The sequence below is a fragment of the Epinephelus lanceolatus genome, chromosome 13 (genome assembly GCF_041903045.1).
Source record: "Epinephelus lanceolatus isolate andai-2023 chromosome 13, ASM4190304v1, whole genome shotgun sequence".
Taxonomy (NCBI): Eukaryota; Metazoa; Chordata; class Actinopteri; order Perciformes; family Serranidae; genus Epinephelus; species Epinephelus lanceolatus.
Window position 1 is genome coordinate 18,152,920 of NC_135746.1, and position 247,081 is coordinate 18,400,000.

General features: G+C 41.3%; 7 protein-coding genes across 11 annotated transcripts in view; 4 read left to right on the forward strand and 3 right to left on the reverse strand.

The window, feature by feature from the left end:
* Window positions 1–18,581: 18,581 nt before the first annotated feature.
* On the reverse strand, window positions 18,582–99,355 carry adgb (androglobin). The gene is made up of 35 exons (XM_078173816.1): window positions 99,172–99,355; window positions 98,553–98,712; window positions 98,259–98,351; window positions 94,845–94,916; window positions 94,411–94,587; window positions 85,084–85,223; window positions 80,689–80,775; window positions 75,533–75,705; window positions 73,385–73,461; window positions 70,627–70,801; window positions 70,101–70,194; window positions 69,046–69,199; window positions 63,913–63,958; window positions 61,517–61,628; window positions 61,306–61,369; window positions 61,070–61,177; window positions 58,234–58,342; window positions 57,796–57,934; window positions 53,676–53,790; window positions 53,007–53,174; window positions 51,693–51,831; window positions 51,392–51,526; window positions 47,906–47,999; window positions 44,697–44,828; window positions 44,285–44,438; window positions 43,921–44,108; window positions 43,456–43,622; window positions 37,304–37,461; window positions 33,018–33,129; window positions 28,615–28,766; window positions 27,245–27,400; window positions 25,576–25,681; window positions 24,591–24,687; window positions 19,318–19,501; window positions 18,582–19,135 (listed from the first exon to the last, which is right to left on the reverse strand). Exons 1-35 carry the CDS (start codon window positions 99,240–99,242, stop codon window positions 18,932–18,934), a joined length of 4,512 nt encoding a protein of 1,503 aa, XP_078029942.1. The 5' UTR covers window positions 99,243–99,355; the 3' UTR covers window positions 18,582–18,931.
* Window positions 99,356–104,311: 4,956 nt separating this feature from the next.
* On the reverse strand, window positions 104,312–136,460 carry rab32a (RAB32a, member RAS oncogene family). Its single transcript, XM_033647914.2, has 3 exons — window positions 135,723–136,460; window positions 115,243–115,520; window positions 104,312–105,624 (listed from the first exon to the last, which is right to left on the reverse strand). Exons 1-3 carry the CDS (start codon window positions 135,934–135,936, stop codon window positions 105,475–105,477), a joined length of 642 nt encoding a protein of 213 aa, XP_033503805.1. The 5' UTR covers window positions 135,937–136,460; the 3' UTR covers window positions 104,312–105,474.
* Window positions 136,461–140,523: 4,063 nt separating this feature from the next.
* grm1a (glutamate receptor, metabotropic 1a) lies at window positions 140,524–199,511 on the reverse strand. 2 transcript variants are annotated; one of them, XM_033649330.2, is made up of 9 exons: window positions 199,395–199,511; window positions 197,697–198,540; window positions 193,572–193,821; window positions 162,311–162,546; window positions 158,507–158,753; window positions 157,767–157,935; window positions 152,300–152,426; window positions 145,796–146,729; window positions 140,524–142,877 (listed from the first exon to the last, which is right to left on the reverse strand). In XM_033649330.2, the coding sequence occupies exons 2-9, from the start codon at window positions 198,424–198,426 to the stop codon at window positions 142,769–142,771; spliced, it is 2,802 nt and encodes a 933-aa protein (XP_033505221.2). In that variant the 5' UTR covers window positions 198,427–198,540; window positions 199,395–199,511; the 3' UTR covers window positions 140,524–142,768. The 2 variants fall into 2 exon arrangements, with proteins under 2 accessions (XP_033505221.2, XP_033505220.2); XM_033649329.2 differs by having other exon boundaries at window positions 140,524–142,912.
* Window positions 199,512–207,517: 8,006 nt separating this feature from the next.
* On the forward strand, window positions 207,518–213,285 carry fbxo30b (F-box protein 30b). Of its 2 annotated transcripts, none has more exons than XM_033648079.2 (4): window positions 207,518–207,580; window positions 208,605–208,687; window positions 210,088–212,208; window positions 212,448–213,285. In XM_033648079.2, exons 3-4 carry the CDS (start codon window positions 210,145–210,147, stop codon window positions 212,640–212,642), a joined length of 2,259 nt encoding a protein of 752 aa, XP_033503970.1. In that variant the 5' UTR covers window positions 207,518–207,580; window positions 208,605–208,687; window positions 210,088–210,144; the 3' UTR covers window positions 212,643–213,285. The 2 variants fall into 2 exon arrangements, with proteins under 2 accessions (XP_033503970.1, XP_033503969.1); XM_033648078.2 differs by having other exon boundaries at window positions 207,525–207,664.
* Window positions 213,286–215,819: 2,534 nt separating this feature from the next.
* On the forward strand, window positions 215,820–225,274 carry LOC117271028 (hydroperoxide isomerase ALOXE3-like). Of its 3 annotated transcripts, none has more exons than XM_033649102.2 (11): window positions 215,820–215,918; window positions 216,063–216,226; window positions 218,371–218,543; window positions 219,444–219,587; window positions 219,676–219,879; window positions 221,045–221,131; window positions 221,245–221,411; window positions 222,205–222,326; window positions 222,764–222,864; window positions 224,217–224,387; window positions 224,479–225,274. In XM_033649102.2, exons 2-11 carry the CDS (start codon window positions 216,085–216,087, stop codon window positions 224,656–224,658), a joined length of 1,491 nt encoding a protein of 496 aa, XP_033504993.2. In that variant the 5' UTR covers window positions 215,820–215,918; window positions 216,063–216,084; the 3' UTR covers window positions 224,659–225,274. The 3 variants fall into 3 exon arrangements, with proteins under 3 accessions (XP_033504993.2, XP_033504995.2, XP_078029663.1); XM_033649104.2 differs by having other exon boundaries at window positions 215,918–215,956; XM_078173537.1 differs by lacking the exons at window positions 215,820–215,918; window positions 216,063–216,226 and adding exons at window positions 217,986–218,052; window positions 218,201–218,296.
* A 735-nt stretch (window positions 225,275–226,009) lies between these two features.
* On the forward strand, window positions 226,010–238,421 carry LOC117271031 (hydroperoxide isomerase ALOXE3-like). Its single transcript, XM_033649108.2, has 14 exons — window positions 226,010–226,180; window positions 228,113–228,317; window positions 228,444–228,525; window positions 228,623–228,745; window positions 228,854–228,957; window positions 229,570–229,742; window positions 229,989–230,132; window positions 231,354–231,557; window positions 231,922–232,008; window positions 232,149–232,315; window positions 232,428–232,549; window positions 234,243–234,343; window positions 236,578–236,748; window positions 236,875–238,421. The coding sequence occupies exons 1-14, from the start codon at window positions 226,028–226,030 to the stop codon at window positions 237,052–237,054; spliced, it is 2,016 nt and encodes a 671-aa protein (XP_033504999.2). The 5' UTR covers window positions 226,010–226,027; the 3' UTR covers window positions 237,055–238,421.
* Window positions 238,422–242,995: 4,574 nt separating this feature from the next.
* Window positions 242,996–247,081, forward strand: part of LOC117271148 (hydroperoxide isomerase ALOXE3-like) — a 9,127-nt gene continuing 5,041 nt past the window's right edge. The window contains exons 1-7 of the mRNA XM_078173538.1: window positions 242,996–243,201; window positions 244,478–244,682; window positions 244,809–244,890; window positions 244,988–245,110; window positions 245,219–245,322; window positions 246,084–246,256; window positions 247,069–247,081. The exon at window positions 247,069–247,081 is cut by the window's right edge and continues 131 nt beyond it. Coding sequence (XP_078029664.1) covers window positions 243,049–243,201; window positions 244,478–244,682; window positions 244,809–244,890; window positions 244,988–245,110; window positions 245,219–245,322; window positions 246,084–246,256; window positions 247,069–247,081 — 853 coding nt within the window. The 5' untranslated portion in view covers window positions 242,996–243,048. The remainder of the gene's footprint in view (window positions 243,202–244,477; window positions 244,683–244,808; window positions 244,891–244,987; window positions 245,111–245,218; window positions 245,323–246,083; window positions 246,257–247,068) is intronic.

The window sequence follows — 247,081 nt, forward strand, 5'->3', positions numbered from 1 at the left end:
TGGGATGCTGCGGCGTTGTGAGTGTCCGTGGAGACAGACGAGCAGACAGGCGGGGGCTCAGTCCCATTCTTTCCACTACATCCACTCCGCCTCTGCTTGTGTGCTTGCGTGGAAGGATCGCCATATTAAAGGCCATCCCAAACCATAGTGGAGAGTTGGCTATAAAAGCCTTGCTGTGCTGCACTGGGGAGTTGGAAAAGGGAGAAGAAAATGTGGTGCCATTAAAATAAAACAGGCATGCATTTTTAAAAACCCCACCACACAGGCTGAATAATAAAGCACGCTGGTTTGGTTTTATTGTTTGGTGGTGATATGTATTTGCAGGGAAACAGCAGCATAGAGCAGCCCAACAGCTGAGCAAGCAATGCATCTATCAGTATCCATGGTGACGGCTGTTTCCTGCTAATGGTGGAGTCCCACAGTTCACCTGTTATTTATACCCTCCCTCTTAATATGGAGAACCCTCCACAGCTGCAAGTGTGACTTCATGCGGGAGTAACACTCCATAGTGAAGAGCGACTGAGGAGGGAAGGGTTTGGGAAAGGCCCCTGTGTCTGCCAACCAGGTGACATTAGGTGTTCCCCCTGACATCAAATATCAAAGGAGGATGTGTTGTTTTAAAACCGCGCTGCTGGCCCTCAATGAGCTCAGGACAATGTGTCTGTGTTGTTCATCCAACATTCAAAACAGGTGGTTCTGCAGACATGCTCAGCTTGGTTAACAGTAGGTACAGGAAGCTATGCTGCAACTGTGTTATGTGCAATAATTCTGCTATTATTTTCTTCTGCTTTGCAACTAGAATTAGGGTATAAATCCTTTAAATTCAAAACTATCTTGTGTGATCTTGTCTCTTCTACAAGCACTTTGCCACCAGGTGGATATATTGGAGGACAGCATGGTGGTGTAGACAGACAACACTGCTGCCCCAGAGCAAGAAAGTCCTAGATACAAATCCAGAACCCTGTGGAGTTTGCATGCTCTCCTCATACCTGTGTAGGTGTCCTCTGGTGGTTCCAGTTTCCTCTCACGCTCCAATGATATGCAGATCTGGTGGCACACAATTGCCACAGGTGCTGACTTAAAAGCACCACAAATGAAAACAAGCACAAAACACACAAAACAGCATCAAGAAGATGCAAAACGGCTGCAAAGACACACAGAGACTCACAACTACTACGGAAAGCAGCAAAACAAGCACAAGCAGAAACACACAAGGATGACAAAAAGATGTAAAGCAGCTACAAAGAAATTAAAAATGACTACAAAGAGACTCAAAATGACCACAAGGACACATACAATGACTACAAAGAGACACAAAATGACCCCAAAGAGACACAAAATGACCACAAGGACACATGCAATGACTACAAAGAGACTCAAAATGACCACAAAGAGACACAAAATGACCACAAGGACACACAAAATGACTAGAGACAAAAAGGCCACAAGGACACACAAAATGACCATGAGGAGACACAAAATGACCACAAAGATACTCAAAATGACAACAAGGAAACACAAAATGACTACAAAGAGACACAAAATGACCACAAGGACACATGCAATGACTACAAAGAGACTCAAAATGACCACAAAGAGACACAAAATGACCACAAGGACACACAAAATGACTAGAGACAAAAAGGCCACAAGGACACACAAAATGACCATGAGGAGACACAAAATGACCACAAAGATACTCAAAATGACAACAAGGAAACACAAAATGACTACAAAGAGACACAAAATGACCCCAAGGACACATGCAATGACTACAAAGAGACTCAAAATGACCACAAAGAGACACAAAATGACCACAAGGACACACAAAATGACTAGAGACAAAAAGGCCACAAGGACACACAAAATGACCATGAGGAGACACAAAATGACCACAAAGATACTCAAAATGACAACAAGGAAACACAAAATGACTACAAAGAGACACAAAATGACCACAAGGACACATGCAATGACTACAAAGAGACTCAAAATGACCACAAAGAGACACAAAATGACCACAAGGACACACAAAATGACTAGAGACAAAAAAAGGCCACAATGACACATAAAATGACTAGGAAAAAGAGACTCAAAATGACCACAAAGAGACACAAAATGACCACAAGGACACACAAAATGACCATGAGGTGACACAAAATTACTACAAAGAGACACAAAATGACCACAAGGAGACACAAAATGACCACGAAGAGACACAAAATGACTACAAAGAGACTCAAAATGACAACAAGGAAACACAAAATGACTACAAAGAGACACAAAATGACCACAAGGACACATGCAATGACTACAAAGAGACTCAAAATGACCACAAGGACACATAAAATGACCCCAAAGAGACACAAAATGACCACGAGGAGACACAAAATGACCACAAGGACACACAAAATGACTAAACAGAGACAAAAAAAGGCCACAAGGACACATAAAATGACCCCAAAGAGACACAAAATGACAACAAGGAAACACAAAATGACTACAAAGAGACACAAAATGACCACAAAGAGACACAAAATGACCACGAGGACACACAAAATGACTACAAAGAGACACAAAATTACCACAAAGAGACACAAAATGACCAAGAGGAGACACAAAATGACTACAGAGACTCAAAATGACAACAAGGAAATACAAAATGACTACAAAGAGACACAAACTTACCACAAAGAGACACAAAATGACCAAGAGGAGACACAAAATGACTACAGAGACTCAAAATGACAGCAAGGAAACACAAAATGACCACAAAGAGATGCAAAATGGCTACAAAAGGCTGCAAAACGATGGCAGACAAAAAAACTACACAGGGACACAGAGATGCATAACTACTACAAACAGATGCAAACAGCAACAAAAAGAAGGTTAACAACGACAAAGCCTGTGTGTCTAGCTCCTGTGTAGGAGAGATGGTGGGACCTTCTCCATGTCTTGAACCCAGGGACCCACTGTCTCATAATGTGTCCATGTGTGCACCACCTCTTCCCCAATTTGATTTGAGCTCCAGACCATCGCAGCTTTACAAAGCACAGGCAGGTGTTAGACTGCATGTTTCATATCATATCAGTGTTTCTAAAGTGGTGTAGTATATGAGCTGACTTTGTCATCTGGAGCTGCAGACCACTGTTCAAGACCAAGAAACAACAGAATGGGTTTTGATTTAGCGAGTCATTGCTGTGTTTCCAGCGCTTTCTGGACAACAACTGTGGGTGTTTTGAAGGGACTGTCCCTGTTTTGTTCAGCAGGGATAGTGATACGATTATTGGTTGATTTTTACAGAGATAACGCTGCATTCCCCACCGGGATAGTGGCCTGAAAACACTGGGCTCAGGTCATGAGCTCTCAGGCTAAAATTAAGAGAAAAAAAAAACCTTTATGTGTGTCTCCACTTGACGTGACCTTCCGAAGGAAAAGAAAGGACTGGAGCACACTGATTAATTTGCTTCCTTTAATTGTGCAAACAGATTAACTCCTGAACCCTCAGGCTGTGAGCTACCTGGATTAGCTTCTCCCCCTCAGCCCAACTTCACCCCTGGATATGTTTCCCCTCAGAGCTCGAGCGAGTTGAGTTCAGACCCTCGGTGCAGCTGTGTATGTTTGTAAGGTCACAGATGAAAGTACGAGGCCTGACAAGCTCAGCTGAGGCTGCTCATGCTTGAGTGACACTGACGTTGCCACCTGTTTGGGCTGTTTGCTAACACGCTCGTCTTCGACAGGTTGCCGCCGGCAGCGGGGACAGGGGTGCAGCGGCGGAAGTAATAGCTGTGTTTGTGCTCTTGCTAACAACACCTGATGCCAACTCCGTCCCAGCCTGGAGAAAGTCCAAAAAAGGGCATTTCTGTGTCCACCATATCTGCACATTGGAGCTTCTCTGCATGTATCTCCACGTAAGCAGCCCTTTGTTGAGACGCAGCTGATATATAACGGATGCATCAAGGAAAGGAAGATGCTATTGAATGAGAGGGCACAAAAAGATATGAAGAGGGCCAGGGAGCAAATTATTAATTCAGTAATCATACCAGGGTGGCTTGAGAACAATTGTTGCGGCGCTGATTTGCATAATGAACTGAAATTGACCATACGCACCTTCCAACCCCAACTGATATCGCCCGATCCAGAATACATTACACGGGCAAACAAAGAGGTCCTTATTAGTCAATCCTTGCATGTGTGAGTGAGTGAGTGATGTTGGAGGGGAGGGCTTTTGGCGATTCTGACATCAGTGATTTAATTTAGCACCATTGTGTTGCGGCCGGGCCATTCATCTGCCTGCATTGTGTGTATGTGTGTGTGTTGTGTTTTGAGTCTGACTGCTGTGTTTGTGCTCTTTGATAAGGCTTTCCACTGAGGCAGCGCTGTATTAGTGTTTTCTTTCTTTTTGTGTGTGTGTGTGTGTGTGTGTGTGTGTGTGTAAAGGTCCAAAGTGGAAACACAGAGAGGGGGATGGTCAAGCAGAGGTGATATGGTTCTATTTGTTCATTTGACCAGTGTTTGGTCTTTATAACACACAGTTTAAGGTTGATTTCATGTCATAAGCTTTTTCGGAATTTTGCTGTGCTTGTTAATGTTAGAAATGAGAGAATAGAGTAATGGAGTAAAGCTTACGTGCAAGCATTGTAAAGTAGGGCTGCCCCCTAACACTCGACCAAACGTCAGAAAGGTCATTAGTCGGTAAGATTTCATCGGTCGCTTAGTCAAAGAAAAAAACAACATTAAACTCTATTAGGAGCTGCACCATGTCAAAATAAATCAAAACCTTAATTTGAAAGGACAGACACAGGAAGTGGCCATACTCAGCAGTCAGACAGGAGTCGCGTTACAAACCAATCACAGTCGACAGATATCTTTCTCTTCTTCTGTAAAAATTCAGTCTGATCAATACGGAAAAGTTGATCATGTTAGTGCAGGGCTACCCAGAGCTTTACATCTGTCCCACGGACGATAGATCTCATGTTTTTAAGGGGGTTAAAGATGCGGCACCTGATTTCCAGGGCTGGTACCTGCGGTTATTCCACAGGCTAGTTAATAACATGTCGAGCAGGAAATCTAAAGTGTGGGGTCATTTTGAGAAGGTGAAGGACGAACCCAAGGTGATATGTAAACTTGTCTTCATTGGTCGACTACAAACATGACGTATCATCTGAAACATGTCAGTAGCTACATGCCCATTAGCCACTTAGCACAATCATTACTGCTTTGCCGACAGCGTCATTAACAGGCGGCTTGCTCAGTGTGTGACGTGCACTTGTAGATAAAATATAGGCCTATGTTAATGAAGGTTCATTAGTACGGTTTTGTATTTCTCTGTAATGTAGCACAGTGTTAACAATGTTACTGATACTATTCTTTCTCACACCTTCAACTCAAACCATTGTGTTGCCCCGCCCAAAATATATCATTTATTAATTACATTAATATTGTAAACATGCAGGTGACTCGTTGACTAATGGCCCTAAATGACGACTATTGGTCGACTAGGAAAATTCGTATGCTGTGTCTCAAATCGCGTACTTCTGTACTTACACTTAATATTTTGAGTGCATAAGTGCGTTCACACTGAGAAGTATGGAAAATGCACTGCACTATGAGTACCCAGATGGTGCACTCAAAACGGTCAAGAAGATGAGTGTGGAACTATGTACCGTGAACGTCGCTGCGTACAAATACACTATACTTATTGCACTAAGCACCACTATACTGTTGTCGGGTATATGCAAACAGTGTGTTAATTGGGTTAATTTAGCAGTCTGTGATGATTTGGTACCACGAACGATAACACAAATGCTAATGCTAGATTGCTAACTAGCTTTTTTGCGGTTGTCATTTCCGGTGAGTGCACAACGGCCGTGCTTGGTTTAAGACAACACTACCCTATCGAAATTTGCACACTAAGCCAATGAGTACATAGTGCACATAGTATACTACATAAAAGTGTACTAACAGAAGTATGTGATTTGAGACACACCATTAGTCAGGGGCAGCCCTAGAATCCATAGCTAGCCTAGCTAGGGAGCCACCGCTCTTGAGGTTTGGCAAAAATTGGAGTTGACAATTTATTTGGTGCATAGGTGTAGGTAGTTTCTTCAGGTCTAAGGGAAGCCTCAGGGAGCTACTGAAGAAGAGCTAAAGAGCCACATGTGGCTCTAGAATCACAGCTTCCCTCCCCCTGTCCTAAAGCATGATCAACTTTAGCTATAACTGCACATGGACTGATTACACCACTGCAGAACACCGTGCCCCTGCAGCCCCCTGCATTAACTATGCATTATCATTCAACACAACAACCCTGGGACAAATGCAAATTGAGTACATACAGATCTATTAGCTGTTATGAGCGAAGCACTAATCCAGTGCTTATCCTGTAGGTCAGAGGTGAGGGTGGATCCTCTACAACATGATGACTTTGACTGACGGTATCAAGCAGCTACTGCACTAACACTGTGTCCACTGGCTTTACTCACATGACCAGAGTACAGGAAACATCAACAGTGGCACAAGACTGTTTGAGGCAGTGCTTAGTTACACACTTTGGCTATATTAATGTGTATTTTACACATTTTTGTCCCCTCTAGTTTTGGAAACACAGTTGTGCAGCAGAGGGTGAAGTGTATTGTTGGACAGCAGATTGCAGCGTGAAGTGACAACGCCCACCTATGCAAATTTGCATATATTACACAGATGTTTGCATGAAGTGTATGAATTTGTATGTACATACATCTACATGCATCTCATTCTCATTTACAGAAAAGGGCTGTCTGATTATATAAGAATGGAGATATTCTAATTTTTATGTAATGTTTTATCTAAATGTTCTAAAAATAAACTAGACAGAATGAAAGTGGAGTTACATAAACAGGCGGCGCTCCCAACAATGCACATATTCACAAAGAATAAGTGTCCTTACACACTATTTACCTCTTGTGGCTTTCGGCCACTTAAAATCTCACAGATGACCTAACAGAGATAGAACTTGTCGCACTCTCACACACTCACGACAGATCCATCCGAGGCGCCACACTGTGAAGCCCCGGAGCTCGGCATCACAGTCAGCCCTGTTTGACCCCTATAGCAGCGAGTCCCTGTGCTGTCTGGAGAAAGTGAAAAACCCGGGGGGACACGAGGGGACAACAGCAGGTTGCAGAGAGTCGGGGCGTCTGCCTGTCATGCAGAAGGACTGGAGGGACGAGGACCTTCTGCCCTCACTGACAGCTGTAGTTAATCAAGCAGATCTCAGCACACCTGAGTTTAGGGCTCGTGACCCCCCCAAACCTTCCCGCGGCATTCAGCCACCGTGTCCTTCTGCGGCGAGTGTATGCAGTAAAGCGCTAGCTAACAAGTGAGAGGACACACAGTATCATCACACATGTAGCTCACGCACACATATGCTGCGGGCGTGTGATTAAAAGGAACAAGCAGAAGATGCTCACGCAAGATCACAGGAATGAACACACTTGCAAAACAGCTGAAGAGGAAACATATCAAGCTAACAATCACACACAGGCACACACAGATGTCCCAGAGGGTTAGTTAACGAGTCAATGCCCTTGAGGAATCACTTGATTGTCTCTGCCTGGTTAAATAGGAGGATGTTTTCAATGTCAAACACCCACCCCCACCCCCCCCCGCCGCAAACACACATGTAGACGCATTGCATGGGGACGGTAACAAAGCTTAGAGTTACTGTACATCTGTAAACGTCCCTCCACAGAGCCCTTCCCCTCCGCCCACCTACCAGTGCTTATGGCTACAGAGGGGCTTATAAATATTGATGGGAGGATAAAAGAGATGAGGAGATGGGGGTGAAGAAATTGACAATACCATAAAGCTTTCATCATGTCCATAGAGCTCCTAATCAAAAAGCTGGAGTCTAATACAAGCGTGAGTTTATGATCCTGGCATCACACCTTATTTCTGACAAATGTGGGAAAGCAGAGAGAACCGTAAAGATACAGCGCAGAAATATTTAGATGTGTTAGATCAAGCGTTCAAGGTGATAAGGTCACAGAGGTGTAAATGTCAGGAGGGGGGATGTGGGGGATACGTTTCCCTCGTTAGTTAGAGCATGTGCATTTGTCTCCCTCAATAAACACATAAAATGCACAGTAGACAAAACCTGACATTGGGCGAGGGGTGGGGTACACCCTGGACAGCATGCCAGGCTATCGCAGCGTTAATACACAGAAACAGGCAACCATTCACACTCACATTCACACCTACGGGCAATTTAGAGTCACCAATTAACCTGCATGTCTTTGGACTGTGGGAGGAAGCTGGAGTACCCAGAGAAAACCCACACTGACACAGAAGGGGTTCCCCATCCAGGATTCAAACCGGGAACCCTCTTACTGTGAGGTGACAATGCTAACCACTGCACCACCATGCCCACCCCAAAATATCCAACGTTTACACCACAGATCGATGCATAAAAATTCACCCGAATGCAGGAAATTAAGTGTTCAATGCTCAAAAAGGACCCCCAAAGCCCCTGTTTCATTTACCCCCCCCCCCCCCCCCCCACACACACACACACACACACACACACACACACACACATACACATAAATGTTGAAATGAAACCTAGGCCCCTCTGAGGTCACACATCTCTAACAACCCCAAAATGACTGAAATTGCATTTATTTTCCGGCTTGTGTATGTATCTGCAGGCATGTTTGTGCAAACAGCTCAGGCAGCGGACGCGACACAACGTCAGCTCGTCTCTATCCGGGGCGGCACAGCTGGTATAAATTCCAATAATCAGCCGAGGCGATAAGCTGACCATCAACACACACATACACACAGACGCGCGCACAGTTGAGCAGATGGATGCCACTATTAAAGGAAAGGCCATTGCCAATGTTTCCATCGCAGTGACACAGGACCTCCGGGAGGACAGATTCTTAGAAAGAAGCTGCAGTCGGCGCACAGCCAAAATTAAGTTTACTTAAACCAGCCGTCCAGAGATTGAAGAAAAGGGGACGTGGGAGGTGGAGTTTGTCCTCGGTTCAATGTCACTGGCTCAGTGAATGGAGACCACTACTACTGTCAGTCCCAGCAGTGTGAGGGAGCAGAGAGGGAATCCAACGCAGTCAGCGAAAAGCTGACCATGATTTTACAAGTATCTGGTTGAAGAGGGACCTCAAAGTACCACTATACTCTTCCCTACACACACACGGTTATAAATTCAAGGAAAATTAGGCTCAGAGGGATGTGTGTGCCCGGCCGCTATGTGGGTGTGAGAGAGAGAGAGAGAGAAGTCTCCTGTCCCATTATCTAAGATAGCCATAATCAATGCAGAGTGCAGGACAGGTTATCGATGACCCCCTTGTATAGCCATCCCCTGTTGGTTGCAGCTCTGATCAATCCACACTTTCTCAAATCAGCACTTCACCGTGACCATGCCTGTGTCACCGTACCGGTGCTTTCTGTCCACACACTGTCCACACAGTCCCACTACCTCTCCAACACAGGAGCAAGACAGATTTTGTGGCAGTTTTTTCTCTTTATGGTAATTTTGTGTCTCCTTGTGGTTGTTTAGTGTCCCTTTGTAGTCGTGTTGTGTCTCTTTAAGGTAAATTGTATCTTACTTGGCCATTTGGTCTCTTTGTGGTTGTCTTGCATCTCTTTGTAGTCATTATGCATCTTGTGGTTTTGTGTCTCTTTGTGGTAATATTGTGTCTTCTTGTCCATGTTTTGTGTTGCTTTGAAGTCATTCTGTGTTTCTTTTCAGTTATTTTATGTCTCTTTTAGGTCATTTTTTGTCTTTTTGTGTGTCTCTGTGGTCATTTTGTGTCTCTTTGAAGTCACTAAGTGTGTCTTTGAGGCCATTTTGTGTTTCTTCGTGGTCATTTTGTGTGTCTTTGTGATCAGTTTGTGTCTCTTTGAAATCATTTTGTGTCTCATTGAGGTCATTAAGTGAGTCTTTGAGGTCATTGTGTTAAGGTAATTTTGCATCTATTTGTGGTCATTTTGTGTGTCTTTGAAGTCACTTTGTGTCTCTGAGGTCACTTTGCATCTCTTTGTGTTCATATTGTGTCTCCTTGTGGTCTTTTTGTGTTTCCTTGCGGTGTTTTTAAGCATCCTTCTCCTTGGTACCTGTTAAATTGAGTGACATTTTGCAGGTGAAGGTTGGGGGGCCCCTGACACTTTGGGCCCCTTGGCCTGTGCCCTGCATGCCATTTAAGTATCATTCAAGGGTGGAAGTCTGTCATTAAGGAATCATAATTGGATGTGTTCAAATAAAAAAGAAAACCATTGGCTAAGCATGACGGTGCTGAGAAACGAATACTGCAAAGAGGATTCTGAGGGAATTCCCTCCAGGACTGCAGCAGTGCAATGGTGAGCCTTCTTACCAAGGACTCCTCTCGTTCTGTAGCCTCTGATGGTGAATTAAACCGCGCAATTATCCCCCCTGATTGGCAAAGGCTACTGCACAATCCAATAAAGAGGGATGAAACGTAGAGTCCTGTTTTATTGGCAACCTGACACCTCCCGGCTCTGCTGTGTAAACTGAGTCTGCACCGCTGAATTAATGCTATCGTCTACCAACACAAGGCAATTAGGTTGGGATTTAAGCAGTCGCTGTGATGCTATTTAAGGAAATTGTGTGTATCCTCCTATCCAGCCATCTATCTATTAGCTTACCCCTCATGTAACATATCAGCTGAGGCAGGGCTTTGAAACTGTGACATCAAATGATGCATGATTAGTGCCGTGCTGAACAGATGTGCTTTTAACACCATGCACATGTGGAATAAATCACTCCTATCTGTGGATACCGGTACGAACAAACCAAGGCTGTAGTCACAGAGTCAACAAATCTGCCAGGACTGTCTGGTGGATGAAGTATTGATGGTAATGTTATACACCACCAGACAGTCCTGGCAGATTTGCCAGGACTGCCAGGACTGTCTGGTGGATGAAGTATTGATGGTAATGTTATATTTTCATGCATGTCCTGACTGAAGTGATTTGCTATTATTGGAACAGTGATACAATAAGTTACCCATCAACAACCGATGGGAACATTATGGGATCCTACCTTTACGTAAAGCTAGCAAATGGAATATGCTCAGAATTTATGGGCTGCTTGCTAGCTGATGCACAGAATGTATGCTAGCTAGCTAGCGTTCTGAGAGGAGTTTATTATTACACTTTCCAATTATAATTTTCATAACTTTCACAAAAGACAGTGATATAGTAGATATCTAGTCTTCAACTTCTTATTACAAGTGAAAGTAATGAAATAGCCAACCCAGAAATTAGTTAGCATCTTACCAGTCTGGGTTCACTCATCTTGAAGTCAATGGGTTTTTTGGTTAGATGCCTGAAATAAGGTCTGTGGTTCACACAAGCTTAAGAGACTTTCACGTATTGTTTTACAACATAAGCCACGTTGGTAAATACCCAACTCATGAATTCTGAAGCTTTAATGTGTCTTTAAAAAACGTGCTAAAAAGTGGCTAAATGAGACAACAGAAAATCCTCATGACGAACATGGCTTTACAACGTTGTTGTGTGGTGTCATGTGACCGCGGTGCAGTTTATCCATAGCCTACGCCTTACATTTCAAAAATCACAAAAGTGGTGTTTAGTGTGAAGATTATAATGCTGAACAAAACATGTAAGTGTCAAAAACGTTTGTTATTTCACAGACCATATTTTTGGCAATATTTCAAAATCCACTGAAAAAATCTCATTGGGCTTTTTAAGGGGGGAACGAGGGCAACGCTAACTTCTGCTTTTGCCTAAGTCCAGTTCAGAAACAAAGATTTGCGACAAGACTAGTCAAAATAGGCAACTACTTGCAATTCGCTGTTCTGCAACGTTCTAAAAACCTGCCTGTTCACACAAATTCAACTAGATGAGGCGGTGTATCATCTCTATGCAACAACTCTCTGTACTTTCGTTCTGATTTCCAGCTTTTTGGTCTTATTTTGTGGCTGAACATGATTTGTAACTTCTTAAAATATGAATGAGAATAGTGATAGTGAGATACTGGCTGCAGTTGCATTTGTAACAGATCCATCAGATGGACTGTATTCATAATAAATACAGCACAATAATATAAGTAAGAAGTGCCAATTACTTAGGACAAAAACAGGGCTTGGCAGGGATGGAGCACCTGAACACACAGTCTTCAGCTGATTGGCTGAAGAAACAGGTGACAAGCTTTATGTTCTTTTTTTAAGATCAATATATTAATATATTGTGTTTTCCTTTGAAGTCATTTTGTGTCTCCTTTGGTTGTGTATTTTTGGTCATTTTGTGTGTCTTTGAGGTCAATTTGTGTCTCTGTGGTCATTTTGTGTCTCTGTATTGGTGGGGACCTTTAAAGCATATTTGAATATTGTGGGTGATATGTCCCCCTCAATATATATAATAAAAGCTCCCCTGAATCAAACAAAGAACCACATCTAGAGAAGTCTAAAGCAACATCTTTTGAAATAAACGCTTTGGACAGGCTGTGGCACAACAGGAAGTTACATCAGCTGCATCCTGACAACCACGACAACTTCTCTATAATAACTATAGACATGTGCAACTTGGAAACACACAACAGCGGCCACCAAAACACGTTACCTCTTATCAGAAGTAGTTAGTATAACTGTCAGGGGATGAAGCTGGGACGAAAATATCCCAGAAGACAGCTGGGATCCAGAAACAAACTTTGATCAGAACGTATAGACACACACGTAGCAGTGCGCCCACACATTCGCACAGTCCCTCGATCCCTTCACTGTAAAAGTCGTGTAGTGATGGGCTGAGTGAGGGACAGCTGTCAACCCAGGCCTGTGCTCTGAATGGCAACTTGCCTATCTCTGCTGTCACTGTCACATCTTCAAGAGTAGATATAGAGCTGGACCACAAGCGTGCAGCTCCTCAGCGCTGCTTCAGTATTGACTTTGTTTGACCTTCAAATAGGAAAAGACTAATCTGTACAAAGTATTAACTGGTGGTCCTGGGAGGATCCTGCAGACGTTGATAAGTGACGGCCGTAGGGAAATAAGGAAGATACAATTAGAAAGCTAATCTGTATAAGTTACAATAGAACACGGTGTTACAGAGGATTTCTCCTGCTATACATTAGGTCTCCTGTCACCTAAATCTGATGACAGCTGCTGTTTTTCTATGGTGATGATGACCTTGTGCTCACTGCTTTATTCGCTCGGTACCTCTAAAAACTGAAGTGTTGCAGTTTTTTTTTTTTTTTTTTTTGTGAACTTCTCCAGACTCATTATTTGATTTTCACATCCCCCCCGGTGTCTGCAGAGCTGCGCTGCGTTGGCTGAAGACAGCGAGGTGGCATTGCTGGAGGGCCGGCCAAAAAAAGAGCAAAGAGAGAATGAAGCCAGAGCAAGGTGAGGCAGAGGGGTTACAAGAGCGAGGCTGCAACCAGGTCAGCATTTTTGCGTCTGCAAGTCTGGGGTTCCTAGAGTGTGCATGTGTGTGTGTGTGTGTATGTGTGTGTGTGTGTGTGTGTGTGTGTGTGTGCGCATTAGAGACAGAGTTACAGGGGTTTTGGATTACTGCAGTAAAGCCGGGACGTCAATCTGGGAGCCCTCACCTTTTCCCCTTGAGTGCTATCGTTGTGTGAACATACAGTAATGGCTTGGCCTTTTGCTCCCTGTCGTCTGAGCTGAGTCTTACAGCACGAGGGCGTCTCTCCTTCAAAGTCTCGCTCTTCTGTCTTTTATCAGCGGGGCAGGCTCTGTGGACAGACCTCTAGAGACGCTCGGTCCCAGAGGGAGAGAGCGACAACAAAGTGACAATGCTGCAGCATGTTGAACCAATAAGCCAAAGGACCCTGTATCCACCCCGTGCCAGCTGGGAGTGCATGTTTGTGTCGGGGTGTGTGTGTGTGTGCTTACTGATGCGTGTGCCTGTGGTGAAAAGGTAAAAGGAGCTAAGTGAGCATAAGGTTCCTGAAGACTTGAAGGGCGCTGCATATTCTTTGCAGACGTTACAGATTTATAGATTGAATGCAAAATAAGTTTACACTTTTTTATGGATGAAAATCACTGGGTGGTGCATAATTCAGAGATGTACATTTAAAGAAACAGTTTAACATTTTGGGAAATATGCTTACTTGCTGTCTTGCTGAGAGTGTTAGATGAGGGGATCAGTACCACTCTCACATCTGGATTAAAGCTACAGCCAGGACACCATTAGCTTAGTGTAAAGACTCGAAACGGGGAAACAGCAAGACAATCCTACTACCAAAACCTCCAAAGCTCACTAACTAACATCACGAATTTCATTTGTTTAATCTGCACAAAACCATGATGTAAAATTGTCAAGTTGTGGTTTCACACTGATTTAAATGCTTAAACTATTTTTTGGCCAGGCCGGTGACCCCTGGAGTCAGGCTAGCTGTTTGCCCTTGCACCCAGGAAGAGCGCCAGGCTTTGAGGACAATTTGACATACATGGCCAGCCTGTGGAATTACAACTTCCATGTCCGACACATGATGCCACTGGGCCCAAAAATATTTTTCCCCATAGACTTTCATTGTGAAAGAGACGCCTGTAAATCAGTGGATTCATTTTTTGAGCATCACAACCCCTATGTAATGACTCGTGTTAGCATCAGAATTTGGTCCACTTAGTTGGCTAACATTTAATAAATCTATAAAAGCCGGACCATTAAATAATTTAATCCCCATTCAAGTTAGCGGAGGACTGACAATTAGCTGCTCGGCTGGCGGAGTCAAGTAGGACACGCTCCTGGATCAATATCCCACATTGTGTTCCTGGACCAACATTGCAATCAACCAATGACATCATCAGTGTGCTGCACATGCACTTCTTAATTCCTTTGTGCATTTTCTGAACTAGTTCTCCAGATTGAAGTTAGTACAATCAAACAAAATCCTCTAACGCTCATGAGCTACTGCAGGGTTAGCGAGGCTAGCTTGCTAACTAGGTTAGCTGTGAAGATGTGTTAATAGCAGGTATTTGCAACTAAAAAATAATAATATCCTTAATCTTTGTTAGTTAATAGAAATCTAGCCTGTTGGAAAGCTTAGTTGTTAGCAAAGCCTACCTACTTAGCAAGCTAACTCGCTAAAATTCTAGCGTTATAGCAAGTTTCGGCGTTAGCATAGCCTCTCCAGTTAGCAAGCTTAGTTGTTAACCCTGCAGTAGCTTATAAAGATTTTGTTGAGTGTAACTGAGTATTTAGTTTGATTGTACTAACTTCAATTTAGAGGCACAAATAAATTTTGAAAAAAGCGCATGTGCAGCATACTGATGATGTCAGAGGGCTGTAGTTGGTTGATTGCAATGTTGGTCCAGGAACGCAATGTGGGATGTTGACCCAGGGGCTTGTCCTACATGGCAAAATCACATTGTGTCCTGTGTGCCTGCTCTAGGGGCCCAACAATGAGGAAGTAAATTAGAAGATCTTTTAATAGAAGAACTTTTTTGACTTCATGCGCCATTGAAGGACTTTCATTGGCATGAATGGGGCCCCACCTTCAATACTGCATCCAGTTCTCTTAATACATCTATGTTGCTAGCAGTCCTCATGCTGCTAAGCTAAGCTAACAAGCTCCTGGCTCTAGATTCATATTAAGGGCAGGTGCTGTGTGCTGGTGACAACAGATAACATCAGAATATAAAGAAAGGAGAAGATTCATGCACACAAGTCAGCTCAGCTACTTATTTTATCTATAAAGTCTTTTTTAATCAAATAATAGCAAATCGTGCTCTTTTTACACAAAGCTTTGTCAGGTTTGTTGCACTGAGTCTTAAAAAGAACAAAGTGATTTAGTCTGCTTGTGTGTTCTTCTACTCCTGTCTTGATTGCATGCTACAAGATAATTAAAGGGACGTAGAGAGCTCGGCCAAAACTCGGGACATAAACTCATCCCGGCCAGGTTAGGTCTGCAGCATCAGCCACTGATCTAGTCAGATTACATAAAGAGCCACCTTCGCAGGACAGGAAACTCTGACTTTAGACTCAGCATACCTTGCTAACCCACTAATCTCACTTTGCGCTACAGCCATCAGGTCATGATTTCTGGACAGAGACAATGATGTTGAATTTTTTAAACATATTTTTTTGAAGCTTTGAGCACCAAAAGCCGAGTGCCATCTAGTTCCATTATATTCAAGAGAAGGCAGACGTCTCTACGGCTGATATCTCCAACACTCAGGATCTCACATCAAAACAATCTAGACTGATAAATAGCACTGCAGGTAAGAGGAAAAATATGTATTTTTGATTTTGGAGTGAACTGTCCCTTTAAGCCTGCTCTTCAATGGATCATTTTAACATGTAACTGATGTACAGTTAAGTTCATGTAGGAGACACGATGAAGAGTGTGACCTGCTGATATTTAGCCACATTAGATTTGAGTAAGGTGGGGAAGGACGGCAGCACAGCTCACTGAAACACAACAGCAGGTATATATTGCATATTTGACAGAGATGTTGTCATAGAAACGGAGGGAGAAACCATGACTACACCGGCAGTTCCTGCAAGTTCCGATGCCCTTTTTTGACATTCACTAAAGTCAGAGCAAAGAAATTGATTAAGGCATTCGTGAATTACTACCTCTAAAATGGAAAGTGAATTAAAGAGCCACCACAGTCTCCACACCGCTCGGGGAATGTGTATCTACTTTCACTTAATTTCATCATCCTTCTTTGTGGGTCCATTTAAGAATCAAATATTTTCTTATTACTTGTGGGAAGTCAAATGCACACATGCAATCAAACACACACAGGCACAGACACACACAGGATGGCCGACTCTCCTCTTGTTTTCAAGGTTACACCAGAGTTCTTCTGTCGCTCACAACGCATTTGCATCAAACCACCAGCCAACAGCTGCCAATTAACAAACAGCCTCTCCGTTAATACACACACGTCACTGCCAATTAGAGCGTCGGGTGATCTCTCTCTCTAACAACAGAACGGTGTGACACACATACACTCACTCCCAACCACTATACCTCATCCACAGACAAGGCAGAGGAGGAGGCTGGTGGGTGGGTTTAGGGGTACGGTAAACAGCAAACAGCTAATGTTTTAGAAAGGGAGGAATGGATTGGGCGAGAGGGAACCGTGCAGAGTCAAGAGGGAATGGTCTGTGCCAGGAACAAGGCTTTCTGGATTAGCTCGCACAGTTACAGGGGTAGAAATAGTGGTTGGCTAGATGAGGCCTGACAGACCGAACAGACATTCAGATTGCAGTGCGAAATACACACATCATGCAGCGGCACACTTTTATGAGCAGGGAAAAAACACGGAGCAATGCACACACAGACACTGAGCAGCAATATAGGCGGATACATGCAGGTGTTCACACGCAAGTACTGTTAAAGTTTGCTCGCATCTACAGCGTTCCTCTGTTCAACTAAGATGTTGTACGTCCTAATTTAGGTCTAATGTCATAATGAAAGGGAATAAGGTCCTACAAAAACAAATTTTAATAAGCAAAAGGGTGTAGACACATCTGAAATGGAAATTCAGGGACTCAAGCAAGACATTTTGAGCATTTAACACTTGATTTCCAGCATTCTGGTGAATTTTTAAGCATCAATTTATGGAGAAAATGTATTAAATCTGGTGAAAATTAAAGTCCACTGCTGCTCCCATGTCTTAATTGAGAGGGACACATGCACATATTGTCAGTACTGGGGGGGTTGTGTCCCCTGCATTCTCCCCAAAACTCTACAACTACGAACAAATTGTCAGCAGCAGGGTACAAAAGCTTTCACGCAGGAGCAGATTACTGCAGGATGACTTTGCACATGCACACACATACAAGCAGGCACACAACTAATTCTTCTCACCCTGCTATCTTGTACACACACACATACACACACACACACACACACACACGCGCACAGCCACACACAGCATGATAATAATTTCCTTCATGCAGCAGCACAAAATTGAACTATTCATTATTGTCATCCATGAAAGCAGCACAGTGCAGGCATGGTAATGGAAATATATTAATATCCACAGCCACTAGATGGCACCCTCTGTCCTTTCATTTTCAATTTAGTTTCCCATTCCTCAGCTGGTCAGCTGACTCCCTCTGTGGGATGGAGACCAGCTACATGCACTCCAGATCCTCACATGAAGGGCACTTACTTTACAATATCACATTCACTTGGCAAAGAAACAGCACATTGATCGACAGTTATGCATATCAGGAACCTGATCATCTGTTTTGAAGTGTATTCACCTCATCCTCGGGGGTCATGGTGATCGATAGTTGCCATGCTGCTGAAAAGATCCACCACCTACCTGTGTTGCATTTTTCAGAAGCAACACTTTGTCTTGGGTCTTGTAGGAAATGGACTCTCGCGGGCTTCTATCAGCACGAATATATCAATTAGCCAATCAATCGGTACCACTCAGCTTGTGGGAGGTTGGCTGTATCCAGCATGCCCTGAGTCATGCAATCGATACAGTGACCTTCAAGGAAACAAAAGATTTGCGGAATATAATCAGGCGCGCCGAACATCAAAAAGTCAAAGCCATACATCGCGAGTGAGATGGCCTGACATTCTCAGTGCGGTGAAAAATGCACACAGCCACTGACAGCCATGTTTTTATTTGTTATATTTGATACAGTCTGAATGAAATGAGCACAAAGATTGTTTTTGTAGGTGGAGAGTGACTGTTACAACAGGATATATATATGAAAGATGGAGGATATACATGTGTGCTAAAGGAACATTTTTTAAATATGATACAGAATAAATGCAAAAATATGAAAACATTTGGTACAAAAACATCAACAAAATCCTTAGTTATATTGCTGAAGAGTCAGAAGACATAAAGGAAGGCTACGATGTGATTAAATGTAGATTCCTCTGTGCTCAAACATACTTGTTGAGAGGTGTCTGCTGAGGAGAATTGAGACTGCATCTTAGTGCCAGTGACGGTCATTTCTTCTTGCCAGCACTCTTGGCACGTTTGTTGGGCTGCTGGGTGGCAGCAGAGGTGGGGGTTGTTTTTTCTAGAACCGCCTGCTGGGCCTCCTCCAGAGTCTGTTTCTCTTCTTGTTCCTTTTTCACGGCCGCCATCTGACGGCTGCTAAATGCCTCGCAAGCGTCGAGGAATTTCTTGCAGCGCTGCCACAAGGCTGCCTGAAGACGAGACAGAGAGGCAAAGAGAGAGAAGTTACACGATGATGTCTAACCAGAGGGAGAGGAGGCTGACGACAGATCCTGCTCGCTGTCTCTTACTTTGATAGTCGAAACTGATCATTATTGCTGTCTACATCTTCGCTCTCAGACATCACACAGTCCCCATCTCTGTCTTGACTGACCTGCATGTTCTCATACATCTCCAGCTGGTGTCTCATTAGCTCCTTCCTGTTGAGCTCCTGCTGTTTCTGATGCTCCAGCACGTTGTCTCGGACCAAGCGGTAAGTCTGGATCTTTTCTAAGCGCTCCCTCTGCTGGATCTCCTCCATCTGTGAGTCCATTAGCACCGGGAAGTCCTTTCGCCGTCTATGGACGTACACAAGGACTTGATACAATGTGTATGTACACTTTAAAGGCCTAGTGTGTAAGATTTAGGGAGATTTAGTGGCATCTAGTGGTGAAGACTGCAAACTGCAACCAGTTGAAACTTCTCCTGGTTAGAATTCCTTTAGTTTTTATTGTTCAGGAGGTTTTTACTGTGAGTGGAATTATCAGCAGAGGTCTCCTCCTCTCCAAAACAAACAGACCAGGTGATTAAAACTGATAAAAACGCTGAATAAAGCAGTTTCACTTGACAAATTTGTGTTTTTCCAATGATGTTTGGCATGGTGGAGACCGGCTGGTGGCCTAGCACCTGCTCCAGACGCTCAGTTCTTCCTCTCCAAAACAAACAGACCAGGGGTCTCATTTCTAAAACAGCGTGTAGGATCCACACTCTAAGTGTACGTGCGGTCAAAAGCAGATAATGGAGCATGCTAAATAATATCCCAAATCAACTTGGAGCTCTCCGCACGGGGATCGGCCACATATCCCGCCCTCTACACGCCCACATTCAACACCTCACCTCATGAATGCTGATGCACAATAATGAGCCTGCTGATCGATGGCTGTTTACAGTGAATCATGGCGACATTCACATGTCACGGCCATATTTACATGTTTACAGCATCTGCTTCGCACCGTGCCAAAATGATCGGGACAATCTTGGCCTGCATCATGATTCAGACTCATAATGAGGATATGAAGTTTAATAATTCGAGGAGAGCTGTCACTGGATTTATGTCCAGACTTTACTAGGACACTTTACAGTCCATATGTGCAGGTGGTGAGGATGTATGTAAGATGACAGGAGAAGGCGTGTGTGTGTGTGTGGCAGCCAGTGTGCTCTGTGTGCGCACAGTCATGTTCACTGCACTGATTTTACACACAAAAACTATGTGAAAAGTAAAGTCGTGCTTGGTGATATATATTTACAGTATTGGAAGATACTATTACTATTTTGTAACTATTTAATGCAAGCGGTCCATCGCTGTCCACGAGTGACTATAATTGAGTGATTATAATTTTTATAACTGACAGACATTTATGGAAAAGTTACAGCTCACTAGCACAAGCACAAATAAAACATCTGGACTGAGTGTTTATGATAAAGTGAATCAGTAACGTGTGATATGAGGTGAAATTTAATGTGTGATAGGAATCATCATATGCGTAATGATTCCTTTCATATTTCATTTTTACAGTCTGGCTTCAATTCACCATCTCACCATCTGCATTGCCAATTTCCCTTCTCCAAAATGTTCGTACACATGGGTAAGAGTTTTCGTACAAATGCGCACAGCCTCCCGTTAAGTTTAGTTTAACAGGTCACAGCTTTTGCGTGGAAAGTGGTGTACCCCTCTTTCAGGCCTCAATTTGTGCACATGCAATGGCTCTACATGAAACCCCAGGTGATTAAAACCTGGAAAAACACTGAACAAAGCAGTTAGTGTTACTATCAGTGTTTTTCTAAGGTACTCATCACAGAGGGGCTGTGAACTATACTGGCTGATGCGAAAAATAAAAACCCCATCTAAAGCCCTGTTTCCACCAACACTTTTAGTATGGTACCTTTGGAACCAAAAGTAACTCTTCTGATGTGTTACCTGGGTCTGTTTAGTGTTTCCACCGTAAACAGTACCCTTAAATCTGGGCGGGGTTGTTGTCACTCACTGCTCTGTCAAGCTCTTACTGTATTTCCTCATCTCCGGTGACACAGATGGAAGTCTGCACCTTGTTTATCGTCCACAGAATGAGGCTGCACGCTGACATTTTAAGAACAAAATAGAACAGGCTGCAGTGAGAGTCTCTCTCCATGGGATATTTAAAAATAGTGGGTTTGTGCATTTAGTCCCCTCAGGCAAGCTCGGGGGTTTAGTGTTACTGGAGCCCACAGGAACAAGGCTCCACAACACTTTTTTTTTTTCTCAGAGTGAGGATGAGTGTATATGCAGTTCACATAACCCCACTGAAATTCTTATATATTTTTAAACCCTTGAAGATCCACTCATTACTAAAAATGTATGTCATCCAAGAGAGACTATAAAAACTAATGAAATGGTTGAAGTTGAAATTTAAGGTGTGCTGATGGATTCACATCGTCAGCTCATACATTGAGTAACGTTACAAGTAAACATTCCACCTTAAAAGTTGCCGGCAGTCGGCCCAGTGAATTAAGTTATTTTTTCTCAGACTCCAGCTGCTGAAAGAGGCAGCAAAACAACCTTTAATTTTATAGTTACAGTTTACTAATAAAACTCTCCACAGTATGAACAGTGGTTACATGAGCCTCAAAACCAGACACAACTCAGCCCTGAGCAGAGCGACCGTCCTCTATTGACCAATCAACAGACTGCAGTGTTCACAGCTCCACCTTTTAGTACCAGATCTGTGTGCTAGGTACCCCAACAGAGGGGGGACCAAAAATGGGGACGGTACGGAACGGTTCCATTGGTACCATCCACAACTTTTCACAGTGGAAACAAAAAAAAAGTGTACTGAATTGAACCAAACTGTACTGTTCGGTGGAAATGGGGCTCAAAAAGCTAAGCTGACAAAAACACTACAATTCTTAGTTTTAGGTCATTATACATGAAAGAAAACAAAGTTATTATGTTCCAGTCCTGCCAATATATCCTCCTAAATCTTACACACTGAAACATTAATTCACTGGCACATGCTCCAATGCCTCTAACACCTTCTCAATATTGTCTCTAACCAGAATATTAATGCTGGATAGTTGATTTATTCTAAATAAATGCTCAAGACTTTCTCTGAGAAATAAAGTGTAGTGCAGTTGCATCTTCCACCAGATTCTAAAGGGATCAGATGTTAAAAAAATATCAGCTCGAGCTATAGAAAATATATCAAATTCTACCAGATTTTACATGCTATTTTGTGAGATGGGACCACTGACAATGTTGCCACAGGCAGGGGGAATAAAAATGGAAATGTGGCTGATAAATGCAGAGATAGGCAGAGGAAATTATGGACACACAGTCCCATGCCTTATCTCATACCCCAAGTCGTATATCCAGATTGATATCTGAGAAGTCTATTTGGTTCTGCTTGTAACCCCCATATTTGGGTATTTCTCTCTAAGGATTGGGATTATAACATAAATGACATTTGTGTGTGTGTGTGTGTAAAGAGGAGAGATATAGAATGAGTGAGCAAAGCAGTTAGTCAGTCAACATGTGTCTGACAAAGAGAAATGACTGAGAGTGGCCCTCTGAGGCACACACACAGAGGGAGGAACTCAAAGAGAGAATGTAAGTGCTAAATGTGGCTGCTTATTTCCTATAAGCTGACCTTAATGAAGAGGGGAGGCCAGCGGAGGTGATGAAGGAGTTCATTTGCTTTAATGAACATTGCCCTGCTCAACCTTTTTCACGGCCTCCAACAACGTGTGTGCCAATGTTTTAAAGATGGCACGCATGAGAGAGAGAGAGAGAGTGTGTGTGTGTGTGTGTGTGTGTGTGTGTGTGTGTGTGTGTGTGTGTGTGTGTGTGAATCTACAACATGCCCTGTGGTGGCGCCTTTGCTAGAAAGAGTTATACTGCAGACTAATCAGACTCCCCTAATAGACTCCTCCTCGGGATCTCTCTCTCGGCTTGGATTGCAGGCCACACTGTCAGCAGCCATTAGCAGCTGGACACGGACACAGGTGCGGTCGCTCACACACACACGCACACACTCCTACACACACATATGCATACACCCACAGCAGGAAAGGACGGAGAGGGGCACATCTCATTGGAGCGACAAGCTCATTGGGGTCCTGAAATAGCTCTCTAATTAACAGACCCAAATATCATCTCATTTATCATGGAGAGGGACGGACAGAGGGAGAGATGGAGGGAGGACAGGAGAGGTGGTGTTAGGGAGAGCAGAGGGAGGCTTGGAGGGAACCGTGAAGGGAGACTCTTCCCCTCAGAGCACTGACACTGACAGAAGTCTGAAGATGACACTTTACATAGACGAGAAGCAAACTCATACAGTCAGTGCTGGTGACACTAACTGTGAATTGATATTAAAGATATTCATGATTTTTCTACTGACAATGCTGAGTACAGCTCTCCATGTCTGTAGGTGACTATGAAGCTCTGGGTGACAGAAGCCAGTCACACTGTGGAGCTGTTCTATTTCCATCTTGTGGCTGTGCAGTGTAAAATGGTGTAGATCGAGTCAGCCATGAAGCAGAGGCACGGAGGGACTGAATAATGTTTAACTGTGCGTGTATGTTGGTGTGTGATTGTACACTTTAGATAAGATCAGAGTTTTAAGACAACATGCACTTGATTTCTGCAGCTCCATGTAGCATAGAGACAGTATAGTAGTAGAGTAGTAGAATATAGAGAGAGTCGGGATGTTGTTGCTTTTTTAGTTTTATATTTTAGTGTGAGTTGATGGTGTGACTCATAACATAAAGCCTAATAAAGACTAGTGTATAATGTGAGAATTGTTCTTGAGGTTATTTATGGAGAACATGTCTACACATTACACAGTATCCATCACTGTCCTCTGGAGTCTATGTGTTGCCCTTTCAGACAAGCCAAAGCATGCAGTCTGGTGACACTGCTGTTCACAGCACCAATGAGAGCAAAGGTCATGAACACAGGAAATCACTTGCAAGAAGTGTAGTGTGCAGTGTACGGATGATGGTGTGTCCTCCAACATTGCAACATGCATACTGATAATATACACACACACACAGTCCCCTAAGCCAAGATTAAATTCTCACACAGCTGGAAAAGCACAGTGATCCAACAACTGCATTATGCAACTGGACTGCAACATACAGAGCTTGGCTGTTTATGTATTTTACTCCATTGCTGCCCTTTAGGCACAGATATGAATGTGTCTGCTGGATCAGGCTGAACCGATGTCTGTTATAGAGACACTACCAGCCACAGTGATATTTCGGTAACGTATAGTGATGTGCCTATATAACTGTGTGAGCACATTATGGTGTGACAGCTACAATCTGCTCTAATCATCATTCTGCCTTTATACTCCTCCTGTCTAATAATTCAAAATCAATGGAAAAAGAGTGAGTGTCAGAGTGACGGAGCACCTGATGAAGGGAGTGTAGTCCATGGGAGGAGGAGAGGCATCAGTCAGCTTTTCATTAGATGCACTGAGAGAGGTGCCAGCTCCAGATCTGGAAGCAGCTGTCAAAGAACCAATCAGATAAGGCCTCATCACAATACTGTATATGAGGAGTGTGAGTAATAGTGTGTATGAGAAGCAGTGGTGGAAAGTAAGTACATTTACTCAAGTACTGCACTTTAGTACAAATTTGAGGTACTTGTACTTTAGTTTTGCATTTCCATTTTTATGATACTTCATACTTGTACTCCACAACATCTCAGAGATTAATATTGTACTGTTTACTCCACTTAATTTGTCTGACAGCTTTCATCATGATTCAGATTATAGTTTCTTATCCAAAAAAAATAAAAAATCATACCTGATAGTAAAACACTGACTGGAAACATTTTACTGTGCTATAAATACTTCACCATTAAGTATTTAAAGTAAATTTAGCTAATAATACTTTTACTTAAGTAAGGTTTTGAGGTTTTAAATGCAGGACCTTTACTTGTATTCAACAGGTATTTCAGGTCTACTTAAATGGTTTAGCACCATCTAGCAGTGAGGTTGCAGAACTGAAACTTCTCTGAAGTGCCAAACGTCTAGGAGAACTATGGTGGCTGACACGAAAACCCAAATGGCTCAATGAAGAGCCATTGTTTGGTTTGTGCGTTCTGGGATACTGTTAAAACATGGCAGTGCAACACAGTGATCTCTGAGGATGAGAACCCACTCCCTACGTAGATATAAACATTCTAAGCTACAGAAATTATTAGACGTAGGTGAATGAAAACATTTTTATGAATATTATTTGAAATTTCTACCAATAGGTGCCTCTAAATCCTTCACACTGGACCTTTAAGCAAAGATTTTGAATGCTTTTTCCATCACTGATAAGTATTGGGAACAGAAAGTGCCCAAATACACATGTGTATGTAAGTGTGTGTGTATCTTGAGTATGGTACCTGGCTCACTTTCTGCATCATCTGTGGCAGTCTGATCACCTGTTGTAGTTTCATCACCTGCTTGCTGTTGGAGTTGGTTCTGAAACTTTAGGCGAGACTGGAAAGCCTAAAAGAAAAGCAAAACGTTCTGTCTGTAGTGTGAAGTATAGAACAGTATTTAAAGAAGATTTTCACTGCTGGAAAGATGGCCTTCTCAGAAAACTGGGCTGCCTGTGCAGTAAAAAGATGCAAACACTTTTAAAATGGTGCTACATGACTACACAAATTTAGGGTCTTTTCACACTCCTTTTCAGCCCTCTAAGCGGACTTAGAGCTATGACTCAGCATTTTTTGCACATATATTAACACTCCAAGAGAACTCAGACCCCCTCTGAAGCGAACCGTACTCAGACCACCTTCTCAGGAGTACTCAGACCACCTCTTGAGGAGGTCCGAGTACGGTTTGCTTCAACTCCATGGTGCGGTTCACTTAAGCTGTGCACTATGAACACAAAGCACTCCAGATTCGTTTTGCTCTTTGCCATTGTATTAAGCCCTCTAGATGACATGCTGTTGCGCTGGGATGCTTGAAAAATCAGAGGAAACCACTTAGGCCTATAACGCTTGCAAGGATGCAGGACGAGGAGTAGTTTGGTCCACGGAAGATACTGCACGTTTCCAGATGTGGAATGTAGAATACATCAAACAGCAATAGTCTACAGTACAGAAACACTTAGGTTTTCCTCCAATTTTAAGTTCATCTGAAAAGTGAGGGGCTTTATTACCACACTGCAGTGCCACGTCAAAGTAGGAAAAAAATATGTAAATATATATTAAATATAGGCTATAGTGTGAACAGAAAAAGGACTGAGGCCCCGTCAGAGCTGAAGTTGATCAGAAAGAGAACTGAGTCCTTTATCTGTTGGTCCACTTTAAGAGGACTGAGTTCAGTTTGTTTCTAAAGGACTACATGTGAAAACACCCTTAATGCAAACTGGTTTCGACTCATCCAAAAACAACATAGCTGCTCACTGGTCACAAACCATCTTGTATTTCAGTTAAACAGAAAGCTAAAATATGTTTATGAAAACATTTTAGGTGAGAAATAGGCAGGTTTTTTTAGCCTCCGTTTTTACAATACAGGAAACAGTATGGTGCCCCCATCCTGTTTACAATGTCTCATATTACAGCCAAACGGTGCACTAAAATATGTTTCTGAGGACATTTTAGGCAGGAACTGGGCAATAGAGTAACAGAATCTTGGTTTATATTTGATCAGCACTGCCTAGTTTTACCATTTGGTCTGAGTTTGACAGAGAAAGGAAGAGGGTGTGTGCTTCTCTCTCAGTCCACTTGTATACTCCGTGTCTGTGGCAGCAGGCGTTCAAAAATGCGTAAGTACAATGTGTAGTTCAGGGAACAACCCAAGAGCAAAAATTCACTGGCAAAATTTTGCTGGCAAAGGAGCAGAGAGATCTGGGTGCTGACATCATGGGGGGAAGTTTACCTCAGTTGATTTACACATACTACCCAAATTGTGACGGTGGTTGAAAATCAGCAAAGTGTCCCTTTCAGCACATTTTCTAAATCAAACCTTCCACATTTCTGCAGGAGATAATAATTTTTGAAAGTGCTTCAGCTGAAAAGTAATTACATTAAATCCCCATTACAACCACAACTGCTGTTTTACCTTGGCACAGCGGCCTGGTTCAGCCATTTCCCAGGCTTTTTTAATGGCTTTAATCTGGTCTATTCTCTCCGTGTCCTTCGTCACCTCCAAGCTCTCGCTTTTGCTCTTGTCACTGACCACACGCAGCGTCCAGTTCGCCTTAGTCAAGTCAAGACTCTGCACAGACACGTACACACACAGCCCACAATAAACACACACGGTGAAGCACAAAACATCCCAGACGAAGGTCACCGTAGCACAATACATTATGAGTATGTCACTTTCAATGAGCCACTCAGACAGCAGTCTGGTACACAGCCAGCCTGGATTATATGTCCTGTTCAGCCGTCTCGTCTTCACTGTAAATAATAGATAATTTTTAGTTAATTTATTCAGAGATCATCACGTCCTCTGCTGCACCTCCACTGACGCTGTGCTGCTGAAATGGAAATTTAGTGATGTAGACCACTTTTCTGAAAAAAATCTGCCTTTCAAATTTCATTGTCTTTGGGGTTTGATGTGTCGCGCAGGCAGAGAATAAAAGCCACTTATTACATGGATCAGAGATTTTCAAGCAGCTGTGTTTCTGACTCCTAAACCAAGACAATCACACTGAGAATTATACAGCAGGAGATTATAGTGTGCGATAAGTATCTCTTATTCACTGCGAATACATGCAGGTCATCCTGGCAGTCGGGGAAGTACAGGTTGTTTTGATGCCAGCCTCTGTTTGTTAGTGTTTCAGAGTCAGCCGACAGCAGCCAATGAAATACGTAAATGCTGACCTGCCTGATGAAACAAATCATAAAAAAAGATGTCAGGATTGAGTTCAACAGCAATCTTATTAAATGTGAATGGGAATCTGTGAAGTGGAGTTAAGTGTGTGCTCAGCTGAAGTGCCTCCGCTCAGAAAGGTTAATATGACTACTGTTGCTAATATTTATTAAGTTTTACATGACAAATACAACTGTACTTTGTTCTAACACTAGTTACTGTGGAAAACGCAAAAATACGCACTTATGTCAAGATTATAAAAGCAAAGCTCGGCCTTTAATTTCAGTGAATGATCTTTATTGCATTTGCCCTTGCTAGGACTCGTTTAATGAATGGTTTTCATATGTAGCAATGGGATATAATTGCCTCTTGCAATCAAATAAAAATCTCCACTCCAATAAAAGCTAATGGAACGCAACAGTTATTTGGAGATGCAATTTGGCAGCTGTGATGAAAACCTTTTAGGGTCGTACCCTCGGCTGCACAGTGACCACCGGTAGGCAGTGAGAAGATTACTTCTGTGTTCATATGACATACATTCATAATATAACATCATGACCAATCTGCAGCTGACATTATGATGGTGTTTTGTTATCTGTGCTGTGGTGAAGTCTCACCGCCTGCCTGGAGCCAGATTTAGAGTTGGCAGCTGGCTTCCCCTTCTCCTTGTCACCTTCCCCTTTGCGGCTGGCTTTGCTTTCAGATTTGTGCCCATGCTGGTCCGGTGTGTCCGTAGTGGGTGAACAGTTCAAGTCCTCAGGCTTGTATACTGCATTTAGAAAACAGAGATAACGCACATCACCATTTACAACATCAGCTGTGTACTTATGTGATAAATACTGTCAACTTGGTGTTAATGATACATCATATACATCATTATGTGATGTAAAAGCATGACTATTGTCACTAAATAAAACATGATCATATGACTTCAGGGTGTCCAAAAAGCAGCCAACAAGACTTCAAATCACATAAGCATGTTCATATCTCCTGTGTTTGAGCTCCCCTTCATTTGGTGCCTGTTGGTTCCAGAATTGATTTTAATTCTTAGTCTTGACATTTAAGGCCCTGCATGGTATGGTACTGAGCTACCTGGCTGAGCTTCTAAATCATTACTCACCGCCCTGCACCCTGAGGTCCTCTGATAAGGCCCTGCTAGCTATTCCCCGGTCAAAGCTGAAGACTACAGGTGACAGGGTGTTTGCTATAAATGCCTTGGGAACAGCTAACCTGAAGAACTTAAACTAAACTGCCTTCTTTTTAATCATCTCTCACGACTCATTTTTACCATCTGACTTTTTCTTGATTATTCTGTTTTCTTTTTGTGCATTTTAATCCACATTGATTGTTTACCTGCTTTCTTAGTGTGTCCGTGTCTGAAGAGCACTTTGTTATATTAGTTTTTATAATTTTTTTAAAAAAACAACAACATTAAAACGTGAACAGTAACGTTTCAACAAAGAAAATAAGTATAATGTCCCCAACCCTGGCAAGAAAAAATGAAAAAATAAATACATTTTAAAGATAAAATAAAACAAAATAAAATTAAATAAAATCTAAATAAATTAAATAGAAATAAATTAAAATTTAAATATAATTAAATAAATAAGTAATTCAAATAATAAAATTATAATAATTTATGCAACTTAAGTTATTATTGTTGAACTAAATATTCTACAGTAAGCAGGTATTTAAAAAAAAAACATAAAGTGAGTACACCCCTCCCATTTTTGCAAATATTTCATTATATCTTTTCATGGGACAACACTATAGAAATGACACTTTGATATAACTTAAAGTAGTCAGTGTACAGCTTGTATAGTAGTATAGATTTAACCTCCTCTGAAAATTACTCAAAACACAGCCATCAACATCTAAACAGCTAGCAACATAAGTGAGTACACCCCACAGTGAACATGTCCAAATTGCGCCTAAAGTGTCAATATTTTGTGTGCCAACCATTATTATCTAGCACTGCCTTAACCCTTTTGGGCATGGAATACACCAGAGCTCACAGGTTGCTTCAGGAATCCTCTCCCACTCCTCCATGATGACATCATGGAGCAGATGGATGTGAAGACACCTTGCGCTACCCCACCTTCAGCTTGAGGATGGCCCACAGGTGCACAGGTGAGTTTAGGGCTGGATACATACTTGGCCATTCCATGACCTTCACCTTCAGCTTCCTCAGCAAGGCAGCTGTCATCTTCTAGGTGTGTTTTGGGTCATTATCATGTTGGAAAACTTGATAATGAAAACTTGGCTCAGTTTCTGAAGAGGGGCAATCTCTGAATTCATGTTTCCCTAAATGAACTGAGCTATATATATATATATATATATATATATATATATATATATATATATATATATATATATATATAACATTTATTAGTTAGTATATAATATTACAGTAGTATATTTGTGTTGTTTTTTCATTTGTGAATATTGAATATGAGTGATTTCCCTCAGGATTAAGTTCTATCTTATCTTGAAACATTTTTAGTATTAATTTTCTGCTGTGTGAATACACCGGCATCACTCTCTGTAGTCATTCTGTTGTCCCCTCCTACTAACCAATACAAGAAAAGTCTCAGTCATCATGTTATAGTCTTGTTATGTTTATCTTTTTTAGTTTTAGAATTGATTCTAAGATTTTACTGATCACTTTTAAAGCACTTCATGGCTTAGCCCCCATCTACCCTGCTGAGATGCTGCTCCCCTATGAGCCAGGTCGCAGCCTCAGGTCCTCAGGCAGGGAATGAGGAACATCCTATCTTGGCTGTTCCTCAGTCCCTGCTAAAAATTAAAAGGTGACAGGGCTTTTTCAGTAAACGCCCCTCAGCTCTGGGACTCCCTGCCTGAGGATCTGAGGCTCGCTGAATCACTGACATCTTTTCAATTGGTTCTCAAAACGTATCTGTTCAAAAAAGCTTTTTAATAATTTCAGCACGCTGCTTATTTTGTATTGTCTCATTTGATTATTTCTATTGTTTCTATCTTGTGTTGTCAGCAGTTATTGTATTCTTCTATTTTGTATTAGTCTAACTGATTTGCTGTACCTGTTCACACTCTACTAATCACAAGTAAAGCCCAGCTGAAGTGGGAGTGTAACCAAGTGCTCTGTATGTGCCGTGTGGTCACATGTGTGCTAGATGGCACTGTTGCACTTCATAGCTCCAGTGAACACAACCCCCAGCTTAGATGAAGCATTAACGATGAGTCTCACTCCTCTGCAATAGAGAGGCATAATAATCCATCATTTAGCTGCCACCCTGCCATTCTGCCTCAACAGCTTTGGTGCATGCTCATTGAGTTACTCTTATCTCAGAGTCATAACGAAATTCAATGTTCAAATTGAATATAAATATCAATCTGTGTTGTAATTTCGGGCTGATACATGTATTGAAACCTGATTTTCAGCTGGCCAAACTTCAATAGAATGTATCAAAAAAGATTCTGTTCACTGAGAGCCTACAGCCGCATTGTTTAGGTACTCAAAATGCAGCACAGTAAAGAAAATGTCAAAGAGGTTTGCAGGGAAATGAACACCACTGCCTCAACTGCACGCACAGCCACAGCTCACTGCTCAACGGTATATACTGGGGTTTAAAGCAGAGACGGGTAAATGTGCATTCATTAAACATGCGCAGTACAGTATTTTGACTGAAGCTTGTTAAACAGCTTGTTAAAGCGGTTTCAAAGCTCGGCGTGGCATGTCGTGCGTGTGCATCCATGTAGCATGTAGGGAGCATGATCAAGGGCACAGCCTCACCACTGAGACAGAGTTAAACTGGGTGAAATTAATTCACTTTCCTGCTGAGATATTTCCCAGGGCACCAGGGGGCAAGAGCCAACTTCATTTGACTTCCCATCGACCCACTTTCACAGGCTTATTGGAATACCACAGGAGGTTTTGTGTGGACACTGGCCTGCACGCACACACGGACAAATCCGAACATACAAACCTCAACGTGCTCACATGTAGCTATGAGCAGAAAGCACATGCAAACGACTGGATGAACACGCAGCATAGCTACAGTTCAGCTTGCACACGACTATAACCGTAATATATATATAACCAGAGGTTTATCTTCCTCTGTAGTCAAAACACATCTGATATCTGGTTGTTGGTTTAGGAATGCCTCCCACACAAAGGCACACATATACACTCACGTACACACACACGCACAATATCATCCTCAGATTTCACGCCATGCAAACTGAATGAGTAAATACGAGGACTATTGTCAGAAGCAACAGAGGGACGAGAATGAGAATTCAATGACAGCGGGGCCAGCCTGTCTCTTCAGGCAATCATGCAAATTGTCACCTCTTCCACATCAGCATCCACCCCTGTCGCAATTAATTCATCCCCTCAACATTTTTTAAGAAGCGTTCACAAATTTCAAAGCCCTGATTTTTCAATCGATCCAATTTGTGCGGCGTGATTAAAGGCGTCGAGGCAGAGTTGGTGGCAGAGGACGGGATTACTGCCTCAGCCGACGACCAGTGGGCACAAGAAATCACACTCTGTGATCTGCGAAAGCAGCTGTATTCATTTGGCTTTCATTAGGCTTGTGATTAACAGGCCCCTGGCTGGCGGAAGCAAAGAACAAACAGCGTCTGCCTTGGCCCCTGACACTGCCTGCTGAGTATCTGCCACATTTCACGCTCAACACAAAAATAAGCTGTGCAAAAACAAACATGAAGTCCGTATATTAGAAAATCCATTCAGAACCCGGGGCTGAAATCCTGAAAACTTTTAAATGCGGACATGAAAAGGCTTCATGACCCATTATAGGGATATTTGAGGATATGTGAACCCTGCATGATGTGTATTTAGGCTGTTATTTGGATGCTCAGATCAAGATTATGTTACTTTACTAAATTAACTGAGCATATTTTTATGCTTTCAAAGGGAGCAAAATAAAAACTGTGACTTTCCTTCCTGTTTGTCCCTCGGGCGGCTCGGTGTAGCTGACTGTTTGATGTCGGCTTTATGATTGTCTTAACTATGTACCTCTCATTTCGCTCTTCTCCAAGTCTCTGAGCATATGGACGAAAGCCAGCTGAGATTCATCCAAGTCCCAGCTCTTACGGAGCACCTCTGCCTGCACCACATACTTATGACCCTGTGAAACACAGACAAGCAAAGTCAATATTCAACACCCACATCACAGCTTCGACACAATGTGATAGACAGATACACGCATTGTAAAATAAAAACATACACAGCATAATGCATGCGACGCACAACACCGTAAACACAAGCAGCCAACATGAGATTGGTTTTGTGTTTTGTGAGGGTACAGCTGTAAAGTGTACGAGTGCTGATTATTCAGAGAGACACAGAGATCTTAAAGGACTGCATTATTTTGTTTCTGCTGCTCCCTGCCCTCTCTGACAGAAGCACATGCTTGGCACAAAGGGAGAGGAGGCAGAGGGCGTGTTAGCCAAGATTATATCAGGGGTGGCAGCTCCCACATCCATCTCACTGAACAGAAAAGACAGAATTTCAACAAATCCCAAGGTGAGACTGCTAATACAGCAAGACGAATTCCACAAAACAAAAAAATTAGCCATAAGTAAACAGTATTACTCTGTCCGATGTTGTGCTTATAGTTGTAATAGAGCCTAATAAATACAGTTTGTAGGGAGTGATTGTGTTGTGCCTGTTGTGTGTTGTTATGAATCCCTGTAACACCACTGTACACCTTTATGAATAAATTTCAAGGAATACTTCTTATACTTTTTATATACTTTTTATTTTATAAATAAATCTTGTTTTTAGTGCTGAGAAAAAACTATCAACATAGCCTTGATTCAGTGCATCTCTATGTTTTATTACAAATGCAAGGTCATATACTCATCACTGCATTCTTTATGATTTGGTCAGTTGGTTGGATGTCATTGACCGCTCGCAGACAACAGCAAATTGTATATTTTTATCTATAAAGCAATACTGGGCAAACTTCTGGCCTACCTCTGCTCCCTTCTGTGTGTGAGCTCTGGTAGTTACCAGCTATACTCATCCAGATGGTTGCTTTTTAATGTACCTCAGGTACTGTATTTTCCTACTCTGCACCTTGGACACGGAACAATCGTCAAAAGGATCTTAAATTAAAACACTTATATCCATTGATGAATTTAAGGGCATCATAACAAAGGTGTTGATAAAGACGTGCTTGTTTTTCTTGAGAGGCCACTGTGTTTGAATAGTTGTTGGGGATTTTTGTATTATATGTTGTATTTGTTGCATTTTAAATGTGTTTTGATTGGCTGCTATCTCAGCCAGGTCTCTCTTGTAATAGATTATTAGTCTCAATGGGACTTCCTGCTTGAATAAAGGTTAAATAACTTACTCGCTCTGTGTTACATTGAATTTGTGAAGAAAACTAAGGGTCTGCGTTTAACAACAGCAAAACTATATCAAAACATCTGTTCATAAACTCTCACACCACTCGTGCAGTATAATCCAAGTCTAATTTATCAAGTCATATGGTTCGTACTTCCTAAACGGACAGCCATTTCTGACGGGGAATTGATCTGAAAGTGAAACTTATCGATGATCTTTTCAAAGCCAGGCTCCATCCATTCATTCATTTTCATCCGCTTATCCGGGGCCGGTTCATGTGGGCAGCAGGTCAAGCAAAGCGCCCCGTACGTCCCTCTCCCCAGCAACGCTTTCTAGCTCCTCCCGATGGGCCTAAAGGCGTTCCCAGCCCAGATGAGATATGTAATCTGTCCAGTGTCTTCTGGGTCTGCCCCAGGGCCTCCTACTAGTGGGACTTGCCAGGAACACCTCTAACAGGAGGTGCCAAGGAGCCATCCTGGTCAGATGCCCGAACCACCTCAACTGACCCCTTTCAATGCGAAGGAGCAGCGGCTCTTCTCCGAGCTCGCTCCTGATGTCTGAGCTCCTTTCTCTATCTCCTCCCCCTCTGAAAGAGACTCATTTCAGCCGCTTGTATCCGCAATCTCATTCTTTTGGTCACTACCCACAGCTCATGACCAGCATGTCTTTTCAAACTCTACTGACAAAAGCAGTAACTTTACCTCACTGAACACAGGAGCTGCTGGTCTACCACTGCCTCAATCAGTTAGTTTGTTTGTGTAGCTTTGGTGTTTGAAAGAGTTAGTTTTGGTCAGCTAAGTCACAAAATAACACACACTACTAATTGAGGCAATGGTAGACCGGTTTTCATGTCGACCACCATAGTTGATGAATCTAAACTTACCCCTTTCTAGTTAGGTGTCCAAATTGGCCAAGCAGTTGCTGAAATATCATCTACATTTGTGATTATGCTAATCAATGCTAATTATGCAATTTTCCCAACATAAGCAAGTATATGCCAGTTTCCAAATGCTGGGGACATATTCTGTGCATTTCTAACATAAGACTTTGGGGAACTCAACACTACATCACTGGGTTCACATTGTTAGCAAAGAGATTCTCTGGAAGGCTACCAACTGAAAATTCTGTTTTCTCTAATTTGAGGCATAGTGACAAATTTAGGCCAAAGCAAGTGCATTTTCAAGATACAAAGGTCAACTTGGGCTCAGATTGAAGCTTATCAACTTGTGAAGTTTTCTATGTACAAGTGAAGCAGCTGAAGCAGTGAAATTTCATACTACGTGATGAAAAATAATCATTTTCGATGAGGATTTGTCAAACGGACAGTGATTTTTTTTTTTTTTTTTTTTTGTATGTTGTGTGTTATATTTTAAAATAGAATGGCAGCAAGCTCCAGAATCTTATTTTGCTACACTCCCCTTTGTGTTAGGAGACTCCTAGCCAAGTTTCATACTTGTATGACCATTTATGCTTTCGTAGTGCCCTAAAATTTGCATTTACATCATTTCGCCCCCTGAGACCAAACAGCCCTGAGTTGGGGGACATCATGAGGGCTGGACCAGGCTCCCGGCCTAAAGGTAAGTAAAATAAGTAAAGCAACACAATAATACAAGCTACAAATCAAGGCAGTGGTAGACCAGCAGCTCCTGTGTTCATAACAGTTTTTGTCAATGGAATCTGGCTCTGAAGAGAGCATAGGTAAGTTTCTCTTTCTGTTCAGTTCCCTGTCAGAGAGGGCTGTCTGTTTGGGAAGTACTGAGCATATGACTGGATAAATGAGACCTACTGCTCAAGTTGTGTGAGAGATTGTTAACAGACATTTTAATGTAGTTCTGCTGTTGTTAAACATGACTAAACTATGACTTCTATTCATCATGTATTGTCTCAGATTTGGATTCTTCGGTCACTCAGGGCAAGTATTCGTTTCAGGCTACAGTGTTGTTTTTTCACATGTTAACATGTGTTTTTAAGTCCCAAAACAGATTACACCATAGGAGCCTTTACCATCAATCTACCATTACTGAGTGTCAATATGTCTGGTGTGTGTCCCTGCAGCACAAATCAGTGCTTTAATCACTGGCCCTTTGCTCTGAGTCTTGATCAGTGGTCTTACTTGTGATCGATAGCTGTTTATTCTGTCCTGCTGCTGATCTGATCTATGGGATCCGACATGATCCGTCTCATTGCTGTTGTTGTCACTACACTGTTGGATTCATTTGTTGAACAGACTTTGTACTAAAAAAATATTTGTAATACACACAGGCTGTGACCAAAACAAACTTCCTGATGGGTCTATTGTAATTAGATATGTTTCTCTCAATCTAGTGCTGTGAATGTCAAATTAATGATACGTCTTTATGAGGTGCAGTTACAGAGGGAACATTAAAACGATTGGTTGTCCTCCAGATGTATCGCTGCCATCACTGACAGTCACAACAGCAAAACAAATAAACCTCAGCTGATTGTCATTGTCTTATGGACTTGTGAAAACTGTACAATGTGTGAGTGTGTGACGCTACACACATATAGTAAGCCCTATATACATTGGCAATCATCAAAGCACGATAACAGGTCTGTTAGATAGGGGGTCCTCAGACAATCCAGTGACTCATAAATCATGTACAAATCACTGCTCCCTGACAAGCGCTGATAAGTCAGACGGTAACAACAGAACCACCCCTCCAGTTTCTGCTGCTCTCCTCTTGCAAATTTTGTCTGTGTGAGAATGACTGTGTGGGTGTGTGTAAGTTTGTGTGTGTGTGTGTGTGTGCCTGTAAGTAAGGCGTTATGTGTATCTGGCAGTGAAAAATTGATATCAACACAGGCAGCAAGCAAGTGGGTGAGAAAGACAGAGAGGGAAAGTGAGATGCACGCTTGTGTGCGTGTGCAAGTGAGATCAGTAAAGTGTTTGAGCAACAGCAGATACCACGCAGGCAGTTAGTCAGTGATACCATAGTCTCTGTGGGAGGCTGGTAGTGGTCAGACGTGGAGTCTGATTTCCCAGCTATGCCGTCCTCCTCATCTCTTTGCTGGGGAGTGTCTGCCACTTTGACTCCCTTGCCCCGGGAGGGGGATCCCTTCTGGTTCTTCTCATCTGCGCAACTGGTGGCTGTAACAGAAAGAGAGATATTAAACTAAGCCCACGACTAAGTCATGACAAGTGGTCAGCAAGTTTTGTTTTTGTACCTGGAAAGTAGACTAAAGAGTTTGAGAGGCAAGTTTTGAAAGGCACTTTTGTGTTTTACTGTAGATCTGGCTGGCATAGAAAAAAGACCAGTTCAATATCACTTTAACACTCAACTTCAGCCAAAGTAAAACTACCAAAAAATATTTTCTCACGAGCCATTAGTGGTTTTACCCTTGGGGATGGTTTTAGTTTTATATGCCCAGGTTTTAAAGTAATAAATGAAGATTTTATCTTCAATAAATGTCTGTTAGGTGACTATATCTTGCCAAATGAGGTCACACAATAGTAACTGAACCTTTGGCCCACTAATGGGAGTATTGCAATATGTATATATTTGCAGTGAAAATGAACTGGGTGTTGAGGGCTGACATTTACGGAAATAATGTTGTATTAACTCGATGTTGTCTTACTGCTGAAGCCTTTGGGTCATGAATATGTTTTATTTTGAAATTGAAATTTTTTTTTTTTTTTTAAATGGAATAGTGTCTTTTAGCAGAGAAATTATTTTCTGTTTCTTGCCCAGGGACTACAGATGAAATTTAGCTAACTCTGAGGCAAAGTAGCTGTGCACTGTCCCTGTTATATAGATAAACAAAATAACCTAACGTTACTGCTAGTGCAAACCAAGCATTTCCTACTACTGCAGCTTTACATTAAAAGCATTTAACTGGCAAAACTAAAATTGACTTATGTTATAAAGTAGTAATGGAAAATGTGATGTGTTTTTCAGTGAGATTAGTACTTATAGCTATCTTTCATCAAATATGCATCTACAAAACAAGACACCATTTTAGGCATTTTTTGACAGCGGCTCAGTTTAAAATATTGCATGGAGCAAAAAAACAAAAAGGAGCAGCCACAGTGAGTTGTTAATAATAATATATTTTTTTTTATATAGCACCTTTCACAGAAATGAAATTCAAGCAATATAACAATAAAACATGCAATCAATAAAAACAAAGGCAATATAACAAAACAAAGCAAGAAAAGGAAACTAAAACACAGAGTAAAGTCAGGCTACTGAGGCCTCAAACAGAAACATACCACGGAACAAGCACTGAACAATTCAGGACAATTCTGGGTTCGACAAAGGCCATTCTAAAAAGAAGGGTCGTTGTTTTTTTAAAAATTTCTAACAAGACAACAGACTGTAAACCTAAAGGAAGAGAGTTCCAAAGCATTGGAGCCACAACTTCAAAAGCACAATCAGCTTTTGTTTTCAGTCTGGAGCAGGGGACAGCCAGTAGATCCTGTTCTGAAGACCTAAGGGACCTACTGACAATATATGGATGGAGGAGACCACTAATGTATTCAGGTGCCTGACCGTGGAGGGCTCTATATGCGAGAACAAGTATCTTGAAGTGAATCCTGAACCTGATGGGAAGCCAGTGTAAAGAAACTAAAATGGGAGTGAGACTGTTAGACGAAGAGCTACAGATCACAGGCTGCACAACTCCAACTTAGCTGCTGTGCAACTTTAATTTTAACTTTAAATTGGATTTAATTTGTACAACAACAGAAGCAACTGTACCCAAAGCTACAGTTAATTTATTTCACAACCAAAAACTATGGATTACCAGAACCATCTACAATCATGGACAGTTACAAAGCAGTAGCCAACAATGTAAGAAGATGCAAAAAATAAGTCTACATTGCAATGCATATGTTGCGGGAGCTGACGGGATCGCATTTTGTATGACTTCATGTAACAAATGAATAAATCATTGATTGATTTCATGCTGCCCTGCTGTCCGTGGACTCATGCCCTTTGCAGCACTAAATCAGATCAGTTACTCACAGAATGACGGCGAAAGGCCAATTAAGGCCCAATTTCTTTATGAAAACAACAGCAATTTGTTTTGCTGCCTCCAGAACTCTGTGGCCTGTGGTATTATTTTGTTGCCAATTCAACAAGGACTAGCAACGAGATTGCAACTTTAGGATATCCATTTCTGTGATTTTTAGCAATACCACCAATACAATGGTATTTTTTATGGTGCTGAGAACATACCAGCAACTTGAGTGTCTGTGGTTTGATTCTGGCTGGGGACCTCTGTTGCATATCATACGCTTCTCTCTCTCTCCTGGCATTTCCTGTCTGTAAACTGTATCTACTGTCTATCAAAGGAAGGCAAAATGCCCGAAAATCAACAAATACATAATAGATAACAGACAAAAAAATTTAACAGCAATCTCTCTGTCCACAAACAGGGTTCCTGTTACTCTGGCAAATTCACAGAACATACTGGGAACAGTTTTTACAGGTATTGTTTCTTCACTACGAGTAGAACCAATCAGTGTATTTCTCTGACTCTTACTTAAATTTAATGAAAATACACGGAATAAACACAGACAGAGTGAATTAGCATTTTCATCTTGGGCTGAACACATCTTTTGATTGAGCCACAATAGGAATAAGGTGGTCCATCACGTGAAATTATTCTTGATGACTGTAACCCCACATATTTAACAGTAAACTCTACCAACAGGATAAGTAGAGTGTTGTCATGACGGCACCAGTCAACAACCAAATGAGGAAATTAACCACTTTCACCCTCTATCCAAGAGGTGGTAAAATCACTTAATCCACAGCTTACACACTGCCACTCACTTACTTACTCACAAACATACTATCCCTAAAGTCCCTGTGCCCAAACATTAATCCCAGCTCACTAGTGACAAGTTACACAACTCTTAATGCTAAACCCAAAGGCAAGCTATTTAGTGTTTGGCAAGCTCTTATCAACACTGAGACTTCATTAGTGTTGTTGGAAGTGGCAGAAAAAACGAGTTTGCATGACAAATTTGATTTTGTGTCTAGAAAAGGAATGTCTGCACAGAACTGAAGCAACTGTTTAAGACTTAATCTGATGGCCTGAACACACACACACACACACACACACACTCGACCTCCATACAAAATATCAGCCTCATTGGGCAAGAACTGAGGCCACCGAACAGTGGGGGAATTTTTGTGGAACAACCAATCAGCGTCAGAGACAGACTGTTCATGGATTCGAGGATGGTTCCAGGGTTTCATTGTGGACTGCTGCATCAAATACTGAGAGAGAGAACCAAACATGCTTTCTATGAAACAATGAGCAACAGGTCAAAGGTCAATGAGGGCAGGAAACATGCTTTAAGAGCCTTTACTAATAGCACTTCTTAAAGGGAACAGTGTAACAGGTATGTGTGCTTTCACAGAGTGAGGTGTTGCCACTATTAATCTCTCTGGAAATGGCTCACTGCCGAGCACTGTCCACCAGAGAACTGCTAAAGCATGAATAAGAAAGTGTGAAAACAACAACAACAATAACAACAAAAACAAGTAAGACAGAAAAGAGTAAAAGGAAGGACGGTCACGCTGACTTTAGCAGAGTAAAGCATAAAAAACTGGGCTGAATCCTACTCGTGACATTTACTGTATACCCTCACCCCTCTCTCTCACACAGTATGTCCACTCAGTCAGCTCTAGAAGGGAAATGGCTGCATATGGGACCTCTGCTGTTTTGATAGTATCTGTTTGATGAGTTTGCAAAAATTCTACTGTAGTAGAATAACTAGAAAAAAACAACCTGAGACGAAAAATTTGAAAATCTGGTTCAGTGATTGAGAATGGTAAAACAGGAACACATTTACATTGCTTCAATATGTTGGGGTTAAGAGTTTAGTAGAGTGTTAAATTAATAAGACTATTGATGGGGGGCTTTTAATTTGAAATGAGGATTTTTAATTTGAAACAGGAAGTGGCTGGCATATACCTAGTTTGACATTCGTTGACTTGGACTTTCACTTTACAGAGCTGGCATGAGCTGGGCCCGTTGTTGCAATGCAGCCCACAAAGCTCACAGCACAGTGAGACACAGTCACGCAGCAGAAGGGAGCTGCTTTCTCTAGATCTGTACCCACTGATCAAACTTCCTTTCTCTGGCTTAAACACAACCCTTCTCTCTCCTCTTCAGCTCCAGTCGAGGATGTACGTCCCTGCACGACTGGTGGAGGCTGCACAGCTTTTGACCACCGTCACAGCCAAGCTCTGCCTATAACAATAGTTTGTAAAGCTTTGTATCGGTGGCAGCACCTGTTTTGTCAATTTAACACGTAATATTCACTTCAGCTTCAGTGTCTTATTTCCACTTTCTTCTCGTAGCAATGATGGCGCCTGTTCTGCCATTGTAACAGGAAATATTCAATAACATTTAAATAAATTCAATGCTTCATACAGACGCAGCTGTTCCTCAAACAAACTGATGAGGTGATCATCTCCTTCCTCCATCCAAAACTGCCATTTAGACTCGACTGGCTAGTTAGCCAGCTAGCCTGCTAATTCCACCATGCTTTTGTTTTTAACGTTACCATGGCTACAGAAAATGAGCAAAACAAAGCTGTCACTCATCTAATAATAGCAATGTGATGTTGCTAAACTGTGACAAGAGTGTAGGGATGTCATGATTATAGATTTTCTTGGTACGATTATTGTCAGAGAAATAATCACGGTTTTACGATTTTCACGATTATTATGCATTAATTAATTTCACACTATAAATGTGTAAAATCACATGAACACTCCTTATAGATCTTTAAGTTTCATTTATTTCCATGCCAACATAACAAAAATAATATAGCAACAAAGAAAAGTAACCAAAAAGTACAAGATTTAATGACAATAATCCCATTGGAATTAAACAAAAATCACCTCTGTGTTAAACATCCACAGCAGGATTTCCCTTTTGGGAAAAAAGGTTTCAAATGCTACATGTATTTCTTTACAGACTTTCTGTAAACTATATCACAAAAATGTTTCTGAACATTTCTTTTGGACCTGAGAAGAGAATTTTTAAACAGGAAAAAAAAAACCATCTAGCTAGCTTTTGACTTATAGATGCCCTTTGAAACATAAATAATCCATACTTTATCACTCGAAGACGCCTATTCACCTGTACCGCTTGTGTAACTTTGTTTTCGTTCCGTGAGAGTTGCGCTGATCTGCCAACTGTATATGGTTCCACGTCCCGGCATAATCTTTGGAGAGTGACGGTGTTGAGGAATCTTTATGAATAATTAACCGTGGCATTTAAAATCGCGGTTAATAGTGAAATCAAGTAATCGTGACATCCCTACAAGAGTGTCAATAAAGCATTAAAATGTTGCATTTTACTGGCTAGTTAGCTAGCTAGCTTGCTAACTCCACCATGCTATCAGGCTACACTTGATGTAAAAAATGAAGAATACTGTATTACACGTCTGCATGCATCTATTTGTTTCGAACGGCCAATGGGGAAACACCTATTCTCACGTCATCACTCACTCTGACCAATGGTTTACCTTCATCACTCAATAACTCAGTCACCCACTCACTCACTCATGGACAGACTTTCTTGTTCATAGGGCTGACCTTGCCTCTGCAGTCCAGCCAAAAAGATCACAACAGAAGAAAACAGAAACTGAACATGTAACTTTCCAACACTCCGATAAAAGTAGGGTTGCAACAGTATGAGATTCTCACAGTATGATAACCGTTTCAGAAAATATCGCGTTTTCACAGTACCATGGTATTACAAAATTGTTATTATCATCAGTCAGAATGACCCTTAAAAGAATGAAAACAGAAGGGTTATTGTTGATTGAACAAACATTTCATTACTATAACTGAAACTTGAAACCATTTTGTTAATGGAACTATGTGTAAAAAGTCCTCCCTTAGAAAATAACTAAAATAAGGGGGAGATCCAACACCCCATTGCATTTTTTCACCAATATCGTAGATAAGCAAATGTACATGGTATGACAACCCTTTTATATCCCGGTATACCATTAAACCGGTATATCCCTGCAACCTTAGATAAGAGACAGTCTTCTGCCATGATCCAGAAGATGATCATTCACTTACTTTGATTACTAAACTTTAAGTCTCACCTTTGTTGGCCAGGAAGCAGAACACAGGAATCACCACGTGGCCCTTCCCAGTGTTGCTGGCCACCTCCTTCTCCTGGTCCAGAACGGACAGGCGGATCAACACATCTGGCTTCGAAGTCTGAAACTGAATTGTTCCCAATACGTCTGCCGTCACCTGCACAAAGTAACTGTGGAAAAGTGTCAAGTTACTGTAGGTACCATTAATCTCTCAGAGTATCTCTGATGTTGGCTTGTGTTAAAAAATGGGGCTTTTCAACAGCTTTCTTGCTCTTTGACTATTGTCACACCCTCTAATAATAAAACATTGTATACTGTAGTGTCAGTGAGAATCAGTGAGAGCTATTGGACGAAGTTTATTTTTATGATCCACCTCAGGAACAATGAATTTTTATTGACCAGTATAAATCCTATGATGATGATTCGACTTAAACTGTCAATTAAATATATAGCCCAAGATTCTCTTACCGGCAGACGAGGTTTTTGTCATTGGGAATGTAGTAATCCCGGAATTCCTTCACTGAGAACGTGTTGAGAGGACTCTCATGGGACAGTTTTGGGAGGAGTTCCCTTGAGCCAATCAGGCGCATCCTCCACTTGGCCCCAACAGGAGGTGATTCAGGTGTGACAGCCTCTGCTACAAAGGTGTAGCCAAGCTGGAACAAGAGATACACAGAGATTCAGTCAATAACAAGCCTGTAGCCAGTTTTTGATTGATTCAGGCAGGAAGCATTTCTAAAGTGAAGCAATTTATCATGATAATAGGAAAAAAAGTTACCAAAAAAAATTAACATGAAGGTTTGAAGTGCAAGGATTCACAGCATCCACAGACCTTGTTGGGTTGATAGACATGGGTCGCTACTTTATTGAAAATCATGTCCAGCTCCTCTCCTGTGTCGTTATTTATGACGTGCAGCAGACAGTTAGGGATTGGGGAGTAGACTTTTGGTACCAGCAGCATTTCTTTAGGAACCAGGAACACCTCTCTGCACAAACAACAAACATGAAGTAAACAGCAAGATATCAGGTCTGACCGAATAGTCGGTAGAACCGGGCTTATATCTGTAACCTTAAGATATCTACACATGTCCAGATATTAGCTTCACCAGTGCTGAGTGCAAACGTAATGACATTAGGTGAGAAGCAGACATCAGGCATTTACATCCGGATTCAACCAGATTCTACGAGACATGTTTAATTTCAGTGACAAGTTTAACAACCCTTAAGTTGCAATGTTCTCCAACCTAAAGACCAAGACCCAGGAGTTGGCTGTGTCTGGAAGAGAGACAGAGTAATCAGCGAAGGTGATTCTGGTCCATTCATCCTGCTGACAGGGGTAGAGATCTACTTTCCTCTCAGAGTGGTTGATGATGTATCTGTGCAGGGAACACAAAAGGGCAGAGCACATTGACTACGTTTGCATGCACACTAATATTCCACCATTATTCAGAATATGACAATATTCTGACTTTGATACACGTCATGTAAACAGCAAATTCCGTCTACATAAGTGGTTCTTTACTTTTTTTGGACCAGCCCCCCCTACCCATTATCCAGGTCCCTTACTCCCCCCAGTTAGGTAACACTAGTTTAGATATTCCAAATTAGGCCTTTTCCAAATTGAGCATTTTCCCATAAAGACATGGGATATGCCTGTTTTATTTGGGTTTTAATGGCATTCTTTGGGCATGTATAAAACACATTCAGAACATGCGTCTTAACTGGGGTTTTTACTGCAGTTTACGACACATGGCCTCCCCTCTGTTTACAGTCAGCTCTGTGTGTTGTCATGGATGTGTTGTACACACAACAATTCGCCAACAGTTCGCAAAGCTGGTGTAGAGATGCATGCCCAAAAGAAAAGCCCCACGTTTCTGGTCGGAACAAGAGACACATCTACTTTTAAACATTATTAAGGATTTGGATATTAACAGGTTTTTGGATATGTGTAAATATCGCAATGCTGATCTTTTCAAGAAGGTCGTCATTTTAATGCAAAGAAGAAAAGTGATGTGTCTCCAGCTGCTACACTTCTCTATAATTTAACGTGATAAACCACACGTTAGGAGTATTCACTGCTGCCTGTAATTGGGAATATTAGTGGAATATTCATTTTTATTTGCCATGTAAACAGTTTAGTAGGAATATTGTCTTTTTTTTGGAATAAGGGCAAAAAATGGTATATTTTGTGCATGTAAATGTAGTCAGTGAAAAACTTCAATTTTAAATGAGGTATTAAAACCTCATACATTGTGAAAAGAACAAAATCTATTCTCAGAAAATAATTTACACAAACATTTTGGAGAAAACATAACCCTAATGTAACTGGTTGTATAATAAAGATGGATGAAATGACAGCTCCCCAAAAGTACATGTCAAATGATTTTTTCCCAAAGATGGTTAAGGTCATTTTAGTTATTATCATTTGTTCAGGTGTTAATTTTTCTGATAAGTTTGATTTTAATGAGGGCGTGTGTGAACATACCATTTTTCTTTAGCAGAAAAGCACTTTTCCCAGCACTTCATATAAAAAGCTCAGCACCTTTTGTAACAATGCGCTATGTGTGGGTTTGGTTTCTTTGACAACAATGTCTTGCCATTAGCTGGGTAGCTAATATAATACTACATTAACAACCAGCTTACACACACAGTAACACATGGTCCAGCCGTTCAGCTCCCACAAATTGGCTTTTCTGTCTTCATTGGGTGCAGTTACATGATGGCTTCTCATTCAGAATGGAATAAATCTGAATGAAATCATTCGGATTGAAGTTTTTCCAGGTAGTTTACATGAGAAATATTCATTCCGAATGAGGGTTTATACGGGAGATCAGTTTAATCGCCTTTATTCGGGTCTGCGCAAGGTTTGGGGCAGGGAAGGTTTCTGATTGGATAGGGGGCAGGGCGGATGTTACGTGTTTACGTTTACCGGAAGAAAACATTGTAGTCCTCGCTCCGGATAACAAGATGCTTGACGACGCCGTTCTTAGCGCCTTTTTCAGGCTTGTTTTGCTTATATTCTTGAAGCAGCAGTACGACAACAACCTTGTTCTGCTAATGCTTCGTCTGTTGAGGAGGAGCAGAGAGGTAGAAGGTCGAAGAAGGGAGACAGAAGACCGTGCTGTGGCGTATGGAAACCGGTGAGTGCAACAAGTCCGACTGCTCTATCACAGCCCGTTGCTATGCGCGATATATACGTCATCGCCCTAGAAGGGCAAGGAAACGAGCATGCGCAGAAAGACCGGAATGAACTTAAAGAGGAATGAGCATTTACATGCACACAAAATTCTCTCATTCGGAATGACAAACGGAATAAACCACCCCCTTTAATCGGATTTAATTTTCAATCAGAATGACCGTTTACATGACCACTTTTAATCGGAATGGCCTTTCATTACGAATGAAAGTGGAATTAAACTGTCCATGTAAACGTACTGATTGTGACTTATGAGTTTCTGATTAACATATCATACAGCTTGGAATAGACAGTAGCTAAGGGAGTGGGAGTGATGACAACAAGATTTTCAGCTCAAAGCGCTTGGAGCTGCTGCCCAAAAAAGTCGGAGCTCTCTGAAGAAAGACACGGATGCTCAAAAATAAAAAACACAATGTAGACACAGGTCCTTATCTATTCAATGTTATAAAAAGCAGGTGTGACATCATGATTGACAGCTGTCTGCAAATCAGTGTGTTTGAAGTTGCTCCACTTCCCAATAGCTACTGCGCAGACTCTGGCTCCAAATGATGTCACCAGCACAAAATGGCAGCGCCTGTATCTGAGATATTTTGGCATCATTTCTGCACAGAGGGAGGAGGTGTAGAGGTGACATCCATCTTAATATACAGTCTATGAGGAAATCCAGTAAAAAAAAAAAAAAGAAATAAAACCCCACTACCTCAGAGGAAGATAGATGCACTTCACATCTCAGCGTGAACTTTGACTGAAGTGGATGCCGGTTAAGGAAAACACATGCTCACAGGCTCATAACACCCCACCAACCCCCACCCCACCCTCCACACACACTCACACACACACTGACCAAGCTCTCAATGCTCATGCACACACATACTTCCCCAGGCAGCGGGTCATTCGGCAGACGCTGCTAGCCGATTGGAACGAGGAGAGGATAAACAGCAGATGGTACCACTGGGAAAAGATGGAACACAATGTGGAAAATGCTCCCTGCCTGGCCGCCACAGGCCGCCATAACCAGGAGAGGGAGCAGATTCTGGGCATGCTGTGCGACAGAGAGGCTAAATGCATGCCATACAATGTACATAGCATTGGCACAGGACTGTAGGAGGAGCCTCTGTATTCTCTCATATGAAGACATTTGGTTGAATGAATACCTGCTGCGTTAATAAGGTGTGTCTGCACAATTCCTACACTGAGTGATGATAAATGATGTGCACACAGAGTTATTGTGGTTATGCATTTGTAGTCTTCATTTACCGTAGCAACAGTGCCGCATGCTTCTCTGCATCTGATTCAACCTTCGTCCACATGTCTGAGAGGATCTTGGATGCAGAGAGGTTCTCCTTTGTGCCTGGATAACACGAGCACACACACAGTTAGGTAGCCAGCATTAAAGATGGAAGATGATCCATGTTGCTGTCAAACACATGAAATCATTATTGCAGCTGACCTAGATCAGGGGAGTAAGTAGGAATTGCAAAACGTATTTTAGCCTCATTCAGCAAGAGGTGATGGAGGAGATTATTCACACCTTAACATCAACTTTCACACTCATCTCACCAGACAGGTAACCACCCCGACAGGACAGAACAGAACATTTGATAAAAGATGCAGCACTATGTGTTCATGACTAAATGTGAGTCAGTAAGTGTGTCTTTGTGCATATAAGTGAGAGAAACGCTCCGAGATGAAAGCTGCATGATGGAAGTTTTCACATCTGACTGTGACATAGGTGTCCTCACATCCCTTCACCCCTCCCCTTCCCTGGTGCTCGGCTCTCGCTTTTCAAATGGCCACTTTTCGAAATTGATACAGCCATTATAGCGGGCCAAGGCTGGCTATTGAGAGATGAAGACCTCCTATCATCTTGAGAACCAAAGAGAGAGGCAACAGACAGACAGAAAAAGGCAGACAGGAAAGAGTAGATGGGGAACATACAGTGGGAAAGAGCAAGGAGGAAAAGAGAGTTGTGCAGAAATATGTGGTATAAACAGATGTGCGGTGAAAGAAATAAGAAAAGACAAGTTCTTACTTTTCTTTAAATGAATGGCTTTTCAAAGTGTAGTTAGACAGGCGGTGTTTTTTTTAAATATGATTGGTGTTTTGCCATTACTGTAAGTGCCACTCTGAAAGCTGCACTTTGTGCTTTGACAAGTAAATGAATAAAATTTGAGAGAAATTAACCATGGCAGGCCTATTTCGTCGAAGTCAAGCTGTTCAGCCTCTGTGTGCGCTCATGCTAATGCCACATAACCACCAGCAATATTTTTAAGGTTGCCGGCAGATGGGTTCTATAATGATGTAGATATTTTTGATGTCTGGTATGCTTGAACTACATTTTCAAGCCTTAAAAAAACACATTGACATAATTGTGCAGCACTTTTTTATGCAAATATTGCATTAATGAGGCTGTGCATACTCCCTTATGTGCACATTATTTAGAGGGTGACAGAGTCATGTGTTGGGTCTGGAGAAGACACGGGTAGCTTCAGGATCCCTGCAATAAATAGAGACTGTCTGGGCAATAAAAAGCTGCAAACAGCAGCGCACCCTCACAGTAAGATAATTATCACCACTTCTAGAGAAAATTAGATATTAGAAAAAAATTAAATGAGGAACTGATGAAACCTTTTAAACTGCTCGCAACCTGCACAAGAGCATAACTGGCACTGAAACAGTGGGAGAAACAAAAATAAAACATAATTCCAAAGCAACAGTGATGACTAAATTTACAAAGGAAAAGCGGCTCAGTTCTGTCTCTCCGTGTAATCTCTCGTTCTCTCCTGCCAGCTGTCCAGTGTCTCCACGTCTTCTCCTCTCCATCTTTCACTTGCTGTCACTACTGAGAGGTTTAGCCATCGATGCAAGAATGTCATGTGCATGCCTGTGTGCGTCTCCTACATGTGTGTATGTCCCCGCTGTGGCCACCTCATCTGTCAGGGTGTGTTATTGAGAGTGGCAGTCTCATCAATACATATTTCTGCCTCTGCTCAGAGGCTCGATATATGCCATCGGGCTAAATCAAACAGTGACTGTAAGACGCAGGAGGTGTTCTGTGTGTGCATGTGTGTTTTTGTGCACTAAATAATAACCTACAAATGAATCAGGTATTTTGTTGTTTTATTTGACCCCTTTAACCTTCCCAATGGCTGCATATCGGTTTGTCTTTCAAACATTGAGCACTGAAGAAGCAAGTAGAATTTAAAGGAAAACTTCACCCCCAAATGACCATTTGTATATTGATTACTCCACCCCATAACATAATGAATTGGTTAAGAAAAATTTGGTTTTCTTCCATTCCTCCGGTGAATGAAGAATCAGAAACTGAGAAAATTCCAGATGAATTGGAGTCATAGGGGTATAATCCAAGTCTATTCCAGGAGATGAACTGAAAGTGAGATTCTCTTCAAAGCCAGACTATCTGTGCATTCCAATACCCACAGTACCATACTATACAGTATGCCACAAAAAGATTTATTATGCCCCAATACATAGCATGTCAAATGCAGTATGCCCAAAACATCAGGATGTTCTACTATATCAGGTCCGATTTGGCAGTATGTAAGCCAGCATGCTTTTCTGGCTATTCTGACCCACAACCCTCACAACAGACGACACGTCACATTGACTGACCCGCAAACAGATGACACCTGATCGACAGCTGTCAGAAGTCGCAATGACGGATGACAGCGCATTCAAGTAACTGATGATCAGTCAAACAGTAATAAAAGGAATATTAATTGTTTAGGTAAACAAAATAATCATAAATATTACAAACAACAAAAGGACGCAACTATGAAAATAACAATGACAGAGAACTGCAGATGTGATTTCACTGTCACGAATATAATGTTAGAATCTACAATCTGTGCAGGTACAACTTTAAAGTTAAACTACACACATTTCAGAATAACAACAGCAGAGCTCTACAGGTTGATCTCCGACTCTGGTGAACTTGGTGAGTTTCTTAATCTCCAAGGTAACAGATATAAAAGTAAGAGGGTCATAATTCAGGGCATAATGTTATAAGAAAGTAGTATGTCCCGATTTTGTGCACACTGCATGCAACAGTATGTACTCTTTAAGGGCAGCTGCAGTACATACTAAAAGTAAAAAGAAAAGGTATGTGATTCGTAACGTACCCTCTACTGACAACAACAGCCATTTTACTTTGCTGAACACGAGAGCAGCTGGATTACCACTGCCTTAATTATAAGTTTGTGTCACTGTGTGTCCCTTTGAAACACCAAGCAAACTAACTAATCGAGGCAGCAGTAGATTGGCAGCTCCCCCGTTTAGCAAGGTAAAATACTGTTTTTGTCAATGGAGTCTGGGTTTGAAAAGAATACAGATAAGTTTCACTTTCAGTTCCCTCATGGAAAAGGCCGTCTGTTTGGGATGTACCTAGAACCGACTGGATGAATGAGACTTTGTAAACACATGTCTTGATACAGTTTTGCAGTTGTCAAATGCTGACCCCTACGACTTCAACTCAAGAACATATATATTTTTTGGATTCTTCATTCACCAGAGGCATGCGAGAAAAACAAACTTCTCACGAATTCAACATATCATGGGGTGAGTATGTGATACACAGCACAAATGTTCATTTGGAGCATAAGTATTCCTCACAGACAGTGTAATCAAAAGTAATAAGCTAGGATTTTCAACTATTCAAATGAAATATATGATTTAAAACTGACCATGAAACTTGAATGAATACGTGTGTATGAGAGTGCTAACCTGGTTTCGAGGCATGGAAAATCTCTCGCACCAAGTGCCCTTTGAATCCAGCCTGCAGAATGGTGGCTGCCTTGACCTCGCTGTCTGTCGGCTCCCTGTCTCTCCAGCCTTCTGGAGGCTTTGACTCTGCATCCACTGAGGAGAGTAACAGCAGAATACTGCATGTTAATATTGATTACTGAACTACGACAACTAGTTAAATATGGTACAATGAGTGAATGATTTTAAAAACAGTAATAGGAAATTATTTATGAATTGATGGGCAGTGTACAAAATTCAAAAACACACAAATAGCACTTACATGTAGGGGGCTGTTTTTTGGGGTCAGTGGCCAAGAGTGAAGGGTCAGCTGTGAGGGCCAGTATAGCAAACCGCTCCTCTGCTGTTAGCTGCCTGCCCAGAGTCTCACTGAACATGTGGTAAACTGCACAGTTGAACACCTAAACACACACACACACACACACACACACACACACACACACACACACACGCATACAATAAACATGCTTAACATGGTCAATTCAGTCTACACCATTTCACTCTATATTTCATATCTCATCTGGCCTGGGAACGCCTCGGGGTCCCCCAGGAGGAGCTGGGAAGCGTTGCTGGGGAGAGGGATGTCTCGGGTACTTTGCTTGGCCTGCTGCCCCAGCCACCCGGCATCGGATAAGTGGATGAAAATGGATGGATGGATGGATGGATGGATTGTTATTTACTCTCCATTATGTGCATTCATTTTGGAAAACTGTTCAGAAGGATGGGCATAAATTACTACTATTATTACTCTTACTATATGCAGAAGGGTATAAGCAATTGTGTGCTGTGTGTGTCTCCATGTAAGCATTCAGTGTATGAAGACACTTATTTTTCCTGGTCTTTTACTTTGTAATATACATGAATAACAGTTTCTAGAAGAGATAATTCATGACCCTTCAATATGAACCCCCCTGTTCTTCCAGCAGGCAGGTGGTTAGACAACCTCATTCACTTTTTTCAATAACAGTATAGGTCAGGGTTATTATCCATCTTTTACCAGCAATCAAACTCTACAGACATTGATAAGAATAAACATTCTTGGCATGTGATACCTTATTTAAATAAAAAACTTTAAAAAAAAACATGTTATTTTACTGTTCCAAAAAGTAGAAGAAGCAGCATTGTAAAAGCTGGAACAGGTAGCCTTGTAACTGTGAGTATTAGCTCAGTACATTGCCAGTTTACATCAGTATGCATCCTGGTTGTGCAGTTATCTGAAAGTAAGGCAGCCCCTCTGGGCAGAGCTGATGATTGTCCATGGCAGCTGAAAAACAACTGTGACTTTTAAAATATTCTAAAAGCAGTGCACAGCGGTGGCATCAGTGATAAAATACTTACACATCCTCGAAAAAACTCTTTAACTTTTTGAATGGCGAGGTGAAACATTTGTTGCACAGTTGCTACACAGCGTGGCTGGTCAGGAATTCATGAGTAGTACCAATATGACTGGTGATGTTTTCCCTCATTCATTATTAACTCAGTGACATGCTTTATAGTCATGTGTGTACTGCAAAGTGTGGCTTAGGACAGCTGCATCTAGACATAGCAACTATAAGACCACAGGTAAACACGCTACCTTGTGGTGTTCCCCTTTTTCCAGGGTGTTGTTGATGTTTTGGGGGCAGTGAGCCTCCTCTAGGCTTCTTCTTGCTGCCTGCTGGTCCTGCTCATGGCTAAAGGAAGACACCACTCTGGACAGGGCCCTCAAGATGGACAAGGCCTGCTCAGTGAAACGGGCACTTTCCTGTTGAAAATAGGAAACCAGGAGGAAACATTCAAATGTTACTGGTGCAAATTAAACAAGAATGTAAGTTAAACCGAAGAGAAAAGCAGAACGCCCACAATACATATACATTTCAGTGATTATACGGTGGTGGAACACGTCGGGATTGTTTACAGGAAATTTGCTATGAGCATATAAACTGTGCTGGATCGGGGACGACAGATGAGATAAAAAGCATTTTATTTCTTTGTTGTTCTCACAAGCATAAGCCTCCTACACCCATTGTTTATCGTGTGAGGAAATGGTATTAAAAAAGGTTACAATCAGCAGCACAAACATAAGGCTGAAAACTAAGAAAGGATGGCATGTTGAGGGATCATCCATTTCTTGATTTGCCTGTGTGTGACATAAGAAAAATGAGGGAACAGGGGCGTCGGTAGCTTAGTGGATAGTGCCGCTGCCCCAGATTTTACATGTTATGAATCAACTGACTGTCAACTGATAACTAACGGCCGCAGTCACCTTGGTAAGGTGTGACATGATGGTATCTTCATCCCCAAAGATGAAAGGTATCTTGCTGCACAGGTGAACATGGTAGCCAAGTGCTGCCTTTGTGTGGAGGGACAACACGTGACGCCTGGAGAGAAGAGAAAGAGAATATTTTTAAAACTGGAATGCACAATGCAGGTTTACTGCACAATATAAAATGCTCTAAAAAAACAGCAGCTCCAAATCGTTTTGACTTTCATGACTGAGTTTCACTGGCTGCAACTGTTGCCACAAGGTCAAACAAAGAGTGATGTGGCCTTTTTTTGAGAAACAGAAAAGAGAACACTTGTGAATCAAACTCTGACTCTAAATGGAAGATTTTGGAAAGTACTCAGAGAGATATTCCAATACAGACTTTACTAGGCAACAAAAGCCAGGCTGAAAGGAGCTATGGCAAACTGTAACAATGGACTTTATTTTCTATTAAGCTGTGGTAAATTACAATTGGAGAAACGGGCACCGTCGTGGTGAAGAGGGAGCTGAGGCGGACAGCAAAGCTTTGATCTACAGGTCCATCTACGTCCCAACCCTCACCTACAGTATGGTCATGAGCTCTGGATAGTGACCAAAAGAATGAGGTCGCGGATACAAGCAGTGGAAATGAGTCTCCTCTGCGGGGTGGCTGGGCTCAGCCTTAGAAATATGGTGAGGAGCTTGGACATCCGGAGGGAGCTCAGAGTAGAGCCGCTGCTCTTTCGCATCGAAAGGGGTCAGTTGAGGTGGTTTGGGCATCTGACTAGGATGCCTCCTGGGCGCTTACCACTGGAGGTATCCCAAGCCTGTCCCACTGGTAGGAGGCCCTGGGGCAGACCCAGAACACGCTAGAGGGATTACATATCTCATCTGGCTTGGGAACACCTTGGGGTCCCCCAGGAGGAGCTGGAAAGCGTTGCCGGGGAGAAGGATGTCTGGGGTGCTTTGCTCGGCCTGCTGCCCCCGCGACCTGGCCCCGGATAAGCGGATGAAAATGGATGGATGGATGGAAACGGGCAAGGATCTTGAGTTGGATAGCATTTGACCCGGAATTCGAACCTGATAGGTTGGATGGGAGATTTGAACTGTGGGTCAGAAGAAGTATCACACCTCTCTGTTCGGTCATCTCCAATGGAAAATAACAGAGCTATCAGGATATTTCAAAGGCATTTGAACTAGAAAGGCAGGACTTCTACAGATACCTGCAAGTTAAGGACTACTTCAAGAAAAAATGTCAAAGCTTGAAGATAAACAAACACAACCTGATTACTATATTTTCAAATGCATACTTAATGGAAGATACTAAAAGGTTAGTTTCGAGACTGTATGGAAGTATTCAAATTTCAAAGAATCATTCTACAAGATACATTTAAGAAAACTACTACTCGCAACTACTGCAAACTCAAGGTCCCTGAAAGAGTTTATGTGATTCTTTATCAAACCTCCACTAACAGCACTGTGAACAGGCGTACAGAGTCGGGGCTTTTGTTGGAGGCAACGGGGAACTTCACTGGCCAAGCATCGTCATGTTTTCTGGGCATGCCCAAAAATCCAACCATATTGGCAAGAAATTGCAGCTGAGATTCATAACATAATTGGGATGGATTTAGTCTGCTGATTTGTCACAATACTAAGGAAAAATACCTGAAACTTTCTCCAACAAAAGTAAGTATTTATCAAAGATACTTTTGGCAAGTCTTATTAATCCTCTCAATATCATATTATCATCTTGCGCCCCCTTTGTAGTTCCTGACCCCCAGGTTAGACCCTAGACTAATTCATTTTTATTACCCAATGTGGGTACAAAGTAGAACAATGTCTAAATATTAGGCTGCTTTGACAACCCTCTGGTCTCACAGTTTTTGGTAATGGTCACGGCACAATCACAGGAAAAAATGAATGAAATAACAGTTCATTTAACTGAATAAAACCCCTTTCTCCTCTTGATAGTGGAACTATGTTTCTATCAAGTGATACTGAATGGGTCAAACAGTCAGGAGTGCTGTAGCCTCATGTCCTGCCTGCCAAGTGCCAAGCTGAGTTCACAGGGCCTGGTCAGGCATGAGAGAGTGGAACCCCACTTCCTTGGCCCCATTAGTTTTACATAATTCAGCCATCACAGCCTAACTAGATGGATGAGCAGTGAGGCGGAGCTGGGCTCGTGCTGGAGAAGCAGAGGACAGCATACAAAAGGGAAATGGATGGGAGAGAGAGAAAAGAAGGTGGAGAGTGTGGGAGAGATGAAAGGAGGAAGAGACAAATGGAAATGGAGAGGGAAAGAAAGGCGGATGTACAAAGGAGGAGAGACAAAAACCTCTTTAAAATTAATACATTAGCATAGGACAGTATGTTCGAAAACTGTAGAAGAAGAAAGCACACAGGGTCACTGCAGAGACGAGAGAAAATAACACATTGCGGAAACAGTGTAACACATACAGATGGGCTGACGGGAACATACAAAGAGAAGAAGTGCTTATAAAATGTTTGCTGCCCAAAAGACGTATCAGCTATTCTCTGCTGGAGAGAGGGTACTGTGGGGCGTATGGGCATGATAAGTTGAGTGCTATGTGTGTGATTATGGCTCAGTGGTAATTGCACTGCTGCATACCTGCACCTGACCCCAGAAACTAGGCCCTCTGCTTCTAGGCCAAGTAGCACCCATTAATAGAGACTAGGACAGATGCTTTTTACTGCTTTTCAGAGCATCTGAGGTAGGCAGATATCCTCTGCTCGCTTCATGATAGCTTTAAGTAGATCTCTGCATAGTGTTAAAATCACAGTGAGAGTGAAGCTTTCCTTTCATCGACATCCTGAGGGTGCTGTGCAAGAAAAATGCATACATTTCTACACCAGGTTCCCATGATTAGAATTAAAGCTTGGCACGATTAGTGTCATGCTTACAAGCGCTTGGGGTAATTTAGGGTTATGAGGTGAAAGCATGGAAGTGACGGGATGACATTTTGTTTGCATACACGTGAAATATGAAAAGTTCCTGAGTTAAAAAGACATCAAAGAATGAAAGATGCCAGCAAACCCATGATGAGACTGAGTGTTAAGACTAGATAGCACAGAATATTTAATTAGCACGGCATGGTAGACTCAAGATGTTACTAAAGAATCAAAATATTACCATAAGAAATACTCTAAGTAAGGCCACATCCACACTTATACATTCAGATTTTAAAATGGTGTTTTATATAAAAACAATCTCCGTACACACAAGTATTTTAGCACCGTTTCAGGACTTGATGTCCATCTGTGCTAACATGCATATCAAACGACCATTCACATACACTGGGCATGCAAGCTGGTGTAAACATGAAGCAGATTGTCTACTTTGTGGTTGGCTACTTGGTTAAAGAGAGAAAGAAGAAAACAAAGAAGACAAATAAGAAGACGACGAATAAAAAGAAGGAGATGAATAAGAAGCAGAAGATGAAGAAGAAGACGAAGACAAAGAAGAAGATAAAGATGAAGATGAAGAAGCCGAAGAAGATGACGACAAAGACGAAAAAGATGAAGGACGCAAAGAAGACGACCAAGAACACGAATAAGAAGAAGACGACAAAGACGACGTAGAAGACGAAAAAGACAAAGAATGCAAAGAAGACGAAGACGAAGAAAAAGAAGATGATAAAAAAGACGAAGAATGCAAAGAAGGCGATGAAGACGAATAAGAAGATGAAGACGACGAAAAAGACAAAGAATGCAAAGAAGACGACGAAGAAGATGAAGAAGAAGACAAAGACGAGATGTCTTGGGTAGGCGCCTTGGGTGTTTGGGGGCTTGGTGCCTTGCTCAAAGGCACCTCGGTGATGCTTGGGAGGCGAACTGACCTCGCTCCAGCTACCAGTCGACACTCCATGTTTGGTCCAGTCCAAACTGTCAGAGCAGTGTGGATGCAATGTGTTTTTAAACCAAAAACATAATAGAGCAGAGGTAGCCTAAAGGATATACTACTGTGGTAGTGGCTAATGAGAATCCTGATTAACATACACCTTCATTACAGAGTCTTGGAACACAGATTTGTGACATCCTGATCTGCTCGTGAACTTGATCTAAGCTTTTAATTTCGATCAATACAGTACACAGTTCTCAGCATTCATTAATGCCGTCCTACCCTGGGGGTAAGTTAAGCATGGCTGCCTTTGAGGAGGTGGTCTTGATGGTGAGAACTGGCAGCTGAGACCGCAGGCTTTTGCAGGAGTGGGGCTGAGCGGTGAGCAGTGCAGGCCTACATGCTGCTGACATCTCCTTTCCTATGAGGTGAGGCAGAGCAGAGAAAATGTGATCGGTCACACACCACAGTGAAGTATTAGAAACACAGTAGGTCACAGTCATGAAATGTTCATACATTTTTAGGCATGTTAACATACTCTGTATATCCCAAACAGGTGATACTGTAGGGCTTGTGCATGCTTAGATGGAGAGCTATAATTGCTGTCAGAGACGTGCGCCAAGCTCCTTACAGTGCTTGATTCAGAAAATCCTTTTGTATCTGAGAATCTGTGTGTGTGTGTGTGCGTGTGTGCGTGTGTGTGTGTGTATAAATCCTTACTCTCCTCAGCAGTATCTCCCCAGAGGAGCAGAGCAGAGAAGCCGATGACAATCTGGGGAGGTTGCAGGCTGTCCACACACAGGTAGTGAGTGCTTCTCACCTCTGGACACTGGGTGAGAGGATACACACACACACACACACACACACACACACACACACACACACACACTGGCCTTAGTTATTAGTATAAAGGCAGACAAGGAAATGAAGAAGCAAAAGAGAGCAGGAGCAGAAAACTGTAGGAAGGGGTGATGGAAAAAACTGATAGAAGGATAGCTTAGTGCGAGGTGGAGAACAGAGGAAGAGGAAAAAAAGACAGGGAGGTAAGTGGAAGAAATAAGAGGAGATACAAAAGAGCTGAGTGAGTTGAAGACCAATTTAAGGTGGCACCTGAATAAGAGAGGCCAAGACAGTGAATTTAGTCATGTAAGAAAAAAGCAGCCGTTGAGAAAGACAGCGAGAAAGACAAAACAGGAGACAAAGAGAGGGGCAAAAGAGACAGATAGAGAACAAGAGAAGAGGGAGAGAATGTATACATGTCCGGGGTGACAAGCAGACTCAGCAGTCTACACACACAGACACACTTACAGAAAAAGTTTAGACTAAAACCTGCACTACACACACACACACACACTCAGACAACTTCAGAGCTATATATGTGATGCATACATCATGACACAGTTTACTTAGACAACTTTACAGATTCATGACTTTCTGCAGACAGACAAGGGGCACTAACACCTCGCATAAGCCAAGAACTACTTTCACCAGACACCAAATCTGGCCTCAGTGAAGCAGATTGTGAATACATTTACGATGTCTTCTAAGATTCTCTCCATTACTTTGCACAGCTTGCAGTCAGTAGATATCTGTGAGCTGCTGAACCCTAAGGAAGCTAATGATTCTTTTGTTCCTCAGGTAAATGACCTGTGCCTTCTGCTGTGGCATTATACTCTGAAACAGACTCCCACAGAATGTTATGGCAGCAAACCTTCTGTCAGTCTTTTATGCATGGCTCTTTTTTGGCCGTGGAAATAGCAGTTTGACAAAACAGTCTTAACTCAAGGTCCACTGATCAGCTTTTACCAGATGCCACAGATGTTTCTGTGTCTTTTTTAAAAGCGACATGAGCTATGATCTCCCCACTTACTGTAACATGTGACCAAAGTTCCACAGAGCCATCGCCATGACAACTGAGCAAAATCCATCTGCTGATTAAGCCTGTGAGATGCAAGTAAAAGCTTTGGAAAACTTTGGTAAGTAGACCTTAAAGGTGCAGGATTTAGTGGCATCTAGCAGTGAATTTGCAGAGCTGAAACCTGAATGGCCCTGACAAGAGCCAGGGTTTGGTTTGTCTGTTCTGGGCTACTGTAGAGCAACATGGCAGACTCTGTGTAAGAGGCCCCGATCCTTTTATAGATATAAACGACTCATTCTAAAGCCAAGTTCAGACCAATCATTCGTGACAAGACAAAACTGTTTGGAATGTTGCATAGAGATGATACACCATCTCATCTAGTTGCATTGGTGTGAACTGGCAGGTTTTTACGACGTTGCAGAACATTCATATGCATGAGGATGCATCCATGCTTGCACACACTTAAATGAAGCGATACACAAACCTGTCAGTGGGTTTAGACTCTTCCACTGATCTACAAGTGGCTAGAAACACCAAAATAAGCAGCAGCATGCCATCAAAGGCAGGGTAGAAGACGACTGTGACAAAATATAACTTCTGTTTGTTTACAAGAAATCTCCACAGGGCACCTTGAAAAGTATACTATATAGTATTTTCCTAAAAAAACAATGTACAAGCTGACAGAAGAGTAATCCCTCTCAGTCATCACTTATGACCCACTAGAAGTGTGCGATGGTGCTTTTATCTGAAGCTACTCTGCCTTCTGTGTGTGTTTCCTTACTTTCTCCTTATTTTCCTGTGGTCAGAACCTTTTTGGGCGTGCAGGCAGCCCTCAGCCAAAAACAACACACAGGTGAGGTCGGGACTTTCGAAAAAAGGTAGCAGTGAGGTAGCAGCAGCAGGCATTGAAGAGGAAGGTACAAACATCACAGGGAAACCACCAAAAAAAGAAATATAGTAAGTGAAACACCAAGCAAACAAAGCTCGTTCCAAAACGAGAGTGAATCTAGGGTTGGCTTTGACTGTTACACACTGACGGAGAGGATGAAGAGCGACATGGAGTTGGCCTGTTTTCTGTTGAAGAGGTAGGTGACAGCAGTTAGCCTACAGTAGTTAGTTTGCTATAGTGTGAACTATTCTATTACAACAAATTTAACTTTCACTTTGCAGTGTACATCGTGCAGGGAGGAAGGCCCAAGTTCGAACATTGTGTTTACAAACAATAACTGTATATTTGTGTAGAGCAGTGGTTCCCAACTGGTCCAGCCATGGGGTCCAGATTTCTCCTTAGTCATCAGTTTAATGGCCACACAGTGTAATACATTCAGCGTCATACTTGCATTTGGCCATGTCGTTGAGCTAGTTTGCGGTCTCTGTCACGTAGTTGTCCATTAGTTACGCACTCAACAGCAGGAAATGGCTCTTGAAAATAAAAGCTCTGTGTGAGAAATTAAAAATAAAATGTGTTTTTTACAAACACGTTTGTGAGTCACTTGCGGGCCATTCAGAAAGGACCCGTGAAACACTTTTGGACCATGATCCACCAGTTGGGAGCCACTGCTGTAGAGCATACTTTCAAGCTTCATTAGTAGGTAAAATGTATGTTTGTATGTATCAGGTTGAATCACACACGGCAATTTATGTGCTCATGTAAAATTTGTGCTGCATATGTGTTTCTGTGTGTCTGCATGTGTGTACTTCAGGGCTTGCTACAGCAGACGTCACAGGGACGGATCCAGCGGTAAGAAAGTGTGTAGATGATCCAGTACAGTTGGTGCCCGCTGCAGTTTTGGACAACACAGTGCTCTATGGAAATAACAGCAAAATTAATAAAAAATATATCCAATGCTGGTGAAAATTAATGAAAAGTACCAGCTTTGGAAACTGAACATGCAGAAACAAGTCACTGGGTCATTATATGATACATACTGTACCTTAAAATGAGATGTCTGGATATTGTGTGGGTACATCTCTGGCTTATGGAACACCCAGAGAGTCCTGGAAGAGGAACACGAATAAATGTCAGTTATTTTTAGTTTAGTTAATAAGAGCAATTACAGTATAATCTTTATCTTTTAGGCCCCTTGTACAGTATGTTTGCAGTACAGAAGTATGTATGTGTGTCTGTGTGTGCATGTGTCTCACTGAAAGCATTTAGCAAAGTCATCTACGTCCACCCAGGTCTCCTGCAGGATGGGTGTGACAATAGCGGCGGGTTCCTCAGTTACAGGCTCCTCCAATGAAGTTTGGGGCCGCTCTGGTAGAGAGATTCAAAGTCCGCTCTTTAGTTTGACAGAATTCGTGATTAATGATGTTTTTATAATCATTTTGTTGGATTAGAATTTTGATGTGAGGTAATAAGTTTGCAGTAAACCAATGCCTAGCTAAGAGATTTTATTTTGTAACACCCATTATTGCTAATGCAAATGTGCAGCTTCTCAGTCTGGGAAAAACATGTCCTTATAAAGCTGAGTAGCAGCCGAGTTGACTGGGGCTTTTTTATGCCACAAAACAGATATTGCCTCTGAAATCTCCCATTGCAAAATACTGCGAGTAACAAAATGCCTTTCCTCTTGTGACTCATAGCAAGTTATCTGAGACTCAAATCATTATCTTAAACACAGTGAGCCGAATTGGCCAAACTCCCACATAATGGCATAGTGTAAGCACACATGCACATCCATACTCCCACTCACTGACTCCCACTATCTCAATGCATGCAGAGCAAAGTCATAGACGTGTGCACACAGACACACACTCCACCCCAAAAAACACACACACATACACACACAGAGTTGCTCTGCCCCCAGGCTCTTCTCAAAGCGAGAAGTCTGATCAGAAAGCTGAGGCGGCGAGGGCCAGTGTCTCTGCTGCTGAGCAATGGTGGTCCGCTAACTCAAACTGCAGGTGTTACTAAGCAACTAAACGGGGGCAGAGAGAAGGCAGTGAATTGGCTAGTTGTCATAAGACATAATTACAGTCCCATCTCCTTCAAAGTGTCTTGGCCAACTGACGGAAGCACAGAACAAGAGAAAGATGGAGGGAGTGGAGGCGAGAGATGGAAATACTTGTAATCACATTAATTGGACTACACTGCACAGATGCTGTTCAAGTCAACCAATAACAAAGACCTTTAACTACATCATACACATAGTTTATTTCATTGAGCTGACAGTTCCTTGGGAAGACTCAGTGGAAGAAGCCTATGAAAGAAAAAAGCTTAGATATGCAGACTTAGGAGCAGAAGCTGAGCAGCGAGGATGGAAGACTAGGATTTGTCCAGTGGAAGTGGGGTGTAGGGGATTCATAGCAAGATCAGCTGTCTCACTCCTGGGGGAACTCGGAGTGCGGGGACAGAGTTTGAAGAAGACAGTGAGGGAAATGTCAGATGAAGCAATTAAATGTAGCCAGTTCATCTATAAGAGAAGAAGTAATGTCAGTTGGGGGCCAGCAGGGGGAACTACTAAACAGGGCACCTAACTCCTTGAGATCAGGTGGAGAGATCCACTTCCTCTCAGGAGGAAATCCAGGAAGAGGAAGTAGTTAAGTGTGGGAGTGGCCTATTTGAATCCATTTTGTTTGAGGCCATGCGGCAAGATGAGTGTGCTTGCTGATCCTGTAAGTTTATTTAGCTCCTTTAACTTTAGCTTATATTGTAGTTATGCTATGTAGCGTGTCAAATAGAGTATGGTGAATATGCTAGGAAAGGTAGTATCAGCCCTGCTTCTACCTAGAGCTTGCATGTACGGAGCCTGGGTTTGGTTGAAGATGGCAGTGCTGTTTGGGCTGAGAGAGCCATGTGTAGGTAAGGAGGAAGTCCAGGAAGAGGAAGTTTATTTAAGTGTGGGAGTGGCCTATTTGAATCCATTTTGTTTGAGGCCATGCGGCAAGGTAAGTGTGTTTGCTGATCCTGTAAGTTTATTTAGCTCCTTTAACTTTAGCTTATATTGTAGTTATGCTATGTAGCGTGTGAAATAGAGTGTGGTGAATGTGCTAGGAAAGGTAGTATCAGCCCTGCTTCTACCTAGAGCTCGCATGTACGGAGCCTGGGTTTGGTTGAAGGTGGCAGTGCTGTTTGGGCTGAGAAAGCCATGTGTAAGTAAGGTAAAGGAGGTTATTGGGTTGGTGCGGGGAGGGGAGCAGTGAGACCTGGCATTAGGGGAGTGTCTCTGGGATGCTAGAGATCACTGTCTAGCCTCCTGGAGGTGTCGTGGGACCAACTAGACGAAACACTGGTGAAAGGAGGTTTCCACCCGATGACCCCAAAGACATGCTAGTTATCACTGCTCATTGGTTTTATAGTTAAGCCTTGCCATATTAGCTTATCATAGGGCTTAGGTTTTTCACTGAGTGTTGATCCTTTCTCTACAGCACAAACTTCTTGTGTTTATTTGAACATCCATCATTTCCAATAAAGCTGAATTAATGGGCACCTGTCCATTCTGGAAGCCTGATATGTGACTCCAGTTAAGGCACAGATACAGTGCAGGTTATTCTCTATATGAATGAGGGACCCAGCATTAAAGAGGAACAGCTTTTACCATTGGAGATGTCATCATCGTCCTTCCCTCTGTCCTCTGCAGTAACCTAAAGGGACAGAGAGACAGAGTTAGAGAGGCATGAGCAGTGAGTTGCTGATAGAGTAACACTGCCAGAGATACGCCTCCGCCCTCTAGTGATTCCATGCCAGCTGTGGTGTTGCACTGTTCTCGCCGAACAACACGGGACACGAGACGCGGTTTAATGTGACAAGGGCTGCTCCTCTCCTGCTAAAAGCACCACCAGGGAATACCAGCTCTAATTTACTTCGACTGTCAGTGACAGACGAGGGGTTATTATGTTGTTTAGCATGTTACTTTACTTGGAGGGGAATTACTCAACAGCTCTGATTTCATGCTCGTCTGCCCGACACAATAAAGACATACAGCTAATGAGTCATTAACAAATCCTTCAAATAAAACGTTCTTCTGTCCGATCAAGGCACAAAATGGTGTGTCTGGGAAAAGGGCATCGCCGTCTGCTGCTTCAATAACAAAGCTGGATTCAAGTGCGAGAAGCAGCACACCTGTTTCATATGAGCGAGCCTTCCTCCAGGCCCTTTCATTTGAAGCTCTTCTCTCAAATAATGTTCCCTTGAGGAAAAACCCTGGTGAGTGTCCAACAGTATACTCTACTCTGAATAAGAATTATGGCTTTGTGTCGTGTAACTTCAAAGCAACCCCAGCCAAGACTCTCCGATGAGTCAGAGTGAGTGTGTGTGTCTGTGTGTGTGAGTCATCACTTATCTGAATAAGTACTCGGAGACCCAGACAGACGGAAAGAGGCATTGTGATAGGGAGGTACACTTGACCTCCTCTCCACCTCTATAGCAACACTTTCACGGCAGCAAAAACATGTAAACGCATGTGTGTGTGTTGTCGCAAGAGTGTGTGAAACTTTGAGTCCAGCTCTAAGGCATGGTGTGTCCCGTCCACCCACAGCATGCTATTTATTAGATCTCTTACCTGTGTACAGTAAGAGGACATTGAGAGTGATGGATCTTACACACAAGGCTCCTGGGAGTTTAAGTTGCTGCTGTCGGAGGAGAGAGACATTTTTTTCCCGTGATCAAATCACAGTCATGGGCTGATGGGTGGAAGAGGGTGCGTTTCTTTAATCCCACACTTCATGGGACTTTATTTTACACAGCCAGAGTTAAGTCTTTGCTCTCCAAGAGACTGTCTCCATATTTCACATTTTCCCCTGAAGTCTACCCCCAAATACATACATGAAACATGTCAAATAAAATCAAGTTAAAGATTTCTTTGTGGCTATTCACATATGCGTTGATCTTAGAGTCAAGAATAGACCATAGGCTGTTTAATAAAAATAGACAACATGACAGCTCCTCAAAAGTGATGCCAGAACATCGTGATCGCCCCCTGGTGACTGGCTGCATAACCCCCCCCCCCCCCCCCCCCCATGTTAGCAGTTAGGACATCAGACAAACTAAAAACCAAGTAACCATGGAATAAATTTTTCCCAAAGATGGTTTCTGTCAATTCAGGTAGTTCTTATCACGCTGACGAATGTTCAACTGTTCATCTTTCGTTCAAGTTTGCCGCTAATTAGTTAGCTGACATCATAGATTGGCAGGTATGTGTGCCAATCAGTGTGCTCGCAATCAGTGACACTACTCATGATTGGTCAGATGGGTGTACTGATGGGAACTTCACATCGCAGAGATTGCTACTGCGCAGACTCTGGCTCCAGATGACATCACCAGCGCAAGACGGCAGCTGCTGTAGCCGAGATATTTTGGCTCCAATATTGTACAGTTGAGTCAAGTGAAAACGCATTGTCCATCTTAAGGGGGGGTTAAAGACATGCCGCATCTGTACCCGCTTGGAAAACACGAGGTCGGGCACTGGGCGTTACTTTTGTGCCTTTTTTGAGCCAGATTTCAAGAGCGCAGCTGTAGGTTGTGTTTGAGGTTGCTAAGCAACATTGACACGTACTGTATCATAGCCTATTTACCTGAAATCATGAGTGCAGAGCTGATTCTCTTCCAGGCACTGTTTATAAGTGTGTGATCATATTATCCGTGGGACAGATGTAAAATGTGAGGGCGCAAAAAACATGGCATATGTACGACCCCTTGCAGTGGCAGTTCTAGCATAAATGGCGCCCTGGGCAAAAGTCCATTCGGCCCATATCAGGATCTGCTACTGCGCCCTTGCATAGTCTATGGACTAGACATTTGGGAGTGTAGTTTTCTGGCATGAGTAATGTGCCAAAGTAATAAAATCACAAGAGTTTTACATTTAGTGGGTGCACACTCCCGTGATCTCCAACATTTGATGTAAGGTTGTCACAGTACTCAATCTGAGCTTTCTTAAGTCCATTGTTGTTTAATGTTATCACAAGTTTTTAATATTGGCTCATGCAAATAGTTATGACTAGGTGTGCTCTGTCCAGCACCAAACAAGAAGCAGCAAACAGGGTAGACAGTAAACATGGAGGGGACTCTGGGGAGACAAGAACATGAATAAGGCTTGGTTCTCTTGTACTTTGGTAAAGGAGGAGAAACTGGTGGAGTTGTGGAATGAACAAGGGTTGATGTTTAATTTTGCATTTATCTGATCCACCAACCAGCACTTACTTTAGTGAGGAATTGTCATTTTTGAAACAGTTCGTCTCTCATTCCCACAGTCTCCTCCCACTAAAATAGTGCAGTTACCCAACGGAGGCTTGTGGCGAGAAAAGGCAACAAAATCCAAACAAAAAAATTTATTCGATGGTTACTTTGAGTTTTTAGTTTGTCTGATATCCCAACTGCTAACATGAAGGGGGTGGGGGGTTATGCAGACAGTCACCAGGGGGCGATCACGATGTATTGGCCTCACTTTTGAGGAATGTCATGTCGTCTATTTTTAGACGACATGACAACAAATACTGTTTATCTGTATGGATTATACTGATGCCAAATGGATAATACTACTGTCAATATATTATGCTTTTTATATAATACGTTTTAAGAGTTATGCGAAAATATATGTAATTGTTACAGGGGGTCTACCGACATAACCAAGTTAAATTGAAGACTTTTAAAGACCTTTTTAATATCACCTTATATGAAATGTAAGACCAAAGTATGTGTGTTTGTGACAAGTACACTTCCCAAGTAAACTATTGGATGAGTTTAAGTTTAATGTGTTTAATGAAAAAAGAAAACAAAATGTCATCGCTGTCAAAAATGCTATTAATTATCACAATATTCACTGAAATACCACGTGATTTATTTAATTTTTTTTTTTTTTTTCAGTCTCTCCAGTGATTATAAACAAGCATTGGGTCTGTCAGGCTGGAGAAATTTTCAAGGTAATGTGAGCAAAAATATTTAAGACCCATCGAATCTGAATTTAAAACAATTTAAGACTTTTTAAGACTTCTGTTTTTTTGGGGTTCTTTTAAGATTATTTTTTGGGCTTTTTGCCTTTAATTGACACAACAGTATGACATGGGGGGAGAGAGAGAGAGTGGGGGGATGACATGCAGCAAAGGGTTGCAAACCGGAATCAAACCTGTGACCGCCACAGCAAAGCATCGCCTCTGTGCACCGGCACTATCCACTACGCTACCGACACCCCATTTTAAGACTTCTTAAGGACCCATAGACACCCTGTGTTAATATGTCATATTTGGTGTAATATTTTCCACTGGGAGCAGGATGGGGAACAATCTCAAAAGGAATCTAGTTGCAGAGTTGCAAACAGTGAGCCTGAAAGATCCCTAGTCTTTGCAAAATCTTAGTGTGTGACTAAAAAAGTCAGATTGTCATTAGATGTGGTATCTTTAAAAAGTTTTTTCAAAGTTTTTTCGTGTATAGTAGGCAAAAACTGAAACCATAGGGGCTTTGGTAATTTAGTGATTAACCACATACCAAGAGGTTAAAACAGCTCTGTTACACTGGGATTTAATTCTTCTGAGTGAGTAGGCCATTGAGGGTCTTAGGGACATCATGTGACACCAGCATCTTATATTCTAGGAGCGAGGCACAGAGGTTAATACTGTTGACCAAAGTTGACAGAAACAGAGGGAGGGGTCACAACAGCAAAAAAAAAAAAAAATCCTTCTCCCTTGTGTACTGTCCCCACAGCACGTGACCTACCACGTGCTTGTGAAGAGCGGGAACACACGCTGAGTAAAAATGTGGCACACATATGACACATACACAAACCAATCCACAAGACTGCGTGCACACACACACACACACACACATCAAACGACACATCAAATTAGCGTGTCCATACTGCCCTAGCCTAACCACTCTATAACTGGTCACAGTTACACAAGAGGGCGATTAATATGAACTCTATTTTTTCTCTGTATGCTAGGAGTGAAGTGTAATAATGAACCCCCCAGGAGACGCAGACACTGATGGCTCACCATCTAATTGCACTGCTTTTTTCATCAGCGCAGTACACGACCTCTCCCTGTATGAAACCCACGCGCCCCATTCGCCACCATCACACACCAGAGATTCTCTCTTCCCCGTCTCCCTGTTTCCTGCTCCGCTTTCATCTCTCCCTGTCCAGCTGTCACTTTCTTTTCATTTTTCAGTCCCCTTTTTTCTTATTCTGCACAGTTGTCCCCCTTTTTTTATTCCTCTCTGTCTTTGTTTCTATCCTTGTCTCTGTGTGTGTCTCTCTGCTGCTCTGAACCACCCCTCCCTCCGCTTCTCCCTTCCCTCACTGGTTCTCTCTTTAGTGCAGATGTGCCCCTGGTCAGTGGTGGCCTGGCTGGGAGACAACAGAAGTGACTTTGAGACTGGGGGATGGTAGCCTTGTTGTCACTGACACACAGCTACTCTGATGAGCCTTCAACTGCATACTTACAGGGTAGACAGAGGGGTGAGGGAGGGCAAAATAACAAAAAAAGAGGCAACAAAATTTTGCAGACAGCTGCTACCATCTTAGCTGTTGGACGGATATATTATACTGGGCTACACAGATCATCACACCTACTTAAACTCATCCTGCAGACATGTTTCAAAGTATGTACCTATTCATTCATATATTGTTTACAGTGGTTTCCCCCATGCGGCAACAACAAAATGCTCTGTACGATATTAAAACACACACGCTGAACGTATAAATCAACTCTGTGCCCAAGCATACAGTCATTCTGTTTACCTCTGTTTTGTCTGTTGTGCTGTTTGGTGAGTTAGTGGTGCGTTCAGCTGCGTCAGGCTCAAGGCTTTCTCGCCATTCAGTCTCCTCTCTCTCAGCAATGGACACTAGAGGGGATCCGTAGGAACGTTTCCTCTGAGCGTTCTGCTTGGCCTTGCTGACACACAAAGACACATATCCATGCCACATGTTATGTGGGCACATAGCACATTCATTATATCACAATCATGACATACATGCATCTCATCGCATGGCAACACATTTAGAAGCAATACACCGGATCATCCACACGTGAGTCATGCATGTCACATTATAAACACCAAAAGCAACAGCATTGCAACCATAACCCTGCTTTGATCTGTGATTTCTTTTAATACATCTTTATGACATTGTAGGGTCATAGCACAAAGGTATAGAAGAGGAAAAAAGCCAACATAGTTTGACTTTTTCAACTGCTATATGCATTGTCTTATGTCACAGGGAGAATGGGGGTGGCGGAGATGGAGGTGCAATAAGAAGTATGGGTGTATCGATCCATTGATCTGGATCGATATATCCATTCAGTGATCAATGATCCAATGTCATCCGTGCAAAGTGAAAATATCGACCCATATCATCATCTTTAGGTTACGCTTTTGTTTTCAAAGTCTGTCACCGTCAAACAGCGGCAGGCAGATGTCAAACAGCCGAGAGAAAGATGATGAAGATAATGTTATTTACTCGAGAATAAATCAGCAGTGTGGAAATATTTTGGATTTTGGAGAAAATATGGGTCAACAGAACACATGCCATATGTAGACGATGCTGTTAGGAGATAAAACACGCCGTAACGTAACATAACGTAACACGCCTGGACGGGCGAAATGTGATCACTATTAGTGTAATTTTTTTGATCCTCAGATGAAAGTTGTTTCTTGCCTTTCTTCCTCTACAGCAGAAGGTTAGTTAGAGTAAAGTGAAATAATTTTTAAGCAATGTGATACAGTAAAAAGAGCAGGACGACAGAAAAGACTCATCTCATTTCATTTCTCAGTTTTAGATCATTTAAGTGTACACACAGCTCCAGGATCGGGCCAGCGCTGCTCTTGACACGGTAGGAGAGAAAAGGGCTGGCAACCTCAATGAACCGCTCTGGTTTTGACACAGGAGGCTCTGCAAAAAAACAGAAAAGGGAAAAAAAAAATCTCACACATCATTCCAGCACTGCTTTTTTCACACTCTGACTCTTTTTGCTGCATTTTCTGTTTCACCCAGAGATCAGCTGATGTCAGATATGCCCGAGCCAGCAGCTATTTTCATTACAGAAATATTGTAGCTATCCTCCTCCCTTTTTCATTTCAGCATGCGGTACTGTGTGCCCTCTGTACTGCAGCTTCTAAATCTCCTGCATTAGCACTCGCTTCTCTTTCTAGTCATATTTATTTATGACATTCACCTACACTCTATCGCATAATTTGTGCTTTTCTGTCTGTTTGATATCCTCCCCTGCATCCTCCTCCTGGTCCCCCCCTTCACCACCTTTTTGTTTTTAAACTTAATTTTAACATTTTTTATTTCCTGCCTCCTTTTCTGTCTCTCACGTACTCCGTGGCTCATCTGTGACCACGATCTCCTTCCGCTGGCGGATGAGTTTCCATCTGGGCACAGGTTGAGGTCTGGGTGGTGCCTCCAGCTGGCATGCCCGGGTTCTGGTCAGCAGGACAATGTGGCTGTGCAGCAATGAGAGACCGTACTGACGGAGATACTCTGAGGAATTAGCCTGTGAGCCAGCAGAGAGACAAATGCACAGAAATAAGCACACATGCAGTATTCATTTTAAAAATTATTCTCCCATACTGAGATTACTGTCACCTGTAACCAGCTCTACAGGTAAATCAGGTCTAACTTTAAAAAGGGGGTTCTGACCTATGATCACAGAGTGGAGGTGATACAACACCTCTAACAAAGCAAAATCCTGTCCACCAATTAGCCCTGTGTAGTATGGGCGTAAATAATAAAACAAGTGAAGCCTGTTGAGGCAAAGCATCCAAATAGAACACACCATGCCCCCAGGTCACAGGCACTGTTGTGTTTCATCTCCACCACCCACTATTACTTTGGGGCTTCAGTACATTTTTCACATTACTGTGCTCTGTAACAGAGGTGACTAAGACAGTGTATATTATAATAAGCATTGAAATACAATTACATGTTTCACATTTAGGGTAAAATCATTATTATGTGTGAGTTAAAGTTACAGTTGTTAACTTTTTGAAAATAATTTTTTGTAATATTTGATACTGTCATTCAATTCTGAAAGTAGTGCATGAGACAGATAATCTGTGGAAAAAAAGCATGTCCCTCCTCTTCTTTCAACTGCCTCTGATGGCACCTGCTAAAAATCTACCATGGCACAGTATAAGAAGTCTCTAAAGCAGCTGTTTCATTTCAATCACTCTGTGAACTATGGTCAAATTGTCAAACTAGGCTGCTCTGATCAAATATGTTTCAAGATTCTGTTACTGCATTGCCCATTTCTCACCTCAGCTGTTTTCAGAAATGTACTTTAGTGTACCGTTTAGGTGTAAAATGAGAAACTTTGTGACCTGGAGGATCAGCACTTCCAAGTCTGAGGCCATGGTCCTCAGCCAGAAAAGGGTGGCGTGCCCACTCCAGGTCGGAGGGGAGGTCCTGCATCAGGTGGAGCAGTTTAATTATCTCGGGATCTTGTTCACGAGTGAGGGTAGGATGGAGCGGGAGATTGACAGGTGGATTGGGGAGGCATCAGCAGTGATGCAGGCGCTTAACCGGTGGTGAAGAGGGAGCTTAGCCAGAAAGCGAAGCTCTCAATTTACTGGTCGATCTACGTTCCAAACACTCACCTATGGTCACGAGCTCTGGGTAGTGACCGAAAGAACGAAATCGCGAGTACACGCAGCCAAAATGAGCTTCCTCTGCAGGGTGGCTGGGCTCAGCCTTAGAGATAGGGTGAGGAGCTCGGACATCTGGGAGGGACTCGAAATAGAGCCGCTGCTCCTCCACATCGAGAGGAGCCAGTTGAGGTGGTTCGGGCATCTGGTAAGGATGCCTTCCGGACGCCTCCCTTGGGAGGTGTTTCGGGCATGTCCAACCGGGAGGAGACCTCCTGGAGACCCCCTGGAGGGATTACGTCGCTTGGCTGGCCTGGGAACGCCTCAGGGTTCCCTTGGAAGAGCTGACGGAAGTGGGTGGGGAGAAGACTGTCTGGGCTTCTTTGCTGAGGCTGCTGCCCCCGCGATCCGGACCCGGATAAGCAGAGGACGACGAGTACGAGAACAGTTCTCAACATGGAGGTGGCTGGCAAATGTTGGTAACCCCATAAACAGCGCTAAACAACAGTGACAGCGCCGACAAAGCTAACGGTGTTAACTTGGGAAGGGAACCAGAGGTTGGGCACTACACCTCCATGACAACACCATGCCGTTATCAGTGGTAACCGTCATATAAGCTCAGTGCAGAGTGGTGGCGATTAGCTAACCATTGGGATACAGATATGCACAAACATGCACATGTAGCCGAACTGGCTCACCACAACAACCAACAAAGAAGCTCGGACTACAACACACACAAAGGTATTCATTCATTCATTTTCTGTAGCCACTTATCCTGTTGGGGACTACGGGGGGGGTCCCTATCCAAGCTGGTATTGGGCGAGAGGCGGAGTACACCCTGGACAGGTCACCAGACTATCACAGGGCTGACACATAGAGACAGCCAACCATTCACACTCACATTCACACCTATGGACAATTTAGAGTCACCAGCTAACCTGCATGTCTTTGGACAGAGTACACCAGGGAAAACCCACACTGACATGGGGAGAACATACAAACTCCGCACTGAGGGGCTCCCTCACCCCAGTCTCAAACCCCCCACACCAGGTTTGAACCAGGAGCCCTCTTGCTGTGAGGTGACAATGGACAAAGGACACCACTACTTCACGCTATCTTTACATAGCAAATAGTGATCTGAATATCGTATAGAGCTGCTTTAAAGTGTACCATTTGTACTGCGTAGGTCATTGATCCAACTCCTAACATCAGAGGTTGAGTTTCCTCCTCCTCTCCACATATTTAAAATGCTCATGTAGACATTCTGGCCAGATTGCATCCAGACTATGTAGTATTTGCATCAGAATGTGAATCTCTCTATTTTAGGCTTCCAAATCTGTAATGAAGATCTGAGTGCAATCTACAGAAGGTGAAATCTAATTTTCATGGATGCAAATGTGTCTCGTTACGGTGTGACTGAAGTACAAAACCTGCACTGAATGAGCAAGTGCATGCGTAGCCAGCAAGGGAGGAGGGATAGAGAGAAGACCTACCATTTGTCCAAACCCAAAGGAATTGTTTTGTGGCTGTAAAGGGTAGTAGCTGGCACACACCACTACCTTGGGGGCACCTGAGAATCACACACAAAGAAGACTGACATCAGTTCAGGTAAAGCCAACAGGCATTTGCAAAGTCACACTATGGACACACAAAAAATACTCTATCACTACACAGTACAGCCTATTAAGAGACTGAAATGATCAATTGACTGTCATTAAACACGATGAAGACAATAAAACATTACATTTCAGACATGAAAGCACTCTTGGCCTCCACAGGTATAAATACGGCGACAAGAGAGTTATCTAGGTTATCTATGGATGGCCCTGCCCCCTATGGTGCATCTTAGAGTAAATTGTATACGGAGCACATGTGCCAGGAGACATGGAAAATCAATTTGGAGGACCGTGGTGAAGAGAGATGGCAGCACTGCGAGACTAATATAAAGGCTACACATTAAGAATTGAACAGAGAAGTGGTTCTCACACTGCGTCGTGCTTTATGCATTTCAATTTCTGCATTTCAATGGAATGCTACTGCGGGCGCCAAAGCAGTGGGAGAGAAAGAACGTGTAGGGATTTTTTTATTTGTTTTTGCATGCGTGTACATGATGCATTTCCCTAAAGGATAAATGTAATACCACTCTAGGCCTATATGTCATTATGCTGGTAATACCCAACACTTTAATTACTGTAAACAAGTGCAACTGTAGGAGAGACCAAGGAACAGATTACTGTGGGTAAGAGCAAGACAGAGGGGCTTTAATTCATACTGCGGCCCAATATTCACAAATGTGTCATGTTTTTAAATGAGTTTATACCTCTAATGTGTTGTATTGCAATTACAAAGTCTTCTAGCAATTAACTGCACAACCTTAATGAAGACTTTTACTGTCGATGACCTGAAACAACTCCAAGCCACACGCTCTTTTCTGAAGACATGTTTCAATCCTGCATTCATCGCATAACCACATTTGACTTGGGACGCTCTTCTGCCCTGCTGGAACACCAAATAATTCACCCTGCCACTGCTCCCTCTGCTGGTTTATTTATAGTCCGCCATACACGCATTAACCCTCCACGCGCTCCATAATACATGAGCTCGGGAAAACAGGAAGTGATGCTTGAAACAACAGGAAAGAGGCAGCTGAAGAAAATTGCTACATGGCATGGTAGTGAACTTAAGCCTGGAGTGTTTCCCAGTCGTAAAGGTGTCAGTGTTATTACTGCTATATGAGAATGTAATCATTGATAAGTGCGAGTTTCTGTACGACAATTAAATATTCATTGTCATGCTCTGTAGTAGCTGAATTATGGATGCAGCGGGAGGAAAACAGAGATTTACACACAGACTGTGCATTCGCATACATATAAATATACAGTACTGCCAGTGGTGCAAGACGTACTTTGATCTTCCACTCAAGTCAGAGTAGTAACACATCAGTAAAGAAGCCTTGCATTCGAAATTATACTTCAGCAAAAGCACTAGCATCCAAATACACTTAAAGTACCAAAAGTAAAAGCACTAATTTATGCAGAATGGCCCATTTCAAATCAATATGTATAATCAGATTATAATTACTAATGGATTAATGTATCACTTCAGTTCACTTTAATTACTTTACATACGGCTGGGTAGCTTGTGAAATCTCCACCTTGGATCAATAAAGTTTCATCCTACTCTGTAATGATGCATCATCATTTGTTTTTTGGACTATATTTGTGCCATTAATCTGAATCTGTTCAGTAATTAAAACTGTCAAATAAATGTAATAAGTAATAAGTACGTGTAGTGGAGTAGTGTATACAAGTAAAGTAGCAGCAGCAGTAAGTAGAAGTATGTCAAAACTGTACTTAAGTACTTGAGTAAATGTACTTAGTTTTCCACCACTGACTACTGCATGAATACACACACACACACACACAACACATAATTTTTCAAACAATGCACTGACTAATGAATACGCTGTAGTGTTATGTGCATACAAATGATCATACTCTAATGAATGATTGATTTAATTGACTCACTCAATTAGATGTGCAAGCACAGTGTGTAATTGAGATGTATGTTTCTGGGTATGCATGTATGCCTCTCTGTGATTATGTGTGTGTGTTTGTGTGAGACTGTGGCACAATTCAGACCTTTACTATTCTCTGGCTCAGGCAGCTGATTCTTGCCGTCACTGAAACTGGAATCTCTCCCTGCAGCTGGATCTGCAGTCTGAGTCTTAGTCTCCGGCGGACTCTCATCTGGGTATGTAAACATGGGGATGGTGTCTTGTAAGAAATCCCAGGTTTTTCCAAGATATACGGACCTGAGAAGAGGGGTGAAAAATTAGCATTGCTTACTGCATTTTTGAGTCAGCTTTGTCTGGAATTTGTCTGCTTGTCCAATACAAAATTACAGACTTGCTGGAGGAGAAACACTAATGGTAAAGGTAAAGGTAAAGTTCCACTGATTGTCACACACCTGAATGTGTGAAATTTGTTCTCCGCATTTGACCCATCCCCTGAGGGAGCGGTGAGCAGCAGCGGTGCCGTGCTCGGGAATCATGTGGTGATCTAACCCCCCAATTCCAACCCCTGATGCTGAGTGCCAAGCAGGGAGGCAATGGGTCCCATTTTTATAGTTTTTGGTATGACCCGGCCGGGGATCGAACCCACGACCTCCCAGTCTCAGGGCGGACACTCTACCACAAGGCCACTGATTTGAGTCGTCACATCTGTTGTTGAGCTAACAACACTTACAATGCCACGACTTCTCGAATACCAGATGAAGTCTACTGTTTCTGCACTCCATCTTAACCCTGAACCTACTGCAGTTTCTGTTCCTGCTGCTGTGCATTCATTGTCCCTCTATTTGCAATACATAGGCTGCAGTTCTTACATCAGCATATCCTTCTCGCTTGAAAATAAAAGTGCATAATACAACCTCATTTCTACTTCAACACATTCGTTGGATGATATTTTTTACTGAAAGCAAGGTTAGGTTTGTTGTTGTATAGCACATTTCATACAAATAGGCGATGCAAAGTGCTTTACATAATGCATCAAAACATCTTTAAAAAGCATAAAAACATTGAAATGCAAATTAAAAACAGAGACCTTTTAGAAAGAAGACTGACCCTCCTAGAAATGACTGAACATATTGGAGAGACCAGTGAGGAATGAAGTTGGAGCAGGTTCCTAGCCTCCCTACCATGCCAGATTTGAGGGTCATCTCAGTGCACTTATGCAGACAGCATGGTGAGAAGCAAGTTAGTATCAGAGAATCGGTGAGTATCATTTTATGTGTGATACGTAGAGAGTCATGTTATTTTATTTGAAGGACATCACTTTGTTTCTGTTGTCCATTGGCTGAAATCTGGCTTGAATTACAGCATGTGCCTCTCCTGTTTTTAGTAGGGCTACCTCCAAGTGAGGGCGGGGGAATCTCGAGGATCAGGCAACCCAAAAAATAGTTCCTCCAAATTGGCTCACTAGTTGTGGAAGGTACAGACAGTGGCTGATAATGACGCACCAGAGCACAATATGGACCAATTTAAAAAATATAGAACTTGATAACAACTAATGCTGGATATCATTTTTTAAAAAGTTATGATACCAATACCAACGGAGCAGTGGTTCCCAAATGGTGAGTCACAGTCCAAAAGAGGGTCGCGGATCCATTCTGAATGGACCACCAGTGACTCTCAAACATGTCAAGTTTGTAAAAAACACACTTTATTTTTAAGTACAGTGAATTTCCAGCACAGAGCTTTTATTTTGAAGTGCTGTTTCCCACTGTAGAGTGAGTGACTTACAGACAGCTACTTAAGCAGCTGTGCGGAACTTTTTACCATTCATAAAACTGTCCCTAGTTCGTATCACCCCCCCCCCCCCCCCCCCCCCCTTGAAGATCCGCATATTTATTTGAACCCAACAGCGACAAAAAAGCCTTTCTCTATATGGCTATTTAGCGTAGCCTGTCTCGAGTCGGACACAGCAGAAGTCAGCAAACCAGAATACGGCACCCGGAGGCGGAAGTAAGTCTGCACGCCCGCAGCGGCCCACAGCCGTTAAACCACAGAAGAAGAAGGAGCCATGTTTACAAGTAGGATTTAAGAAACAGGCTAAATGACATGTAGTAGGGAGTAGTCTCTTGTACAGTAGGTGGTGGTATGCACCTGGAAGTTGTTTGCGATCCACCAATAAACTGAGAGAAGAAGAAGAGCAGTGTTTACAGAGAGTGTTCTTCGAGTAAGCGGTACACAACGGACATTGCTGAACACATAACAGTTTTACCAGATGTATCTATAAGGACTTGGTTGTACTTTCGATATCATGGCGGATAAAGAAGGAGCACCATCTACAAGAAAAAGAACAGAAGAAGGTTAAACGGGACAGTGACAGGGCTCGAGCCCAAACAAGTGTAAACCTTGGTCGGGCTGAGAGATTTGAAAGGTTTTAAAACTGATCCCGAGTTGGTCCTTTTCCTAATCGACAGGTATTGAATTTTTGTTTTTATTTAGAGAATATACCGCAACTTGTTAGACGTTGTTTCACTTCAATATATGACGACATGGAAGTTATAAGCAAGCTAAATGTAACGTTAGCTGATGTGAACCGCTTTTGTCTAGTAACGTTACAACAAACACCACAAAATTATCTGTGACTGTGACCATGAACACAAATATACAGCAGGCAGTTGTCCTCAGTTTCTAAGAAATTCAGAGCTACACCAGAACATTTATGATTTTCCTCTCGCTCTCCAAAACAAATGCATGCGGTAATTGCCGGTTGCAGTCGAGATTTTATGAATGAAGCCGAAGGCTGCAGTCGGAATTTTACAACACCAGGCTGTGGGTGTCATACCGCTTCGACCAAAAAGGGCGCTATAATCAACGAAAACGTAAAGTTCCGCACAGCTGCTTTAACAGAGACAGCAAATTAGTTCAACAACATGGCCAAACACAAGTATGATGCTGAATCTACTTAACTCGGTCGACCTTGAAGTAATGACAAAGGAGAAATCTAGAACCTGTGTCTGGACCAGTTGGGAACCAGCGGTGTGTAGCATTAGCCTGGAAATCCAGACTCAAATCTAGAAAGATTTTGAGTCTGACCCTCACGATACACCCCTCCTACCCAAGGGGCGGCACTAACTGAGGCATATCGAATGCCGCTACATGCAATCGGATAGCACGATAGCCAATCAGAGCAAAAAACAAGGTGATGTATTCATTGCAGTTAGCCCCATTGGTTTGCCGACCAGTGGGGCTAACTGATATATTATGCTTTTGCCGTATTCCATCGGCAAAACGGCAAAAACGTCCTTCCTGGAAACGAAGGCTTCTAGGGCAGTCTTCTGTTCCTCTCTCAAGGAAAAAGATAAGTGTAGTAGGCTTAGCGTTTCTTCCAAAGCTAAATTGAATGGACGCGGTCCTTCAGCAGCTACCATCTTGGCTGTTTATTTTTAGACTCCTACGGCGCAGCGCTGTCCTCATCATGTTACGCCCACCCAGAGCCCACCTCTGTCAGACAGATAGACTCTGATTGGTCCGATGGCGATTCAGCGGGCTCTGCTCGTCAGGGCCAGATCCCTGTGCAGTGCAAATTCGAATTTGCTAGGGGCAGGGCATCTGGATTTCCAGGTTAGTGTAGCATGGTCATACTTTCAAATGTTTACGTGGCACCTCAGCACGCTGAACTGCCGACTGTCAAATATACCGCACTCGACTTAAACACACAACAGACTTTATGGGTTCTAGCTGCTGCTGAAGTGTGAGCTCCACTCTGGGGACAGTTGTCATAGTCTGCCTGGACAGACACAGTGACAGGGCTAACTGTTAGCATCACACAGCTAATATACCTAGCAATTATTAACGTGGCCAGCCGATTAATTGTTGGTGTGAGTTTGTTGGGACTGTGTAACAGCTCATTGTTGGATGTTAGCCGCTGCTGAGAGAAGCACAGCAACAGAAGGGTCGCCAATCCAGCAGGGGGTCTGCAAGATCCAGGATCAGACCACCAACGCTGAAAAGGATCAATGCAGGTATCATCTGGAGAAGTTTTGATGCTACTTGGTACTGGGTTATTTCGGTTGAAACCTTAAATGTATCAAGTCTCAATACCCAGCCATAATTACAACAATGGCTCTTCTGTGCTGATTCTAAAGGCGTTTCTCAATCTGCATTCTTGCCTGTAATTGTGTTCTTGCAGACTTGTGAAACGTCATCAGTCGTAGTCCAAGTACTGTTCCAATTCAAAGTCCGCATCCAGCCAAGTACAGTCCAAATGCCCGTTCCATCGGGAATGCATCGGGAGGTGACTTGTGTGGACTTCTGACAGCCAGGTATCCCAGAATGCATTTCTCACAGACCAGCAGCAATGGCAGCCGTCTTTGGGAGTTTGTACTCCCAAGTCAAACTTGCCAGGTCCGAACTCCCAAGTGCACAAGTCCAAACTTGGCGTACTTGGTATTGAGAAACGCCTTAAGTGTCAGCCAGAATAACAACTATCCCAGGTTCTTATGGCAACCAGCTAGTACAACAAATAGGATATAAACTAGACAGCATTAATTTTTATTTTTCCAGCCAAAATATTGGTAGAAATAGTACTTTTTTTGTTAACAGCAGTAGATGTTGTAAGTAAAATCCTATGCATGTGTGGGTGTGTGTGTGTGTGTGTGTGTGTAAACGTGCTTATGAGGCTGCAAACTCATGTGTCACGAATCAATCTGAAACACAAACACGGTTATGCTCAGTGCCTGTACGTGTTGATAGACTCCCCAGGCGACCCACTAACAGCAGCTAACCTGCTGAGCTAGAGAGAATAACACTCCCCAGCTCCACTCCAAAACACTGTTGCCCCATTAAAGTTCCATCACTGACAAGCTGAGATTCTCCACTGCACACTGCCTCTCCTCCCCCTTTATTATATACCTCCTTGTTTCCATTTTAGACCTCAATCATTTTCTCCCAAAGTGTGACTTTCCATACTATAGTACACAGATACACTCCCGTCTCTCGTTGCTACGGTATACTTTATAAAATAGCACACATGAGAGGGGGAAAATACACAGCTTATCAGAATGTGTGAGTGCATTTAGGGCCACAGCCTTTATTGTGATGAACTACCAGATTAAATAGTCTCTTTTATTCTCACTATTTTTTTTCCAGAGAGGGAAAAAATAAAAGCAAAGGGAGAGAATGTCAACCTCATTAAAAAGACACAATCAATGGGTATACTTATGGATAACATTTAGAACAAGAGACGCAGAAGACAGGCAGAGTAGAGAAGACGAATGAAGACCTTACTTTATAGGGCTGATTTCTGGGATCCAGCCAGTGAGGGTGTGGATAAAGGTGAACTCGCCCACCTCTCCGAAGACCTCTGACACTACACTGAGAAACAAACACAAAAAACCAAATGAGCAACAAACCAGAGACCCGGTTCATAGAGGTATTGGCACTATTCTCAAATGGAACTTGTGAGGTCATGGTTTCAATATGAGAAATCGTACACAATATGCTTGGCTTTCAAGTGGTTTAACCCTCAAATGCTGTTGCTAGGCAACTGATAACAGTTTCTCTTGTTTTCTGTCCTCATTTTAGCATCATGTTTAGGGAGGATACCAGTGAAGACAACAAAAGGTAACTGACATCCGTGACCTTCACCATATTTAAAATATTTGTGTTTGTGATGGAAATTTATACTGCATGATCATAAAATATGCATAATGCATAAAATTGACTCTTTTTGTTTCGGTAGATTGGTGAACATGATGACCATTTCAGGCATCATCACAAGTATGTCAACAAGTCACCAGAACTGTTAAGTGTAAAACAACAATTACTGTCTGGGTGACTGAAAGTCAAGGATACAGGTTCATCTTATGTTATACATTTTTATATTTGTTGAACGTGTATTGCACATTTGAAAGGTAAGTTCAGTATTTTCAACCTGGACCCTATTTTCCCATGTTTTTGTGTCTAAGTGACTAATGGGGACAACAAGTTTTGAAAGGGGTCCAGTATTGAGCGAGACTGCTGCAGCCAGCAGCACCAGAATTGGCTGCAATGCAAACAACAATGCCCGTTTGCAGCATCAGTATAGTCCACTAAGGCCACCGCACAAAGTGTTTAAGCAACTGGAGGCAGCTTTCCGTTTCTGCACTTTAGGCGCAACTCAGAGTTGAAAAGTGCTCAATGTCATCTCCACTTTTTTCCCCATTGTCCAATCAGATGATTTAAGAGGTCAGCCTTCTGTGGTAGTCAGGACAACAAGTTTACAGTTGGCAAACAATGGAGGAGAAACTTGTGGTGCCAAGTCGCTCGGCAGGACCAAAGGACTCCCTGCACTTAGTATTCATTTTTGATATGCTAGGCCCGACGACAGACAGCAGGTTGTCAAACTGCCCCTGAGTCATCATTAAATACGCCTGGAAACAGCCATCGTGGAGGAGAAGCTCCTGGACCAACTGGTGGTACTGGTGGTCTGTTTCCCTGTTCCCAACAAACTACTTACTGACACCCTCTCACCCTCAACCAGAGCTACAGAAAGTAGCCTCTGCCTGCCTGGCATTCAGTTAAAAAAAAACAAAAAAACATCGCATTTTACAACAGGCAAAACGCCATCTGTGTGATCAGGGCCTCACAGCTTTTTGCCACTAACAGGCTCAGATTGTTATTACAAGCGTCTGACAAGTTATGGAGCAGATGCCCACAGAGATAGACCTTTTTGTCAAAGAGCTGAGAACCTTTTTGTTTGACCAAGGACAGCCCCAAAAATCACTATCACCAAACCAACCAGACTCCGTATAAATGAACAGCCATTTTAGCGTGTATAGAGCCAGAATATTTTCACATCTAACTGGGTAAATTAATGGTTTATTTCAACCAAACCAGAGTTGGTGAAGACAAACTGGGATGGTTTATCTGAGTTTTACGTTGTTTCTTTGAATTAACTGAGTTTTACAATGATAACATTACTGTTTATGAAGTCTGGTGAGTTTGGCGATGGTGATTTTGGGGTTGTGTCTGGTTTTAAAAAAGGATCTTACCCTTAAAAAAAAAAAGTCTCTTTCTGTAGGGATCATTTCTGTAATATTCTCAGACTGAACAAAACTAGCACTTTTAGCAGACAGAAATTAACGGTGCAAACATGGCCCGGATAGTTACACTGCAGCCTGTCCTGCAATTTCAAAAACTGTTGTTTCCATTAGTCACTCAAACACAAACAAATGAGAAAATAGGGTCCAGGTTGAAAAACACCGAACATACTCTTTAAGACTCTAGAACCGATTTTGCTGAATGAGCGTGTATGTATCCCTAGCACACAATTCTCTGTTGAAACAGATGGCTACAGCGGCTCTAATTAGTCCTCTTGGGATCCTGTGGCCAACCTGTCCAGTCAACAGTCAAGATACCCGAGGAAGTGAAATCAATACAACTTGATCAGTAAAGCCACAGCCCATAACCACTACAAAAATGCTACTCAGCGCCAAATAATGAAGCCTTCAAATTCATCTTTTGATTGTAAAAAGGCTTCTCTGAAGAGCCCCAGAAGACACCTGGGCAAAGTTTGGGACTAGTTCAGTGTGAAGAACTTTCACTACAGTTCATAAATGATTCATCAGGAGAGAGGGCTCCTTTGTTTCCTGTTTCAGATGAAACATTTATGTCTCGACCTTCTGTGGACACTGGAACAGCCACCTTTACACACGCCATGTTGCCCCATCACAGACACACACACTGCCTGTCTGTCACCAAAGTCAAGACAGCCCAAGGCAGAGATTAGGTCAGATGAAGGTTTGGCTAAGTCAGCAAAAGGCACTCTGTGGGGGTTCTTGTGCATGGCTGTGTGTGTGTGAGATTTAAACAGGTAAGTGTACTTCGTTACGTTCAGTGTGTATGTACGTGTCAACCAGAGAATCAATCTCCTAAACCCTGATTTCCCCTCAATTTCTCTTTGATTAACGTTAAAGTAAAGCATACGCTGTACAGTACACTAACAGAGGGGGCCCATATTCAATATTCTATTTTTTCACGGATGCACCAGTATATGAAATGGAGAAATTCTAGGTGTATTGTGCATCATTTTACAAACACTTCCTTCATTTTAAAATAAAGTTCAGTGATCATATTTACTGTAAACACATGCAACTGTAGGAGAGACCAAGGAACAGATTGCTGTGGGTAAGAGCAAGACAGAGGGGATTTAATTCATATTGCAACCCAGTATTCACAAATGTGTCATGTTTTTAAATGAGTTTACCTTTAATGTGTTGTATTGCAATCACAAATTGGCTCTGTGAAAAAAACATTTCCCTCTTCATCTTCCTTGTGCCTCTAATGGCATTTGCTAGAATCAGACCGCATGCAAAGCAACAACAACCAATCAGTGCCGGGGTGTCTCTAAAGTGGCTGTTTATCATTTTAATGCCCCCGTGAAATGCGGTCAAATTGTCTACTAGGCAGCTCTGATAAAATATGCTTCAAGATTCTGTCACTGCATTGCCTGTATCTCACCTCAAATGTTTTAAGTAACATACTTTAGTGTACTGTTTAGCTGTAAAATGAGAAACTTTGTTTCAGTTGTTATTACCTGACCTGCTTAGGCCTCCACAGTCAGTATGTGGAACCTTTGATACAGTTTCTGTACCCCTATGTTAACCTTTGGGGTACCCCTCCTATAAAGGGGTGTCTCCCGCCTTACCTCTTCCCTTTTGCTGTTGTACTCCGTGGTAAGCAACATTGCTCTCATAGTAATTTCTGTGTTTTAGCGCTGTTTATACGCTAATGTTTCAGCCTAAATTTATTGTGTCATAACGTATTCCTGTGTCACTTAATTTGTGTAGGGGCTCGAGTTATATAGTCGTGATTGTTTTTACCTCTTGCTGTAAGATATATTTTCTGTGTTTAATTGCACTGAATTGAATATAACATGGGACTGCCATTTTTGCTGTTGTACTCCATGGGAGAAAGGGTCAAGCTGAATGTTCGGAATTCACGCAGGATTTTGTTTTTGGTAAGGAATTATCAGGCATAAAGTTGTCAGGAATAAGCGGAGATCACCTCCAAAGATATCCACAGTTTGGGCCTCTTCATATCAACACAACGCGGACAACATTAGAGTCCACTGGTTACACATACAGTGCACTAAAATGAGAAACAGGCAATACAGTAACACAACCTTGGTTGTTTTCATTAACATGCCGTAAGGTCATTAAAGTGCTACTAGTCAGCTAAGTAGGCTTGTTTAGTGCGAATATAGGGACATTTCAGCTAGAATAATAAAAACTATTTTTTGGTAAAAGTTACAAACTACAGTTTTAACATCCTTGATCTGGCAGGGTTAAACTGTTTTTAAAAATCAGTTAGTAGATTCAATGTTCTGCCTTCATTTTGTTTATTACAAATACTGGTGAATCACTGTCTGTATTCATTGAAATTCAATAGTCAAAAGTACCACCCTGTGTACTGCTTTGCTTGAACAGGGTTAATGTCCTGTGGTAGTACAAATGTGTGCATAGTGTGTAGTGTTTATTGTTATAGTAGTGTTATTAGAGTCAGCTTTGTGGGTATAAACTTAGAAGAAGCGTGAGTCTGTTCTTAAACCCTCTTACTTTAAGATTATAAGCACCTTTTCTTAACTCCTCAAAGCAGCACAGAGATTTTTTTTTTCAGAGATTCTGTTGGAACATTACTCACTTGGTGTTGGCCACTTTAATGAGAGCCTTAGCCAACAGCATGGGCCACAGCTCTGACTGACAGGTGGAGGCAGGGAGAAGCAGGTTGTTTTCTTCATCAAATGGCATAGAATCATCTATTGTTATCTTCCTCCAACAACCCTACAAGCAAGCAAGGAAGGCACAGTGAGTGAAGATATGGTGCAACAATCAGCGCACCTCAAATAGCAGTTCTGAAAAATTCTTGTTTTCTCGCCGCTGCTCAGATTCCTTGAGAGTTCCCTGAAAGTGAATTCTGTGACTTGAATGCTTGTCTGAGCTTTTTTACTGAACACTCAACAAACTGAGGTGGGGAAGACAGTTGCATTTAAAGGTAAGAAGAGGAGCTGGTGGTGTGATTGGCCATGACTAAAACCAGCCCCTGACACATCTACTGCTGATGTAAAAAATGTGTCCTGCCATTTCAGAATGTGCCACAGCTGTGACTCAGATCATCACAATAAGCACCAAAAGTGGAATTATACACCGCTGTTGAAAAGTTTGGAATCATCTGCCATAAAAGCTTGATTCGGAACAGTCAGATAGCTGAGAGGACTACTCTATATTTTTAATGGTCTTTCATGCTTTTTAGGTTGTAGAAAGTCCTCTTAACAAATAGATGTTATTTTGTATCGAGGGTTTGTAAAAAAGGTAATGTTTTGTTCATGGAGGACAGAACGCTGCACAACGATTCAACCAGACTGACAACTGAGAGAGCAGAAAGAGGCACAGGTATCTCCGAGCAACAGTTCAGTGAGAATAGAAGAAATCTCCAGTTACAGATAAAAGAAACTGTTAGCTTAGTGAGACTAGATATCCTCTGAGATTTTGGATATCACAATGACACACGTGTTGTCTTTTCCTGGTTTTAAAAGCTGCATTACAGTAAAGTGATGTCATTTTTTGAAAATATTGCAAAATCCACATCCAGGTATCAAAAATATTGTTACATTGGATTTTCTCGTTGTCACCCAGGCCTAGAGCTTAGCATTAAAATGTGAGCAGATTAATTAAGAACAGGTGTCTGTTTCAGTGCCAAGTGCACAATACAAAGGTTAGTCTGGGGTTAGCACTATTGATCTTGGCTAACGACTGAGTAGACTGCAGAGGGCCCGAATTTTTTTTTAGTGCAAAACTGCACCGCTATGGTTCAATAATGACTGACAGATGCTTGTGCATTTCTGGAATGAAAAACACATTCATAATCATAATCGGAAGTTCTTTTGGTGAAAATGGTTACAATATATTCTTGAAACAGCCATTATTGAAGGAAAGAAGAAAAAGATCAACAGCAGCGTACCTAAAACTAGAGTTGTTCCGATATCATTACCAGTATCAGAAATCCCTTCGTTACTGCCTAAAATGCTGGATATAGCATCAGTAAGTGTGCGAGTCTATGCACGGATCTGACACCACATAATTACTAACTTTAAAGTAGTTTAACACCCAAATAAAATGACAGTTTTCCCGGTTATAAATTCTTCCTCAACGGTAGCCTACACAGGAAGTTGCACTGTGCAACCACTGGCAACTAGTGTTTCAGTGCAGTGCAAAAGAATTAGCAACATGTCAGCAATTCGGCAAGGTTTTACACTGGGAAGTCCCACTAGTAAAAAGGCGACGTGTGCATTCATTCTCTGTATGTATTTATGTGTTACAAAGGGTTAAATCTGTGCCATGCTGTACAACAATCAAAGCAATTAGAGCCTGATTGATATATCGGTCAGCCTATATTATCGATATATATCGATTATCTATATATCAGTATCTGCATGTTTAACCTCAAAACACACTGACATAATATTGTCATAATATTATCATTGTTAACCATATGACGTCATATAAAAATATAGAGTTCTGTAATTTCCTGGTTGATCCAGCAGAGGGATTTGACTGCAGACCGTCTCGCAATGTGGTTTGAGGTTGTTTCGAAACATTATACTGTATACATTAACCCCGCCCCTTGTTAAGAGAAAATACAGCTTTACTAAAGAAATGTAACAGTCACCTGACTCATGGTTGAAAACATAAACCAGCACAGAGAGGATAATCACCAACGTGAGCTACTCTGTTCTGAACAGACACCTTACAAACACTGATTAAAAGTCATATTTGTATTCAGGGGCCCATTTCAGAAAGCAGGTTTAACAAACTGAGTTTAACCCTGAACTCTGAGTTGAAGAATCTTGAGAGAGAAAACTCTTAGTTTTCGGTTCCAGCACAGCTGATCAGAATCGGTTCAATCAACTCTGAGTTAAGCTTGTGCACGGTGAATGTAAAAAGCCTTCATCATTAAAGCTCCGATACTACGATTTACCATGGCAACAGGTCAATAAAAGGCGGAACCTTGGTTACTCCAGTGGACGTAGAGATATTAATGTATGTATATGCAGACGGTGCACATTTATCTTTAAAGAAGAAAGTCGTCGGCTGAGTCAGAGCAGAGAAAAGTGTCATTAAGTTAACACAATAAAGTTTTATTCATCATTAGGCCATGGGGAACATTGAACTTTAAATATATTTGTACAGCTTTAATCTGACAGTGATAAAACACAGGGACAGCAACTGAAGATGAAAAATATAGATGAAGATTTAAAATATATATTCATATCAAAGACAAGGGCATGATTGTAACGTCACAATGTGGCCCAGTAATAATGTATTTTGGGGTTAAAATACAGTAGAGTTAAATTTTTATAATCTATTTGGATCTTTGGCCCAACAGTGTTATGTGTGGCACAAGATCTTTATGTGGCTTTATGTCAACTACTTTAAACACAGCCACTGAAATGCTGTTAAAACACATTCAGACTATACACCGTCTATTTAAAAAACTCTGTTTCATTCTGCAGCTGTAGCACGATCCTGTTCATGGGAAATATTATAATATAATCATTATATTAATAGGACTCATATTCCATCAGTGCGACCTATTACATTGTGAGTGATAGAGATAATTATTCTCTCATTCCAATTTTTACAACTTAAGTCACAGTAATGAAATTTTCATTTTCAAACCATTTTATTTCTGTGATTTAAACTCAGATTACACATTATGTGCAATAAACGTTTTAGTGGTACTGCTCAAACAGCCTGACAGCTGTCTTGTGTGACGAGTCACTATGTAACCTTTAAAAAAAGAAAAGAACTTCCACCCGTAAAAAAGACATGCAGAGGTTTTATTCTTAGCAGTGGGTGACTCAGTCTCTGAACCCATCATCTACTGTGTGGTGACGATAAAGCATAGGCCTACATATCAGATATGTGTGTAGAGATAAGGGGTGACATAACGCTGTGTGAGGTTTTAATGTGAGGGCAAAAAAAAAAAACGCTGTTTGAAATGACTAACAGCGCAAAAAAGACATAACTGTAGATAGTCCTGGGTAACAACCTAATATTCAAGCATTTTGATTCTAGGCTCTGTCAGAGGTAGGAGACAGAGAGAAACTCAGAGTTTGCTGAAGAAAACCTGCCAAAGAGCAGGTTAGGTTTACAGAGTCAGTTACCATAGTAACAGACCCAGAGTTTAAGTAGCATCTCTTTCTGAAATGAAAAAATCCATAGTTTCCCTCATCTCAGGCTTAAGCTAGTTGCAGTTTTCACACAACCCGCTTTCTGAAACAGGGGCCTGAAGCATATAACACAAAACCCAACAAACTACTCACTAGACATTAGTCTAGCACTCGACAGGCACTGATGGGAAATGAAGGCAGTCCTATTGCTACAAGACTCTGGAAGACGGATGAGACGGTGGAGCACAGCGGGGTCCTCACAGTTAGTTGTAACTAGTTTAGTAGTAAATAGTTTGTGAAATTAATTGCTGGAAAATTAATAAACAATGACCCCTTCTTTTCACTTTTCAGTAGAACTCTAATATAACTGGTGTCCCTTAAAATCATAAAGCAAATACCCATAACTGTGAGGGAATGTCTATTCTTTCTTTGATTTTTGGGTTATTGGGAAAACAAAATCAAATGGATAATTCCTTACTTTGTTTTTCAGATACATTTCAGTCAAGGACATCTCTGACTAGACACAAAAATCAATCATTTTTACTGTAAAAATTTAGGAATATGACAAAGAAGACAAAAAAAATCCCACATTTCTAACTTGAAATGACTTCAAATCTGAAACTTGAGGTGCTACAAAAAAAACAAAAACCATTGCTTCATAATTCTTGACAATAACTGAAATATTTGAGTTCAGTACATCTCGCAAAATCAAGTATTTTACTGTCAACAGCAACAACAGTCTGTTGATGGTTATTTACACACTGTCCATTTCAATAACTTTGTCAGCTGACAAATTGCACCGGGCTCGGGGTCAGGTTTGGTCAGGAAAAAGCGGCCCGAGCCACTCTAGCGTGCTCACCTGTGTGTGTGGCGGAACTCCGCCGTGCGCGATACAGAGAGCAGAGGAGAATTGTTAACGCGTGACCATGTAGAGACAGAAATGACACGATGGCATAACACCATAAATAGTATATTGTTATGTTATTATATGAAGCGTCCGTCACGCAAAATAATATCAATGGGGGCTGTGGGCAGGACATTGTTACACAGCTGTGCCTGTGACTTCAGGCAGAGAGACCGCTGCATCAGAGCAGAAGAGCACGTTTTAAAATACATTTATTTTATCAATTAGTTATTAACTTTTACTATTTTTAGCAACTTGCCCGATCGGGCAAGTGAGTTGTTAGTTTACATGCCCGACCGTGAGTTTTACTTGCCCTGGGCAATCGGGCAATCCTTATTGTTGAGCCCTGAGCTAGTAGTAAGAGGGAAACGCAAACCTGACAGACACTGTAAAGATGAGCAACTGGGGAGACAAAGAATTGTGCGCCCTCCTTGTCCTCGCAAACAAAGAGGCCATTAACCGTCAGATGACGGGGACGGTGAAGAACGGGCCGACTTACGAGAGAATTGCCGAAGGACTGACGAGCAGCGGCTTCCCTCCCACGTCACTGTTTACATCACACGCTGAGCTACACATTTTGTTACTTGCTCACGCCCCCCATCACCCTGAAAAAGGCGCATTCTGTATAAACAAAATTAGGTAGGCGGCCTTTTGCCGCCCTCCCCTTTTTTGTTTTTTATACTGCCAATGCTGAAAGAAGACTGATTGGGCTTTCCTACAAATTTGCACAATTCCTTTCTAAAAAAGGCTGTTGTTACATTGTTAAATATCTATACTATCTCTGTCACAAGGCAACTGACTATTTTATTCTAGTAGGCTACCAAAAGTTCAATTTGTATTTGTAATATTAATAATTTCTTCACACATAACTCCACAACCTTTGGTGCAATCATCACAAACCTTGCAAGCAATGTCTCAAGAGGTACCAGGAACATATCCTGCAAGTTTTATTCATATTGACCACTAGGGGGCACTACAAATGCAAAAAAAAAAAAAAAAAAAAAGGGGGTGGGATAATACAAATCAGACCATAAATCAGAAATTGATTGTCCAATCATTACAAAAGAACCACATACCCAGAACCAGACTCAGGACCATGGGAGATAGGGCCTTCTGTGCTGCTGCCCCATGTCTGTGGAATGCCCTCCCTGACACCTTGAGGGCACCACAATCCACTGACTGTTTTAAAAAAGGTCTTAAGACATTTATTTTTAGCAAAGCTTTTGGTTCCCCCTTAGATGTTTTTGTTTTTAAACCTTTTTAAATAACTGCTCATCTTGTTTTTATTCCCGTCCATTCCTTTTTTTATTATTTGTTATCGTTCTTTGTTTTTAACCTGTAGCACTTTGAGATCTTTTGATGAAAAGGGCATTATAAATAAAATGTATTATTATTATTTTACAAAACGTGCAGGGTATGTTAAATAATAATGATGAAACACATGTGTGAAATTATTTTGAAAACAGTCAATAGGAGATGCCACAAGTTCCAAACAAGTGCAATCACCTTTTGCAAAATTTGGAAATCAATGAGGGTTTGTTCAAACATCACCAAACTCAGTGGACTTTTTTTGATTAAGCCATGAAAGCATGTCCCCAAAATGTTTTTTGCAGTTGACCAATTGGAAGTGACACTGTTTCCAAAAAAAGAGCGAGCCCAGTAGAGATTTGGACGTTAATGAATGAGCACCTGTCATAAAACCTGTTGTTTATCTATAATACAGCCATCCTAAACTGTCAAAGGTCTTGATTTTACCCAGCTTTCAAGTTTTAAAGGTCAATGCTGGCTTGAATCCCAAAGTTGCTGCTTGCAGCTATATTTATTTATCTATTTTTCTAAAACAACGGTATCGCATCGGCACTCGATATTGGCTGATACACATGTTCGCTAAAGAGATCATGTATGGGCTTCACATTTCAACACCTCTCCTAGCATTAGCTTCCTAATGCTTGCATCTTAGCATCCTGTTTGGTGTCAGGGCTCGTTACATGCTGTCTCTGGTGTGGTCTGTCTACTGGCCGTCTGGGGGAGTTTCACACTGCTCATAAGAAAAAGCAGCACAAGCAGTTGATAATCTGACTGACTGTTCGCAGCTGTGCCTCTCTTTATCTATCAGAGCAGTGTACTCAAGCAATGCAAGCCTATATACAGTGTGGGCGGCACACTTTTTTTCTTTCTTGTTCTTCCACTTTCTTGTCAAACCATCGCCCCGAGGAGGAGCTAGATGTGTTGGCAGATGGGGTAAAATAAAGTGCAAAAGGGCAAGTTAGAGGAGAGAGGAAGAAAGGCAGGAAAGCAGAGACAGAGTTGTCGGATGGTGGAGAGCAGGGTGAGAAAATGAGGAATGGAATATTCACAGCGGCGTGAAGGAGGAAAAAAAGATTGGTGTGGAACAATAAAGGAATATCTGAGCAGGGGAGAAAAGGAGTAGCCCATGAGAAAGAGCAGGCGAGGAAACGGGAAGGGCGGTTGGGGGCTGGGTGGTTAATGCCATCTCAACAACCATCTGTTAGCGTGCTATGGTTGGCACGGGGACTGCTGCCTACAACCGTGTCATGCTTGTTTGTCAAGGCAAGAGTCACAGTGTTACAGAACACAATCATTTTTAGCTCTATTTTTTTTTTCACTCCCTCACTGACCCAAATTGTTGTGCTGGAAGAAGTTCCCTTTCTAAAATGACACAATGATGCAGTGTCCACTACTTAGAGATCTGTGGCAAGCAACATACAGTATATACTGAAACTCTGCAACTTCAAACTGCATCCAATACAGTGACGGCCTTTATTTAGAGGCAAATATCTGTAACATCTTTACACTTGCACAGAATCAGTATGAATGACCTCTGAGGGTCGTGCCTGCTCCCATGGTCTCTCATAGATACCCAACTTGAGCCTTGCTCTCTGAGAAGCAGTTGACTCCTGTTAAGCCTTATCTATTCATCAGGGAATGTATGAAGCCCCACCACTTTGGGCACAGTCGTGAGACTGATTGATCTGAGCTGTGAGTGGATAAGGCTCTCTCGTCCCCTCCCCCCTTCAACCCTCCAGTCCATCCGCATTCCCCTCTCATCTGCTGCATCCTATGAGGTCTGCTGAACAATACAATCTTTTATCATCCATCGCCTCAAGTGTGCCTGTAAAATGTGATTAACAAGGCACTGAGAAGCAGTGAATTCATCTGTGAGAATTTCTGAGTTTACTAAAAACTACATTTTTATTATTAGTAATACATATTAGTATATAATCTTTACAAAGCTTTACAAAAAAAGTTTTACAAAAAAATTATTTCATTTTTTATTTCTTTGTATCTTCTTTAAAAACTCTTTTCCACCTGGTGTGTTGTAATCTGTGGCGTTGCTAGGTATGTGTCCTCTGTCCCTGACATATTAAAATCTGTAAGGACACAATAACCTCACTATTCACACGTCTGGGGAGAAGCACTATTGTTTTACCCAATAATGCCACATTGTGAACATCAAATCCATGTTAAAAATCCATGAAAAAATTTTGGATATTATTATCATACTGTTGGCCTGGCTGACTGGGTGCCTGGCAAGGTGGTAACGTCAGCAGCATAACACAGATGTATAAGGAACCGACAGTAGACAATAACCATGTATTTTTTGGGCTCATTAAATGTAGCCAAATTCACAGATACCAGTATGTTAGATATTACAACAGACATTCCTGTAATCGTACATTGCCAACGTGTGCTGTGACAGCAGATACTGTATGGACTCATGTCGATGATGACCTGATGGTGCTTTACCATCCAGGAGATGTGCAGTGTTGAAGAAATATTTTCACTGGCAACCACATTTTCCTATGCTCACGAGGGGTGTGGGGGAAAAAAAACAATACAGCATAGTATTGAGATATATTTGTGTGTCAACATTGTATTGTTACAATTTTTTTATTATATAAATGATTAACATAACAAATAAAAATCAAACTTTAGGCAGCCTACTTGAATAATATAATCAGTTGCTTTTTCAGTCCACTAGATACATTTTGCTGCTGCAGCAAAAAAGCAGTTTTAAACAGGTAATATATATTGCAATATATTCTATCGCAATACTCAGTATACCGCGACATGTTTAAAATCACTATAATATTGTATCGTGACTTAAGTATCGTGATGATATCATATCGTGGAGCCTCCGGTGATTCCCAGCCCAAATACTCATGTGCACATTTATCATACAAGACAAGATCCTGTTTTGTTCAAGTGTCAACAAGTTAAAGGAAAACATAAAACTTTTCTCAGTAAAACAGTGAATTAGCATATTTTTAAAAATGTTGAACTATTAAATTTATATGATGGCTTATTTAATTTTTCATGAATTATCACGTATTATAATCATATGTCACATCTGCTTTAAGTCATACTGGGCAGATGATGTTGGTTGCTCTCTATACTCAACTCAAGATGTGACATCTGGGGGCGTCGGTGGCTTAGTGGTAGAGCAGGCACCCCATGTACAAGGCTGTTGCCGCAGCGGCCCGGGTGCGACTATCAGCCTGTGGCCCTTCGCTGCATGTCATTACCCCTCTCTCTCTCCCCCCTTCACGCCTAACTGTCCTATCTATAAAGGCAAAAATGCCCCAAAACAAATATCGAAAGATGTGACATTTGGATAATGTTTTGTACAAAGACTATATATGTAAAAACTGTGGTTTTCTAAGTAAAGTTTTTGGATTTTTTTTTTTTTGTTGTTGTTTAATTTTCAGATTCAGTGTCAGCATACATGAATAACAATAATAAGAACCATTTAACATCATACACAAGGTTTTGACATGCTTGATGTAAACATAATGTATGCTTTTCAAATAAAGTTTATTAAAAAAAAAATAAAATCTTTAGTAGTCCATGTATGTGTGTGCTTCAAGCTCACCATCCAATAGAGTCTGACCACGTATTTCCCGTAGCTGTTGTAGAGCGGCAGATGACCTTTCGCCACCTTACACAGCGAGTAGATGTGCTCCCAAGGTCTCCAACCATCTTGTTCTCTAAATGTGCCATTATGAAGCATCCAAACAATATAGATCTCGCTGATGATCCACCTCATTAGCTTCATCGAAGACGGGGGGGGGGGGGGGGGGGGAGAAAGTAATTATGAGTTTAATTACCAACGGATCTTTAAATCTATTGGCTGAGTCCGCAATTATCTGACCTATCATTCATAAAATCAATAGGGTATTGCATCACCCCAGTGTAATTCATTGCTGTCCGTCAAACATCACCCTGACTGACATCTAAATTACACTACCCAAGTGCTAATCAATAGTCAGTGGGAAAAAGTAGAGAGTAATGGTTAAGAAAACTAACCTCACTGCAAATCAGATGATCATTGGGGGTGATAAGGTCAAAGGTCCTTTGATTTTCAACAACAGTGAGATCCTAAAATGAAGCAGAACCTTGTTTTCATTGCATGTACAGATTCAGAGTCATTCATTATAATAACACAGTGGTCAACCAGCTTTTAAAAATGGCTGTCAGATGTCATCTTTTTAAAATGGACATGAATTTGTAACCTACTTACTGTTTCTCTACTCCCAATCCCATGACCCAAACTGGTCTAACCGCACAATGATACTCCCAAGAATGTGTCTGCAGTGAATAGTTCACTACCAAGTTAATAGATTCTGCCATGTCACTAATTAAATATGAATTAATGGGTCAGGTGATGATGAGTGAGGTCAGCTGCAGGTCAACGGAGGTTGTGTTTTCTCCCATCGTAACAGCAACTCTATGTGAGAGCCAAACTTTAAATTATTATGAATAACACAGGCTTTTATACAGACTGGTACACACTGATGAAAAGAGAGTTTCACAGTGAAGCCGTTGCCTGCATCTACACGACTGATTGCTTTTGTGATTAGCCCGTGTTCCTCGTGTATGAAATTAATGAAATGCTTTTGACATCTTGAGTGAAAAGGCAGCTCGTGACCTGGCAAGGACTAATTCAAAAAGCAGGAAGCTGCCGGTAATTGCTCAATACTGCACTGAGAGAGGGGTACAAGAAAAGTGGAGTGATGCAATTAAAACTTCATTGGAGGCGACTAGAGAGCAGATTTCCTTAACTACATTTCACACTGTGTGGCAAAGAAATACACTTGTTAATACATGTAATGGCTGCAACCAACAGTCAATTAGCCTGTCAATTGTTCATTTTTTTAATAGATTATGCTTATAGTCCATGCACACCCATGTAGCAGGGGTGTGCCATATCAACTCGTTCACTGGTATAATTTGTAATATCTTGTGAAAACTTCATATTGTGACACTCACGATATTTCAACTTGTTGACATATTGTCGTCATACTGTTACCCACGGCAACAAAAAGCATGGCTGAAAGCAAAATTATTAGCGACTCTGCGGTGGTTCCCAAAAAGAGGAGCAGCTTCAGTAGTGTGGAATAAACTGTGGCGTCCTGAATGTTTTACAAACAGCCCTGGACTTTTCAGACTCTTAGCGAGTTACTGCTCAGAGGGAACTCATTCAGCGGCTCCTCCAGCAGCAGCACAGTGTCTCTCCCTCTCCTCTCTCACTGTGCGCACACAGGAGTCAGTGTCATCTAGTGATTTGGTCATAAACCTTTGGTAATGTAAACCTATGTGGCGCTCGTGGCTCGACAAAAAAACTACATACATCTGAATGTTAAATAGTTAGGGTGTCATAACAGCCTGTCACAGGTTACAGCGTGATGATTAGAGGAGATCAAAAAAAAATCACCTGTTGATTTTTTTATATATAGATATACACTGCCTGGCCAAAAAAAAAGTCACCACCAAAAAAAAAGGTCATACACTCTAATATTTCGTTAGACCGCCTTTAGCTTTGATTACGGCACGCATTCGCTGTGGCATTGTTTCGATAAGCTTCTGCAATGTCACAAGATTTATTTCCATCCAGTGTTGCATTAATTTTTCACCAAGATCTTGCATTGATGATGGTAGAGTCTGACCGCTGCGCAAAGCCTTCTCCAGCACATCCCAAAGATTCTCAATGGGGTTAAGGTCTGGACTCTGTGGTGGCCAATCCATGTGTGAAAATGATGTCTCATGCTCCCTGAACCAGTCTTTCACAATTTGAGCCCGATGAATCCTGGCATTGTCATCTTGGAATATGCCCGTGCCATCAGGGAAGAAAAAATCCATTGATGGAATAACCTGGTCATTCAGTATATTCAGGTAGTCAGCTGACCTCATTCTTTGAGCACATACTGTTGCTGAACCTAGACCTGACCAACTGCAGCAACCCCAGATCATAACACTGCCCCCACAGGCTTGTACAGTAGGCACTAGGCATGATGGGTGCATCACTTCATCTGCCTCTCTTCTTACCCTGATGCGCCCATCACTCTGGAACAGGGTAAATCTGGACTCATCAGACCACATGACCTTCTTCCATTGCTCCAGAGTCCAATCTTTATGCTCCCTAGCAAATTGAAGCCTTTTTTTCCGGTTAGCCTCACTGATTAGTGGTTTTCTTAAGGCTACACAGCTGTTCAGTCCCAATCCCTTGAGTTCCCTTCGCATTGTGCGTGTGGAAATGCTCTTACTTTCACTATTAAACATAGCCCTGAGCTCTACTGTTGTTTTTCTTCGATTTGATCTCACCAAACGTTTAAGTGATTGCCGATCACGATCATTGAGGATTTTTTTCCGGCCACATTTCTTCCTCGAAGACGATGGGTCCCCACTATCCTTCCAGTTTTTAATAATGCGTTGGACAGTTCTTAACCCAATTTTAGTAGTTTCTGCAATCTCCTTAATGTTTTCTCTGCTTGATGCATGCCAATGATTTGACCCTTCTCAAACAGACTAACATCTTTTCCACGACCACGGGATGTGTCTTTCGACATGGTTGTTTAGGAAATGAGAAGCAACTCATTGCACCAGTTGGGGTTAAATAACTTGTTGCCAGCTGAAAGATAATTGCCCATGCAGTAATTATCCAATAGGAGGCTCGTACCTATTTGCTTAGTTAAATCCAGGTGGCGACTTTTTTTTTGGCCAGGCAGTGTATATATATATATATATATATATATATATATATATATATGCAGATCCTAGAGTACATTGTTTTTGTATTTGGGGACTGTTTAAACGTGTAATTTGTGGTAGATTTTATTTTGTTGAGCTATTAATATTGTATACAGAACATGAATCTCACTCTGAGTTACTGTTGTTGTTGTTGTTTACAAACTAAAGAAATAAAAGATAATTTTGGTTTAGTTTTTACTGAATATTTAAGGGCAAACTGTAAAAATATATCACTTATTTTGTTGCAATTGTATGCTCTTTTTTTCCTCACTAATTTGTCATATAGTCAAGAATATCGTTATCACAAAAATACCCTGAAATATTGTGATTAAAAATGTGTTATTTTAGGGCCATATCGCACTACCATGTAGTCTACTAGTCATTTGGTCTACAAATGATAAATACAGATAAATGATCACAAAAGGTTACAGTAAGCAAATATTGTATTAGAATTGGTCATTTTTCTGACCTACAATCCAAAAAAACCCCAAATGTATTCAATTCACAGGGATATGAGCAGGAGAAAATAACTATCACTTATATGTGTACACCAGCACGACACATACGCCAGCTCCTGTTCATTGTTATCCTTGAACTGCTACATAGTGTGGTGTCTATAACAGTCCAAGCATAAACAAGACATTTGGCATATACTCTCCCATGAGAAAACATATTCTTAATGTAGAAGGTTACCTTGTTGTCAATAAACTCTGTAGGACGCTTCCAGGAGTGCACTTTCAAAGACGGAGGGAGGGAAATTTTCCCCTCAGGAACTTCAAAAAAAGGCTACAGACAAAAGCAAACACAGTGGATGTCATATAAAGAAAACAAAATGAACAAAGAAAGAATCAATGCAATGTCAAAATCAATACCAGTTGTAAAGTGGAAGCAACTTATTGATTTTTCAATACAGGTGCAGTATATGTTGCTGATGGCAAATATGTGAATGATCTATAGAGTCTTAATAATTATATGCTCCACATTTACAGCATTGTGACTCTTGTTGGCCTTTCCGTCCTCAGCTCCTTTACTTGAGTCCCATTTCTCCTTGTTGACTTCTGCATCGCTCCACTCAGGCCAGATGGGGAATCTGCATCTCCATGCTCCTCCTAGGCTCTCAGAAGAAGTGGCTGCTAGTGATGCTGCTCTGCAATGATGACACATAACTATTTCATTTGTTCTTGGCTTCCCTTTTTGTCAATATTTAGCAACCAAATTAGCTCAGTGTCAGTGAGTCAGCCTAGAGCCCAAATGCCGGTTTCCCCTTTCACAGTGGAAGTGATATTGGCTCAACAGCTGGCTGTTTTCATCATGATGTTAACAGACTGTATTTACACACAAGCCATAAGTACGTTAACGTAATGTAACGATACTTACTGAGGTGTATCTGTTCTTAACTGCTAGGCTTTTAAATACAGATAGGTCGAGTACATCTTTATATTATATTACACAATAAAACCTGCGACAAAAGGATCTCTGCCGGTTAGCGAGCTTCCTGAATGCTAAAGTTACCTAGCTTAGTTGATGCTAATGATACGCTGCTAACGTCAATGCTAACTACAGGTGTCCCTAATTAACGCTAATTGCCAACGTGAACCAAACTCACTCATTCTGTCGGTCGGATAAAGAGGCTTTACTGGAGGAGGACTCCTTCTTCTTCGGTTGTGCCTTGGACATTTTACTTGGTGTGTTAAATTTACGAGGTAATTCACCTGGAAGCAAGCAGGTCAAGTAATCTGCTGGAGGTGCATTTGTTAGGTTGTGCCCGTGCTCTTGAAAGTTTAGTCGTTGCTAAGCAACGGAGCTCTAACGTGGGCGGGGTCTGGAGCTGTTGCATCACTTGTTACTATAGTGAGGGATGGGCAGATTTCACTTTACAGTGATTTAGGGACTGTTCGTTACTTATGAGGGATAAGGGGTGGTGCAAAATGGATGAGGCATGTCTTATTATTATTTAAGCACTGGGCAGGGACTTGTGTTTTTTATTTTTTATTATTTATTTTGGCTTAGGGAAGGGGCAAACAAATGTAAATAGTTGTATTTTGTATTTACATGAGATTTTTAAAGAAAACACGCCTTCAAAACCCAAGTTTTCTTTAAAAATCACCAAAATGAAATAAAACAAATGATTGTGCGATGAGATTTATTTTCATGAGGATGTATCCAGTAGATTGTCTTATTTTTCTCTCATTCATTATTTTGCATCTACATACTTTGACATAGACAACATTCATATATTAACATATTTTATTTTACTCTTTACGTTAAATTTGGAACTATTTAAGATTGCGCACCTTACATGCAGGTAATGAGGGTTATGATTGGCAGAGCGATATATATATATATATATATATATATATATAAGATGTGAGATGCCACTATTGTTGTCGATGTTCAGTTGTCCTATGTTCTATTGTTGGACATTAAAGTGGATCTAGTTACACAGAGGAGCTGTCCCTGTGCACTTACTTCACTCCTCACAGCCCTTTAATAGTACATTCAGTAACTCGTAAGTTTATAGGTAAGACACGAGAGAGAAACCTGCCTTACATTATCGCTGGATTTTCAAATTTCCAATGGTCCTCTGAGACATTATATGCAATGAACACTTCCATCAAATAAAAAACATAACCAAACCTGAACGTAAAAAACAGTAATATTTCATCAATATAACTTTATTCTAAGACTCATTTCAAATTTGTCCAACAATAAAGCATTTGTATTAACTGTCCAACTTACACCACAAGAGTGAAAACCCAAAGGGTTTTCAACTCCAGGATTTCGTCATCAACTTCAATTTTTAACTTTTAAACATCAAAGTGTAAGTTTTGAAAAATGAATAAGTAATTTTTGGGTGGAGGGGAGGGCCATGCACTTTCCATCAATCACTCAGGAAGGCTTAAGGAAAAATATTTGTAGCTTCAGGGAGGATCAAAAAACAAAATGTCACACCCCAGACACCCTCCTTCTCTGATAAGTAAAGAACAGTCCCTTACAGAAAGTTACTTGAGAGCTACAAAATGTAAATACCAATACTTAAGGGGTAGTTTTGATTTTTTTTAAGTAGTGTTGCATGGGGTACTTATCTCTAGTCAGTCTATTACGTACAGTAGATGTCAGTCTTAGCTTCCATGTTGGACTCCAGCCTGCTTCTTCTCCAACTGGGGCCGTGCTGACTGACAATTACTAGATAAATACACCGTACAACATCATTTCAAAAAATCTGAGCTATCCCTTTAAACATGTGGGCTTATTGTTTTATAAATAAACTGACAAAACATTGGAAACAGCCTCAGAATTTGCCTGAATCAATACCTTTCAGTCCATCTCACCACTGTGATCCAAGTGTAGCAGCAAAAGCATCACAATGGCTGCAGCTTCCTGAAGGCCGTGGTATTGGATTGCATTGTGTTACCTCAAGGCTGTCACCATGTGATGCACATATGGCTCACTCTGCGGAACCGCACAATTGTGGCACCACTTACAAAGAAACACGGAAGTACACTCAGAGCTGAAAAGCAATACATCAGTGAGCTGTCAAGGCTCCAGCTCTGTCTGAAATGCATGCTGAAGTGTTTTAACGAGGTGACGTGAATAGCAGTATTAGCACTCAATGATAGCTGCTGTGATGCTTGTACACTAAACAACTGGCACGCCTCCATTGCATACCAGCTCTGGTAACAGTTAGGTGTGTGTGTAAGAGCACAAGCTGTAGTGGTGAGAGCAGTGTCTGATGACTATCACACACTGATTCTTGAGTGGAGTCACATGGTCCTGTCTCTCTCTCTTAAACACACGCACACTCACACACACACAGGCAGTCTGAGTTGTAGCTTTCACACATACAACTTCATCCATTTGTGCTACTAGTTTCTTCAAGGGAAACATAACACTGTAGGTATTGTGTTTACCAGCGTTGGCTCGACACACATACAGTGACAGATTATACAGAATGTACACTGTTGAGGTTGTGGAAGTGAAACTTGGTTGACTCTTATGACAGCCATTGTCCTCATCAGTGGCCTTTAATCTGTGCTTTTCATTAGGGTGACTAATACTTAGGCCTGCTTTCAAAGTTGATGTTGCCACTATTGTCATTCTGTAGTGTTGCTTCAGCAGCTCTGCCATTGCTGCCATTTTAGATCTAACTCCCAGGAACCTGCAATTGCCTGCACCATGCATTATTGCTTGTGCTGTTTTGGAAATCTGTTCAAATGAGTATAAACCCAGCTTGAATGGCTTAAACCAAGATTTCTATGTGCCTGTTAAAAACAGGTAATTGTATAATCTAAAACATTTGCTCGGAACAAAGAAACATAATATCCATGCAGGGAAACAAAATGTTTGAACTATATATGAGCCAAATGCTGTGCTTTAAAGAAGTATTTCACTGCTGGAAAAATGGTCTTTTCATAAAACTGGGCTGTCTGTGTGGTAGAAGGACACAAATACTTTACCAGACCAATAAACACTTCAGCTGGTGGGTGAGGTGAAGCAAGTTGGTTTCAGCCAGACCCCCAGGAAGTGTGCCAGCCTTTGAGGCCAATTTTCATAGTGGCCAAACAGCGGTACTGCAATTTCCGCGATCCGTCATGTCATACTATTGGGCCCAGAAAGTTTCCCATAGACTTATATTAAGAATGAGATGCATATATCAGTGGATACATGTCACAACCCCCACAAAATGACTCTTTCCATAATCAAGATTAAATCCATTTGGTCTGATAGCATTTGGAGAGTCTTAAAGAGCCACAAGGTTAAAGTATTTCATCCCAGTTCCAAGTTAGCTAGTGGAGCGCTAAATCGGAAGTCATCTGCTGGCTGCTCGGTCATGCTTGGTTATGCTCAGCGGCTATAAGTCTTGAGTGCACCTGCTCTATAGGCCAAATGATGCGGACACAGGGCTGATTAACCGGGTAATTTCATACCCCGTAAACAGAGCGATTTTGGCTTCATGCTCCACCTAGCAACTTTCAAAGGAATAAACGGAGCTCTCCTGCCAATGCTGTATCCAGGTCTCCTAATACATTCATGGTTTCAGCTCATTTAAAAGCAACATGGCAGCTGGTTGGTCACAAACAATCTCATAGTACAATTAAACAGTGCACTAAAATATATTTCTGAAGGCATTTTAGGCAACGCAGTAACAGAATCTTGGTTCATATTTGATCAGCGCTGCCTTGTTTTACCTTTTGATCTCAGTATTGTCAGACTCTCAATACGCAATACAGGAAACAGTATGTCGCTCACTTCCTGTTCACAAACTCTTGTATTACAGCTAAACAGTGCACTAAAATATGTTTCTGAAGACATTTAAGGTGAGAAATAGGTAATGCAGTCACAGAATCTTGACTTGTATTTTATTAGAACAGCCTAGTTTTAACTTTTTGGAGTTAAGAGGAAAGAGGTGGCTTTCTATTTCTATGTGCTTCTGAAAGTTGTTTCTGTGGTAGTGGTGGGCATACAAAAGTGAAGGCTATTAAGTAAAGACTGGGACACGCTCTCTGACCACATAGTAGCTATGAGGTATTACATACGTACAGTGGTACTGGATTTGCAGTGTTGAAGGGTTACAGAAGACGGCGCTAGAAACGAAGGCATAGTGTCGACTCAGGTGCTATTTGAGTGCATTTGTTTTGGCCTCTTTGGACATGCTGGGCCTGACTGAAGGTTTTTGGGTTAGGGTTAAACTTGATGGTAGCGGATATATAATGAAACCTTTTCATTAAGAACACATTTGTTTATTGTCTTTTATCAATGAACTTTTCAGTAATTGCAGAATTTTAATTCTCCCCCATATCTTTATTTTTCGTATCAAACGATTCAACCATGTCCATATGTTCTATTATAGTGCTCGAGGTATTGAACCTTTCAGCAACTGTAGACCAGATTGCATGTGCTGTACCCTAAGGATATGATGTCATATGACGCCATGTCTCCTCTTTTTAACCTCCTTCACAAAAATGAGGAAGCACAAGATGTGGTTCGAGCAACAGTACCTTCTTCATCTGACAGATTTTCTCTGACAAGCGAGCAGGGAGATTTGGGTGCTGGTAAGCTAAAGTGAAGTTTAACATAGTTCATTTGCATATGCTACCCACATTATTATGACACAAAACTGGTTGAAAATCAGCAATGTGTCCCTTTAAGTATATGGTGCAGATCTCATTTATTCATTGACTTAGCTTCTCTATCAGAAGACCATATGATTGATTGAGTTATGAATAATGTGGGGCATGTTGGCCAACCAATGCTCCAGTGTTTTGTTATGTTATATCCTCCTGAGACCCGAACCCAAGCTCCCAGTCTATTTGGGATCAGTAGGACCCGATAAGTATAAAAAACTAAACATTGTCAACAATGATTAAGTCCTCAAATGAGACGATAATAAAGTCCTAATGTCTTCCAATGAGTACATCCTAATTAACAGTGTCTTAGCTTGTTACTGTTGCTAAAATTGGTCAAATTTGTTGCTGTATCAAATTATAAACATTATTAATCATAAATAAACAAGTTTCAACCCTAAAATGTGATCAAATTAGTGTATTGTGGTCTTACTACCACTTGATTGCACAGAAAGGTGTCCATGAACGAGGACAACAGGTCTAAGTTAAGTAGAATAAAGTATAAGGTCAAGTAAACCCAAAATGTGATGTCTTCATATGAGGACACAGGGTCTCGGGAGGATATATAAATGCAGTAGATAAACTAGATCAGCCAGTCTAATCACTAGTGGACAACACAAATCTGTTAAAATGTTTATTCTATTTTGGTCTTGTAGATTTAAAGTATTTTCACATGTAAATTTAATCTCAACTCCAAGTTTAAAAAAAAAAATCCTTCATATTTCATCTGAATACTTTAATGTACAAGAGAGTGTATTTCTCTGTCTGATTCTGTTTTTATACATGTATCTCACCAGTTGCCTCATGCATGACCCAACACATTTAAGAGAAAATACATACTGTAATCAGATCTACATTTTCATACTGGTGGACAATCAAACAAAGATTTCTCAATGTCTCGTAGTATCGTTGTTAGAGTTTTTTCTGAAATACTGTATTGTCCGTCTTTGTGGTGTCTGTACATGTTTGAGTGAATAACAAAAAGTGTACCCACTAATTAACATAACAAAAACTGTATAATGGCACGTAACGTCAGAGAAGAAATGGCGTTAAGACAACAGTTCATGACAACAATGAGATATGTTACACTTGATAAGGTGTAGCTGTGATGCCTGTTTGCTTACTTTTTACACAGTAGTCTAGAAAGCAGCTGGAAACCCAAATATGAGTGTGCCGTCATTGACGTCCATCTGAAAACAATACAGGGTCTTGTTTCACAGATAAATGTTAAATGACAAAGATACTGAAATAAAAAAAGACCAAGTGGCAGAAATTAAGAGGTTACAGGTTGTTTTTGAGCTTGTGTTTCTTAAATTCCTGCTTAGTTTGCACCCCCTTCTCAGGCATGGCATAGTCCAGGGCTTCAGAGGTTGTCGGGGCAACAGGAGGGGCAGTGTGGTCCCAGCATGGAGAGCTGGGTGGGGGTCATAGTTTAGTTGGTGGTGGAATACACAATCAGGAAAATAAGCAGCGAGACAAACACAATAATAAAGACGCTGTGTGTGAGACAAAGAAGGAAACAGTCCGATAGAGACAGTGACAACAGTTGCGACAACATCAAGATAAAATTGGGCTTCTATTCTGGTCAAAAGACAACTACGAGAAACTTGGATGTGCAGGTCAAACGGGCATCAGTGCAGAGAGGAGAAGATCCCAGAGCTTTGAAGACCCACTAATTCATATTCCTCAGAGAGGCTGCAGTAGAGCGCTGAGAGCCACATGCTGGGTGCCCGGGTTGAACCTTGCCAAAGGGAGGCGGATGGCTAATATGGATGGATCAAGTGTCAACAGCAGCCTGACTTGCTCTCAGCAGCCACTGCCTCCTGGTCCAGTTTGATACGGTCTCCATTGCTCTCCTCATACGGCAAACCTTTGTCATTAGCCAAGATATTCTCTACCAGGAAACGTGCTGCCTCATCGACGTTGATGTTTTCCTGGGAAAAGTAACAAAACAGTATGTCAAAGTGGTGATAAGAAACTTTTTCTTTGATTAACCATTTTTATTATTTTAACAGAGTTTATTTATTTATTTTTTTTAACAGAGTACAAAATGAAATGCTTCACAAAATATACAAACCAACCACACCATACAATCCAATTTGTCATCACTGTATATGCAATTAGCCTTGGTTGACAATATAGACGTTCTCCATCATATGCAGTGGACACATTTTTTTAATGAGACAAAACTTACCAAATAAACCATCGCAAAACAAGGAAGTACAAAATAAATACACGTTTCAGTTAAGAACACCTGAGTCAAAGAGAACTTAATTTCCATTTGCAGTATTACATTTGGCCGTATGGCTCTGTTCTGGGGCCTCTGCCTTTCCTTGGGTCTACGCAGAGAGCCTCTTCCATGCTCCCACATGGAAAGCCAAAGGCAGGGAGAGCAGCAGCCAAGACCCCCCGGGAACAAAACAGAGCAGCATCAATGACAAACAGAAATGACACTGATAAGTCAGACACAACATGAAAAGGAGGAGGTTGCAAAGCAGCTTGCAGAGGAAGCAGCAACAGTAGGCAGGCCACAGCAGTTTAAATAGGGCACCCTGAATGAGATTCGCCAATTGGTTGCATAGAAAGGAATCATGTGGTCTATCAGCTGATTCCCTTCCATCAATCAGCTGCTCCATCAGTTGATTGGGCTGTTTGAGATCAGCTGATGTAGCTGGGATGTGAGCTGAGCTTGACATCGTGTCCTGCCTGAACTAATGCTATGCTCAGTTTTTGGCATAGAATAAGACACAAAACAAAAAAATGCGACTGCCTACAAATTGTGGTCCATGTCAAGGGCCCTCCAGGAAGTTTAAGTATTTGCCCCATTTTCTAATCCAGTGGTTCCCAACTGGTCCAGCCACAGTGTCCAGATTTCCCCTTAGTCATTATTTCAAGGTCCACACAGTTTAATACATACAGCTTGCTTACATATACTTGCGTTTGGCCATGTCATCGAGCTAGTTTGCTGTCTCTGTCAGGTAGCTGTCCATTAGTCACTCACTCTACAGCAGGAAACACCACTTCATTCTAAAAGCTTTGTGCCAGAAACTCACTGAACTTAAAAATAAAATGTATTTTTTACAAATCTGACACATGCGAGTCACTTGTAGTCCATTCAGAATAGACCCTGACCCACCATTTGGGAACCAGCATTCTAATATATACATCCAATCTTCCAAACAGTTGATCGGACATCTTTTCAAATTTAATACTCTGTGAAGAATCTGTCTGCCTATCACCACACTAGTTTGGACCCAACTTCTAGTGTATTTGTCTCATCCCACGAAGACCGATTCATCACCTAGGACAAATAATCTGGGGCTGAACAGACTTTAGGTGTTGGAAATCTCCCAGAAATATCCTGGCCCACAATTCTTGAGCTTTGTCACGACAAGACGCTTATTGAAATAAATATTGCACACTAGACACCAGTCCATGTCCTTGCTTCAGCTTGTAAAAGTACACTCAGTGGGAGGAATCACAGGCTGTTTTGCATCTTTTCAGAATTGCATCCTGAGTCCATGAACCCCCTTTAATATGAACCAGCCTGTTAAAGCAACAGCTGGGAGACAGAGACAGCAGAGATCTGACGCCAGCAGAGACAAGGTACAAACAACCATTTGCTTTTGTCCTTCACACTGTGGCCAGAAGCTGTCATCCCAAGGATTGAGGAGGTAATGAATGTTAATGGCCTTTCTCCAGGCTCTATAGTAACAGAGATGTTCACAAAGAGGCCTGGGCGTTAAGGTATACTGAAAAATTGCTTATAGAACAAAAAATAACTGAGTTGCAAAAGTCAAAAATCAAGTTAGCAATGACAATCTAGTTGCTTATTATTTTAGAAGGTCATAACAAATCTGTCAGGAGCGCCACAGTGTATTATTTGCCCAAATTTACTGCCCAGATTTGTGAGTTATGTGGAAGTGCATGCAAGTACAATCACATGATTATGAGTGCTGTCTAGATAACTTCACAATTTTTCAATCAGTAGATGATGTGCAATAATCAAAGCTAGATGAACCTCCTAATTAGAGAAAATTGTTGATTTCATCACAACAAAGGCTGATTAGGACCAGAGAACATTAACAGCCCTTCAGTATCTGACAAAGTGACCTGCCTCAGGCTCAAACTCTTCAAAACTGGGATTAAAACAATGTATAAGGAATACTTCACCCCCAAAATGACTATTTTTGTATTGATTACTCCCATCTAATGTTATGTTGAATTTGTTAAAAGAAACATTGTTTTTCTCGCATGCCTTCACTGTGACCGAAGAATCCAAAAAATTAAAAAGTTCTGAAGAATTAAATAATATGGTCCATGTTTAACAACAGCAAAAGCAAATCAAAACATTCGTTTACAAACTGTCACACAACTTGTGCAGTATAATTCAAGTCTCACTTATTCAGTCGTATGCTCTGTACTTCCCAAACAGACTGCCATGTCCGACCAGGGACTGAACTGACATTGAAACTTATCTCCATTGACAAAAACAGTAATTTTACCTAGCTGAAAACAAGGAGCTGCTGGTCTGTTGCTGCCTTTATCAGTAGTTTGTTTGTGTTATTGTGTGTCTTTGGTGAATCCTAACTAACCCTTTAAAGGAGCTATATGTAAGAAATCTAAAGCAAATAGTCATAAAATCCTCCTAATATGTCACAGAGACTAAGGAATAATGTTCATATAACATACTGATCTCACCGACAACAATAGTACAGCCAGAATATTTGCATTTAAAAAAAATTTTACGGCCCGCAAATCATGTTTATGTTTTGAATTTGTGTTTTGGCTGTTGCGCCACCCACCGCCGTCTACCAGTCACACAGTCAGTAGAGTCTCAGCATCAGTTACAGTTACGACTGAGCTACAGCAGCACGGCAAGCAGCATTAGCAGTGTCCCAGTACATAGCATTAGCAGCCAGCTCCTCCTCAGCTGTATCCCGGCAGCAGCGTTAGCAGCAGGGAAGCCAGACTTGCTCGAACGGTCCGCTGGAAAACCGAAGATCAGGGACGCGGCGACGCGGCCCTGCCACGGCAGCCATCCGTGGGCAAACAAATCAGTCTCCAGCGTGCTGCTGTCCAGCAACCTCGAATCTGTAGGGGAGGGGGGGCGGACACGACTCGTGGCAGTATTTTGAATTTGAGTGCAGTAACCGTTTTGGCCACATTTTTACATATAGCGCCTTTAAAACACCAAAGTCACACAGTAACACAAACAAATTAACTGATTAAGACAGTGGTAGACCAGCAACTCCTGTGTTAAATGAGGTAAAATTACTGTTTTTGTCAATGAAGGAGAGCAAAGATAAGTTTCACTTTTAATTCAGTTCCCCGTCATAAGGGCTGTCTGTTTGGGAAGTACTGAGCATATGGCTGGATAAACAAGACTTGGATTATACTGCACAAGTTGCGCAAGAGTTTGTTAGCAACTGTTTTGATAAAGTTTTGCTGTTGTTAAACATGGACCCCTTTTATTTAATTCATCAAGACTCTCATTTTTTGGATTCTTCGTTCACAGTGGAAGCATGTGAGGAAAACAAAGTTTTCTTAATAAATTCAATGTAACATGGGGTGAGTAAATAATGCACAGATTTGGTGAGTGAAGTATTTTACTTTAAGGTCATACAAGAAAATAATGCATAATCATGCTGAGATAAAAATGTTTTTTACATGTTTTGACATAATTTTGCTGTTGCTGAGCCCAGTAGATTGTGGTGCATATGTATGTATGAAAAAAATAAAATAAAATAAAATATAGAGTAAAAAATAAAATTATATATATATATATACAGTACAGGCCAAAAGTTTGGACACACCTTCTCATTCAATGCGCTTTCTTTATTTTCATGACTATTTACATTGTAGATTCTCACTGAAGGCATCAAAACTATGAATGAACACATGTGGAGTTATGTACTTAACAAAAAAAGGTGAAATAACTGAAAACATGTTTTATATTCCAGTTTCTTCAAAATAGCCACCCTTTGCTCTGATTACTGCTTTGCACACTCTTGGCATTCTCTCCATGAGCTTCAAGAGGTAGTCACCTGAAATGGTTTTCCAACAGTCTTGAAGGAGTTCCCAGAGGTGTTTAGCACTTGTTGGCCCCTTTGCCTTCACTCTGCGGTCCAGCTCACCCCAAACCATCTCGATTGGGTTCAGGTCCAGTGACTGTGGAGGCCAGGTCATCTGCCGCAGCACTCCATCACTCTCCTTCTTGGTCAAATAGCCCTTACACAGCCTGGAGGTGTGTTTGGGGTCATTGTCCTGTTGAAAAATAAATGATCGTCCAACTAAACGCAAACCGGATGGGATGGCATGTCGCTGCAGGATGCTGTGGTAGCCATGCTGGTTCAGTGTGCCTTCAATTTTGAATAAATCCCCAACAGTGTCACCAGCAAAACACCCCCACACCATCACACCTCCTCCTCCATGCTTCACAGTGGGAACCAGGCATGTGGAATCCATCCGTTCACCTTTTCTGCGTCTCACAAAGACACGGCGGTTGGAACCAAAGATCTCAAATTTGGACTCATCAGACCAAAGCACAGATTTCCACTGGTCTAATGTCCATTCCTTGTGTTTCTTGGCCCAAACAAATCTCTTCTGCTTGTTGCCTCTCCTTAGCAGTGGTTTCCTAGCAGCTATTTGACCATGAAGGCCTGATTGGCGCAGTCTCCTCTTAACAGTTGTTCTAGAGATGGGTCTGCTGCTAGAACTCTGTGTGGCATTCATCTGGTCTCTGATCTGAGCTGCTGTTAACTTGCGATTTCTGAGGCTGGTGACTCGGATGAACTTATCCTCAGAAGCAGAGGTGACTCTTGGTCTTCCTTTCCTGGGTCGGTCCTCATGTGTGCCAGTTTGGTTGTAGCGCTTGATGGTTTTTGCGACTCCACTTGGGGACACATTTAAAGTTTTTGCAATTTTCCAGACTGACTGACCTTCATTTCTTAAAGTAATGATGGCCACTCGTTTTTCTTTAGTTAGCTGATTGGTTCTTGCCATAATATGAATTTTAACAGTTGTCCAATAGGGCTGTCGGCTGTGTATTAACCTGACTTCTGCACAACACAACTGATGGTCCCAACCCCATTGATAAAGCAAGAAATTCCACTAATTAACCCTGATAAGGCACACCTGTGAAGTGGAAACCATTTCAGGTGACTACCTCTTGAAGCTCATGGAGAGAATGCCGAGAGTGTGCAAAGCAGTAATCAGAGCAAAGGGTGGTTATTTTGAAGAAACTAGAATATAAAACATGTTTTCAGTTATTTCACCTTTTTTTGTTAAGTACATAACTCCACATGTGTTCATTCATAGTTTTGATGCCTTCAGTGAGAATCTACAATGTAAATAGTCATGAAAATAAAGAAAACGCATTGAATGAGAAGGTGTGTCCAAACTTTTGGCCTGTACTGTATATATATATATATATATATATATATATATATAGTGCATGTACATATACTTGATTTGCTAACACTCGGTGACACTGTTTATGTTAGAAAAATAACCAAAAGGTCAATAAAATATTAATAAAAAAAAAAAAAAAGACAGAGCCCTATGACTCATCAAGAATTATCTTCATTTTTGGATTCTTCATTTACTGGAGGCATGTAAATGTAAATGTAAAATGGGGTGATCAATTCAGGTGATTTATTCCTCTCACATGTTGTACGCTGTACGCTTCACTTTAAAGCTGACAAAAGAGATTTTTAAGGTGGGTAATTTCCTGGCTGACACATACATGCTAATATTCATTTTGAGAGGGAAGTATTCCTTTAAGAAATCTGATTCGTCACTTTGAAACTGAAAGAAAGTCTGGTACTGATTAAAAAACATTCCAGTTACAAGTAGTTGCAGGTTGAGTTTATAACCAGTGTGACAGGCACAGTAAACAACAACACTTCATTGCTCTCTCAGAGAGAAACTGGCCAGAAAGGCTTTGCCCACATCTCACACACCCACACACTTCACATGACGCAGCACGTGACATAGCTGCAGGGACTAAGGTTACTTGGAATGAGTTAACTAAGTTTACTCCGGCTGCCAAAACCCATCAAAGCATTCCTCAACATGGAAGTAACAAAAAAGGCTGTGGTTTAAAAAGCAGAAGTGTGTGTTTGCAAGCATATTTTGGATCAGTAATTTTATCTAAGAATGAGGCTGAGCTAGAAAATGACACAAATGTGACGGGGAGAGGAGGTGAGGGAAACGGAGGGGGCTTTTCCCTGGAGTCCCATAGTTATTCAAGCACCCGTCAGACACAACTGCATCTTTCAAAGGAAGTAATTTATCAGTGAACATGAGGTGGCACACACAGACTGCTGGCAGCCTTTTGTTTGTGTCAGCGTCATGCTCGCACACAGTTACCTGCTGATGAGTCTTGTATTATAGCATCAAGAGTTTGCACTTGATCAGATAACACAAGCCTCAGAACACAGACAAACAGCTGTGGACAGTGAGTCAGTGGATTTACTCAAGTACTGTGCATTGTTTTGGGTAATTGTACCCACAATTCAAAGTAAATAGTAAGTGCCCTTTTACTCCATTGAATTTGTTTCACAGCTACTGCTTACTTCTCAAAATCAAAACCTATTTGACTGGACCATGTGGGAATTTGATTTGAAAGGACAGACACAGGAAGAGGCCACGCTCAGCAGTCAGACAGGCGTCACGTTACTTTACAGGGCTGGTACCTGCAGTTATTCCACAGGCTAGTTAATAACATGTCGGGCAGGAAATCCAAAGTGTGGGATCATTCTGAGAAGGTGAAGGACAAACCCAAGGTGATATGTAAACTCATCTTCATTGGTCAACTACAAACATGACGTATCATCTGAAACATGGAAGTAGCTACATGCCCATTAGCCACTTAGTACAATCATTACTAACCCTAACCCTAACCCATTAATTTCAGAAACATGCGGGCCACTAGTTGACTAATGACCCTACAGTAAATGACGACTATTGGTGGACTAGGAAATCACTGGTGAACTGGTCTGGCAAGGGCTTGAACATAATGCACTTTCATTTACATGCAAAGGTCCCACACTTCTGCTTTAAGTTCATTTTGTTGTCAATATCTTTTTGTTAGGTAAAATGTTACATGCAGGACTTTTCATCGTGTGGTATCACTATTTCTACTTTAGTAAAGGATTTAAATACTCCTTCCATCACTTCAGACTTAACAGTCACATATTTTGTTGGTCCTTACATGTACAAATTTATCTCTTTACTGATTACTACACTTAACTTTGTTTTTTAAAGATTATTTTTTGGGCTTTTTGCCTTTAATTAACAGGACAGTATGGAATGGGGAGAGACAGAGAGTGGGGGGATGACATGCAGCAAAGGGTTGCAAGCCGGAATCGAACCTGCGACTGCTGCAGTGAGGCATCGCCTCTGTATATGGGGCGCCGGCACTATCCACCACGCTACCGACACCCCAACACTTAACTCTGTTGAAGGCAGAGGCAGCCAAAACAATCTCAATTTATCAAATTTTTACCACAAAGAAATACAGAAGTACAAAGCACAGCCTAGAGACACAAACACAGTAGCACCAACACTCTGACACCATCACCAAAGTTGAGGAGAAACACTCCCAAACATTATCTTTCACATCCCTTTAAGAGCCCAGCCTCACAGCTCTGAGCTGCAACATCAGTCAACGTCATGTGATACCATATCGCACCAGCTGTCCAACTAATCTTTTCACTGGTAGGGAAGATAAATGTCCATAGACGTTGTGCATGAATGACAAAGACAGCAGGATAATAATGAAAAAATGGTTGTCACAAAATCCAAACTCTATCATGTATGCAATATAAAAATAACTTCAGTAATTTAATATAATGGTCAAATTGAGAATCAAAGTCTTTAAAACTTTGCCAATTATCTACAAACCGCCATACTTAACACTGAATTTAAGATAAAAAATGTTAATAAGAATAACTGCTGAGTGAGTGATAACAAAAACCATTACTTCGTGTAAGTATTTCACAATTGCCACAGTGTAACCAGTGTGATTACACCATTTAGGAGGGGCCTGGAGGATTTCCTGTCATGAGCAGTGAGGAAGCCATTCAGTCTTAACTATAAAAGTCCAGTGGCTCCTTTTTTATTTTGACTCAGCTGTGAGGGCATCTTACAGCTCTTATCATATCTGATTTGCTGCTCACAAGTCACGTTCATGCGTAAAATAAGGTTTGAAGCTATTACTGGTCAAGTTTGAACCATTACTCAAGAAGCTTTAAAAGGAGATATGTAACCTCATTATGCAACATATTTCAGCCGGCATTAATATGAGCCCTAACTTTGGTAATTTCATGCTGCTGAAGTGAAGTGTCATGGATGGATCACTGAAAGGGCCTACCAGGCACAGGCCCAGGGGCCCAATTTAGGCATCCCCTGGCCTTCACCTGCAAAAATGTCACTCAAACTGACACAAATTCACCAGGAAGAGACTCTGTATGACCCCACAGAGACACTAAAAGACCAAAGAGGGATGAAAAGTAACTTCAGAGACACAAACTGACTAAAAGAGACACAAAACAACCACAAAGAGACACAAAATGACACAAAGAAAAAAAAAACAACCCCACAGACACAAAATGACCTCAAAGAAATGTAAAAAGAAAGCAAAGCGACACAAAACAACAACAAGGATACACAAAATGACTGCTAAGAGACACAAAACAACCGCAAAGGGACACAAAATGACTACAAAGAGATACAAAACAACCACTAAGAGACACACAATGACCTCAAAGAGACACAAAATGACTACAAAGAGACACAAAATGACTACAAAGCGACACAAAACAACCACAAAGAGACACAAAATGACTACAAAGAGATACAAAACAACCCCGTAAGAGACACACGATGACCTCAGAGAGACACAAAATGACTACAAAGAGACACAAAATGACCTGAGAGACACAAAATGACTACAAAGAGACACAAAAACAACAAAGACACAAACCCACCAGAAAGACACATAAATACTTCAAAGAGGCACAAAGTGACCTTAGACTCAAAAGCGACTACAAAGAAACACAAAACCACAAAGAGACACAAACAACCACAAAGAGACACAAAACAACAAAGAGGCACAAAATGACTACAAAGAGGCACAAAATGACCTCAGAGAGACACAAAACGACTTCAAAGAGACACAAAACAATAGCGAAGAGACGCAAAACAACCACAAAGACAAAGACAAAATGACTAAACATACAAATTACTTCAGAGACGCACAAAAAACCACAAAGAGATACAAAACAATAACAGAGGCAAAACCATCATAAAGTCTGTGCTTCTTGCTTGTGATAAGGCCTTTTGCATATCCCGCTCAGGGCTCACTGTCTCATTATTTGCCTATGTGTAGAGTAACCACAAATAAAAACGAAACATCAAAGCGAAGATTTTTTTTTTAAAAAAGCCCATTCAACAGATACAAATAGTATTGTACTTAGAAGCGCATTGATCTGTTTGACGCCTATGTGCGCCTAATAGCTTCCTCGTCTAATGCATTAATCTCTCACCTTGGCTGAGGTTTCAAACCAGCCCAGAAAGCCAGTCTCTTTGCAGAAATTGTCCATTAGGGCTGTGCTGTTGGAGCTGTCTTTCTTCTGGTCGCATTTATTGGCCAGAAGCACTGAGGGGATGGGGTTGCCATTAGCCAGCTTCACCTTGCTGTCCAGGTCGTGCTTCCACTTAGACACCGCCTCAAACGTAGAGCCCCTCGTCACATCGAACACCACAAATGCCCCCACGGCCTCTTTGTAGTACACTCGTGTCATGTTCCCGAATCGTTCCTGACCTGGGGTAGAGGAAGAGAACTTAGCGGGATATTTGCCATTTTACAAAGCAGCTAAGAGCTAGATGAGTAATAGGTTTCTGGGTTTGGATCCTTCAGAAGCAGATGTGATTAAACGTCCGAACCAAAGTGACAAAACACTATTTCAAGGATGTCTGTTCCTGATCTTGGCAAGATATAAGTACCTCACTCTCATTCCTTTCCAACTCCATTGAGAACTCAATGATTTTCCTTCTCAAAACGTAGCCAAAAAATGATGAGGGTAGAGATGGTTCTTATTCGACCTACTTTTCCTAATTTGCCATGGGCCTAATCCGCACAGAGAATGGCAGAAGTAATCTGCCATAATAATAAGCTCTTTCTCTGTAGTCATTCTCTGAGAAAATCTGAGATGATACTTCACAAAGGCAAAGCAAGGGGAATTACTAGCAGGATATTTAGTGTCACTATCAATCTGACGAGGACTCTACTTAAACACAACTAGACCACTTTAAGGGTTTGTTTTATACTTCTGTTAAATTGACTGACTGTATTAACACCAACTCTTTAAAGATTAAGTCAGGTATTGTTCAGTTTTTTGTGTATTTGAAGTGTATATTAGTTTTTAGATGCCTTCACATCATAAAAAACACAACCATGGTCATAACTCATTCAAAGTCCCCTGAAAATTTCCATTACCTTAATTAGCTCATTTAAAGTGAAACCTTTAAGCGGAAACAGATATGGAGGTGAGAAAGAAATTCCAGGAACATATCTTCTAGTCTGCCCACATCACTTCACCTTAGCATAAGTGTTCACCGAGGCGTGCAGTGCAGTACCTCAATGATGGGGAAGTGAATCTATGATCAGCCGGCGTAAAGTATCTCTGGTAACACTCGGCTGAAGTCACACGTTCAAGCATACCTCTCTGATCAAAAGATCTTGATTTCTACCTCGGATCGCTGTATTTATGTCTGTAATCCTAAGAAGCAGCCGTTTTGTCTTTACATCAGTAAACCTCCCTTTGCTGTTGCGCAGCACTTATGGTTTTTTGCTAGGCATGGTAAACAGCAACAGTGACAGCCTTCGACTTTCAGCACATGGAGTATTTAAAGCTAAATTGATAAAGCCGTCGAAATCCTTTACCTTCGTACTTCTGTTTATTTTCAATACTACTGTTGCATGGAGTATAACTTGGACATACTACTTCATCATAACATTGTGCCTTGAACTTTGACTGTCATGCTCATATATCCATCGCAGTCCATAGCGTGAAATTTGAAGTATAAAAAAAAAACTCTGGTGCGGTTTGTTTATGGTGAGAATGCGTTCCGTTCCGACCTCGATCTGAACCAACTGCAGTCACCTGACACACTGTTTGGGTTAAACATGAGCATGTTACAGTCCTGGAGGATTATTTCTTGACCTTATACTTGATTCCTCTTAACTTAGACCTGTTGTCCTCATTCATGGACACTTTTTTGTGCCATCTAGCTGTAGTAAGAGTAGAATACACTAATCTGTGTAAAAACAAGATGGCAGCCATCTCTGCCAAGTCAGCTCAATTAGCTGTCATCTATCTGCAGCATAGTGGATGTGACTTATCTTCCACTACACAAAGCACTTTGGGTTAGAACCCTGGTATTTTTGGCATACTGCTTTTGACAAACTATCTATAGGGATATACTGAATCTTTTTCTGGCATACTAAAAATTATGGTAATATGGGTACTGTAACATACCACATATTCTCTGTACAGTCATAAAATCCCATGAAAAAGACTAAAACCAACAATGTGTATTGTACTCAATACTTGCCTTTATCTTTTGAAGACGGATCACAATACTTTCAGTTTTACAGACAACAAAATAATTTCCTACAACAGCTGGGCACTGTAGCTTTAAACAAACATTACTCAAATAAAAGTAAATAGTGCATTCACTGGGGACTATTTTCATGTGCGGATGAATACACATTTGGACATACAAGTATTTAAAACAGCATTACAGAGTTTGTGGGATCAACTCAAAATAAACGTACAATGCTACAGTTCAATGAATTGAAGAAATATGTCACAATGATGTTTTTAATTGATGTTATTAATAGTTAAAGACAAAGGAATGAGCTAGTCAGCTCTATCAGGCTGTAGCTGTACACTTGGTTTTGGTCTTCTCATGGGATTTGTTGATGATGAAAAATCACCAGATGTATCCTGTAACCACAGATTAGTTTGTTCCCTTAAAATGCAACCAGAGCAGATGAGTTGGTAACTGAAAAACAGGCCCAGTGAGTGGGATCTGATGCTCACTCTTTTACCGGGTGCCCAGACAGTCAGGTGTGTTGACGCTGCCGGTAGCAAGAGGGATCTGAGCACAAGCATGAACAGGTTATAGCTGTGATCATAATCTGTGACTTATCTAGACAGTCTGGGTTGCAAATGCAAAATGAAAACATTTTTCAGGCAGAAAGTTTTGGAGATTCTTCAAAAGAATTCAAACATCAACTATATGTTTCAGAGAGGTCAGAGACAACAAAAGCAGCTAAAGGTGTATGAAGGAATATGGTTGTATAACTTCTGATGACAGCAGTGTTTTCTCTACACACAAAAAAATAGTTTCTCTCTGACACACACACACACGTGATCTTGCATAACCCTTCCAAATATAGTTCCCGTTTTGAGTTTTTGTGTGCCAACATCAGTTACGTATGATCAGTCACCATCCTAAACATGAGCTTCATGTGGTTAAATGTCCCTAAACTCCCAAGTGGTATTCACATGCACATATAATTGATGAGTTTTGCTATAAAGAAAAAAAATGCACCTATAGTATCATCAAAAAAACATTCATGACTCAGATTTGACAGCAGATTACATGATTAAGTGTTCTGATTTCTGCTGACAGGGCTATCACGTCTTTACGCTGGATCACAGCTTGTGCCTGCTCATTTAACACATTTTCATATTCCGTCTCTGCAATCATATCAAGCGTCCAAAGACTGGAGGTAGCATTTGACAGTTTTAGCACATATTTTTGCTACACTGCTCCGATTCCAGAAAGCCTACGGGGAAAGTGTAATTGTACAGTGACAGTTAGTGTCCGCTAAAGCCGAGTTACAAAATAGAAAATGAACCAGGAAGAGGATTCAGGAACTGCGAGCACAGCTTCTCCCAGCATACTTTCGCTTTGCTGTGGGTACTTACCCAGCCACGCAAGGAGCTGGAGTGGCGTGGCGCAGTGCGGGTGTGAGCAAGAGAGTGAATACACTGTGGGGCCCACAGGCCTGACGGTAATTGCTCATAATTGAGAGTCTAATTTTAGCTGATATAACCCCAGGTGAATTCACCAGAGACACGACACAGTGGGATAAAGAGCCGATAGACTGAAATAAGGCTTTCATTTCCAGGCCTTGTGGAGCTCATACATCCAGCAGAGTGGAGGCTGAGGCACAGTATAGAAATAATTACTTAATCATTTTCAAGGCACTCATGTTCTTTTTTTTTTATTGCACATCTGACTGAGCCCAGTATAATGTTTAGCCAGAACCTGTGGACTGAATGATATTAAAGAACACAGTCAATCGTGTTTTATTCAGGTAAATGAAATCTTGTCCAAGTGAATAGAGCAACAAGGACAGGTCAGGAGAAATATTACTATGCAATGACCGTCATACCATCCACAAACGACTTTTGTGCTCAGCTGAAAACATGGACAAGAACTGGTAAAATGGCTGAAAATGTCATTTTTGCCTGCTCACCTTGGAAAAAGAACTGGTTTACATAAAGTGACTTGCAAGGTTGGCCAGCACACACAGACTTGCCCACAAAAAAAAGCCTGTGAGTACACGCTTTATGTAATTCATCTTCTGACTCTTTTACCTACAAAGAGTTTATTTAATGAGACTAAATATGATTAATAATTTCTTCTAGGAACTGAGGACAAACTGTTCCATAAAACCGAAGAGGCCATGACAGCGTGTCATTGTCTACAATCAACACTTCACTTGATCTTCTCACACGTCCGGTCCTTATTGCGAGGTCGATGTGCGAGCACAGGCAGTCTGAGGGTGTTAACCTCGCTCCTGGGAGAGAACCGTCTGGATGGAAAAACTCATATGGTGTGATTATATCAATCAATATCACACATGCACACTCACACATACACACCTGACTGTGGGGTGTAAATGAGTTATTTGGCGTATTATTAAGGTGCTGTGGTTCCACGCAGAAGTCGCTAACATTACAGCAAATCCCATGATGTGTGACCTTTAAAGTGTCATAAGTAAGTCCTGATAATCATTCAGCTGCGTTTACAAACCCACTCCTGTTGCTGAAGAACATTCAGCACCACTTCTAATTGCTTTGTTGGATAAAAGCACTCTTTGTTGAATGACCTCAGAGTGCCTCGTGTTGTCTGTTGTTAAAGGATACGGTGTGGTAATATTCTATATTTTTGTGACTGTCAGTAAAACCCCTGAAACTGAAAGCAACATTGCTTTAGCCCGCCTCTAAATACCTTTCGATTTCCCCAGCCAGTCTGCGGCCCTCAGCCCCAGGGCTGGAAATTCCAACTAAAGATATGAATCTGCAGTTTACGGATATATTATCTCATTTTTCAAAAAGCCAAAACACTTCCTTAAACAGCTGTGTAATGCAGTTTTTAGCTATCATTTGCAAGCAGCAATTTCGGGGGCTGAAAAATGAAGCAAACGCGTAAGTGCCAAAAACTGCAGTTCCTGGAATGACCACTTGAGGCTGGCTCCAAAAGCAAGTTAATTCCCCTTCACCCTGTGATATGATTTGGATGTAGCTTAGTTATTTACATTAGTCACTAAAGGTCACTGTGACCGTGAGCATTATGTGTTGCTAGGACTCACACAAAAGGGCCGCTGGGTAACGTAGTATTTGCACCGTCAAGAAGCTGTATGCTAGTCTGTTTATCTTTGACTATGCTAGCTTTCAATAAATGGTCGAGATCAAAAGCATGAGTTTACAGCCTGGTACAGAAAATGGTTCAGGTCTCTCTAGCTACTTAATCCCCCCTTCATAACAACAGGACAGGGGTCAATTTTTATATAATTTACCTAGCAACATCTTATTAAAGCTGAAAGTTATGCATAATTACAGGAGTGGATGCTGTCAGTAACAGGTGGGTGCCGTGAGTTGACAAGTTGCTACCACGTTGGTTAGCTAACGTAACAATGGCGTAACTCCAGATTCACAGAGTATAGGCATAGCTGTAGCCGTTGTTATTTTAGTGTGTTTTCAGTTAATGAAAGTTAATAGTAGCCTTACATTTTGGTAGCCTAAAGACGCCATGTGCAGTGTTTCATTTAATGAAAGACTCTCAAAGGCTCTTTAGTTTTTCTGGTAAGTAGCCTCCATTTTGTTGTAATGTTTTCATGCCTGTTTTTCACTTGCAAAAATTAGCCTTAGCATTATCACAGGTAACTTTTTACAGTTAACATTAACTGTAAACGCACCGTGCTAACAAAGCTAGCAGCTAGCATTAGGGTTAGCTCTTCTGGCTTCTGGCTTCAAAAAGCCAAGATGGCAACAGCTAAATTGCCAAATTCAAGGCTTCAAAATGGGAGTCCAAACAATTGGGTGACGTTATGGTGGTAGAGGAGACATTCACTTCATTTTTTGCACTTTGAGCACCCTTCTCCTTGTGCATGGATGTCTAGAATAAATTGACTATTTTACATTGATCTCAGCCTGTGGACCTTTTAGTAACTGTCCACCCCAGTTGTCTGGGTGTGCAGGTATCCTCTCTGTTGTCCTTTCTTGTTGTCTATTGTACTGTCGCACCCAAGACAAATTTTGTTGCCCTAAGTGGGCGCAGTTTCACAGCATACCTAGATTTTGACGTCATGGTAATTACATCCATTAGGGTCCTAAGGACAGAGAGATGTCATATGCTGTAAAAGCCCTGTGAGGCAAACTGTGATTTGTGATATTGGGCTTTATAAATAAAATTGATTGATTGATTGATATTTTATACAATCTTTAATCGTTAGTCAAACAGGAGTAAATAATATATTTGTTGGGACTGTTTGTGAATATTAACAACAGCAGCACAGTACATGTTTACTTCAAATTAACTACAATGCTATTGAAAAATACAGAGCATGTCATCTGGTGCAATAATGTGTCTAACTGATGTTTTTCTTGGTCAGTAATGGAGGTCTATGGCACAGAGAACTAAGCTTTATCAGGCTTTTGATACACAAGCAGTGTTAGCAGAATTAGTTTGTTGTTGGCGTTGGTCTTTTAACAGGATTGGTTGACAGTCAGAAAATATAGAATCAGGGCTGCTACATATTATTTTTCTCTACAAATCAAATGATCCTTTATGTCCTTAATGTCATAAAATAGTGAAAAATGCCATATAAATCCCCATAGCCAAAGGTAATGTCTTCAGATGTCTTGTTTTGTCCGACCAACAGTCAAAAACCCTCAAAATAGAAGTACCACTATCATGTGTGAGAGAAGCATCAAGTCCTTAAAGTTGAGAGGCTGGAACCAACAAGTCAACATGGGAATTCAATGAAGCAATCTATATTTGAATAAAAAGACAAATAAAATTATACTAAAAGCATTAATGACTGCCATGTGCTGCTAACCCAATCAGTGTAAAACAAAGGAATGGAATGAGCTGTGAGAACAATAGAGTATTTACACACTGAATGCCACGGAAGAGCATGAGACTGCAGGCAAGAACAAAGACATGTGCTGCTGCCTCAAACGCTCAACATGCCTACAAACTAAAGAGAAGTACGTCCGTGTGGAGAGACAGTGAACTATTGTGAGATTCCAAAAGCTTTAAACAAGGACATTTCAGTTCAGTCTACCACACTGATGAACACTGGTGCGTGACCTCAAGTATGGTGAGGTGTTCTGGGTACGAACATGTGAAATCGGCAGAACTAGTTGATGAAAAAGAAAAGCTTTAGTTGCAGCCACTGTATCATCTCTGTTTGTGTGGGAGAAACAGAAAGAAAAGTCTCATCATTATCCATAGCCCTAGCAACCCCAGTTTCCTCTACGGTCGTACATATTGCTATCCTGTGGGTGGGTTACCATAGAAACTGTCCAAGCCAGACACGGCAGTAGCAACAGCAGCAGTCTCCGTCTGTTGTTAGGAGGCAACTGGCTGTGAAACTTCCCCACAACATCCTCCCAACAACTGAAATAACAAAGACAAGACAGGGTCCAGCTGTGAAGGTAGTCTTCAGCACAAGCTTTGAGAAGGAGAGACTGTGAGCAGCACATGACTGGCACGTTCAAATTCCAGTGAGCAGCATGTGAGGAGTGACTTACTACAGCTTACTACGGCCTTCAGCGCTGAACAGAGTCTGAATTGAAGGAAAATCCCCAACCTTTAAGTGGTATGACCCTTGTTTCCCTTTACCTTCGGCTGAAGGGTTGGTGGGGGCTGATCGACATAAAGCCTTGGCACAAGGTTAAAGGAATTTAGCTCAAAATACTAATATTTGTTGTAGAATTATTACACGTGACCCATTTAATCTACCAAGCCTTTTCAGGAATCTGTGTAACAATCCAGAGCAGGCAGGGAAAAGTTTCTTGGTCTTAACAGTGGTAATCATTACCCTAAAATATAACTGTAGGAGGGTCGCAAAATGTGAGCAATAAAACTTTATACTGTACACAATGACTACAACTGACCAAGAAATTCTACTGCGATGACTTCTACTCTAAAAGTGAGGAATGTAAAATGAATGGCACCACTAATGAGCTTCTTCATGCACATTGTTGGTGTCAGGCACAAGACACCTTGTCCTTGTTACATTCAGTCCTCCTTCAATGGTGCTGTTCGTCACATCATGGGAACAGGCCTATGCGTCACATTGAGTGCTATATATACACAGTCTAGTTGCCAAATGGAGCTACACTGCTTCGCAGTGATGACATGTTGCTCAGTATTTCCCAAGCACTTATGAAATATTTAATTTATTACTCTTCTAGATTGAGGTGTGGACTCGAGTCACAAATTTGATGACTTTAAACTCACAAAATCAAAATCGACTTGTAATTAAATTTAGATTGACTCATGACTTCACCTGGACTTGAACCTTTTGACTTGAACGTACTTGATACCCTCCCCTAAACCAACAGATTAAAAGGATGTTATTTAAAAGTTGTGCCACAAATCAATTAATTCCCTGAATCATCTAACGTTAATGCTGTTAATTCCCAGCAAGTCAACACTTCATTCTTTAGATCCACTTTGTTTGAGCCAATCCGACAACATCCAATTAAGTTGCCGGAGAGAACCATGAAGGACTAATATTGTGTTTATTGACTACCACTTGGGAAAAAAGCTACCAAAGATGATTTTCGTTCGGGTACAAAAACCGGTCAACAATAAACAGCAGTATGCAAAATGTGTGGGTCAAAAACTACACAGACGCAACAACTTCCACCTTTGTTCCACATTTGAAGTTGCATAAAGAACAGTGGCACGGTGGTGCAGGGGTTTGCATTGTCACCTCACAGCAACGGGGTTCCTGGCTCGAACCCAGGGTGGGGGGGTTTGAACCCAAGTTGGGGGAGCCCTTCTTTTGTTTAAGTTTGCATGTTCTCCCCATGTCAGTGTGTGGGTTTTCTCCGGGTACTCCAGCTTCCTCCCACAGTCCAAAGACATGCAGGTTAATTGGTGACTCTAAATTCCCCGTAGGTGTAAATGTGAGTGTGAATGGTTCTCTGTCTCTATGTGTCAGCCCTGTGATAGTCTGGTGACCTGTCCAGGGTGTACCCCGCCTCTCACCCAATGTCAGCTGGGATAGGCTCCAGCCCCCCGCGACCCCCAACAGGATAAGCATTTACGGAAAATGAATGAATAAAGAAAAGTAAGTCAGGGCAAATATTATCATAGGTAGGGAGCTAATGCTCAGGAAGTTCTTAACAAACTTGTATTGTATTTTAACAAATAGACTCAAATTTTAAAAAGCATTCATGATTTTTGTAAATTTAATACTGGCATTATATTCGTGTGGAGCACGTTATGACTTGAACCCCAAGTTTAGGACTTGGGATTTGAGTGTGAAGACCTAAGACTTACTTGAAACTTGCGAAACAATGACTTTGTCCCACCTCCTCTATTAGACAAGTAATAGATAATTAATCAAAAACTACTTTGATAATGAGTTAATTGTTTAGCTAATTGTCCTTTGCTCTTATAATTTCATCTTCTCTTACTATGTTTATGTGATGCACCAATAAACCAAAGCAAATTCTTCATATGCAAAACTCACCTGGCAATTAACCAGATTCTGCCTTTGTTCAACCAACATGCCAAACCTTAGTTAATTTTACTTTCTCATTTGATATTACCAAGTTTGATTTTCTTATTCAAACATTACCTACTTTCACTTTCACAAAGCAAATTCCTTGTATGTGAAAACCTACTTGGCACTGTCTGTGTTCAAGGACCATGCCAGACTTTAATTAGCTTTACTTTCACATTTGTATTGTTCTTGGCCTTCTTGTTTTTCTCGTCTTTATGCAACAGTAAACTGAGTATCATTTGAAAATGTCACCTCTCACACTCTGTAGTTGTGACTGGCTTTTTTAATTACTTTTTGCTCCTCAGTGGTCCCCAACAGACTGTGAGAACTGGTTTTGCCAACTTCATAAATTTCTGGTGGGAAATGGCAGTGATTGAGTGAGAAAGAGAAGAGTTAATCACATCAGTGTCGGAGGTTAATGTTCCTGACAGTACAGCACTGTCAGCGGCATGAGAAGGCATTGGAGGGTAACGCTGGTCAAAGAGAGCTCTTGTGGTCCCCCCACAACTGTCAAAATATATTGTATTATAATAAAAATTTAAAATTGTTGTTAATATCAGTTGTAATACATGTGCTACATTCAAAATAATTTCACCGCTTTACGCTGCAGTCAGACAGCCCTTTCGAATGTGGAACTGCAGTCATATCCATGCTGTCTTCAAAGCTACCAGACTCCTTTGACATAAACAATAATTTTACCTTGCAGATGACAAAGTTGCTGGTCAACTGCTGCCTCAATCACTCAATCAATCAGTTTGTTCATGTTATTCTGTGACAAACCAGCCAGCGTTTCCCATACATTAATTTATTTGTGGTGGCCTGCCACAATATCAATATTGAGATTGCTTCAAGTTGAGCATTTGTTGTGCAGATTTTGGCTGTGCAGTGTACTATTAGGGACGTTTTGGCCCCCAGAGTTTGCTGCACAGTTAAGTTTAGCGCTACTCTTTGGCACAGACTGCTGCGGAAACAATGCAGCGGCACAGAGGAGGAGAGACTCTGCACTGTAAAGGCCTTTGCACACTGGGTCTGTTTTCTTCTGATGCATTTTTTAATCTGTCATCCGAATTTTTTTTACTGTAGGCACAGAAACCTAACACACTGACTACCATGCATGTTATTGTTCTATTGTTGCAAAAATTCCTAATACGTAACACAATGAAAACACGCATTTCCTCCATTGCCTCTTTCCATAGTTACCTATCTGACTGTCACCACTCCCATCCTGTCTTTCATTTGGCACCGCAGCTGCATGAAGGGGCAGAGCTGTGCTCCCTCTCTGTATCTACATCCTCCTCCTCTTCATCATCCACCTGAATATTACTATCTGACTTGTTGAAACTGAGCTATCTTAGTTATGAAATGATTCCTCGGTCTTGCCACGGATGTCTCCTGCCACCACATTTTCTTCACTGATTCTTGGTCAAACGTCTCTAAAGTCTTCTGACGGATGTGCAACACAGAAAATGGAACCTGTTCAGAAAATTTCGATGACGGACCAAAGTTTCTGACACAAAAGGAGGTCGTAGTTATTTTTGGACATGACAATTTTGGATGGAAAAAACAAAAACAGACTCTGTGTGCAAAGGCCTTAAGGCTCCAAGATAACTGATTATTTTCTCCCCTGTGCTTAGAAGCAGTGAATTTACGGCTCACAGCAACTTAATACGACACACTCAGATAAAAATGGTGTGCACATTTCCGATACGTCGCGGGAATGCCGCGGTCACACTAAACGTCGTGCTGAGCCTGTTCAAACTAAAAAAGTTAAATATTTGTATTGAATGGTCAAATCTGATTCCACTGACATTATTCTGTGTCGTGTACAGCCTTATTTTAGGTTTCGCCACAAGACCAGTCTCGAGTATTACAGCACTGCCTGCCACATATTGATTTTCTTTTTTTCCTTGTGCACCCCACTGTGCTTTTTCTCCCTCACAGACACACTGACAACAGACCCACTTCCAACAAAATGACCTATGACCATGTAAAAAGGAGTGCCCACCTGTGAAACCCTGGTACATCAGGTTGGCACTGTGATGGAAACCCCTTCACACACCCTGGTGATGTGCGACCTCCTGCTCCGACAGGACAGGCATGTTTGATCTTAAAAGGTGCAGGCTTTTTTACACTATACCACGGTGGTAATCATCCTGTCCATTGGCTTAGAGAAATCCAGGAAAGAGTAGCAATTCTGGGTGAAAAGGGGGTGGGAGAGCTGCAAGCCTCACACTGACTTCCATGGTGCCCCCATCTTGTGCAACCCTCTGATTACTATCATTCCTCCCAGACTGTAATCATTAGTAAGGTTGGTAAAAGACAACGCAACTCTGAAGTTGCTTTCAGCGTTGCCCAGAAGATAATTCCTCCTCCTTTTCTGCACGATTAAATGGCTTAATGGCTGGTCTTAATGACTTGGCAAATATACCTCCAGCTTTCGCTCTTTGACACCCACGTTTCGTTACTTATTTTATCCTCGGAGTGTCCTAGGGCCAGGCCTCGGTGTAGGTGTGAATAATGAGGTTTAGTATCTGTGTCATTTAACCTCAAACTTTCTTTCTGGTCACAGTGTGTGTGTGTGTGTGTGTGTGTGTGTTCTGTTCACACAATATGTGCAGGCATGTTCCCTTTGTCTCTATGGATGATCTCAGTCCCAGTGTGTGTGCATGTGTGTGTGTGTCAGTGTTTTATTTACCCTCACAGATCCTCTGACCGAGTGCTGTCTGGCTGTGACAGGCAGACGGCCTTCCCTGGCACTCAGTCACAGATGCCCCAGCACACTGAGCTCGTTCTGCCAGGGCCCAAGTGACAGCGGGGAAACGTAGCCCACACTGCCAATCAGTCTGTGATGAACCCCCCTTCCCCCGCCACACACACCAAACCGTCCACCCTCTTTCTGTCACTGCTGTAAGCGATGCAATAAATATAAAAACAGCAGTCTCCTGACCATCTGTCCTGATCTGTCTCAGCATATGAGGTTTGTTTGATTGAGGGAGAGGATGGACCCGAGCAACCGTGATGGCATGCAGAAGCATGAATAGAACATATCTACAGGCAGGGATGGTTTTTTTTATGTGTTTCAACGGGATAAAAATTTGATTAAAGGATTGGCTCACATTTTTTGAGACTGTCTGAACACAACACGAACATGCCCACATGTACACAGTGGCGTATTTAAGTAATACTTTATAGTACTTAGATATTTTTTGGCAGTATCTGTACTTCACTTGAGTTTTCATGTTTCTGTTAACTTGCCTTTTACTTACTTTTAACAAAATGCATACTCCGATACTCCAAATTTTTCTTGGCCTTACTGACCTTACTCCAAAATTAAATCAGAAGGTTTGTCAGTGGTCCAAGCTTGCAGGTTAGATCACAGATTAATCACATAAGTGCTCTCACAGCCGCAGGTAAGTTTCCATTTCCAGTCAAGCCCAGGCTGCATCAGATCTGATGCTGCATGCTCACACCTACATGAAAAGAATTCCACTCGACGATGAGACCGACTTCATGATGACTGTTCCACTGCAGTGCCTCGGCCCTGAATGACTTAAAGACTTTCTTTAAATCCCTTAGCATGTGAAGAAGACCTTGTTTTCTTCAAGTGTAATGTCCACTCCTTTTTAAAGGTGGTGTTAATGTAAGAAGAAATAAATTTCATAATTCTTCATAAACTTACTTTTGATACTTAAGTAGAGCAAATGTCGGATACTTTAAGACTTTTACTCAAGAAATATTCGAATAGGTGACTTTAACTTCTACCAAAGACATCCTCTGGTAAGTAGGGCTGTACCGACAGTCGACCGAAATGGTCATTAGTCAGCAAGATTTCACTGGCCGCTTAGTCGCAGAAAACAAAAGGTGAAACTCTATTAGGATCTGCGCCTCATCAAAATAAATCAAAACCTATTTGACTGGACCATGTGGGACTTTAATTTGAAAGGACAGACACAGGAAGTGGCCATGCTCAGCAGCCAGACTGGAGTTAATTTCCAGGGCTGGTACCTACAGTTATTCCACAGGCTAGTTAATAACATGTCGGGCAGGAAATCCAAAGTGTGGGATCATTTTGAGAAGGTGAAGGACAAACCCAAGGTGATATGTAAACTCATCTTCATTGGTCGACTACAAACATGACGTATCATCTGAAACATGGAAGTAGCTACACGCCCATTAGCCACTTAGCACAATCATTACTGCTTTGCCGACAGCGTCACTAACAATATATTAAAAGATGTGAGCATATCCTTTAATCAGAGCTTACAGGCTATATATACACATCAGTGAACATGACCTATAGCAGCAAACGTTCAAGGTAGAATCAAAATGTCACAGACTGCTCAGGCAGCAACACATTTTATGTCAAGGTCAGATGAGACTAAACTACCACTTTAGGCAAAGACTGTTTTAGGAAACAATCCCTCTTCTCTGTGGTGAATGTGGTGCTTAATCACTTGCACATGGTATCTTTCAGTCATCTTGAATATTTTGGAACAACTAGAATCGTTCTACACTGTTTACCCAAGTCTCTCCAGCTCTGTCATGTGCATCATCTCTGGAAACCCATGACTCACAGTCATTTACAGTAAAATATTACTTGTACTTTAAATCCGCTGTTTGCTGTGGGCCAGTCAAGGGTGTGGTTAATAAACTGTAAAAAACTATGGAGCACAAAGTCAAATCTTAATGTCAGCTGATATAATCATCGATAGTCATTTAATCATCCCGCCTTTGCAAAACAAACTTCTAAACGTACTGAGAGCTTAGCTAACAACATTAGCAGGTGAAGAACAGCCTGCAACTTAACTCCATTACACTGACAAGACTTTTAGAGCAGGCAGCTGAAACCATTAGTTGACAGAACATTTTGATGATCAATTACTCTTTTCAGGGATTTCTTAAAAGGTATACCATGCAGGATTTTCCTAAAAAACAACTACAGACTCATTAAGAAGGAATCCCTCTGACCCTCTACAAATGTGTGGTGTTTTTGTCTCACTCTGTACTCCTGTATTTTCTGCCTATTGTCTGTGTTCAGGATGTTTATAGGTTCCCCCGCAGCACTCAGGTAAGGTCGGGGCTTGATACAAAAAATTTAGCAACCAGGTGTCAGACTGTACGCAGCAGGCATCCAAGAGGCACAGCTCTGGAAATACAAATACAGGGAGGCGTAACGCCAAACAAGAGTGATTCTGGGATTGGCTTTTACTTTCACTTTCACTGGCGAAGTTGTTTACAAATAGTAACATACAATCCTGCATGGTACACCTTTGAATAATTCTGACACATGCCCTTCAGTTTCACATTCTCAAATGTGAAGATTTGCTTTTCATCTTGGTCTTTTATGATAATAAACTAAATATTTTTTAATTTTGTACTCTGGGTCAGACAAAAAAGGCAATTTAAAGGAACAGTGTGTAAGATTTAGGGGTGATTAAGAGGCATCTAGTGGTGAGGACTGCACATTGCAACAAGCTGAAACTTCTCCCTGTTAGAATTCTTTCAGTGTTCATTGTCCAGGAGACATGTCAGACATGGGCCACCAACCTAGCACCTGCTAATGTGTGCTGCCCTTTTTTCTCTGATAACTTAAAATCCAGACGTTAAGGAGATTTTTACCCAGAGCCAAATTATCTGCAGAGGTCTCTTTCTCTCCAAAACAAAGGAACCAGTAAGAACAGTAAATAAAGCAGTTTCACGTTAAGAAGTTTTCCGATGCTCTTGTCACGGAGGGGCTGCTAGCTACAGTGGCTGATGCCAAAATGCTACTGGCCCTATCTGGAGCCAGTGTTTGGGTTGTCTATTCTTGTCTGCATAGAAACGTGGCGGTGCACCATGACGAACTCCATGAACAAGGACCCACTCCCTACATAGATACAAGCAGCTCATTTAAAGGTGACGAAAACATGACGATTCTTATTTTCAGGTGATTAAACATACTTATTATATTATATTCCATTCCATTTCTACCAATATATCCCCCTAAAGGTGGATTTATACTTGTGTGTCAGCTCTATGTAGAGCCTATGCTGTAGCCTACGCATTTGGCCTACGCTGTAGTGAGCATTTATACTTGTGCAGTGGTGTGTCTGTGTCACTCTGCAGTTACACCTCCAAAACACTAGTCAGCAGTGGGGTGTCTGTGAAGTGCTGTAAAGTTTAGTTGATTCAAAACACACATTAAACACACATTAAACATGGCTTAATAGCGACAATCTCAAACACAAGTACACAACAGCATTCACAGACAAACACTTGTCTTTATCTGGACACATTTTCACCACAAATACAACATGCTAATGTTTTTAGCACAAGCCTATGTCATTTTACATTGTATAAATTAGCCTCGCAGCTAGCAGACTTTTCCCCTACTCATATAAATCCAGGGACAACAGCAACATTTAACAAAGGTAACGTTACAAAATTTGCTTCCATTGAAACTCATGAGTTTCACCATCGAAACAACTGTCTTATACTAAACACGTTTTCCAAACAAATATAACATGCTAACGTTATTAGCACAAGCCTATGGCATTTTACATTGTATAAATTAACCTAGCAACTAGAGATTTCCTCCGCTCATATGAAGCCAGGATAAATCACACACAAGACTTAAAATGCTTATTTTGTGGAGGCTTTGTTGTCTTCACAATTTATTGTTTCTTATCTGTGAAATTAAAGTAAATAAAAGCTTTGTTTCCACTGAGGGAAATAATTTCAGCTTACAGAAACAGACAGGAGGTCTGCATTGCTGCGAGGTGTAGTTACATCTCTGGAGAGGTGCACGATAGGCTACGGTGTAGGCTACAGCATAGGCTCTAGTAGTTGAGCCTATGCAGGAGGTACGTCAGCGATTCGACGCAGAAGTATAAATCCTGCTTAAATCCTACACACTGGACCTTTAAATTTCAATTTCAGTTTTGGGATATCGTGATGGCCATTTTCGCAATTTTCTGATTTTTAATACACCTAAAAACTGAGAACTTAATCTGCAAATTAATCAATAATGAAAATACTCTTATTTTATCTACTTGAACAGTGACAACATTCTTTCTTTGCATACAGAAAATCCTTTAGCCACACTCCTTCTCAGAGAATGACAAACTACTTGTACTGTCCGTCTGCACATTTGAGATGATCATTGTTTCGTCTGGAACAAACAGTACAATCTGCATTTGTAAATCAATGTGCAAAACTATCATCTATGCAGACACACAAGAGCCCTGAAGCCACGTGATCTCATTACACCTAACATAAAAATAGCCACTGTAAATTGGCCTTACGAAATACAGTAGGTCTATATGTGACCAAGCAATTTCACAAGCCCTAATGTGAGATATAATTTTGGCTATGAATATACTCCAGGTCCAATATGAAAAGACAGAAGCTAATGGGACAATACAGACACCCCTCACCCACCCAACGTCCCACATTACACCCCTCATTCCTGCTGACTGAGCCGTAGACAGCCTGCATCTGTCAGCTTGGTCGACATTTAACCGTCATTGTGTGTGTGCTGGTTTGTCTGCCTCTCACTTCCTCCCTCACCTGTCCTTTCAAGCATGACATTCTCAGACAGACTCCTCTGTTTGCAGTGTGATATTTCTGTGCCGGGAGATGAACAAACAATGAGAGTTTGAGTGGGGCTGCCTGCTGCATGATGTGTGTGAAACTTTTATTTACACTGCTCTGATTTCTCTCGGCTTGCTTACTCAAGCTGCTGGAATGCACAGGTTGGCATGTGTGCCAAATTTACAAGCTCTGAGGAAGAATTTACTGAAGTTTACTGAAATCTCCTCATAAATACAAAGATCACATGTGATAGGGACATGGGTGGATTACTGAACAGGCCTGCGGGGCACCGACCCAGGGGCCCAAAGTGTCAGGGGTGTCCCCTGGCCTTCACCTGCACTCTTCCTTCACCTGTCAATCTACCTTCACCTGCCACTCACCTGCCACTCTACTTTCACCTGCCACTCTACCATTACCTGTCACTCTACCTTCACCTGCCACTCACCTGCCACTCTACCTTCACCTTCCACTCTACCTTCACCTGCCACTCTACCTTCACCTGCCACTCACCTGCCACTCTACCATTACCTGTCACTCAATGTGACATGTACTGATCTGGAGAAGACTCAAAATAAACCACAAAGAGACACAAAACAAGCTCGAAGAGATTTAAAGGAGCAATAAGCGAAATTCATCATTTCTAGATTGAAGGAATTAAAAAACGTTCATGTGAATCCCCAGCATGACCGGAGGGAAGCACAGCCAGTTAGCCTCCGCTAGCTTCCCAACTAGCCCCGGCTCTCTGTTTGGATCCAACCGGAGCACCGAGCCCTGGTTTGTTATTCAGGTTAATGTGGGAAGCGAGCCAGGCGGGCAGCCTGGCGGGCTCTAGCCGACTCGGATTCCGGCTAGTGTTAACACCGGGAGCTAACGCTAACGGTCCTACTCTTCTCCGTGAGTGAGAGTGATGTTTTAGCCTAGCAGGCAGCCTGCGAGCCTGGCGGGCAGCCTGGCAGGCTGCTCAAGCTCCGGACATTAACCCATCCCGGTGTTTCCTCCGCAGCCTCCACTTCACCCAGCTTCACTCAGCTGCCCGATAAACCCGCTGCTTCTTCCCACTTTAACCTGAAGCGATGTTTTAGCCTAGCGGGCAGCCCACGAGCCAGCTGCCCGCTAGGCTAAAACATCGCTCTCACTCACGGAGAAGAAGAGGAATGTTAGCGTTAGCTCCCGGTGTTAGCACTAGCCGAGTCAGCTGCCACCGGCTACTGGAGTGACTTAACAGCTATGGAGCGCTTCTCTCAGCTCCTCTAGTCACTGAGCCTTGCCTCCATCTCAGCAAATATAGCAGAGGTAGAGGGAGGAGTGGCTCATGACACACTTTGTTTTGGTCTACAGGCAGTGCACAACAGCAAACCTAGCGGTGAAACGATTTTGCTTTTTGCCCCTTTAAGATGACAACAAAGAACTAAAATGGGTAATAAAAATGCGAAGCAACTACAAAGACACACAAAATGACCACAAAGAGACTCAAAACAACCACAAAGACACAAAAAACTGCTACAAAGAGACAGAAATAAACTACAAAGAAACACAAAATGACCACAGAGATACAAAACTGCTACAATGAGACACAAAATGACTAGAGACACAAAACAATGACAATGAGACACAAAACAACTACAAAGACACACAAGGATACTACAAAGAGACACACAATGACCACAAAGATATGCAAAACAACCACAAAGACACACAAAACTGCTGCAAAGAGACAGAAAGAAACTAGGAAGAAACTCAAAATGACCACAGAGATACAAAACTACTACAATGAGACACAAAATGACTAGAGATTCAAAACAACCACAAAGAAATACAAATCAACTACAAAGAGACACAAAACAACTACAATGAGGCACAAATGACTATAAAGAGACACAGAAACTTAAGTGACACAAATCGACCACAAAGAGATGCAAAGCATCTACAAAACACACAAAACATCTACAAAGAGACACAAAACTGCTACAGAGAAACACAAAGTTGCTACAAAGAGCTGCAGATTAACTACAAAGTGACACAAATCAACCACAAAGAGATGCAAAGCACCTACAAAAGACACACAAAATGACCTCAGAGACACAAGACAACCACTAAGAGACACAAAACAACTATGAAGACACACAAAACTGCTACAAAAAGACACAAAGAAAGTACAAAGAGACAAAAAAATGGCCACAAAGAGATGCAGAGCAACTACAGAGACACAAAATGACCACAAGGAGACACAAAACTGCTACAAAGATAGAGAAAGAAACTACAAAGAGACACAAAATGACCACAGAGATACAAAACAACAGAGACACAAAACAACTACAAAGACACACAAAACTGCTTCAGAAAGACACAAGGAAAGTACAAAGAGACTCAAAACAATCACAAAGACACACAAAACTGATACAAAGAGACAGAAAGAAACTACAGAGAGACACAAAATGACCACAGACAAAACTACTACAATGAGACACTAAATGTCTAGAGATTCAAAACAACCACAAAGACACCCAACTACAAAGACACACAAAACTGCTACACAGACACAAGGATACTACAAAGAGCAGGAAAGCAACCACAAAGTGACACAAAATGACCACAAAAAAAAAAATCACAAAATTACTACAAGGAGACAAAAAAGAAACTGAAGAGACACAAAACAACTATTAAGAGACAGAAAATGACCACACAGCAGCACTAAACCAGAGCGATGCATAACTACTACAAAGGGACACAAAACAACAACAAAAACCAACCAGGCCTGTGAAATCTGTGTGTCTTGCATCTATGTGGGAGAGGTGGTGGGGCCCTCTGTGTGTCAGTGCCCAGGGGCCCATTATCTCATAATCTGCCCCTGGATAGTGCCATTTTAAGAATCTAACAGTTGACACTGCGACATGAACAGCATGACATAAAGATAAGGGCCAGTAAAGTTACTGAGTAAACCCAGAAACGCATGTTAAATCCCCGAGGAACATGTTGGTCGGATATGATGGGGAGTTTCATGAGCTGGAGGGGGGCGGCGCTCAGTCGGTAACAACAACGTGACCTACATTCCCCTGACAATTATGAGCTGCCGTGATCATAAAGTGGAAAAGACAAAGAGCAGACATGATCGACCGGTCCTTTCTGCTGGAAACTCCTCTCAGCTCGTGGGAACTTCATTACATAATGTTTCCAAACACGTGTGGGGATTTCTGGTGCAACATTAAAACTGATTATATATTTAATTCAATCGTGGAAGAAACTTTTAGGAAAGCGATCTGTGAAAGTGAAACTTCCAAATTAAAAGCATCTGATTCAGATGTTAAGACCAAATGTGTCTCTGTTGGAGTGGATGCGTGTCCTTACCTGCGATGTCCCACAGCTGTAACCTGACCAGAGTCTTGCTGTCCCAGTTGATGACTTTGAGTGCAAAGTCGACGCCGATCGTCGCCCTGTAGTGCTGCGAGAAAAGCTGGTGCACGTAGCGTTTGATGATGCTGGTCTTCCCGACGCCTAGCTCCCCGATGACCAGCACTTTGAACAGGTACTCCTTACACTCAGACACCGAGCCCCCGGCCATGCTGACACACTGACACTGACAACTTCTGCGAGGACTCAGCTACAGGCTGCTGCTGCTGCTTCCTGGCTCATGTAGGCTTCCTGTGAGGAGCTGCTGTGCTGGAGGACTGGGCTGGTCAGTGACAGGGCTCAGGGCCAGATGAAACTGAAATTACATGTCTCCCCCCACTTTCTAATGCTCCTTCTCCTCCTCCTCCTCCTCCTCCTGCAGCCGCTCAGCAACCACCTGATAAGTCACAGGACCCGGAAATGTGAAAACCTTGATACATGCTCAGCTTCCTTGTGCTGCTGCGGTTACTGTATCTGTCTCATGTTTACACAGTCATAATATTTATCACACTGTCAACACGACACTTTAGTTTCAATGGAGAGCAATAACTGATCAGGTAAGTTATTGTCCTCCATTTTGTCTTCACCAGCAAGTAGACAAACCATCAACCAAATGCTTTCTTCTTCCTTCTTTTTTTAAACAAAGATTTAAGTGTCTACTAAGCACAAAGGTGTAAAAAAAAAAAAAAAAAAAAAAAAAAATTGAATTAATTCAATTGAATAATTATTTGTCTGACATGTTTTTCATTATGGGAAAAAGTCCAGTTAACTAGTTGGAAAACCCCCACAAACTACTGTTTCTCTCTCAGTGAATACACAAGTATTGTCTTTCCAAAGACACAACATGTCTCTTACTAAAATAAAAAGTCAGTTTTAACATATGTGCACCGGAGGATTCAAGTCTCCACATCACACCTGTGTACATGGGCGCAGGCAGGTGGGTGCTAAGGGTGCTGCAGCATATGGCAAGCCGTTTTAACATTTAATCACTAAGTTTGACTATCCGGAATTACCATTATAGATATCTATAACGTCATTTTGACTAGTAGTAATGTCATTGTGACTAGTATGAATTTTAATTTAAGATATCTATAACGTCATTCTGACTAGTCAAAACTGAATGACAGATATCTGTAACGTCATTTTGACTAGTCAAAACTGAATTACAGATATCTATAACGTCATTCTGACTAGTCAAAACTACAGTTACAGATATCTGTAATTCAGTTTTGACTAGTAAGATTCAAACTATTTTTGCCATTCATGTGTATGGGGTTTGTCATTATAGATATCTACAATTACATTATGACTATCTATAATTCCAGTTTAAGATATCTACAACGTCATTTTGACTAGTCATAATTCAGTTGTAGATATCATTTTGACTAGTGAAAATGACGTTGTAGATATCTACAACGTCATTTTGACTAGTCATAATTCAGTTGGAGATATCTACAACGTCATTTTGACTGGTCATAATTCAGTTGCAGATATCTATAACGTCATTTTGACTGGTCATAATTCAGTTGCAGATATCTATAACGTCATTTTGACTGGTCATAATTCAGTTGCAGATATCTACAACGTCATTTTGACTGGTCATAATTCAGTTGCAGATATCTATAACGTCATTTTGACTGGTCATAATTCAGTTGCAGATATCTACAACGTCATTTTGACTGGTCATAATTCAGTTGCAGATATCTATAACGTCATTTTGACTAGTCATAATTCAGTTGGAGATATCTACAACGTCATTTTGACTAGTCATAATTCAGTTGGAGATATCTACAACGTCATTTTGACTAGTCATAATTCAGTTGGAGATATCTACAACGTCATTTTGACTGGTCATAATTCAGTTGCAGATATCTATAACGTCATTTTGACTGGTCATAATTCAGTTGCAGATATCTACAACGTCATTTTGACTGGTCATAATTCGAATTCAAGATATCTACAACGTCATTCTGACTATCTGAAACTCAATTCAAGATATCTAGAAAGGACCATGTAGATATCTTCAATTGATGATAATTAAAGATATCTTGAACTTGAATTATGACTAGTCAAAATTAAATTGTAGATATCTCAAACTGGAATTACAGATATCTACAATTCAGTTGCAGATATCCACAATAACAATTGCAGATATCCGCAACTACATTGGAGATATCTATAATGACGAACCCCATACACATGAATGGCAAAAGTAGTTTGAATCTTACTAGTCAAAACTGAATTACAGATATCTGTAATTAGAGTTTTGACTAGGCAAAATCTAATTAGGGATATCTTGAATAAGAGTTTTGACTAGGCAAAATTATGTTGCAGATATCAGTAATGAATATCCAGTCTAGCGATTAAATGTTAAAACGGCTTGCCATATGCAGCACCCTCTAATGACACGTCAGTACACAGTTAGCTATTGTACAATAACTAATGGGCTATCTGAACATTTGTTTTAAGTGTTATTTTCTGGACTTTTTATTGCTTTATTGACACGGCAGCCTCAGGGTAACAGAGATAACATGCAGCAGAAGGCCACAGGTCAGAGTCGCGCTCACGCCATTGCCGAGGAACAAGCCTAAGTGGGGCGCACACTCTACCAGGTGAGCTAGAGATCGCCCCGAACATGTTTTGAATCTCGAATAGCATATGATGAGGTGCCTGATGTAAATAAAAAGGGTGTGCAGCTCAGTTAATTCCTCAGATCTGACATGTCCTCATCACGTCAGGTCAAAGTGTAAGGGTCGGGGTCAGCTAAACTTAGGGAGAGATTAGTGCTAGCGGGAGCTAATCAGTTTTTGAATACAGGCTAAACAGGCTGAGAAAGAGGAAATAAAATGCTAGGATAGTTTTGGAGCTGCTTCTTAGATCCATAAATTTCCTTGGATGCAAGGGGACTTCTACTGCGGGGGACATCACTGTAGGGATGGAGTTTTATGACAACTAGAGATAGACTGGACAGCCATGAAAATTTGTTCCTGCGCACATGTATGTGTAAATTGAATTTCAGACTGGGATTGGCTCTAAAGTAGTTGTGATGTCACAAAATCCTGCTCATAATTACACTCTTAAACTGAGTTTAAGATGAGCCCCAAAAAGAAAAGTCCCCCTTCAGCTGAGTGCGAAAAAAGAAAAGTAGTGTCAGCCTCTGCACATACAGTATTCTGCACAGTGAAGCTCAACATCAAAATAACAATAAGCAAAACACATTTTTGAGCAGAAGGGGACTTTAAATTTTATAACCTTTGAAAAACCTTTTTAAAGATCCCTGATTAACCCCAGCATTTAATTTGGAAACACTGATTTTAAGGTCCAGCGTGTAGGATTTAAGGGGATATACTGGCAGAAATAGAAAATAATACAGTAAGTGTTTTCTTTAGTGTTTAATCACCTGAAAATAAGAATACCGTATAACTTCAATGAAAAGCCAAATTCCAATTAAATATCCAGTTTCTTTTAGTAGCCCGGTGTTGCTGCACATTTTGACAAATAAAGGCCTGTCTCAATTAGAGGCCTGGTCTGGCTGCCAAGCAGTTCGGTTTTTTTTAAATTGAAGTTCTTCAGATGTATAAAAGCAGATTGTTGACTACCTCAAATAAAGCGTCCATTCCTTGATAACCCTGGAAGTTATTCATATTCCTTTAGTCTGTAAGGGTCCTCAGATCAAAAGAATCAAAGGGTTTTTCATAAAAAAATAATCCAAGTTGTGATTATTGTTTAAACAAGATAAAGTGGTGTTGCTCTCTCTTTCTGTGATGCACTGTCTGTCTGAGCTACATCAAATGAATGATTCATAATCGATATATTATCTGAAGCCTAATTTTTAAACAAGTAATATTCATACTTATTATACGCATTTCCCATCTTTGCTGAGCAACAGTTTTGTGTGAAAGGAATTAAAGGCCTGTCCCAAATATAGGCCTGTTGATTTCAGCAATTTAAGCAAATAATAGTCCGGACTACTAATTGAAGTTTTACAGTAGTTGTGTTTTCATTACTTTACAATGAGCCGTTTACATCTACATAGGGAGGCGTCCGCCATATTGCACCACCATGTTTCTACAGTAGGTCAAAAAGGACAAACCACACACTTGCTCTAGAGAGGACCATTCAGGTTTTTGAGTCCGCCATTTTAAGGTGATACTGCTTTATTCAGTGTTTTTAACGATTTAAAGGAATAGTACACCCAAAAATGAAAATTCAGCCATTATCTACTCACACATATGCCGAGGGAGGCTCAGGTGAAGTTTTAGAGTCCTCACAACACTTACAGAGATCCAAGGGGGAAGTGGGTAGCAGTACAACTGCACACCTAGTGGCTGACAGCAATCCAGATTAAAACGTCCAAGAACACATAATTGTGTTCTGGTGCTGCTACCCACTTATCCACTCCGTAAGTGTTGTGAGGACTCACCAGTGCCTCCCTCGGCATATGGGTGAGTAGATAATGGCTGAATTTTCATTTTTGGGTGCACTATCCCTTTAAATTACTGGGGCTGAAGAGACCTCTGGATAATTCAGAGGTAAAAGCCTCCTGAACAATGGACACTGGAGGGACTCTAACTGAGTGAAGTTTGAGCTGGTTGCAATCTGCAATCCTCTCCACTAGATGCTACTAAATCCCCCTAAATGCAACACACTGTTCCTTTAAACTAATATTGAGCTTGGCCAGTTGTAGGAGTTTTGCAGTCTGACCTAAATTCAACCCAGTTTTTTTTTTTCAGGCTACTGTAGGCAGTGATCAGTCTTCTTAATATAAATAGTTTTTATTTTACAGCATTGTTCAGCTTGCCCAAAACATAAAGACCTATTTCACTCTAGATTTGACAGTGTTAAACAGGTGGCACCCTTGTATATTTTACATTGGTTAAAATCATTTAACAACTTACACTATAATAGACTAAAAACATTTGGAAATACAATACAATTGCACTATGCACTGTATAGTCTCGCACTTTGAAATAATTTGCATTCTTATAGATAAAGAACTAAGAAACTTAACCTCAAGTAAACTACTTAAGTTCATAATGCAAGATTTAAGCAAAATCGAAACATGTATAATCTCATTACAAGAAGCAACTAATCATCGGTTACTTTTACAACTGAATATTTTCAAGAGGATACAGTCGACTCAAGTTTAAGCTTAAAAGTTACCCAAAAACCAAACACACTGCTCCTTGACAAGTATCTGAGGACAGTTTCAAAATGTATAAACTCGTTTTTTTTTTTTTTCTTCGGTTGACATTCTAAATATAGAAACATTTATCAGTATTACAAACATACCACCTGTGTGAAAAACAAGAGATGGCTTAACAGTATTACAAACTTTGAGAACTTTTACAAGTACTGTGTTTTCATTACAATGACACAGCAAACTCAGAGAACATGAGAGATATCAACACAGCATGGAAAGCAAACGGAGTTCTGTTGTCACGTCCCATGCTTGTAAAAACTCTGCTCTCGGGGTTCTCGAGTGTAAACTGAATAAACAACATCGGCATCATCTACAATCACGCTAACCTGTATCAGCTACATTGTAAAAAAAAAAAAAAAAAAATCAAAAGCAGGGATGTAGGTTGATAACAACTTTGATTGGCACGTTATATCCATATATCATACAGCGCAAGTCTTCAGCAGAATCTCAGTTTAATCTCGGAACACATAAAAAGTTAAAGTCAACCAGCTTACTGCACGTTTCTTCTTAATTAATCTCTTTGTAATATTTAAATTGCGATGAGGTCGGATGAGAGAAAGCTGAGGTGAAATTAATTAATGACAAAAAAAAAAAACAGCGAGTAGTTTTCTGATGCAGCTGCGACTGCTTCACAGACCTGTACATGTGCAGCGGAGAGAGTTAATCAAAACTGGCGTGAAGCACACCTCTGCGGCCCTCAGAGCCAGTTTGGTTGTATGTTATAGTGCACGTATATACACACAAAACTGTGTTCGTCTTGCTGTTTGTTTCCAGTAGACCATTTAATTGCACCGCCATTATGAGAACCACAGCTACATCCTTTATTATGATTCTCAGTGTTGCTTAATTTGTCACAATTTGGCATGAGAGCTGACTAGTTTTGGCACTCCTCCCGGTTTTTTACATTTTACAGACAGGCTTTGTGCACCAACAGCCCTTCAGAAATGTAAGCACTCATGGATGATTCCTGCTGTTTCTCTACTTATAATTCTGATTAAACCCTTACCTATAAAAGCAGAGTAATAAATACAAGCCAGCAAATGACAGAGCAAAAGTAAAGCTAAAAACTTGAAATGATAATAAAACAATGTTGTTGTACAGTGTGTATCTGTGTGTGTTTGTGTATGTGTGTGTCAGCGCCTTGTTTTGCTCTCACAGTGTCGAGGAGCTGTGTGCAAAGTCATGGAGGATGTTTGAGGTGTAGACTGAGCTTGGAGGGCTGGAGTCGCTGACAGACTCCCCCGAATACACAGAGTCTCTGAAGGGGGAGGGAGGCGACAGGGTGAGAGAATCCTCCAGAGTTGGCTTGTGTGGAGTTAGATCCTCGCCTTCCCCGTCCTCCCCCTCCCCCTCCTCCTTGGCATCATAAATGTAGCTGTGTAAGAGGTCCAGCGCCTCGTCCTCGGACCCCTCCTCTTCAAACGCTCCCGCTTGCGGGGCCAGAGGGAGCTGAGAGGGGGTCAAGCTCAAAGGCTCGTTGGCAGGGTTTGCCTCCTTGGCGGTGTGGTCATTCAGTGCGGGGACGTAGGAGCTGTGTGTGTCCACCACAGCCCCTTGCAAACGCTCTGTGGTGCAGCCCCTCTTTTGAGAGGGCAAATAAGAAGCCGGCTTATCTAAATTCGACTCCAGCGCTTGCATCTGTCCGGAGCAAGTCGGAGTCCAGAGGGGGCGCTGCGAGTCGCCCTCGTCGTCCTCCTCCACCAGGTTGTACAGAGGCTTAGCGCCACGCGGTTCTTGTCGGAGATGGGGTTCTGTGCCAAGGTCGCAGGTGGAGGGCTCACAACTGTGGGGGTCGGGGGTGTTAGTTAGGGGCCTGATGACCGCCGTCTGATTCAAGCCGGCTTCCTGTTTCCTCACATGCACAGACAGTCTGTGCCACACATTCCCCCCCCTCGGAGGGTGTCTTGCACCTGATTCAGACCATGACACAGACTTGCCATTAGAACTATGAACGAGATAAAGACCCAAGTTACTATCACAGGAAACCGGGAGGTGGGTACAGAGAAACAACATAAACATAGCAGCAACGTAACACAACAGAGCAGCAGCATTTCAACATTTCTGACGCATGTTAAAATACTTCTTAACCACATGACTTTGACATTAACAGCTTTGCTTAAGGGGTTCAATGATGAGCTCTAAGGAGCGTCACATTTATCAACTGTGGCACTTCACAAACATAGTGAGTCATAATGTGCTGCAGACAGCATTATGATCTTCAAATCGCTTCAAACACTGAGTTTACGGAATTACGGAGCCACCCAGCTCATTTCCTCCTGTCTTAACTAGTTACTTATACACTTAAAATGGGGCGCATGCATTCAGAGTCAGTATCTCAGCTGGTGCCTGAACTGGCCTGAAGACGACACAGAGTTTAGTAGAGAATGAGCTAGGACTGGCTCTAATGTGATTAGTTGGAGAGGTGGGGGAGGGGAGGGGCGTTCATGCTGAGAAAAGTTAAATGTGAGGTTAATTCAGGATAAACCCAAAGCAGCAGGGTGGCAGATCTCCTTCATGGAGGGCTGCAGTGTCAAAAATAAATTTGCCATTGCAAGCTCAGGAGTGACGGGATCACAGAGGCGAGTGATTCCTTTAATTCATCAGACACTTTAACCAGCCAGGTAGGCTCTGTTCTCCGATACAAAACGACTGAATGAACTCAAGCTGAGAGGCAACCAAATTATGAATGGTTACTTACGAAGTCTTTTCCTTTATGTCATTCAGTGGAATAGCTAAGATAGGATAAACAGAAGGTTTCCACACCATCCCTTACATCAATGCCACCTCCATGTCGAGCAAAAATATGGAGGCTAACGGGGGCGTGCTGCAACGGCCCAAAACAATTTCATTAGGAGGAAGGTGCTGCAGCTTCAGAAACGATGCCAATTCAAAAACACACATAAAAATCCAGAACACATACAACGGAAACGTGCTGTAGAAAGACAAATAAATACATCAACAGCAAACAGCCTACAAAAAAGTCAAACCCTGCATACAAATGCAACAGAAAAACACTGAGTAATCAGGCAACACAACAGCGCCAGGCCTCTAGGAGGAGCACTGAGCAGAAACACTTGATTTTTGACCAAACATGACAGAGTGTGTTTGTTTTTAAAGTGGGGAAAAAATGAGTAAAGAGGAGACGTGTAAATATAGATTTTTTATTTATTTTTTTTTTACATTTGGCTTGATTCATGGAGCTATCGTTTCACTTAGCTCCCAGAAGCCTGGAGAACTTCTGTTGCGTTGACTGGATATGCAGCAGCTTTATTGTTTATTTTATTTTATTTTATTTTATTTAGTTTTATTTTTTTTCCTGTTTTCTTTTATTCTTTGTTCTTTTATTTTATTTTATTTTATTTTACTTAATTTATTTTTTATGGTCAGTACATCTTACAAAAAATGCACATACAAAAAAACATACATGACAAAAAAAAATCAATGTCCCCACATCATGTTATGTACTTAGCGTAAAGTTACGTATTTAATGTAAATTTACAAGGGTTAAGTTTAGGAATGTCGTTAAATAGTTTGGTTAAAGAAAGTCATATAGGTTGGTTAAGGATAAGGCGCATAGTTGAGCCCTGTAAATTTACGTAGGTAAGGTTTAGGAATGTAAAGTTACTTTTGCTCTTTGTACTACTTCCTTCTCCTGTCAGCGCATTGGTCACATGACTGCGGCTTCCTGGATTACGTAGGTTATACAAGAATTACTCGTTCATGATTACGTTGGTTCAATATGAACTGTGAAGCATTACCTTTCTTAGGTATACGTACAAACAGTGCATGAGAACAGCCTGGTGTTTTTGAAATCATTTCTGTATTTGCAGCATGTTTGCTGTAAAAAAAAATGGCTTCCTGCAGCATGTTTTTTCATTTGCAGCACCTTTCCATTGTTATACGTTCTGTTGTTTTTGGGTTGGCATAGTTTCTGATGCTGAGGCATGTTTCTCCTAATAGAAACATAATGGGCTGTTGTAGTGCATTTGCTGTTGTTTGCCACCGTACAAACGTGTGCAGAAAATTATGGATTTCAGCTTTAACAGTTTTGGGCAAACTGATTTTCTTGATGATAAATGTATGATCATCTGGCTGGTGAGTGTCTAAATTCCTCCTGGTTGTATATATTAACAAAATATGTCTCGGTTGACAGTGCAGCTCTCCAGGGAAGGACTTCAATGACCACCATGCCAAAACATGTGCCAGCCTCGACACTTTGCAGACAGAATGCTGCTCAGTTTAGAGGGTTATAAGATTAGAAAGGCTGCATAACAAGGGTGAGAGACAACACGTAACATATTGGGATCACTCTCATACTGCCCCACTCCTTACTTTAGACACCTGTCCATGTGTCACTGCTGTGGATCTCAAAAAAGTTATATGCAAGTCTTAAATCTGGTTTAGATGTGTGAAATCTATACTTTAAAAATCACTGACACATTAGCATGGCCTGTTAGCTCTAAATCAATGGCAGCAAATTGCCCCCCCTGAGTTTTCTGTTCAGTTTATCTTAATTTCATTGATGATATGTCATGCCCCTCAGGGGGAGGGGGATGTGCCAAATAAATTAGTGTTCACTGCTAACTGTTTCAATCAATGGGGTACTGGGAAGTTAAAATTGGACCATCAACATCGAGCATAAACACTCAAATATTCTTGTGATATCATTAAGAAAGAAAAAGAGCATGTTCCTTTTGGTTATTTATTTAGAAAATGCCAGAAGATCATCTGTGAAGAACTCCCTGTGCTATTTGAGTGTTTAGGCGTCTTATAATTTTGTCTCTTACCAAATAAAATCTAGAAATGAACAACGTGAAAGGTCACTCACTTGGCATTGCCAGACCCAGGCTTCTTCCGGCGGAACATATTGAGGAAGCTATTGCTCCCACATTGAGCCGACTTCCCATCTCCAACATGCATTCGCACCACATCAGACGTGGTGAAGGCGCTTCGGACATTCCTCTCTGGTTTGGCAATGATAATGTACATCTTAGGAGTGAACATGCAGCCCAGTGCCACTGTCACACTCAGGCTGACGGAGAAGGATGTGGTTATGATCTTGTAGTTTGAGCCAAAATAGATGGGCACAAAGGCCAGCCAGATGATGCAGGTAGTGTACATTGTGAAGGCAATATATTTAGCCTCGTTAAAATTGGCCGGGACGTTTCTCGTCTTGAAGGCATAGTAGGTGCAGCTCAGAATTAGCAGGCCGTTGTAGCCCAGTGGCGCCACCATGCCTACGTTGCTAGTGTTACAGATGAGGTAGACCTCCCGTATGCTCGGGTAGGACTTGATAGGCTCAGGAGGCTCCAGTATGATGAGTGTGATCTCCAGAGTTAGCTGCACACTGATCAGCATAAAGGCGATGACCACCTGGGCCCAGGCGCTCATGAAACGGGGCTTCCTGGTGCAGATCTTCTTCTTGCTGCCCGCCAGGATACGGGCGATGCGGTTAGTTTTGGTCACCAGGGCAGAGTAGCACATGGCAGACGAGAGGCCCACCAGGAGCCGCTGCAGGTAGCAGGAAGCCACTGTGGGACGGGCGATTAAGGTGAATGGACAGATGTAGCCCATGAAGATGCCTGCCAAGATGATGTAACAGAGTTCTCTGCTCGAGGACTTAACCACAGGTGTGTCACGGTACTGGATGAACACAAAGGTGACGAAGGAGGTGATCAGGATGCCTACGCAGGAGAAAACCACGGCCACGATGGATTCCACATCTGCCCAGTCGAGATACTTCAGAGGGAGAGGCTGGCAGCCTGGAAGAGCAGAGGAGATGCCAGGTTAATATGATGTTGCTACTGACATGGACTGTATAATAAAGATGGATGAAATGACAGCTCCCCAAATGTGAAGCCAAAATATCTGGATCGCCCTCTGGTGACTGGCTGCAGTATAGGTGATGAACCCTGCCTCCTCCATGTTAGTAGATGGGACCTGGGCCAAACTAAAATGTACAAAATAGCAACTAACCCTGTACTAAAGCCACTACTGGTTGCTAACTGGCTGAATTGTTTGGACATGTACTCAGAAAACTACTCCCAATCTTTACCAATGCAGTATATCATCATACATTTATTTTCTCATTAGCGTCCATAATGTCGGTATAACTTCCAATAAGTTTCAACACAAACATCCAATAAATACAGCCATATAAATCCTAATCCGAGCAGTACAAAACGGTTTGCTTCCTAACATGAGGAACACCTGTGCGTACTGGCATGAACTTTAATACCATGGCCTGTCTCAGCCAGTGACATAAGCCACCTAGTGGCATGGCGGGATAATACATTTAACACAAATCAAACATGGCTCCAACAGATGGTATCTGCCATTTAAGGTAGTTGTTTGGTTTGAATTAGGTATTTGATGCTATAAAAAGTTATCTGATTGACAGCTGTGTGCGCCACCTGGTGCACTGGCGCTGCTTGCGCTTGGTAGGGTGGGTGTATAGGCGGGAATTTAATAAACCTTTTTACACAGAGATCATGCTAAAGGGCCGCTACAAAGTCCCTTCTTTCTGCTTCCTTTGCATTTTTGCAAAGAATCAGACATAGGCAGCATCTTTCCACTACAGTGTATGATTATAGACAGCATTCTGGGATCATGCAGCCAAAAGAGGCATGACGGGTGTGACATGTAACACAACAACGTCAGCCTCTGGTGTGACAAAAAAAAAAACTGTACTGCTTTCTAAACAACAACAATGCCATAACACAACAATAACAATCATCTGAGCTCTGTTTCAGCATACAAATAACCAAGGTTGTGCAATTGTGCTTTCATCCAATTAGAAACATTGCAAAAGTAAAACATTTTTTATCTGAAGTGGACCTTGAAAAAGTCATTCATGCTTTTATCTCATCATGTCTAGATTACTGTAATTCTTTGTATTCAAGGCTCAACCAAAAGGCCATTTCCCATCTCCAGCTTATTCAAAACTTGGCTGTATAGAATTGATTTTAAACTTTTACTAATTACTTTTTAAGCCCTTCGAGCCTAGTCGCTGCCTGCGCTCTTAAGGTGGGATCCTCCTACCTGCTTCTACTGCCCACCTCATTACAGGAAACTCAGTGTCTTCACTTAAAACACTCCTCAACACATACTTTTACAGGAAGTTTTTTCTTACAGTAAATCTGTTGTGTGTCTAGTTTTTTTCCTCCTTTTATCAATTTTGTTGTTTATTTGTTTTTATTACACACTCTGATTTATCTTCAGCCTCTGTTATTGTTATTTACCATCCCTGTTATATGGCAGCTGATCTCGTCCTCTGCTTGGATGGAAAGAAGCTCGAGAATATCATTGTTTTCAAAATTTGACATTTACGGCTGCTGATGTTCTTCTTTGAGTTAGCCACTAACAACTGCTTTTTTAATCTCCCGCTATGGGACACACACATAACACAGCATCAAAACTTAACATCCATCCTGCGTATGGTCTCGTCCTGCTGGATGTCCTGTTTATATAGACAATGGTTGCTGTTACTACGTGCCGTGGTCGATTATAGAAGAGACCACACTGTGCCCCCATTTTGTGATCGTACCTTATATATAGAACAGGAGGTGGCATAAGGGCGCGATATTTTTGCCTTGAACAGGCAGTGTAAAAGGAGCTTCTGTCTGTGAATGATGTCATCAGGACAAGATGCGGGGTATTTTGGCTTCATTTTTGCACAGTGGGAGTAAGTGTAGAATCGCTATCCATCTTTATATACAGTTTATGTCACCGTGGTAGTTTTTTTGTGAATGAAAGGCACATTTAAACAGAGAGGAACCAATGAGCAGAAAGAAAGACCTCAACACAGATTTGGACACACAAGGGAAGTCAGGTGTGTAGCAGAGATCAGAGTTCTCCAAGATGGCCTAAAACTGCTCAGAAACTAATTTGCATGTGTCAAGGCGCCAGGTCTGTCTCATTTTTATACTGGCAAATATGTATGTGCAGACACGTGGGTATGTGTGTCAACTCTGTCATGCTGCACTGGTTGCCATCCAACACCCAAAGGAAGTTTATGGAGCTTAATGGGAGAAAACTGACATCCCTAGACTTCCCCAGCTTAACACTCCATAAATTACATGCTCTTGCTAATAGCATTACAGTCACTGCCATCACAGGCAAGACCATGCACAGAGAAGCCCACTCCTGGTCTGCATTGCTAACTCCCAGTGTGTCAAATCATGATCTGAAATTTTAAAATAACTTGTTGCCTCAGGAAGCTTGGATAAAAATGTGAAAGGCACTAATGTGGGTATGAAGGTATAAAGCAGTTGTTACACTGAGGTATTATTTAAAAGCACTCCTGCAAAAGCACACAGAGGCACTCTTGAGGAGAAAGTGTCTGAAGCACACTGCGGTGAACTGTTGCTGTTTTCTTTTGACCACCCACGACCACCCGGCTTAGTTTGCCGAGGCATCAGCCACGCTGCGTGCAAACGGACAAGAGTGGCAAAGATGAAATGCTCTTATCTGTATCTGTTCTTACACAATCCTCAAAAATCCCTCATTCCTCTAAAACCTCTGCTGTCATATCTAAGCTGGGAAGACCTTTGAATAATTCAGAAACAAAGCTCACTCACTCACTCACTGTGCTGTAAATGGTCTGTGGGCAAACTCACATTGGAGAGAAGCCAGCACCATAATGAAATTACATGAAGAAATCAAGGTATTAAAAAAACACTCCTGCCCTAAATGAGAAAATATGTGAACATATGGGCAGTACAACCTCACTCTACGAACAGGACACCAACTCTATTGGTATATTTCAGATAGCGACATGTAATGAGAGTAAAGGGAGAATTTCTTCCTCGACAGAGTGCTGAAATGTATTCCCAAGCCTCTCATGGCAGTAATAGGATTTTACACCTGGGAACTGAGAGCTCCTCTCAACTCTATAAATCGCTGTCAAAACAACCACTGGGTCACAACAAGGCAAAGAGCAGGAAGGAGGGAAGGAGTAGTGTGGAGGTGGAGGGAGCAGAGAGAGCAGGGTCATAGGACCTGGATGATGAAAAGCGTCAGCGAAAGGAGGTGTCAGGGTGTGAAGTGCGAACAGGTTTAAAGGGGGAGGAGGACTTTTGAGAGCGCAAAATAGTTTGAGAGAAAGGATTTGTGCTACTTCAGTGAGATTGGTGTTGTAAGATATTAATGACCTGAATAGGCCTGTCACCATAAGTACCTTTGTGGGATGATATATTGTTCCAGAAATAATTGCCATAAATTATATTATTGTCATGTTGAGACCATTTTATATAACTAACATAATGACAATATAACAGCATAATAATGCAAGTACACCCTTTCAAAGAGCAATTAACTTTTAATTCTTAAGAATATTTAGACATTAGAATTAGAATATGAATAAAATATTTAACAAAAAGTAATTCACAATTGTTAATATATACAAGAAAGTAAATAAAAAATTATAGTACCTTTAGAGGAGTAGCCCAAGAATACTCAGTTTCAGACTTGATTAATCAGTCACTCCAGGGATTTGTGATGTTGCAATAGAAACAATTAATTCAAATTCAACCAATCTCTCTCTTACACCAAAACCTGTTTCCCCCCAGCAATATTTTTGCAAGCGCACCGTTGCTGTGGCACCGCCCAGAAGGATTGTGATTGGCTGAAAGAAATACAAGCAGCCGGGACGTTTTTTTTCTCCAATCTTAAAGTGAGAGTCGGCCCAGCCAGACCTTTCTTTTCTTGAGAAAGGTCTGGTGAGCGAGACTACACATTTACCAACAAAAATCACTCCTAAAGACCGTGCAAAATAATTCCCTGATGTTCTTTACAAAAGCCGAGGTAAACTGTTCTGCACCACGTGCAATATTGGGGTGGAACACAAACGAAAATCATCAACTGACAAACACTTTTCATCTGTGAAACATATTTGGAGAATGGCTAAAAATTGGGGGACCACAGACCAGACAAATCACTGTGACAGAGGCTGTTGCATTCAAATTTGTTGCAAGCGCTGAAAGAATGAGGGTACGTTAGATTAAATATGCATGGTTGGAAGTAACATATTTGCTTGTTCAAATTCGATTCATTCAATAGTAAATAATTGTTTTGTGTAAAAATCTACCAGCAAATTCATGTTAAACCAGCATTTGGCCAGTGTTAATTTCCAACCTTGGTGTGTGTGCTTGTGTAAATGTGTGTGTGAGACCTCAGACCAGACTTCAGTTTTATTTCCCCTGAAACAAGTTACCATTGTTTTTAATGAATTATAAAAACAGAACAAAAACAAAACACACAAAATCTAGAAGCCATCAAGAACAAAATCAAAGGATGCCTCTTTGAATAACAGCTCTGAGGCACCAAGCCAACGGTCAGCCATTGGTCAATGTCGGGCCATTGGTGAGCATCTGTCACTAGTTTTGGCAGTGTGTCCTGCACCCTTGGCACCCTGCACCCTCGACAGAGACCATCAGTAAATGAAATCACTCTGATAGGCAGTTCAGCTCATTGCATGCGAAGACAAACGGAAGTGAGGAAAGTAAACAAACAGCAGAAGTCAAGAGGGAGTGAGATCACAACAAACTTGTTGTATGTTTTATTATGTTTATGTTTAGTTGACCTTTATCGTCACTAGTTCTTTCATGTCAGTATAGTGTGTCTCTGGGCCTTAGTAGACAAGCCTAGCGAAGCTTCAGGAACACAGCACCTACCTGCATAATCCAGCTGGTGTGTTGCACTCAGCTCGCAGGGATGGATGGCTTGGGAGCTGGGCAGTTTGGTGCTGGGTTCATAGAGTGGAGGATGAAATTATTGGAGGGTAAAACTACAAAGAGCAGACTTTTGGGCTTGTTGCCAGAGGTTGGAAAGCTAACAGGACTGTGCTTCTGTCCCTCTTAAAGTGCAGCTGCAAGGTACAGTAAGATCCACTGTGTTGTCTTTTAAGTGTTGGTTTATTTTTATTCAAACTCACGCAAGTAAGTGGGGTGGAAAGAAAAAAAAAGGGAGAATTGCTGCACCTGAGTCTTATAATGATCGGGAAACCCTGCTGTTTATTCTGGCGTTGTGTTGGCTGAAATGTCATTAACATTCTTATCTCAACAAACACAACAGGCAATATTGAGGTCAGCAGACACAATCAGGGTCATGTCCAATATGTACAATAAGTCAATAAGGTAATTATGGCGATAGGCCTAGACCTGATAAAGGAGCAGACAAAAAGTAAGTTAGCTGAATGCTAATGCATGAAATGGGTGACATAATGAGTGAGGGTTGGTTTAGGGACAGGAAACAGGGATTATGAATGGATATTGTTCATAAAATCAAAAGTAGATTGGCTCAGACTCAGAGTGTGAGGTTTCGTCTCTCCTACCTGCCAGGTCATCATCGGGCCACCATCCCAGCTCACATGCCTTGCAGGTAAACTCATCCTGGACGATCTCATTGTCCTTGCATGTGGTGCAGATCCAACAGCAGCTCACCTCGCCCTTCCTAATCACCTGCACGCAGAGAGGCCAGACATCAACAATGAGGGGGTCACAGATATCTTAGTAACCAGTCACAACACAGATCAAACCGTGACAAGAAGCACATCAAACCCAAAGCTACCGAAATACACAATCAGCATCAAGGGGATATCAAAGACGAGGATATGTTGTTGCACTTTTTTTTTCTTGAGCCCCAGACATACTGTTTATAAAACAAGGCCAGCTGCTTTTAAATTCTGCTCCCAGAGAAGCTGTTACCAGCACTGTGATATGTAAAGCAGGGTGATAAGTGGGGCAGGAAACAAAGCAGATAGAGGGGGAAGCGTGAGCAGCCAGGAGAGAGGATGCACCCTCCCTCAGGGCGACTTAGTGTATAGCTCCACTGAAAACAAGAGGCTCAAGATGAAGCAAATCAGGGCATTTCTTCAAACTGGGCTCAATACCAGATTTTATTATTTACTATTCCAAACTGGCTTTCTCCTCAGCCAGATGGGGTGAGAGGCACGCAAAATCATTTGTGAAAGTGAAACGTTAGTATTTTTCAACCTGAAGCCTATTTTCCCGTGTTTTTGTGTCTAAGTGACTAAAGGAGACAACAACTATGCACTGTAGGTTCATTAAAAGTGCTTGTTTTTGCCACTGACAGGTTCAGATTGTTATTAGAAGTGTCTGACAACATTATGGAAAGGACCCTACAGAGAAATTAAACATCTTTCCTTACCTTTCACTAGTTGGTTTGCTACTGTGACCAAGTCTCGTTCAGGAGAAGTGTTTTTCTGAAATCTCGTGAGAGGTGACTTTTTATTTATCTGATTTTGACAATGTGAAAAAGTCTGAGATTTCAGAACAAGACTTTTTTGGAGTGAGACATGGTTACACAGACTAACAGACTGAATCAGTGTAAGGTAAGGAAAAACATTTCATTTCTCTGTAAGGGTCTCTCCATAATGTTGTCATACACTTCCAATAGCAATCTGAGCCTGTCAGTGGTGAAAACAAGGACCTTTAACAGATGTATATTGATGGTGCACAATTGGCTGAAGGGATTACTGCAGATTACCAGCTCATTCTCACTCCCAACTCATCGATGACCGCTGCTTTGTCAGTGATCTCTGCATCAGAGACCGACTAACAGAGGCACCTTTCACAGCAGCATGATACACATTGGGTGGGTGCTTTCAGACCTAGAGCTGTCTTGCTTTGTTCTGAATCAGGGACTAATTGTGTTACAAAGTCGCATAATTGCCTAGAGTTGGTTAGTATTCTCACAGCAGCATTTACAGGGGGACCAGATCAAATGCCTTGTGTGAGAAAGCTGCTCTTGATTGGTCAGAATTTCCATGCGGGAAAAATCCAGGAAGTAAACAAAACATTGAAGAGGACACTTGCAAGATAAATGTGACACTTTCTAATGTCACAATGGAGGGACAACTACGCAGGTTGATTTTAGAGCTGCTCATCATGGACTATATTGCTGTATGTTTAACCCAAACAATGTGTGATGTGACTGCAGTTGGTTCGGATCGAGGTTGGAACACGTTGTCACCACAAACAAACCACTCCAGAGTTCATTTGTAACCGGACTGAGACCACCTCTTCAAGAAGGTCTTAGTCCGGTTATTTTGGTGCGCACCTAAGTGCAATTGCTGTGTTCACACCTGCGCAAAAGAACCACACTTAGGAGGCAAACGAACTTGAGTTCGATTGAGTGGAACCAAACAGGGCAGGTGTGAAAGCACCCTTAGGCAGCAGCAACAACCTAACTCGTCAAATACCGCAAGTTTGTCTGTGGACATCTGTGTCAGGCACAGATGCAGAGAGGTGCCATTTGTGGCAGTATCGTATGCACTGGTCGACGGCAGTTTCTAATGCTGCTGGTAACCACTATAATATAAAAAGCAAGGAAGTCTGTATGGGCGGCAAGAGGGGGGATGGATGAACTCCAGGCTTTCACGCGGGAGCCTCGTGTGAATTTTAAGCCAATCCATGATGTTCTTCTAAACCTAACCACATGCTTTTATTGACTAAACCTAAAGAAATCAAACTCAAAATGGGAAACTGTTCATTTCCTGTAAAAATGGATGTATGGATGCATGTAACAAGCATAAATGGACACACCTACTGTGAACATCCAAAGCAGACTTAGCAGGCTACCTAGTGGGTCATATTTTGACATGTATGTCCATTGACAATGCAGCGATATTTGACAAATTGGGATTATGGGCTGCAGCAGTCTCTCTCAGTACTAGACCAATTCCAAAAATTATTTCTCCATTATTCACTTAAAAAGGAGAAACATGGGAAAAAGAGTCCAGGTTGAAAAATACATAGGTTTCTCCTTAATCATGTGCAAAAGTAAACCTTATGTGTGTGATCATTTAGACTCATAAGACTTGAAACCTTAGTAATTGTGAAAAGCACAAGAATTTTGCTTTTTTTTCAATCAAAACCTTTTTCAATCATGTTTATTTAGACTGAGAAAACATGTGCTTGTAAGTTCTTTTTTCCTTCAAGAGGCATCTTACATAATCATTAATTGATGAAGCAGGAAGCCAAAATGTAGGACAGAGAAACATCCCTAAAGTTTACTTGCCAGCTGAGGATGGGTTGGACGGCTACCAAAAAGAACAAATGGTAAGCATCCAGATTCATAGCAAGATTGGTGCAACACGTCCAAGCAGTGACACAGTTACCAGTTAAAAAAAAGTATCTGAGAGCACAGAGGAAACACCATCTCTGTCCTACTGTCCTAATAGACTGCACTCTGTGTGCTCATTTTCAGTGATGTGGACCTGCGGATGGCCATGTTGGTTGGTCAGTTAGTCTCCCACTTGGGTCAAAACAGAAATATCTGAACATGAAAACTTTTGGATGGATTGCCACCAAATTTCGCACACACATTTATGGTTCTCACATGATTTGTCCTAATGACCCTTCTGGTTAAGAGTGACATGAATCAAAAACTACTGGATTGATTGTCATGACATTTTGTGCAGATATTAATTTCCCTCTCTGTATTGTGATAACTTTGGTGCTTTTCATAAAAGACAAGTTGGACGTTTCGAAAAATACGCCCATAGGGGCTTCCTTGCCCCTATTGGCAAGGAAGCGATCCTTGCCAATAGTTAGATGAGAAGACTGATATCACTGAGGCCATCACCAGCAGCCAGATGACTAAGCTCAGTTTAAAAAATGGAAACTGGAAACAACTGGCCTGGCTATGTCCAAAGGTAACAAAATTAGCCTGCCAGCGCTTCTTCAAGTAAATTAACACTTTGGGCCGTATGTTAAGGCCCTGACACACCAAGCCAACAGTTCGCTGTCGGTCAATGGTGGCGTGTTAGTGGGCATCTGAGGCCCTCGTCGCTGTGGTGTGTCTCAGGTGGCCCTAATCTTTTTTTTTTTATCCGCCATTGGCAACTGCGGAGTGCGTCGGTGGATGAAATCATTCTGATTGGCTGTTAAGCTTAGTGCACAAGAAGAGAAGCGGAATTGAGGAAAGTAAACAAAAAGCTAAAGTCAAGACCAAAACAAACTTGTTACATGAGCTAAAATTATTTTTTTTTAGCAGAAACATTTCCTGGTAGTTTGTGTTATTGTTCATTGGCACATGGTAAATATGCTCTGTTCTTTTAACTTTGGATTGTGTTGTTAAGGTGCTAACTGGCTAACTAGCATAAAGACGGTCTTCTGGTTTCCCTTTTTTGCATGATGATTGCAAACGACTGCCGTCTGCTGGTGTGGAGAGTTGTCTCCTGTCACGCAAGCGCAGAACGTACATGCTGCTGGGCCATCAGTTGAAGTCTCTGCGGTGTGTTCATGTGCAACTTTTTGGCCAAGACACAGGCGACGTCAGGCAATGCAGCAAGGGGCTTTCATCTCCGCTAGTTCTCTGAACTTGGATTGGTGTTTCTGGGACTTAACACTGGGTGTGAAGTGATACTCAGTGCAGCACAACTATCAGGAGTTGTCATTTTCACAGCCTTTGCCCACACTGTGGAAGTAGCAAATGTACTAGCACCTATTTGTGCACACATGGACGAGTAGGTCTTAAAATGAGGTGTGGTCAGGTGCATTGTTGGCAGATTGCTATTCTGAAGCAGCAGAAAGCAACTGAACCATTGACCAATGAAAACCTTGTCTGAAGTCAAAAGGGCAGTATTTTTCTACTATGTAAAGGGCGCATTATTCAGACAGTAAGATGCACCTACAAAGGCTACTTCACAACATGTGTACACTCTGCATGTTACACACACAGGGATGCGGGATGGGTTGTGGGCAGTATATAATATTTCAGAAACTAAACTTTTAGTTCTGTTCCTCTGTGAAGTTTTTAAATTCAGTTTTAGTTTTGCCATGTAAGTGTCCAATGACATTTGCTGTAGTAACGTTGTAGATCTTTCTGCATGACTCTCAGGAGAAAACCGCTCACTTCTTTAATTTGCCAAATCCACCATGTTAACAGCAGTGTTAACAGCAGTGCACCAGGTGCAGGCACACCTGGATGTTAAAGGGAACAAGAGATGACACTCTGGTTGAATTCATGTTATGCCCAAAACACACCCACATTAATAAAGGATATGAATCACAACTCCTTTGCCCCTTGTTTCTTACTTAATGCTCACATAACTCATTGTTTAACTGGCACAGGTGGTTGGACACTCCCTAAATGCACTTGTGCCGTGCAATTTGTGCTATTGATGATTTGAACAGGGCCCTTTATATCTTGTGTTTAATCCGTAGCAAAAACAAAGTTTCCTGCCAAGAAAGAGTGCAGCACATAACACTTCATAAAATGCAGACTTGTTGCTTTTATATTTCAGTTGTTTTGGGCACATTGCCTGGTAAACATCAGCATTTTAGCATTTTCATTGTGAGCATGTTATCATGCTGATGTTAGCATTTAGCTCAAAGCACCACTCTACAATGGTACAGCTTTAGTGAGATGCTAGTGCTGCTACAGACTCTCTGTCTTGTTAGGAGACTTTATACTCTGAGATAACTTGGAAAGCACTTTCCTCAAGTATCCCCTCTTGTGCTGGCATTCTTGGAGCTGATAAAGACCGAGTACTTTGTGAAACTCATTGTGTTTGTCTGCCTGGCCAAACTCATCTCCTTGTTGCAATGAAAATGAGCTATTTAGAGCAGAATCAATGTTAAACTAGCTTTGCCGGTATTTCCTATTATACACTGGCACAGTGTTGAATTAACACTTGTAGATAGTTTTGGACCTCCAGAGTCACACAGCAAACTCTCCACTGTTAACGACTATTGATTTTTCAGATGTCAGGTTTTTCAGACTAAATGAACACTGGTGGAGTTTATTTAACGCTGGAGGATCTGAATCTCTACCTTGATCTGTCCTTTGGAGCAGGGCTCGCTGCAGACTGAGCGGACCATGTCGCTGCTGTTCAACCATAGCTTGTAGTCATCGATGTTTAAGATGCCCTCGTGCCAGGAGCCCACGTTTATGTAATCATAGCGGCCGTCACCCTCAACCTGTAGATTCATGATGTCATACCTGGATGGACAGAGGGAGGAGGACAGGGTAGAATGAAAGAGAGACGCAGATCACAGAGTGAGAGTGAGGAGGGGGGGAGATGTGGAGGGAGGGGAGGAGGAGAGAGTGACAGGTAATTTAATGATAACGATTCAGCAGCTTAGCAAACCTTTTATCCAAAGTCACTTAAACAGCTTACAACCCTGTTAGTGTAACATCAAGAGCTCATGCCAGTGCACACTGTGGCCTCATCTTTATATTGAACCAGGATGTGCTGCACCTGACCTCTAGTTGACGGTGGAATGACACGGCTGCGTTTTCTGACTGTCATATGCTGTCTGTCGGACTGAAGAGAGATGAAAGTGGCTGCCACAGCGGACAATCCACTGAATCTGTTCCAGTCCAAACTAATTACATCCCTCTGAGCTCAAGATCGGTGCACACTTGTGTGCATGTACACGCGCGCTAATGAGTAGGAGAGTGTTAGACGGGACAAATTCACAGCTTACAACCGCGTTGATGGTATGAAATCTCTATTTCCATTTTTCCTGCCTTTTTCTATATTCTTACCACCACCTCCTCATCCTCTCACCTTCCTGGGGTGTCTCCATTTTCATCAAAATAAATCTCCTCTCCTGAGACTCCTCTGAAGGACGTCTTCAGCAGGTAGTCCAGCAGCTTACTGCCGTCGATGGGGTCCATGGCCTTGCAGAGCCCCGGCTGCCCCGGGCACAGCTCCTGGTGCATATCATGGAGGCCATGAGCCATGGCATAGATGGCATTGATGACAAAGCCCATTTTACTATCCTGCATATAGTTTTCATGCAGACTCTCATTTCCTGTTAGAGGGGAAAAGAAGAGTGCATCAAAAGGATGGAAGAATATTTGAAATGTTTACAATTGAAGAAAACTTTCTTGTCTGTCTGGTGCTGTGTTCAAACTGCAGGTACACTGCTGGAACATTGGGTTTCCCAGAATGCAAAACTAAATTAGAACCAGACATGGAGAATATAATGAAAAACAGAACCTTGTTTTGCAGCAGAATATATCGGCATACAGGGAGATCACAACATGATGTCTAAAAGCTCAATAGAAAACAGATGTGGAGAAAAACCATCATCTGGGAAAATACCGACTGTGAATGCCAAGTTGCAGAGGTGGGACCAAGTCATTGTTTCCCAAGTAAGTCACAAGTAAGTCTCAGGTCTTTGCAGTCTGAGATCCAAGTCCTAAACTAGTCCTAGACAAGTCATAGTGTGCTCTTCACTGAAGGTAACGCCATTTTAACAACAGACTTATTATATACTATAATGGTCTGAAATGGTCCATTGACATATGGTATAAACTAAAACTATGAACTTATGTCTCATAAACAACAGCTACAGTGTGAAACCTTATGTGAGGTATAATCTAAACAAAAGACAGATCCCTGTGTGCACAGCTGCGCTCAGGAACGTTAACATTAGCCTTAGAGACTGGAAGGAACACCTCCCAAGAGGAGGACTGAATTTGTTTGTTGTGTAATTAAGGTTGAGAATTGAGAATGAGGTTAATTTACTTTTCAGTAAAATGACCTCCATCTACACTGATTTCCTTTAGTTGGATTATTATGAAAAAAAGTGAGTTTTGTTTCAGAAAGGGAGCCCTTTTTTGTGGCTGAATTTCTTTGCCAGGCCTGGGACAGAAGGCAGAGCATTCTGTTTCTGGACTGAGCAGTAAAATAACATGTACTTTGGATTGGTACTGTGCTGTCACTGTAATGGTATCTTGTAAATTCATGAGGGTTGGGCACATGTGAGTGTGCATGGCACAAAATAAAAAATCAATCAATCAATCAATCAAACAATAATATATATAATAATATATTTAAATAACAAAAAATACGAATGCTTTTTACATTTTTTTTATTTACTTGTTAAAACATGTATCTAAACAAGCGTGACTGCACTTAATCATAAAAAGTAGTGTTGACATTGCGCTTTCATAACATATAGCACCATTAAATACAACAGAGTGAATTTTGTGCGTTTCTGTCCCTGTCTTATTGTATTTAACTCATCTCATATCGGAACTAGAATTACCGCCTCATGGTTGCATGCCTCCATGCACCAGTCAAGTTGCACTTAAGGTTGACATCCATGTCTGTGAAAACATTGATGCTTCACACACATCTTCCCCCGGCAACACAGAAGATCTATACAATCAGTATACAGTATCAAGGTGGACAACCAAGGGAGGTATGGGCTGGAATTAAGCCCGCGGTTGCTGCGGCAAAGACATTGCCTCTGTACGTAGGGTGTCTGCTCTACCCACTGAGCTACTGGTTACCCACAGAACATTATCATCTCACAGTAAAGTTGACCTTTGACCCTAGAATGAAAAACATAACGTGTTATAACTTCATAATTTTATCCTATTAGACATTTGTGTGAAGTTTTGTCATAATAAGCGTATATATTCTTGAGTTATGGCCAAAAACATGTTTTGTGAGGTCACAGTGACCATGACCTTTGACTTTCAACCACCAAATTCTAATCGGTTCATTCCGTGAGTCCAAGTGGACGTTTGTGCCAAATTTGAAGAAAATTCCTCAAGCCATTCGTGAGATATCTCGTTAACAAGAATAGGACGGACGGATAGACAGCCTGAAAAGATAATGCCTCAGAGGCATAAAAGTGTCTGACATTTTCTGCAGGACTAGTCTTCCTTTAAAGTGATATTGTATATTGATGCATGTTTAACGTCTAAATGAAATAAAAGTATTTATTAGCATTAGGTGAATCAGGAAATAAAGGGGAATTAATTTATTCATGGCACACACTATTTAAATAACAAACTTTTTAATCTTTGGGCTTAGGAGAAGGTATCAAGTAATTTCAAAACCAAGTGACGTCACAAGTCATCGGTGTTAAAGTCCAAGATCAAAGATGAGTTGCAAGTCTTTTCTGATTGTGTCAAGTTGAGTCTAAAGTCATCCAATTTGTGACTCGGGTCCACACCTCTTTGTACTTCACTGCAAAGCAGTGGTTCCCAGCTGGTCCAGCTACGGGGTCCAGATTTCTTCTTAGTCATCACTTTAAGGTCCACACAGTTTAATACATTTGGCGTCATAGTTTTGTTTGGCCATGTCATTGAGCTAGTTTGCTGTCTCTGTTAAGTAGCTTTTCTTCACTCAATCTACAGTAGCAAACGGCACTTCAAAATAAAAGCTCTGTGCAAGAAATTCACTGTACTTAAAAATAAAGTGCATTCTCTACAAACTCCACTCAGAATGGACCTGTGACCCACTTTTAGACCACAACCCACCAGTTGGAAACCACCGCTCTGAAGGCATTGTCCCACAGTCAAACCTCAGTGTTTTGGAGGATGAATAAATAAATAAAAGTAGAAAATGTTACATTTTTTGCATCCTTGTAGGAAGATATTTCTTGCTAAGTTTAAGACTGAATCTACATTCCTCTTTGCCCCCTTAGAAAGTGCATTTAAAATAGGGATATTAATTGTCTACATCATACAGATCAACATGCACATACAGACAAGAGTGATCTATTCAATACAGCTGCATCTTTCAGGTGTGTCAGCTTCTTTGGTGAACAGTGTGTGCTGGGTGAGTCTTCCAAAGTGTAAGGTTATTTCCTTGCTATATCTCACAGAGTATAAACAAGCCCAGTGCTCCACATCAGAGTTTGACTGATGCAATCCTCACTCTGGCCGAGAGCCCGAGACCGCCAGCATAAAGACATCTTTCTATTTTTACTACACTGCACTTTTAATGCATTATACAGAGTGTTCTTTTACAGGAAGCATCAGTCAAACTCTTCCTGTCTTTGAGGAGTCAAACGCTTACAGAGTGCAGGTGCCATTCTGATCAAATCATCACCATAACAGTGGCTGGAAAAATGCACTTACCACCTTGAAGGTCTTTGGAATAAAAGAGGAACATGAAAGTGTGATAGAGAGAGAGTAGAGAAGCAGCTAAGACTGCGGTGCTCTGAGGTAGGAACAGTCCTCACGGACCACTAATTGATTTTATTTATCAGTTGATTAAAAGCATGCTGAGCAATTTCATTTAATGTCATTTTGGGTGCATTGTTCACTGTATTACTTTTTTTTTTTTTTTTGATTGGATTTGTTGTGAGCAAATTTGAATTGTGATTTAAATGCTAATAACAAGCCAAGAACACAATTTACCATGATCACCTTTTGGGAGCAAAGGGAGAGAATATTCAGGGAGGAAAACAGAGGAGAAAATACACAGGTTTTGTTATTATTCATGAGTTTTGCACTCTGGTAAAATTTAACCCTCTACTTTCACTGACAGCAATTTGAAAAAAAATAGAGGGCAATGCTCCTATGAATAAAAAACAAGAATATAGATGCCTCTGTTGTCACTCACCGGAGCAGACTTTCTTGTAGTTCTTGTTCTCCTGTGGGTGGCCCACAAGGCGGCACTGGAAACGGTACTGCCAGAACTCCGAGAACCAGGGGTTCCTGGTGTTGGTGTCCAGACGCAGCTTCAGGTAGTAATCATCAAACGTTTTAACCACCTCTGATTGCAGCTTCATGGTGATACCTCCCTCTGCTTCCTGCTCATAGCCCTCCACAACCTCGTAACGGTCTGCCCATCCGTCACTGCAGGAGCAAGAGAGAAAGAAGAAGAGGCTGTGACATAACAATCACAGGGGCAGCAGTGACATTTTATGAAAGGAAAGAGTAAGAATAAATGTTGTTATAATCTTTGATAGTGATTATAATCTGTACTTGTTACAGTCTTTTATATTGGATTGTTGTAATTATAGTTCACACTTACCTACTGATTCGGAGTGACACGCCAACTATTCACAAGAGCGTCATCGCTGACTACAGTAATTTCATTTCACACAACGTAAACACTAACGCGCCTTCACTTTGACAGATAGATTCTCTACAACATTCTTGATTTTCTGTCTCTTCTTTGTGGGAAAGGGCAGCAGAGGTGTTCAGTACATGTACAACACCAAATGTTCAAACTGAACTGACTGTACTGAACCACCACTCTCACTGACTAAATGGTAAATGGACTGTATAGTGCTTTTCTAGTCTTCCAACCACTCAAAGCACTTTTTACACTACACAGTGACACACTAGTGGCTGAGGCTACTATGCATGGTGCCACTTGCTACCTAGTAACCATTCACATGCACTCACACACTGATGGAACAGCCACTGGAGGCAATTTGGGGTTCAGTATCTTGCCCAGCATGCAGACTGAAGGAGCCGGGGATCAGACCCCGAATCTTCCGATTAGTGGACGACCCACTCTACCTCTGAGCCACAGTCACCCCCAAATGTTTTGCTTTTACCAGTGGAGCTCCTGCAACTGGTGACCAAAAGCATCTTTGTCAGTCCAGCCGTTAATTCCTTGTTAAAAGCCACAGAAACGATCATGATGTGATAACTCTATTACAAACAGTCACCTGTTGAGCTATTAAAGGGGGTCAGGTTCATACTTGCATTCTAATTTTGTAGCAGAACATATTTACCTGCTTTAATGGTCAAAAAAACCACTTTATTTTCCTCATACTGGCTAAGCTGGAACACCTGTATTGACCCTCTGTCTGAGATGCTCACATTTAGCAGCTCTTTAAGCTGTCTCTGAGACCTTCTTGAAGAGGTGGTCTCAGTCCGGTTACAAACGAACTCTGGTGCGGTTCGTTTGTGGTGAGAACGTGTTCCGACCTGGATCCGAACCAACTGCAGTCACATGACACATTGTTTGTGTTAAACATGAGCATGTTACAGTCCTGGAGGATTATTAATGTGCACCTCCTCCTGTACTGCCTTAATATGCACATTCAGCACATCCAATGCATCAAAACATTGTTTTCTAGTTGGAGCCGCGCCTCGTTTTCAAACTGTATGGTTTGACTAAAATGAACAATGACAGCAATATAGTCCACGATGAGCAGCGCTAAAATCAACCTGCGTAGTTGTCCCTCCATTGTGACATTAGAAAGTGTCACATTTATTTTGCAAGTGTCCTCTTTTTCAGCGTTTTGTTTACTTCCTGGATTTTTCCCACATGGAAATTCTGACCAATCAAGAGCAGCTTTCTCACACAAGGCATTTGATCTGGTCCGCTTGTAAATGCTGCCGTGAGAACACAAACCAACTCTAGGCAATTATGCAACTTTGTACCAAAATTAGGCCCTGATTCGGACCAAAGTGATAGGTCTGAAAGCACCCTAAGAAAAGGCATAATGGTTCTGGACTGGACTGATTTAATTAATTGAATTTAACAGCTTGTATTAGTATTTGACTGGACTTGAATGTGAACTGCTGTAGGAACAGTGATGCTTTCACTGATCGATGCACTGACTGTGCATTTGAGGGGGACGTGATTGATAAGCTTAGTAAAAACATTGGCAGTGGCTACAAATGTTTTTACTGTTCTGAATGATTTTAACCAGTCAATAAATTGATAAAGTCCACATCTAAAGGAGCAGCTGCAATACAGAGGAAGTACAGCATGAAAAAGCCATTTGGACATGCAGAGCAGCAATCATAGGCAGCAGTAACAGAGTAAGAGGCAATACTGTTGGTTGAATCTCATGTTTGGTCTGTATGTGCTCAGCAAACAACAGCAAATGTATCGACAGAACATCATCAGCGCACAAACCCAAACTTTAGGTCATGTGTAGCTTTCATTAAAATAATGAGCTTCAACTACAAGTAGGTAGACTACAGCCTCTACTCTTGTATGATGTTAAATTAGCGTGGCAGCACTGGTTGGAGGCTTATGTCAAGTATGTGCAGCAATCCTCAATTTAAGAGGATGGAAATCTCACCATTAGTGCCTCAACCATAATTGTAGGCTTTACACAATCCCTTCAGCTTGCTTGTTTGTTTGCTTGTGTAACCCTCTGTGCAAGAATCTCTACCCCACCAAGCCAATTTGGACACACAGCTGGCCAGTGGTCTCTAAGAGAAATGGAAAACACCAGCGAAGGGGACACTGAAAAACAAATTAACAGGTAAACAGCCCCACTCTGAGCTCTGCTTTCCTCTAAATCCAAGCCCGTGTGGGGTTTCAGGCTGTATTTTACACCGTGTCTCTCTATCTTTAATGTGGGCTCCAGGCTACTGGCTTGAAATACCTGTGCAATTGACAGCTAGACACCAATTAGGTATGACTCACCATGGAACCAATTACCTCGCACACATGGGATGTTCTGGGTGATGGATAAGGACGTGTGTGTTCGTGTGTATGTGCAGGTCAAAGTCTCTGACCTTTATGTCTACAATTAGCGTCCGTCACGAAAAGGAGACATTCAACCGTATGTGTGAGAATGTGAGGAGCAAACTTTAAAACCAGTATGAATGAGCTCTAAAAATTTCTACTCAAGCTCAAAGACATATGGATTCCTACATATACTGGGCAGCAGGAGACAGCCAGTATGAATATCATCCTGAAAACAGAGCCCTGTCATCCAGAAGTTGTTATAGTGTCTGATGCTGACCCTGACATCTGTCTCTCTGATCCTACATACTGGAAGGTGGAAATTTAATGGCTGGCATTGTCTCTATTTTTCTTACTGTCAAAAAAACTCATGACAATAGCAAAACCAACAATGTATCCCTCTGTCCCTCCATGCTGTCTGACTTCCCTCAGCACAGAACCCACTGGTTCCTTCATTTCCAAAAACAGCTGGGCACTGTAGTTCTAAGCAAACATTACTAAACCAAGAGCAAATTGTGCATTTGCTGGGGATTATTTTCAGCCGTGGATGAATACACATTCAGTGAACTAATGAGCATCTACAGAATGGTGTATGAGAGATTAGCTGTGTTCGAAATCGCTCCCTATCACGGATATAGTGCACTATATAGTGTGTTCGCCATTTTGTAGTGTTCGAATTCTCCGTGGTTAATTTCATTCACTATATAGTGGACTATAAAATACCCACAATGCACAGCAAATGTGAGTGAACAAACAATGTACCCTACATTTTACTCCTGTATACCACAATGCAATGCGGTCGTCTTTTGCCAGAGGAGAAGAAGAAGAACAACCGCAAAGATGGCACAAAAAACAAAAAATGAATAGGATGCTAGCCGGTAACATTAGCTCACGAGCTAACAATAGCCACTTAGCTCGTACGAGCCAGGTAGCTTGTAGCTCGTGCTATTACAGTTCACAATGCAGACACACAACCGTAGCTGACAAAACCAAACGTCCACACCATTGACATTTCAACAATTTATTGACAAAAAGTACAACCGCCTTACAGTTCGATCATCTTCAAAGGGCCCGGTTTGTTTACATGATGCTCGGCGTGTCCACTTGCGTCACAGGAGTATGCGGCGCAGCTACTGACGCAACGACATTCAGAAAATTTCAGTTAGTGTCCGAAATCTCGTTCAGTCGTTCCCCATGTAGTGCACTATATAGTAAACACGAAATAGGGAATAGTGAGTGAGTGAGTGAGTGAGTGAGTGAGTGGACGGTTTCGAACACAGCTATTGACTCAAAACAGTGCCCATGTTTATGGTAATGAAAAGACATGTGACCCAGTGCAACAGTTGCATCATTGGTCTGTTTTTAATACTTTCTGGACAACGATGTAGCTCCATGACACAGAGGAATAACCTATATCAGGATGTAGCTAAAGAGGCCGTACTTGATTGTAGGATTAGTTTTGGAAGGATGACGCTACAACTGCAACACAATCAGCAGAAAAAATGTTGGCATTAGACGTTTCTGTTAACCTTAGATACCTTACATTAGCATGTTACTGTATGGAGAGGGCTTTCCTTAATTACAGTTTGGGGCACTGAAGCTTCGTTGAGAAGTATTTGGAAATAAGCTTTGATTAATCACAAATACTTCTCAATGAAGGGTTGTAATTTGCCAAGAGCTAGTTATAGGTGTGTGATATGCCAGTTTCCTTTGGCATATCTGGCACTCAACTTTATGGGGGTCATCTTTGTAAATTTTGAACCAACTCCAAATGCTTCACTTTTTTTATGGTCCAGCATATCTGTAAGCCTGTTAAACTGTCCGAGTCACAAAACTAAGCCAGTCACTGAGGTTATACATCTTTGTCTGAGAATAAATAAAAATAAATGTTGATGCATAATAAATGATGTTGGCTTACTATTTCTTAATTTATGGGCTACTTGGGAAAATGGTACAGAAAAATGTTTTTTTGACATGGCAACGCTCAAAAGCTTCGAAGCTTTGAAGCATTCAGGTAAGCCAGCCATAGCAGATACATTGAATCTTTACCTTTCAACAAGGCTGTGGTTGTGTGGTTAGGTTTAGGCACAACAACCACTTAGTAATAGTTAGGAAAATATATTTTTGGGCTTAAAATACCCCATTTGGGGGCACAGTCACAGCCAGTAATGCAGTGATGTCTCTGTAAAATACATCCACTTTATGCGTCTAAAAGGCACCTGTAAAAACAACAACAGGCACGACACACCCGTGCACTGCCTAAAAAGCCGCTGGGAACACAAAAATGACTCACTACATCACAACCCTTTTGTTTGTTTGTCTTGAACAGTGGTCATTGAGCAGTTTGGCCAGCACCTTACCCAGGTGTCTCACCATCCACCTTTCCCTTTAACTCATATCAGCTCATATATTATGTCACTTCACAGATGTAACTGCTTATCCTGCTGAGGGTTGCGGGGGGGCTGGAGCCTATCCCAGATGACACTGGGTGAGAGGCAGGGTACACCCTGGACAGACTTTCACAGGGCTGACACACAGAGACAGACAACCATTCACACTTACATTCACACCTATGGCAAATTTAGAGTCACCAATTAACCTGCATGTCTTTGGACTGTGGGAGGAAGCTGGAGCACCTGGAGTAAACCCACACTGACACAGGGAGAACATGCAAATTCTGCACAAGAGGGGCTCCCCCACCGCAGGGTTCAACCCCCCACTTAGGGTTTGAACCAGGAACCCTTTTGCTGTGAGGCATGTGACGATACTAACCATTTTATGACAGTGCCGCCATAAAACGTTTGATACGTATGAAACACATCAGCGGTTTGCAGAAATACACAATGCCAGCATTTTCTAGTGACTGGAGTGACAACTGACACTTTGGCTCCTGAAATATAACACTGCATTCCACGAGTGCAATCCATGCTAATTCTTATCTATTCATCTTTGCCTTCACATTCGGCTTTAAATTGTTCTTCCTGCACAGTTGCAAAAATCAGAATCAGCTGGATATTTTTCAGCAACACAACAACTAACTAAGAAAATACATCCTTTGTATGTAAGGCACTGGAAACAGAGCAGATATGATACCAATATGCAGACTTGTGGGGCTTAAAGTAGTTGAATTCATGAAAATATTATTATTTTAATGAATAGTGTTAAGTAACGTAGGGCTAGGATCCACTGAATTATACATGCGTACTCTTTGTCTGCAACAACTACTGTTAAAGACAAGAACAGTGTCGGGTAATGATACAAGGACAAAATAAGAGCAATAAGGTCCAGTACACAACATAACCTATCTCATATTCTTTGGATATGGATATCTGTCTGTTGTGTATCCTAAAATATTTGCATAAATTTTAAAAGAAGAATTCTTTTCACTAAGCTGATTGAATTTAGAGTCCGAAACATGTGATTTCCATTAGTCCTGGTCACATTTTTTTAATAAGCTGAGAGTGAATACTGTCTCTGTCCCTCCTGCTCTCTGTCAGTACATGTAGTACAGATAACAACACACACCACTGTAGATTTGTGTGCATATGTCCTCCATGTTTATCATAAATGTTCCTTACATGACAGGGTAACTACATTTAATACAGTCTATTCAATACAATTCAGTGTTTAACATATTTGTTCTAACAGAACGGTGAAAAACAGATTGGTTTTTAGATAAAGACAGAGAGGGAGAGGGGGGAGAAGTGCTGCTCAACACTCCACATGAATAATGCATGAGGCACTGAAGACATGCTTGACTGTTTCTCACAGTGGAGTTTGTGATAAAGTAAAATGACATTCTCTCTTTTCACTCTCCTCTCACAGGATTGCGCTGTCTGGCAGAACTCCAAACAGCTCATCAGAACTCTCGGGCCATCAGAGATACGCCTAATGGGACAAAATCTGATTTAATGTCACCTCAATGTTCCGCAGCTTCGCAGTGTATATTGGAAGGCCCATTATTACATAACCTGAGTCAGATATACCGGAGGAACACCTGTTTAAGCAGATTAAAGAGTCAATGCTGTCCAAGTATGTTATTAGCTCTGCAGTTGTACTGGAGACAGGACAGGTCGCACAGGTTGGAGGACTTGTTGGAGGAAGACAAACAAGGCAGTGGCTCTGAGATATAAAATAGAGCTTACCTCTTATATAAATACAATAGTGTTGGAGATATTGGCCGTAGAGATGCCTGCCATCTCTCAGATATAAAGGAACTAAATGGCACTTAGCCTGTGGTGCCTAAAGCACCAAAAATAAATAAATAAATAGATATAGAAATTGAAAAACTCAACAGCATTGTCACTTTCCAGGAATCATGACCCAGTTACTAAAGATAATCCACAGATCTTGCTGTGAGCAGTTTCATGTAGGAACTATTTTCTTTCTACCAAACCACACCTACCAATTGTATCACGGCGCAAAAGGAAATGCACATCTAACTACAGATAAGAGGCTTGTGATCATGACAGCATGAGATGTAAACATTAATGGCATCCTCCTCAGCTGAGTTGTAACATTAGCTAGCTCAGTGGTGCTAGGTGAGCACGCAGCAGATGCGTGCTTTCTTCTGTGCAGTGATACGGTTGGCAGGTGTAGTTTGGGAAGAAAGAAAATAGTTCCTACATGAAACTGCTCACAACAAGGTCTGTGGATTATCTTCAGTAATGCGGTCATGATTTCTGGAAAGAGACATTGCTGTTAACTTTAGAAATGTCTTTTTTAGGAGCTTTAAGCATCATAGGCAGAGTGACGTCTAGTTCCATTATATTAGAAAGACAGCCCGTTCTCACTCCTAACTCGTCTCCAAACTTTGTCAATGATTTTGGCGTCAGATACTGACGTACAAAGGCGTCTGACACCGATGTGCCAAGACACTCCTCGCAGCAATATGATACACACGGAGCGGCAGCTATTCCTGTAGCAACTGGCACCTACTGTAGTATAAAGAGCGAGACAGTCCCTGTAGGGTGGGTGGGAGGACAGTGGACTTTCACCCTTGAGCCCGGTGTTTGTTGTTCCTGTAAAACCAAAAGTCTGTGGAGTTATTTTTATAACATCATAGTGTGTTAGTACAGTATGTGCAGCATGCTAGTACAGTAACATACCTCACATGATGTGACATTACCTTAGTGAAAACCATAGTAATTTTAAGCCAAACCATTATGTTTTTTCTAAACCTAACCACGTGGTAGTGTTGCCTAAACCTTTGGAAATAAAATTAAAAATAAAGTGTTTTAACTATATAGTAAATTTATTTTGAAAAACACTGTGTACATGTAACAATTTCCTGTGAAAACAGAACGGTATCTTGATAATACACATTAGGACTGTCAAAAGCCCCATGAAATTGAGTTTGAATATTTTCGAATTAATTTAGTAGAGTTCGAATAATATTCAAATTTATTATTATTATTCTATTTTATTTATTTATTTATTTATTTATTTTTTACAAAACACCCGTTCCGACCTCACTGAAGTGCCAGGTATGACCAACTTCTGCCTCGCTATTTGAGCAATGTTTGGATACTTCAGTGCCTGCAGTTTTCCACCACATGAGTGGATCCTGGTCGGCTCGTGGTGGTGTCTCATTCTGGTAACGTTTCATCTCTTCTTCAAAAAAGGTAGGCAGGGAGGCAGCAGGTGCAACACTCCCTGTATGTCTCCCCGAACAGGTCACACATCGCAGACAGTGCAGTGGGTGGTGTTGACGCAGCGGGCTCCTCTGTCTGCACCTCTCCCCCTGTCGCCCAAATGGGATTCGCCGTGATATACATTAATATTAATAGTATTCATTAATTATTAATGATATTTGAATTATCAAATTTAGGTTCGAACTTATAAAAAAAAATATATTCGAATATATTTCGAACTTTGAATTTTTTTTGACAGCCCTAATACACAATGTGTGTAATAAGTGTGAAATGAGACAATGAACATTCAAAACCATCGCAGGAGGATGCCTAGCGAACCGTATTTTTACATTTAGGTCAACTGACAAAGTGGCAGTATTTGTCCAGTTGGGATGAGAACAGATTGGGAGAGAATCACTTGCGTGAGAAACACTTGGTGACTCAAACCAAAACAATCTAGACTGATAAACAGCACTACAGGTAAGAGGGAAAATGTGTAGTTTTGATTTTGGGATGAACTGTTCCTTTAAATTGAGAGGACAGGTTTGTGACACAGGGCATCACACTGAATACGTTTTAATTACTTTTGCAACAATAAGGAAAAGTATCACAAATACAAACACTATGTCTTGGAGTACTTACGGTCAATCCAACAATCACCACACCTAAAGTACAAATCAGGTCATTTATCATTGCCCTCCAACTTATGAGTTAGTGCCGTCATACGACCATTACAAGAGCTATTTACATGGATTTATTCTGATCTGGCAACAACAACATGAAAGATTGAAAGAAAAAAGTTGTCGTCATAGTTAAAAGAAACCAACTTTGGTTACTGGTAGGAACTAAACCCATCAACTTGTGTAAGTAAGTACAGCACGAGAACAAATGTATTTGAGGCACAACAGAATCAAACAAGTAAAACCAACAAGACTGAGGTTAATCTTGACAATTTAAACTTAATGTAATGTCTTTTTCATCCTCAACTTTCCAAATACATTAAATGAATCATTTAAGTCAGTATTTATCTCTGCAAGTTAAGTCAGCAGGGTGCTATTCCTTTGATGCCACATGCCTAATAATGGGACGTGTGTATTCTGATGACTTACTGAGACTTGATGATGTGTGCCGTTGTTTAGACGAGCGCAGCATGCCAACAGCTGGATAATTTATAGAGTAGTATACAACAGTGAGTAGACTGAGAGCTCCCCCGACTCTCCCGGATGATCTAGTTCCAGTTTGATAGCACATTTGTATATTTATGAAGCCATGAATTAATTGGCAGGGCAGAGATTTAATCACATGCGCTGTTTCCCCTGGAGGATGAATGGGAAGAGTTACTTTAAAAAGAGGAAAGGGAGGATAGGGGAGTCAAGAGTTTCCTAATTGCTCTATGTGAGCGTTGGAATAAAAGTTCAGGTAGTTAATGGAAAAACTTTTAATCTGTCTGTCATTCACAGAGCACTACAACGTCAACCAGCCTAATTACAGGAATTACATTAGTCTTAAAGGTAAAATCAGGATCTTAATGTAACACACACACACACACTTCATTTACTCCCATCATAACTTCTTGTCTCTCTTTCTGTTTTTAATCATTGTCTGTACATCTCATTTTCAGTGATAGTGGAAGTTCATCAGGTCTTCACATACAAGTAACTGTGCATAATTGTTAGCAGGAATATGAGCTTGAATATTAAAAGTAAAAGCACTTGACTTGCAGATTGGCCTCTATCAGAGTCAGCCTGCCTCAGAAACAGTTTTGGATCTTATCATTTTTAAGATAAGCAGGGCAATTTGGAAATGAATAAATATTTGATGTGACTCATTTTGAATCATTTATACATGTACACTCAATGTTTCCTTCAACAATTCTTGTTACAAAATGGGTTTTGTGAGAATTCTGAAGGTGTCAAATATGACAGCTACTTACAGAACAGCGGTCCAACTAAGCAGTGAAATCTGTGATGTTTTTGGTGTAACTGGCAGCGACTGTTGGCTTACAACCTCCTCACAACCAGAACAGAGAAGTGCAACAACAAATCTTTACTCAAGGGGTTTTTACTCAGGTTTTAATCAAGTCCAAACATGTCACTAACAACGTAACATTCATAGGGATCAAGGGTCCAAACCTAGAATCTGAATATGTTGAATAAAAGCATCATGAGCTCCCCATTAGGGAGAATGGGACATAACCTACATTTGCTGCACAAACACCACCCTGACCACCATGACAGCACATAAGGAGGAGTTACAACCACACAAGGACCAGAGCTACTGATGATGTTGGCTGATACATAAGATACAACAATCAGGTCATGAGCAAGCCTCATTTGAAAGCAGTGGCGGGGGCTGTTTCTACCCAACCCACTCGCAAGAAAAATGTAAACAATGGACATACAGTACAGGCCAAAAGTTTGGACACACCTTCTCATTCAATGCGTTTTCTTTATTTTCATGACTATTTACATTGTAGATTCTCACTGAAGGCATCAAAACTATGAATGAACACATGTGGAGTTATGTACTTAACAAAAAAAGGTGAAATACCTGAAAACATGTTTTATATTCTAGTTTCTTCTTGCTCTGATTACTGCTTTGCACACTCTTGGCATTCTCTCGATGAGCTTCAAGAGGTAGTCACCTGAAATGGTTTTCCAACAGTCTTGAAGGAGTTCCCAGAGGTGTTTAGCACTTGTTGGCCCCTTTGCCTTCACTCTGCGGTCCAGCTCACCCCAAACCATCTCGATTGGGTTCAGGTCCGGTGACTGTGGAGGCCAGGTCATCTGCCGCAGCACTCCATCACTCTCCTTCTTGGTCAAATAGCCCTTACACAGCCTGGAGGCGTGTTTGGGGTCATTGTCCTGTTGAAAAATAAATGATCGTCCAACTAAACGCAAACCGGATGGGATGGCATGTCGCTGCAGGATGCTGTGGTAGCCATGCTGGTTCAGTGTGCCTTCAATTTTGAATAAATCCCCAACAGTGTCACCAGCAAAACACCCCCACACCATCACACCTCCTCCTCCATGCTTCACAGTGGGAACCAGGCATGTGGAATCCATCCGTTCACCTTTTCTGCGTCTCACAAAGACACGGCGGTTGGAACCAAAGATCTCAAATTTGGACTCATCAGACCAAAGCACAGATTTCCACTGGTCTAATGTCCATTCCTTGTGTTTCTTGGCCCAAACAAATCTCTTCTGCTTGTTGCCTCTCCTTAGCAGTGGTTTCCTAGCAGCTATTTGACCATGAAGGCCTGATTCGCGCAGTCTCCTCTTAACAGTTGTTCTAGAGATGGGTCTGCTGCTAGAACTCTGTGTGGCATTCATCTGGTCTCTGATCTGAGCTGCTGTTAACTTGCCATTTCTGAGGCTGGTGACTCGGATGAACTTATCCTCAGAAGCAGAGGTGACTCTTGGTCTTCCTTTCCTGGGTCGGTCCTCATGTGTGCCAGTTTCGTTGTAGCGCTTGATGGTTTTTGCGACTCCACTTGGGGACACATTTAAAGTTTTTGCAATTTTCCGGACTGACTGACCTTCATTTCTTAAAGTAATGATGGCCACTCGTTTTTTGTTAGTTAGCTGATTGGTTCTTGCCATAATATGAATTTTAACAGTTGTCCAATAGGGCTGTCGGCTGTGTATTAACCTGACTTCTGCACAACACAACTGATGGTCCCAACCCCATTGATAAAGCAAGAAATTCCACTAATTAACCCTGATAAGGCACACCTGTGAAGTGGAAACCATTTCAGGTGACTACCTCTTGAAGCTCATGGAGAGAATGCCAAGAGTGTGCAAAGCAGTAATCAGAGCAAAGGGTGGCTATTTTGAAGAAACTAGAATATAAAACATGTTTTCAGTTATTTCACCTTTTTTGTTAAGTACATAACTCCACATGTGTTCATTCATAGTTTTGATGCCTTCAGTGAGAATCTACAATGTAAATAGTCATGAAAATAAAGAAAACGCATTGAATGAGAAGGTGTGTCCAAACTTTTGGCCTGTACTGTACTATGTAGCAGATAATTAAAAAATGTCAACATGTGGTTATTTTCAAGCACAAAAAACACTTAGTTATGGTTTGAAAAACTCGACTGGAAATGGAGCGATGTACTGGTGAAAAACAACCTCTTTTGTTGTACTGTCCCAGCAGAAAATACACTGATGTCTTGGTTAAAAAAAAAGAACTGCTTTACACAACACTATCCCTGCACAACAACGTTTAATTAAAAACAATCACTTTTTGTGACACTATGCGAGCAGGAAATGCAAGGATGCCTTAGTAAAAAACCAACCGCTCTCATGGAACTATCCTGGCAGGAAATGCAGCGATGTTTCGGTAAAAAAAAAAAAACCCACAACAACTGCCTTTTTGTGGCACTGTCCCCGGTGGAAAAACCGTGATGCCTTGGTACAAAAAAAATAAAGAAAAATACTGTTTTACACGACACTATTCTGGCAAGAAACACAGCAATGTTTCATTTTTTTAAAAAAAAAAAACACTTTTTTGTGACACTATCCCAACAGGAACACATAAAAAACTCCAACAACAGCCTTTTGTGGCACTATCCTGGCAGGAAATACAGTGATGCCTTGGTAAAAAAAAACAACCGCTTCACCTGACACTATCCTGGCAGGAAAATGCACCATTGTTTCAGTAAAAAAAAAAACACTGCCTTTCAGGGTTAGTATCCCCGCTGGAAAAACAGTGATGCTTTATCAACCGCTTTACCGCTTAGGGAAACACACCAACATTTTATCAACAACTGCTTTCTTTTACACTATCATGGCAGGAATCTCATTGATGTCTTGGCAGAAAATAAAACACTTTTCATTGCACTATCCGGGCAGGAAATGCAGTCATGTTTCATTATAAAGAAAAACAACAACTGCCTTTTGTGGCACTATCCCTGGTAGAAAAACATCCGCTTTATCTGACACTATCCTGGAAGGAAACACATCGATGCCTTGGTAAAAAGAAGAAAGCTTTTCGGGGCACTATCCTGGCAGGAAAATGACACCAATGTTTCAGTAAAAAATTGGCTGCCTTTGGGGGTTAGTATCCCCGCTGGAAAAACAGTGATGCTGTATCAACCACTTTACCGCTTTGGGAAACACATTTTATCATTTTATAATCATTTTTTATAATAACATTTTATCAACAACCGCCTTTTGTGACACTATCATGGCAGGAAACTCATTGATGCCTTGGTAGAAAATAAAACGCTTTTTCTGGCACTGTCTAGGCAGAAAAATGCAGCAATGTTTCAGTAAAAAAACACAACTGCCTTTCATGGCACTATCCCTGGTGTGAAAACAGTGATGGCTTGGTAAAAAAACACACATTTTGGTGGCTGAAAAAACACTGTAAACACAGCGATGGCACAAACACAAACAGTCTTATTACTTGTTGGTCCCAAACAGTGGTCTGCAGCTTGACAAGCATCTCTGCTACTTATCATGTTTCCCACCATCCCCTTCTCCTCCACATGAGGTCAAGTTAGCTCATATTCACTGTAGAGATGTTAATATGATACGTATAAAACACACAAAGGTAACAGAAACATGCAATGCAAACATTTTCGTCTGGCTAATGGACCGTTTCTACCACTTTATATCCTATTGGGTAGTTTGATCTATAACAGTGTGTCATTATATGTTAGAAGATGAACTTATGTTTTCGAGGATGTTGTGAAGTAAATAACAACATTTCATTCAGAAATTTAGTGAGCAGAAATAATAAAACACATAAAATGAAAATCCTCCAGTAAAGGAGGTACCACTGGTCTCTTTAATTTCACACAATGGGAGCTTTTAGGAGTAGTTTTTGTTTTCCGTTCTACATTTATCTCCATGCAGATCCCACCACATCCTTAATTAATTCGAAACTGCTCTGGCAATGGAAGAAATATTCAGACAGGGGTTTCTCTCCTCAGCTGAACACTAACACTCCATCTCCAAAAACTCTCTCTGCCTTTATCTCTGTCTCTCTCTCTCTCCCTGTTCTGCCATTCTCCTCCATTTTTTCTTACTCCTGCAGCTCTGTGGAGTTAAAGCAGGAGTGGTGCTGGTGGCTTGTTAGCTGGATGGCAGCAGCAGCATGACTCTCTTGAGGTGACACAGAGGACCCTGGGTGAGCCGGGGAGCCTTTAAAAGCCCATCCAAGCTGCTTTTACTAATTCATCATGCCCCAGTTTGAGTGGGGAGATCAGTCTCCTCTACATTGACAGGGAACACTGCAGGGAGAAAATCCTTTTTGCTTTTCACCACCGAGGGACATCAATTCAAAGTGTCTGCATCATGATCTTATTATCAGTTGGTCAATTTAATGTAAAAATCACGACGTAAGGTTGGTTAGAGCGCTGCTGCTTAAGGCCTCCTACATTTTTAACATTCTTCTGTGTTCTCTTTTGACATCTTGGTTGTTCATTGTTGCAGTAATTACGCCTTTAATTATGCCATTTTTCAGTTTCACTTAGAAAAAGGGTTCACTGATGTCTGAATTTATTTTCATTATTGACAAATACGTCTTGTTTCATGTGATCAATAAATCATTTAGTCTTTAAAATATTGTTTTTTGGGCAAGAGGCTGACACTATGGTGGAGCGAGGGGTGGATCTGCCTGAGAAGCCCAGGACACTATCAGCAGACAGGCCATCCTCAGAGTGGCACATGCTTAATTCTGTGTAACTTTAAGTCTTGACAACATGTAAACAGGTTAGTTAATACAAAAATTCACTCCCCATACAGTTGTCATGAAGGAGGAATTAGCTGTAGAGACCAAAACCATTCTTTTCACCAGGATGTGATCATGTTTATTTCTGCTGTAAAGCTGGGCATTTTAACATGATGGGGACTGACTCGCTTCTGGACCCAGCCTGAAGTGGCTATTCAAGTAACTGCAGTCTGGCACATCCACGTTGGCTTCATTTTTCAGCCCCGGAGATTGCTGCTTTGCAATACCCTGTTTTCTGTTTTTTGATGAGAAAAAAGAGTAAATGTTGCCATGAGAAAAACTAATCTGAAAGTAGCTGAGGTTTTGGGAGCCGTACTAGGGAGGTGTATTTGCTCAAAGAAGACAATGTAAGTGTAAACTAGCAATCATTCAATTTTTGGCAGCTTGCAAATTTCAGGGTGCAAAGTGCCTCTGCTTTTACTTTGTATGCTGCTCCAGCTGTACCCATCTGGAGTTTGATGAGCATGCTTACATTATTTTACATTTTATTGTTTAACTAGGACTACAAGATGATGATTTTATTGTCTGACCAGCCATCCAAAACCTGAGGTTATTCCGTTAACCGTAATGGCAAAGAGAAAAAGGAAGAAATCCTCAGATCTAGAGGCTGAAAACTGATTTTGTTTTCAATTATTTTGCATGAAAAATGACAAACTGCTCATCTTTTTTTTAATGATTGCTGATTTTTTTCAAGCCTTATTGTTTTAATACTTGTTGTACAACTATTCTGTTGTTGCAGATAACGACTAATTTGTTGTTTTCCGGGTGTTTGTGGTTCGAGTCTTGCCTGCCTTCATTCACTATTCCCTTCGTGTTTACATGTTGTACTCATACACTGTGGTCCAATATTAGCTGTCTGTACGAGAAATCATTTTAATTTTCTGCGAATCAGGATGTGACAACTATGTCCACATGCAAAGCCAGTGTGCTATTTTTGATCACTCTAATGTCATTCAGCCATCCCCTCACACGAGGGAACACAAGGCATCAATTGGGAAGAGAGAGATGTCCTTGACAATGTGTGGCTGCTTTCAATTAACATCACAGGCGTGTTATAAATATTCAGATGCAGTTCATTGTGCTCCCTTGCTTGGTGGAACACAAACAGATGCAATCGCCAGTCCTGACTCAACTTGAATGTACTTCCCAGAGCCACACGTGTGTACGAGTAACGCAAGCAGAGCTCCATTACTGAATGAGTGTAGACAGCGTGTCCTTATCTTATAATTATAATCTTTGTTGCTGTTGTTGCTGCGAGGAATTTTTCAGATGTCAGCCATATTTCCCGAGAAGGGACTATTGTGTTTGGAGCCCTGCTGACAGACTGAATGACAGATCTGCAGTGAGACGATCACACCAACTCCGTCATGAGCCCAAACAAAATCTCCATGGTGACTGTGGCACAAGCAGCACACACAAGGCTTTTTATTCCACACAGTACAGTAAATCCTGTGCTGTTAACAAAAAATTATATTGAGCTTGATTCCTGCATGACGTGCCCCAGTAAACTCTCACTAAACTTGCATGAAGATTGCTTCAGCACAGAGGGTCAAAAGGACAGAATCATGTCGCAGAGAGAGAGTAACGTAGAGATAGAGGCTCGGCTCGCTCGACTTCATTCCTCCTCTGCTTTTTTGTCTCAGACCCAGCACACCCCCTCCTCCACCTCCACCCCCCCGCCACACTTTCTCCCTCGCTCTCTGAGTCTTTACATTCATAACTAATGTATCAGTCGCTATTGTGCTCCGACTGGGAGCCTACAGAAAGAGAGATGTTTCTGGAGAGTGAGCCTAGCGAGAGAGTGCAGCACACTGTCAGTCGTGGGGATCACGGCACACACAAGATAATCCTGAAAGGGGAAGAGGGGAATTGTAGATGATCAGAAAACGCCGCCTGTGATTTTAGGCTAAACACAATCCAAGAAGGCTATCATCCAAAGGTGTGGGTTTTATGTCAACACTGGGAGGGACACATATGGAACAGGAGGTTTAGGGGTCCTCTGCAAGAAAAAATTGAGCATCAAACACTCCTGTATTCTGGTTAGGGCTGGGCGATATGGACAAAATTCATATCTCGGTATTTACAGGCTGACTGGCGATACATGATATATATATCTCGTTATTTTCAAATGGGCTACGAGATATCAGTCAGGACACACCTATGCTATCATCCTTTCTTTTTGAATCTGTGTTTATCCATCAAGTTACTGAATCAAAATCATTTTCTGAATTTTCTTCCCAGCGCTGTTGCCAGAGATAAGGTCTCTTTTTGCTCATGCCCTGCTATTTGCCAAATTACTCGCAAGTCAATAGGCAGAATTCCACATCCTCCGCGCTCTCCTTCCTGAGATGGGGAGGAGATGAAAGCCTCAGAGATGACAGGAAAGAAGGCAGCTAAATGTGTCGCACCACAACTCCCCTCGCTCTCTGGCACCGTAAACATTTCACTTCTTTAAGCTAAGAGCAAAACCTGAGTCCTCTTGTTGCAGGAAATCGAAGAGGGCAGCCAAATGTGGAAACGCATGTGACACGCACAATAGGAGGTCGCAGCTTTGTCTGCACCTCTGTGCACTCTCAAAAGGCGCAGTCATAACCTGCTAATGACTTGTGCCAAGTCATTACAGAGGCAGAACATCCACATTCCTGTCTCAGTGTCCATTTTGTCAGGAATAAAATTAAAATAACACGAAGCGAGCATTCAAAATGGGACCCAGACCAAGACTGTGTGTGTGTGTAAGACAGGGGCAGAAATGAGCGTTACATGTGGAAAAGCAGCTTATGCAAATGATGTTTAGTAATAACAGCATTCAAGCTGCATTAGACGGAGAGAGAAAACGAATGCTGCTAATTGCAAGAGAGCGAGCAGGCGGGCAAATGGGTAGGTGGGTTCACTCTATGCTGCCATTCAGAAACTAGGCTTGGTGCTTGGGAACAGGCAGAGAGGGAGCGATAACAAAAGACTCTGTACAGTAGATGTATATCTAGCTGACAAAACTACTTCATGGCAGTTTCTTCTATATAAGTGAGTGGGTGGAAATTCAGTCAGGATTCAGAGATTTACAGTAATACTCAACCGCCTCAGGAAAACCTTGGTTAAAACACACACTGCCAGATATTTTTCGTGGGTACTATACATTCCTGTCAGATCACAGACATATTCCATCACATTCACTACTAACAGTCTGAAAATCCAGTTTATGTATCATCCTTATTTCACTGCACTTCGATCAGCTGTAAGGGTGTGTGGCATTTTTCTCTGCATTCTTTTCAGCGGTTCGTCTTTCTTCAAAAGGCCACAGCTGCAGTTTACAAATACATATATATGAATGTTAGTTTTATGTGCAGCTGGGGCCAGTGTACTTGACAGCACAAATGTCAAAGAAGCCACAGTGATTTTCAAAATAGGTACACACACTGAGTTGTTGGCAGGAAGAGAGCTTGTTCTTAAGCTACTTAATGACTATACTCTAGACTTCCAATTGTGATTACAGTGCCCAGTGTGCTTCAGATTGCTGTTGCTAGGTGCATTTTACTCCCATCAAGTGTCTCTGTTATGTTAGTGGCTATACAGTTAGCTGCAAAGCACAAATACACTACTTTTAAAAGGAGGTTTTTAAAGTACTGAACAGGCTTTCAGGGGCCAAATATTGGTGTCTGTAACAGTGGCACCACTAAGGGGTGGCCATGGCCACCCTGATACAATTGCTTGCCCCCCCGCTGCCCCTTTCCCCTCTTGTGAGTTGCATAAGCATAACATGGGAGGCCTCAGTGGTGTTTTTAACCTTGAGCAGCTTGTTCTCAGTAAATGTATAGCTTTTCTCTGCGCACACTCGCCATTCAATCCTTTTAAAATCATCACAATGTGGTGCCATACATTCAAATTGCATCATTGCCAATGGTACGGTAATGTTTAACTTCTATCCATTTGAAATTGTTTTGTCAAATTAGTGGGTTTTTTCGCTGATAGAGAACAGTGTTATGGTCCTGACAGCACATGGTGGCTCCCAACAGAGCAGTTTTTTAAGTCTACCCATCTGTTGTGACCTTATAAAAAATTGAGAGGCAGAGAGATTAGAGGAGATCAATTTACACCTGTTACATGCATTGTCTCTTTTCAAAATTCACTTTCATTTTCATAGGATATGTACAGTTTCTGCTCGTTAGATGCATACAGTCTTTTTCAGTATAAACTTACAAAGTTGGTAAAACACTGCTTATTTCATTGTGCAACAAATGCATATGGTTCAGTTTTGGGAAAAAAGACCATCATGGTTTGGCTGTACATTCATATAGGAAGCTAACAGTGGCCCCCTGGGTGAACGTCCAGTGTTGCTGAACCCATCCACCATCCCTCCCGCCCGCCCTATAGGGACTTTCCAGGTCCTTAAATTACGTAGTTGTGTGGTGGGATTTAAAACTGATGCTGCCTAATGGCATATGGCCACGAAAGGATGCCTGATTTTCTTCAGCATCTGATGCAGAAATCTATGACCCAGTGGTGGCATTTTACGTTTATTTACATCTGCTGTGAGTAATTTTTGGTTTTGGAGCCTATCCCAGGCAGCTGACATTGGGCACCCTGGACAGGTCACCAGACTATCACAGGGCTGACACATAGAGACAGACAACCATTCACACTCACATTCACACCTACAGCCAATTTAGAGTCACCAGTTAACCTGCATGTCACGCCGACACGGGGAGAACATGCAAACCCCGCACAGAAGTGCTCCACCATCCCAGGTTTGAACCAGGAACCCTCTTGCTGTGAGGCAACAATGCTAACCGCTGCACCACCATGCCACTATATTATTATGCGTAATGACTACTACTGATTTACCCCATCAAATTAAAGCTGTATATTTGTCTCTTTAAGGACAACTAGAGGAAAAATGAATCAGCTGACACATGTACATTCAGTTACATAACACAAATCCCAAAATGTTGACTTTACCTGTGTTAGTCTATGTGCATCAGTTATTTAGTAATACGGACCTAATTAACTAATGTACACACAGAAATACTGTTACACCCAAATTCAAAATTGGATTCATGACACGTGCACACCAGTTGATTCTGTTCTTACCACCAAGCATGTGTTGGTCAATCAATATTATTCAAATTGAAAGGCAAAAGTTGATTTTTTTTAATTAATAATTGATGAGAATTAAAGGGTGTCAATTTTATAGTTATTTAGTACTTTTGACCAGTTAAATGAACAGTTTTGAATATGTGCTCTGAAGCATTTTTCAATAATTATGGTTTTAATATGCTATGATTTTAGTTAAAAGGTGCGTCTTTACATTTTCTAACTTTTGTCATTTGTCATTTTTTGTCATTTGTGACTAAGATAGTTCTGAATTTGTTCGCAGAGTAGAAACAAATTCAGATAAGAAAACACTGATGAATCCCAGACTTCTACAAACATGGTTTAAGCACAGATTTGTGCGTATATGAACTGTTTCTGAATGAGGCCCATTAATGATTAAATAAGAAACTAAAGTAAATCAGTGTGTGATTCCTTAACCCTTTCTAGAGAAAGTGTTCATCTAGCCTGTATACTTTAACTGCATAATAGAATTCCTGAACTTCAGTTTTAGCTTTTGGTTTTGGTGTGCCACCCCAAGATTTTCCATGGCCCCATTTGGCAACCCCTATGAAAAATTTCTGGGGGTGCTTCTGGATTGCATTTGTTGTTGCTTGCAAAACTATTCTGGTGACAAGCTGAAAGATCTTGACGAAACAATCTATAAATGGGGCTTCAGCAAAAAGACACATTAGCTGCAAGCACTGGTCACAGCTCACTAACAGCAACATGGTGATGGCTGATCTGTAACAATATGGGCAGCCATCTCCTGGGAGTCATTGTGTGTATTGCTCTCTGTGGTCAAATAACAGTCAAGGAGTCTGTGGCCATTTTACTGCATCAAGTGCACCCAATGTAGCACACACTGTTCTACATTAACATCCTGGTCTCACCATGAAACTCAGTAGGAAATACCTCCCCTCTACAGTTCATGTGGCTGGACTCCAAAGACGAATAAGGCTGCTCTGAGGATAAAGTGGAGCAATAATTTCATTGTCATACATATATTCAGCTCATAATGTGTATCACATTCACCTGTAGCTGTTGCTTGCTCTCAGGGGGACATTAAAATTATTCCTACCTACGGTGAGACTGATTTCTGAGTTATGTCCTACAGCTGCTGAGTGAAAAACTAACTTCAAAGAGACTCAGAAGAAAAAAACATGTTGAGGCGTGATGTGCTAATTCATTTTGGCAAGCTCTATTTGTCATGGAACTGCCATATACCGCACTTGGTCTTTGATAGTTTATGAAAGGTAAAGCAAAACTTTGTACATTTCCTTGAGAAATTGCTAAGTGAAAATATGTCAATTCCCTCAAGGCTCCACATGCAAGCTCTGTCAGATGAGAGCTCTTTTCTGAGCCTGGTGACAAAGCTTTTATGAGATTATCCAGTATGTTTTATGCAACAAGTCCTCCAAACTACAAAACAAAATATTCCTTTTTTAACTGTGTTTCAAAACAACATAGATGAGGATTTTCTGATCTGAAGCACTTGCGACATGGTGATAATATTCGTCGGTATCATAACCAGCCCAGTTCCCAGAGGAAAATGTTGGCATTGTACATTTCTACAAACCACAGATACGTTATCATTTGTAAGTTTAATATGTATCATTTGAAGTAGGGCTGTTGAAATAATGCATTAATTTCAAAAAAGAAAAAATAACACATCAAAAAAATAAACGCTGATTAATCATGTTTCGAGGTGCCCTTTGACCCTGGTGCATCACTGAAGGCCACAGTGGCTTTGTCACATGATGGAGGGAGACCAGACGACACTGCTTGGCCCCATAGATAGAACGTTTACATTTAAAAAACGCCCACTGTTCTCTACAATCTGCATTTAGGAGTTTTCGTACCATCTGAGTACTTCGAGCCCGAAAAATCACCTCAACACAAAGCATTTAGCAGCAAACCCAAAGGTCTGAGCTAGCACAGCCTCTGATGCGAGTGATAGCAACCAGCCTCGTCAAGCCACACTCAACTCAGACACTCAACTCAGAAAAACTAACTCCCTTGCAAAATGGATTGCAATGGACTGTAGACCAGCTTCGGTGGTAGAGGACGGGTAGACAATTGGGTCCAAAATCCAGCAGCTTTACTGTGACACATCTGCCAAAATTCATTTGAACTGAATTTTTCAAAGCAAAAAATGATGTTTGCTATTAAATTTAGATTAATTAATCATAGAGCATGTAATTAGTTAGATTAATTTTTTAATCTCTTGACAGCCCGAATATGAACGTTTCTAAAGTGACGTAGTTCTGATTACATATCTGCAGCAACAATAACTGCCTGGTGCCTATCCTAGCTGACACTGGGTAAAAGGAGGGGTACACCCTGGACAGGTCACCAGACTATAAGACTACAGGGCTGACACATAGAGACAGACAGTGAATTCAAGCTTACATTCACACCTTTGGGCAATTTAGAGTCACCAATTAACCTGCATGTCTTTGGACTGTGGGAGGAAGCTGGAGTACCTGGAGAAAACCCACGCTGACACGGGGAGAACATGCAAACTCCACACGGAGGGGCTCCCCCACTGCAGGTTCGAACCTCCCACCCTGGGTTCAAACCAGGAACCCTCTTGCTGTAAAGCGATAATGCTAACGACTGCACCACCTTGCCACCAAAAAACGTACAATGCCAACATTAATCTACAAGTAATGGCAACAAAAATGATTCATATAACATTTTGGCACCTGCCTTTGCTATGGTTAAGATTTTGTGAGGTTTGGTATCCAACTGCTTAGTTAAACATACATTAGCTAATTTTTGCCCTGCACACCAAGCATAAAACACAACGCAAGAAGCAGATATTTTTTTACATACTTTATATACAAAAAAGTTGTTATGGTGAGTTTGTCAGCAAACTGCCGGCTATACACACATCCAGCAGACACAGAAAATGAGCATGCAACTGAAGTTGGCCACCGGATGAATGTAAGACCAACATTTTCTCTCCGTCTCTGTTTTGGTCTCGATCAACTCCAGAGGGAAATATCTGGCTCTTTAGACTCTCTAGCTTTTTGTTGAAAACATCAGGAGGCTGGAAATAAAGTTGGTTCGTGTCAGGCATACAAGTGACACTTCTCACATAACACATAGCCGTTTATCAGCCTCATCGTCAGAAGGAAATGTTGGCAATGTGCATTTCTGCAAGACACAGACACTTTACATTTGAACATTTCATACATATCACATCAACGTTTCTAAAATGACAGTTTCGATTAGCTTGCTTACTGCCAAGCTGCAGACCAGTGTTTGAGACCAACAAAAAACAAAACTGGTTGTGTTTTAGCGAGTCACTGCTGCATCTCCAGCAGTGTTTGTCCCACCAGAGGGAGGTGTTTTTAGCCAAAACATGATCTTTTACTAAACATAACCAGTGAAGCTCTAGCAAAGTCAGAGTCATCAGCCACCTCCACCACCAGTGCCTGGACTCCATGGGGGGATTTATCCTGCTGTTGCTCAGATGTCCCTCGATCGCAAAATATCTCCCTCTGGTGTCCAAGCGCCAAAGACAATATTAATGTATAAATTATACATATCAATGGTTTGCAAAAATGTACAATGTCAACATTTATTCTGGCGACTGGGATGGTATTATCCAACGTTTATATAAAAATATTGATCCTTGTAGCTTTAACATTCAGTTAACACAGTCAGATGCTTTACTGACCCATCTATCCATCCCAAACTTCTTCCCATACGGTGTTGAGGTGGTAATAATATCACTCCACAAGGGTCAAGGAGGTCTTGTTGCATAAATTATAAGCCTAAAAAGTGTAAGAAGTTCTCAGCCTACTGAGAAGCATGTCGCCCCCACTCCCAACCATGCTTAGCTTTCTTATCTCGTCCCTTTCTCTCACTGTCTGTACCTTCATCTCTCTTTGTCTCTGTCTTATATTACATCTGTCTTTGTTACATCTCTCACAGTGCTGTCTCTGCTTTAATCTGTGGACAGACCAGCATGACTCCACAGTCAAAGAATCTTCAACCAACCTACTGCAGAATTGACTGACTCTCCTAATCTGCTCACCAACCAGCTTCCCACTTGGCCATACAGTCACTTCTCTTCTTAAAAATTGACTGAGGTTTTATCCAAACACTCCCTGTGCATCCTGCTTCATCCCGTCAGAGCTGAAATTGTTTCTCATTCAACAGAATCGCTTTGAAATGTACTTTAACAAAACAAGAAGACAGACATCAATGTCTCCTTGATTGGAATGAAGTGGATAATCTATGTCGGGAACGTGTGTCTGTATCCGCGCGCCTGAGTGTATGCATGGAATAAATGTCGTCTCTTGTGAGCGTGGATGTGCGCTGGTGTGGAGTGATGGAGGCAGCTGATTGGAAAAATCATGATTGACACCACAGAGAGAGAAAGACAAGAGCCCTGTTGACAGACAGTAGCAGAGCAGAGTGGATGTAAAGTGCTGAAGTGATGCAGAGTAGAGTCTGCAGGTCAGGGATAAAGTGGGTCGAGCACGCTGCCACACCTGGCCCTCGTCTGAAGAGCAGGTTAGCCGAGCAGCTAAAACAAAAGCTCTCAGATTCAAAACTCTCTGCATGTCTACTTGTAGTTTACATAGCCGCTGCTGTATAGTGTTTTTATCTGCCTCTGCTGTGTTCTACGATCATCTCTACATATGAGATGTGGTTAAAAAAAAACACTGCCTGCTCTTGGATGTTCTATCTTTTTAATGCCTGGTACGCCATCTCTTATCTGGATCTGTTTGTTTGGGCCAAGTGCAATAAAAGTGGGAGATGTATAAGGTCAAAGAGATGCCAATAACTGTCTCACCATCTCACAGATTTTGATGGCACCAGCTGCACACACCGTGTACCCTTAGAAATTATACTGACTGTCGTGCGATAATTAAAACACCAACATACTCAAATTTTGGAGTGGTGCTTTGACATTTAAATTATTTTTTTGATTGGGCTGAAGGGGATGCAATAATTGGAAGTTTAATTTTCTAAATGAAAACATTTTTTGGAAGCCCTGACTGCAAGAGTGCCTGATGATGAAGAAATTTGGACCCATAATGCTCCCAGTTCCTGGCATATTTTGCTTGTTCTGGCATGATCGTAGCCTTGATGATTTTAAAGCTGTATGTGATGACTTGTTTCAGGGCAAAATATCAACTTTTAATTTTTATCAGTTTTGTAGCTGACTCATACAGACTGTAATGAAACATTAAGCTTCTATTAAAACCCTTTCCAAATGCCTATTGCGATGTGTTGTGATACCCGAGAGTACACTGGTGTGAAATTGTAGTAAAAGTAACAGAAATTATGTTGTAGCCATTACATATGTATCTGCTTCTCAATTCAGTTGAATCTGCAGGCAGCAGGCAGCACAAGTTCATCGTTCACTCAAAAATGTGTTTTTCTTCTGTTTATGCCCCCTAAAATGTCTGACCTTGACTATATTGATTTGTATCTGTGCAAAGGCTGTCACTAGAGAACGGTTTTCCCATTCTTCTACTGAAGGGGGCGATGTCTGTGTACTAGACGATGCAACACCAGAAAAGGAACTTGAAACTGACTTTTCAGTACAGACAGCAGAGTTAGCATTAGCATAGTGAAAGTTTTGGCATCCAACATGGTAAAGAGTGCAGGTTTTGTATGTAAACTGGACCCTGGAGCTTCCTTCCAATATCTACCAAAAACCCCATCATACCAGATTTTATTATATGTTTCACAACCATTAATGCTGTCAGCCACTGCGGGTTAGCCTACAAGCTAACAAACAACACGAACAAATAAAAGATTCTAACTGCACCTAAAGTTCTGATACATCTTCTAATCACTGATTTGGTGCACAGTACACTATTCATCTGAGTCTGGGTCTGACTCAGGCTCAAACATGTTTAGCTGAATCTCTCCAAAGTTTCCTCCAATGCTTACACTCTCCAGCACTGGAGAAAGCAAAAGTGAAACCTTTTGCAAGCAGTGGTGTTAGGGATGGAGGTCCTATCCAGAATTTCTCAATGAGGGAAAACAATCTGCTTCCCCTTCCCCCTTTTCAGGGTATTTTTCTGTAGAAGTACCATGTCAAACAAAGTATCATCGATAGCGGAGTATTTTGAAATACTCTAGAATGTGTCTGGCTTCTAGCCACCCAATGAACAATGCTTTGACCAGCTAGTTGCTAACTGTGTCTGTTAAGTGTTGGAGTTTTCCAATGAAAACAGTTGCCTGCTACAGAGAGTGTGAGAACCAAAACTGTAAAGTGCCGTGTGCAGTCAACCTGAATCAGACTAAATCATAGGTGAATGTCGCGCAGAGCCCCTTTAAAAGTCAAAAAAGTACAAAAGACTTTAGTTGCACATTTTTAACTTCTGTCCACTGCGCCATTTTTTTTTGCTACATTACCAGTTTTAATATGATTAGATTTTTGTTGACAACCAATTTAGCACAGTAAAAGATAATAAATTTGCAGTGGTAAAGAGAGACTGAGAAGTCGGTCCATTAGATGTTCAATGTAGGAGAGACAGATTGGCCTGTCTGTACTCTTATTGCTCTGTCACTTTGTTTCATTCATTCTTTGTTTGTCTTTGCGTGGCTTACATCCTTCTAACTCTATAGTACACACACACACACACACACACACCCACACATACACACACACACACACACACACACACACACACACACACACACACACACACACACCCTTCATGAAAGAGGCTTCTTTGGAGGTGAAGGCATGAATTAAGAAAACAAGCTCAACTTTGATGAGATAATACCTGTCTGACAGCTTCATTCAGTTCTGCACTACATCCTGGGAAACACACACGGCTTGGCATCTGTGCTGGCCCAGACTTCCTCTGTCATTTTTACACACTCTCTCTCTCTCTCTCTCTCTCTCTCTCTCTCTCTCTCTCTCTCTCTGACCCAGAAGCATTTCTTCCGCCCATGGAGACTTCCACAAAAGCTAAAAAAAGACCCACTTTCCCATCTCCTATGGAGGAAAAAGAAAAGGAGAGATATGGGAAGGAATGTAACCCTAGAGTGTCATTATAATGGATAATTTAAAAGGCAGGTTCTGCATCTGAAAAGGAGTGCCTTCCCCTGCCAAAGACTTAAATATGCACGTATGCATTGAATATAACACTCATAAACAGAGGCTGGTGAGAGCAGCACTTGTCTTCACTTCATTTCTACCACTCACAGGAAATAGAAGAGGCTCAAGGATAATGGCAATGACAAGAAACAAATCCCTCAGTGGCTGCCAATAGAGAAATGTCTATTAGACTGGAGAATCTTATGAATGTGTGTAAGTACATACAAGGACATTAACCAGTTGCCAGATTTAATCTAATGCAACAAAGTGTCCTAATTCACCTCTATTAGATACTTTAGATATTTTTTATACTTTACACTTTTTCTGCATTTTTCTTACTGTCAGTAAAACCCATGAAAAAACCCAACATCTTTTTAATCCATGTCTCGATGCTTTCCAACTTCCCTACCCTGCCTGAGGCTCTCAGCTTGAAGCCTGTTGGTTTACACTGAAGTTGGAAATCCTTGAAAACTGGTCATATATATAAAGTTCCTCCTTTTTAGCAAATGTAACTCAAACAGATGTAAGAGTACATTTATAGGGGACTGTTTTTCAGCTGCGGATTAATACCAAGAGGCTATCCAAGGGCTGAAAAATGACGCCAACCAGGAAGTGCCAAAAGTTCCCCTAATAGCCACTTTAGGCTGGATCCAAAACAGAGTCAATTCCCATAGACCCCTCAGTTAAAATGTCCAACTTTACAGCAGAAATAAACATGTTTTTGGACTCTATAGGTTATTTCCTCCTTCATGACAACTCATGGGTGAATTTTCATATAACTAACTTGTTTAAGTGTTATGCATTATTAAGGGTGTGGCCATTTAAGTGACAGGTAGGTGCTGTCCGTTGATAAGTTGCTACTACGGCGACAACGTTGTTTAGTCAGTGTAACCATGGCCTAATTCCAGATTCACGGATTAGCTGTTGGAAGATGTTTGCCTTCAGGGCTTTCTACCAGAAAGCCTTGACTTGGCTAGGTTTAGGAGAAACATTGTGGGACATGGGAAAAGTCAGCCTTCCTGGCAGAAATCTGTTCATTTAAAGGAGCCATATGTAAGAAATCTAAAGCAAATAGTCATAAAATCCTCCTAATATGTCACAGAGACTAAGGAATAATGTTCATATAACATACTGATCCCACCGACAACAATAGTACAGCCAGAATATTCGCATTTAAAAAAACATTTTACGGTCCGCAAATCATATATGTTTTGAATTTGTGTTTTGGCCTGTTGCGCCACCTACCGCCATCTACCAGTCATGCAGTCAGTAGAGTCTCAGCATCAGTTACAGTTACGACTGAGCTACAGCAGCACGGCAAGCAGCATTAGCAGTGTCCCAGTACATAGCATTAGCAGCCGGCTCCTCATGAGCTGTATCCTGGCAGCAGCGTTAGCAGCAGAGAAGCCGGACTTGCTTGAACGGTCCGCTGGAAAACCGAAGATCAAGGACGCGGCGACACGGCCCTGTCCAGCAACCTCGAATCTGGAGGGGAGGGGGGGGGGCGGACACGACTTGCGGCAGTATTTTGAATTTGAGTGCAGTAACCGTTTTGGCCACATTCTTACATACAGCGCCTTTAAACCCAAACCACAGATTATTGCTGTAGTGGTAGCTGTTGCTACTTCAGTGTGTTTCCAGTTCATGAAAATTAAATGTAATGTTTTGGTTGCCTAAAAATGACTTGTTGAGCATTTGGTTGTACTAAAAGACCCTACAAGGAGTCTGATATTCCGTTTGTCTGGTAATTACATTTTGCCTTTATGGTTTTAAGCCTGTTTTTTGAAAGCGAAAATAAGCATTAGCATTAATATTATAACAGTTAACCATAGCTGTAAACACACCATGTGAACCAAGCTAGCAGCAAACGTGTAGCGGGATTTATACTTATGCGTTGAATCAACGCTGTACCTATGATGTAACCTGATGTGCACCACCCCAGAAATATAACTACACGTCTCTGCGACACAGACCTCCTGTCTATGTTTGTAAGCTTACACCATTTCGCTCAGTGGAAACAAAGATTTTATTTACTTTAACTTCACAGATAAGAAACAATAAATTGTGAAGACAGTACAACCTCTACAAAATAATATTTTAAGTCTTGTGTGTGATTTATCCTGACTTCATACGAGTAGAGGAAATCTTTGCTAGTCGCTAGGCTAATTTATACAATGTAAAATGCCATAGGCTTGTGCTAATATCGTTAGCATGTTGTATTTGTTTTGAAAACATGTTTAGTATAAGACAGTTGTTTTGTCGGTGAACCCTGTGAGTTGTAATGGAGCCGAATTTGAAACGTTACCTTTGTTAAATGTTGCTGTTGACCCTGGCATCATATGAATAGAGGAAGAGTCTGCTAGCTACTAGGCTAATTTATACAATGTAAAATGCCATAAGTTTGTGCTAATAACATTAGCATATTGTATTTGTGGGAAAAGTGTTTGTCTGTGAATGCTGCGAGTTATAGTGAAGCTGATTTGTGTACTTGTGATTGAAATTATCTCTATTAAGCCATGTTTAATGTGTGTTTAATGTGTGTTTTTAATCAACTAAACTTTACAGCACTTCACAGAAACCCTGCTGCCGACTAGTGTTTTGGAGGCGTAACTGCAGAGTGACACAGACACACCACCACTGTATAAGTATAAATGTTCACAACAGTGTGGGCCACGTGCGTAGGCTACGGTGTAGGCTCTGCATAGCGCTAATGCACAAGTAATAATCCCGGTTTAGGGTTAGCTCCACCTTCTGGTCCAAAAATAGTCTTTCTGTCTCCAAAGATGGGGACAGCCAAAATGCCAAACTCAAGGCTTCAAAATGGGAATCCACAAACCAATGGGTGACATCACGGTGGCTACGTCCATTATTTTATACAGTCTATTATTAAGGCAAATTTAGTTCTCTGGTGTTACAGCATTTGGATAGTTCTATAAACAAACATGGAGAGAAATCCACTGACGAGAAAAAAACAACTACTGCTGAAAATCTGTTGACTGCCAAAATCTGAGCCATCCAACATAAGTACAGACACAGCAAAGATGGAAGCTACTGTACTGCTTTTTGTCTCTCAGGTTCTTCCTGCTACAGGATGATGGCTCAGAATTTGAGCTGCTCTCATGCAGAGTTTGTCAAATCTCCAACGAATACCGCTTAGCTCGGCTGCAAGCCTCGGTCATCCTTAGCTGTCTTATTAATGTCCTCCTCGTGGAACATACGGCTGACAACTGGCCTGCAACAGACCGGCACCAAAATATAGCATGAATGAACTGAAAAGTAGCATCAAGGTTGCTGTGGCTTATACTGACAAGTGTGAATGTTACTTGAGGGTTATTTCATGGTGTAATGTGTCACTGTATAAGTGTGTGAGACGACTCTACTTGCCCTTTTGTAATGACTAAGATTCACTGTCAGTCAGCATTGACTAACAGAGACAGAGAGGTGGAGGAGAAACATACAGAGAAAGAGATGGAGCGAATGTCCAGAGTGGAGGTATACTCACAAAAAAGAAAGGCTTTCTACACTTCAGGGTGTTTCAATACAGATTCAAACAGATGTGTGCGTGCTTCTCTTTGATTGCTCAAAGCCAAATGACTGCCACTGCCATGAAAAAACAAACAAGAGACAGCCCAAAAGGGAGAGAATGGACTAGGGGCATTGTTTCCCTCTCTGGTTTTGTGTCTGTGACAGAAATACCAATTATTCATTGCTGGAGAACATTTCTATTCAGCGCTATTGGTATGTGGTCTAATTCTTCTCGGTTGCCTTGGTGACATGCACATCAGGAAGACAACACAGCATCTCGCAGCCTTCCAGCCTGTTAACCGATTTCTTGCCATCTACAGAGATGCTCTCAACTGTGAATCAAAAGGTTAAAAAAAATCAAACACATCCGTACCTGCCGATGAGGAGGAACTCTCCGTACACCCCCAGTCTCCTCATGGCCATCAGGAGACCTCGGACGGTCATGCCCTCGCAGAAACACACCACCACACGAGCTTTGGGCAGACGTTCCCGTAGTTTCCTCAAAAGGCGATCAAAGTGCTTCTCCCCCGCGTTACTGTAGATCTTGTCCGAGTGGGCAATGCATAAGCCTTCCTGAGAGGCCAGCTCCTTGAAGGCCTCCATGCCGCTCTCCCCATAATTTCCTACAGGTGATGAAGAAAACAGTTACTGAATAGTGAGAATTCAGCCGGAAAACTGGAATTAAACAATAAAACACTTTCCATGTGGAATGTTTGTTCACTGTCTGGTAATCCAATTTCTTAAATTAGCCTTCGTGGATATGAATATTACACTGGCTGTGTCATTTTCACTAATTGTGTGCTCAAAATACGCAGCTTTATTTCCTTATTATAAGTGTCACAATCAATGTTTTAGCGATAACAAAGCATTACATGCCTCGTTGCTCGCAAAAACACATCATTAAATGCTCGCACCCATACATTTCTAATTACGTCACTGATGGATAATCAATGTTATACTTTAAACACCTCCCCCCCCCCCATCCCCTCCCCCATGTTCTTTAGTGCGTCGAGTCCTGACTGAGCTGAGGCTCTGATCCTCTCATAATGAGTGTCAGAGAGTTTGCTGGCTACTGATTGCAATCAAAGCCAAAAGGGGTGAAGATAGCTAGCCGCGCAAAGCTGTCTGAATCTAAATCTTTTATTTCCATGTGGACCGCAGCGCTCCACCGCTGTGTCACAATCTGGATTGTTGATAAAGCCCACAGCTCTTTAGCATGAGAGCTGGATTACACAGACAATCCAATCACTCGTGCATGCCTGAACATGTGTGTGTGTGTGTGTGTGTTTGTATGTGCATGTTGTCAAAAAGAAATTAAAAGCCCCCTGTCCATAAACATCTGAAAACATTTGTTTTGCAATTGCCTTGATGAGAGGCCATGTTCCCGGGGGCCTCTGTGCCGCTCTCCCCTTACAGTCCACGGGTGATGAAGAACAAATACTATCTGTGTGTGTGTGTGTGTGTGGCGACGACGACAGCAGCTGAAACAGGCATCACAGTAATGCATTTACTCTGGCACACAATGGGCCCATGTGTTGGTTTTCCAATAGTCCTTTGATGATATTTCCAGTTGCCTCATTTCATTCTCCCACCGGTAAATGGAAATAATGATATCCAATTATTTCACTCTTTCCATCTCGGCTGTGAGACAGGTGGGTGGCGGTGCATTAGTTGACAGCCCGTTTGACAATGACTACCAAAAAACCTGCTTTGAGTATTCCTACCAGGCTGATGATAATCGGGACAGGTAATTTATGCAATTTCACAGCCCTAGCTGTTGCTACGGGAACAAGCTGCATTTATAACTTGTCTAAGGTGGTGGAGGGAGAGAGAGCTCATGAGCTTAAGCCAGTCGTGACCACTATTGCAGAGATAACTAAAGATAGAGCGAAACAGATTTACATATGACTCCTCAAAGGTCACATCTGCATCAGACAAATGGGATATGAAGGCTGAGTTTAAAACATTTACTGTGGGTCTCAAAAACTGAACCTATAGTCCCTGTAAATGTTTATGTTGATGTGAAAGTAAAATCCAATTAAAGCCTCCAAGTTGGAACATTTTTGTAAACTACCCTACTTTTATCTCTCGCACTGCAGCCTGTTGAGTAAATTATGTTGCTTGCAATCAAATCCATCCTTCCCCTGACTGGTTTTTCATTACTCTTAAATTATGACTTCAGTCCCAGAGGCACCTCCTGTATGCTGAAGGTCAGACAGCTGACGCCACCTAGTTATGTCTCCAGGTACTACAGCTCCCTAACTCCCTCTCTTCATCTATCTGATAGCAACCTGTGTCACAGCCCCTCACCAGCACCTGACTATAATAGGACTTTCCAAAGATGTTTTACACTCCCTGTGAGTCCGCAGCTCCTAAGGGGGGCTTGTGTAATGTTGCCTGTCAGTCATAATTTGGGTGCACATCACTGAGTGTGTTTCACTAAGACTTTAATGAAAAGCTATGGACATAATTCACTTCACAGTAATTACTATCTACCCAACCCCTCTCCTCCCTTTTACCTCCACCATAATACAATGTTGTGCTGTTCGGCTGAACAAATTAGCATAGGAGTTCTCAAAAAGAAAAAAGAAAGCCCATCATGGCATGAAAGGCTGAATGCTAATACTGCTAAGGTTTCTGTAGAGATAAGACATTCATTTTAATTCATATGTATCTGGTGAAATTTGAAACGTTAATGTCGTTTTTTCATTCCAGCCTCATCCTCTGTACTTGGAATTAATTTAACATTTCCAAATGAACACCTAAATTTTTAATGCTGACCTGGTCCACCATGTGTTTGGCTGGATACTGACTTTTAAAACGTGCTGCAAGGACTCTAATAACACAGCTGACAACCCCCAGCTTTGGTTCCACATGCTGAAGCATATTATAACAAAGTGTGAGGGAGGACGAGTACCTATAATTCTCAAAGAAACATAAGGAGAGACCTTTCGGTGCTTTCTAAACATACACTCTACTTACAGTCCATACCCTGATGCAGGTTATTAAATAAATGGCCCTGGCCTTTACCTGCAAATTGTCACTTAAATTAACAAGTACAGACGAGGAAGAGACTCAAAATGACCACAAGAGCTGCAAGGTAACTGCCAGGACACACAAATTTATGACAAAAGCGCGAAAATAACAACAAAATTATCCCAAGGAGACAGAAAATGACCACAAAGAGACACAAAACGAGCAAAAAAAGACACAATATAATCCCAAGGAGACAGAAAACAACAACGAAGACACACACAACGAGCAAAAAAAGACACAATATAATCCCAAGGAAACAGTAAACTACAACAAGGAGACACAAAACGAGCGAAAAAAAAGACACAAAATTACCCCATGGAGACACGAAACGACAACAAAGAGACACAAAATGACCAGAAAGAGATGCAAAATAGCAATAAATAAATACATATAAAAATGGACAATACCACCAGAAACTGTCTTGCTCCTGTTTAGGAGAGATGGTGGGGCCTTTTGCATATCTGTGCCCAGGGCCCCATTGTCTCATAACCCACCCATGGATGAGCGGATGTGCAATATCCCCACAACCCCCCAACTCCAGACCATTGCATAAAAATCCTCCAAAAGATACATATGCACATAGGCAGCGGCAACTACCTGTTCTAACAGCTGAGAGCAAAAGACTGAGACACAGACGGGCAGATACTGTTCACAGAGAGGTAAAGGAGTGACTACATTTCTTTGACATCCTGTTCCTCTTTAAAGACAAACATGGAAGTGGACCTGCAACGTTACTCTCAAAGACCATTAATGAAAAACTGTGGGATTTTTGAGGATGTTGGCCCCTAGACCCTCCATTTATTTGGTCTATGTATATGTAGATTTCCATTTCATCAAATTCTTTAAGAAGCCAGTGGTTTACCATAAAAACTGTAATTATCTTTCCAGGCTTCCCCATACATCTCAACTTTACGTCACTCCATCAAGCGGCCAGAATCTCTATTAAGTCTTGAGGGGAAAGAACTGGATAATAATTCTACCTGTTTTGAAGATGGCGTAAAATGTTACAGGAAATGTATTTGTCTATCTCAAACTATAATCACTTAAGTGACACCATGCATGGGTGATTAAAAATACCATAATAAACGATGAGGTCATTTGATTTTCCACTGGCAAGGGCATAGGTTTCATTTGGACATTGGGGGGGCACATGAAAATGGGGGTTTTGGGTACTCAGCCAGAGAATTTTTGGCATCAAACACTTAATTTCCCACATTCTGGTGAATTTTTAGGCACCAATTTGGGCCTTTTCTGTATTCATTTATGGTGTAAATGTCTTATATTTTGTCATTAAAAGTCTTCTGCTACACATGGGGACAAATGCAAATATTAAGGGGGAGGTGTCCCCCACGTCCCCCCCACCAAAATCTATACCCATGTCCATGACCAGGCTGACAGACGACATGACTGATGGCAGATGAAGGTGATTCTCCAATGAGAGAGGTCAGTGATGGGGTCTCACCCTCAGTGTGCACCGCAGACACATAGGTCCAGTTGTACCGCTTGACAATGTCCAGCATGGCCCGGGCCTGGAGGGTGTCTGAGGGCACCACCCTGAGGAAGTACTTGAACAGAGTCTTGTCACTCAGGTCGATGCTGGTGGCAGAGTAGGCGATCTGCGGGATGTTGAAGAGCTGCAGGAGGTTCTGCACTTGAATGGCCACAGAGCTGGATCCCGGTCCGATCACTCCTGCGATGGGCTTCTTGGAGGGTGGAGGCTGGTGGGACGGGGTGCCGTCAATGCACCATTTGGACCCGTCCTTATCATCCCGGATGGAGATGAGGGAGTCCCGGATGAACTCAATGCTCTGCTCCAGGGCCACAGACGAGTGCCAGCAGGAGTCTCGGATCTCACAGCCCAGGCTGATATTGGGGAGCAGGTTCGGGTCGGCGTTGATCCGGTCCAACGTGTGGAACATGGCCTCCACCCTTTGGATGCCGTACTGCTCGCGGACGTCCCCGCACTTCCGCTCGGCCACTTTCTCCGCAGACGGCTGGTGGTGGACGGAGAAGAGCGCGCCGATAATCACGTCTCCATCCATCCGCGCCACGGAGCGGGACACGGCGCGAGGCACCACCGAGCGCTCATAGATGCTGCTGCTGTGGGAGAGCACGAGGCAGCGGAAGAAAAACGCGGGGAGACACAGGAGAGCGAAGAGACCCATCTTTACGCGTGCCATGTTGTGCCACATCGCGTGAGCCGTGCCAACTGTGCAGGCATACTATCCGCTGTCCGTCAATACATCCACGTTTATCCCAGCGACCACGAGCTGTGAGCACGACACCCGGGGCATATCCGCGCGCACCTGCGGAGGGAGAAGACAAACTGCTGTGACATGGAAGCTGAGAAAAACGAGGCCAGATGTGCTACAGGGGTATGTGGGAATAGTTGACTAAGCACGCATGCTCCTTTCCATCAACGCCCCTGTTTCCACATTCCTACAGCTGACAACAGTCCTCATGCCTCTGAGCCTCTGAGCAAGGCACTCAAACTCACGCCCACCTCATCAACTGCTGCCCACTGGGGACTGCCAGGTACTTTCTCAAACAGTCCTATTACAAATACCCAGGAGTGTACAGGGAGAGGCTCAGAGTGCAGAGCTCTGTCCATTGAGAAAACCAGGCAGAGACCAGATTTCAGCACCGTGGACAGCGCGCTATCCAAAACACGTTGCAAGGACGTCTTTGGGACTGTTGCCTGTGCTCGTCATCCTCTCACAGACACATTCTTCATCATTTGACTCAGCTAGTTTCTATAAAGCAGAGAAACTACGATCCTCACACAGTCGAGTCCTATTTGAATTCTGCATGAGGGTGAATCTGGGCTGTTTTTGGTTTTAAACGCACCGTGCACCCCTCCTCTGATCCATACAGCCTCAGGTAGCACCGATCAATAATATTACTACCAGTACTACTACTTCTATTAATAATAATAATAATAATAACGATAATAATAATAATAATAATACACAAAATGCGACTATCATTCAGCAGAAGGAGGCATAACATGAATTCTCTGCTCTCAGTTACATATGTAACCCCCTATCTATCTATCTATCTATCTATCTATCTATCTATCTATCTATCTATCTATTCTATTGCCCTTTTTACATTACACATATTTATTCTTATTTATAAGAGTCATTGAATTAAAACTTACCTGAATCCTTGAGACATGTCGCGTGCCTTCGTCCGTCTTCTGTAGCGCGTGGTCCTCGGCTGGATCACTTGAGTCTCTCTCAGTCTCTCCCTCTCTCCCTCACACACACACATACACACACACACACACACACACACACACACACACACACACACGCAACTCGAAACGTGAACGCATCACCCGCCGCAACCATCGCCTTTTCTAGTTTACCTCTTCACATGCATCATGACAGTGAGACCTGTGTGTTTTATCAGAGCAAAAATGACATCAAAAATCTGCTGTCATATTTAATACATTATAGAAATCACACCAGTGGAGCTTATGTGCAAGACAGTTCTGGTACTTCATATAAGCAGGTTTGGAAATGTCTGGAGGAAAAGCATAGCTGCAGCATCAGTGCTGTGGGGTCTGCAGCACACCATAAAACACGAAACTGTGTGTGTGTGTGTGTGTGTCGTCGCAACTTAATAATTCAGTGTGTCAATAATTTCGAGGGGGAGACAGAAAGTGAGATGAGGTATCGGTGTCAGGCGTTAACCGCACTTTGAGTTATGTGACAGCTCGCTATAACTGAAGGGACTTTATAGGGTTTTAAAGTGACAGGCGCTGACAAGCAGCAGACAGAGGCGTAAAGCACCGCTGCCCTTCATCTCATATGTTCACTCCTCTACTTTCACTTGAGTTGTGTGTGTCCCCCTCCCCCCCCCCGGCTTCTAATAGGCGAAGATGAGTGTTTTCAGCACCGTGGACAGCAGTCAACAGTTTGCATCGCGCCATCTAGTGTTGGACTGAAGGTCATTGGTGACATTTGAGTCATTAGGTCAATAGAAGAGCTCAGTGTTGCTGCTGTTTGACCTGTTGGATAGATTCACTCGACCTGAGATTAGGGGAGACCGGGGTCGGTTGGAACACGTTTCACTCCCGCTGAGCAAATAGTTGTACATTATTCAACTGAGTTTAGTTTCTTTACCCTCTATCAGCCTCCCCCAGGAGTCAGTAATTCTCATTTTAACTGTAATACAGAGTGGATGTCTTCCTAACTCCCCACAGACCGTATTATTGTAGGTTAACATTTTAACTTTGTGCGTGCCTTCGTCCGGTTGGCACACAGCTATTTTTCGGTCATAAGGTCACAGGAACATACATGTAACATCAAAATGTTTGGTTTCTTTACTCGCACTCATTTACCATGCTGAAATATATGAAAGTCACTAACTGTTTTGGTCAGTTTCATAGTATCAAGGTTAATCAAGGTTAAGAATCTCAGCTGTAAATAAATGTCTTTAATGTACACATTGGTTTTTATTTTTCGGAAATTAGGTGATTTGTGATTGAAGAAATGTTGTGCATTTGTGCCGGGGTTGGTTGGCATAATGTTAAACGCTAAAGTGACAAAAAATGAAGCAGTCAATAGACAAAATTTGAACATTTAATTCAAACAAGAACCAGAAATATGAACACTTAATAGTGTATCTGTCGGAGCAGAATATTAGCAGGAATATATAGTTATTTTTGCCATTAATCATATTTTTGCCATCGACACATGTGCCAACTAACCCCAAAATCAGTGTAAATGAAATAAATAAATGTAAATAAATGTTTTTAATATACACATTTCCCCCCAAATTAGGTGATTTGTGATTGAAGAAATGTTGTGTATTTGTGCCTAGGTTGGTTGCCACAATGTTTAATGCTAAAGTTACAAAAAATGAAGCAACCAATAGAAACAATTGAACATTTAATTCAAACAAGAACCACAAACATGAACATTTAATAGAGTATCTGTCCATTTTTTAAGCAGACAACATGTTTAAGCAATTTATTAGTAGGAATGTCTAATTATTTTTGCTATTGATCACTCAAAATAGTATTAATTAACAATGTAAACATTGTTTTTAATCCTTGGAAATAGTTATAATCTCTCAAATACTTTTCAATTCAATTCAATTTTTTTTATAAAGCCCAATATCACAAATCACAATTTGCCTCAGAGGGGTTTACAGCATACGACAACCTTCTGTCCTTAGGACCCTCACAATGGATAAAGAAAAACTCCCCAAAAAAACCCTTTAACTTGGAAAAAATGGAAGAAACCTCAGGAGGAGCAACAGAGGAGGGATGCCTCTTCCAGGATGGACAGACATGCAATAGATACAGCCATTAACTTTACAGTTGGTTGACACAAACCCCAAATCAGCGTGCTAACGAACCCTGCTCATATTTTACCCCATTGTGTGATGTAATGATGTTAGCCAACTACTATCACTTTTAACAGACTTTCAAATCTTATATGAAAATGTAGCAGATTCCTTTATCTATCAAAAACAAAAGTCCCACATTTCTAATATCTCTGTCTAACACAGTTCTTATATTTAGTTCACAGACCACTTTTTTTACTGTTCATACTATGACACTGAAAAATGACCAGGGTCGGGTGGAACACTTTTCACTCTTTGACATATTTTTCTGGTACAATCTATATTACAATAATCTAACCAGCAGCAAATGAAAGGTTAAAGTCTCAGCTGTAAATAAACATGTTTTAATGTACACATTTTATTCCTAATATTAGGTGATTTGTAATTTAACTCATGTTGTACGTTTGTGCCAAACAGCCCCATCGCAGGGTTGGTTGGCATAATGTTTAAATGCTATAGTTACAAAAATGAAGCAACCAATAGAAAAAAATTGAACATTTGATTCAAACAAAAAACAGAAAACATGAACATACAATACAAAAGTGGGTCTCGGGTCAGTTCTGAATGGACCGCTCGAAGTCATGGCCAAACTCAAGTATGACACTGAATGCATAAAACTGTGTGGACCTTGAACTAATGATGAAGGACAAACCTAGACCCTGTGGCTGGACCAGTTGGGAACTACTGTAATAGAGTATCTGTACATTTTTATAAGTAAACAACATTTTTAAGCAATTTATCAGTAGGAATATCTATTTATTTTAAAATAGCCCTGATCTCTTGAAATATAGCTATAGTTACAAGTGATAATTTTATAATTGGTTGGCATATGTGCCAACAAGCCGCGCTCACATTAGACCAAACTTTGTGATGAGATTCTGCTAGCCAGCTACCATCACTCATCACAGACTTTCAAATCTTAAAGCAAAATACAGCTGAATCCTTTGTCTACAAAAAGTAGACAGTAGTCACACATTTCTAATATCTCTGTCTAACACAGGTCTTACATTTAGTCCACAGACCACATTTCTACTTTTGATACTAACTGAAATGTTCCTCTCACCAAAACAGTTAGTGACTTTCAGATGTTTGAACATAGTAGATTAATGCAGGTCACATTTTGATGTTACCATTATGTTTCTGTGACCTTCTAAGGACCAGAAAATAGCTGTGTGCCACCCAACCTCGTTCTCCCCTGAGCCATCATGTCTGCATTCTAAGTAACCTGACAGACCAGAGGCAAACATGTTTCCATTAGAAAATAAATTATAAATCAGTATGAATTTTGTTCATATCAATGCTTGTTTATTTTAGGCCAGCTCCATAAATCTACCCGCCGCAATCACTGAACAGCCCTCCTGAAACCACTCTGCCCCTCAGTGATGACAGTGAGTGAGTCTTGAAGGTTTAACCTCACCATACGTGTTATCCCACGCAGAAACACGGCCCACTCCCGGGGGGGCATGCAGTTTATTTGGTAGGGTCCTGTTGTGACTCACGCCAGGCGGTATAAATCACAAATAAACTTATAAAGGAGTCGCTATGACACTGCCACTGCTGGTGCCCGGGGCTGCGGGAGCAAGCATCTGATATTGAACCTGAATAAAAGTGACATGTTTGAGGAGGAGAGACAACTTGGATGCTGCAGCCACGCTTCAGGGCAAAGGGCGACGGCGGTTTATTCTAGGACTGTAGTCTGCGTGGGTCGACTGCAAGGCTTTCCAGCCGTGACTTAAGCATTATTATTAGTATGTTGATGATGTAGTGTTGGGTCTTTTGGGGCTCTGACGTGTTTCCACCTTCCACTCAGTAATATTGATGTCACTGTTGCTGCTTAGGGTTAAGGAAAAATAATAGATGAGCCAAAAAGTAAACACAGCTTACTTCCTCCAAACATAAACCCTATCAATCAATCTTTTGGCAAGTCTATTTTTCATGGTAAACACTGTTTTGTGCAACACAGAGAAATCAGGAAAGTTGGCACTTACTCAGCAACATTTGTCAGTTTTCATTAATGTGGGATTGATTGCTTTGTAAAAAATGTGACAGTTTACAGACAACAGCAGAAAGAATCTTACATTATTACTACAGAACACAAGTCTGTCCCAAACACACACCAAAATTTTGTAATAGTGGATTTCTACTTTCAATGCACTCAGAAATAATTGTCAAAAAAGATTTTGATTGGGATACTTAATTGTTGCCATCCATTCACTCGTAACGCAGAAATCACCCAATAGTAAAAATAACAGTTAGTCTTAACTGACCCTTTTTTTCAACAAAAAACATGAGTTTATTCATTCTTAATGAATAGTTAACTCATATTTGAAACACATTTCTTCAATTAAGTGCACTGTATTCATCATTACGACTCAAAATACCCTCAATTTCTGAAATATGTCCATAAAACAGGATGTTGAAAACCTCCTGAGATGAATATTCTGTGGATATAATCAACAGGTATTAAAAGCTGATTGTATCATTAGAAAATCAAATCAGAAACATATTTCAAATATTCAAAGAGTATTTCATCAATATTTTTGAAATAGTGAGTAAAACCTAATAATGTTTATATGATATTTTGACATGTATAACTAATATAACAGTTCATGTTTACTTTAAACACAGTTTAAACACAAATTATGTTCTTTAACAACATGATTAATAGACTAATACGTGCCTTGCGCTTACTCTTTGCCTCGCACTCAGCCATGCTTGTTTAAAAAGGGGGCGTGGCTCTACTGCAGTCCACTTTAGATGATGGACAACACTGTGATTGGTTAATAGACATCTCATCAAATAATGCTGTGATCCATTTACGTTGCTACGAGCGATGAGACTCAAGATGATTTCGTAAATGCGTCCCCTTTTGCATTTGTACCATTTACGACCTAAACGTAAAAAAGGTGGATGCCTCCAAGAAAGCAGTTGTCGCTATTGCAGTAGCGGAGCCTTAATCATTATTATTATTATTATATATATTATTATTACACTGCTAGCTACTTTAACCAATACCAACTAATAAACAACACATACAAGACATTCCATGCACAACAATATATCATAAAGCATTCCCATAAGGCATTATAATGTGTACGACTAATTAAAATGAAGACTCAAACAGTAAAAACAATAGTAAAGAGCAGAGTCACTTATGGTAAATATAGGGCGCAGCCATCTTTGCTTTAGTCAGTCTTTTGAAACTCCTAGTCCTCTGAGTTCGTATGAGACCACTACTAGTAGAAAGTTAAGCACCAGACAGTATGCAAAGTTCATAGCACCATTAGTGGTGAAGCTAAAGATCATCCACCTCGCTATCTATTCATCCACCCACCTATTATTTAATCTCTTTATTCATTTATTATATCTGTCTCATGGGTTGGTTGTGGACAAAGCATATAGATGTAGATTTCAGGGGAGACATAGGGACACCCCCCCCCCCCCTCATTATTACATGTGCATTAGTAGCAGAGGACTTTGATTATGACAAAATTAAAGACATTTGCAACATAAATTCATACAGAGATGGCACAAATCAGTGCATTCAAATTCAACAGAGAGCAGGAAATTAAGTGTTTGATGCTGAAAATGTTCTGGCAGAGGACCCCCAACCCCCCATTTCATATGTGTCGCCCCTAATGTTCAAATGAAACCTATGCCCTTGACAAAGCATCTGCACAGTGCACGGTTAAATACTGTTTCTGTGTGTGTGTGTGTGTGTGTGTGTGTGTGTGTGTGTGTGTGTGTGTGAGAGAGAGAGAGAGAGAGAGAGAGAGAGAGAGATCTGGCTGGTCTCGTCACAGTAGACCTTTTGATGGTCTCACTTTCAGTATCACATGTTTTCATGGTTGCCTGGCACCTATAAACAAGTACACGTCAAATGAGGCACATGAACCAGTGAATCAGAAATGTTTGCGTGACATAAGTATTGGATTCATGGTAAATCCAATGTGCAGTAAGCACAAATTTACAACAGTCTGACAGAGAAAATCCAAACAAGAGCTATGATTGCATGTTGTTCTCATGCAAAATCCACCGAGCATCTAATACAGCATATATCTTATAATAACTCAATCTGTATATGTAACATTAGAAGCTTATGCATGTGCAGTATTAAAGATTTGGAAATCTGAAGTGAGTTGAAATAGTATATAATGGTTGAGATTTAATACAACAATTTGCTTATAACTAAAAAGTATAAAGATTTTAAAGATAAAAGTCATTGTAAATTTCTTTTTATATGTTTATATTTTTTATCATGTCATGTCCCACTGACTGCATGGGTTTGTTTCAACACCTCATAACAAGTGTATTCAGTTCTGCTAAGCACTGTCCTGCTGATGTGTCCATGAGTCAGCTCCTCCAGCTCCAGGGGTGCTGGCGTGTAGGTGACCCCGACCTCGAAACGTGGCGTCTCCCTCAGTTAACGACATGAAATGAGGCACAGTCTAACCACTGCCAGCTGGGAGGCCGCTGGGCAAAAATAGTACAACAGTGACCTCTGCTGTGTGTTAGTGGCCACTGCCTGATACTGTCAAAAATATATAAGGGAGTGTAGTTTGGTCTGATATGATGATTTTGGTCATTTTTTGCGTGTTAATTTATTCTAAAATGGACACAATTGCATGAGATTAATACAGAATTAATGACTACATTTGGGATGAAAATTATATTTAAGTGGGATGAACTCATCATTGGTCTTTTCGACAAATATTAAAACAAAATACCTATTTAGAACACCGAGTGTACCTGCTCAACAAGCTATTACAAAGAAATGGCCTCAGTCAATAGAGAACTGACATGATATCATTCATGAAATCTTTGTAATGGAAAGAATTACTTGCTCAATGAGGCTTCAGGAAATTAAATTTGAGGAAATTTGGAGGAAATATAATAATGTTCATTTCCCCGAAACACCTTTCTGTTTAAATTTATTTGAGTCTTTAATATTCTTGTTTTTATTTACTTAAAAAAAAACACATGTTCTTTGTTTAACTACAACATCGTCCAAAAAAAAAAAAAGATTCACTCTTACTAAAGAGGACTGTGTGATTGTTGTTGTGAAACCAAAAAAAAATCCAAAAAAGGACACTAGTACCTTTAAAACTAACTGCCATGCCTTTCATAACTTCCCTGCCACCTACAGAGAAGTTGCGTCTCAGCTATTTCAGGGTTTTGGTTTAATTTATAGGTGATATAGATGTTGCAGATTCAACCCTAGAATAAAAGACGAAATCCTGAAGTAATAAAAAAGCCTCAGCGTTTCACTCTTGTCCTGCATGCTGGTTATTAGTGCAAACTGTTTTTATTAGGCCAAATTTTACAGATTTTAGACAAAGAAAGTGATTTTGTATATAAAATATCACTATTTTAAGCTCAGATTTGGTCATGTTTTTTTCAGATAGAAGCCTTCGTTGCACATGATGTGTCCAAATCTGTGGTTAAATAAATACAAAATACACCCATTTAAAGTTAAATGTCCCTGTATTTAACCAAACAAAAACTCTAAGTTTAAGCCAAACTATAAGTGCTCAAAAAATTGTTTGACAAATTATTTGCTGCCCTTTTTGCACCATCCACTTCCCCCTTATAAGTTACGAACAGTCCCTCACTCATTTTCATGATATAAAAATGAAATTTCTAACTATTGAAAATATTAGTGCATTATAATTAAAAGGACCTAAAGATTAATTTGTGGGTAAACAGGCCTACTTTATCACATTTTTTCTTCTACTGTTCAAAACTTAACTTCCAGACTTTACATTCATTCTTTAATATTAAAAAGAGATGCCTAACTATCTACACAACTACATTTCTATATTTGTTTTTACTTATGTTTACTGTGCTTGTTGTTTTTCATGCCCATACCAGCCGCTGTAGTGATGATGATGAATTGTTTTGTTTTGGTCAATAAAGTTTTGAAGACAAAAAAAGGAGGCTGAGTGACAAGGATTGTAGTTAGCTATCATAAGCAGTTTCTCAACAGAGGTAACAACACTAACAGCGAGTAGTATTTATATTTAACAACTACATATATCTTATCGTTTATTTTCCTGCCAACACACCGATCAGGTGAGAAGCTACTCTCGTGCTAACACAACATTATCATGCTAAGTTAGCTTGTTGTGAACTTCCGAGCAGCTAGCTGTTGTTAGCCACCATTAGCCGGCGGCCAGTTAAGCTAGCTCTCCATTGTTACAAAAACAAGTTGATTTAATAGCGAAAGAAAAGCTGACAGCAAACCGGCTGGCAGTACAGGGGTTTATTAAAATTAATGTACACGGCATTTACAGCTTCTTTTGTTGTCGTCTGCTCCTGTGTGTTGTAAGTAAACTTTATCTGTCAGGGACATTAACAAGCTACAGTAACGTTACTGTGTGCTCCTGGGAGGAAGAAGCCTCAGTTGGCATCTGTGTATGCGACTTATTTGAGCTTCAACCAGCCTGATCAACTGATTTAATCAAAGCTGGCATGACATATTCATCACAGTTAAGGATTTAGCTATGATAACATGAATGATGTAATGGCTTAGGGACTAGTTAGATGATGCAACCTGCAGCTATAAATCCATTCAGGGACTGTGAAGTGACAGATCAGCTAATGTCATTCCTTTTCCAGTTGTGCATGTACATAGTGCTCAGTAAAGTGGTTTTATAATCAGACATACAGAGATACAGTGTTTACTTCAGCAGCAGCATCATAGAGGAGCATCTCAGTTGCAGAACATGAACTTTCTTAGTACTCTGTCTGCACATTAAATTATCAAAACACAACAGCAACCATGTTTGATGTGGTTTAGGTGTTCTAATTAATAGTATATGACATGCATTATATACTTGTCTTGATAGTACTCCTCATACTGTGCCACTTTATACTAACTATAGGAAACTATACAATTTGTACACAATCAGATGTCAAACTGCATTTTTGGCATCATCACACTGTAAAATTAACTTCACAGAGAAAGCAAGATGTCTTTGCGAGCATGTAATATGGTTGTTTTGTGTTCCAGGGTCTCTCTGGAGCTCTCCTCCTGATGTAAGAAAGCAAAGGATTTGACCTCCTTGATATCTCTCTGGGAAGCTTCCTAATAAGGTATTTGTATGAGACAGCCGTTTAGGTGCACCACGTGACTGCAGTTGACCTCCCTAAACAAGTGGGGGAGCTGTTTTACAGTGGCTGTGCAGGCTCTGGACATGGCAAGAGACCAGTGACAGCAGCACCTCAGACAGTTTAGGTTTGCTTAGTCATTCCGATTGTTTGGTAGTCCTGAGCCAAGGACTGTCAGGACTGTCTTCTTATGAGAAGGCTGTTATGTCACTATGTCAGTGTTTAATCACTTCTACCATAAATGATAAAAGATTATTGTTACATCAATTCCACATGTTAAGATAAGATAAGATAAGATAAGATCTGACTATTAAATACTCATCACTGTGATGTCATTTAGTCTTTTTCTTTTTCTTTCTGAGCTCTGAAATATGTGCTTGTTAATTTAGACAATCTTTCCCATCATGCACCTCAACAGGACAGCTTGTGGTGTAAGATGAATATTAATCTTTCATGTTATTTTTGACCCCCATCACTCCTTTTGCATTGTTATCAGATCTAGTTTTTGGTTGGGCGAGCCTTGAGAAGTTTTGGAGCTTTCTTCCTGTTTGTGAAAAAAGATATACAGCTTTGGGGCAATAATCTCACCAAGCACAGTGATATCTGGTGGTGTGCATAAATTACAGCGGCCATTTACAACCTGGCCAATGCTGTAATTTCAGAGTTTAAATCCTGTACTTGCTAGGCCTGGGCCAAAACATTTGATTATTGGGATATTCATTCTTTAGGTAGGTATTCAGTTTGCAGTTTTTCTGTTTGTAGAGCTGCAGAAAGTAAGTTGATTCAGTCAGCCCCTGCCTCGCTCTTCCTCTCAGTCTCTCTGTTTATCAGCTCCGCTATGCGCCCAGGACAGTTGGTGAGAGTCTGCCCGTAAACACACAGTGACAGGGCTAACTGTCATCATCACACAGCTAAACATTACCAAACAGTTAATAACGGGTTCAACAGTAGAGTTAAGGCATCTCGGTGATGATGTGAGTTTGTTAGGACCGTTTAAGGCTTAGTGTTGGATGTTAGCTGCTGCTGCTGCTGCTGCTGCTGCTGCTGCTGTGTTAGTTTGTGCTTACTGGACATATGCTTAAATGACTATTCACTGGGAGGAGAGCAGCTTTGGAGATGGTCCTTCAGTGCTGCGTCTGACCTGTGTAACAGAAATACTGAATTTTATAAATATAAATCGCAAATCTTTGAATCGACAAAGCTTTGAATATTCTCTGTTACCACTACTGCTACGTGTAAAGCTCCAGAGACACAAGTAAAGGTATTCGAGACAGCCTTAGTGTGTGCGCATCAAAAGTCTAAGAACACTTCTCATTTTTGTTTTGTCTTGTCTTATCTCATCTTCATTACTCTGATATTATTTGCTCTTTCTGCTTATTTGACAGGTCAGTTGATTTTCTCACAAGTCACTCTCAGAAGCTCTCCACCCTCGAGGTCTGAAGATGGAGGAGGACCATGCTCACTGTGTGTCCTGTGTTAATCAGAGATGCACGGTCAGACCGCAGCCAGGCATTTCCTGTGATCTTATCAACTGTCCTCTGGTGTGTGGGGCTGTATTTCACTCCTGCAAAACTGATGAGCACCACCTTATGTGCCCACTGTTGAGGGTCCCATGTTTAAACAGTGGCTACGGCTGCCCCGCCACCCTGGTGCGCAACCAGATGTACGCACACCTTGAAGTGTGTCCAGCTGGAGTTGTGTGCTGCACTATGGAGTGGAACAGATGGCCCGTTAGCTGCCTGGACTATACCTCCTATGAGAGCCTGAGCCGTGGGGTGGAGGAGGTGGAGCAGCTGGACATGGCACTTGCTCTTCAGGACCAGCGTACACTACTTGAGTCCCTCAAGGTGATCGCCATGGCACCAACTGCAGAAGGAGAGCCACTTCTTCCTGTCAGTAAGGCAAACAGCTTAACAGACTCTGCTTTGCTTACACCTGCCCCAGAGGCCTCCACCGTTATTGAGTCACCTTCACAGTCATCACCCTCATGTCAGCCACAACCTCCCCCACAAGCCTCGACGAATGAGAGAATAGTCTCTGGAATTAATGGCTTGAAAGAGGAGCACTTCGGTAAACTCTATGAGGCCACAGTGGAGACTGCAAGAAGCTTAGCTGCTGCTTTGGACTTTGTTAGCAGCGCTAACTCTGATAACAGCAGCACAGACTGTGTGAACGGAGGAGCTGCTATGAAGAGGAGTAGATTGAGCAGCGATGGAGATATTAAGAATGGACTGGAAGACAAAACACCTGCTGATGGTTTGAATAAAAAAGAGATTGAGGAGCAAAGTGTTTGTTCTAGCTGTTTGAGAGAGAAAGAAACAGATCCAAAGATTTTAAACACAATCAATGGACCACTGTCAGGAGAAGTGGTGGCCTGTCTGGAGACAGCCTGTCCTGCTGAGGTGAAAGATGACATGAGTGCTGTGGTTTCTCAGGAGCCAGACACCCCTCCAATGGCATCTCCAGTTCATGTCAGCCAGGGTGTGGCACAGAGGGCTGGTCATGTGGTCCTGGAAGACAGGGGGCTAGTTCTTCTAGAAAACCACGGGCCTGAGCGAAAGTTCCACAACCACCAGTTTTTCAGGGGCCAATGTTCATTACCTAATGGACGGATAGGTTTCATCCCAGGCAGGTCACTGTATAGACTACGACCCAAAATGGAGGACAAGTCAGTAGATACCTCGGACCTGGAGCAGGATGACGACCCCATGGGACTGGGAGAAATTGATCTGATCACAGCAGCGCTGCTCTTCTGCTTAGAGGAGTCCAGAGAGTGTAGAAGAATCTCTGACACGGTCTATGTCGATGGCTACCGTGTCGACTTTGGCACACAGACTTTCACGTTCCCCGCAGCAATCTTGGTAACCAACACAAGAGTGGGTGACATTGCCTCTGCATCTGCTTGTGACCATGCCGCCCCCCAGCTCTCCTACCCCAGCCCTTTCCGCACACTCCGCCTCGGCCTTGTCCTGGAAGCTCTGGAGGTCGAGGCAGTCCCACATAACCGCTACCTCCCTCCCAACCCCCGCTACCAGCACATGTTCCCCTTCGTCTGTGGTCAGTCATTGCGCCGAGACCAGTTTTCCTCTCACTTCACAAATGTCCATGGTGACATTCACGCTGGTCTCAATGGTTGGATGGAGCACCGCTGCCCGCTGGCATATTACGGCTGCACATTTTCACAGCGGAGGTTTTACCCATCCATCAAGGGGGCGAAAGTGGTTCATGACAGGCACCTCAGGTCCTTCGGGGTGCAGCCATGCCCAGGGGCGAAACTTCCAGGTGACTTAAAGTCTGACCAATTTAGTGGGCTTCCCATTGAGATATTGTGGCACATAGCTGGGTTCCTGGACAGTTTCAGCCTGTGCCAGCTATCACTGGTGTCACGGACTATGAGGGAGCTGTGCGCCAGTCTCCTCCAGACCAGGGGCATCGTGGAGCTGCAGTGGGAGCGAAGACCACGTCCTGGTGCCCCTGGGACTATGTCATGGCAGATCAAGAATAAAGTGAGTAAAGAAACTGAGTTGTAAAGCTGTACACCACTGAATGTCAGTGTTTAAAATGTATGTTTTAATGATGCTGGAAGGATATTTAAGGATTTGGGGCTGGTGTAACAAAAGCGGGGAGTGTAGCTTCACACAAGGATTTTATGGAAATTGCATTATCAAATAAACAGGAGCCCTTCTTAAAGTTTTGACATGCAGCGCCCTCCTTATTCCAGTATCTTTTTTATTTTCTCCTGCAGGTGTGGAGATTCAGCACTGCCTTCAGCCCCGTGTCGTCGTGGGGTTTCACTGATCTCCCCAGCATGTCGGACCATCTTAAGAAGTGCCACTTCAACGTAGTGGAGCACAAGACAGAGCCTGTACCCCTTCCTGCCATGTGCACCGCACGAGACGGACAGTCACTGCGTCGCGTGCTGCGTCACGTGAACACCTGACCAAACAAGGCTGACCTCTCGTAGCTATACGAGAGTCACTGTGGCGTCACGTGGATGTTGCAACTACAAAGTGTCTGTCTTGAAAATAAATAACTCTTCCTGTATTACACTAGATGATCAAGAAGCCTTAATGAAATAACTCCTTACCTGCCACATTAAGGTCTGTTGTCGTGAGTGTCTCTATGTGGAGAAAAAGAAACATTAAGCATTTAGCTTTGCATGGATTTGTGCTGAAAGTGCATCCTTATTCTGGTAAGATAAATATATTTTCTTGAAGACAAATATGCACAATAGGTTTATATTATTATATATATATATTATACTGATAAATGTTTTCACTATTATGCCTTTCACTAGTAGCCATGGGGGAAAAGCAGATTGTTGGTTATAATGCATTATTTCTGTGTGACAGAAGTTTTGCCGGCACTTTACACAAGATTTGCTAATCCCTCCTACAGAGTGTTGATCTGTGACCCTAAATGATCAAGTCTTTACGATCTCTAAAGCGGGTGTCAACCCGGTGCAAGTCTGTTGTCTGGGTTTGCAGGATGTCAGGACGAGTCAAACAGATTGACGTATTATGAGGATAGTCCGATAATGCATGTAATTTGCTACCATTTAATAAAGTCTTTTCAGCCTTTTATGTATTTGTTTGCCTTTAAAGCTCTGCTGAGGTATTCTATATGAAGTTTCGTAGTTGTTTTTATCCAGAGGTGTCTAGATCAAATGAAAATAACATTTAAAATGTGACTGTTTTCCTACTGAAGCAAAGCCTACTGAATAACAAAGAGGCCGTTTTATTCTGGGTTCCTGCCTCCCCCCTCAGCTTGTTACACTTTACCTGCTCTCTAGGGGAGATAGGGAGTTGTCTGATGTCACATGGACCCCGAAACATGCTGTATCGTTATGAAAAAACAACAAAAGCTCTCTGGTGCCCACTCAACTACCACTACGCTACTGACAGTCTAGGACACCAAATGTGCTAGGGGTTGCCACTGTGTTCACACATCATATTGTTGCCCCAAAGCTTGTTTAAAGTTTGCTGCTTAACATTTGTAGAAGCCTGTAGATTACCGGGAGAACATAGTGTGGTCAGACGAGACAAAAATCCCAATTTTTCTACAAACATGATGACGTCATGTTTGGAGGAGAAACGCCTTTGCATATGACCTTAAAATACCACACCCGCATTTTAGTTTGGAGTTGGTTGCATCATGGTAGGGAGCTGTTTCTCTTCTGATGGTACCAGCAGAATCCAAATGGAGCCATGTATCAGGAATTTTCGAGAAGAATCTGTTGCCATCCACCGAGATGATGGTCAACAATCCAAAGCGTAGAGCAAAAGAGACTCTCAACTGGTTCCAGAGGAAGAAAATAAAGGTGTTTGAACGACCCAGTCAGTCATCAGACCTACACCTGATAAAACGTTTGTGGAAGAACTTGAATTTGAGAACTTTCCTAAATCACTCCTAAGCTAGGACTCTGTTCTAAATTTATTTAGGCTAAGTTTGGAGCTGTCCGAGAGTATTTTTAAAATGTTTGTGAATATGGCCACAGAATGATCAAATTAAACACTGGCTCTTGATAGGGCCAATTGTGTCTTTGCATCAACCACCATAGTTCTCCTGCAGGCTTGGCACATGGAAGAAGTTTCAGCTCTGCAACCTCACCACTAGATGCCACTAAATCCTACACACTGGACCTTTCAGAAAGCATCATATGCAATAAAGATACAGAAAAAACATGATATAAGCTATCTGATGAAGACAGTGAACATAATATTTTCAAAAACAACAAAAACATATTATACTCATGGGTTAATAAGAGACCGTTTACCAACTTCATAGTGGCCCAGATCCAGTTATGCAGATTAGAATGCAACTATGTAAATTATAACCACTCCAGGAGGATCTAACTCCATCAGCCTTGAACCATAAAAAATACCATCACATTGTCAGTGAGTAAGTCTCTAAAAAAAAGCTGAAGGTCTAACAAAGGTCTAACATTCACTGGCCACAAGCACTACAGTTTCTCCTGTTTCTTCATGGAAAGGGATGAGGAGATGCGTATGTATGATGTTAATTATCCAGGACCTACAAGAACACCAGTTTATTGAAACTAAAGACTGAGTCAGTCTGAGTTTATCCACCACTTTAAATTAACACGACTTGACACAGATTACTCAACAAATTTGCAGAGTTGGCACAGAAACTAACTGCTACAAGCCTACAGTTTATCCTGATAATCTAAATCTTTTATATCAAAATCAATTTGTTTTTACTCTTTCTAAAAACAGCAGTTCCCAGGAAAAAGGGCAATTTAAAACAAAAAAACTCAGACAGCACATTGAACAAATCCACTGTTCTTCCTCCAGACTAACATACCGTCCAGTTTTAGTATCAAGTTGTAAAAGTAAAAGGTATTTGCCTCTGATATAAATTCTATACATTATTCTCAGCACCATATTCCTGTATTATCATCCTTAATTTACCAGCCAACTGTTGCAATGTGAACTAATATAGATTATCTGAACAGACGAAGTTGATCTTTTAATTTAAAAAACATGGATGTTTCACATACATCTTCCCCCCGGCAGCACAGAAGATCTTTACAATCAGCACAGTTTCAAGATTAGAGTCACCAATTCAGTATTCGACCAAATGTCTCAGTGAATTTGCCATCACTTCACAGTTTTATTCTATTGAATAAATATGAAATTTTGTTGTAATTAGTCTATTAATTCTGGCAAAAACATGTTTTGTGAGGTCACAGTGACCTTGATATACAACCACCAAATTCTAATTAGTTCATCGTTAAGTCCAAGTCAACAGCTGTGCCAAATTTAAATGAAAAAACAAATGAAATAAAATAAAAATTAGAATTAGAATTAATTAATTAAAATAAATTCAATTGAAATAAAATAGATTAAATTAAAATTAAAATGTGATCATTTGACTGTCACTCAATCCATCATCATCATAACTTTTTCAAATTGTAGTGTGGGTATTAAAACAAATCTTGAATCTTAAATATTTGGGGGACTGAGACAAGATCTTTTGGAACATTGATAAATGGCACTTATTCTTAATTGTGATGATAAAAGCAAAAATACATCATTACTGTTTTGACACATTAAGGCCAAAATCTTACCCTGGTTCCCCAGATGGACCTGAGGTCTGAGTACTCATGTCATCAGGGAATGTGCAACACCTGTGATTTCTGTTCAGCTGCGCATGTGTTGTTGAGATTCATGCTGCACAGTGGTTCAGATTAAAGGTGTGCTCTCTGCATGGAGCTTCAGCTGTTCACCAAAAGTAGAAACTTGTGTTTCATGTTTGTGCATGTTTGATGTCATAATATGTGACTGCTTCAGGGTGGAACAAACCTATTTACTGTGTGTAATCAGTGTTTTCTTTGCAGTTGTTGTAGCTGGCCAGGCACTATGGCAGAGTACACTCTGGAAGTGACTACAGGAAGCATGTTGTATGCAGGCACCTTTGATAACTTGTATGTTACCCTGATCGGCACTGAGAGGCAATCTGAGCACACCCAGCTGACTAGTTTGGGACTGGATGATAAAACTGGTAAGGTAAGCTGTAAAATAACTCTAATTGTTCTTATTTGTGTTTAGTGTGTTATCTTAATTGTGGGCTATTTGAATTAACACTTGATTTTTTGAGTGAGCCCTGGAAAAAATTAGCTGCTTGTTTTTTTCTCTCCTGTAAACGTCAATCATTCATTGGCTATTTTTTATTTTGGCCGCTTGATAGAAATTAGTTTGCTTTTGGAAGAAGCTTAAAGGAGCAGTGTGTGGGATTTAGTGGCATATAGTAGGGAGGACTGCAGACTGAGAGGCCGTTTACACATACACGGTGATTTTGATAAACGGAGACATCTTCCTTCGTTTACACACAAACGGAGATTTCTCCTCTGAAAACGAGTCTTTCTAAAAACTCCGGCCAGAGTGGAGATTTTGGAAAACTCTGGTTGCGCGTTTGCATGTAAACTGAGATAAACGGAGTTATAGGCAGTTGACATCACAGTATGTGCCGGAACTTGCGCCTGTGTCAAAAGTGCGACCTATGTTGCTATGGTGACAATGGATACATGGAAGGCGTGAGCTTCTCGTTACACTGCCACCTACAGGTTTGGCATGCTCTTGTGTGTGTATATACACGGGTAAGTGTAAACGAAGATCTTTTTGAAAACGGAGACGGTGAAATGTACGTTTACGAAAATAGCCAGCCACGTGTAAACAGCCTCTGAATCCAGCTGAAACTTCTCTTGGTTAGGATTCTTTAAGTGTTCATTGTTCAGGAGGTTTTCACTTCGAGCTGAATTATCCTCAGAGGTCTCTTCCTCTCCACAATAAATGGACCTACTGTTTTAAAACATTAAATTAAGCAGTTTCACATCGAAAAAATTGTTTTTGCAAAAATGTTCGGCTCATTGTGGAGGGGTGCAAGCATGAATGGCCCTATCTAAGACCAGTATTTGGTTTGTTCATTCTGGGCTACTGTAGAAACATGGCGGACTCATAAATGAGGGGACAAGAACCTGCTCCCTATGCAGATTTAAAGGCTCAGTCTAAAATAACGAAACACAATTCTTATTTTTAGGTGATTATACGCAAAAGGAAACATACTTTATATCCAATTTCTGCCAATATATCCCCCTAAATCCTACTCACAGGACCTTAAATATATATGCCCATATATTAACATTAAGCCACTTGGTCTGTGTTAATATTCCTGACTGCATCATCCTCTCCACCCACAGGCAGGAACGTTTTCTGTGACAACACTCTTTTCTTTAGGATTTCTTCTCCTCCTCAAGTTGGAGAAAGATCCTTTCCATGAATCTCCAGAAAAGGACTGGTTTTGCTCCACAGTAGTGGTGAAGACACCTGAGGAGGATGAAATTCTTTTCCCCTGTCACAGGTGGCTGTCCAGAGGGGAATCTGTGTTGTTGAGAGGGGGGAGAGGTTCGTTTTCCCACTTGTGTGGAGCTGCGTCTTGTACATTTAAAGCCTTCATTGTGTCACAGTGGCTATGTGACATTGATCATATTCGTATGAGATGTTAATTGAATTTGTTTATTAAAGTATATTTAAACCCACCTTGGGCTGTAATCTACACAGCTACAAAAGCATTTGAAGATCTTCATCCTCGACTGGTAGACGAACGGAAAAAAGAACTGGTCCAACAAAAATTAATGTACAAGTGAGTGTTCCCTCACTTTCCATCAATATCCATTCATGGTTTAACAAGGTCTATCTCAATCAGCGCTGACTGGGATTCATAACTTCTGGTTGTCTTTATTTCCTGTTTGCTTCTGCAGATGGCAGGAGTATGCAGAGGGACTGTCGTACATCTTAAACATCAATGATCCAAAAGCTGTCCCTGCAGATGTACGCTTCTCATTCTCTAAAGCCTTTCAATTTAGATCCAACACGGAAGTGGCATAAGTGCTACAATCTATTATTGTAAAAATGAATCCAGGACACAAATAACTACTGCAATAAACAAAAATGAAATACTTTTTGACCCTTAATCCAGAGCTTGAACTGAGAGGTCTGAAAGATTCTGCGGAGCACTTTGAAAGCTTTGAGGCCATGAAGGAGGTCTCATGGTTCAAAAAGGCCCCCTTCTTAGGTATAGGATTTAAAATTGTGTGTGTGTGTGTGTGTGTGTGTTTTCTCTCTAAAAACAGATAATTTATGTTTCAGAGTATGTGTCGGAGCATTGGAAAGACGATGACTTTTTTGGATACCAGCTGCTCAATGGATTCAACTTCTTTCTGATCCAACGATGCTCAAAGCTGCCCTCCAACTTTCCTGTCACAGAGGAAATGGTGAAACCTTTCCTGGCCAATGGAAGCTCTTTGACTGAGGAGATGCAGGTACAACAAAGTGCATTTAATGTGATTTACTTCAGATGTTTTAAAGGGACAGTTCACCCCGAAATCATAAATACATATCTTCTCTTACTTGTAGTGCTATTTACTAATCTAGACTGTTTTAGTGTGGGTTGTCGAGTGTTGGAGATATCAGCCGCAGAGATGTCTGCCTTCTCTGAAATATAATGGAACTAGATGGCACTCAGCTTGTGGTGCTTAAAGCGCCAAAAAATACATTTAAAAAACCTCAACAGCAATGTCTCTTTCCAGAAATCATGACCCAGTTACTCAAAATAATCCACAGACGTTGTTGCAAGGAGTTGCATGTAGGAACTATTATCTGCCACCTGTCAACAGTATCACTGCTCAGGAGGAAGTGTCCATCTACTCATGGACGCTTGGAGGCTTGCGATGGCGATAGCACAAGATGTAAACATTAATGGCATCCTCCTTGGCCGAGCTGGAACATTAGCTAGCTCAGTGGTGCTAGGTGAGCTAGCAGTAGATGCACACTTCCATGTTTGTGGTGATAAGCTTGGAGGATGTAGTTCAGAAAGAAAATAGTTCATACAGAAACTGCTCAAAACAAAATCTGTGGATTATCTCAAGTAACCAGCTCATGATTTCTGGAAAGAGACATTGCTGTTGACTTTTTCAAATATATTTTTTGGCGCTTTGAGCACCACAAGCTGAGTGCCATCTAGTTCCATAATATTCAAGAGAAGGCAGACATCTCTACGGCTGATATCTCCAACACTCAGCAACTACCACCAAAACAGTCTAGACTCTTAAGTAGCACTACAGCTAAGATAACATACTGTATGTGTTTATGATTTTGGGGTAAACTGTTCCCTAACCACTCATCCGTTTTAATGCCTCACATTAGCAATTTCTTTCCAACAGAAGGGCAATATATTCATTAATGATTACAAGATCATGGAAGGTCTGCCTACAAAAGTTATCAATGGTAAACCAATACCTGTGACTGCTGCTATCTGCCTGCTGTACCTAAATCCAGAGGGGAAACTACTGCCAATCGCAATTCAGGTTTCTCTTATATCTAGTACATTACTTTGCTTTGTACATTTTTGTTTTTGATCACATTATGTAAACTTAAATTTGCCTCCTTTCTCAGCTCGGTCAGCATCCCTCAGAGGAGACCCCAATTTTTCTGCCGAGTGACTTGGAGTCTGACTGGCTGCTGGCTAAGATATTTGTAAAGAATGCAAATGTCCTGTATTTCCAAGTAATCAACCATTTGCAGAACACTCATCTACTGGCAGAGGTTTTTACAATGGCGACACTTCGCAACCTCCCAATGATTCACCCCCTGCACACGGTAGGCTATTATTTTCATTCTTTTTATTTTTGTATTGGAGTGCAGTGTTGTGGACAAAGATGAGGATTGTGTAGATGTTTTTTTTAACTCAGTTTGGGCCTCATTTACCCACTGACTGAGATTTTACCCACTGTCCTCGTTAAGTTGAAAGTGCGTGCCAGCTGCATAGCATAGGTAAACACCCCAAAAAATCCCCATAATAGGGCATGAGACTGGAGAGCCATGTGCACACAGAAACCAAGGTAGAAAAAGAAAATTTGAAAGAATATATGCCCAGTCGAAAGTCTAAAGAGCGTCGCTTTCCTGGCTCCAAACATTTAAAGAAGGAGAAAAAAAAAGGTAGTAGGTACTTCTGCAGGAAGTGACCGTTTGTCTGGTTTGTCATATTTAGTAGCGTCAGGAGTGGGTATAAAATAACTCAAGATACATGGGATGCTAATAAAATACACATTTATCAACCACCTGACTGACCCACACACCGCAAATTTTATGCATTACAGTAGCACAGTTGTCGGGACTGAGGACAGAGACCAGTAGCCAGGTAAGATAATCCTGATAACGTGAGCTCAACATTCTGTTGCACTCTCTGCTTCGGTCTGGCCACCCCAAACACTTTCCAGAGATTAATCAGGGATCCACACTGTCATTGCAGCTTACAGTATAGTACTGGCAGCTCCCAAAGCAACAAGCGCTAACTCTGCCCTCAGAAAACACATTGAGTGAAATTATTGCAGAAATGGAGTCAATGATAACAATTAAACAAGACAACACTATCACTAATTATTAGATGGCATGGGTCCTATTGACATAACTGATGTCAACTTAAGTGTTAGTGTTTATTTTAAAAGACCATGAGGGTTTTTGTAAAATAGTCAAATGATTATTACAAATGTTATGCATAATAAAATATTACCCTTTAACATTATACAACTGTAGAATTAAAGAAAACGCAATACCCAATTATTCTGCACAAACATGTCGGCACAAATTGTGCGTTGATTCTGATCTTACCTAAGAACAAATCCCACATGAGAAAACATTGGTGAATGTCAGAATCTTTGTGAAAACTGTAAGTGGGTTTTAAGAAGAACTTTTTTTAAGACTGGTTGTAGAATGAGGTCCAATGTTCTCACTTAGATCATGACCCTCCTTCTGTTCTTCACAGCTGCTGATCCCCCACCATCGATATACCCTCCATATAAACATCATTGCTCGTGCTCTTCTCTATGGCCCTGGTAGAATTCTTGGAAATGTATGACTATGTTTCAAATATCTTTTTAAATAAATGAATTTACAATATGATATTTACTTATATTTATACAAACCAAAATCAAGTCAAACTAAGCCTGTTGACTAAATTTCCAGATTTCAATTGGAGCAGACGGAGTAACAGAACTAATGAGGAGGGGGCTCTCCCAAATGACCTACACCTCCCTCTGCCTGCCTGACAACATTGCAGCGAGAGGAGTGGAGTCCATCCCAGGCTTTTATTACAGAGACGATGCACTGAAGCTGTGGAGCATCATCAACAGGTGAACTTCTGCCTGCTCAGTAAAAACATGGCACATTAGATAAATGAATTGGTGAAGAAATGTTAAAACTAGATAAGCATTAAAGAGATACTATGCCAATTTTTAAGTCAACTTTGTATCATAACAGTGTGGGTAGTATGTGTAAATGAAATGAGGTAAACCTCCCTCCATTTTACCAGGGCTCAGATCTCCCTCCTCATCTCCAAACTCAAATTTCCGCTAGCTTGGGGGCTGTTGCTCGAACTACAGATTGTACTTCAGCAATAGGACACAGTGGATTGAGAGAGCCTCTCTCAAACTCAGACCAGACAGTAAAACTAGGCAGTCCTGATCAAATATAAACCAAGATTCTGATACTGCATTGCCTATTTCTCACCTAAAATGAATCAGAAACATTTTAGTGCACTGTTTAGCTGTATTGAAAAGTTTGTGAATGGAATGTGGCCGCCATTCTGCTTCCTGTATAATAAAAATGGAGGCTATAAAAACTGAGATCAAACATTAAAGCTAAGCTGTACTGATCAAATCACTGTTTAAATGTAATACAAGATAATCTGTTACCAGCTGGCTGCCATTTTGTTTTCAGATGGGCAACTCGCATTATGTCACCCACCAGCAGGAGCATTTATTGGTCTGGTACGACGCAGTGCATTGTGGTAGTTGTAGGTTTTCTACCTCTTGAGTAAAAGCTAATGCCACACCCCTTTTTCTGTTTTCTCTGCTCGTGTAACACCAATTTCAAAAGTATTTGCCTTTTTATTTATTGATTGTCTAATTCACTTATCGTCCTCAGCTTTGTCAAAGCAATGGTGGCATATTATTATCCATCTGACAGTGAAGTGTCTGCAGATTCTGAGCTCCAGGGATGGATCAAAGAGATCTTCCACTATGGATTTCTGGGAAATGGTGACTCAGGTATTTGGCTTTTACATTCTCCTCCTCTAAGATGCTTGCATAACTCTTTGGCACTTATTCTAAGAGGCAGACTGTATATCATCCTTTTTATTCAAACTCGGCCATAAAATTATTTTCATTTATGAGGAGAGTGGATAGATTAAAGATATTTAAGGACCGTCGTGTGCTTTACATGTCTTACCCTTAGACCTACACGAGACTCAACAGGTTAAAAACTTTCTTTAAATGGGTAATCTGTCATTTCAAAGGTGTTAAAATATCAGATTATATTCAGATGAATGGACAGCAGTATGTAAAATGAGGATAAAGAATTAGGAAATGCAGATATTGTCCTCACATTTTCAGATAAAAATTGCACACAAGTGGGATGAAATGTTTTGTTAGGAACTTTCTTGATGTTGTAGTCAATTTTATCTCAACGTTATGTTTCGTGACAGGAATCCCTTCAAGGTTTCAAACTGTGGCGGAGCTTATCAAGTTTGTCACTACGGTGATCTTCGTGTCATCAGTTCAGCATGCGGCAGTCAACGGAGGACAGGTAAAGATTTTTTTATGCTAAGAACAGTGTTGAGGTGTAGTGAACTACATGTATTTGATTGATTTGAACTAAATTGATGTTTCCGTAGTAGTAGTAGTAGTAGTAGTAGTAGTAGTAGTATATTGAAACTACAAATGATTCTGGGACATCAAAGGAAAGTATTAACTTTTTATCTATTTACCTTGTTTTACCATTGCTTCTCCACTGTAACTGAACCCCCTTTAACCACAAGTGATTACTGCTAACAAATGTTCAGAGAGGTTGTTGCATAGAAGTGGCTAACTGAGTGATCCTGCTCAGGGCTGTACGCCCACCTGGACACTAGCCTCTGGAAGGCAGATGTCTGACTGATGGACATTTATATCCAAAACCAGTGCTGACATGCCTTGCACTTTCCAATGAACAGTGGCATTTCATCTGCTTTTATTTTCTTCTTCATATGAGACAATAGGATATTTAAATGTTACGTTATGTGTTATTAGTATGTCAACATGTGCAGGCATTTCAAGTTCTTGGGACTGATCAGTTAGTCAGACCTGCTGAAAGTTGTTCTTTTCCTGCAGGAGCAGTTAAACCATGATCTTTTTAATTATGGGACCTATTCCTTTGAATTACGAGATAAGGTGTTTATTTTTTTTTCTTTTGTGAATGCAATGTGCGTCTGTACTTTAAAGCTCACTGATTAGAATGATATACATCCTTAGTATAAAAACCACAGCGTAAAAATAACAGTGTTCAGGGTGATTAAACTGGCTGGCAAGAGGCTCCATCTACCACTAGAGGGCAGTAAGGCCCTACTTGGCAACATGTTACAGCAACAAGCAGGGTGAGGCATTACGATTGGAAGTTCAATGATTACGTTAGTTTATAATCCAAGTTATCTCCACTGTCTTACTGAGAGTACGAGGGTTGATATCATGTAATCAAGACTCCATAAGTTGTCTTGATCACATGTTGTGTGTTCCTAACTGTCTTTTAATTAAGAGTTACTGGTGAGCCCTCATACAAATGGGCTGGTGTGTTTAGCTGGATGGTGTTTCAGGACAGGACTGCTGCAGTGGTGTGTGTGTGTGTGTGTGTGTAGTGTCAGGGGCTTTGGATAAGCCAAGCGTTGATGGTTAGTAGATACTTTATTACTTTTAAAAGTAATGTCACAATTGCATTTTTACAAGTGACTTGCCTAACCTGCCAGCTAGAACTCCATGTGAGATCATTCATCTGATCTACTTCTCTGCAAGAAAATGAATTAGATTTAGTGGATTCGAATCATTTTCAAATTAAAATCATTCCTGTAATTGTTCTGCTCAAGGTCAAAAGTCTTGTGCTAATGGCTGCTGTATGTCCTCCTATAGTTCGATTTTCAAGGTTGGATTCCCAATGCTCCGTTTGGTCTGCACCAAGCTCCGCCCACCACAAAGGGCCAGTCAAGCATAGAGGCCATCTTGGCGACCCTGCCAAATAAATCACATGCAGGACATAGCATGTCAATTTTGTGGCAGCTCAGCGAGAAATACAGTGATTTTGTAAGTTTGATGTACAGGTGCTGGACGACCAATTCTGCCTTTCATAGACTGCCCATCCCCTAACAAGACATGCTGGTTTTATCTTTGGCAGGTACCTCTGGGTATTTATCCCAAGCAACGCTTTGATGAGGCTGCAGCCTTACAGATGATCAAGGATTTTCAAGCGGAGCTGTCCTCCCTCAGTGTGGCTATTACCAAGAGGAACTCAGAACTTGAACTGCCTTATAATTACCTGAACCCTAAAGAAATAGAAAACAGTGTAACTATTTGACCAAGCTCTAACAGCTGTGCTGTCCAATGTACATTACCATTACTACAAATATTGTGTATCTGCTGAGTCAGTGATTTCTGTACTTTAACTGACACTAAAAGCTAAGATTGACAGTTATATCAATGATGTACTTTGTTCCATTAAATATGTGTTATGTTCTATATATACTACGACTGGTCAAAAGTACAATAGCGGTAATCTGTGGTAAACAACAGCCTAACCAAGGTGGTGAACATGGTATACACAGGCATGCAGATATTTATATTGTGAGCTGTTAGCGTAATGATGGCAGCGTTTACTTTAATGTATCACTATGCCTAAGTACATTATGACAGGGCAGCTAGTGTGGCTGTGGACTCTGTGGATGCTTCTTTGTGTCGAACTGCATTTGATGAACAGATGGCGTTAAATATAATTTTCTACAGTGAACCTTTTTGCGGAAGATCAAACCTCTCTCCAGAAAAGTGGTTCAGGACACAGAACATTTTCTCAATTGAGAAAATGTGTGGAGTGATTTTTGTGCCGTACCAGCTCACTAAAGTTTCCTGTTAATTTGCAGTGGTGGTTAATTCAGACTAAATCCATCCTTTGTTTGAAAGAACTGATATTCTTTACAGTCCAGAATACTGCTTCATACTTTGTATCTTTGTCCTTTTCTGGGAAGAAACTGGCAGATGTATTTTATTTTTGCCTTTAAGGCTTTATATAAGTGGTGGAACTTCACTGAGAGCTATGTGTGTCTGGTATGGTGACAGGGCCCATGACAAACCTGTCTCATTAAAATTGGAGCAGTTATAATTTACATATTTGAATTCAAATGTGCAAAATGTTTGCATTGCTGGATCTGAGCGATCATAAACTTCCAGTCAAAGTCATAGTTCAAATAGTATCAATCAATAGCTTTGAATTAGAAGGCTGTATCTTTATGTAAAAACCTCTCTTAATGAATGGTGTGTGTGCGTTGGTGTGTGATTACTGAACGTCAAGAGTAACCATTTGTCTGTAGCTGCCTGTTAGATCATAGTACGTTAGTAACTTTATAGTCCGGAGGTTATGATTTGCATGTGGATTTGCGAATGTATGTATATTGTTTCCAGTGAAGAAAAAGGACTTAAATTAACCTTCTCTAGTAGTTTAAATTTTTATAAATCATAACCAAATGATCTGCGATAGTTCCACCTAAAGTGGGAGGACCATATGAGATGTGGAGATGTATAAAACACAGCACAACTGAGAAAAGCAGGAGCCAAATAACTACAGCCCAAAGGTAAGTGATACAGGTATTTTGCTTTGACAATATTAGTGACGTTTGCCATTCATTTTAGGTATTTTGTTTCTTTATTCCAGTCCATACAGAACTGAAAAAGGAATGGCCATGGCTGAGTACAAGTTAGATGTGACAACAGGTGACATGACAAATGCAGGAACGTTTGACCACATATATGTCACTTTAATTGGAACTGGAGGGAAGAGCGAGCAAACTGAGTTGGACAACTATGGTATGGATTTTAAACCTGGGATGGTAAGTTAAAACCAGCTGATTTACCATTGTCAACAACTCAGATTAGGTCGTTCAGAATGCATGCGTGTGTGTTGAGGTGGCATTCTTTAAGTCTAGATTAATAGCTTATTTTACTGCACTTATTTTACCGTACTGCAAATTTGACGAAACGGTCCATACAGAAATATTTTCTTGTCCACATCTGAGCAAACCAAGAAAATATGATGGCTTAGGCAACATGATAACTCATTGCCTACTAAGACAGGAGCCTAGATGTGAACCTTTGGCTCTGGGGGGGTTCTTGTAACAAGGTCCTGCACTTTATATGGCTGCGGGAACATGAAGGTAGTATTTCGTAACCTGAAATAAATGTCTCTGAACATCATCCAGGCATCAATTATGCTCCCGCAACAACAATCAAGCAGTTTAGTAAAATACAAACGTAATTTCTACGAGACAGGGTTGCAAGACTTTACATTTCAACAATGCTGTGGTTAAAGTAGATTTAGACACAAAAAAAACACTTGGTTACAGTTAGGAAAAGATCATGTTCTACCCGATTTGATGGCCTGGAAAAGCAGCAAAATCCCTTTAAGAGGGCTTTCACACCTGCCCTGTTTGGTTCGGTTCAACCAAACAAGTTCGTTTGTCCTCTAAGTGTGGTTCGTTTGGGCAGGTGTGAACACAGCAATCACACTTGAGTGCGCACCAAAACAACCAGACTGAGACTTTCTTGAAGAGATCCAAATGCTCGATCCAAATTACACATTGTTTGTGTTAAACATGAGCATGTTACAGTCCTGGAGGATTATTAATGTGCACCTCCTCCTGTACTGCCTTAATATGCACATTCAGCACATCCAATGCATCAAAACATTGTTTTCTAGTTGGAGCCGCGCCTCGTTTTCAAACTGTATGGTTTGACTAAAATGAACAATGACAGCAATATAGTCCACGATGAGCAGCGCTAAAATCAACCTGCGTAGTTGTCCCTCCATTGTGACATTAGAAAGTGTCACATTTATCTTGCAAGTGTACTCTTCTTCAACATTTTGTTTACTTCCTGGATTTTTCCCACATGGAAATTCTGACCAATCAGGAGCAGCTTTCTGGTGCAAGGCATTTGATCCGGTACGCTTGTAAATGCTTCCGTGAGAGCACGAACCAACTCTAGGCAATTATGCAACTTGTGACAAAATCAGTCCTTGATTCGGACCAAAGCAAGACAAGTCTAGGTCTGAAAGCACCCTAAAAAACACAACACATTTTTGTGTCACTATTGCGGCAGGAAAATTCAGCAACAGTAACACCAATTTTGATATATGTGAAAGTCTGCTCAAATACTACGTCACTTTAGAAACACTGATGCAATACGTATGAAACCTGCAAATGTAACATATTTGTAGTTTGCAGAAATGTACAATGCCAACATTTCCTTCAGGCGTCTGACCTGTTCCTTCATATGCTGTTACCATGGATGCTACCATTCAGAGATAATTAAGATGTTGCCAACAAAGCACACTTTTATTGAGAACACCAGAGTGGGAGCACTATTATAGTCTGTAAAGTCTTAGTTTTAAATTATACTGATGAATGGCTGTGACATCACGTGCTCCTAGTCAGCATCAGCAAAAATGGTTCTTTGAGCAAGTGTTTGATTTGCTTTGTCTTTCTTATTTGTTGATCTAAAAAATTTTTTTTTAAAGATATTTTTTGGGGCATTTTCGCCTTTAATCGACAGGACAGACAAGTGTGAAAGGGAGAGAGAGAGAGGGAGTGACATGCAGCAAAGGGCCACAGGCTGGAGTCAAACCCAGGCCACTGCGGCAACAGCCTTGTACATGGGGCGCCTGCTCTACCACCAAGCCACCGACGCCCATTGTTATCTACCTTGATGTCATTCATACTTTCTGCTTTGTGACAGGCATATGGTATAATGTTAATGTTTTCCAGACATCAAACTACACCGTGAAAACCAGTTCATCTCTGGAGAAACTTCTGCTGGTCAAAGTGGAGAAAGATCCTTTTTTATTTCTCCCAGAAGATGAGTGGTTCTGCTCCAAAATAGTGGTGACGACTCCAGAAGGAGAAGCCATTCTTTTCCCCTGTTACAGATGGATCTCCAGGGGAGAACTGGTGGAGCTGAGAGGAGGGAAAGGTCTGCCTCAACTTCCCCAAATAATTAGAAAATTATGGGATTCCACTCCTCAGAATAATTGTGCCAATTATCTTACTAGTTTTGTCCTTGAAATTTTCCTGCTGTTATGTTCTTTGTATGCTTCAGCCACGAAGGTTTTTGAGGACGACCATCCCCTGTTGACTGACCACAGGAAAAATGAGCTGATGCTTAAAAAGACTTTGTACCAGTAAGTTTTAATGTGTATTTCTACAGCTGCTGTTCGTCTCAGATGCCTACCAGGACGAATCTTTATGCAACTTTCTGTTTTGCTTTTCCATTTTTAGATGGGAGAATTCTGATAAAAAGCTACCACACAAGAGTCATTTCAAAGATGTATCTGAGCTCCCATCAGAAGTCTGCTTCTCTTTGTCCAAGACAATGGAAGTTCTTTATACAAAAAACGTAATGTGAGTGAGTCAGTGATTTCAATATAGTCAATGCTTTATTTATATGGAGCATTAATGTCACTTTGTTGTTTAATTATCTGCATTTTGTTTTACCCTTCCTTATCTCAGGGGTGCTGAGCTCATGTTTAAGGGGATGCTTGGATCCACTGAAATCTGGGGAAAAATTGAAGATATTAAAAACATCTTCAGGTCTACAGAGACACCAGTGTCAGGTATTGCTGTAGTTCTGCAACAAACTGTCATTCCTATAGTTTCGTAATAACATGGACTATGCATACAAGTATACATGCAAGTGCTAATAATTGTGTAAACTTAACAACGCAACCAACACCCTAAACAGAAAGAAAAAACCTTTAAATAAATATATGCTACGAGTTGAAATGGAATTAATATGTCAGTAATGGGTAATGTAATGGGCTCAACACTTTAAATAATGTTTTCAGTGGTTTAAAAAGTGCTGAGGGACAGCTATAAAAATGAAAGGTGACTGACAGAAATCACTGTGCAGAAGCTGTAACTACTGCATGGACCATGGCGTACTGCTGGCTTTAAAGCTGCGCCAGTATTGTTGTATTAACAAAGAATCAAGTGAGCACTTTCTGTAAAACAAACATGGGTAAATGAGCTGAGGCTCTTTAAACATATAAATTAATTTGGATTAGATGTCCCTGTAAAACTTGAGTTTTTCTACAAGAGCAAAAACCCTCAAACAAAAAATCTTGTCATTAGTTGAATGACTGTGAAAACTGTATCGCACTTCACACATGAAGAAAGAAATATGTTTCGGCATTAGATATTATATTTGCCAATTCTTATTCCCTCAGAGTATGTTTCAGAGCACTGGAAGGAAGACGACTTTTATGGATCCCAGTTTCTGAACGGAGTCAACCCCAATGTGATCAAGCGCTGCTCAGAGCTTCCCCCAAACTTTCCAGTCACAGAGGAGATGGTGAAGCCGTTCCTGGCAGAGGGAACCTCTCTGCAGAAGGAAATGGAGGTATGAAAGAAGAGTGGCTTTAAATGGCTCCTGATCTTTACTTTTGAATTTATTTGTAAATTTAACTTTAGAGTTAAACAGCAGTAAGTCAGCAGTAAAAAGTGCTTGAAAATTTTAGGTCTATACCATGTAATGGCTTCCCTTTGTTTTGATTTATAAAGAGGTTTTGCCTTCATTCATTATACGAAGCTGCAATACCTCTTGATGTGTGCTACACTTCTGTTCTCTATCTTCCCTCCCATATAGAAAGGCAACATATTCCTCTGTGACTACAAGGTGTTGGATGGATTACCCACTAAGGTTTATGATGGTGAATCTCTGCACGTGACTCCTGGTTTCATAATGTTCTACTTGAATCCAGAAAATAAACTGATGCCAATTGCAATACAGGTATTTAAATGACAGATCAAATCAGTTGCAGTGTTCACATTGCAGATGGAAAGTTGTAGAGTCATTGTATATTCACAGAGCATCTAGATGATACAACAGTAGCACAAAGAAACATGGCACCCTGCTATGAGAATGTCCCTCCTTCACCACAGTTGAACTGCACTTTACAATGTGAGTGTCCAGCAAAAAAAAAAACTGTTTTATTTAATTCACAAAACTTCCATCTTGTGTGTCAGCACCATTATGTACATGTCAACATGCCTTTGCATCATGTACTGCATGAGGAGAGGATAGCAAAAGAAAGGTGACTCAAGCAGCAGTTCTACAAAAAGTTTTAGGCCCGATCACACAGAAAGCGTTTTACAGGTTGCAAAATGTGAGGCACACTGCACTGCCTTTTTATTTTTTAATTAAATGCCGCTGGTAAAAGAAAAATTGTTATTGTTGCCAGGCAACCACGCCATCACCTCTGTACCTTAACCTTCCTGTGTAATCAATACCATGAAATTATTCATTGTATTTATTTCACGGTAATAAGTATCTAGTTCCTAAATTTTCAGGGAGAGGGTACTTGCTGTAGCTCTGGTTGAGGGTGAGAGGCTGTCGGTAAATAGTTTGTCGGGCACAGGGAAACAGAGATCTGTGTGGGCACATGAGAACCAAAATAAGAGATCATGGGGAGCACCACCAGTTGGTCCAGGAGCTTTGCCTTGATGATGGACATTTCCAGGCGTATTTTAGGATGACTCTGAGGCAGTTTGACAACCTGCTGTCTATCTTGGGGCCGTACAGCTCTGGGTATCCAGCAGCAACCACCAGTTTCTCCTCCATTGTTTACCAACTGTAAAATTATTGTGACCACCACAGAAGGCCTGCCTCTCAAATCCTCCAATTGGACAATGGGAAAAAAGCGGAAATGACGTGGGGTGTTTTTCCGCTTTGAGTTTAAGGTTTTTTCAACTCGAGGAGTTCAGAGTGCTCCGGCAAAAACGCCAAGCACCTAAAGCACAGAAACATGAGGCACCTTGCAACGGAAAAACAGAGCGCAAACAGCGTAAATCTCATTAAAAACAATTACGGAAGCTGCCTCCAGCTGCTAAAATGCTTTCTGTGTGATCGAGGCCTTAAGGTGTGGAACAGTCATCAGTTTGCATTTGAATTTAAAGTGCATCACTGAGATTTCAAATATTACCGTTAAAGATTTTTTTTTTCACATTTCAGCTGTATCAACAACCCTCTGAGCAGAACCCCATCTTTCTGCCCAGTGACCCAGAGACTGACTGGCTGCTGGCCAAGATGTTTATTAAAAATGCAGACTTGTTACAACATCAGGCAGTCTATCACTTCACAAACTCTCATGGTTTGGCAGAAGTCTTTACTGTTGCCACTCTGCGCTGCTTCCCTGTTATTCATCCCCTCTACAAGGTATTGTTTCACTGTTGTAATGGTGCCTGCGTGATGATCTGAACCTGATTTTTCACTCACTTTTTCAACAGAACTTTGGAGCTATAGAGCTATAGTGTGTGCTAAAAAGCACTTTGGATCAACCATGTTTGTGTGTGAAGTGCTATATAAAAGTTAACTTGACTATATCGAAAATATTTGAAAGCAGTAAAAAGTAATTTGTTGAGAGTTTGGTTGTAGCGGACTCTGAAGACAGAAACACAGTCAGGATATGTCTCCTGTTATTTGCTGACTGATTTATAGAATTGTTAACATTCTTTGACTTTGGTGGTGACATTTCAATGGACACTTTGAATTTAATATTCTACCCTCTCTTTCTGTGCAGCTGCTGATTCCTCATTTCCGTTATACTCTCCAAATTAATACTGCAGCAAAAGAGAAAATTTTTGGACCTGAGGGGATATTAAGTCAAGTATGGATCTTTAACTTGTTTATTTATGAATAGATACTGATACTAAAAAAAATACATTATTTTGAAAACCACATCCACCTTCAGTACTTCTTTGTTTAATGAGATCTGCTCCTTGTTATTTGTCAATTATTGATTGTTAGAGTTCGCTTGGACTCCAGGGGAACGTAGAGCTCGCGGAAAAGGCTCACTCTGAATTGACCTACAATGACCTCTGTCTGCCAGAGAACATCACTGCACGAGGACTGGAGTCCATACCCAACTTCTACTACAGAGATGATGGCCTGAAGCTGTGGGACATCATCTACAGGTTAGGCAATTGCAGAGTGACGGAGTATTGAGTTTAAGCTAAATTACTGAACTGAATTTTTAAAATAATTTCACAATACTCATTTCAAATCAAATTGTTCTGTGTTCACCAGCTTTGTGAAGGCAACAGTGGAGTACTATTACCCCTCAGAAAATGACGTGCGGAATGACACTGAGCTGCAGGATTGGATCAGTGAGATATTCACACATGGCTTCTTAGGAAACACAACCTCAGGTATTTAAAACATCTATTTATCTATCTATTATATCATGGTCTGGTTGAATACTTGATTCTGATTGGCTGCAGGGTGTGTGTTAAAAACTGACAATGCACACCTACTAAGTATTTCTGGTGTAACTGTCTGTTCACCGTTCTAAATGAATGCGCTGGCTGCCTGTATCTAATATGAATAAGGGATGCAGTCAGAGTCTCTGTTTACAATTAATTTCCAACACTTAGTAAAGTCCTTCTTGCCTCAACCTCTGAACACCACCAGAGGAAGATGGTAACACACCCTGCAGGGACTTAACTGCCTCTCTGAACTTAAGCAATAATCTCACATCCTACTTCAACTCACTACTTCAGGCTGCAGCCAACAGTGACGTTAAACATGGCGTATCGATTGTTGGTAACATCTTGATATTGATTTGGGGACAATGAGATGGCTGGATAGCGAGCTAGTCTTGTTGTTCAAAAATACTGTCAAATCATATTTACTGTTTGTCAACCGTACACAGTGTAACTGACTTTAAATCTTGCTAGCATAACATTAGCTTTTTGGCTAATAGCGGTTCTCAGTAGCTGGGCTATAAAGGGTTCTGTGAGCTTTGCGGATGAGCAATACATCCTGTTGCTTAGTTGTATCTAAGGTTTGCGCTAAGAACTGGAGAAGGGAATAATGTTTCCATTGCATAAGTACCTTATGGGGGGGAGGCAGCACGGTGGTGTGGTGGTTAGCACCGTCACCTCACAGCAAGAGGGTTCACGGTTCGATCCCGGGTGTGGGAGCCCCCCCGTGCGGAGCCTGCATGCTCTCCCCGTGTCAGCGTGGGCCCTCTCCAGGCACTCCAGCTTCCTCCCACAGTCCAAAGACATGCAGATTGGGGATTAGGTTAATTGATAACTCTAAATTGTCTGTAGGTGTGAATGTGAGCGTGAGTGGTTGTCTGTCTCTATGTGTCAGCCCTGCGATAGTCTGGCGACCTGTCCAGGGTGTACCCTGCCTCTCGCCCGATGTCAGCTGGGATAGGCTCCAAAAGCAAAAAAAATGTCAATTTGCATTGTTGTACTGACATAGTGCATTTATTTTGAAAGACGCAATATGTAAACTGTAAATTTTCTGTGAAAACTAAAGTGTATTTTGAAAGTAGATGATGCATGTAACAGGAAGAACTTGACACAATGTCCCAGAACATCAACAACCAACGCACCCAGGGTACACATCAATATGTGACAAGGTCATAGTGAGAATGTGTTGTATGGAGCCACTTTGGTTTTGCTTTGAATCAATGGGACGATGTTGAGAGAGTGGTGGACAAAGAAACAACGGTATATTGCATCTGCTACATACAGTAGGTTGAAAATACTTCAAACATGTCAACTAATTTTTGATGACTTCACCTAAGTGTGTTAATAGGTGAAACAAGACAAAAACAAACAGCAACATCCATGCCTCAAGCTAACATTATCCTTGCAGCCATTCCTAACCGATTGAAACAGGGCATAAGAAATCACCGTAGGAATTGGTACTGAGCTGAGGACATAGGACCTGACTCTGTAAGGGAAAACGCAGGATTTACGAACACGCATAATGTAATTTAGTCTCGTCACAATATTCCTTCACAACCTAAACCTTAACCATTGCAACTAAATGCCTAACCCTCATGAATGCTAATATTTACTCATACTGTGATTGTGCTGCCAACAGGGTTTCCATCAGAGTTTACGACTGTCGAGGAAGTGATCAAGTTCATCACCATGATAATCTTCACAGTGACAGGTCAACATGCTGCAGTCAATAATGGACAGGTACGGCAATGACTAGTTCTGAAAACTTCCTGAAGTTTTAACAAACTTGATTATTGATCAAATGTATGGAATGAGCAGCACATCTGGAATTTTTAAGTGGTGGAAAGATTACATTTCTTACATTGTTTTATATTCTGTTCTATATAACAGTTAATATTATACCTATTTCTATACAGTGGATTTCAATTAAAGAGCCCCTCTAACAGAACGTTAGACTTATACAAAGAGACAGCTGTTTGTTCATTTGTTTTCTACTGACTTTCAAGGTTTATCATTTTACCCCAGACTTATACATATGAGCACGGACCAACAACATAATATGTGAGTTAAGTTGGAGGACTTGTGTGTCTGATGTGGGTTTTTTATGAGAAGTTCAATTAATGTGTTAATTATTATGCTCTGTACCTCACTAAAAAATACTGAATAAATATGCAAATAAGCTGAACTGCTGGACACAATGTCTATTTCAATTGTCATTGCGACTAAAGAGCAGTTGCTGTTTAGTGCAGAGATTGTATGCAGTAAAGCACAAACATAATATCTTTCAATCACCATAGATCTTCAATGCTTAAAACCATGAGTCTCCCTCTGAAAAAGCCACTAAATGTAGATTGTATACAGCTGTAATACTTTAAAACAAGTTTCAAAAGCATGCCTTTCCGAGAACATGTTTGAAACCAGCAACAGAAGGAACTCTATGTTCTTTACATCTAGCTCCTTAAGTTTCCACAAAGTGGTTACACAAGTTGGAGAGTAGGGATGCACCGAAATGAAAATTTGTGGCCGAAGCCGAATAACATTAAACGCTTGGCCGAATACCGAGTACTGAATACAGAATATTGTTGTTTAGTTTTTCATTAGTTTTTGCAGATGAACCCCCTCCAGATTAGTGTTGTCACGGTACCAATATTGGGACCCACTGTGCGATACCAATGAAAATATCATGGTTCTGAGTAGTATCAGGATACCACAGTGAAAATGAGGCAGATGTGCCTTTTGTCATTTATAAAAAGATAAATCACTTTTCTATATCAATGATATTTCAGTGGAATAAATTATTTATTGACTTATTCATACTTCAAAAACAGCATCAATCAGTGATGAACATAGGGGGGATCAAAATAAAATAAATAAATAGAATAAGAATCAACCAGCCACCCTCCTCCCCTGACAAGTCCCTTCATAAGTAAAGAACAGTCCCTAAAGTGCGGTGAGGTTTGTGGGCCGTGAACGGCTCGTTTCTCCTCTGACACATCACATACCTGTGTTCGGCTGGCTCGGCTGTTCAGGTACTTCTGGGCAGTCCGCACGCCAAGAAGAGGATATTATTGGAGCCGACTTCTCCGTCGCCCAGTAAGCCAATGGCCACCGTATTTGACAGGAATACATTCCTGTCTGTGTCTGTGACCCCCGTTCAACCCACAATCAGTGGGATTCGCCTTTCGTTTCTGCTGCTGGTTGAAATCTGTAGGCTGCTCGCACAGCGTGCTGAATGATTTAAGCCTATTTTGCTCGCTCAAAACTATTTTTAGTCGTAAATGCGAGTGCAATGATGGGCGGATCGCCACACTGCCGACATTTTACTCCACCCATCACGGCACACTGTTTGATTGCGTTATCAAAACACGCCACTATTATTCGGCCTTGCTTTTAACTTATTCCACCGAATACCGAATGTGTGTTTTTTTGCAATATTCGGCCGAATATATTCGGTTACCAAATATTCGGTGCATCCCTACTGGAGAGTCCTAGTCACACCCACTCTTATGCTCTTCTGTCTTAGCAACCTCATATGTTATGCAAGCAGTTTTATGTTAAGTGGATATGTACGCAGAAATTCTCTGAACAAGAAAGTTACACTGCCATGAATTCATTACCATGTGAGGACACATATGTTCTTGCAGCTCATAAGTGCACATGCATTTATTAAACAATTTTAAGTACACAGTGAGAAGGCCACTCTCAGTGTGTTTGAGCTGGAGGTTTCAAATTTCACTAGTTGCACAGTGGACCATAATTTTCTACCAAAATAGTTGAACTCACAAAATCATGCTTGTATGCATACATCTTAAAGTTAGACTTAAGATAGGCACCGAGAACGTTTTTGGGAAGAAAAAACCTTCTGGTGTCAGATCATCATTCTGCACAGTGAACAGCAAACATCCAAGTGAAGTAACAATAAGTAATTACAAAATTAAATAGTAATACATACTGTAAATTCTTTGATTATTTAGTATGACTACTACCCCTGGATCCCCAATGGCTCGTTCCTGCTACGCAAAGCTCCTCCAACCACTAAGGGGCAGTCAAGCATGAAGACACTTTTGGAGACCCTCCCAGATGTTGGACTGACGGGAAAATTTGCAGCATTGTCTTGGATACTTTCAAACAAGTACACTGATACGGTAAGTTTGGTGATGTTATACAAAATCATTGTAATCCATCCACACTTTAGAAGTGCTTCTAAAAAACTGTAACAAATAAATTACTGTGTCAATCTAATCTTCTATTTTACTTTGTCATTTTTGTAGGTTCCCATGGGTTCATACCCAGATGAACGATTCAATGAGCCTGCCCCTAAGCAGATGATTAAGGAATTTCAAGCAGAGTTGTCCCGCCTCAGTGAAGAAATCACAACAAGAAACTCACAGCTTGAAGTACCCTACACATATCTGAACCCTGCTGTTGTGGAGAACAGTGTAACTATTTAACTAAGCCTGATAAAGCCTTTTTTATCCTTCTGCATCAATCAACAACTAGTGCAGTGCCTGTTCAAAACTGTGTCGACTGCTTGGCCTATTTTGCTGCTTGCTGCATTCTCGAGAACCACTCATACAAACAGTTTCACACACTGAATTGTAGCCTACTACTACATTTGCCTGACAGAGAGAAATGACACAGATTCAGATTTTGCTCCTAAAAACAATTAAAATGTGATGCTTTATTTTTCATTAAACTATTCAGGAATATATGAGAATCAAACACTTCACCTTAAACAGACTTTAATTACTGATAATACCTCCGTCACTCTTCACTTTACAACAGACAGTAGATTTAAACAGCGGCGGTGAGTTGCTGGCAGTAGCGTTATTAGTGTTGTAAGTTAGGATAGCAAACGTACAAAATGGATGCAGGTGAAGACATGCTCAAATCCACATCACTGTAGTTATAAGGCAGAACAGGGATTTACATAGCAGGTATTTAGCATAAGCACACACACACACCACTCACTTGGCGACCTTTTGTAACTTACGAATTTGAGTAATCTCAGTCAGTGGCTCCTCCGGCAACAGCACAGTGTCTCTCCTCCTCCATCTTCTGTCTTGCTGTGTGCAAGAAGGCAGGAGAGAGTTACTATAGTCAGCAGTTGGTTAATCAGGACAGCTTAGTAAAACAGCTTTACACTTGACAATGCGTTACTTTGGGTCCGGGAACAGACATGTTTATTATTCTGAAAGTTGCATGACTAAATGTTTCAGTTTGCTACAATTTAACATCTCTTTATTCATCTGTTGTGAAGACATGCTCGAAGGCCCTGCCCCTGCTGCCGGAAAGAGTCACAGTGCGCTGTTTGCTTGTTTATTAATATTATTAATACTAAACTTATCTAAATCACACTAAATTTGCCAATGCACACTCAAGGGTCCCAAGCAATACACCTGCCAAGTGTGAAGTAGACTGGATGAACAGTTCCTGAGATATGTGAAGGACAAATATGAAACGGCTACATACAAGCAGAGATTTCTTGTTTTACAGTTAGATATTGATACCTTTTTAATAACACCCGTATTGCATGCTGGGTTGTGTGTTAAAACTATGTTCTGGGTTGTGTTATTTTAAGTATAATGGCACCTATATCTTTGTGTGAATTACACAGACAGATGTTGAGAAATAACAAATGAGAAGATTGGGTAACAATCTTTTTAAGTGTATTCTGTTATTCAAGTTCTTCTTACTCTTTAATGTTGTGAGTACAAAACAGTGTATCTGGTAATGAATGATGGCTTATGTACTTCACCAGTATGTGTTTTAATTATTAATTTGCTTTGTTTGCAGTTCATATTAAAATGGCATATGGTTCAATAATCTCATTCAGTGTGTGCTGCATATGTCAACATAACTTGATTAGTGTCACTAATTCAGTATCTGAGCAAATGTCTCCCCTTCTGTTCCTGAGATATGACATTGAGTAATGGCCAGAAAAGTGTTTAATGCACAATACTATGATGTCACAGTGAAATTGACCTTTGGCCTTTTGAATATAAAATGTCATAATTTTATTATTTTATCCTATTAGACATTTGTGTGATGTTTTGTCATAATCAGCATACAAATGATTGAATTATTGCCAAAAACATGTTTTATAAGGTCACACTGACCTTGATGTTTGACCACCAAATTCTAATCAGTTTATTCTTCAGTCCAAGTGGACATTTTTGTCAAATTTGAAGAAATTCCCTTCAGGTATTTTGGAGTTACCATGTTCAGAGAATGAGGAGGGCGCAAGTATGCAGTATCACATCTGTTTATTATTTGTCACAAGGGCAGCAAATATAAAGACAATAACAGAAGCCCCAGAACTGAGCCCTGCGGGACACCACATGACAGTGTGAAAGTCTCCTATAGAGATTGAGAAACTCACACTCAATCACATAACCTCTTGATTATGATATGATGGTCTACTGTCAAACGCAGAGTGGAGGTCAGGACACACTAACACAAAACAGTTACCTGCATTAGAGGACATTAAAATATCAATTGAAACTCTCAGAAAAGCAGTTTCAGTAGTGTTGTTTTCGAAACCATGACTGTAACTTATAAATATTGTGTCTCTCCAACATGGCAGGGAACTGAACCTTCTCTAAAACATTTGATAATTATGGTAGTTTAGAAATAGGCCTACAGTTTATTGCTAGAGCAGGACTGCAGTTAGGTTTCTTCAGTATAGGCTGAAAGGTAGCATGCAATAGCAATAGGAAGGGACACATCCTGGAGACAAGAAATTACCAATAGCTGCCACAGGGGGGACAATACTTGAGAACTTTTAAAAATAAAAGACAATTGTATTACACACACAGGGCTCGAAGACAGCTTCCTTTTCCTAATCAAATTTTCCCAAATCCATCCAATCCATACATTTGACTGTTAATTCAGACACTTTAGTGCTGTGAGGAAAAGCTCTGCTCTTTTTGCCTCTCTCACTGCACTGCGCTGTCAGTCTACACCGATCATTTAATCAGCTGTGTGATCAGCGACTTCTTGGACTGAACCAACTCAAAAGGCGGTCCAGAAATACGTTTTTTTCAGGGCTGCTTGTTTTAGTCAGTTGCTGAAAATGGTTAAACTTTTATTGATAGAGGCTGTTAAAATATATTCACCTAATTGAGGGAACTGTATGATGATGAGATATAAGAAAAAGGTGGGGTAGCAAAACTTTAACTTTGCTTCCCCAAATTGAATTATGGCATGCATTTGCTTCACTTGCTTCATTACTCAGGCACCTATGCATGCGAGCCCCAACTGCGACAGCACCATTGATCACAAGAACACCACTTGGCACACACAGATGTCAATCATGATGTCACCCCCTGTTTTTATAGCATCAAATTAATCCCAATCAGAAAAATGAACATTTCAACATACAATGATAAAAATGAGCTAAAATAAAATAAATCATCTTTGAGAAATAATGATTTGATGTAAACTTTGATTAGTAGATCTGCTAACATGGAGTGGACAGAAGAACCTTAGTATCCATCTTTGCTTTGGTGTCATTGTAGTAGTTACCTCTGTTGTCAGCCATTTAATCTTTGTCTTTGTCATACCCACACACACCTCTCTCTCGCTCGTTCTAATGCACACACCAACCTTTAGTGTCCTAGTTAGATTTATCTTGATTGTAGATTTGTGTGTTTATTTTTACTTTTGCTTTATTGTGAATAAATACGTTTGAATCATACTTGCTGTCTGTTTAATGTTGAATGAATCCTCCATCCTCTGCTATGTCAATAACTCCAAAATCCTTTGAGGTGTTGGTAGTAAGCCATTACAAGTTTTCACGTTCCTTTTTGGAAACTGTACGTCTTTGAGCTAAACGTGATTGAGTGGGAAGAGTATGCAAGAAGCACCTCCATTGCAGCCCACCCAGCCTAAGTCTACCCCCTGCATGGCCTAAAGCATGGTGGATTTGAAAAAAAAAAAAAAAAAAAAAAAAAAAAATTAGGTGTGTTTTTAACTACAGTAGGCTAGGGGGTAAAAAAAAACCTGCAATGAAAATGAAACTGGCTGCACACAGAGCCGCCAGCCTCTGACCTCATGACAGCCAGAGCTAATGGGGGAATTTAACCCAAGTCAACGAGGTAAGCTTGCTAGAGTTAATGTTAAAAGGTCAGCAGCCGATGTTTGTACCACCTTACCCAAGTTTCCTGTTAATTTGAAGTGGTGGTAAACTCAGACTGAATCCAACCTTCATTCCAAAGAAATTACATTCTTTTAGGTTCACAATGGTGCTTCATACTTTTTATCTTTGACCCTTTTTGGGAAGAACAGAAAATCTGTAGTGCTTGTGGATGATATACGTTTTATTTTTGGTTGAAGGCTTTACAGTATCATTTTGCACATTTGAATTCAGATATGTAAATTATAACTGCTCCAAGTCTGATGAGAGACAGGTTTGTCATGGGCCTTGTCACCATAACAGACACACATACCTCTCAGTGAAGTTCCACTACTTGTGTACAGTATCTCACATTAAGTGAGTACACCCCTCCCATTTTTGCAAATATTTCATTATATCTTTTCATGGGACAACACTATAGAAATGACACTTTGATATAACTTAAAGTAGTCAGTGTACAGCTTGTATAGTAGTATAGATTCACCTTCCTCTGAAAATTACTCAAAACACAGCCATCATCATCTAAACAGCTAGCAACATAAGTGAGTACACCCCACAGTGAACATGTCCAAATTGTGCCTAAAGTGTCAATATTTTGTGTGCCAACCATTATTATCTAGCACTGCCTTAACCCCTTTGGGGATGGAATACACCAGAGCTCACAGGTTGCTTCAGGAATCTTCTCCCACTCCTCCATGATGACATCATGGAGCAGATGGATGTGAAGACACCTTGTGCTACCCCACCTTCAGCTTGAGGATGGCCCACAGGTGCACAGGTGAGTTTAGGGCTGGATACATACTTGGCCAGTCCATCACCTTCAGCTTCCTCAGCAAGGCAGCTGTCATCTTCTAGATGTGTTTTGGGTCATTATCATGTTGGAAAACTTGACAATGAAAACTTGCAGCCCAGTTTCTGAAGAGGGGCGATATTGTCACCAAGGTGCCACACATGCTGAAAGAGCACCAAGACAACTGTCCCTTGCCTACAGTCAAGTATGGTGGTGGCAACATCATGGTTTGGGGCTGCATGAGTGCTGCCGGCTCTGGGGAGCTCGGTTCATTTAGGGAAACATGAATTCCAAGCAGAGCATGATCGCCCCTCTTCAGAAACTGAGCCACAATGCAGTTTTCCAACATGATAATGACCCAAAACACACCTAGTAGATGACAGCTGCCTTGCTGAGGAAGCTGAAGGTGAAGGTGATGGACTGGCCAAGTATGTATCCAGCCCTAAACTCACCTGTGCACCTGTGGGCCATCCTCATGGAGGAGTGGGAGAGGATTCCTGAAGCAACCTGTGAGTTCTGGTGAATTCCATGCCCAAAAGGGTTAAGGCAGTGCTAGATAATAATGGTTGGCACACAAAATATTGACACTTGGCACAATTTGGACATGTTCACTGTGGGGTGTACTCACTTATGTTGCTAGCTGTTTAGATGTTGATGGCTGTGTTTTGAGTAATTTTCAGAGGAAGGTGAATCTATACTACTATACAAGCTGTACACTGACTACTTTAAGTTATATCAAAGTGTCATTTCTATAGTGTTGTCCCATGAAAAGATATAATGAAATATTTGCAAAAATGGGAGGGGTGTACTCACTTAATGTGAGATACTGTACACAAGTAGTGGAACTTCACTGAGAGCTATGTGTGTCTGTTATGGTGACAAGGCCCATGACAAACCTGTCTCTCATCAGACTTGGAGCAGTTATAATTTACATATCTGAATTCAAATGTGCAAAATGTTTGCATTGCTGGATCTGAGCGATCATGAATTCTGACCATGAAGTCAGAGTTCAAATACTGCAGATCACTTAATTTTAAGTACAAGGATGTATCTTTATGTAGAAACCTCCCTTAATAAATTGTGTGTGTGTGTGTGTGTGTGTGTGTGTGTGCGTGCGTGTGTACTGAATGTCTTGTTGAGTAACCATTTGTCTGTAGCTGCCCGGTAGATCACAGTACATTAGTAACTTTACAGTCTGGAGGGTATGATTTGCATGTGAATTTGCGAATGTATATATATTGTTTCCAAAAAAGGACTTTAATGAAAACTCTCTAATAGTTTGAATTTTTTATAAATCTTAACTTAACGATCTGCTATGGTTCCACCTTAAGTGGGAGGAGCACAAGATGTGGAGATGTATAATAAAGAGCAGAACTGAGAAAAGCAGGAGCCAAATAACTACAGCCAAAAGGTGAGTGATAACAGGTATTTACTGTAGCTTTGACAATATTAGTGACATTTGCCACTGAGTTTAGGTATTTCATTTCTTTATTCCAGTCCACACAGAACTGAAAACAAATGACCATGGCTGAGTACAAGTTAGAAGTGACAACAGGTGACATGACACACGCAGGAACGTTTGACCACATATTTGTCACCTTAATTGGAACTGGAGGGAAGAGCGAGCGAACTGAGTTGGACAACTATGGTATGGATTTTAAACCTGGGATGGTAAGTTGGATCCAGCTGCTGATGCATGTGTATTGGGGTGGCATTTGTCTACATAAGAACAAACATCCTCTAGATTAACAGGGTTATTTTACTGCACTTATTTTACTCTACTACAATTGTGACTAAATGCTCCATACAGAAATAATAATCAATAATCAATACAATTCCCACTGGAAAAGCAGCAAAATTTTGGAAATAAAAACAGCTGCTTTCCATGCCACAATTGCAGCAAGAAAACACTGAGAATTCACTAAATAACAGTTTGGTGACAAAAAAGTCACTGGGAACACAGCATGGATTCCCTAAGAAACAACCAATTTTGTTGTTTGTTGTAAGGATAGACCGATACATCGGCCGGCCGATATAATGGGCCGATATTTGAGTTTTTTACTTGTATCGGCATCGGCCGATACGTGCGTGGGTTCGCAGATTTATTTTTCCCTGGCACTTTTTTTCATTTGAAAGTATGTGGTTAAGTTGAACAAAGCTGTTGAATCCTACTGTGTACAGTAGTTGTTGTTTTATTTATGCTTCAGCTTAAATATTTGTTTGTTTTATAAAGACATTACTGGAAGATTTAAGAGCACTGAACTCTTTTTTTTATTTGAATGTATAATAATAATAATAATAATAATAATAATGATATTCTACCTTTTCTACCTCAACTTTCCATCTTGTTTTAGTATTTTTTACTGTTCAATAAATGTTTCTTATTTTAAACTTGAGACCTGTAATATTTGTTATCATTGTGTCATTTTTTTGATGTAAATTGAGGGAGCAAAAGCAGTATCAGCCCCAAATATCGGCTCAAGAAAATCAGCAGTCCATAATCGGTCATCGGCTAAGGGTGATGGAAAAAAATCGGTATCGGCATCGGCCCTAAAAAATCCACATCGGTCTATCCTTAGTTTGTTGGTTTGACACAGTGGTCTGCAGCTTGGCAGCCATCTCGTCGTGGTGCCACGCCATCCACCTCCCATTCCCCTCCATATGTCAAAGTGAGCTCAAATACGTCACTGTCACAAGAGAGAGCACTGTTACCTTTGACAGAGACTACCGGTATGGGAGCATTGTAAAAGTCTGTTAAGTCTTACTTTTACATTATGCTGATGAACAGCTGTGACATTGCTTGTTCCTATTCAGCATCAGCAAAAACGGTTCTTTACACAAGTGTTGGATTTGCTTTGTCTTTCTTTCTTCTTGTTGATCTACCTTGATGTCATTCATACTTTTTACCATTAGGACAGGACTAAGGTCTAACATTAATGTTTTCCAGACATCAAAATACACCGTGAAAACCAGTTCATCTCTGGAGAAACTTCTGCTGGTCAAAGTGGAGAAAGATCCTTTTTTATTTCTCCCAGAAGATGAGTGGTTCTGCTCCAAAATAGTGGTGACGACTCCAGAAGGAGAAGCCATTCTTTTCCCCTGTTACAGATGGATCTCCAGGGGAGAACTGGTGGAGCTGAGAGGAGGGAAAGGTCTGCCTCAACTTCCCCAAATAATTAGAAAATTATGGGATTCCACTCCTCAGAATAATTGTGCCAATTATCTTACTAGTTTTGTCCTTGAAATTTTCCTGCTGTTATGTTCTTTGTATGCTTCAGCCACGAAGGTTTTTGAGGACGACCATCCCCTGTTGACTGACCACAGGAAAAATGAGCTGATGCTTAAAAAGACTTTGTACCAGTAAGTTTTAATGTGTATTTCTACAGCTGCTGTTCGTCTCAGATGCCTACCAGGACGAATCTTTATGCAGCTTTCTGTTTTGCTTTTCCATTTTTAGATGGGAGAATTCTGATAAAAAGCTACCACACAAGAGTCATTTCAAAGATGTATCTGAGCTCCCATCAGAAGTCTGCTTCTCTTTGTCCAAGACAATGGAAGTTCTTTATACAAAAAACGTAATGTGAGTGAGTCAGTGATTTCAATATAGTCAATGCTTTATTTATATGGAGCATTAATGTCACTTTGTTGTTTAATTATCTGCATTTTGTTTTACCGTTCCTTATCTCAGGGGTGCTGAGCTCATGTTTAAGGGGATGCTTGGATCCACTGAAAGCTGGGAAAAAATTGAGGATATGGAAAACATCTTTTGGTCTAAAAAGACACAAATGTCAGGTATTGTTTAAGTTCTGCTATATTACGCTCCTCAAACTGTCATTCCTATAGATTCATTATAACAGGTGACTAAGTGCTGATGAATGTGTAAACTTAACAAAGCAGCCCAGGCCCTCAATAGAGAGACAACAACTGTAAATAAATATATGCAATGAGTTGTAATGGGTTCAATATGTTAGTAATGGGTAATATAATGGGCTTAACACTCAACATGTTTTCAGTGGTTTAAAAAGTGTTGAGGGACAGCTATGAAAATGAAAAGTGACTGACAGAAAACTACTGGGCTAAGCACTGTGCAGAAGCTGTAACTGGTGTACTTCTGGCCTAAAAGCTGCGCCAATATTGTATTAGCAAAGAATCAAATGACTGTGTGTAATGTGTCAGAGCACATGTTGTTAGGAAAACATGGGTACGGCCCGATCTCACAGAAAGTGCTTTGCAGGTTGCAAAACGTGAGGCACGCCCCACTACTTTTTTTTTTTCCAATTGAATGCCACTGATGAAAAAAACGCTTGTTGCCTTTTTATTGTCAGCCCTCCCCTCTTTATTCTAACCTTCCTGTGTAATCAATGCTAGACTGGCAAAGATCTATCCAAATGTTGCGTCGTTATACCCTCGATATAGCGGCTAGCCAGCAGACCTAATGCATATGTTTTGGTTTTGTCTAAATCTCTCCACCTTCTGGATAAGCATTCTTATAGCTTTTAGTAGAACATTAGATAGACATTAGATATCATATTTGCCAGTTGCTGTTCTTCCAGAGTATGTTTCAGAGCACTGGAAGGAAGACGACTTTTATGGATCCCAGTTTCTGAACGGAGTCAACCCCAACATGATCAAGCGCTGCTCAGAGCTTCCCCCAAACTTTCCAGTCACAGAGGAGATGGTGAAGCCGTTCCTGGCAGAGGGAACCTCTCTGCAGAAGGAAATGGAGGTATGAAAGAAGAGTGGCTTTAAATGGGTGATATTCTTTGCTTTAACTTTAGAGTTTACTTGTACAGCAGTGAAAAGTGCTTTAATATTTTGAGGTCTATACCATTTGATGGCTTCACATTGTTTTGATTTATAAAGAGGTTTTGTCTTCATTCACTGTACAAATCTGTGATACCTTTTGATCAGGCTTTGGCGATATCTGTTTTACATTTCACCGGGGTATATGGTATATGATGGTATTTGTGTAAAAACAATGACAAAAAAACAAAACATAAAAGCCGAGCTTTTGGTGATAGAATTCATTGTAGCATGCGTGACACTGTCCAGCCTACAATGCTTTGTTTTTAATATGCAATTAGTGTACTTAGAAGTCTTCCTGGGTTTAAATACTTATGGCCCATGGTATAATGAATAGATGAAAAATAATAACCCGTCTTGCAGGAGGACCCGATGACACAGTCGATGATACCTCTTTAGCCACAACTTTATTGAGGCAAACAGTGCACACAGCTTTGTCCACGTTTGCTGGCTTACCTTTACATTCAGGACTAAACCCAAAATACTCCCAAACAGGCAGAGGCATTTTTCTGTGTTATTTGTCCTGTAATGTTATCTCAACCACATTCACCATCATTCATCATCTCAGCTAAGCTACCTGTTTCTGACTGCCTGACCTCTGGAGGCGCATGTTGTTCACTACGATATATTACCAAATACAGTCTGTATCAGTTTAATAGAAAGAGAATAGTCTAATACTGCTCAGGCCTACTCTTGATGTGTACTACGCTTCTGTTCTCTTTCCTCCCCATACAGAAAGGTAACATAT

Bases quoted from the DNA above. Each gene is read 5' to 3' on its own strand.
- fbxo30b (XM_033648079.2), top strand. From the start codon at position 210,145: ATGGAGGAGGACCATGCTCACTGTGTGTCCTGTGTTAATCAGAGATGC. The intron at 212,209-212,447 runs GTGAGTAAAGAA...TTTCTCCTGCAG, and splicing joins CATGGCAGATCAAGAATAAA to GTGTGGAGATTCAGCACTGC.
- grm1a (XM_033649329.2), bottom strand. From the start codon at position 198,426: ATGTGGCACAACATGGCACGCGTAAAGATGGGTCTCTTCGCTCTCCTG. The intron at 193,822-197,696 runs GTGAGACCCCAT...CATCACCTGTAG, and splicing joins GTCTGCGGTGCACACTGAGG to GAAATTATGGGGAGAGCGGC. The intron at 142,913-145,795 runs GTGAGTGACCTT...TCTCGTTCATAG, and splicing joins CCTGGGTCTGGCAATGCCAA to TTCTAATGGCAAGTCTGTGT.
- LOC117271028 (XM_033649102.2), top strand. From the start codon at position 216,085: ATGGCAGAGTACACTCTGGAAGTGACTACAGGAAGCATGTTGTATGCA. The intron at 222,865-224,216 runs GTAAAGATTTTT...GTCCTCCTATAG, and splicing joins CGGCAGTCAACGGAGGACAG to TTCGATTTTCAAGGTTGGAT. The intron at 224,388-224,478 runs GTAAGTTTGATG...TATCTTTGGCAG, and splicing joins GCGAGAAATACAGTGATTTT to GTACCTCTGGGTATTTATCC.
- LOC117271031 (XM_033649108.2), top strand. From the start codon at position 226,028: ATGGCCATGGCTGAGTACAAGTTAGATGTGACAACAGGTGACATGACA. The intron at 232,009-232,148 runs GTATGGATCTTT...ATTGATTGTTAG, and splicing joins CTGAGGGGATATTAAGTCAA to AGTTCGCTTGGACTCCAGGG. The intron at 236,749-236,874 runs GTAAGTTTGGTG...TCATTTTTGTAG, and splicing joins CAAACAAGTACACTGATACG to GTTCCCATGGGTTCATACCC.
- adgb (XM_078173816.1), bottom strand. From the start codon at position 99,242: ATGTCCAAGGCACAACCGAAGAAGAAGGAGTCCTCCTCCAGTAAAGCC. The intron at 61,629-63,912 runs GTAAAAGCTGTT...TCTCTCTACCAG, and splicing joins CGATGATGACATCTCCAATG to AGCGGCCCCAAACTTCATTG. The intron at 43,623-43,920 runs GTAAGAGAATCT...ACTTTTCCACAG, and splicing joins GACAAAAACCTCGTCTGCCG to TTACTTTGTGCAGGTGACGG.
- rab32a (XM_033647914.2), bottom strand. From the start codon at position 135,936: ATGGCCGGGGGCTCGGTGTCTGAGTGTAAGGAGTACCTGTTCAAAGTG. The intron at 115,521-135,722 runs GTAAGGACACGC...CCTCTACCCCAG, and splicing joins ACAGCTGTGGGACATCGCAG to GTCAGGAACGATTCGGGAAC. The intron at 105,625-115,242 runs GTGAGAGATTAA...TACTTTTCCCAG, and splicing joins GGTTTGAAACCTCAGCCAAG to GAAAACATCAACGTCGATGA.